This window comes from Dicentrarchus labrax, unplaced genomic scaffold, assembly GCF_905237075.1.
Source record: "Dicentrarchus labrax unplaced genomic scaffold, dlabrax2021, whole genome shotgun sequence".
NCBI lineage: Eukaryota > Metazoa > Chordata > Actinopteri > Moronidae > Dicentrarchus > Dicentrarchus labrax.
Genome location: NW_026136704.1, coordinates 24,348,309 through 24,619,464, shown reverse-complemented (window position 1 = coordinate 24,619,464; position 271,156 = coordinate 24,348,309). Strand labels below are relative to the sequence as shown.

General features: G+C 40.2%; 14 protein-coding genes across 44 annotated transcripts; 4 read left to right on the top strand and 10 right to left on the bottom strand.

The window, feature by feature from the left end:
* Positions 1 to 8,804: 8,804 nt before the first annotated feature.
* Positions 8,805 to 12,598, bottom strand: dynll2a (dynein, light chain, LC8-type 2a). 2 transcript variants are annotated; one of them, XM_051397307.1, is made up of 3 exons: positions 12,412 to 12,598; positions 11,715 to 11,867; positions 8,805 to 10,710 (listed from the first exon to the last, which is right to left on the bottom strand). In XM_051397307.1, the coding sequence occupies exons 2-3, from the start codon at positions 11,844 to 11,846 to the stop codon at positions 10,573 to 10,575; spliced, it is 270 nt and encodes an 89-aa protein (XP_051253267.1). In that variant the 5' UTR covers positions 11,847 to 11,867; positions 12,412 to 12,598; the 3' UTR covers positions 8,805 to 10,572. The 2 variants fall into 2 exon arrangements, with proteins under 2 accessions (XP_051253267.1, XP_051253266.1); XM_051397306.1 differs by having other exon boundaries at positions 11,715 to 11,870; positions 12,412 to 12,596.
* A 506-nt stretch (positions 12,599 to 13,104) lies between these two features.
* srsf1a (serine and arginine rich splicing factor 1a) lies at positions 13,105 to 18,265 on the bottom strand. The gene is made up of 5 exons (XM_051397305.1): positions 17,806 to 18,265; positions 16,130 to 16,308; positions 14,893 to 15,065; positions 13,950 to 14,727; positions 13,105 to 13,520 (listed from the first exon to the last, which is right to left on the bottom strand). The coding sequence occupies exons 1-4, from the start codon at positions 17,991 to 17,993 to the stop codon at positions 14,530 to 14,532; spliced, it is 738 nt and encodes a 245-aa protein (XP_051253265.1). The 5' UTR covers positions 17,994 to 18,265; the 3' UTR covers positions 13,105 to 13,520; positions 13,950 to 14,529.
* Positions 18,266 to 20,269: 2,004 nt separating this feature from the next.
* Positions 20,270 to 24,349, bottom strand: aldoca (aldolase C, fructose-bisphosphate, a). Of its 2 annotated transcripts, none has more exons than XM_051397303.1 (9): positions 24,280 to 24,349; positions 23,297 to 23,435; positions 22,957 to 23,168; positions 22,100 to 22,154; positions 21,854 to 22,014; positions 21,671 to 21,754; positions 21,390 to 21,564; positions 21,087 to 21,286; positions 20,270 to 21,011 (listed from the first exon to the last, which is right to left on the bottom strand). In XM_051397303.1, exons 2-9 carry the CDS (start codon positions 23,406 to 23,408, stop codon positions 20,919 to 20,921), a joined length of 1,092 nt encoding a protein of 363 aa, XP_051253263.1. In that variant the 5' UTR covers positions 23,409 to 23,435; positions 24,280 to 24,349; the 3' UTR covers positions 20,270 to 20,918. The 2 variants fall into 2 exon arrangements, with proteins under 2 accessions (XP_051253263.1, XP_051253264.1); XM_051397304.1 differs by having other exon boundaries at positions 23,297 to 23,452; positions 24,280 to 24,338.
* A 3,654-nt stretch (positions 24,350 to 28,003) lies between these two features.
* rskra (ribosomal protein S6 kinase related a) lies at positions 28,004 to 33,915 on the bottom strand. Of its 7 annotated transcripts, none has more exons than XM_051399150.1 (13): positions 33,789 to 33,915; positions 32,513 to 32,705; positions 32,344 to 32,427; positions 32,192 to 32,260; positions 31,478 to 31,547; positions 30,799 to 30,906; positions 30,500 to 30,540; positions 30,374 to 30,401; positions 29,821 to 29,910; positions 29,553 to 29,681; positions 29,354 to 29,442; positions 28,823 to 28,933; positions 28,004 to 28,730 (listed from the first exon to the last, which is right to left on the bottom strand). In XM_051399150.1, the coding sequence occupies exons 1-13, from the start codon at positions 33,899 to 33,901 to the stop codon at positions 28,422 to 28,424; spliced, it is 1,434 nt and encodes a 477-aa protein (XP_051255110.1). In that variant the 5' UTR covers positions 33,902 to 33,915; the 3' UTR covers positions 28,004 to 28,421. The 7 variants fall into 7 exon arrangements, with proteins under 7 accessions (XP_051255110.1, XP_051255114.1, XP_051255113.1 ...); XM_051399155.1 differs by having other exon boundaries at positions 28,598 to 28,749; XM_051399154.1 differs by lacking the exon at positions 29,553 to 29,681 and having other exon boundaries at positions 32,513 to 32,779.
* A 231-nt stretch (positions 33,916 to 34,146) lies between these two features.
* Positions 34,147 to 53,216, bottom strand: LOC127362103 (protein KIAA0100). Of its 3 annotated transcripts, none has more exons than XM_051397448.1 (40): positions 53,093 to 53,216; positions 52,441 to 52,582; positions 52,164 to 52,290; positions 51,646 to 51,695; positions 51,408 to 51,549; positions 51,208 to 51,326; positions 51,019 to 51,079; positions 50,759 to 50,942; positions 48,704 to 48,827; positions 48,465 to 48,589; positions 48,307 to 48,374; positions 48,086 to 48,222; positions 47,668 to 47,822; positions 47,116 to 47,309; positions 46,573 to 46,870; positions 45,830 to 46,035; positions 44,697 to 45,747; positions 44,358 to 44,549; positions 43,665 to 43,867; positions 43,365 to 43,483; positions 43,042 to 43,265; positions 42,766 to 42,956; positions 42,464 to 42,563; positions 42,138 to 42,337; positions 41,754 to 42,051; positions 41,508 to 41,665; positions 40,962 to 41,168; positions 40,171 to 40,270; positions 39,841 to 40,023; positions 39,540 to 39,661; positions 39,275 to 39,430; positions 38,992 to 39,113; positions 38,725 to 38,905; positions 38,415 to 38,501; positions 37,807 to 37,917; positions 37,589 to 37,724; positions 36,995 to 37,119; positions 36,798 to 36,899; positions 35,867 to 36,001; positions 34,147 to 35,620 (listed from the first exon to the last, which is right to left on the bottom strand). In XM_051397448.1, the coding sequence occupies exons 2-40, from the start codon at positions 52,509 to 52,511 to the stop codon at positions 35,435 to 35,437; spliced, it is 6,750 nt and encodes a 2,249-aa protein (XP_051253408.1). In that variant the 5' UTR covers positions 52,512 to 52,582; positions 53,093 to 53,216; the 3' UTR covers positions 34,147 to 35,434. The 3 variants fall into 3 exon arrangements, with proteins under 3 accessions (XP_051253408.1, XP_051253407.1, XP_051253409.1); XM_051397447.1 differs by having other exon boundaries at positions 52,441 to 52,579; XM_051397449.1 differs by having other exon boundaries at positions 47,668 to 47,786; positions 52,441 to 52,579.
* Positions 53,217 to 53,390: 174 nt separating this feature from the next.
* glod4 (glyoxalase domain containing 4) lies at positions 53,391 to 56,753 on the bottom strand. The gene is made up of 9 exons (XM_051398755.1): positions 56,587 to 56,753; positions 56,353 to 56,402; positions 56,141 to 56,261; positions 55,888 to 56,032; positions 54,879 to 55,015; positions 54,685 to 54,771; positions 54,483 to 54,596; positions 54,312 to 54,398; positions 53,391 to 54,211 (listed from the first exon to the last, which is right to left on the bottom strand). The coding sequence occupies exons 1-9, from the start codon at positions 56,674 to 56,676 to the stop codon at positions 54,146 to 54,148; spliced, it is 897 nt and encodes a 298-aa protein (XP_051254715.1). The 5' UTR covers positions 56,677 to 56,753; the 3' UTR covers positions 53,391 to 54,145.
* Positions 56,754 to 57,024: 271 nt separating this feature from the next.
* mrm3a (mitochondrial rRNA methyltransferase 3a) lies at positions 57,025 to 60,041 on the top strand. Its single transcript, XM_051398828.1, has 4 exons — positions 57,025 to 57,624; positions 58,733 to 58,977; positions 59,062 to 59,223; positions 59,317 to 60,041. Exons 1-4 carry the CDS (start codon positions 57,248 to 57,250, stop codon positions 59,934 to 59,936), a joined length of 1,404 nt encoding a protein of 467 aa, XP_051254788.1. The 5' UTR covers positions 57,025 to 57,247; the 3' UTR covers positions 59,937 to 60,041.
* Positions 60,042 to 61,147: 1,106 nt separating this feature from the next.
* Positions 61,148 to 119,105, bottom strand: nxn (nucleoredoxin). Its single transcript, XM_051398172.1, has 8 exons — positions 118,588 to 119,105; positions 75,533 to 75,650; positions 72,162 to 72,295; positions 69,839 to 69,939; positions 69,623 to 69,729; positions 68,604 to 68,783; positions 67,956 to 68,080; positions 61,148 to 62,279 (listed from the first exon to the last, which is right to left on the bottom strand). Exons 1-8 carry the CDS (start codon positions 118,894 to 118,896, stop codon positions 62,097 to 62,099), a joined length of 1,257 nt encoding a protein of 418 aa, XP_051254132.1. The 5' UTR covers positions 118,897 to 119,105; the 3' UTR covers positions 61,148 to 62,096.
* A 1,382-nt stretch (positions 119,106 to 120,487) lies between these two features.
* Positions 120,488 to 122,508, bottom strand: txndc17 (thioredoxin domain containing 17). Its single transcript, XM_051397841.1, has 4 exons — positions 122,225 to 122,508; positions 121,929 to 122,010; positions 121,209 to 121,284; positions 120,488 to 120,998 (listed from the first exon to the last, which is right to left on the bottom strand). Exons 1-4 carry the CDS (start codon positions 122,367 to 122,369, stop codon positions 120,930 to 120,932), a joined length of 372 nt encoding a protein of 123 aa, XP_051253801.1. The 5' UTR covers positions 122,370 to 122,508; the 3' UTR covers positions 120,488 to 120,929.
* A 223-nt stretch (positions 122,509 to 122,731) lies between these two features.
* On the top strand, positions 122,732 to 141,024 carry kiaa0753 (KIAA0753 ortholog). 4 transcript variants are annotated; one of them, XM_051397840.1, is made up of 19 exons: positions 122,732 to 122,807; positions 123,064 to 123,171; positions 123,770 to 124,063; positions 124,158 to 124,413; positions 124,585 to 124,694; positions 124,793 to 124,855; positions 125,130 to 125,351; positions 125,678 to 125,855; positions 126,571 to 126,773; positions 127,272 to 127,402; positions 128,138 to 128,293; positions 128,844 to 128,933; positions 130,535 to 130,622; positions 130,876 to 130,947; positions 131,128 to 131,298; positions 131,532 to 131,613; positions 131,845 to 131,965; positions 137,437 to 137,670; positions 139,394 to 141,024. In XM_051397840.1, exons 2-19 carry the CDS (start codon positions 123,157 to 123,159, stop codon positions 139,545 to 139,547), a joined length of 2,640 nt encoding a protein of 879 aa, XP_051253800.1. In that variant the 5' UTR covers positions 122,732 to 122,807; positions 123,064 to 123,156; the 3' UTR covers positions 139,548 to 141,024. The 4 variants fall into 4 exon arrangements, with proteins under 4 accessions (XP_051253800.1, XP_051253798.1, XP_051253796.1 ...); XM_051397838.1 differs by having other exon boundaries at positions 122,738 to 123,171; positions 130,879 to 130,947; XM_051397836.1 differs by having other exon boundaries at positions 122,738 to 123,171.
* A 4,532-nt stretch (positions 141,025 to 145,556) lies between these two features.
* pitpnm3 (PITPNM family member 3) lies at positions 145,557 to 225,674 on the top strand. Of its 6 annotated transcripts, none has more exons than XM_051397380.1 (21): positions 145,557 to 146,266; positions 154,010 to 154,066; positions 164,146 to 164,241; positions 175,636 to 175,743; positions 187,353 to 187,423; positions 187,600 to 187,820; positions 199,583 to 199,772; positions 201,344 to 201,466; positions 202,277 to 202,464; positions 205,619 to 205,776; positions 206,366 to 206,536; positions 212,593 to 212,787; positions 212,920 to 213,068; positions 215,783 to 215,899; positions 218,937 to 219,053; positions 219,154 to 219,302; positions 219,529 to 219,678; positions 219,860 to 220,043; positions 220,220 to 220,348; positions 220,519 to 220,933; positions 222,225 to 225,674. In XM_051397380.1, the coding sequence occupies exons 1-20, from the start codon at positions 146,242 to 146,244 to the stop codon at positions 220,855 to 220,857; spliced, it is 2,937 nt and encodes a 978-aa protein (XP_051253340.1). In that variant the 5' UTR covers positions 145,557 to 146,241; the 3' UTR covers positions 220,858 to 220,933; positions 222,225 to 225,674. The 6 variants fall into 6 exon arrangements, with proteins under 6 accessions (XP_051253340.1, XP_051253339.1, XP_051253342.1 ...); XM_051397379.1 differs by having other exon boundaries at positions 175,633 to 175,743; XM_051397382.1 differs by lacking the exon at positions 154,010 to 154,066.
* A 9,255-nt stretch (positions 225,675 to 234,929) lies between these two features.
* slc47a4 (solute carrier family 47 member 4) lies at positions 234,930 to 245,531 on the top strand. 12 transcript variants are annotated; one of them, XM_051397402.1, is made up of 17 exons: positions 234,930 to 235,135; positions 241,279 to 241,380; positions 241,643 to 241,711; positions 241,817 to 241,965; positions 242,695 to 242,737; positions 242,869 to 242,913; positions 243,067 to 243,164; positions 243,259 to 243,356; positions 243,473 to 243,586; positions 243,687 to 243,754; positions 243,854 to 243,962; positions 244,055 to 244,130; positions 244,234 to 244,303; positions 244,470 to 244,602; positions 244,701 to 244,795; positions 244,922 to 245,029; positions 245,133 to 245,531. In XM_051397402.1, exons 1-17 carry the CDS (start codon positions 235,028 to 235,030, stop codon positions 245,436 to 245,438), a joined length of 1,791 nt encoding a protein of 596 aa, XP_051253362.1. In that variant the 5' UTR covers positions 234,930 to 235,027; the 3' UTR covers positions 245,439 to 245,531. The 12 variants fall into 12 exon arrangements, with proteins under 12 accessions (XP_051253362.1, XP_051253363.1, XP_051253361.1 ...); XM_051397403.1 differs by lacking the exon at positions 241,279 to 241,380 and adding an exon at positions 235,481 to 235,582; XM_051397401.1 differs by lacking the exons at positions 241,279 to 241,380; positions 241,643 to 241,711 and adding exons at positions 235,481 to 235,582; positions 235,845 to 235,913.
* slc47a3 (solute carrier family 47 member 3) lies at positions 245,440 to 252,675 on the bottom strand. 2 transcript variants are annotated; one of them, XM_051397408.1, is made up of 17 exons: positions 252,380 to 252,675; positions 251,635 to 251,736; positions 251,476 to 251,544; positions 251,240 to 251,388; positions 251,068 to 251,110; positions 250,650 to 250,694; positions 250,061 to 250,158; positions 249,866 to 249,963; positions 248,740 to 248,853; positions 248,578 to 248,645; positions 248,336 to 248,444; positions 247,957 to 248,032; positions 246,972 to 247,041; positions 246,710 to 246,842; positions 246,460 to 246,554; positions 246,330 to 246,372; positions 245,440 to 245,972 (listed from the first exon to the last, which is right to left on the bottom strand). In XM_051397408.1, exons 1-17 carry the CDS (start codon positions 252,509 to 252,511, stop codon positions 245,770 to 245,772), a joined length of 1,647 nt encoding a protein of 548 aa, XP_051253368.1. In that variant the 5' UTR covers positions 252,512 to 252,675; the 3' UTR covers positions 245,440 to 245,769. The 2 variants fall into 2 exon arrangements, 1 of the variants encoding a protein (XP_051253368.1); XR_007884380.1 differs by having other exon boundaries at positions 245,829 to 245,972; positions 246,237 to 246,372.
* A 4,866-nt stretch (positions 252,676 to 257,541) lies between these two features.
* On the bottom strand, positions 257,542 to 265,356 carry slc13a5b (solute carrier family 13 member 5b). Its single transcript, XM_051397407.1, is given in 13 exon segments — positions 257,542 to 259,075; positions 260,064 to 260,201; positions 261,303 to 261,464; positions 262,056 to 262,177; positions 262,293 to 262,399; positions 262,488 to 262,700; positions 262,833 to 262,955; positions 263,061 to 263,241; positions 263,338 to 263,558; positions 263,811 to 263,947; positions 264,044 to 264,172; positions 265,220 to 265,332; positions 265,335 to 265,356. Coding segments are annotated over 13 exon segments (1,794 nt in total). The 3' UTR covers positions 257,542 to 258,949.
* Between the last annotated feature and the right edge of the window lie 5,800 nt (positions 265,357 to 271,156).

Here is a 271,156-nt window from a genome sequence, read left to right as displayed (position 1 = left end):
GTAGTTTTTCTATGAGGAGGCTGAAGTGAGGGAGTTACAATTTGCCATTAAATTCTACCCACTGGACCTTTAACTAAGCTAAGCTAATTGCCAAACTAAATTAACACTCACATGATACAAGCTAGCCAACATAACAAATAAAAATACATAAAATGAAGAAAAACACAAAATGCAATGATCTCTGAATAACTACTGACACAGAAAAACATCTTAACTTAATCATAATAATAACTTTCAAATACTGAGTCTTGGTATAACTTCAGTTTCTTAATTCCTCATTCTATCTTGCCTCAACATACAGACATTTCTTTTTCCAATAAAACAACTAAAACCGACATAATTGCATTGAAAGATTTTACAAGGACAAAATGTTACGTTATTGCAAACGTTTTTGCAGCGTAGGGAGGCAGTGCAGAAGCCCCCCTGCAGCCTCAGAGCCAAATCACTGAAGCCAGAGTTTCACAGTCCCTCTCATAAAGAGTTGCCCTGCTTTATGGCTCTGTTGCCCAACATCACATGCCTTCAGTGCTGGGATATGATCTGAGATAAGGCAAGAAAGTACCGAAACGAGTCTCACTCTCCTCCTTCCGCATGCAGGTAAAAGGACAGGATGGGGGACATGTTGAATGTTGAATACAATAAATAAATGAAGAAAAAAAAAATCTCATTATTCCTCCACATAAGATGAGAATTGGTTTTGAAGAGAGACACTGAGACCACTTCTTTGGAAGATATCAAAGAAGGTCTCAATCACTGAGATGCCCTTAGTGCATACAAGTTTTATAAAATGTCTTTATGATAAGCTGATTACCTTATCCTTGACAGCAGCGCACAGCGAGGGCAGTAAAGGTGCAGGATTACGAGGTGATGGTCCATAAAGGGTTTGGCTCAGATAAGGTGGTGTGTGAGACAGGACTGGTGACTTTAGGTCAACAAAAAACAGGTTTTCTCATCGACAATGTGGCTGACTCCGCCACATATTACCGCAAAACACCTGAATATGTGGTCACAAACATATTTTTATTTAGGAATCACGAAGGTCAGTTTTTCCAGTAGCATCCGTTTGTGTTTCCAGTAGTGTCTGCGCAGGCAAGGTCATAAAAATAGCGCGGCCCATGAAAGGCAGCCATTTCAACCTTTAACCTGCTCCTCACTTAGTCATGCAGGATGTTTGCTAAGATCTGGTGACTTTAAAACTGAGCGTTATAGTTGTTTGCATAAGTATGTTATTTTTATGTTTGTCATCGAGACTACCGTTCTCCTGCAACTTTAGTCACTCTGATGAACTTTATGTCTATATGGTAATGCCAAAAATCACAGTGAAATGCCTCCCCACTGATGAGTGGCTCTATTAATGAGCCTAATGGCATATGAGCGATACCTGAGTGAAACTGCACGGGGTGACTGCTTCAGCAACTTCCCGTATTTCAATGCAAACCTTGCTGGCTGCACTCCATTCAGAGGAAACCATTAGAACAAACTGCTCTCGGGTGCAGTAAAGCAGACCGGTCACCATCATTTATGTACCAAATCACCTCTGGGTGCCCCGTGCAAGGACAAAGCACAGACTGTCTGCACGCAAACTGCATACAGAGCAACACTCTGAAGACATGGAGGAAGTAAAATGCTTTTTCATCTTTACATTTACAGAATTTTTGCCTCAAGTCCAGTCTTATCAGTAACTATTAATAGTGTGTTATTCATTGTAAATCCCAACTTTTCTGCATTTCGAAATAAGATTTTATTGTGAATAATGTACTAGAATAATTTAGTGATAGTACAAAGGTAGTAATGTAAGCTCTATGTACAAGGCAACTGTTGTACATATACAATTTTATTCAACTTCATGTTTTGATGGAGGGGGGGGGAAGTTTTTTAATTTTTGAAAGGGGGGACCCCAAAAAACCCCTTCTCCAGGCTTAAAAAGATTTTTTAAGGAAAAAATGTTGTGGGGGGGGGGGGCCCACAAAAAAAAAAAAAAAAAAAAAAAAAATAAAAAAAAAAAAAAAAAAAAAAAAATAATTTAAAAAAAAAAAAAAATAAAAAAAAAAAAAAAAAAAAAATATTTTTTTTTTTTTGTCTAACTGTGACTCACTGGAGCTCTAATTCCAATTTTAGAAAGTATTATCTAGCTTTACACTGGAGTTTAGACCTGAACACTGATCCAAGTGGCTCCGGCATTCATATCATAAACAAAAAGAGAGCCGGAAAGAAAGAGAGCGAGATCTGTCAAAAAGAGAAATGTTTCCCTCTTGTGGTCAAAATGTGAAAGTGCATCAAAGCTCAATGACTCAATGAACATTTGTGGCTAAATACTCTCTAAACAAAATCATTTTAGTCTTAATTAATTAAATTAAGTAGAGCTCAATTAGATCTTTTCTTTGATGATCTTTGCCTATAAAACAATTAAGGGACAAATGACAACATTTCATCTGTCTAGATTGTTAAACATCTATCTATCTATCTATCTATCTATCTATCTATCTATCTATCTATCTATCTATCTATCTATCTATCTATCTATCTATCTATCTGTCTGTCTATCATCTATCTATCTATCTATCTATCTATCAGCTCAGTGCAAGAATGTGTAAGTGTATAAGGGCAAACAGTTATGTAATACTGTTACAATGCAGTAATATATATTATGTAAGGCGAAGGGAAAAAATCACGTGTCAGATTTAACCCGTTTATTTATAGTTTTGCATCCACATAATATATCGAGCCAATAAATTATCAGTCGATAATGGGAAAATCCTCTTGTATGTATTAGTCTAAGAATGAAACTATAGCCAATAAATAAGCAGTCAAGAATAATAGCCTAATTTTATATTCTTATGCAACACGTTTGATAGACATTAATGTGTTTTATTAGAAAAAATAAATGAATGCTTAAAGAGTCTGAACTGTTTGTTTGTTTTTGTGTTAAAATAGTGATGTCAGTTAGATTTGGTTCATCCATCTTTGCTCTCTACATCTGCATAAACTACAGATGATGAACTTCTTTCTGAAATACAAAAATGTGAAACTATCTTATCGGTATCGGCTGAAATATAACAAATCTGTATCGTGCATAGTTTTATCCATGTATATGTCCATAAGAAGTACTTACAATATATACCTTTTATTAATTATATTTAAAAGGATGAGGTCAATCAGTCCAGATTTAAAATACAGGCCGATAAAGCAAAGACGTGTTCATCCCCTGTATCCCCTAATGTATGTTCTCGCTCATATCCTCGGGAAAAGAAATAATACACATATGCTGATGCCCTTTTCCTTTTTGTTCAACCACTAAACACACAGCAGTCATGAGTGTATACAGGAACATATTTTAATTTTCAAGGATTTTCATGTAATGACGCATTCAAAGTTGATCTCCTCAGACAATAAAAACATGTACTCCAACCTACACACCGTGTCATTCTGGACCGTGCGTCCAGTTCCTGCTATTAACATATTCATGTGGCACTGCTTATTCCCTTTTTTTATCGACATCCCTGATGTTTGAGTCTGAGTCATTTGCCTCCTTGTTATGCCAATGTTAAGTCCGCCCACTGGTCATCTCACAGTCTATGAGGCATCTGCAGAGCACAAACATCCACCACATCAATGAGTGCTACGCTCCAAACAAAGCAGGAGGGTATTTTCAGCTTGAGCCAAAACAACAGTCTGTTTGGTGCAGTTCAGGTTATTCAAATGGTTTTCAGGGCGACAATGTGAGGAGCTGAATAGAGCCATTTGAGAGCATATGGATAAAAATATGTCGCAATAAAAGGATCTTTTTAAGATTATTCAGGGATCTGGATTTGAATGTCTGATGGAAAGTGTGAGGCAGCTGGATGAGAAACTGCTTTAACACCACAATAAAGTTCTGTGATGAAAGTGAATGTTTAAACCTGCCTTAGAATATATATATATCTTTTAAAAAAAAATATTAAAACTTCAAAGCAGCAGTGGTTAATTTCTTCGTCCAGTCAATCACCTGTGCGGTCTACATGTGAATGTGCTCTGACCATGAATTACAGCTCCGTGTGGGAAGATGGATGAAGGCAGCCAGAGGCTACAGTATGAAAGAGAAAGCAGGCAGGTATGCAGGGGGGGAGGACACACCGATGGGAAAAACAAGAGAGTAAAACATCAGTGAAGGCTTGGTGAAAAAGCAGGCAAGCCTCTGACGCACTTCTGTTTAAAATATGAGTGAATACACATGTGAGACCATTATGGTAAATCTTCAAGAAGAGGCAGATCACACAGGAGAACAGCTTTGATTCAATATCCTTTCCTCTTCTCACTCACTAAAGGGTTCTGCAAGTGAATTAATTGGTTAAAATGAATCATTTTTTATCTTCAAAGCTATGTAGAGGTGGAAATTGAGATTGCTATTTCTAATATTCAAACAAATTGTTCCAGTTAACTCCACGGGGTATCTTATTTCACCCACATTGACCTCAGTCTGTCTCCAGAAATTATTCATTAGTCACTTGTCCTTTAATTTGTCTGCTTTCTCGGCTCTACTGGCTCTGCGTGCTCTTGTTTCTACTGATTTCCACTTACAGACATCACGTAACTGCAGCGCAAACTGAAAACATTACACAAGTGTCACTCAATACTCCCGTCGCTTTTGTCAATGAGAAAACAGCTGCCTCGACACTGAAATAGTACATAATATCTCCACTCATATATCTAATTTTGGTTGTACTGCAATCACGATTTTGAATACATAAAAGATCAAAACCTGTAATTTTTCTATTATTACATCACATTGTAATGCACACCATTACATCAGCCCTGGTCCTGACACACAATCTCTGGATTGAAGCTGAGGTTCAACTTCTGTTCCTGTTTGTCGTCTGCAGCCGTGAGTACACAAGTGTTCATGCCAACCAAACAGCACCGGGTTTGTTGTGAGTTCACTCTGAACGTCTGTTTATCAGTGAAATCAGCTGATGTAGTATTTAAACGTGGCTCTAGACGGCATATTGTTGGACACCATTCGTTTGTGCAGCATTGATCGGAAAACAAAACAATCAAATGATTCTACAAGCTTGGAGGCAAAGATTAGTGTGAATGAACTATGGGCTTTCAGTGGTACTCCTGTAATCTAGTATTTCACTTCTATATTGTTGGGAGGGTTGCGAGAGGGATATTTTATCAAAACTGATGCTGCAGAGGTCAAGATGTCCTGACTTTTATCTCCAGAACACCTGGATCCTACAGTTCCCACAATGCAACTTAAAAGTGTGGTTTTGTTAGACCCTTGATGCCCGGTAAACACCCACATTTTTCAAACTCCAAAGCCCCAGGTTTGAGTATCCAAGACTTGAAGTCACAAAGTTGAGAGACTATATGTTGACTTTTTATTTTTGTTTGTTTATTTATTTATTTATTTTTAAATTTTGTTTATATTTGGGGCATTCTTGTCCTATTCAACCAGAGGGCTGTAATACAAAGCGAGGTAACTGGCTTATCCAGGTAACTTCAGGAGTAACTCTGTGATGTCAGGCGTAACTTCCAGGTTAACTCGTGCTCCAAAAGGTGGATACGTTTTACCCGAGGTATGTTGTCATGGTAATTTACGCTTCATGTCTAACCTTCTCCAAGCAGGTTGTGTTCTTGGTTAACTCGATGTTACCCTATAAACCTCCTCTCTCTCATCCGCCCACATGCCGGCACATTTGGAAGACGTTGGCGCACACAGATTGTGAGAAGCTCACTGCGGAGGGCGAGAGTGTTTAGAGGCCGTCAAAATTTTATTTAATTTTGATTCTCATCTGAGGGAATTCAGTACCTGTGCCATCTACTAGGGCCTGAATACATTTGTTATGTTCCCATTAAATAATTATAAAGATCAAAGAGGCTTTTTATGTGGTCGCAGGTGATTTACAATACAGAAATACTTTTTAATATACACAGACTGGGCCAATGTACAGAACACTTTATTTCCAGAAGGTCATTGGTCCGACTGACTATACTCTTATTCTGACATTCACACAGGTGGCCCTTTAGCCTCAGGGCTTTAGGGAGAAGATGTTAATTCAGGGCTTAAAGTTCTCAGGCACCATGTCTGATTTCAGGCAGTTTTAAATTCATATGATACTTAAATACACTGTATCCATTTCGTCCCAGATAACTTTTCAGGCTCACTTTCTTGTTTTAATCACTGTTAATCCATTTTTTAGATATTTCTTTTGTTAATTTACCACTTTAATCCTGGAAATTTGCCATTGGCGTATTCAATCATATCACAAATAAAAGAGTCTGTAAGAGAAAAGTAGAGAACCTACAACATAAACACATGAACACAATGTTACTTGTTTACTCTGTCGACAATGCGCTGCCAACAAGCCTCCCTGTCTTTGTTGGCCCCTACTACAGTGAGATTAGTTTTTCCTTATATCCTGATATTATCATAGTACATTCCTCTGGCAACAAATATGGAGCATGAGCCATTATAAAAACCCTCTTCCTGGGCTTGCTGAACACGGCCCTTTTAAGTGAAAGCGTGTAACCTCCGATTAAGTTGACACCGAACTAACATCTTATTCACCATCGTACTACCATTTAACACCAGTGTAGACAATTAGAGTTTGTCAACCCGGACTCTACTTGATAACCCTGAGTTAAATCTAACTTCCATCGTAGTACTGCCAGCGACCATCAGGGTTATTTTTTTCTATTTTCTGTTTTCATAAGCTGGGTAGTACTCCAAAATAATATCAGAAAATCAGGGAAGTGTCCCTTTAAACCTGCTACAAGAAGTTTTTAACTGGTTTTGAAACAGTATAAATGTAATACCAATTGCCTCTATATTGCCTACATAAACAAACAAGAGCATCAGTGAGAAAAAACCCTGTTTCTGTATAGTTATTTTTAATGGCTGCCACCTGGTCAGATTTCCCTTGAAATCAATGAAACGAGGGGGTGGAAACGCTACTGCTTTTGTCCACAGGGGCCACAAGAATCAACAAAAAAATAAAGTTCCTTGTTGCTGCTTTAAAGGTTAGTGGTTAGGATTTGGTGACATCTAGCAGTGAAGTTGCAGATTGCAACCAACTGAACACTGTTCGCGTCTATATTTGACAATCTGACAATGAGAACCTGCTGTGAAGTGAGTAGGAGGAGAAACTATGGTGGCTGGGAAAACACGAAAGGCCCTATTTACAGCCAGTGTTTGGTTTGTCTGTTCTGGGCTACTGTAGAAACATGGGGGCTCAACATGGCGAACTCTATGAAAGCACTAATGAAAACATACCTACAAACATTATATTTCATTTCTGCCAACAGATCTAGAGAGTATTTTCACAGTTAAAGGGGTCTGAGACAAAGCAAAACCTCTGCAGCTCCTCTTGGCTCTGGGTCTTGGCGAGGCTCATGCCGTTAAGAGCGAGCCCCGCGAGGCACAAGGTTTCACAGGGCAACCGACTCCTTCTGCTGCCGCTGGAACTTGTGGGTTTGGTGGGAGGGTCTTAGCGGAGTGATACTTGGCAGCAGAGACGGATGGAAGGTTTTGACATGACTTGAATGCAGCATGAGTTTATCACACAAATGAGGGTCTTGGCGAGACATATGGGTAACCAACACAACACTACAGCGATTGATGTCACAGTTGCGTAGTTTGCGCTCCTTATCTCTGAGAGAAGGTCTCACACTTGTTGCCATGGGCTGTTTTTCACACAAGACCACTTGAGCCTCTGTTATTCAGAGTAAACATACTATAAACCCAACACTACAGACAAACATCGTGCCTTACATAATACATTCTTCTCTTTATTATCCATTTTGCTCAGTCAGCTCACACTGTAATAATTTCTATTGTCCCATTGTGTTGTGATTTATTGTAAGATTGGCATGTTTGCTATATTTTTTTCAGGTTCGTCACATAATGCAACTGCACATTAATCACAGAAGCATTATGAAGCGTGCTGGATATGCGTCACCTGTTGAGTTCCCATGAGCGTCCAGCAGAAAGTGCATATAAGAATCATCTGTAAACTTAAAGCTTCGTATTTGAAGTGTCTACACAAGGTATGAGACCTGAATTACAATAAACTAAGCAATATGTAATAATATAAATAAGATGCACCCTTGTTCAGTTTAATACACTGGATGGTTGTGCCAGTTAAAAACAACACACTCTCATCTAGTGCCTGTGTTTGGTTTGTCCCTTCTGGGCTACTGTAGAAACATGGTGGTTTAACATGGCAGACTTTAAAGAAAACGACCCACAGCATCTGTAGATTATAAAAGGGCTTATTCTAAAGTAACAAAAACACAAAAATACCGATTTTCACGAGATTATACACAGACAAAAACACACCTATGAATATTATATTCCATTTCTGCTAATATGTCCTCTTAAACATTACACATTGGGCCTTTAAAGGAACGGATTGACATTTTGGGAAATACACTCAAGGAGATTGATTGCTCTCTCGTGTCTCTACAGTAAATATGAAGCTAGGACAAGCTGCTTATTAGCTTAGCTTAGCACAAAGACTGGAAACATGGGGGAAACAGATGTTGTGTTAATTAGAAAGCTTCAGAAGTGCTGATCATGTTCAGGTCAGCTTAGCATAAAGACGGACCAAAGGTAAAACATCTATTTTTGTTAGATTGAATTGATTACAGCTTCCTATTTAGCCAATTATACAGATATGAGAGTAATATCAATAGCTCTAATAATAAATCATTAAATCTGAATAATGTTATAATAATTAAGTCTCAAAATGTGTTGTAGATTTACTGTCTGTCAGTAAACCAACCAATTAATATTGTCAGTGACAAAATAAAAGGCCACAGTGTAATAAGTCAACAATTAATTTTTATTTTATCGAGTTTATACGATTTTGGTTCTGTAGCAACCCACTGTATAATTCTAATGAAGTGCAATTGTACTCAAGCCAGTTACAGTTGAGAGCAATGACAGGCACACGTTTTGTGCAAATTTAACAGCATTGGAACGGCTCCTACATATACACAGCAAAAATACATGCCAGAGGAAAACAATACTAAATCAGTTTACATTGACAATAGTTAGGAAGACTTCCATGTCTATCCAAGCTAACACTTCAGAGATACACATTTCACCCATTGATGGATTATGGGAGAGAAAAACTGAGTTAGCATTCAGTCTTTACGCACAGCGAGAAATGTGTGGTGTTATCCAACTCCATGGACTAAAAGCCCTCCAATCTGCCCTCCCAAAGAACACATTTCATCAGAATTGTGCATTGCCATTTAAAAAACTAATTATACTGACATGACAAAATGAAAACCCCAAATCAGTGGGCCAGACAAGAGATACACCTGCTTGCAGTTGCTTTAAGAAGTCCCAACTCCAAATGCTTTGTGTTTCCTGCGTGTCTGACTGTACACTGGCAATGCAAAAATAAAGGGTTGGGGGTAATGCAACTTGAAGGTATCACAAGCCACACAAGACGACACAACCATCTGAAACACAGGGGTGTTGGTAGCCTTGGTAGAGTTGACTGCAGGTGTATTTATCTAAGTCACCTTCCTATTCCTAACGCTGATTTATAGCAATTACTGGGACAAGACACACATCGGCTCAGTCAAATATCTACATACTCAAAAGTCAAAGTAAAATAAATGATTTAGCTTCGAGATGAGCTTTTGTTTGTCTGATGACCGTTAAAGAAACTGTGGTTATTATCCTCCAAACATGCAGAAACACAGGATTATAAGACTGAAATCTAAGTAGGTGAGTCGGGAGATTTTGGTAACCAGTCTGCAGTGTTATTACTCAGACATTACAGGCTAAGGTCTGCGTATGTGAGCTTTATTTGCTCTATCATCCCTCACAGTGAAAATTGACAAACTAAACATCCCTGGAAATGCTCGCACTGGCTTGTGTTGGTTCCAAAATGTCAAGTGTGTTGGATGTTGTGACATCTTTTTTTTTTTTTCTGAAAGCGGCTGCTAAAATATCACATCTGTTGGGAATTTTATTTCAAATCCAAATTGAAAACATTTTATACTTGCATCTACAGACAACACAATCCCTTTAAACTAGTAAAATAGCAGTAATAAAGTGAACTCATGCTGTATGTTCTCCTGGAGACCAAAGGAGGCCGTGAAAGTTACTCACTCGACTATTCTGCCCCATTACCTAACTTCTTTTCATGATCGCACGTTAAAATCTTGACAATGAATTGTTAAACTGGTGCACACAGTATGATTTTACCATCTAAACCGACAGATGGAGTCTCATAACAGGGTCTGGCAATGCCACTTGTGAAGGAAAGCAGATGCACCACTACATTCTACAGCTTTCCTTTAGTATACAATCAAGGGCCAAGTTGAAATCTTTTACAACCTAGAATTTAACAGTATCAACAAAAACTACTCCAGTTGCATTCAAATGGCAACTATCGAAAAGTAAACTTACTGTAACATACATATTAAATAGTGTATAGTCCATGCAATTGCGCACGGCCGGTTTTGCATCGTTATGGTATGTCGTTATTAGTGTATGGGAGACATCAGCCACCAGTGCATTTCCGATTGAGGTTCAGGGAGAAAAACTCCTCAACACCCATCAGAAACTCCTCAGCCAGACTTGAAGAGCAAGATGGCCACTTGGCCCAAGTAGAAGTAAATGAAATGCTTTGTCTCGTGGGTAACGTAGCTGCCGAAGTTCCTCCCGACGATGCAGTGCCAGGTGGGGTTGTACTTCTTGTCAAACTCCTGAAAAAGAAGACCATTATTGAACACAAAATCAACATACAGGAAAAAGACCAAGAACGTAGCTGCAATCAAGGATATTTTGGTAACATCTGCAGCTAACTTTTATTTTCATTATTTCAGAAATCAATCTGCCTGTGATTTTCTCAATTTAACTATTCATTATTTCTGGTATGGTAGGAAAATAGTGCAAAATGCCGTCAGTCTAAAACCCAAAGATATTAAGTTTACTATCATCTATGACCAAAAGAAAAAAGCATAAAATCTTCACATTTTAGAGGCTTAACTCAGCAAAGGTTTGATACTTTTGATTGAAAAACGACAGAAATGATTATCAAATTATCAAAAAAGAAATTTCTGTTCATTGACCAACTGATTAATTGACTAATAATTTCAGCTCTAGTCCTTCGGAAGTTAACTACTTTTAGTCCAATGATAACAATAATAATAATATAAAACTTGACTGATTCCAGGAAAAGAAAACCTGCAAAGTAAAAATGTGTATGTCCATTGTTTAATAATGTTCTCTGGTTTAAAGTTTTTAATGATTTTTAAAAACATATTTAACTTTTTCACTGTTTTTTTAATCTGTTCTATTGTTTTTATCATTTCTATTTTTTTGTTTATATTTATGCACATTTGTCTCATATTGTTTACATTTGTAGTGCCTTATTAGCCTTGAATAGCACTAACCCTGTATGAAAGGTGCCAAAAAAAAAAGGTTTTGATTCATCTTTGCTCACAATGTTCGTGCGCACAGTGCGTTAGGAGAGGATGATGAGGAGGATGAGGAGGGAGCTGGGGGGGGGGCTTGTGGACTCATGACCTCAGTAATAAATTTAAAAAATCCTGGCTATGGCCCTGATCATAAGTGCCTCGTCTCCACACTGACCAAAAATAGATCAGAGAATAAAAAAAAGGGCTCTGAATGTGCAGATCATGTGCCAATGATGTAAGCTCCACAGAGCTCCACTTGGATCCATCCATGCAACCCCGTCCTGTCTCACCTTCTTGATGTAGGCTGCGATGTCCTTCTCTATGTTGTACTTCTCCATGGCCTGGGTGGCACAGTCCACCGCGTCCTGCTGCATGTCCTCGGACATGTCCGCGTTCTTGATCACAGCTTTCCTGTCAGTCATGGTTAAGGATGATGATGATGCCTGCTGAGGAAGAAGAAAAAAAAGGAGCACGTTCACCCCCCCAGACACTGTACTGCACTGAAAATGAACACCGCACGTGGTTGCTGGGGATGGTTTAGGCCAGCCGGATCATCGCCAAACATCAATCATACGCAGGAGATTGGTCGCTTTGGCACCGCTTTTTTTTCTCCCGTTTGCACCGATTCACAGTCATAACTTAGGCTCCTGTGTTTGTGTCCATATCCCTAACTACACGATGGCTTGAGCGTTGCATAGATTGGCTGCGAAACTTGATACAGGTGGAGTTAAATTACTTGGCAAAATCACTTTCGGATAAAAGCAGCTTCTGCATCAGGAGAGCAAAAAGTATTCAAAAATGTATCATTAATTATCCGTACGGGCTCAATAACGCCCGCTGTCACCCAAAACACAGCACACATACTGTCTCACCAGTCCAAATGAATTATAAGACATACAGTAAAAGCTCACCATCACAAACTCGAATCAGAAATATGTACAGACATGCAAGTCAAAATCTCTCACATTAGGGAAATCTGCAACTCACCTTTTGTTGAGCCGCCTGAAAAACACTCCTTTCCAAATATGTATGTATGTATTTCACCCAGCCAGTCGGGGGGGGAAGGTTTAGATGATGATGCTGCGGCTAATTGCTTTTTAAAGATTTACACAATAAGCATGTAGGTAGGTTGTCTCTCTGCTGTGCTGCTCCGACAGCTCCCCGCCCCTCTGCTGCATGCTGCACCCTGCCATTGGCTGAGCCGCAGCCTCCCCGTGCGTTGCAAGCGTTTTTCTCCAGCTCCTGTCTGCCGGCATCTTATTTCATCCCACAATGCATCATTCACAGTATCCACCACTGGCTGTGGGCTAAGAGGAAACGAGACCTTGGCCGTAGGTAGGTATCGTTTGGCTGTGTGTGTACAGGCTTTTTCATCAGTCACCGTCACAGCTGAGAGACACTGGAGCTGTGAATACTGAACATATGAAGTGGTGTTTGTGTGTTTTCTATTACATCCACAGCTGCAGCCAAGCTTTTATCGGAAAGAGAGAGCAGGGCCAATTTCCTGCTCCAGTGCTCACTTGGTTTCAGGTTTACAAATAAATGATTGTTAATTTACTCTTAAAAAGATTATTTGTGGTTATAAATTCAGATACAGACCAGTTTATTGCTTCTGAGTACATGAAGAGAAAAGTGCAGTGAAGTAGATTTATGTGTCAAATAACAACAAAAACAAAAGTGTCCTTGTTTGAAAATGTTTTTATTGAAAATGCTAAGAGAAAAAGAAAGATTAAGCAAAATAAAACATACAAACTACTCCCAAATAAAACCCTCTCCCAACCACCCAAATTTTTAATTCCTTCATACCAGGCATCTACGATTCCATCCTTTGATCCAACTTCCTGGTCCTCAGTTTCGTTTTCTTGTAAAATAAAGCCATTACCACTGAAAGACTTTAAATAGGCATGGGGGGGGCCTAATAGAAAAAAAAAAGTTGCTCTGGGACTCCCGTTAATTAGTTCTGAATTCAACTCTCATTTGAATCCTGGAAAACTGATCCCGTTCCGAGCATCCATCCTTGCCTATCCCTTCCCTAATCGATCCACTCATCCAGCTCCAAGGATTGGGATCCACTGAGCCACTCCTCCAATCAAAACCTTGAAATACCAGGAAGAAAATCAGAGGCAGACTGTTAGAATAAAATGTCAAGATTTTTGGGCCTATTTTTTTTTTCCATTTTGAGCACTCATGTCAGATCAAGAAAAAAAAAATGCCACTGAGCACAAAAACTATCACTCCCTGAAGTTAAAACATTTTAACCAATGAGGACATTTAAGTCAAAAGTGGGACGCTTTTGCAACAAAGTAGTGATTCAGGTTTTTTTTTTTTTTTTTTACATTTGACAGCAAAAGATGTTACACTTACATCACAACACTTGATCTAGGACTGCTTATTCTGTCACAAGCCAGAGTAGCAAGTTAAAAATTGTATATATAACAAAGTACAGCACATATGGCTTTGTTAAATATGACATGCATGATATGACAACCTATCAAAATGTTCAATTTATGGAATATGAAGCGTACCATTGCCTCGACCTGATTGCTCCTCAATTAGATGTCCTATCCTGACCATACAAATGAAATGTGCTCCACAATGGTTTTATTCCAAATCACTTTAATCCTTCTCTTCAGATGTCTAAAGGAAGACACAAGGGTAAAATACAGTTAAGCATTGGGCTCCCCGTCCAAACAGCCCACCCCACATATCCAATGAGAAGCTATTTTCTTAAAAAAATAAACAAAAACAAAACTCAATTTTCGATACTTGCAAAAACATTGAGTGCAGGTTATAACAACTCAACGTTTTCGAAGTTCCAACACAGCACAATTCCTATTGTTGCAAAAAATTGAGAGGACAGAAAGAAAGGGGAGAGAGGGAGAAAACAAAAGGACAAAGCCGCTGGAGAGGGAGGGGAAGGGGGGTGTGAAAGAGAGGAGGGGGGAAAGGAGAGGGAGGTACACCTACATACCAAGATCATCCACAAGGACATCGGGACATGAAATGCAAAAATTAAAAATCAATTGCTGACATCTGGAGAAACTCATAAGAGGTAAAAACAGGAGGGTATACATCAAAAGGGCAAAACATTGGTGGTAGAAAGGTTTAGGAACGGGAGCGAGAGCGGCTGTGACGAGGCGAGTAGCGGGGCGATCCTCTGCCACGGCCCCGGGAATTGCTGCGGCTGCGGCTGGCGCTGCGACTGCGGCTCCTGCTCCGGCTGCCACGGCTTCGGGAGCGTGATCTTCCGTAACTTGGGCTGCGGGGACCGTCTAATTTCACACGAATGTAAGCAGTCTCTCCCTGGCAGACACAAGAGAACTTGACATTGAAAAGACAACATCCCTTCCTATGGTGGAAATACCATAGATGGAAATGAGGGCCAGGTGTGCTTCAAACATTTCCTGAAGTACTCACCTCGACACAGCAAAGAAACATTATCCATGACAATCAAATCAGTACACATACCTCATGTGAGCGGAATTTGGTGTTGTCCAGCTTTCGAACAGCATAGGTCATGTCTTCTTTGCGCACAAATTCTACAACTCCGGTTCCATCTCTGAAAACGTCGGCGTAGCAGACGTCGCCTGCTTCACGCATGTGGTCCTTCAGGTCCTGCCAGCTGCCACTCTGAGGGAGACCTGAAACATGTAAACAAAAGTTATGTCAACTTTCCAGCTTGGCTTGTTCATGCGAGGAAAAAAATAAATAAATAAAAATCAACCTTTGTTGGAAGTACGCAACTAATTTGTTTATTCAAATAGCAGCCACAGGATTAAGCAATATGTTTCCACTCATTTATTACAGAGGCCATGTAGTTAGACCTGTTAAAGTGCAAAGTCGTGAAAACCGGTTCGGCTTGACTGATTAATATTTATCTTGTGCACACTTAATTATTATAATTATTTAGTATGAATTGTAGCAAACTACCATGAGTTACACTGCGGCATTATTTACTGGTAATGTGTACTGTGCTATTTGGTGCATATTTATAATGTCGTACTTATACATTTAGGCTAAGAAGTGTAATTTAATTCTATTTAAGGGTCCCTTCTAAACATTTGGCCAGGGAATAATCCCTTCCCCTGTTTAGCAAGAAATAAATAAATTCATATCATCAACACTGCAATTATCAATTGAGTCTTACAGACACAGCAGAGTGTAAGAAAACACTGGTCTACATTGTCAGCAGTGATGCATATTTCGTTAAAACAAACAACAGAACATCAATTTACTTTCTTTACATCATGTTTTATCCTTCTGGTTATATCCCATAACTTTACGCTTTATCAGTGCCTTCCAGTAACTTCCACCCAAATCCAGTTTCAACACTACATACACCAAATTAAGGATGGATATTCTTCCCTGACTTTCTTTCTCTCACTTTCAGGATTATTTGCCTCATAATGTAGTGGACGACACTAGCAGTCCCCCAGCTGTTATTCATAATGTACATTTGCGAGCATGACCCATATTCATAGTATGTTACTGCCTTTAATGTAGCGCACAAGAAACTGGAGGGAAACCTCTAGCAAAGTTTGTTGTGAACTAACTCGCCAAGTTACACTCGAAAAAGATGAGACTCAGCAAAACAGTCCTTCAAACAGCAGTCAAAAGGATATGCTTCTGCAACAACGACAACAACAACCACCACCTCCTATCTGTTTAACAGGCAAATAAACGACAGCCTAGTTTGCATGCTTACCCGACACAATGACCCTGTACTCTGAGCGTCTGGATGGGGGCCCGTATCTGCCTCTGGGAGCTCCGCCGATGCCACCAAACCCGCCTCTTGAGCCCCTGCCGCTCCGAGGAAACTCCACACGCAGTCTGTAGCCATCATAGTCATAACCATCACGTCCATAGACTGCATCATCAGCGTCCCTGTTAACAAAATAGTATACTTTAAAGTTAGGATTGCACGATATGGTAACAAAACACTTATTTTGACAGACAGTGAAAACCCACACCAATCATGAATCACATCACACTATATTTGATTCGATTCAACTTTATTGTCATTGTAAGTACAGGTACAAACAACGAAACGCAGTTAGCATCAACCAGAAGTGCAATTTACAAATGTACAGAAATATGTAAAGAAAAAGTAATAACAACATTATAGATATATGAATGAATATGCTGGCAAGATATTAACATCATGAACAGACGATTCATATATGTTATTCATGATAGGTGTGGGTTTTCACTGACAAAACTATTAAAATCATGATAATATGAAATTTAGTTGGGGTCCATAGTGAACAAACATGTTTTCTTAAATCTGGAGAACAAGATTTGTAGGTCAAGGCATCGCTTCAGAAACATATTAGGGCTGAACAATTAATCCAAACATTATGAAAAACCCAATACAGCAATGTCACAAAAGCTGCAATGTTTTGCTAAAGCTGAAAATGCATTTAAATGAAGTACTGTGGTGTTGTAGAGACATGCCCTGACCTACACATCTTATCCTCTAGATTTAAAAAAAAAACAACTATGTTTGCTTGATACAGACAGGAGACAAAATATTATCATGATCTGAAAGCTTTATCAGTGGAAATAAAAATTTGTGATGCAAAAGTTATCCTCCCCTCTCTAATTGTGAATCATATCACAAATGCCACATCTGTCAATAATCCCAATAATACATTTTTAACCATACTGTGCAGCCCTAAACCACAGTACTTCGTTTTAATGCCATTTTGACACACATTTCACCTTCACGCAGCTTCTTTTATATGCATATTTTGCTTTCGATTAATTGCGCAGCCCTACTTCAAACATCAAGCAGCAAGGTCTAACATTCACATGCAGAGCAAACACAGCCACGGACACGGTCAGCCATGTTAGCGGATAGCTTGATCTGGTTTACGTTTGCTAATCCGCCTTGCAGACGTGCACGCAACTACAGAAATGTGGCTTCAATTTGTTTTATATTTATGTATATTTAAAAAAAAAGAGAGAGATAGTTGAGTCGCTGCAAAGAAAACACACTACACAACCAAGCGTAACGCTGTGAGTGCACTAGGCTAACTTATTTACAAGCCAGACACAGAGCAAGAAAAAGGAGGAGGGGGGGTTTGTTCGTGTGAACTACAACATGCAGAAAGACGCGGTGCAAAACATCAACAACAAAAGCGTCGTTTTTAAACGTGCATACGTGTAGTTTTAAACTCCACTGCGAACAGGGGTTTAGACATGCTAAAATCGAAACCGAAAGGGCACGTATCACGTTTTGGTTAACGATAACAACGCCCGGGAGCTCCAGTGGATAGTCTGAGCCCGCAAGTGATGTGTAAAGCACGCCGAGTCGGTGAGCCACACAATGGGCCTGCCTCTGGCCTAAACGAGCTAGCCGTTAGCTTAGCTCCTCCTCACCTGGGGTCCTCGAATTCAATAAAGGCAAAAGGCGGGCCCCCTCTCCGGTTCTTCAGGTCGATATCCCGGATTGTCCCGTACTTGTAGAACACGTCCTCCACGTCTTTTGTACGGATATCAGGAGGAAGGTTCCCCACGTAGATTCGGCAGTCGTTGTTCCCGGCGGGGCCTCGCACAACACCCGACATCGCTGCTAGCAGAGCGCTCGCTTCTTCTTCTTTTATAAAAAAAAAAAAAAAAAAAAAAAAAAAAAACTAACGGTTCGTCGTTTGCAAGATCCCCAACGGTCGGCGGAGCCACACCGAGATCACACTCCCGAGTGGGTGAGCGGGGAAAGAAAAAGACAATAAAACACGTTTACGCCGCAGTGTGCGGGATATTTTTTACTGGGTAAGACAATACTCTCAACGAGGCGCCCTCTACTCCTGTTTTTCTTCAGGAACCGCGCTCCTTTACCGAGGCATTCATGAATACCGGAAACACTGCAGCCAGGATTGACACATCCGCCTTACAAAATAGTCCGCCAATTCAGCAGGTGTAGTGATAATAATAACTTCTTAAATATTAACCTTTAATAACCTGTGACTGATTTTTCTTAGTTTATTGGTTTATTCACATTATAAATAATAATAATAATAATAATAATTAAGGGACAGTGCACGTTAATAAGGCAGTTTTCACCCCATTAGTTACCCTATAACTAACGCTTGTTATATGTTAATGTGACATAAACTCATGATTTATGTTGTTGTAAAAAAATGGTCAGCAAAGTTGTATCTCTCAAGAAAACTACAGCTTTGTTCAGGCCCAAAAAATCCGGCCCAACCCGAGCCCGAACAACCAGAAGCAGTTTTAGGCCTGAAACCCGGATTTCTGCTTAAAATAAAAACATAAATAAATAATTTAGATAGTTTATTAGAAACTCGAGGACACTTAAATAACTTGAGTTATTAATAAAGCATTTAATGTATATATTTAAATCTAATGTTATCCAAGCCCTGACCTACGGGCAGAGAACTGGTTCGGCTACAACATCCCAGGTAAAGCCGAGGAGAATAAACACCTGTACTGTGTCATCAACATGATATGAGTGCAGGTACAAAATAGAGATGTTGCACCTAAAAATGTAGAGCTGTTATGAATATGTGGCTTACATACAAAATGTAATTACATATTTTGACTTGAGTGGTGAAATAGAGACTAATCATTATACAGTCTATTGCTCTGTGAGTAAATGTGATCATTCAGCAAGTTTTCAAAAGGGGTAAGAATGAAATCCATTTAAAATAACAACATTTCATCCTCCTCAAATACTGTATCCTTTATTGAAACTCATAATAACCTTAATTACAGGTTATAAGATCAGAGACTGACTCCTCCTGGGTCACAACAGAAATAATGCAAATACATAATATTAGGCCTATTTGCAAAGTGTTAAACTAATACAGCAGCCTAAACTATTTCATAACATCAGTTTATTTTAATAGACAGTTATTATTATTATTATTATTATTATTATTATTATGTATATACACCTTCATCGCAATAGGTGTCCCAGGTATCCTGTATATATTCATTCTTATTGTTCCCAATCCAGCTCCAACAACAGACTTAAAAACTCTTTCATCCCCCTGGCCATCAGACTGTAGGCAGGGAAGACAATAGACAATTTCCTCCTCCATCTGCACTACCTCTGCTAAATGCTGTGACTTTCATTCATTGGTCGACAGCCTAATTTTAATTGCACATAGTTTACATTAACCTATAAACACTTAACTTACCTGCACATGTTTCATTTCTATTTTTCCAGTTTATTTTCTCTCTCGGCACATATTTTCATTCCTCTGCAAAAGTTTAATTTATCCAATTTAATGTATGGCTACTGTGCTATAGGTTAATTTTAATTTTAATATATGTTTAATGTATGAATGAATGTTTAATGTATGTCTAATTTATGTTTGTATGCTGCTACTGGATGCTTGAATTTCCCTCGGGATAAATAAAGTATCTATCTATCTATCTATCTATCTATCTATCTATATAAACAATATAAGCAAAATATGTCAAAAAATGGATGTTTGACGTTGACGTGTCAATAATATACAGATTAGAGTGAAATTCTTCATAATACCTGAACTTGAAATTTTCAGTAACACTTTATTATAAGGGTACAAATCCTAAACTTAAGAAGTGCTTAACTAATGAGGATTTAATGTAGGATTAATCATGAATTCCTGTTGCTCACCATTAATAAATGATCAAGTCACTATGACCCTTTGTGATTAGTTCACACTTAATAGATCATCAGTTAAGGGTTTGATCAAAAGTTTGTTTCAGGACCTTTTCTCAGGTTATAACATGCAGACGAGTATCATGTTGTATTAGAAACAGTACTATAACACATTGTTTGACCTATATCATGTCAGGACTTCAATTAATATAAAGCAAAATGTCCACACCAGACTTACACTGAACAGTTTTATTGTTTAAATACTTACATGTAACTATTTTTATCAGACTAATAGAGAATATTATTCACGACAACACCCACAAAATCACATTGTGTTATAAGTTACTGCGTGTACTTTCTGCCCAGGTACTGCAGATGCAAATCAGCTTGAAGCTAATTCTGGTGCAACATTTTCTAATTGTGCATCGTCACTAACAAAACTAAACTACCCACACTCAGACGCAGAGAAGCTTTGCACAACTTGAAGATACTTCTGTGTAATAAGTGGGCAATTGTACATCAGACATTCACTACTTTTAATTAACTGTGATGTGATACAAACTAGCAGCACATGGCAAGTTAGTATTTGTGATGCTAAGTGGAAGATGCAGGATTTTAAAGCGTGTGGCACTGTCACAAGAGAGTATTGTACATTCATAACAAAAGTAAAGCAAACATCTTTCAGTGAATACATGCGTTAGAAATACCAAAGGCCATGTTCTGATTGTCCTCATTTGTCAAGGCAAGAAAACACGCTGTCACTTGTTTTCATGTAACATCATCATGAGTGTCAGAATTGTGAAATAACTAATAATAATTATTAACCCTCGTTATGGCGATGGCAGAACGCAATGCTAATTGAAAATGTGGCTTCTCAAACTGCTCAGTATGCATAACAGGAACCGTAGCTGCGATGGCCAACGTCACCATAGTTGTCACCACCAGGGTACTTCCCCTGACACGCCAGGCTGTTCGCCTGCGGACAGAGAAGACGTTAAAAAAAGCTCAAAACAGGAAATAAACACAGGTTAGTGGTAAAGTATCTGCATACCTCTGCTCTCTTAATGAACTGCTCAGTGGCGGCTTTCTCGTTCTCTTTATGTCCTCTCCAAGCTCTGAGCGCAGACGCCTGCAGGGCTCGACCAAAGGAGAACGTCAGGATCCAGGGTTTGGCCAGAGGGCAGTTGTTGATGGCATTGAGGTGGACAGAGGCCTCCTCTTCGCTCTGACCGCCCGAGAGAAAAGCCACTCCTGTGGGGAACAGAACACACCGTTTTACTTTCACTTGTGTTTCCACACACTTTATACATATCTGTGTTAAATCCTCTCCAGACACGGCAGCGGCCTGGGTTACCTGTGACCGCTGGGGGAACAGTGCGGCGCAAAGCGGTGACAGTTGCCATAGCAACCTCCTCAGGGCTGTACTTGGTGGAGCAGCTGTGTCCAGCAGTGACCATGTTGGGTTTGAGGAGAGTTCCTTCCAGGTACACGTGGTGGTCCGACATGGCCTTGTACACAGCAGCCAGGACCTGCAACACACAGATTGTTTCACTATTTTTTCTTCTCTGTCTCACTCTCTTATCGTCGTAGTAACACAACCCTGGCCATGCAGAATCTAAGAAAACAGAAACCCACCTTCTCAGTGATGTACTGGGAGCGTTTCAGGTCATGATCGCCATCGGGCAAAATCTCCGGCTCTATGATGGGCACGATGCCATGCTGGCCGAGAAAGGAGAGATTATCAGCAACAGTACAGAAGCATTACATCATAAAGACGTATTAGACAAGCTACTGCGTTGTATAATAATGGGTTCAGACCTGCTGGCAGATACTGGAGTAGCGTGCAAGAACATTAGCATTTTCTGTGATCGCCAGTCTAGATGGATTGGTGTCACTGATTTTGAGCACACAGCGCCACTTTGCAAAGACGGCTCCATCCTTTTTATACTGCGCACAGCGCTCTGACAGCCCATCTAGACCTATGAGAGAGGTTTAAAATACATCCATTAATTGTCTTGTAACGTTTGGTCTTATTGGAGACATGAGTGATGTCAGCAGTCTCACCCTGTGTGGTGGTCTCTCCAGAAGTCCCTGCCAGGGGGACAACACCCTTGTCAACCTGAGGAATAAGGAATAGAGACAATCATGTTCAACTTTTGTATAGAGAAACAACTAATAATCCCCTTTCTATGATTTATTAGGCTGACGACCCCTGCTGAAGTGACATATTTAATGGATATCACACTTTATATTCAAAACAGTACAATGAACCCAAATAGTGAACTGAGCAACGGCACACCGAGTGATTTGGAGGAATTCTGAGCAGATTATTTCCTGTTTAGGGAACTTTTATACAGTTCAGGCCATTGTTCTATTAGACAATTACCTTTCCTTTACATTTACTTTTTCTTCACAGAAATAACCCAAATGTTGAGATATACACCTACTTTGTAGTCATCAATCAGGAATGCCTCACAAACCCTCCATGAAGCTTTTGCAACCATTAGTGGGGGGTCCTGACCCCCAGGTTAGGAACCACTGACATAGGTTCACGCTACAAGTTAATTTCTGATTTATTGCTCAATATCAGCCCATATCAGATTCCAGTAGGACGAATGTCAATCTAGAGTGAAGTAAGAGTCACACAAATTTTGACTAGTCACACTGAGGGGTTGCACTGCAAAAAATCAGACCTGTATCTGAATTGAGGAGATCAGATTTAATGTGATTTGTGATGTTGACACTGTTATGAAAGAATCACATATGAGCAAAAAACAAATCTGGGCCACTTGTGGTTGCAGTGTGAATGTAGTCACAACCATAGCCTACATGTTTGATCAGGAACTCAACCTATCACCACAAGGGTTGCTACGATTTATTACTCCACATTATTGATATTATCTGGCACTAAACTATCACACCTTGATGCCAACCAGGATGCCCCTGTCCCTGATCATTTTGACAAAGGCTACGCCGTTATCAGAGTGCTGGTACAGCGTCTCATGGAAGAAGATGACCCCTCCGATGCAGTTGTTGATGCGATCGTCTGCACTGAAGAGAATCTGGCGGTACTGTCTGCGGTTCTCCTCTGTGTTCTCCACACCAACCTGAGCCAGTCGCTTAGCCATGCTGCCTGTAATTAATGTGATACATTAGTTAATATATATAGTATGCACTCTTTGGGCTGGTCTTTATCAGTGTGTGGCTGTAAATGGCAAACACGTTTCCCACAGTTTAAAGAAAGGGAAGAGTGCTACACACCCACAGACTCATCTGCAGCCAGGATGCCCTTCCCTGGAGAAACTATGCGTAGAGCGTTTTCATGTAGCTCCCTCTTCTGCGCCTCGGAGAGTGTCGGGGACTGGTGCGTCATCCTGAGTGACTGATTGTCCTACAGCCTCTGGTAGAAGATGTGACCTTATGATTATATCATTCACACATTAACAACCAAATAAAAATATTATCCATGAATTGAGCTTTTTAAATCAGAAAATGTTAAGTTTCATCCATAATGTGTTTCTCCCTCTGTCTGTCTTTTATATCAGCTTCTTTTCCAAACATCACATTTTGTCTCAGTGGGCTTTACAATCTGTATAGCATTCAGCACCCTCTGTCCATAGACTCTTGATTTGGGTAAGGAAAAGCTGAAAATAAAACTTTTAACATGGACCAAATGGAAGAAACCTCAGGGAGAGCCAGAGAGGAGGTATCCCTCTCCTAGGATGGAAAGACATGCACGTTTCTATAGATGTAGTTCTAAAAACACGGAGCCCCGTGAAGTGTCTGCAAGTCAGAAATAAAACTTTGAGTGTGCAATTATTTAATATCAGTAAGAAAAGACTTTAAATTCCTGAACCAAACCACTTATTTCACGTAATTCATCAAATACCACCAAAAAACGAAAGATAATGATCTATTTATCATATGTTAGAGCAGCACATGAAACAAGGCTAAAGAGGTGAGAAACAGACACAAACAGGGGAATAAAAAGTTAAACTCGGAGACAAATGTGAAATTAACTAAATAGTTTCATATGGCGTAAAAGATGATATCAGTTTGGACATGAAATCGTTGTTGGATAAAAAATTTATAAAATATAAAGTCATTTTAAACACCCCTGATTGCAGTTCTCATTACATCAACTAATTGTCATACAGGTGCATCCACTGAAATCAGTGATATAACCCTACATTTATACATTAAAGGAAAGCCAACAAAAAGAGATGAGCAGTAAAAGCTCTTACCTGACAGAAACTGAAATCAAATGTGTCCTGTCCTCTGGTGTGATGAACAGTGACAGAGACTCTCAGTCAGCTCTAGTTTGTATCCAGCTCAAGTGTGTCACACCTCATAAGCCAACACCCCTGGGCGGCGCTTGCACGCCCACCTTTGCCCCATATAAATTAGAAGATTTTTGATGAATCATTGTTCTATTTACATATAGAAGGATTTTTTTTGTCATGCAGCCGCTTGCTTTTCAAGCTGATATGCCCACTTTAGCATTCGCTGTAAAAAAATGTTAAAAAAAACTGTACGGCTGTGGCTGTAATAAGTACGGTAGAACTTTTTCGACTGTTACGGTAAAAAGATATTAGTACTGTTGACTTTACAGTTAAGTTTGGAGCTTTCTTCCATATTTTACCATATCAATAAATTTTTTTACCATCAAAAGAAACAGTTTTCCATATAAATAACATGAAAATATCATGAATTTCCGATAAAATAAAGATTTTGCCATGCAATATGAGGGTGTTTTGCTGTGCGGTTCCTTTGCAATGAATAACTCAATATACTGCTTCTAAACATGCTGTGTTGGTGTAAAATGGATGCCATATCCACAATTATTTTACAACTTTACTGTAGTGTTTTAACTCATAACCACTCCCCATTCAGGCTGATTGTGAAATAATAAATAATGTATTCTGTTAGAACAATCTACCCCTATAGCAACCTAATTTAAGCGTTTAACCGTACCCCATGGCGTGCTATTTTTATTTTAATTAGTAAAAATGTGCCCTGAGGAAAGTTTCAAGTCTCCTGATAATTTGGTCCTCACCCTCGAATTCACTGGGGTGTTTCAGTCTCAGAGCAATTCATGCACTCGGTGGCTTCTTTTCCTGAGCTTTAAACTGTAAAGAACACGATGGAACATGTCAGAAATAGAAATCATTTCCAGGTTCCACTCAATGTAAATGAACATGGTAATACGGCCCAAATTAGACCGAAAATTAGGTCAGCTAAATCTTTTCTCATTTGAAAAGCTTAAAAAAACCCAGAAACTATTAATTCTATATGCAGTATATGAAACAATGTTTGTTTTCAAATACTAACAGAGAAAGGAAATGATGATCCGTGAGCTAAACCTCTTTCCAAATAAGTTGAGATAACTTGAGGGTGTTGAATTATGTTAATTTACATCGCTGCACTTTAAGCTACGTTCAGAAAATGTTTTCTGTTGTGTGTTCTGTTACATAATGTCACTATTTGGTTGGACTCAGTGGGACGACTCGCCGGCATTTCAGGGGACTCCTCTCTTCCCTATTGTGGGTCAGTGTGCCTCTGAAACAAGATATGGGTCACTGGACTGCCTGCCACTATACAGCCACAACACAGACATGGTGGACCTGTCTAAGACAAGGGCCTGAGAGGGAATTCAATGTCAGGAGGCAGTGGGAGGAGGAGCTGGTGCACTCCCATTCAGGAGATACAGATTTAAATAGATACATGACTTCGAGCAGTGCAGCAATTATATGTGGCTTCCTCCGCCGGGACGCTCCGTTTTTTTTCCTCTGTTACCTAATTAAAAACATTTAATGATGATACTTTATCTGGTCCTCAATTTTCTGTCCTATTAAGGTTGTCCTCGATGGGTTTGTGAGTGCTCCTCTAAATAGGTCGACCCAGTTGGCCATAATGTATCCAGGTACAACGTTCATATGATAACTGGTCTAGAATAATACTCATGGTATGTTTTACCAAGCAAATACAACAGTAGGGCTTATTTTACTTAACGCTTTTGTCACCAGTCCTACAGGACCATTTAAAATAGATTTAGATACGTTTAATGTTAATTGTTCTTTGTAAGTACGATTCATGCAGGTTAAGAATGACTGTCTAACCGTGAAGAAAGTGAAGGCCATAATATGTGTTGTTTCTTTTACCTATATCCTTGTTAAATTATACTTTGTGTAACTTTTTCTCTGAGAAAACCTGCAGGAAGTGACAAGTTATTAATCCACTTCAATGTGATCCAACTTTGTCATGAAATCATAGAAATTTCCATTTCTTCTGAGCACTTTAAAGAGTTCTTGTCAATGTCGGCGTAAAAGTTTAGACTGAAAGTTCAGTCTTGGCCTCCAAATGGACTCTTGTGGCGAGGATGATCGTGGGATACAGTTGAAACAGCTTTATAGTTGAACCTGAGGTGAGATTGTTTCGTCAGCTACAACTGTAGTGTTATATCATATACAATTCAATTCAATTCAATTAATTCAATTTTATTTGTATAGCGCCAATTCATAACAGAAGTTATCTCAGGACACTTTTCAAATAGAGCAGGTCTAGACCGAACTCTTTAACATTAATTACAGAGACCCAACAGTACCACCATGAGCAAGCACTTGGCGACAAGGGCAAGGAAAAACTGCCTGTTAAAAGGCAGAAACCTAGGACAGATCCTCCGGCTCTAGGTGGGTGGTCGTCTGTCTCGACCAGTTGGGGAGAGAGAGAGAGAGAGAGAGAGAGAGAGAGAGAGAGAGAGAGAGAGAGAGAGCGACAGACAGACAGACAGGTGCACAGCAACAACAGTATTGGCAATGGCAGTCAAGCAGGACCATGGCAGGAGGCTCCACCAGGATCCATGAGAACCTGCGAGACGAGAAAGCACAAGAACTCCGGGGAAGAAGTGGAGTTAGTAACATGCATTAAAGGGACATGAATGAGTGCAGAAAGAGAGAGGAAGAGAGTAGCTCAGTGCACCATGGGAAATCCCCGATAGTCTAGGCCTATAGCAGCATAACTAAGGGATGGTTCAGGACTCACCTGATCCAGCCCTAACTATAAGCTTTATCAAGAGGAATGTCTTAAGCCTACTCTTGAAAGTGGTGAGGGTGTCTGCCTCCCGAACCACAACTGGAAGCTGGTTCCACAGGAGAGGAGCTTGGTAACTGAAGGCTCTGGCTCCTGTTCTACTTTTAGAGACTATAGGAACCACAAGTAGCCCAGCATTCAGAGAACGTAGTGTTCTAGTGGGGTAATAGGGTACTATGAGCTCTTTAAGATATATATATACACTGATCAGCCATAACATTATGACTACTGACAGGTGAAGTGAATAACACTGATTATCTGACTATCATGGCACCTGTCAGTGGGTGGGATGTATTCGGCAGCAAGTTAACATTTTGTCCACAAAGTTGATGTGTTAGAAGGAGGAAAAATGGGCAGCGTGAGGATTTGAGCGACTTTGACAAGGACCAAATTGGGATGGCTAGACGACTGGGTCAGAGCAGTCTGCAGTGGTCAGTACCTATAAAAAGTTATACTAGGAAGGAAAAGCAGTGAACCAGAGACAGGGTCATGGGCAGCCAAAGCTCATAGATGCACGTGGGGAGTGAAGGCTGGCCTATGTGGTCCGAGCCAACAGACGAGCTACTGTAGCCCAAACTGCTGAAAAAGTTAATGCTGGTTCTGATAGAAAGGTGTCTGAACACACATTGCATCCGTTTGTTGTGGTGGTCATTATTGTTATGGCTGATCGGTGTATTCTACATTTGATTAGTAGAAAATAAATCTTGACTAAAAATCCACTACTAGTTTTTTTTTAGGTGCGACCCCCACGTCTCACTGTCTTCCTCACCTGTCACAGTCAGGGGTGTGTCCAGGGGGTGGTAGAAAACACTGGAACCTGATTGGCCACCTTCTCCCATCCTTTTGTTTTATATAAGTACAACACAGTTCACACCTGAATACAAGGATTGAAAGACTACATTTAATGAAGATGCACAGAAATATCATAATAGAGCTCATTAACAGATTACTTTTGGTAATATCCAAATAATGAATACAAACAAGTACATGCGACAGCGTCAAAGATAGACCTAACACCAAGGGGTAGAAAATGTTTACAAAATCAAAGTTTCATTTCAAAATGTAAGAATAAACCCCTGTAAGCTGTCTCATTGTAAAATTGTAAGAAATAAACAAAATATATTATTTATTCATTATATACTGGCAGCAATAAAAATGGAGCAGAACATTGGCTGCAGGACCGCAGTAGGAGACAAATCTGTTAATACTGCTACAACAGAGGAAAAGGGCTCGTTTAAACAAGTCCAAGAGGTGATGGATCATCGAAGGGTTTCTAGTTTCCAGTCAGCTTCTGTATTCAGGCACAAAAACACAGTCCAGTCTGCTCTGTGGCCGGGTTGGGGTCCACGCTGGTCAAACCAGGAGACAGTTCAGTGGGAGTTGTAGGGGAATTAAGGATTTGATTACAGTCGAAGCTATCAAAGTAGTCCAATGAAAGGCCTCTCATTGCTTTGGTGGTCCAATCAGGGTGAGTCCTGAGCTGGAGGATGACGTCAACAGGTGTCTTTTGAAGGATGAGAGAGTCAAACGAAGCACCGCGAAAGAAGGGCTGCATCTTGAAACTCTCCAGGTTACGAAGCCGGTTTGCTGGATTCTTGCACAAAAGCTGCAGCAATAAAGAGAAACTGAAACAGATGAATACGACAATTCAGAGGATTCAGTGTATACAGTAGAGAGAAGAGAATGATAAGTACAAACCTCCGTGAGCAGTAAGAGCAGAGCAGAGCTGAAGGTCTCAGGTAGGACATAAGGAAAAACTTTGACCTTGTGAAACATGGTACTGTGGTCTGGCTCTGCAGGTACTGGAAACTAAAAGCGAAAGGAAAATAATATATAATAAATATTACATTTATGTGCCCTCACCTATGGCAATTTCAGATGCACTCCTTCTACCTCATTAGAAATGTCAGAATCTATAAATATGCACATTTTTGTTGTTTCTGAAATTTTCCTGCTGGACACAAGATGTCTCCTATAGTCCATTGTACCATCACACTGGTATAAGTTGCATACTGGACCAGGATTGACTTCCAAATTATTTGTTATGTCACAAATAAAGCTCCCTTAAAAATCAGATTTTTGCAGTGAGCACAGAGAAACTTTCCACTTTCACCACTGTCAAACTCTGCACATACATTCTTCTGCACAGAGAAACTCAAACATCCAACTGTAGGAACAAGTTTTTGAGTGGAGGGGGATTTCAAAGGTAAAACTCCTCGCCATACTCACCTCTCCTGTCACCAGTGAGAACAACATAATGCCAAGGGACCACCAGTCAGCAGCGTGGTTGTATGGACCCCCACTTAAAACTTCAGGTGCTGTTCAGACAAAAACCGGTAAAAAAAAAAAACTCAAGACGATAATGTGGATCAACATAACTCGGAGAATAAAAAGAGGGAATCACAAAGACAAAAAAAAAACAACATACGGAAATGTTCTGAGAAGCCTTGCTGAGAGAACCAAAAGCAATAATATGTAAAGTACAGGTGCATCATGTACATAACTGGGTCAACTGAATCCAATGGGAGCAAAACGCAGGTGGGGCTCTGATGTTGCTCTAATGCAGCGAACCAATATGTTGACGCACAGACACACACACACACACACACACACACACACAGGACACTTCCATTAAAGTGAGAATTTTCTCTCCAGAACGACATTTCATTGAAGAGAAAATGACACCAAAATCTCACCCATGTACTGGATCGTCCCACATATTGTGAACGCTCTTCCTCCTCGTTTCAGCCGCCGCGAGAGTCCGAAATCAGACAAACGGAGGTGACCTGAATCAAAACACAACCTGAAACTGATGGACTTTTACACACTAATAACAGAATAAACATGTAGAATGTTTTTTATGTATTGTATTTATTGGTCCTGTTTTTAGATGCATGGCTTGTGGTCAGCATCTTTCCTATTGACGGATCAATTGTGTATGCATTGGTTTTTGTGAAAGTTAGCGTGCTGTCTCTACAGTAACCTGTAATCCATTACAGTTATATTTAGTTAAAAAGGGAATTATTATCAGGATTAGGACGATATACTGCCATGCACATTGATTTGTCGTCATAGACTACACGTCATGTTATTGATATTTAAATATTTGCAATTGTATCAGATTACATTTTTAAAGTATGTACCCTCCCAACCCTGTTCACTGACACTGCATACGTTGAATAGTTGTTACATAATTGAATTGAATCAAATGTCCGTAAATGTCTTTATAGGCCAGAAGACAAACGTTACCTTGATCACTTAAAAGAACGTTCTCCATCTGAAAACATTTTTAAATTATTGTCATAAAAAGTCAGAAATACACATATTTAAATATGTTATATAAAGATTGGTAAATTACATTTAAAAAATATATACCTTTATATCTCTATGCATGATCCCTAAGTCATGTAGGAATCCTAGAAATAATTAAGACAGAAAGTGAGAATATGATAAGATATAATATCTGGACACACATCCACAAACTTGTATATCATTGAATCTTTCTAGATAGAGGTTCTTTTTGTCCAGTGTAGATGACATAAATAAACGATAAAAAGGAGGTCCGTGTTCAAAATCCCTTTTTAACACACTGTAAAACTCAACCATGACATCTGTGTTGATGCTAGAGCTCAAATTGATGAACTCTTAATGGTGAAAGTCTGATGAACACTAACCCAGTGCGCTGCCCAGCTCTGCTGCAAACAGCTGAACCTCATCCTCCCCAAACTGGCCCTTCAGTAACCAGTAAGTGTACAAGTCTCCAACACTGCAGTAGTCACACACTGCGGAGGAGACACACACACATATACTTCTTATATCTTTGAAAGCAGATACTGAGTTAACGCAGGGCAGCAAGTTCTGAAATAAAAAGTCAGAAATAAGGAAACCACAAAGAAGAGAAAAACAAATATATTTGGTAATAGTGTTGCTGGGGAAAGAAAGAAGGATGGAATAAGGTTGAATCAGGTCACAAACAAATGCTTCTGTCATGTTATTCTCCTGTGAGCTGTTTTAATACTAATCTCACCACTTAAGACGCTCATTTGTACTGTTCTTAGAACTGAATACACATAAATGTATCATCACGGTTGATCAAATCTGTAAGCAGGCAGTACAGCCACCACACTGAGCTTTACCCAACGCTCTCATTAGATGGCAGTGTACCTCTTCAGTATCCAGTACTGAGATTTGTGAGGATGCAGCAGTCAGTCAGCCTGCATGTTCACAAACAGTCTACTTTATGTCACTATGAGACTACAAGAGGAAAAAAGCTCCTCAGAAACATAAAGAAGGGAAGAATAGTAGAAGGGAAGAGGGTCGAACTGTGCATCGTTTGTATACTTATTGACTCACTAATGAAGAGATGGCGCTGTGTCTGCCAGCAGTCCTGCAGATTGTGGATAAATGGGTGTTTGAGCTGCCGCTGCAATGCAACAGTCCCCCCCCCCCCCCCCCCCCACACACACACACACACACACACACACACACACACACACACACACAGTGAGAGTGAATATAACAGTGAGGGATGAACAGGAGACTTCCTTTAGATCAGATGATGCCTTTTAAAAGAGTGAGGTTTGTGAGTTTAACAAAAACTATGTCCTATATTCAAATCTTAAAGTACTCATGGTTGGTAATTTGACTGTAGCCATTAAACCACTGAATCACTCAGACACAGGGACTGGATCTACAAATTCAGAGTTCTTTTTATCAATCTCCTGATTATTTTCTTTCATTATTAATTTAGTCCAGTGGTTCCCAACCTTTTTCCTGAATAGACCCCTTTTCTATCATTGTGTAAACTAAGTGACATATTTTATGGATATTTCAGTACATAATAACAACAGTACAGAACAAAAGATGAACTGTACAATTAACCCAAATAATGAACACAATAACTGTGGGAAGTTTGTGTCAAACTTAGCAGAAATGTAGCCTTTTTGCTTGAAAAATTATCAATTGATTATCACAATAGTTCTTTTGATTGACTAATTAATGGTTGCTGATAAGAGCAGTAAAGTAACAATACTTTGACATACTACCTTTTACCAAAACTGATGATACCTGAATGATGACTTCTTCTTTCGACTGCTCCACCACTCCGTGCTTCAAGATCTCTGACTTTGGTAGAACCTATATGCAGCAGTAAAAATAATTACACAAAAACATGTTTTATGTTCTTATATAATGCTGTTACAGTGCTGATTATTACTGACCTTAACAGCAAAGGTCTTGTCTTTGAAAATGTCCTTCACTTTCAAGATGGGTCCATATGAACCTTTGGCTATGAAGCCCAGGATCTGCAAAGTACAGTTATCTCAATGTTTACACCACTTTTCTCTCTAATTCTGTTCTAAACGTCTTGTGTTGTGGTGGGTGGAGTACCTGGAAGTGGTCTTGTCCATGTCCTTGTCCTTGTCGCTGTGGGAACTCAGGCAGAAAGACAGAGACGAAAGCCGGAGGAGTCCTCTCTGTGCCGGACGTCTCAGCGCTGTCCTCTGGAGGCAGCAGGAGTTTGGGGGCCGGTGGTCTGCCGTCCGGTCCCGCAGGCTGAGAAAATACAGCTGAGTGTCCGAGCCTGTGGGTGATGGAGACCCCCATATTTGAGAGGAACCCATGACTGAATCGACGCTGAGCAGCTGGTCCCTCTCTCTAGATAATAAAAGATAATGATGCTTTATGAACAGGGGTGGAATGTAACGGTGAACTTACCTGAATACTGTACATAGTTATATATATATACACTTTATTCAATCCACTGCATCTATTTCACAGCTGAAGTTACTTTGCAGATTGATTTCACAAGAAAATATTTAACAGTCTAGTAAAATATGATACATTGGTAAACTACCTTGATTAAACTACCTAAAAGTCTAGTAGTTAATGTGCTGCTTAAATGTTGGTCAACCATATTGGTCAACAATCTGAAAAGCGCCATTCTGCTGCATTATGTGTATTTTTTGCCAATAAAAGTTTTAATTGGTAAAGCTTTTCAGTGCTTTTCAGTTTCTTTACATAGCTATTAGTTTTATTTATGTGAAAGATCTGAGCTACGTTACTTCTTTCACTACTGCTTATAATAAGGATTATTTCATAAGATACTGTACATCCATGCTGCCTCGGCATATCCCGTTTTTAATCACCAATTTACTCCCTAATAATTATTTTTAATTTATAAAAGACCTAATAACAGAATTTAACTAAAAATTAAAGAACAAATTGATGAAATGTCTGCGAGCAAGACACATTTTGTAATGTTTATTATATCTGAGGCTGACTCAATGAGCTGCATGCTGCACACAATCAAACCGAGCATCTATTGACCCTTCCTGGGAAGGTCACCGATCACTTAACATCTAATCAATAGCTCTATTTTTGACAAGACTTCACTTTGATGCCGTAGACAGCCCAACCTCATACATCTTGTATCATAGATTTTTTTTTACACATTATTAAAAACTAAGATTCGCCACAACGTGAATTTATTTAGAAGCCACGACCTATTTAAAAAAAATCTTAATTTTAAACTTTAAATATATTACCATAAATGATGTAGAAAAACGCAAAATCCAATGAATATTCTTGTACACATCTTTGCATGCAGCTCAACATCATATAAACATGTAAATAACTCCAATCTGACCGGATCTGATTCACTCACCTTACTGTTTCTACTGATGTCGCTGCCCATAAAGAAACCAGAAGGATTTCACACAAAAAGGAGCAAAAACGCGACAGATGCAGCTTTTCTCCTCGCAGTCCGGTCTCGGCCATCACATCGTCTCGGGTCCACGTGCTTGTGTGTGTGTGTGTGTGTGTGTGTGTGTGTGCGTGAGGAAGAGGAGGAGAGAGAAATGTTTGCAGACAGTCATCCAGAGCGGGAAGAGCTCGATTCCGCTCCAGTTAAAGCTGTCAGATTAATGATCAATCATCCCCTCTGTTCCTCACAGACCTGCCCCCCCCATTTTTTTTTTGGTTTTTATTCTGCAAAAAAAAAATAAAAAACACAAACACACCACTGAGAGACTATAACACTTTTATTGACAGATAAACAATAAGCCACAGAGCTGATAGAAATGTGAATACATGTGCTGTTGCGATATGATCTGTTTGAATTGAAATGTTCAGGGTGTTTCTTCTTTTTCTTCTGCTGAACAGAAATGTGACTGAAATAAAAAGGCGTAGCAGCACAGTTATACAAGTAACTCAACAGAAAACAACCGCGGTTACAAAAATATCAAAATACTTTGCATAAAAAAGTGCTTTAGTAATAAAACTACAAAACATACACTCAGCGATTAGCTGCAACATATTTGTTGTTTTTTTTTATGCCACAATACCATCAAACCAAGAGCCACATTATACAACACATTAAATCTTTTTGCTGCTCTGTTCTTGATATATTGCACAGGGGTGAGTTACAGCGAGCTGAGGGATGCAGACAGTCATTTCCAGGTAAAATATAAAATATCTTTTGTGGTTACTTGTGGGGAAAAAGGCCTTCCTGTCAGTGACAGTCATACAGCCACATACAAGCTCTGATTGATAAAACATATATGATATATTTATTTATGACATTTTAAAATCTAAATCTTTACAGCTGGCAGCATTGAAGGTGCTTTCAGTTGAGTCCTATTTATTCTAGCAGACAGATCTGACATACAGTGTTCCTGAGCCAGCAGGAAAAGGTGCTCTCAGTCTCAGTCATGCATTTATGGAAGCAGAGGAAAGAGTAACAGTGAGTGCTGGCTACATACTGTAAATCTTCCTCCTGCTACATACAATGCAACGTAAGTGGTCATTGTTTTGAAAGTTGCAGAGTGTATTAAATGCAGAGTGAAATTTTTTAATGGCACACACACAAAAAACAACAGGATAATATATATATTATATATATATATATATATTATTTGGTCAAAATGGCACCCTGGTAATCTGGAGCTGTTCGAGTTCCCTGCAGGGATTTTGGCCATAAACTCAAATCTAAGACACATTAGGAGTATTTTTTTCAAAAACAAAAACTCAAGGATTTTACTTTTAAGTTCAGCAGGTTCATATGATACAGTACGGTATCCCCCCCACCCAAATAAAAACTATTTGAAATGCTCAACCATCTCCCTTTCACAAATTCACAAAGCCAGACTGACATCCTGACCCCTAAGAGGCAGTCTTGCTTTTTCCCTGATCTCCACACTGAGGGAGTGTGGCAGCTGCTGTAGTGGATCATCCAGTCGAGCTCTGACGTGGTGTGTGAGTGTGTGAGTGTGCAAGTGTGTGAGTGCGTAAGTGTGTGAGTGTTTGTTTGCGTCACTTGCGCCGGCTGAAGATGCTCTTCTTGCTGGAGCTCTTGTCTGCGGTGCTGAGGCCGATGAGGAGCCGCGCCTTCTCATCTTCCTCCTGCTGCTGCAGACTGTTGTCAGACTTCCCTTCAGACGCTTTCCCTCGCAGGTCCGAGCCTGAAGCTGGTTTCAGACGCAGCTTCTCCTTTATCATCTAAGCAGCGGAGAGCAAAGACAACGAGTTCAGAATTAAATAACTTTTAAATGTATGTTGTTTCTGCTCCTACTCTTCCTTATAATGGTAATACATGAAAACAACTGTAAACACACTGTGCAATGACGGATACATTAAAGAATTGTAACAATAAATAGATTTTAAGCACATTTTGGTAACGTAATCTTAATTAAACAGCTGTCATACCACAGCCTATATGGGTTTCAAGTCATAAATGTTGTGTACCTGTGCTACAAGTGCTTTCCGGCTGTCCCTTTTCACAGCCATGGCAAAGTCGAGCCACGTCCAGGTGTTGTTATGGTACTCCAAACAGGGCAGAACCAGGTTCAGGTCCTTCCAGTCTACACTACTCTTTTCTCCCTAAAGATGGGGGGAATTTTATAGAGTCAAACATCAGTTCAACATTTAAAACATCAGACTGGAAATGAAAAAAGTGCCGTATTTTGTTAAAGGGGAATTAAACCTGAAGTTGATATTAAAAACTTGTTAGCAAACAGTTGCTTATTTTCAAATGGAGTTGCGTTTCAGGCCAACTTATGAATTTAAGCCCAACATTATCTCTTTTTCAGCTCTGTTTTTGGTCTCCACCAACTCTTAAGAGAAATATCTGTCTCTTTAGTTGCTAAATGCTCCACTGTGTTCACCAGCTCGTCACTAACTGTGTCTGTCTGCTGTTTGGTGCTGAGCAGGTAGGGTACAGTGAGTTTTTAGAGGTTTCTTGCTGAAAACAGCTGCCTGCTGAGGCCAAAAAGAACAATGAGAGTGAACCAAAACAGTGAAGCTGTGGGACATAAAATCAAAACAAAAACAGCTGAAAGATGCTAAAAACAACATAATTACATTATTTTTATCTTATATATTTTTTTTATTTTTAATATTTTTACAATTTGATTTTACTCTTGATGTGACTCTTATTCTTTATTGCAGCATAAATAAACAAAGTACTAAGAAACCATGCAGGTGATGTTTTTCACAGTTAGAGATAGTTCTGTATGAATGACCTGAGCTGTTTCTAGGTCAAGATAATACAGAATGATCCTCTTCAGTCATATTTCTGTTCTTTCTATTAAACCTCATCATTCGTAGTAAAGAACAGGGATTGAATCAAACAGTCAATGTAGATCTGAGAAACAGCCGTAATGCTCAGAAAGCCCACCTTATAGCTGACACAGAGGGGCACTTGGGGAATCTTGATGTAGATGAAGGAGTTGTTCATAGCAGCTCGCTCCTTCATCTTATCAATGTCATCAACAGGATGCTGGAGGCAGGAAATTATAAAAAAAAGGAATTACATTTGTTTATTTTGTCTTTGTTCTTGAGATCTGGGTAAAATCAATCAAAAAGCAGCAATACCTCTGGAGGTTTCCTGAACGACCTCCTGACCCCCGCAGTGCGGTTCAGTCCCTGGGTGACACCTTTGCTGGGGCCCATAGCACCCATGGTGTCCTCGGACGACTGCCGAGGCTTGACAGGGATACCTGTGACACAGAGCACATCAGCATCAGCACTGTGGCCTCTGTTTGACCCCACACCTTATACTCCCACTGAGTCTCTCGCTCTCTCTCTCACCCTGTACTCCCAACTGAGCCTCTCTCTCTCTCTCTCTCTGACACTCACTCTAACACGCATATCTCAAGGTCATATAAGTGATAGCCTTTTAATAGCTCAAAGAGATGATGTAACACATTAATGGGCTATTCAATACCACACACACACACACACACACACACACACACACACACACACACACACACACACACACACACACACACACACACACACACACACACACACACACACACACACACACACACACACACACACACAGCGAGAAAATGGAAACTATTATTGATCAGTTAGTTGGTATAGATTACAGGCTGGTGATCCCACAGACAAAGTGCTACTCAGCTTACTGCTGTCATATTGCCACCGTCGACAACAACATACCTGTGGTAACCAATCTGAACTTGTCTTCCTCATCAGTGACCTCCTCCTCCTCAACGTTTCTTCCCGGGAAGAAAAATCCCATCATCCTTTTGAAGAACTGGTACATCAGCTGGATGGTGAGAGGCACCACGTTCACCTGATGATGGAGACAATAGATATTCAATAAAGCACAATCCAAATGTTTTAACTCAAGCGTGTCTGCACGATGTGTTCTTCACCTCAAAGTGTTCCTTAACAGAGATTCCTCCCACAGGGGGGCGCACTTTACTGAAGATACGCAAAGCAAACTGGCGTCCCAGCTGGCAGTTACTCTGAGGACGAAGGACGACCTATAAAAGAAAAGGGAGTGACATCATAAAATGAAGCTCTGGTGAGAGTTAGTGTAAAAATCCTTCTTTGATGTCATTCTGCAAACAGTGTACTTTAATATCGTTGATGATATGAACACAGTATGGACAATACCGTAAAGTTAAGTGAACTTGTAATGAATCCTTGGTCACACATGCATCAATGAATACTTGACCGTGTGCATGCAACACTGAATATGAAACTCTGAAGAGCCACTGAGTGATCCCATCTGAACAAACAAGATGGAGTCAACACAGACATTAAGTCTTGTCACTGTACCAGCACTGTACATACCCTCACACGCTGCACAGAGGAAACCAGGCAGAGAGTCATAAATATTGTATATTGAAGGCAACTTGTTGACAACTTCTCTCAGAATAGTCAGCATCAAAAGGGTGTTTGTCATGGATGTTATCACATTTTGTTGTATAATTACAGACCAAAATACAAAAGTATAGCCTAATCTAGTCAAAAGTACCTTATATGCTGCGTTGGGCAGTAGGTTGTTCATTGTGAACCACCCTAACTCCAAAAGATGTTCTGCTGTGTCATCAGACTTGTTGAGCTGAGGGAAGAAAGTATTCACAGTCATTAACATTTACTATCCAGCAGTGATTGCAGTTTTACAACAAATGCATCTATACGATACGTCATATATTCCTTTTATCAGATGGTTCTTTGAATACAGAATGCTTAACCTAGAGGGAATAATATAAAAAGTAAGAGCTACAGAGGGAAGATAAGGAGTAACTCTGCTGTTTCAAACTCCAGACTGCTGCTGTGCTCACCTTACTGTACATAAATCTCTGCAGCTCCAACTCAGCAATGCCAAGCTGGCCGTCCTCCTCGGTCAAACACCAGCGGGCTTGGGCAAAGTAGATCTCAGTTCTCCTCACCACACTCACATCCTCTGGGGGCTTACGCAGCTCCAGCTTGTTGGCTCGTTGCAGCTGGAAGTCTTTAAAACACCTGAAAGAAAGAGAATATTTTTTTTTATCTGTGTGCCTGTGTATCTTCTCAGTATAATTAGATGTGGATGAGTGCTGATGTGAGACCTGATGAGAATGTTGAGCTCTTCACTCTTCATCTGCATGTCATTCTTCTCCTGGTTTAACTGGTTCTGCAGTCTTGTGTTGATCTCCATCAGTTCGTCACCGCTCAGTTCCTCAGGTTGTGCCTGAAAGAGGATAAAGAAAGCAAACATTTCTCCAGCGACTTATATCACTCTCAGACTCAAGAAGGAGGGTTGAATAAAAAGATAGGATACACTCTCAGATTTAAATAACTGATAATTTAAGGAGTAAATTATTAGACTGGTAAAAGCACTCTCTGACTCACCCTGATGTTAGAGTAAATCTGTTTCTCAAGGCGTCTAATCTGGGCAAGATGCTGCCTGACTGCCTCCTGGAGGTGCAGGATGCTGCTGCGCTGCTCCTCGGGGTTACTTGAAATTTCCAGCTGGAAACGCACACGCTGCTTTTTCTCACTGTGCTCCTGGATACACCACATGTCCAGAACATAAAAAGAAAACATTGGTAAGGACATGGACATTTTTAAAAATCTTTTAAACTGGGTCCTCTAGCCAACTGATGTTCCAGCCTACCTTGCGTCTGGGCTCCACATGTAACAACAGGTTGTTGACGATGTCCAGGATCATAGCGTACTGAACAGGGTTAGTGGAAATCTCAAGATCATGGTGAATGAGGGTAAAGGTGTCCACAGCCCCTGTTAATTAATAATAAAACTCTTTAAATCTCAAATATGGTGGTAAAAATAATGATCCCATCCCCCTCCCCTGCTGCCACTGTCAACAATAAATGTAGGAAGCTGCCCCTTTTACAATAACCCAGATGCATTCTTCCTTGCAGGTTGAAGATAATCAGGATGAATATGAACAGACATACCAGCCTGTTTTTTCAGCAGGTCCTCTTTCTCATGGTTATTCCTCAGCTCTGGTGGTTTGATCTGCGTGGCCACCTCTGGGTTGATGTCGTGACTGTAACTGATGTAGTGCATCCGGCAGCTACAGCGTGAGATGATACGTTGAACCTGTTGAGCCTCGTTCACCTGGGCTGGCTGGTTCCAGTCTACAATTATTGAAAAGGAAAATAATTTATCATTCTTGTATTTAGGCTGTGTGGTTGGTGTCCTGCAGTGCACAGTATTTCACAAACACAGTCTGTGGGTTAAGGAGTTGTCTACTCTGTGTGAGAACAATAAAAGAAGTTATTTACCTGTAGTGGTGCTAACCATTCCTCCCACAGCCTGGCCACTCTCCATCAGCTCCAGCACTGAGTCTAGGTTACGCTGCCTGTGCTCCTCTATGTTTTTCACCTAAACCCAACAGAAGAGTCAAGAGTAAATCAGAGCAGGAAGCCTCAGTTGTGATGTTGTTAGCATAGTTAGTTTAGTGTAACCATTGACAGAATATGATAAGTGGACAGAGCATCCAGGTCTAATAAGTGAGGTTAACAGGGAAGTAACCTAAACTGTTCTCTCCAATGGCCAGCAGGGGGCAGCTCCATTGATAGTAAAAAGATCTTTACTTGTACTCTCCAGTAAAAATGACCTCAATTTTAGTGTAAAATGTTTTCAGAAACATATATTAGTGTACTATTTATCTGTAGTGTGTGGCCAGGAAAACCACAACTGTTTTCTGCTACAGACAGGTTGAAACTGGTAGTAGGGCTGCTGGTAGAAAACATGGTGATGGCCATAATGGCAAATTTGAGGTTACAAAATGGTAATCCACAAACCAATGGGTAATGTCACAGTAGGTTCACAATTGCTTAATGCAGGAGTTTAGTCTGGCTTTTGAGATTGTCAGTGTGAATTACCCAGTATTTCCCATCCTTTGATAACGTATTGCTTTAAGTGGTGCCATTACATTTGCACTAATTGAAAGTTAAAAAAAGAGGCACACAGAAAAGTCCTGTACAGAACATACCTAACTTCATAGGAATACACTAATTTACACTCATTTATGCATTTAAGAGACCCTTATATAAATGAGAGCTGTGCTTACCTCCAGCCACAACTGTCTGTCCTCTTGCTCGGATGGGTTGGGCTCCATGGTGGCAAAGTACTGCATGCCATCCAGCAGACAGGTCCAGGTGGTTTTCTGCTTCAAAGTGTCGTTGTACCAGGCAGGGTGGTGCTCACACTGGAGCAGCTGAGCTTTCGCTGCGGACACCAGCACACAGCCTGCAGTCTCTGTACCACGCATCATCATCTGTATAAAGTAAAGAAGAGGAGGGTTAAAATACTGGGACACCCAGATTCATTCACCTAGGTTTAAAAACCTCAACTCTCAAAGATAGAAACCTTTATAGAACTACAGTATGAATGTTTGAGATGATCCAGTTTTGACAAGGTTTCAGCAGTGATATCCAACATTGCTGCATTTTTCTAGAGCAGAATATTTGATCCTTCAATTACAGATTTAACATGAAACCCAACAATACTGGACTCAACAAACTTTCACCCAACAGCGACAATAAGTAGGAATTTACAAAAACTTTACATGATGTGCCAATATTTGTTTGAAATAAAAAAGCTAGTATCAAGGCACCTGACAGTTGACCAACTCAATAAACCAGTTGCGGTTATAAACATCATCGGTCTGACAGGCTGCAATCCCACACAGCTGGTCGCTGACACCTGAGTCCTCCTCTGAAAACACCACAAACTTGTCTGTTTCCTCAATCAGCTTCTGAAGCATTGATGTTCCTACAGAGCGAAGGAGGGAAAACGAAAGGAAAAGGTTAGTGGATTTTAAAAGACGCGGCTGTTTTTCTTAGTAAAGCTATTTCCTCACCTTCATTTTGACTTTTCTCTGCCCGACTGGCAGCGGGCATAACTGGTGTGGTAGGGGCTGTAGTGGGAGAGTAGTTGGAAGGAGAGCGTTTGAGCTTCTTGGTCTGAAGCTGTGTGTCAATCCTCAGACCTTTCAAAGCTTCAGTGGAAAGGTTTCTCTTCAGAACAGATGCCTTTTTGTAACCGTCGTACAGCCCAAAGGCTATGTTCCTGTTGGTGGTGGTCCAGGAAGCACGTAGGTCCACCAGGCGCAGTTTGTGAGTGTACGAGGCATTAGTCTCATCCTTCTGGTTCACCTCCTGTCAGAAATATTTCAAACAGATCGCGATTATAAATGCAGCCAAAGTGAAAAATAGGTTTAAACTCTCCATCTCTGGGGTTTTACCTCCTCCATGCGATTGCTCTGTCGCTGGTAGCTCAAGGAGGACAGGCTGAGCAGGTGAGTCTTCTTCACCTGAGCGTTGATCTGGTGGTCAGCTGTCTCATCCCAGGTGGACGCCATCAGGTGAACGGTCACCTGAGACAGCTCACTAACCATCTGAGTCACATTCCATTCAGAGATGAGCCTCCTCATCACAGTGCCAGCTGAGACAAAACGTGAAGACACAACATGCATCTATATTACTTCATGTTCTGTCAAGAGGCTAAATAAGGGTATCTGTATGTATGAATTATTCGTTTTCTTCAATGGTATCATGCAAACGCCTGTACCCTGCGGAATAAGTCTCTGTGCCCCTCGAGTGAAGACATGGCCTTTGTTGCACTCCACTTGGATACCTCTCTGCTGGGCGAAGGAGGCCCAGTAATGCACCTGAAAGACACATAATATGTAGAAATGAACACATATGGTACAAATTAGGTGTAAAGAAATAAAACTAAAAGTGAATTATCTGTCAGGAATCAGGGTACACATTGTACTGTGTAAGTTGAATGCAAATGCAGATTACACGGTAAAAACATACAGCAGATTTTTAGTGGACTATTGCTGGAAGGCAGCCTAGAAAAACACTTACTTGTAGTTGTGGGAAGGCAGCTGTGTAGGACATCTGTTTGTAGTGCTGACCCAGCTTCTTGCGGATAGGCCTGAGGCTGTGGAAGAGCTTGCCTCTGCAGATTGGTCGAGATACACCCGTCCATGTTGCCCAGAAGTTCTGCATCCAACGCAGGGTGCTGCTGTAAAGCAGGATTCTAGGCTGAGAGGCTTCTACAAAGAAAAAATGTACAGTTCTCTTTAGCAAAACATTTATAATACAGATTTTCAAGTGCAGGGAGCTTAGCCGAGTACGAACCTGTGCCACAGTGCTGGTTAAGGTCCATGGTGATGGAGTGGTTAAGGTTCTCAGAGCGAAAAGCTCTGTAGGCGTCATGAGGTTGTCCTGAGGTCACGTCTGCAACGTTCTCCGCACAGCAGAGCGTTACAGCATGGTGGTCATGGGGGTTGCCATGGCAAAGCCACTGGAGGTCAAGGGTCATACACAGGTTGGGCAGGTGTAGAAAACAGATATCATCATACCTAGTATGGAAAAAAGACACTTGTATTACTGAACGATTCTCTACAAATAGTTAGAAGTTGCATTTAACCATTTTTTTCACCTCTGATGCCTCCACTTACTTTGAAGCCGTCCTGACATTTACATCCAAATCTCCTTTAAAAACAAACTGCCCAGGGTTCCAGTCAAAGTTCAGCTTATTCCACTCCCAGTGCAAGTTTTCTGTCGTGTTGTAAGGGTCCTGTGATATAAAGATTCATCTTTATATTAGATTAGGTGATTCATTTTGTTTTGCGTCACATCACATAATTCTCTAAAGTGATAAACAAAACATGATTTGTCGCAAACATATCTCTAAAGCTCTTCCTGCATAGATCTACTGGAGATTCACAACAGTTGAGTTTGTTATTAAATTGTTTTACCTCTGTAGCCAGCTGATGAAGATTGGCCTGATCAATGTCCATAACCCAGCGCCCATGCAGAAGGAGACGACTTTTGTCCCACCAGGCCAGAGTAGGTGAGGGATCAACTGTGGGTTTGGTCAGCAGGTCAACGGACTGGCCAATCAAAGTCCAGGCAGGGTCCCAACATGGCCCCCACACAATAGTGTACAGATTTATGTTAGCTGCAGAAAGAGAATATTCAGTGAGAGATAATAACTTTGAGTGTTTGAGAAAGTAAACCTTGCATTACCCAACAATAAAAGTGCACATCTGATCATAATTTTCATGAGAGTCTTGCTCAATACTGATCATGATTTACCAGTGTCACAATTATTAACAGGTTCGCCTTGATTACAGAAAACTTTTTTTCAAGAGGGATAGCTGCTATAAAGTTTTATTTTCACTCGTAATTGGATCTATGCATATTATTACACTATTAATACATTAGTGTTAGGCATAAGCAGGACTTCCCTCTTCAATTGCCTCTGCAGATGCCTATATCTGCTTTTTAACTTCTGTTTTAGTCACATGAATGGATACTGCACATTCAAGTTGTGACTGGTCAGGCATAATGAAAAGCTTGGCATATCTGATGAAAACTGATCACAAAAACCAAACAAACAGAGGATTGTGTTAAGAGAATAGCATTGTAACATAATTCCCGTAACTCACATTTGAAATCATAGTAGAACTTGAGTGGTGGCATATTTCTGTGGACAGTCACATCTCCCCACGGTGGACCAAGTGGGACAACCTCTTTGCGATGAGCCCTGGCCTGTCCGTCCTGCTCAGTCCCAATCAGACGCCCTGACAGCTTCCAGTCCCGGATCTCAAACAGGTAGCGAGGGTAATCCCGAATTCTCACTGGCCCATCGGAAAGAAAACATCAATTATTTTCGTATATGTGGAAATAAGCTTAGAACTGTGAGACCTTTTTATTTCCGTTTATTTAGTCTCATCTAAATCCTGTTTCATTTCTGCAATTAATATTGTACATTTTTAGCAACTTACCCAAAAATGCAGCCAGTTTAAACTTCACAGCACGGCACCACTGAACCACCAGAGGGAGTCCGTCTCTGGGGAATGGACTGATCCCGTCGATGTCCCTCAGCTGCTCTCTCACCCTTTCTGGCCCATGAAGAGACTGATCAGCCAGGGCTACTAGCTCCAAGTCTGACACCGTCCAGGTCAGCAGAGACTTTCTCATGGGTGTGTTGGCGTAGAGGCGGCGTGAGCGCTGAATGTAGATCTCAATATGCTTCTTCTCCAGTGAACTATACAGCTCTTCGATCTTTCTGGCAGGGAGAAGTTCTCCATGCTGCTTGCGCAGATCTGCCACCTTCTTATCCAGAAGCTGAAGACGCTTTGCACTTTCCTTACTTTCATCCTTCATTAGCTCGTAGTTGTCTCGCAGCTTGATCTCAAAGATGTCGTCCAGGAAGACAAAGGAGAACTGGCTGATTTTGAACACGAGGTCAGGAGGCAGACATTGGACGGTGGTGGCTTGGCTTTGGGAGAGATGTAGAGTCTTCAGCCACTTCTGCACATTTATGGCCATGTCAAAGGTGTTGGAGAAATTGTACTGGTAGGGGAACTCGACAGCCATAGAGGGGCAAGTGAGGACCCAGACACGGTTGTGAGGAGTAGTGAGGAAGGGGAAGGTGTCTCTGTGCAGCTGCATCTCAGTCAGCTCTTCGTGCATTTCAACATCTAGGCTATTAAAGGAGACGATGTTGTTGCCGTCAAAGTTGAAGATCATGGAGGGAGAACGTATGTGAGTGGAACCAGCATGCTTGGAGACTGAGAGGGCATCTGTGTGCAGGAGAATATAGTTTTGTTCACTGACATGAGCTGTCAAACGAGTGCAGCCCAGTTCAACACGTACACACAGCCCTTTACTCTGGCCTGGAATGATTTCACTCTCTGTAGGTTTGACTGGACTGTCCTCTCCTTTCTCTCCACAAAGCATATGCCAACATGCCTCAGCTTCAGTCATGTGCTGATATAAGACCATGTGGTCCGGTGGTGTCCATTCGACAGTGAGCTCCTCTTCACACTGAACCTGATTAAAACACAAAATATGAATATATTGAGACAGAGATTCAATCGGTCCAGAGAGATAAAACAGATTCAAATGTGATTACCTGTAAGGTGTGGGTGGTGATATGGTAGGTAAAGGCTATCTCTGTGAGTTTGAGCACAGGGTTGGGGGTTTGGGAAGCGGGGCAGCATGACTCCATGTTCTCTGTGAGCGTTTTGATCGCTGACAAGCTAACACCTTGAAGAGACACCATGGAGCTCTCTGCAGAGCTGAGGCCTCTGACAGTGTCCATCCGCAAAGACACGGCTCCTAAAGAGAACACAAGTAAATAAAAGATGATAAATTAAAGGTTATGACAGCCTGCAGGCTGTTGTCATTGGCATCGCAAGAAGATTGTAAGATCGGTTTACTCGTTATTTTTGGATTAGCTCTAACATTTATTGATGCAAAAATTTTGGTTATTTGTTTTCTTTTCCGTTTATGTGAATGGCAACACAGCAGAGACCATTTCTTCCGTTTTTCTTGATTTTTGACCTATTTAATGCCAGAAAATAGTGAAAAATGCCAATTACAATTTCTTAATGCCCAAGGTTATGTCTTCAAATAGCTTGTTTTGTTTGACCAACAGTCAAAAAGCCAAAAGAGGTTCAGTTAACTGTCACATTAGAAAAAGAAAAAGAGAAAATGCTTATTGATATTTTGAATATTTAGTTGCAAATTTGAAAAACTGTTGCTTTCTGTCAGTCTATCAACAGACTAATACAGTACTGTTTATGTCCCACAAAAGTGAAATACAAAGCCAGCGGAGCAGCAGACATCATTCTTAAATATTCTAAAATAATTTACCTGCCAGGTTAGACAGAGTGAACACATTAACATCCTCCAGACAACATTCCAGTTTAAACATCAGGTGTAGCTGTGAGGAGGGGATGGGATGGACAGCATCGTCACTAGAGGGAGACAGCGAGGCTACATCTGACAGCTGTGGCTCCATGTCACGAGGAACACAGATGACAGACAGCAGGCGAGACAGACACAGTGCACATGTCTCTGAAAGCTCCACTTGAAGGCCTTTTAGACTGGACTCCACGATCAAACTCGGAGACTGGGTACTCGACTCCCTGTGGGGTCGGTTGAAACTCCCCTGGAGAGATGACATTAAGAGTACATGATGAATCCTATGACTTACAAAACATAAAAACCAGTTTTAACTGGAAACAGTGTGTTCTGAATTAACATCCTTGATCTAATTTGTGGTTGGAAAAACTGGGGGTTTCAGAAAATCTATATATAAAAACAATCAAAAAACAAAAAAAGGGGAAAAAAAGAAAAGATAAAAGTTGCACAGAGAAGTGTAAAAAGGTTTTCCCAAATAATTTATGGTCCTACCTGAAGACTAAGTGAGTCTAAAATTAGCGCTTCTCCCCACACATGTTTACCAGGAGGGTGGGGTGCCTGTTGGATATGAGAGCCCTGACCCACTCTCCACCAGAAGTTGTCTAGGGACAGTGAGGCACGCTGGTGCACATTCTGGCACTCTGGGCTCTCTGCGCCAAATTTAATGTCCAGAAGATGCTGCAGTTCTACAGACACAGGAAGCAAAAGTCAAGGAGTGTGAGTTAATGTGTAACGTTTAAAGGGCACTGTAAGAAAAGATCTTATCTAATCTAGTTTGGCATGATTGGAAAAGGTTGACCCACAAGTTGCCTACAGAATAAAAACCATGAAGATTTACAGAATGAACATTGCTTGTAATATTAAAAGGACTTGCACAGGATGTAAAGTAACAACATTAAGTGCTAATGCTTACTACACTTAGTATGTTCAGGTTATACTTGACAATGCCCTCATTTTGCAATATAGCAATAACATTATATGATGTTCACCCGCCTCTCCCAGAGTGAATGTGCACGTGTGCAGCATGTGAAAGACATGCAGTACCTGCACTGGCAGAGATGAAGCCTAGAGCAAAAGGCGTTGTGTCTCCCAGCTGAACAGACACATTAACGTTGGACACAGAGGAGGTGATCATCACGGGAGCATCCAGGTGAGGGAGGCGCCTGAGGAAAAGGAGGGTGGGCAAATAATCTAATGGACTACACAACACAATAACGTCATGGGACAACACAATACAGAATGAGTGATGCGCAGACACAAACATGGATAAGAAAGAGAAGATAATAAAAAAGGTGTTAGATTATTTTTTTCACTGCAGAGGGAGAAAGACAGAAACACAGATCCAATCATTCCAGCAAGCTTTTAGAGATGTCACAGAAAATGTCTGTTAATAATTCCCCAGACATGAGCATTAATTGCCTCACAGCAATCTAAGCCTTCAAGCTTTCATTTTGCCACTTGCCTTTTTCTATGTGCTGCCTTCCTGTGGATTAGCTGTTCCCATGGAAATAGGTTTAGCCAATGGGAGAACTCCTGGTGACGGTAGTGGATGATGCAAGTGTTGACTGTGAATGACCCTGAGATGTCCATTGATGTAACCTAAATGTGGAACAACGTAAGAGTCAAAATCATTTCAAATATGAGTCATATTCTTGTGCTGTGACCACAGAGCATCTTACTCACCTGCAAGGTTGTCTTTAGGGTGTTCACACAAAGGATTCTTTGCCGACTTTGTGAGAGGAGAAGTCCATCTGCCAATAAAAAAACAAAACAAGAACGTGTTATTCATAGCTTTTTACAACTCTCTCTGCATTATGTCTGGCACCCAGCTGTCCACTAACCCTCCAGAAGGAGCTCCAGGCTGCTGTGGGGAAAGCTCAGCTCAGGAGTGAAGCTTTTAAGAGGAAACTGCTCTTCGTCATGTCCATAGCAGACTTTTAAAGACTTCAGAGTCCAGTTCAAGTGTCTGCACAGACAGGAAAAAGAGTCAGAAAGTGTTTAAATCAATAGTTTATTCAATGGGGAATCAAATTGTGCACAACGACAACTATACCCAGTTGATGTTAAAATGTTGACTCACCTTTTCTGGCTGTGCATGGACAGGGTTACATTAGTATTATCAAATTCCACATTGACCTTGTGGGGAATCAGCTGATGAAACCGTTCCACAGTCTTGGTCTGGATGAACTCAGGGTTTTCACACTCTGAAAGGAAAAAGTATTAATACAATTAAATCACAAAATGATGTATGGTATCATTAGAAATGTTAAGAAAGCCACAGAATATTTATCAGGAGAACACTACTCTGTTAAAGGACTCTGTTAAAGGACCAGTGTGTAGGATTTAGTGGCATCTAGAGGTAAAGTTGCAGATTGCAACGATTCCATGCATCCATTAAATCTGCGACAATGGTCGTTTAAATCTGTGAAAGTTGAATGTAGAATTTGGGACATGAGGCACACAGAGGTAAAAATGTAATCCTGTCCTGGGCAGCCTCCATGGAAAAAGACCCGCTCCTTCTGTAGATAAAAACGCCTCCTTCTAAGCCAAGAAACCCGATCCTTTTTTTCAGGTGATTATATACACCACTGAAAACATACCTATGAATATTATATACCATTTCTACCAATAGATCCTCCTAAATGTTACACACTGGACCTTTAAATAGCTACAGAAACAAAAAATAGCCAATACAACTCTCAACAATGTAATAAATACAACCACATTTTGATTTGATAAACAGACATTCTGCATATGATATGAGCCAATGACAACTTGCAATATTCTGCAATGTGAATATTGTCTTTGGCAGGTTTTGAATGTTGCAACTGTACAACTTTACACATAAAGCTTCTGGAGAATTTAGGTCACAAGTTTCTGATGATCTAAAAATATGTTTTGCATGGAAATACCTAACTGAGATAACGTGTCATTTCCTCTTTTTTCTCCTTGTCAGTCTTTATTTATACAGGCAAAACTGCCTCACCATGTCTGTGCTACAAGTGTTTTAGTTTTACTTTTCTTTAATTCTCACTGAAAAAGACCTTTGGATATAAAGAAATAATGAAAAAAAACTTCAAGAATGCCATTCCATTTTATGCCGTTTTAAATAGTTGATTGTAAATTATTATTTCTTATTTTTTTTAAATAAATGTTTAGCTTGATTAGATTAGGGCGGTTAAACACTATTTATCAAACATTTTATCAACATTTCAAGCACCTACAGAGGTCAATAAAGCTCTATGATGTGACCTTGTCCTCATTTTCCTGATGGTTAGCAGAAGAGCTAAAAATATCACAGACAATAGTAGACATCCAGGCGTGCCAGAATAAGCAGAATATCACTGACATAAGGCAGTGAAAAACCACCATTAGTGTCGTCACAGTTACTTGTTGTAAGTAAACAAGCAGAGAGAGTTTGAATTAGTTTATGATTCATGCCAATACCTTTTTCTACACCAAAATTAGAGCGCATATGCAGATTTTTTAAACCCAGCTAAACATAGGGGATTGACTCCTTCCCCAATGCCAGTAGATGAGTTTGCCTTTCTGATTGTTTTCTGATGTGTCATGTTAAAAAACAGGGTTAGTGAACAGTAGAAAGCAGCTGTTGTTACTTGCTGTGGGCTGCAAGCAATGCCTGTTTCACACGATATGTTTATGCATATTGCACAGTGCCAGTAGTCTCCCATAACCAGGTCTATCTATAGAGCACCACCCACACTCCTTTTTTTCCTCTTCCCCTTGATTCAGAAGAAACTACCCCTCTGTCTTGCCATGTGTTGCATCTTGCATGATACTGCACATTGTTCTCATACAAATAATAATGTATAACTTCAACATGTGTCATAGCATTGCGGTGGAAAAAAGGGGCAAAAATTAGCGTGTCCACCCGAGTGTCTCATCACTGCCGATCGGAGCTGGAGCTGATAAATGCCCGTGACTACTGCAGAGTCATTTGCCTCGGAAATGAACGCCAATTGTACCCTTTCCCACTGAAGACAAATCCAGATATTAGCGGGTTTTTTTGTGTAAAAGAGGCTCAAGAGTGATTCGTCATGGCCATCGCTAATTTGCCAAATTATTCCAATAATCATTTTGACATTTCAGAGATTATTACTTCTCGTTTGCTCACCAGATGAATCGTGAATGCTCTTTTTGGGAGACGGGGGCAGCAGGAGTTGGCTGAGAAACAGTCCCTCATGCAGCTCTGCTATAAGTGTTCTCACATTGAGGGACAGACAACCTGGCTTCATCTCTGGTAGGCTCATATCTCCAGACAGCAGCAGGCTCAGGGCCACTTCAGCCAAACATATATCCTACAATGGAGAGCATGTTAGTCACACACAATCAATCATTAGTTTCTATTTCTGAACTAGAAATAGAATAACCTACCAATTGACTGCTTTTAAGCACTTTACTGCTTAGCTGCCCGACTGAGAAGTCCCACGCCAGCCTGTAATAAAAGATAGAAAATAATATTGTACGATCCTTGGTCAGGATATTCTTTCTTTTCTATTAAATGTAACAGTTAAATCAAATCAACGGCAGACAGAACTAACAGAGTGCAAACTGCGTCGTTACCTTTTACTCTGGTGGTCAAGTAACAAGGTGATGCCTGTTATGGTCATGTGCCATAGAGACTCTGACAGCGCTATGTTCAGTACCATCACGTTGATCGAGCTGACGTGGAAAGACAGCAGCTGAAAACACAAGACAGGATGTGAGAGATTGTACTACAGAATCGGTTTAGCAAAAGACTGACCTACAGCGAGGCTCCATACTTGCGACAGAAAGCGTAGCTTGGTGGGGCTGACGGAAATCTTCCCAGACTTTTTTCCATGGCTCTTCTTCACCGAAGGTTTGAGTGGTGCTTGCAAGTCAAACCTAACTCTGGTTTCGCCGACACACAATGCCAGGTATCTCCTAATGGGGGAGACGTGCAGTAAATGTTTTAAATAACAACAATAACTGTTGTGTTTTCATATGAGGGTTGACTGACAAAGAAATGTGACAACTTACGGCAAATCCTGGTTAAGAAGTTTACTTGAGATCCATATTCTGTCAATTTCCTGTCATAAAAAGAGTAAGTAAGTCAAGAGAGGACCCTTTATAGGAATGCACGATATGGATTTATTTCACTCTATACTGATAACCAATAATTACCTACTTCTCATAAGATAACCAATCATTTTAAGTTCATAACTTGTAGTTAAGAAAGGCTAACATGTAGGTGAGCGAAGATGGATGATTTAATATTCCCTAGCTCTGATTTCACCAAATTTAACGGACATCGTCAAAATGAATCACAAACATGCTTTGGCAATCATAGAACATAAAGCCTATCAAATGTTTTGCATACAAATTATTATGGACCAATAATTAATTATTCCCTCCTAATGATATATTTTGCTCCTGTGGACAAACACCATTAAACATATTCTGGCCATTACTGAGACAAACATCTACCCCCTGAAATGGGAGCAGCCACACTGAATGAGCTCACTGAATAAATGTCATGTAAACACAGTGTGTCTTACCAGAGTATGCTGGGGGTGAAACTGGATACTGACTCCTTGGACAGAGAACAGCCCGACTGATTTGATCTTTAGATCAGCATTAAGTGCAGTCTGGAAGAATCGCACAGCCAGTGTGCATATGAGCCACCTAGGAGCACAAGAAGAAGAGCAGAAACGTTTGATATTGTACATAATAACCCCAAAATAAGCAAAAAAAAAAAAACAGCTGGGTTAAATCTTGTAAGCAGTGTTAATGTCATTTTATTATCATATAATACTGCAGAAGCACATTTCTTACCTGAAAATGGCACATAACAACACAATCCCGAGCAGAAGGAGTAGAAGGAAGGATAGCAGCAAGAGAGACATTGTGTCCCAAGTTGTTCACACCCAAATCTTGGACATGGGTCTGTCTGCTCCTGTCTGTCTGCTACCAGCTGCTGTCAAAGAGGAAGAGGCACCCTTCAGCTCGACACACTTCACATCCCAAAAAATAAAACAATCAATAACTTGTCCATCACAGTGGCTGAGGCAACATTTGCTATGCTAACAGTTAACAGCTGGCCTCGCAATGCTAACACAGCTAATTAAAACTACAGTGTAGTTACAAACCCAGCCGTGAACTACAGCAGGGAACTACAACTTCATCACTGAGCGGTTAGCTGAACTTCTTCACCGTCCACCGGTGGACAAAAAACAGCCACTCGTTTTGCATAAAAAAGGTGGGAGTTAGCAGCGTTAGCTCAAACGAACCAAACACGAAATAGTTAAATGAGATATTTGCCGCCGCGTCATCCCCCCAAAAAAATAAAAAATAAAAAAAATCTGTAGCAAATCTGTGCTAGCATGCTAACGCTACGGCTAACTTAGCATAGCTCTGCGAAAACTCTTGTTTCTATGGCGACTGTCTTTGGCCTTTACGTGAAGTTATCAAGAACTAACTTACTTACCCCGACATATTTATTGGTGGCGGTGAGTTTCGTTTCACAGCATAATGCTGCAGGTTTAATCTGACAGTGAACTCAAGACACAGTAAACACACTACGGGCTCTGGTCCGCCCTCTTCCTCTTCCTCCTCCTCTTCCTCCTCAGCTGGCTGTTCATTTGACTGGCAGCCGACAAGGACTGTGACCAGTGGGAGAGGAGCTGGAGCACCGCCAACTCAACTCAGCAAATATTAACTTATAGCACTATTAAATATGCAGGTTTATTCAGTAGTTCACACTCCATAGACACACACCTGCAAAATGCACACAGACTGGTTTTTTATTTTACAAAAGGTGACATGTTAAAGACATTTATTTCAACCAGATGAGTTACATTATGTCATATTTAAAAGGATAGGATTCAGACTAATTCAATCACATGAATAAAGTATTGCTACTGCATGATACTTAATGCATTTCTCTGTAAACAGCTGCAGATCAAGTACACGTTATGTAATTTGGGTTTGGGTGGTTTGATTAGCAGAAAATGTGGAATTTGCACTATTAAATATCAACAATAAAGCAGGTCCTGCATTATTACATAACGTTGTGGCCCTGTGTCAAAATCTACAACTAAGACCTTTATTATTATCGTATAAGTTGTCTTTGCTTGGTAGATTTTTCTAAAATAAAGTTCTTTTAAAATAAAATTTTCATAAACTAACTTCAATCTTGCCAGCAGGTATTAAACAGCAAAAGTTTGGGCTCATCATTTTTACAAATAAGTTGCGTTAAATTGATTTATTTCCCACCTCTCTGCCCTATTGATAGGAACAATGTTTATTGGAAAAAAGTCCATCAAACAGAACAAATGGTCCTCTTACAAAGTGCTGTTAATGCAACTGTGCCTCGCGGCATGCTTCCAGGGGGAAATGAATCTCATACTGCCAGCCTAAGGATAACTAAGCTGTCATTACAAGAAGATTTATACTGCAAGAGCCTTGTACAATCACTCTTAATCATATGAACTGGTGAAAAACTGATGGTGCACAATATTTCCAGGCAGACCCGTTCGCCTCACGCAGCAGCTTTCTGTTTGTTGTGTTTGGCAAACCACTCGTCACTTTTATCTTCGGCCATGGCCTAAAAAAAAACATAAAAGCATAATGAGCACAGGCACAGCGAATATTCAACACATGTTGCATATTTAATCTAAAGGGGAAAATACTGGAGCAACGCCAACCTTATCGAGCAAGTCATTTCCTTTGGGGTCCACCATGGACAGTTGCCTGAAAGCCTCATCTCCCACAAAGCAGATCTCATGACCATCCTTAAACAAACATTGAGCAGTTAACATTTCTTTAACAGAGACTAATTTCACTTGATTGCAGCATTATATCGGTAATGTACTTACAGGGTCAGCCAAAATAACCACTTCTACTGTGGCTTTTCCAGGAGTGTCCAGACTGACTAATGGAGTGAGAATTTTCTGATTTTCCTTTTTCATCAAGGCTTCGAGGTCAGGCAGCTGTGGAATGTGATGAAATATTGACCATGTACACGATGATAATGATTTTTAATGAAACACAAGAAAGTATCCATAATATAATATTTACTTGCTCCCGCGGGCATGAAAATGCTATTCTCCCAAACGCTGTCCCACGATCGACTGTCCCACCAATGTCACGAAGCTCCAGTTTACACTGCATAAAAGATAAAATATATAATTAAAAGACTAAATTACATTCCTGATATATTAACACAGACAACAAAATACAAAAGACAACTATTTTTTTCATACTTGACTCACCTGAGTGTCTGCAAATCCCATCAGCACCGTTTTCTTCTCCTCATTCTTTTCCATCACCTTCATTCCCAAGAGCGTTGTCCAGTAGTGGGTCGACCTCTGGAGGTCAGATACTCCGAGACAAACCTTCTGCACAGGGTCTGGGAACAAACGGTCAAATGTTTTTTCTCTTTATGTGCCTTCTGCTCAGTACTGAATGTAATGGAAAATTTTAATACACTATATGTAACCTCGTGCTTATGAACTACTGTGCGTGCAAAATGTCTATCTGTTTCAAGGTTGCCCTCAGCACCTGGTAATTCTCCCACACGATAAAAACTAACAGTCAACCCGTGGTTACAATGTCTCTGTTATTGAGGGAGGAAAGGCTGAACCCGGTGGAGACTGGCTCCAGGCATTTCCTATGTATACAAGGTCATGATGTTTGTTAGCATATCTGGCTATTATCTACATTGTACCTCCTCTTTTGCTTCTTCAATAAATGAGGGTGCAGCCCTGAGAAGGGAGACCTTTTCATGCTGTCAAGCTGAGAGGCTCGCTCTGCGCAGAGCTACACCCGGGGAAAAAGACTGACTGACTGACTTTTCATTCTTGCATCTCACATGAATGGGCTGAATTGAATTTCCACCACATGAATGACGGATATAGTCATATGCAAATGTTTAATGTTTATAATGTGGAGGCTTTAAAACAAAGTCATGGTTATTTGACAATATTTTTTTGTCCAGTATGCTTAAAACTCTGTATAGCTTATTTTTCCAGTAGAGTATTACAGTTTAAAGATTAATCAGTGAATCATTTATTCAATAAAATACTAAATATATTGACATATATTTACAAACGCTGACCAATTGGATAAAATTAAGTGACATTTGCTGTAAATAAATATATGACGCTATGAAACCAAGCAACTCTTTGCATTTTTGAAACCAACCAATGCATTTAACTAACGCATTTCCACAATTGGACTCTCTTGAAAACAAAAGACAGACATAAGACCCAGGACACTCACCACTGGGAGGCTGCTCTTTGTCCACAAGGTAGAAAGGATACCCTCCTGGAGCCTGGGTCAGATACAGAGCCTCTCCTACCTCAGTAAGAGGCCATCCCAGACGCCTAGCATTGCTTACAGCTTGGCTGGACTGCAGAGTGAGCCCCTAAAGTAAAAACATGTAGGTCAGTATCTCTTTGCAAGGCTGCTGTCACTCTATATAATACAACATGTTGTCATCCTCTGTAAAGTTTCCAAATGAACTCTCACCCACCAAGAAGTCATTTCCAAGTTGATACTCTCCCACCCCATAATTGTATGTCAGCTCAGCTACAAAATGATCATCTTCTGGACCAAAGCCAACCATCGTCTTGCTCCATTTCCCATCATAGGGACTGTATAGATAGAGGATGTGGGGCAGGGGTCAGTATGAGGATATTAACAGCAGCTCTGTGAGTACAAAGTTCAATTATATATCATATCTACCCATTACACGTTGCTTTGCAGCCTTCCTCAAACTCCTCATGACGTAAAATCTAAAGTGGATGAGAAGAGATGAGAAAATAAGCGTTCAGCATGAAAAGAAGTGTATTAAAACACTCACATGAAAGAAGAGGAATTAACTAATTTCGTTGTGTTGTGCAACAACACAGAGAAGAGATTATCAGCAAAAGTTAGTTCAGTCTAATCTGGCCATTAACTGAAGCTCAGAAACACTACCTTCATGCCAAGAACATCTCGGTAAAACGTGGCTGTTTTGGTCCTGTCACCCACTTTGAAAACAAAATGCAGAGCTCGTCTCAAAGCCATATTTATTGACTGATATGATGCTGCTCGTATTGCAGATCGGCATACAGGGAACGATTAGGCTTCCTAGAAGATCGAGTTCTCTGTTATCGATTGGGAAGGGGGGGGGAGGGTAAATACCAATACGGAAATCAGCCGGCATTTACAACTGCAAATACAACTTCCAGATATTATTTCACTCTTTGTTAATTAATTACTACTATTGTATCATTATGGACAAGCGAAACGACTTCACGTCGAATACAAACGATTAAAACTCCATTCGCCACCCCTAGTCATTCAGTCAGTAATGGTATCGCCCAGTTTCTCGCATTATCTCGCGAGATTACAATTGAGCAGCAATTTTGACGCGAAAAGAAAAAGTAGAAATGTTGAAATTAGATATTTAATTAACGAGTTACATCTCCAATTACCAACGTTACGCGATAAACTAGATTTAAAAAAAAAAATATGTGTGTAAATGTAGTATCACCTACACTACAGCTGGTGGCGCTAACTTAAGTGAGGTTCGCTTGTTTTAGTGCACTTTACGGCAAAACAAGAGAAGAAGGCGGGGCAGAACGGGGCAACAAAAATGGCAGCCTACACGAGAAGCGTGATATGTCTTGTTTCTATGGAGCGACGCGTTTTTCTAACAAGGGGAAGCGGCATCGTCGTGGAAGCCAAGCGGTATGTACGCGGACTGAGGAGGAAACCTGTCAAAGTGTTGTTTCCCGACAACGAGGCGGATAAAGTCATCAAGCCGAGGCCACAGTCTCCGCCAGCGGGGCAAAACGTCAAGAGGAGGGAGAAGGAGGCAAAAATCCCAGCTCCAGCAAGGCGCCTGGAAGAAAGAGACTTTGTCAGGGCGACGAGTAATGTGCAGTCGGATGTTAAACACGTCTCTGTTGCGAAGGATCACGTTGATGGACTGCGCTTCGAGAGGGCTTTCCCTGGAGATAAAAGACTGGCGTAAGTGTCAGTGCATGGAGGCAACAGTGGGTTATTGCCAGGGTTGTCTCAATCAAAAGAAAACACCCTCTTATTAGATGATTTTAATCGTCTTTATTTGTCTTAGATCGGGTGGGAAAGAGGAGCCACCATAAGTTGTTTTCTTTTTATACCACTTTATATTTCTACTACACTGCATCTCAGAGGCAAATGTTGGGTTTGAGTACATTTTTGTTGACAGCTGTAGTTATAGTTGATAAAATATGATGTGTATTTTAAGATTAAAATACCCTGCAGTGTGTGTTAAATTACAGGAGCTCCACCTCGACCAGCTACAGTATAATATAATGCAGTCATATAATATATAGTGAACACTGAGATGAGCCTTTCTGCCTGGCTGAGTGTTGAACCTGAATACCTTTTTGGTACTGACCAAAATGTGTCCGTAGATTAAACTCTGAAGAAAGCTTTATAATCTTCCTTACTTTAATCAGATAAGTGCTCAAATTGAAAAAGAAGTGTCCCCATTTATTCAGACAAAGTTCTTGTAAGTTCACTTGTGTCTAGACAACAATTAACATCTGAAAATAAAATGTGTTAAATAGATTCATATTATGCTCATTTTCGGTTTCATACTTTTATTTGGAGTGTGTGCTATAATAGGTTCACGTGCTTCAGTGGTAAATGCATGTCAGGCAGTGCAGGAGCAGTGTTTTCTGTGGGAGACGATGAACTCTCTCTGGTGTGACTCTGCAGACTGTTTACATGCACAGAAACATTTATAACACACTAAAGTACAGGGAAATGTCCCCAATTGGCAATAGGCCCATGCCTTCTCAATCAGTACTATAATGAAATCAGTGATTGCAACTTTGAATTAATTTTGCTGATAGTACTTCAATTTTGAATGCAGGACTTTAACCTGGAGGAGTTTTTAATTATGGTAATGTGATCTGAATACTGTTGGATCATAATGAGATGTTTTAAGCCATTTTTCTCAGTCGACAATCTCACTTTCTGCTTTTTTTGCTCTTGTTAGGGTATAATAGCTTCCAAAAATATTCATAATTATTATAATTAATCATATTCACACTGCCTGTAATCCATCTCTGCCTCCTCTGTCCTTCAGGAGGTTAGCGAGTGTTGCTCGATCCAGGACGTTTCGGGAGCACCAGGGTAAAATCCTCCTGGAGGGCAGGCGTTTGATCTGCGATGCCCTGGATGCCGGTGCCAATCCACAGATGGTGTTTTTCAGTACAGTGGATCGGCTCAGAGAGCTGCCCGTAGCCAAGCTAAAAAGGGCCACGCTCGTCAAAGTCAAGTTTGAGGACATCAAACTCTGGTCTGACGTTGTGGCTCCACAAGGAGTGATCGGTGAGGGGGACATATTTTGTTTTGGTTCATTATAAAGCACAGATCCTCTTGAGTTGTTACTGACTTCAACCTCTTCTTCTGCAGCCATATTTTCTCGCCCGGACCCGTCACGGATGAACTTCGCAAATAGAGGTCATTCAGTCCCGTTGTCCCTGATATGCGATAACATCAGAGACCCTGGCAACCTTGGGACTATGCTGCGATGTGCTGCTGCTGCTGGCTGCCATGATGTCCTGCTCACCAAGGGTAAGCTATCAATTAAATTCCCTTGAACATAACTTTCCTTCTTTGCTTGTGGTTTTTCAAATCTTTTTTTTTTTTTTTTTTCCCCACCGACAGGTTGTGTTGATGCTTGGGAGCCTAAAGTTCTGCGTGCAGCAATGGGCGCCCATTTCCGCCTTCCCATCCATCCCAGTTTGGACTGGGATGATATCGAAAATCATCTCCCTAAACCTGTGACCATCCATGTGGCGGACAGCAGCTGTGGCACTGACACAAGTAGAGAAACAAATGATTCCAAAGTTAATGAGTCTCACAAACCCGCCAAAGCAGGAGACTATGGGTGGGTCAGCACAAGACCTAATCACAAGAACATGCGCTACGAGGAATACATTTCCGATTCTGACTCTGATTCTGACTCTGATTCTGACTCAGATAGTGAATTTGAGGGCCTTTCACTTCCCAGAGTGGATGCAAAGCTGTACCACGAGAGCTGGGCTCAGAGTCCCACTGCTCTAGTAGTAGGTGGGGAGACACAGGGTCTGAGTCTGGAAGCAGTCGAGTTGGCTGAGAAAACGGCAGGTCACAGGCTCTTCATTCCCATCGTTCCTAACATGGACAGCTTGAATTCAGCCATGGCCGCCAGTATCCTTCTGTTTGAGGGCAGGAAGCAACTGTTAAAACTACAGCAGACATCTGGAAGGGAATGGGAAACTAAGGCTAAGCAGCAGTTTTCGTGATGTTAGCTCGAAATATCAGTATGTGAATTCTGCTGTACTGTTTAAATTTCCATTCTACATGCTTTTCTGTTCCACTGTTATACATAATAAAACACTGAATTTCAATCAGGGATTTGTGAAATGATTGTATGAGTTAATGTGCAGTGAATTTATGCCTTGTGTCCCTTTGTCACATGGTTCTTATTTTTAGGGTTGCATCAAAGAATTTATTAATTGGTGTCTCTAAATTGCTCATAGGCCTAAGTGTGAGTGTGAATAGGTGATTGTCTCTTTGTGTGTCCAGGGCGTACCCCGACTCTCACCCAGCATCAGGTGGGAACAGCAACAAGCCGCAACAATGCAAAGGATAAGTGGTTATAGATAATGTATGGATGGATCAAATAATTACTTTCATTATAAATTAATCTGCCAAATCTTTTGATTAATAATTTAGTCGATGAAAGGCTATGTCCCTCAGACTCAGGCCACCATCTTCACTGGCTAACACCATTTTAAAAATCCTTTCTTCCTCCGACTGTTGGTTGATTTCAAACAAGTTTGGTTCTCACTGAGCTTTTTATCTTGTTTTTGGTGGTTACACAAATAACCCCAGCACCAAGTGCTTTAGCTAAGCCTCTCTGTTACAGTCTTTACCTACAGTTTAACACTGGCACAGTAATTTAATTCAATTTTTAATTTCAAATGTATTTGTATAAGGTCAAATCATAAGTTATGTCAGGACACTTTTCATATAGAGCATGTTTACACCATAAAGTAGAAATTAGAACTGCTAACATAAACATTGGTCGTAAGTGTTCGGTTATATGGTCCAGTTACCTTTCAGCCAATCAGAATCCATAATTGTCAGTGACCATGGGATAAGAAAAATGAACACACAAAAGCAATAAGTAAATCTCACTTTATACAAATCTATATATAAATCAGACTATAACGTCCCTGTAACAAAAAGGCAGCTTTAAATAGATGACCGCACTTGAGGCATATTTATTCTAGAAAAGGACTAGACTCACTGTGACCGTCCTTTGTATCTGCAGCCACATTACCTATGCAAATATGCAGAACTCACTGCACTTCCATCCCACCTGGAGATTGCACATGGACAAAAAATGAGTCAATCAGTATGACGTCACCCATAATAAATGCAACATTTGCACAGAGTTTCTTTGAGCCCAGGAGTCTTAAATTCTTCTAACAAAGGAACTGGTGAGTCATTGCATTGTGCATATTTTACACATCCAAGAGCTGACTTTATTGATAGATCTTAAAAAGAAACAAAACTTTGTGCTTGCCAGTGAATTTTTAATGGGTGTGAGAAGTCATGACTGAAGTAACAATGCAGGGATTTATACATTCAACACTTTTCAAATGCCATTTTTGTGCCTTCAGAAATAACCTGGCCTTTTCATTAGGGGACCTTCACAGAAAGTCCTCGTAATGACTTTGAGATGAGAACCACCATTAACAACTGGCAAGAGATGACTTTCACTCACATCATAACACACACAACAAGACACAGGGGTTTCAAAACATCAGTCATTGGTCTGTTACAAGCAAGTATAATGTGATCTTTACTGTATGTGCACCGGTCATACTGTTTTTTGTTTTTTTCTTTAAATAGGGCCATAAAGGCTTACGGCTACATCCAACTGAGGTTTAGCACATTTGCACTACATGTGAATTACAACTGTAAAAATGCATTTTTATTCTTTCTCAACATCATTCAGAAACCAAAAGTAACAAAGATCTTGCAGACAAAACACAAAGCAAAGAATGAGCTGAATAAGTAGGTCCATCAGGTAATTCTCTGGTTTTCTCTAGAGTTCAGAAAAGCTATCGAGTGAAAAACAAAATACAAACACTTTTCTTGAGGCCAAAGAAAAAAGAACCAACAGAATCTCCATATATATTACTGTAGGGACTATCATCAATGCAAGGCACCACAGGAGAAAGAGGACTCCATAAAAAGAGGAACATGTCTAAAAAAATGTTAAAATGTCAGTAAAAAGTGAGACATCTCTCTAACAGTCTGACAAAGTCAGGGGGGGAGGGTGGGAGAGATAGTGGGAGGCTGGGAAGGGTGAGAGGCGTAGCAACAGGTCAGGGTTTCGATGATGGAGTGAGTCCCATATAGTGTGTCCAATTTATATTTGGACTTCCTCTTTAGATGGGCTCCGGTTTGAGCTTTTCAGCCAGGAAGTCGCTGACAAATTGATCCACTACGGCCGGCGTGATCTCCTCTACGTCGCGAACATACTTGGCACGGGCCGACATGTCCAGGATAGTGAGCAGAGGTGCTGCCTCTGGGAGGTTCGTGTAGTCCCGCAGAGAGTCAGTCATGTCATCCTGAAAAAGAAAAAAGAAGATACAGTGAATAGTGTGATATTACCTGATGTTACAGTGGTACATTCCTCACATGTATGGGTGGACTATTGCACCTTCCTACTGGGAACCAGTAGGCCCAATCCAGAGCCTCTGTTTCAAGTGACATGTCTTTGTGGAAAGTCAAAAGGGTTATCACATTTCAAAGCAAATTAAAGAAATGTTTCACTACAATTGACTCCTATAATATTGTATATATTTTCATATAGTTTGACCCCAAAATTAATGTGAAAATGTGTTGTTTTTTCAACTTTCATTTCTAATTTTGGTTTTTTTTCATCTCTTAAAAGAAAGTGCTGATTTCCTGCATAGCGTGAGCTCTACGTTTACTGAAAAATAATTAAAACTTTATTAAAAAATGCACAATTGCAGTGCTGACTGTGTGCAGGAATTCAGTGTTTTTCCGTTTGCGTGATCCCATTTACTTACACACCTGATGCCGAGGAGTGCACTGTACAACACTAAGTTTGGATTCTTTTTTTATAAATTAATGGACCGTTTGACCTCTCCAGGCCTCTGTAAATTATTCAAATAAAAACAATCGGAGAAGGAAGAATCTATTTTTGTTTTACTGGCAACAACCTGGTGACATCTGAGAAAATGACGAGGGGTCCCAAGTAGACCTAGCTTTGTTTAAAAGGGTCCACAACCCATTTTAATCTACAGCATGAACAAACTATTGAACTTTAGGTCTAGTAATGTCCTGAAACCAGCTGAAATTGTTGCAAATGTCACTGAAAAAGACTAGGACTGCAAGAGGCGCGGTTTTGCTCATTTGATAATCCGTCCATGTTCACATGCCATTTGAATGAATGACAAACATGCAAGTCAAACACTGGATATGTTCCAGGAGAGAAAACACTCTAAATTACACATTTCTCTGCTGCTCCTCAGTCCAGACTTGCTTTTGGGGAAAGGAAACTAGGACAGCACCCATTACTTGAACTATGCTATGTTAAGATTACCCTGTAAAATTCAGAAGTGCCTGGCACAATCTTCATTAATTCACACCTCTTGAAAGAGAATATGAAACTCTCTTTCGTCTTCCTGCAGGCAGCCTGCCCAGAGAGCTGGTGCTTAGTCACACATCCTGCTGCGTGGAAAGACAGGAAGGAACCAGGTCGGGGTCCAACAACATCCCTCCTTTTTCCAAAAAGCTCACTCACATCATATAAGTCTCATCACAGAGCATTTGAATAGCACACGTGGGCAAGAGAGCGAGCTGTGAAGGAATGTGTTACAAATAGACTGCTGCTGGGTTTGCTGGGGAATCCAGTTTTATTCCTTTGCAGTTATTTTGAAAAGGGCTTCATCCATGTTCTGCCCGAGGCTTGATGTCACCTTTCACCCTTCAACAAGTCAGGATTACAACTTCTGTAGCCACAGGTGACAGAAATGAATCACTGGCAAGCAGCGACTTTCAAACAAGTCTGAAAGGGCCATTAATTATTGAGACTGAATAAGAAATCACACCCTTTTCTAATTCAGCTTTAGCTCCAGTTGGGAGTGCTTCTGGAAATTGGCATTCCTGCCTTGACAGGGATCCATTATTCTAGTCAAATCTTCTCTAAGTCAAATGGATTTCATGTGTTATGCTTGGTAAGGTCACACAGTTCACTTATTAGAGGTGTACAGCTACTATCATTCGAGACGTTCTTCTTTCCTCATGACAGCATGACCTGATTTCCCCTCTGCTTAGTGTGCTGGCTCACAGGGAGATTCAGAGATTAAAGATCAGTTTCATATGGAAAAGATTATGTTGAAAAAGCAGAACTAACAAGAAGAGGCCAGAGGGTGGCACTGCAACAAAGAGTTGGACTTCTCATAGAGGCAGTGCCTCTGATGTTAATACTGTTACTGATTTATGGGCCAATGTGAGTTTTGTCAAAACAGAGTCAAAGATAAAGCGACTTTGGATGGATTTCCTGCTACATATAACTCTAGCGTTCTCTCTTTTCGGGCCTATTTGTTGCGTCTTCCCTGTTATCAGAAAATCCGCAGCTATTCTTGCTAAATGGATCAACCCACACAATCAACTCTCAGGCTTCTCATTGAATAGCTTGGCTGTGCTGCTACCTAAAAAGGATAAGTATGCCAAGATGAAGTCTGTGACCTCTACTTTGCAAAACTGCTAACAGATGGAACAGATGAGTTGCAATGCGGTATTTTGTTGTAGGCAGCTAACTTCCTCTGAATGGAGCTCATTTTATTACGCTGCAAATCACCATACGTTGACCACTTAATACTCGCAGATGTAAGCTGTCACAAAAGACAATGTTGTTACGAGTGAAATACTGCTCGATTCCCCTGCTACGAATAAAAGCTTTGTCTTGCATGCTCTCTTGCAGCCCCACTAAGCGTAGATTATAGATCATCTGGGCACACAGTGTAAAGAAACCACAAAGAGAGAAATTCCACAATCTGTCACTATGTCCTTTCCAGCCTCTCCGATATGAGAAGATGTAATCTCTGCATCAGTCTTCGCCCCCGTAGGAAGTCATGCATCTTCTTTTGTTTGGCTTTCTATTCCTGTGTAAACTGCTTCTACTGAGGTGCAGCCATTTCAGAGCCCCCCACCCCCCCACCCCTCCGCCCTCTGCAGCTCAGCTCAGAACAAAAAAGACAAAGGGCCTCTCTGCTATAGCCCGCACTCACAGCTGTGATAAGGCTCAGCGTGTGTTTACCGTGTGGAACCTGCTGGGCCATGTCAGGCTTATTCTGATTATTGATGCACTGTGGCATTTCACAGACGATGACCATCTGATAAGGCCTGAGCCAAGAATGATAACAAACCCTCCCCGCTGGCCTCTGAGCCGGGGCTGCGTCCATCTCACTGGCCAGCTTTGATATCTCAAGGAAAAGTCATCATTGTGAAATTTTGGATATTCTCAACAGCTACTGCTCATCACTTTATATTGCTGAAAGTGGGACAAAAAGAGAGCAAATTTAAACAACTGAAGAACATCTCTTGAAGTGATAAAAGCACAAATTCTTCACATGAACCTTCTTTAAAACAGAGCTGCACTTATGATCTAACTACCAAGGCTCATATTAAAATGTTGAATAAAAAATATCAGATTTATTGAGTTTTTCAGCTAAGAAACATTTCATTCAATTAAACAATAGTAAAAGCCTGAATGCCAGCAGCTCTGTGAGGCTGTAAAAGCTAACACGCTAACATATGGCTAATGATGTTTAGTAGGTATAATGTTCAACATCTTAGTTTACATTTGCTAATTAGCTCTAAGCACATCACTAGTTTTGTAGATATTAGGTCATAAAAGTCACGAATGAGCTAAAAGTTTGACCTGATTATGCTGCTAGATAATTTGTTACTGGATCATTGAGTTATTTCAATTCATCCTGAGTGGGCACGTGAATGTCTCTAACTGTTGAGACTTTTACTACAAATATGAAAAGAGTTATAACTAACAATTATTTTTATTATTAAATAATGTCCAGATTATTTCCTTCATTAACTGATTAATCAGTTCAAAGTTTGGTTTATAAAACAATAGAAAACAATAAAAATGCTCCTCTCAATATCGTCAATATATCATCAAATGTCTTGTTTTGTCCTGAACTATTAAAGTTTTGGTGTTTCTGCTTAAAAAAAAGAGACAATTCATTGATCTTCAGTCAACTTACGTCTTTAGGATTCATTCACTGAGCAAAACGAATGTGTGCACCAAATGTGAACCACAAATGTGAACCTCATGGTGACACTAGAGGAAAAGTCAGGCAATCACTAAAGACAGTGGGTGTCATCCTCTGGGGACTGTGAGTGACTGTAAAAAATTCATGACATCCATTTAACAGTTGTGATATTTTAGTCTGGACCAAAGTGGTCCAGACACAGTGACTGACTGAGCGACCAAAAGTCAGACCGACATTGCCGTCCCATATTTATTGTGCTTTACACACTAAATCAAACATGGGAAAACCAAATGTTGAAGAGCAGAATCACAGGCAACAGTCTCTGCTGCTTACCACAAAAATCAATTAAATTCTTATATGACTGGATAATACCACTAGAGTTCATTTTGGATGCAGCAGCCAGTTCACAGCAGAAATGAAAGAACAAAAGATCTTTTATTCTGCGGTTATAAATCAGTATACCACTCTGTGGCGTATGTTTTTTTCAGTAGGGTAACAAGATCCTGTGTCATCCCGCTTAGCCTGGTCTGCTCAGCCTCCCCCTGAGAGACTGCCAACATACTGCTGTCTCATGGACACAGAAAACCCAGCAGCTGGCCTGGCAAGGAGCGTGCGACTACCAGGGCTAACCCAGGCCAACAGGCAAGAGTCTGAGCCCAGAGCCCAGAAGCTTCACTTTCTGAACGCCTGAAACGGGAAGTGATATCTGACAGTGAACCCGATCTGGAAATTAAACCTGGTGATTTCATAGCCGGTTCAGCAAGAGCCAGGAAATTGTACCTGCGCTACATGAATGTAAAAATATCTGCCGTAGCATGTGTGCCATGAGGGAAACAAAGCAAACTTAGACTGCAGCTATAACACTAGATGCTTCTGGATCACTGCAAGCTCCAGTGCAACAGTGTTTCTTTGTGTAAGGTCAAATAAATATTGGCACGCAGACAATGAACACGAAACACAAAACTTAAGCTTTTCTTATTCTGTGTACGTATGTCAGTGAAATTTCAAGGCTGACATCAGGGCGGAGCGGCCTTGCTCAGATGGGGTCAGACAGTTAGCACATGTGCGAGCCCCACGGCCGAAACCTGAGCCTGCCCTTGGCGTGTGACACGCGAAACCAGTGTAGTCCTCTCAGACTGCTGGGCAGAGAGAACTGGGAGGAAGGGGAGCGAGAGGGCAGAGAGCAGGGGGACTGGGGAGAAGTAGCTAATCTGGTAATTATGTCTGCTGCCGCTAACTCCACCAGCTCTGGAAAGGTCGAGACAGAACAACACGAGATAACAAGAGTTATGAAAACTTCAGGGTCCGTCCCACACTGGGAAGACGTGGGAGGAGATAAAAGTAGGAGATGGAAGGATTAGTTGGGTGCAGTCTGAAGGAGTAGAGACGGTCTGTTGGCAAGCTCTGGAGCTAACCATCATGATAAGGGCACCCACTGGAATTCTGGGTAATGGATAGGAGTGAGTGTGACTCTTACAGGTTCAAGAGGCTCAAAGAGGGGCCTCTAATGCTGTTATTTCAACAATGGCCAAGGTGTTCACTCTTAAACACTCTACACTACCGGCTAAGCATCAGAAGGTAGGTTAGCAACTAGCTGCTGAACAAACTGGAACATTTAGCAGCTAAAAAGTCAAATATTTCCTTCAAGAGTTGGTGGAGACCAAAAGAGAGCTCAAAAAGGAGAATTAATATTGGACTTACATTCACCATGTGGCCAGAAACAGTTCAAATGACCATAGAGTCTGTGTTTGTGTTTATGTTGGTCATAATTTTTAAAAATAACAAAATTAAGTGATCCTATTCAGAAATTATTTATGTTTATGTAAAACAATGAATATTGGCCAATACATTTAACTCAGAATCAGCCTCAAAATCCAGTATTAGTCAGGTTATACACTGTATGTGATGACTAAAGCCAAGCCAACATCACAGCACAAATGGCATTTTACTCTGTGTTGAGTGGGCTTGAGGAGCTTATCTCACCTCTCCAGCCACAAAGAACAGCAGCGGCGTCTCCTCCTCCTTGGCTTTGTACTTGGCCATAAGCTTCTCCGCTATTGGCTGAATCAGCTCCTTGGCTGGCTCCAATTCACCTTCTTCCTCCGCATCTGAACAAACCAGAAAAGAGACACAGAGAGATGTTTAAAGTATGAAAAAAAAAGCCACTCGGGAGATCAAAAATGAAATGGGAAGCAAGGAAGGAGAGATGACTGGGGGACAGATATGTCAGGACATGAAAGGAACTGCACAGATGGTTTCTGTCTTGTATTTTAATCCAGTCTGACCTCAAGAGACAGCAGGATCATGTCCAACTTTGACAATTAGTCCTCCTCAGTCCTCACAAAGCCAGTAGCTACTGTCCTACATTCATGTCCAAGTCATTTTTCTATGCTATTCACAAACCTCCAGCATTTTGCTTCTTTGCACCTCCTCTATTAGCATATAAATAGATAGATAAATACTAGAACACTTCCCACAGACCTCTGGACCTTTTAACACTGGAAGAATTTTCCACAGGGACTGACATTCAATATGCTCCACATAAATGCCACTTCATTCACGCACAAGGAGCTCCAGGCAGAGCCCCATGTGGAGTTGCAGAGGCTGCACCATAAATGCCCGACCACTCACCCACAAACAGGACGAGGCAGGGCCCCTCGTGGAGCTGCACGGCGTTGGACTCGCTGAGCTCCAGCACGGGCCGAGGGTGCCAGGGAAAGAGCCGGCACTCCGGGTCATTCAGCACCTCCACGCGGCCCTGTCGCGTGATCATGTGACCTTCTGCGTCCAACAGAATCAGCGTGGGAATACCTGGAGAAGGAAAAAGAGGAGGTGAGGATGGTGTGAGAAGAAGACAAAGAGAGCAGGGCAGGAAATGGGCAACAGCGTGGGAGCTAGTTAGGGTCTTTTCCGTTAATTATCGCCTTGTGATGCAGCCTGCTTCCTCTCCCACTGAGATTTTCTTTGTTGTGAGGATATTTTAGGCTTTTTTTTTAGGTCTTTTCCCCTCTCTAGTGGCTTTCACCTCTCTCCAGCTCTGTCTGCTTTCCCTCCTGATGTTTCCACGTTTTACATGTCATTGGCTCCCAGCATCTTTCTGATTACAATCTCCTTGCCTTATTAAACAGCCTTATCAGAAACAGACACCATCCGGGAGCAAACAATGTACGTGAGTGAGTGCGTCCCTGTCTGCGCATGTGGACTGAAGTCAACAGAGGTGGGGGGGGCCCATTATGAACTGCTTGATTTTGAGTGCGGGTGGGGGGGCAGCGTTGACTCCTCCTCTGTACATTCCTCACATTCTTTTGCAGGAGAGGCCTGAGAGAGCCAGCTCTCACTAACTTCATCCTCAGTCCTCTGCACACACGAGAGAGGAGGGAATCAGGAGAGAAAAGCGAGGCGCAGAGGGAGAGGCGCAGCACTTCCGTAGCGAACAAGACCGTAAACTTGATAACCGGCCCACATTCCTCAGGCTGCAGGGAAATCTGTGTTGCTGTTTGCCTGCCCAGCACAGAGAGCTGTCAGCCATTGTGCCAGTGTTTCTTGTGTGTGACATAACTAAGCCTGACAGAAAGAAAAAACCTACACTCTCTCATCTTAGCTTGAAGATCTGAAGCAACATTTATAAGGAGGGTTCAGATGTAAAATACCTTGTATTCCATAGAGCCTGTTGAGTCGTGATCGCCGAGCCTCATCTGGATATGGCACCGCCAACCACGGCATCTCGCTGAAGTACTGCTTAAAGGACTCCTCTGACCTGGAGGTGGTTGGAAAGGAATTATATTTTTTATCTCAATTAACAGCTGAGTAGAGAAGGCTGATTATTCCTTGACAGACAGAGACAGATGTGTTTGTCTGTGTCTTACCGGTCAGCGCTGACAAACACGATCTCAAACTTCTGACCCGACTCTTTGACGATTCGATACGTTTCCACCAAGACCCGGGTCAAACTGCGGCATGGTGGGCACTAACAGGGGGAAGAAAGAGGGGGAAAAAAAGGAAGTGAATGAGTGAACATACAGTACACCAATATCTTGGTTGCAGCAGCAGCTTCCACTGCTTTGGGTATTTCCAAACTCTCCCTCTACGTCACCAAACACCTTTCCACAAACTAGTAATTGTCTCTTGTTTTGTATCCAACTTCTTTCAAATATAGTCCGGACCTCTTAAAACACTAATCCTGCAGCTTGAGAAAGTGTTTGCTGCTCTGTGTGTGTGTGTGTGTGTGTGTGTGTGTGTGTTTGGAGAGCTGCTCTCCAGGCAGGGGGAGCGGTGGTATGGCTGGCATTAAGATGACATCAGTGCCATGGCAGCGGGAGGGGAAACAGACCAGTCTTAACCACTTCTCTCTCTCTCTCTCTCTCTCTCTCTCGTTGTCTGTATTTTCTCTGTCAGCTTTCCCACTCGTGAGATATACAGTGAAATACAAACACTGAATATTTACATCAGACAAGATAAAGAACAGTAACTCTGAAAAAAGAGACATATTACTTTAAAATCATAAATTAGTTTAAATATTGTTATTTTCTGGTGTGAACGGCTGCATCATTATTTTATCATGATATTTATATTTAAATTTTTCTTGGCGCAAAATATCTTACAGAAGCACCAGAAGTCATCTATAAAACATTAACAGATCATCAAATATTTGGTCGAACAAATTGATTTTCATTAATATCATACAGCCTTACAATGTTAACAGGTAATAAATTAGTAGGTTAGCATGCTTTTTAATCAAATGCATTTGTTGTAAAGTCTTAACATTATTATTAGTTTATATATTCTTTGTATAATTTATTTATAATTTTTGTGATCCTGTGCCTTATATTTTTAGGCGAGGTCTTTGTGTAAGCTTTCCACTTCTCCTGCACAAGCTTTTATTTTGAAGTAATTTACATGGGAGTAAATGGTAGGTGTGTGTCTGTATATTTGAATATCTGTGTACATATCAAGTATTTTCTAATAGTTGTATTTGTAAAGTTAAGTTAAAAAAAAAGTAAAATACGTTCTCATTAATATGATCTAACATGTAGTTAAGTATATCATTTATTCTAATTTATTGACTAGATGCAGACAGTATTTCATTGCCAGACATACTGTATCCACTATAATTAGCTTGAATGGTACTTTCATTGATCCAGTCATGAATACTTATCATGCTGACACAAAGGGATGGTGGGAGTGAGAGTGTGAAGCACAAAGCCTCGATCAATTCACTGCTCATTAATTGACTTCTTTCTCGGTTGCTCACAGAAGTAAACAACCACATCTTGTGTTCTATTCTAGTTCTATTATAGTTCACACAATGTGGTGTCACTGCTACAGCACCATAAAGCCGTCTTATATGGGCTTTTCTTTGTTCAATGTTTGTGACTGAACCAGGCTTTCAGCTAAAGTTTTAAGACAGATTCCCTCACACTGCAGGCGAAAAAATCAAATGCACAGTAAAATATAGGTCATGTTTCTCTGCCATGGGCCATTTCAGGTCCCTAGAACATTAAAAGGGAAAAGAACTTAACATGCACTTCTGTGTAATAGGATGCCAAAGCCAGGTGCTGGCATTTCATGTTTGTAAAATGACTTTAATAGAGGATAGATTTACACGAGTAACCAGGGGGAATGTGGTGTAGAAACGCTGTAAATAAACTCCCATAATGGCTTTTGTGACTTCAGTTTTGTATGGGTCTGGGGTGCGAGCCAGCCTTCAGGCGTCACCGATCTGAAGAGCCGGTCTCTGAGGCTGTGGCTCTGGCAGCAGCTGGGCTGACTGGCCTCGGCAGAGCTTGCGCTGCATCTCATCAGGAACAGTCTGACGATGATATAACGCCTTTCATGCATCTCTGAGTCATGACCTTTACTGGATATCAGCAGGTCCAGCAGAGAAAGAGACAATAGTGATGATGTCAGTGGGGCGTGGTGACCAATGCCAACTTTAAAAAAAGGGCTAGAGGTGGTGGTGAAAGGACTGACGAGGATAGCCAACCGCTGTTAATGTAAACACACAATCACAATGGAGTCACCTCCACCCTCCTGCTCCTCTCCCTTATCTGTCTCGACTAACTGCTCTGTCTCTTCCTGCCCCGCTCTGCTGCCGATGCCCTTCCTTCTCAACGAGAGACAGGGTTAGGAGGCCAGAAAAGTAAATATCAAAAATCTTTGTCCTTCTTCTCTTTCTCTCTCTGTACTCACCCAGTGTGCTGAGAAGTAAACTCCCACGTAGTGTCCCTCCAGAGAGCTGCTGTCTGTTGTCTGCCTGTTGTTCCTGAGCAGAGGCCCTGCCACCACCTCCGCAAATGGCTTTGGCCCCCAGGGGAACTCAAGGCCTGGGAGAGGAAAGTGGAGCGAGTAGTGGAAAGGGATGGGGGGAAAAAAAAATCAGCGAAGGAAAGATAAGACAACAAGACTATGAGTCTACTGCTATGATAGCAGGTCTGTGAACAATAGCACAGATTTGAGCTAAATGCTGATGTCAGCATGCTAAAATGCTCACAATGACAATATTAACTGATGTTTAGCAGGTATGATGTTGACTACATTCACCCTCTTAGTTTAAAGTGCTAATGCTAATTAGCACCGAAGGTAAAGTACAGCTGAGGCTGATGGGAACGCCATTAGCTTTATTTGGTCATAAAGCAAAATACCAGACAAATTAAATTTTTTACTAGATGATGGCGAGAGATAAAAAGTGAAATATGAATGTCTGCACCAATTTAATGACAATCCATCCAATAATTGAGGCATTTCACAAAAATGTCAACCTCATGGAGGCGCAGAGGGAAAAGGTCAGCGGGTTATCGAAGTCATTTGGTGTCATCCTCTGGGCACCATGGATAACTGTTCAGATATTTCAGTCTGGATTAAAGTGGACCCGACCCGACCAACATTACCATCCAGAGAATATAATGTTTCAGGTAAGTTGAAAACCAGAGCAGAGCTGCAACTACATGACTATCATCAATTAATCCATCAGTTACTTTCTCCATTAATCATTTGATTTATATAATGTTAGAAAATGGTAAAAATGTTCATCACACTTTCCCAGAATCCACAACTTCAAATGTCTGGTTTTGTCCGACCAGCAGTCTAAACACCAAAGATATTCAGTTTCAGAAAAAAAAAATCCACATTTGGGAGGTTTTTTCTTTGTTCTGAAAAACAGACCCAAAATGACTAATAGATCATTAAAATAGTTGCCAGTTAATTTTCTGCTGATTGATTAATTGGTACAGCTGTAAACCAGAGACACTCTTTCTGTCTGTGTCATCGCTGTTAGATAACAGAAAGTCACGTATATACACTACTTACAAGCTTTTTTGTGACATCTGCAATTGGAAATAGACACCAGATTAAAAATATGTTTTTAATGATGACTGAAAGCATTGCCTCTCAAGCAAATGAAGGCTGCCAGAAATACTTCTCTCCCGCTCTCATTCGCACTTTTCATTTCCTTTTCAATATGTCTTCATTGTACCCTCAAGCTCTAGAGATGCATTTGGTACAGCTGAATTAAAAAGGAGGTAATCATAAATACAACCTTGGACGGCCGGTTCATAATGGCCTCTTTATGCGAGTGTGGTTGTCTAGGGCTTCATTAGGCAGGAATGACACGTCTGCACTGCGCTGCCGCGGCCTTTTATTGTTGTCCAGATTGTAAAAGTGCACTCCATCTTTGCGCTGCAGGCTAGTCCGCCGCCACTCAAGTCAGGCCTTTCATCGAGAGTGAAAGGCAGAGGGTCCTGAATCATTCACCCGCCCCGCCCAGTCTTGATGCAAACGGCAAACTTTTAGTGCCCTTTTCCTCTCCTAACCGTGTCTGCTGTAGCTGAATTGATTTGTCACGTCAGGAACTGCTCTGACTCACTCACTCAAATAATATGAAGATGAAAATATATCAAAATGTACAACAAAACAAAGAAATAGGCCTGTTTTTTCATAGTGAGAAATTTAAGTCATAATTAAGTGCCGCCTGTGCCCATATTTTACTATTGGAGGGAAAGATGAATCTCTTTTCCAGCCACGTCTAGTTTGGAAGAACAGTTAATGAATCGTGGATAATACTGCAAGCTTGGACTGGCTTTCATTAACCAGGCTGCAAAATCTGTCACAATCATGTGAAATCCATTCTGCCTCACCACTGTGCTGCCATAGTGCCGCTATTCTCCCTTCTCACATGACTGATATCACTTTTTTTCATGCTGACTGACCTAACAAGGTCTGAAGAGGCAGCGAGATCTCCTCAGCCACAGAGGACGTCCTCTGTACAGGAAAGGAATGCAAGTGCACTCTTGTTAATTCCCTCGCCTCCACTTCAAAGTGCAGAAATTATAGGGTTTGCAGATGAGGGAGTGAGACATGGACACGCTATAATATTCATGCAGCACCATAATTACGGCAGCATCAACACAAACGAGGGGAAGGGGGGGAAGTTATTGCAAAATGTTTTAGCCAAATGTTGAATGATGTGGCACTGCAGTACCTTCATAGAGAACACTGACCAGGCATTTGGTAAACATCATTACAGAGAACGAGTATTGTGTAAGGAGTTTTTAACTGTTCATGTTACTGTCTCAGTTTAATACTGATGCCTCTATATGACCTACATAAGCATAAAACACCACCAGAGAGAACATTGGCTATTTCTATATAGTTATTCTTAATGTTTGTCACTGGGTCAGATTCGGTCGGATTCTGCCTAAAATGAGGGGCTGGAAATATTAACGTTTTTGTCCACAGGGGCCGCCAGAATCAACACATCATCACTTAGTGAATAAATCATGACATACATGAACGTGTAATTTTAATGTCACTCAAGCTTCCACTGAAGAGACGAAAAATCCTGCCACTTTGTCCCAGTGGCCTCGTGTAGTATTGCAATAGAAATATTCCATCATTGTAAAAGAATTTGTAAATCTTTTTACAGGACACCTCCAATGTCAATTAGGTCAATTATTACTCTCTATACTATGAATATTTAATCTATGGAAGATTTTTTTTAAAAAACATCCTTAGAGCCCAGAAAAGTTTTTAATGGCACCTGACTGAATTTGTGCCACCAGCTGCTTATGTCAAGGTGACCAGCTCCTAATATCACAACATAAATTCACATTTTCTATTACATTTAAAGTTGCTCAATCATGCCCTCTTACCGCAGGGGAGTTCCTAACTGCTGTGGTTTTATAGGGGACAGGTGTAACATTTTTATGTGAGCGAGTGAATTTGGGTGTGTTGGTTAAAGGAGAAGGAGCTCTATCCTGTCTATCAGCCACAACCCAGAGAGACTGAAAAAAGTTAGCCACCAAAAATGTTGGATTACAGAGGTATGACAAAGTATGTGAGGAAATGATCTATGTTGTTTTGTCCTTTTGACCCTCAAATGTCTTCCTATTACCTCATTAAACAGTGGTATTTTTAGGGTTGAATGGTTGGTGGTTGGGGTTGAGGTTAACCATTTAGTGAAGAGGATTAAGGTCAGTGCTTGAGGTCAGGGAATAAAAATAAATCAGCGTGATGTCTTCACTAATAATATACTATGTGTGTGTGTGTGTGGCTGCCGATCTCACCTTTGGGGTCATCTCTGACCACCAGTAGACCATTTCGACACACCACCTTCCCTGTAGCTGCGTCCACAAACACCAGAGATGGGATACTGGTTACCTTGTACTTGTTCCACAGCTTCATCTGCAGAAAGAAAAAAGATGAGAGGTTGGAAAGAATCGTGGATGGAAAGTCCTCAACGCTCACATTTATTTCAGTTGGAGAGCTGGAAAAACTGTTTAACCGTATCTAAAACTGATGTCTCCAGTGCAGTTACAGTATGTTCTCCTGAAATATGACAGTATAAATGAAAACAAATGTCAACTGAGCGCCATATATATTTTATAGGACAAACACCCTCTGTGTTGTTTAAAAGACACTCAGGAGACTAGAAGGTAGAATAAAAAAGTACAGGAGTGCAGTCAGCCCTGAGGTGAATTAGCAGAGGGTGAGAAGCACACTGCTGCACTTTAAAGAGGCTGAACTGGAGCAAACTCATGCAGTCCCTGCTGTGTCATGAATAAGAGTAAAAAGGGGGGCTATGCAGCTTAAAAAAAAGAGCTACTTTTGCACTGCAGAGAGGGAATTTGAGCTGTGTGAATTATTGGAGCTTCTTGGAAAGATAAGTTCATAGTTTCATAGGCATTTATGAGCATCCATTAGCCTCGACATAATGATAACACCTCCAATATGATGAGGTGATATTAACAAAGCCTCATAAAGTCAGAAAAGAAGCTTTATAGCCAGAAATATGTGCATGAACCCAAGCTATTTATAGAGTTCCGCAATCAGTGTAGTCCTTCACATCAAAGGGCAGATCAAGCATTTCACATATCTGAGGCTCACTTTCCATATCAGAGGGAAGAGTCCTACGCTGTGAATAGAAAATAGCCGTGTCTTGTAAAGACAGGCAGTCGGGAACCGTGCAATGTTGCTGCTTCAGCAAGTACAGAAGAAGAAGAAGGGGATCCCTCGCATGAAATCCCATACCAGCTCAAAAAAAAATTCAGACGGTAGAATGCGAGAGGGAAAACTATGGTGTCAGTCTGTTTCACCCACTTTTATTTAACCTATATGCTTCAGGTTTTGATTTGTTTATTGAATCAAAATGCCTAAAATGACTCTACAGGGGACTGTATAAAAAAACAGACTACAATATAGTCAAAGGAGGAAAGAAGTAAAAAATAAACACATTTGATACTGTACGACCCAATTTATTACCTGCTGTACCCAGCCAAACACAGTACCCATATAATATAATGATTTGCGCTGTCTGGATGCTGCAGTAGTTACTCTAACAGGCTGTTTATGCCAAATGAAGTGAGCACTGCTTTTCTTGAGGCTCTGCGAAGTAAGCTTGGGTTACCATTGAGCTCCAGGTTGATGAAAACCTTTCGTTGCTCTCTTTGTGAAAACAGTGACTTCACTGCAGCGGCCGAGCACAAAGACTCTCTGAATAAGAGAAGAAAGCTTGCACTGTGTGTGTTTTACTCATATCGCGTGTCTTCCCTTTGCACAAGTTACACATATGTTGTCGTACAGCCGCCACAGGTCAACCACAGGCCCTCTCTGACAGCAGAGGTCAGACGGTCTGTCCCATGGACAAGACGACCCGGAGCCTCCTGACAATGTTGGTCTGGAAGTCCGTCAAAAGCAAACTTCAGCGTCTGCCACAGTCAACAGTTTTACCACACGCTCCACACTGCTCTGGAAACTCAATCTCAGCTCACAAATTGATGGGGTTAGGGGCATTAACTGTGACTGTCTCCGAAAGCTAACATGCCCAACACCATTTCACTCAGCTGCCTGCTGTCATCCCGGCTGATGATGTGAGATTGAGAGCCGGATTTAGCCGAAAGAGTGTGAGAGGGACACGAGAGCAATAAAAAAAAAAGAAAAAAGCAGAGTGATAGGGCGATTGGTTCTGCACTAGCAGAAAAATGTCATGAAATGTATTGCATGTCAAGGCCCAGAGGTATCAGCACTGAGGTACGTGACAACGTAATAGGATTTTGAAAAAAATGTTCATGAAAGATGCACTGTTAAACTAACATCTGCTTATCCACTAGATCAGTATTAAGATAAACTGCTTTCACCCAACACCCTCTCACAGGTTTTTTGGGATGTTATGACAACAAGAATCTGCATCCATGTTAGCAGCTCTGTGAGGCTGTACCTCTGTACCACACAGTAGTGCTAAGTGCTTATAATGACAATACTAACGCTGTGATGTTTGGCAGGTATAATGTGTGCCATGTTCATCATCTTAGGTTTGTGTGTTAGCATACTAACCTCTGCTGAATAGCACACAAAGTTGCCTACAGCTGAAGCTGATGGGAATGTCAATAGTTTTGCAGGATTTTGGTCACAAAATTAAAAAGTATTGGACAAATGCTTGGGGAAAAGCTATGGATTTTTTTAAAAACCATCTTAAAAATTTGGTTGTCTTTACAACATAGACAATCTAAGTACAGAAAAGGAGAAAGTTGACTGAGGTTGACAGGTATTAGAGCACACAGCAAAAAGGGACGGGACTTATAATAGTATAAAGTATAAATAATAAGAATAATCATAAAGAAGAAAAATGGAGTGTATATGCAACCCACTCCAATAACTCTAGTTGTGTTTTTCAGTCTGGACCAAAGTCTGACTGTCATTGATGCTGCTAGCATGGCTAAAAATAGAAACCATCAGCTGACTACAGGTTAATCACTCTCTAAGATCATATTAAGATAAGGGATATGCAGGGATACATATTTTAAGGGTAGAGGAAGATGACTGCATATGAAATCTTAAGTCATTTCATCCTGCAGCATCAAGAAAGCAGCTGAGAGATTTGTGGAGCAACCTCAGAGGCAGAACCAATTCCTCCTCTTTGTCTTTCCACTAATTTACTGCATCCTTGAATCACGTCTGCCTGGTGATTTGGCTTCAGATCAGAGTAGCCCCGGATGCTAAATCCTTCAAGGGTTTAAATGCGCCTTTAGAAGGAAAGGGCTGTTATGATTTCAGGGCGGGCGGGGTGGATTTGAGCGACCTTGTAACTACAAATACAACATGTCCTGGAGTCTGTCGCAAACAAACGTCAAATGTATTTCAGCACCTTAAAAGACAAGAATTCATCATTCATGGGTGGGGCGAGAAAAAAAAGTCTCACTCCTGTCACAGCTGAGTTTTCATTGTCATCGACTTGTAAATCCAAAATCTTCCTCCAGCTTCCCATAATACGAGCACGCTCTCCCCTCTTCTGTCCTTGTGAATAGAAAACACGAGGATCACATGCCCCAAAACATTGTTTCACTACCGAGAGCCGCAGGCTGTCCATTATAGCTGAGACAATAAATACAGAAAGTGACATGATATTTTGTACTAAGAAACATAGATAAATCACGCTGTCAAACCTGCCCTCATTCCTTGGCTTGAGAAACAGCTTCCACCTTATAGAAGTGGTTTTGTATTTGTGTCATCCTGTCAGGTTTTATTAGTCTGTAACATGACTCATTTCATTAAAGTGCTTTTTATGTGTATGTAGAGCTGAGAAGATTAAAGGAATAGTTTTGGGAAGTATTTATTTGCTCTCTTGTGGAGAATTAGATGAGAGGACTCATAACAATCTTGTATCTGTATGATAAGTATGAAGCTACAGCCTGCAGCTGGTTAGGTTAGCTTATGGGGGAAAGCACCTAGCCTGGCTCATAAAGCCAAAATATGTCATTATTGCACTTTCCAGTCTATATGCTAAGCTAACTGCAGCTTTATATTTACTGTACAGAAGTATTTCCCAAAACTATTCAATTAGTTCGCCACATTTTTTGGACATTTATCAATTAAAATCTCAATTTTGCAGCTTCTTAAATTTGAGAATTGGCAACTTTTCTCTGTGTGATGTCGTAAAGTTAATTTGGGGTTTTGGACTGTTAATCAGACAAGATGTTGACCTAGGGAAATTGACAGTTGTCATTATTTTCCTTTTTCTATTTATTTTTTTTAATTAAAGAAACCATTCAACAGATTAACTAATCATGCAAATAATCTCCATTTGCTGTCCAAGCTGTTCTCTTTGCTGATTTATGAAAGATTTCGGTTGGAGAAATACAAACAATTATGTCCAGCAGAGCAGTCAGAAGCTAATTAGCATGCAAACTGCTCGCAGACTGCATTCACTGCATCGAGATTGCACTTCGCCACTCCCAGCTTTCTCTCAGGGCGCCTCTATTCATTATCAATATCAACAGAGTGTGTAACTATATATCCGAGCAGGGGGCTTGGCTATATAGTTACACACCGGTTTAAGGATGCCAATAACCCCTGCAGAGAGCCCACCAACTGTTAAGACTCTAAGGAGAGCTGGAAATCCATACTAACAATCCATTTACTCTCTTGGACATGCAGACATTAGCCTCACACTACGCCCGGTGCTCATCATGCTAATTGGATCACGCATGGTTGCAGATCCATATCCAGAAGAAGAGCAAATCAGCCTACTGTGGGGGCAGCAGATAATCGTGCATGGGCATAGTAGGGTTGTAAATCTTATCGCCCCACTGATCAAAGAAAATGCTGATTCTTTTTAGATGTAGCTATATTTGCTTGATGGGATCAATGCCTGCATTCATTTCCTACCTGACTCATTCTAAACTGCGAGTGAGCGAAAAAAAAAAAGCGGTGAAACAAACCCTCCCATGACATCCACATTTTCATGTTAAATGTCATGCGTGGCGATCGCTTTCATGCCTCTTTGCACTGTTGCACTTTATGGCAAATGTCTGCTCTTTAAGAGGTCAGCTTACGTGGAGAGCCCTCCCAACAGATTTAAGGGCTAAAAGTTTTACGTATGTACACATCTGCTTCAGTTTCGACCCCGTCTGCAGCCTTGTCCTGCAGTGAAATTCGGCCTCAGTCACTAACCGGTGGTTCTCCGCAGTTTGGCGAGTGTTGAGAGAACTAGAGTGGAAGAAATCCCATCACTCAACGTGCCTAATTCACCTATCATTGTTCGAGCCCTATCTCCTCGCAGATCTGCTGTCACTGGGCCGGTCAGGCTTGAGGCATCTGCCAGGCGCTCCCATTGCTGCCTCATTACAACAGTGCCACTACAAAGGAAAGTCAGGCCTTTACAACAGAGAACATGAGAAGTATCCTGCTGTGATGCAGCACAGACCTTTATCTTTGAGTACTATATGGAGGGACAAATGGTGACCATCCAATTGGTATCTGAAACTAAATTTTCATGTTAATCATCCAGATTAACAACCTACAGTATTCACAATTCGTAACTGCACAAAGTGGATTTGTGGAATTTAATTTAACCCACTCAGGAATTCATGAACTCAATGGCATTTATTATCAGGCAAAAATGTTCCCCTTATAATCTTTTCATTCATGTCAAGGGGAAGTTTTTTGGCACAGATTACAGCGCAGGTTGGGAAAAAACAAGTAATGTGTTACACATTATTCAGAGAGGACACATAGGAAATCGTGTTCCAGTTTGATTCGATTTAAATCTTCAAATGAGGAGTTTTTCAAAATAAAATAAAATGTTTCAGTTTGTACAATCATCTCCTGCACAGACGGGATAACAGTCAGGTGATCGATGGCTTTGCGTCTTCCCACTGATCTCGGTTGTTAGTGTGTGAAAGCCATTTGTTGGAAGATGGGAGGTCGTCTGTCTGATAGACTGACCAGCCCCCACAAGACATGTTCAACAAAAGCATTTGTCTTTTACTGGGACTTTTTTTTATTGAGTGTGCCTGCAGGCGGCCTGATCTCTGACCGTAAAGATTTACTGTTGTGGCATGGGGGGTAGCAGGATGGACTGAGCTCTTGGTTTGCCTCTTGGCAGGCGCTAACACAAGCTTCTTTAAAATTCAGGCCTATCAACCTGTGCAACATGGATAACATCATCTGCAAATGGATTCAAACTAACATGCTGGTGCTCAGCAGCATCAACAGTTCATTCATCATGTGTCAGGCAGCTTTCAGGTCAAAAGCATTCTGCATTTTCCTCTCGGTCCTTGGGTTGAAGACGGATGAGAAACAAACTTCTCCTGACTACACCACTGTAACTCCCTTTTGGCTGGGCCCCTGCAGTCAGCTTTGACTTACATTCCTCCATACTGCACCCCGCCTCTGCTCAATACGCTCCCAAGGCTCTCAGTAACTGGCTGTATCCACTTCAAAACCCTGTTGCTGCTCTTCATGGCTACAAAGGGAACCCCCCACCCACCTCTTAGCCATACTTCAGCCAACACTATGCAGGCTAGTGTGTGTTACTTAGCGCTTCCATCTGTGCTGCTCTGACCCGACTATCGCTTTACCCGGTCAAGAGTCTTCACCGCCGTGGCTCCCCCGGTGGTGAAATACACATCTCAAAGCCAGTGACAGCTGCACAGGCGCTGCCCTTTCTCTGAGCTAGACTGATGACCTATCTTTTAATATGCTCCAGCTTCATCTCTCGTTTTGCATGTGCGTGTCGCCACAAGGGCTGTGCTTTCATCTTTAGAGCTTTGCCATCACTGATTTCTGCACCACTGGTGATTTCAAAAGATGATACATGATTTTTTTCTACCATTATTTTCCTCGAGTGTCATCTGTGTTTTCTAAAAACGTAAAAAAGTACAGGCCGCACACTCCAACCTTCTCCACGCTGTGCTCATTACAGAGGCTCATCCTGCACTAGACATCCACTGTGATGGGCAAATGCACTTCCCCGAAATGTGCCGAGCTGAAAGAACACAGCAGAATTCACTTCGCGCCTCTTCAATGCAAAATGTTTGTGCTATCTCATGTGTTTTATTAATCCTATAACATTCTCTGGCCGAGCCATTTTGGTCGTGGATCTACCAGAACGCAGACGGGAGAGATGCTGGCTAAATTGCTTTTTCGATAAAGGCCCCCCGTTGCCCTGGCAACTGCACTGCCCCCCACCACACACACACAGACGAAGTCAGGACATGTCACTGAGTGCCAGACACATTGTGGGCTCTTAGTTAATAATTCAGTGATAAATTAACAGTTTGGTGAGGAAAACAGGTGCCAGAATGTCAGAGGGCTTAGGGTAAATAACCCAGCAGAAAAAGGGGAGAATGAGAATGAGAATGAGAATGAGAGAGAGAGGTGTGTGTGGGTGTTTCCCCCTTCCAGCCTTGTGTGGAGGCACAAAAGCGACCCCCTGAATACAGCCTCTAAATCCAAACTTGGACCCTGCATGGCGAGAAGTTTTTATGTAGTAAAGAACGTGACGCAAAAAAAGCGCGGGGGGGGGTGTAAAGGAGTAAAAAGCAAGGGCTCAATGGGTATCTGCAGCATTGTCTCTCCACAGGCCTGAGCTGCCCCTGAGGCCTACATTCGGCAAGGCCAAAGGTCAAGACGGCAGGGGGTGCATTCTTCACTCCCAGTGGTGTTTAGACCAGTCTGCCTGCCTCCCTGCCCCCTACAGACTTACTGTTCTTTCTCTCTCCGGCTATCCCTCCTTTCTTTATGATACATTACAAAGAGCCAAGTGTAAACCTATTTTACACACACACACAGAAACACACACACACACACACACACACACACACACACACACACACACACACACACACACACACACACACACACACACACACACACACACACACACACCGTATCCACACTAATGTGGAAAACATTTAAATTACATCCTTTTCTCCCTGCATCCATGCTAAACTGAAACTGAATTAAAAACATCCGTCCTCAATTCATTGATGTGTGATTATCATGTGATTTGAGGCATATCTTTGTCATGTGATCCATTTTTGAGAATCCTGATTTGGTGTCCAACTCACTTGCCATGCTATATTTCTGTAAATAATAATCCATGGTTCAGTAAACAGTGGAAAGCAGCTTGGTGGAGATGGGGTGAAGCTGGTGTCTTGGGCCAACTAATCACTAGAAAACATTTCAGCAACCCATAGCTTTTGGTGTTTAAGAGTGAACACAAGTTAAAATAACACAAAAAAAGTGTAGAAAAACAGCATTGTTCTGTATTGTGGCATATGAATTTTTAAAATAACCATAGCTAATGAAGCTAATGAAATACTAGCTGTATGCTGGGTGAAAATTAAATAATTTTAGTTTAATGCTGGCTTAGGATGACAGTAAACTAGTTAGCCAGACATGCCAACGTTCACGAATACAACACAGTGGGATAGAGATTTTTAACATAAAGTAACCCCCCGAAATATTAGCTATTGAAATATTAACTGTAGTTATCCTAACGTTTTCACATTCAGTCTTTCCCAACAGTTTGTAAGTAACCAACTTTAGTAAAAACTATTTGAAAACAATCAAAAACAGATCTTACACAAACAGTATAAGCAATGAGTAGTCATGGTAACATTCTTAGTCAGATCAATCTCTGTAGGTCAATCATTAAATTCTGATGAAAGTACAACTCGAGTCAGCAGTAATGATTTACCTAAAGGCTGTTTACAACATGACAGAAGCTTGTTGTGTGAACACTGTCACGATTTTCTCAGTTAGTTTTAACTCACACCTTCTACCATCAGCCTGCATTTCATCAAGTCGAGGCCTGCAGGGTCTGACAGACAGACAGACCGACAGATAGAGATGATATAAAGCTGGTCTGGCTGTGGACCAGCTGGACCAGCTCTATCAGTTACCTTAGCGTGACCCTTTGAGACTGGCATTATACACTCCCAGTGATCGGGCAAACTCATGACTTGGAAAGCTCGGAGCATTTTTGGTGTGTTTTTTTTTATTTTTTATTTTTTACTGTGTGTGCCAAAAGGTAATACAACACACACTCTCTCATTGTAATCCAATACAGTATGGAATGATTCTGGTCAGGTATGTGCAGGAACTAAAAAAACGTCAGGAAAGCACTTTGTATGGCCTCATTAAGTCTGTGCACTTGGGGAATCTCAGCCCATTACATATTAATAATAAGACAAAACACACATTAGAATAAGCCTTTCAGCATAACTGGATTTTTACGCATGTGCTTTTTGCACTTACTGCTCAATTAGATACACTCAGCAAACAGACCCACGGCAGCCGCGCATTAATTCCACCCATAAGCCTCCACATTACTGTTTCTCTGGTACCCCGGTTTCCTGGAGTGCTGGCAGACGGGGGTAGGGGGGGGTTGGGTGTCGGGTTTAGACAGCTTCCCTGTTGTGACCTCTGTTTGACCCTACATTTAACTCCCACCACTCCTCCTCGTGCTGGAGCCCTGGGAAGTCTCCCGGAGCCGCAGCTCAATCCCTGATCCCATCACAACACACAACACATTAATATTTATGGAAATTTGAAGGGAGCATTTCAGACACATTATCAGCGTCTTGTGCATAATCAGGGTAGCTCTGAATTCTATATACGGCAATCTATCTAACACATCTTTACATTTGGGTGGCTCTAGCGAGAAAATAAACTGCATGCATGTAATTCCAGTATGAAACCAATTTATAATGGCATTCAAACGGTGACCATATCACTGGATCCCTAACAGAAGCAAAACCAGACTACATGTCAAAGTAAACGCACATTTTGTGCCACACCGTGTGAGATGGGTAATAAAGTCTTGGGCTCATGGTTCGTGTAGCAATTCAATAAAGACCTGTAGCACTGGCACATCTACGCATCAAAACAACCTAAAAGTGGAAGAAGAGGCGATTAGGAAGTGAGTTTGAGGTAAATATGTTTTTAGTACGAGCATTATGCCAGCTCACCAGTGTATTTTGCATTATTTTATGGCAATGTGAGATGCTGCAGCAGTTACATTGTGGGATTTTGGTCCTAAATCTGTCGAAGCTCTAAATTGGACATTGGCGTGTCTCACGGTTCGATATAAGAGCACCATTTTTGACTGACAACCAAGGATTTCGCTATGTTTTTCTCATGATTTTCTACTTTTGCACAGTCCAACTGGGCCTTAACGCCAATTAAGGATTTTACAGTCATCCTAAAAAAAGCATTTAGATTCTGAATTATGTTCTGAAAACATCCAATAAAGCTTAATATACACAATAAGTGCCAGGATGCTGAGACACTGTGTACTTGGCAGGGTACCGTATATTCTTGGCCCAATTGTACCCTCCACAAGCAGCGAGGAGCCTCATAAATCACAATGACACCCTGCGTCTGGTCTGGTCTGCCTCATAAAACAACACAGACCTCTGACAGAGGTAGCACTCTGAGGCCTCAGCATGTGAATATGCACACAAACAAACACATATATACTATATATAGCCATATGAGCTCCAGGAAATAGAGAGTGCAATATCTCACATATCTTCAATCTAGCTTCTGCTGCTGTGGGCTATGATGCACAATGGTGGGAAGCTACATTAACAATGTGTCCCATTTCATAAGGAAATGGATATTCTTACTCTTTCTGCCCATTACCTGAGCTACATGCAACTCTACAGTGACATTTGGTTACATGGTGACACTTTATATACATCCATTAGCCTATTTCCTCCTCTAGTCTTACGCTCATTAAAAGGCACATCTGTTTGACTGCCGCTGCAGACTGGCCCCGTGCATTTTATAGCCGAGCTGTACATCTGGCCCCTTCTCGTATCTCTCACAAGCTCCCACTCCCTCCCCTCGCCCGCCCACCCTACTCCACACACGCCTTATTCTCGGCTTATCCCGTACACCCCCCCTGCACTTTTCACATTCAGATTCCCATAAGCTCTCGCTCCAACAGAATCAGGCCATATTGGCCAGTTGAAGAGACTCTTGGGTGCAGATTTCATTTCATCCAGATTAAGTATTGCAGAAAACATCATACAAATCAAATATCCATCAAGTCTGAGCTACATGTCTAGGGACGCACTGGGAAAAACATTGAACATAGGCAACAAAATGCATCTATTTATGTTATGTTAACAATGAATAACTACTTAACTATGGTCTATAATTATTGCAGGTGAACATTAAATGTCTGACAGTTTGAATGTCGTTACATTTTATCTCGACTCCCACAGTTTAATTGGGACATTAGGGATACAATTTCACAGCGTTTACATCAACTACAGAGTGCCTTACAAAACAGGATTTAAAAAAAAATTGTGAAAAAGAGTAGATAAAAGGAAACAAATAAAAATTCAATTGAGAGGAGACAGACAGGCTTGGAACAGCGATAAAACACAGGACATAAAAGCCCATTGTAAAAATGCTTCCCTGTACAACCGCGCTTTGAGAAGTGGCTTAAAAGATGCTACTGATCTGGCTAGCCTCAGTTCTGGCAGAGTGTTGCAGACCTCAGGAGCCTCAACAGCAAAGACCAGGTCACCCTTTGTCATAAGCAGAGTCCTTGGAGCAACCTGCACTGCTCTGCCAGAAGACCCGAGGCTACGCTCCCCCTCGTAAGTGGTTATAAAAAGGTCTGATGTGTAGCTCGGAGCCAAACTCCTGCTGAGCCTCAAAATAAACATCCATCAATTTTCTAGATACTTAAGGTCAGGACTGTGGTGGCAGCACAGCAAGCAGAGTGTCTTTTTTTCCTCTTACAACTTCCTCCAGCTTCTCTTGGGGGATCTCCAAGAGCTCCCAGTTCTGACGAGTGAGTTGGGGGGATGGGGGTAATTTCTGTCAGGTGCCTGAACCACCTCACTTGGTTTCGTCCAATGTATCGAATAGAGGCCGACCCCCAATTTTTATTACCAATATGGCAGCCGTTGTAGTGAATATTTCCCCTTTTCTATGTGGATTGTGCACCAATATGACTCAAAGCTACTCAGAAGGCAGTCGGGTTCTAGTTCTGAAGCAGGGTCTTGGTGTTTGCTAGCTCAGTGGTTTTTAAACTGCGGTCTGGGGACTAACAGGGGTCCTTGAGTAGGTTGTAGGGGGTCCCCAGCAAAAGTAATTGAAACAATAAGAGAAGAAACAGGGTTAATTGTAATGTATAGTGATCCTAGTTTGATCTTTAAAAAGGTTGTATTGCATGTTTTAACCCATTTACTACAAACTGTAGGGCTGCAACTGATGATTCAAATCTTCTATAAATCTGATGATTATTTTCATTTTGTCTATAACTTGTCTGAAAACAGTGAAAAATGCACATTACCTCATGCAATTGCATGTTTTCACTGCCCAACAGTCTAAAATCCAAAGATAATCTATTTACTATCATAGCAAATACTGAGAGGTCAGAACCAGTTAATTCTTGGCATTTTTACTAACAAAAATGACTTGATATTTGTTGCAGATTAATTCTCTTTCAAATGACTAATTAATCAATAACAGTTTCAGTTCTACTATATTATCCTCTCCAGAGAGAGATGTGCAGTATTTAGATTGATTTATGTCCTTCCAAGAACCATTTTCAAAAACCTTCTTAGTAGGGCTGTGAAAGACTCAAAGACAAAAACTATTTCACCTCAAGGTCCATTTAGTCAATGTTCTGGAGCTTTAAATCATATCACAGTCTTCTTCAGTTGATCTGCCCGCTGAAGATATGGGATATGATCAAAAGTTCCAGAATATCTCTTAAAGTGCCTTCCAGATGTCAAGGAGTAACTTTGAACAAGTTATGTTGTTTGAAAATCAAACATTCAAAACTAGATGCCAAGCGATGTATAGGATGAATTTAAATGTTCCTTACAACAGAAAGTTCAACAACTTCCAAATCTCAGATAGTCCTTGAACACATCAGCAGGGAGTTTTTAAAACAGCCCCTGCTTGCCCACAACTAAATTACTATAAACAATACACGTAATGTGAGAATATAAAGATGATGAAATGTTTATGGTGACGGATTACGCATGTCAAACAAGTTTCATGTCTCTGCGGGTTGATTCTCAGTGAATCCCTTACGTGCAGATAAGAAATCCATCTCTAAACTCATTTGGAATATAGTCAGCAGGAAAACATGCAAAAAGGGCATTTGTGGCTAATTGACTAAAACATGCAAAACCACCAGTACAGCTTTGAAGCTAAGTTCATTGAAGGCATCAGAATCTTGTTTTGTCTTCGATAAGGAATAACAAATCGTATTATGACTCACAAGCAATGAGTGCCGCTAATGATGCTGTAGCAATAGCTGTGTGTCTTGTGTATTATGAAAGGCTGAGTGATCCCTCTTACCTGCCAAGTCAATAAACACCAGTCTGACAGTGTGGTTACCATACTAGCTCTGTCGCTTTACTTTAAAGAGCTGATACGATTTACGAGAGCACACGGTTGTCAGAACTGGCGTGGTCGACGTGGTGAAACTCAGGGAACAACTATAAAGTTAAGGAAAGACTGTTACACACCGGCTTATTCTAGGACATACACATTGTGTTGCTTTTCATCCATGATTAGTTAAAAAGCCCACATAAGCACTGCTAAGTCCTTTACTGTATGCTGCTAAACTGTTGCGTTGAAAGTTAACATGAAGATGTAATGGTTTTATAATCGTAAACAAAACATCTGAGCAGCAGATGAAAAAAAAGGTTGGAACAGAAAGAGGAGGGCAGGAGTGAGTGTCAATTTTCAGGGTCACGTCACCCTGTTGGAGGGCTGACTGACAGGTCAGAGCACAGGTTCAAAGTTCAAGCCTTTAATAGCCCGGTTGAAACAGCATGGCCTTTATGTCATGTGTTCACGCCTAACGTCCGTGCAACCCCCTGATCCTCCCTGACACCAACGTCTCTGCCTTTAAATGAAAAAAAAAAAAAAAAGGTTTACATAAACAGTCAGTAATCTCCCCACACATCACCTTCCCATCTTGTAGACCTGAGGGCCTCTTTTAGTGGGATTTGTCTGGTACACACCTGTAAAGACTCTCAGAAGGAAACACGGCCGAGAATAAAAAAGATGGCTAAAGCTCCTTTTCTTTTTTCTGCCGAGTGATTTCCATTCAGGGAGGTAAAGCAAGCTGTCCAGCGTCTGCACTTGAAGCTTTCGCTGCATCAAAAACTGAGTGGCATCAGAGGAAAGTGTGCGCTCGGGGGTGTGTTTGTAATTCAGCTCCACAAGCCTGACAGACGGATCTGAGGCCTCCCACGGATGCAGGCAGAGGTCACCAGCCCTTGCTAAGCCTTGGTTTCCTACAGACTCTTCTGATATCTTATTTCAGCAGTTCAAGGGCTTTTTAGACAAGATGATGTAATGCTCAGGCACAAATCCTCAACACATCTCCTTTATTCATTTACGTTTTTACTGTTTAAGGCTTGAGCCTCTGGCAAGGAAATACTGTGTCAGCATTATAATGTTTGGTTGAAAGCAATGGCTTTACAGTGGGGACAGGAAATAAAGGACAATGTGTAGGAAATGACACGCTTGACATGGATTCAATGCTCCAAATGGTTGACAAGTGTCTTAGACTAATAAGCCAACAGGACATATCAGATTTCTTGTTTCTAATATAACTCACCATTTAAATTCCAGCAGCCTATTACACCAGCTCTGTGTAAGTTCAAACGTCGTGGCTTAGTTTGAACATGGTGTGAGCTATAACTCACTGTTAGCAGCAGACTGTAAGTCACTTAAAATAGAAAGTCATTCGTTATTAAGTGTTGTCATGGAGGAACGGTTAGAAAGAGACTAATGATAGAGCTGGAGGACTTATTTTTTTTTAAATCTAGGCTACACCGCATTTTCTGTGATTTCCCTTTGACATTTTACATTGTCACCGACATGCACACTCGATATTGTGCTGTGCAATTACAGTATTGTCAAACAGATGAAGGCACAGTGGGATTATATGCTGCATGCACTTATGGGGTTTGTGAAACTGACTCTCTGACATTCATACCAACTTCATGCCGTGATTGGCCAGCTGTGCGGCGGTAAGAAAGAAGCTAGTGTTTGACCTTCTCTGTCTGTCTCTTTTTTCATTCTTGACACCATTTGTAGCACTTTTCATGTGAACAACTGCATGCAACAATATGAATACCGTCTGAAAATGTGCTCCCATTTCCCCATATTTCTCTCTATGACGGCCAGCTTTCTCTCCACCTTCAGTTCTTTTCTAGTATAAGCCGCCCCTTACTTTCTATCACTATAGTCAGTGGTAGATTTCTCTCCAATTTGACCTGAATGCCACACTAAATGAAACTTACTGCAACAATGTTTTGATTACAGTCGAGTTAGTCAGTTAGGTTGTAGCATAAGTAGCAACTAACTAAAGTTTTGTTTCATCTTATTTTTTCCACAGATCAAGCTTTAAACTTGAGTGTTTGAGATAGTAAGGTTCTTCTGAAACTGAGTTTTGAGCAGCTCATAAACAACATATTTCAATGACTGAAGCTTTGCAAAGACATGATTATCTTGGCTGAGATGGCAAGACTCTCCTTTTTTTAATTACCGTCCATCTCCAGTGTTTTAAACATTTCAGGCCGCAAGGCAGAGCAAAGCAGACCTTGAGATTTGTAATCAGGCTTAACATTTAAAGGCAGTGGAAAACCATTTCAAAGCCTGCCAATAATCAGGAAGGTAAAAAAAAAAAAAAAAACACAGCGCGGCTTTGTGTTTTAAAGACCTGTTCAGAAAGAGGGTGACAAACATAAGTGCTAGAGCAACAGATCTTTATGCGTATGTTTGCTGTAAAAATAAACAGCATCCTTTGGAGAGCAGTCAAACAAACAAACCCAGAACTGAAATGAATGACTATGCTGCTTCCATACTATACATTTGTGACCATTAACTCGAGGGACCTTTGTAGTGAGTAGAAAATGGAGTCTGGTTCAAAGGGTGGGGAAGGGGTATCCTTTGGTGCTTGGACTTCCTCCAACAGTTCTCTGGACTCAGCTACAGGAAACCTGCACATTAACTGCAGCCAGAACAAAATGGAAGAGGAGGAGGAAGAGGATGAACCTCAAATGACTCTCCTGAGCTGCTGGTGTAAGAAGGAAAAAACATATATTTTCTTATCTTCATCAGTGACTGTATTTAAAGTAATTTTTAGCAAGCATATTACATAAGAAAACATGGCTTAACCAAATATCCTGAGTGCGATCTACAGTCTAAAAGATAAAGCAAATATGGCGTCTTGCTAATAAGAAAACCCTGAATGCGTTATTGTCCCGTGCTGGTTTTGAAAAGCTGTCCAGGGAAATGTGATTAATGTTTTCCACAAACTCAGAAGAGGAAGTCCCAGGAGATTTGGACAGAGAGACACAGAGAGACACACAGAAAGAGAGAAAGAGAGTTGCACTACAAAGTAGTCAAGTTCAGTAATAGGCTACCATTAAACTGCGGAATCCATTGCCAAGGAAGGAGGCCCTCCCATTAATATGAGTCATGGAAGACCACAAGCAGCGGTCATAAAAATGCGACAGCCAAGAGCAAATTAAAAGCCAAAACAAGAAAAAAAGCAAAAAAAAAAAAAAAAAAAAAGCTAGTCAAATGGTTTTCCATGCAACAAGGGAAAAAAAGACAATCACCAGCTTTTTTTGTCTTCTTCATTAGACCAGATGTGAGCAACGTCATCCCTGATCCTGACAGCGAGCTCCACGCTGAGACAAAGAGGACACACATGGGTGAGGTGCAGCTCTCCCTGCGTCTGTGGCAGCCTGGAATGTGCAGTGGGTTTACTGGGTTTATAAATAACCGTCAGAAACAGGCAGACACAAAAGGCGCTGCTGTTCTAAGCCGGACCACTCTTGCAGAGCACCCTTCTCCACCCTCCTGGTTACTACCAGCGTCTCACCGGAGCAGTTAGCACCACAGCCGAACCCACCCACTCTGCCACTGCCTGCATGTGTGTGTGTGTCTGCAGCTCCAGCATCACCAGCCCTGCTCGGTCTGAATAAAGAAAAGAATAGTCAAAGCAACCTTTAAGAGCATACAAGGTGGTAGTGTGTGTTTATATGGGGAGGGGGGGGGGGGGGGGGTGTGTAGGTTAAGTAAGGAAGGAGGGAGAAATAACCTTCAATTATGGTTGCAACTTCAATTATCTTAAAGATTTTTTTGATGTTACAATTAATTAGTAATTGTTTAATCCAGTGGCTCCAAACCTCTTTTATCCGATATACCCTACAGCTGAAGAAGAACTTGTGAAATCATCTACACCGGTTACGGTCCAAATGTATTCATTTGAATCAATATTAAACTGCATGTTATCTGACACTATTATATTAAAGTGGATATTATAGTTCTTTTTATACAAATCAACTGTTATCGATATAGTATCTGGATGTTTCAACGATTTATCCATTTTCAGCTGACAAATGTTATTTTATACTTTTACCCATCTATTTGGCTAATTTTAGTAAACTTCCACCATCTATCCATTTCTAAAGCTAACTATTAGATTACTTTTACCTTTCTATTTAAACCATCTAATAACTAACTATTCCGACTGTTTATCTATTAGCTCATTTCATCATCTATTAGCTTATTTTAGCAAACTCCAACCATTCATTTGGCTACTTTTAGCCAACTGTTCCAACTGTTTATTATTTTTAGGTATGAATTTTAACCATTTAGGATGTATTTGCTTATTTTAGCTAACATCAACCATATATCCATTAAATTCATTGTTTTGGTATTAACTTCAACCATTTATCCATAATTCTACATTTTGCGAACAGTTAGCTCAACTATTAGCTAAAGGTACTCGAAAAAAATGCAAGCACAAGGGGGTTTTGGTTATTGCATTTTTGTCAGGCACCATGTATAAAAAAAAAACCTCTAACATCAAGAGAAAATGTAAACCAAATATAGCTATGTGGTGTAGAAGTGGATATATAATTTAAACTAATTGTAATTTAGTTTTTAGTTTGCTTAGCTCCTCCACAATCTGTCCACATACCCAACGGCAGGTGTAAAAGTACCCCATCGGGTAGAGGACTACAATCCATCTGACTGGGACCAAACTGCCTGACAACATATCAACTCAAACAGCAATAAAGGTAGTTTCAGGAATAATGAGACAATGTGGCTGTAAGGCTGCGGTTGCAGAGCATAATGGCATGAAAAGTGGCAGGCAGTCTTTCTGAAAAGCTGCGAGTGCGTCTGTGTAAAACTATTCGCTGTGCCAGAGCAGATAGGAACAGATTATGACGAGAATCAATCCGTGCTGCCACATATTACAGCCTTCATCCCCCTTTTTCTCCTGGTTGCTGCGGCGCAGGAGCCTGCTGCTGTCTGCGCCTGGAGCTTGACCAAGATAGAAATCAGCCTGGTTTTTATCTCTCAGTCCTCTCGTCACCTTTCCAGTCCTCCATTCTCTCCCTCCTCCACCCTTTTTTTTTAATGAAGGACAGTAATGGCATGCATTGAGCACACTAGAGAGGCAGGGAAGGAGGGAGGAGGGGGTGAAAAGGTGATGGGCTGCACAATAGGCAGTCACACTGCATTTAAATGTTTTTCTCAGACACACAGTAGAAATGGAAAGTGAGGAGGGCTGGACAATATGTACTCATGTATGTTCTGTTCTGCGCGTTGTGGAAAATTGGATTGTGATGCCGATTCTCCTCTCCAGTGTGATTTGTCAGTGACACAGTTTTCTCTTAAAAACACCACAAAGAAAATACATCATCTGAACCAGCTCTGTTTTCCTTGGCCAGGAAGCAAGGTTCCTCTCCTTTTAGGGTGCTAACGCCGAGAGTCAACAATGACATGGAGGGAAATCAACAGAGAATGAAAATAGATGTGTCTGTGTAAAATGTGTCATGTCTGCAACACCTCCATCCAACTCTTCCCTCCTTAAATCAAAGAGAAATGTATTCCACACAAAGGACCGACTTATTGATAATAATCGGGCAGATCTGAGTAACATCTATCCAAACTATCCATTTCGGTTAAAGAGAATACCATTTATTTGGAAATACGCCTTTAAATGTTGACTTCTGGACAATTTTGAAAGGACAACTTAATGTTTTCTGCACTGGCTGGATGACACAATGTTTGTAAGGCGGTATGTTTTCTAGGGGAACATTTCCTGCTGGAGATTTCCATTTCTTCCTCTGGGTGTGATTTGATTGACAGTGAGCAGAGAGCAGTTGTGCTGCATGCTCTGATGTGAAAATAGTCAACGTGGGCAAAGTGAAATAATAATACAACCCCGTTGTAGCTCCTGAAAGCCAAAACCTCAATGTTTGATGTCATGGATTATCCTCCTCCAGCAATTTTCACATTTGTGGTGGTTCTTTTTCATACGACACACAAAAAGTGAGTAAGAGGCAGTAACTTCCTCTGAAGGCTGGAGAATAAGCCCTCATATCCCCATTTAAGCCAACTCAAACAAAACCGAATTTGAGAATCGATCAATTGTTTAAGGCATTTAACAAGCCCAAATTCTAAACAATTGTTCCTTCTAGCTTCTCAAATGTGGAGATTGTTAAGTAATGACATCATGTTGTCACACTGCAAATAAAGTTGTCCTTAAAATGTTCTTTACCCTCACTTCCAATGTGCGGTTGCTGTATCCCATTCTTTAACTTTTACAGGTCCATTCAAAGCGATCGGCGTCGGTGTTTAGCGACATGCAGAGTGTCATTACTTTGCAGACACAGATGCAGCTGCTCGATGTAGAGCGGATCTAATTAAATGCTGTTCCACATTAACAGGATTGAGCGAACCTACAGATTTCTGCCTGCTCCCTCCGGCCTGTGAGTGGCACTGGGTGTAATGCATATGAGCAGGAACCGGACGGAGTGCTTCCTAGAATATACACACATCCTGCCAGACGCAAGCGAAACCGACATCCGTACACGCAGATGACCAGCACGCATTGTGCCTTGGGGTGGTGGAACACGGTGGCGTGGCGGCAGCGTTACAGTCGCACAATGGGCAAGTGGATAGATTGCCACAGTGAAGCTGCTTTTCAAGGCTTAGGGTCTTTTTGTAGCCCTGGGCGATATCTAGAGGTGTAACCTGTAATGTCACTCTCAATCTCAGTCTCAGTCTAATTACAGGTTTAGCTCTACCTCACTCATCTGGGTTGAACTTAATATATTCCGTCTTTGCCTGCAGTCATTTTGTTGTCACTGGGCTTTAGGGCTTCGGAACAAAATCCATGTAGCTCATGTTTTGCTCTGATTGCTGCCAAATACCAACCAGGAAACTGTGGTCTGTCAAAAACATAGTATATGTGGTGGCCTACAGAGCACACTGTTTGTAAGTGGTTGCATTTCCCAACATAAACTAGCAGCTGAAGCTGAGGGCTGAATGTGGGTTCGCTCATATCAGATGAAACATGTCTCAATGAGAGCCGACAACGAGCTACATGCTAATTAACAGTCATCGTCAGTTATGGCTCTGACTTCACATCTTCGTCTTGTATGCAGTGGCAGAACAAAACAGTCTAAATGGACAAAATAAAAAAAGTATGATGATGATATCTCTGCTGGGAGCTTTCAGATATAAACAACAGGCCCGTGTTCTTAAAAAAAGGGAAGCCAAAAAGGGGGGCGCCCCACAATTTTCTTTCCCTCTTTTTTTTCCCCCCCCCCTTTTTTTTAAAAAAAAAAAAAAAAAAAAAAAAAAACCGGGGTGTTTTTTTTAAAAAAAAATAAAAAAAAAAAAGGGGGAAAATAATTTTTTTTTTTATAATATTTATGGATCCTGGGTAACCTCGAGCACGGGCAGACCCCCCCTTTTTTTTCTTCTCCTTTTCCTCTTTTTTCCCTTATTTTTTAAACATTTCCTGCTATTTAATTTACCCCTATACCATAACGGACCACTTTAAAACAGCTTGAATTCACTCCAACTCTTCTGGGGTGACTACAAAAAGATATATAAAGGAAACGGCCCCAAAGGTCCTGACATTAATAATCTTCACATTATTTTTACTGTGTCATAACAGTGATAACTGTGATGTGCACCCTAAGGCACGCCTTAAGTACACCATCATGAATGTACTCAGTAAAAACAAACCCATGTAGTTCCATTGAAAAATGACTAAATTAAATGGTGGTTTGTTGGTATTTGAACTATATGAGACTGAAAATCTCAAAAAAGGTCCAGGAGTAGCCCATAGAGACTATAATTTAGACATCACACCCCACAATACATGTGTTGGATACCACAAAAAAAAAAACTTTACAAGAAGGCCTGTAGGGCTAAAGCAGAGAATAAAGTTCAGCCTGAGGAAGAGGCATTGGAGTCAAGCTCCGCCATTTCTCGCGTGTTGCTGTATCAACACTCGCAAACTAAGAAGTACCTTGCTTGTTAGCACACATTGTATAAACAAAAATGATTTCGTGCCAACCAGCACTTTGTTTTTGTTACCATCTGTATTCTTGGAAGCAAAAGACAAACACAAGAGGGATCCCAAAAACTACAATAACAATCTTCTCCTTCACACACACACTTATTCTTACATGTAAAGGCCACACTTCCTGGCCCCCTGCTGTATCACCCATCATCATTTCTTGTCAGTTTTTCAGTATTTTGCCACAGAGCTTCCCAAAATGCCTTGAATTCAATTGCATCATGGTGAAACAAATGGGGAAGAGCTTTGCTTCACATTTTGCCACATTGAGCAAGTCTTCACTGTGAGATCGGCACAAAAGGAGGCCCTCGAGGGTCAACAAAATTAAAAAGGGTGGATACAAAAAAAATAGAAATTTCATGAAAAACATTCACTTTGAGATGTGTAAAGTTGACATTTTGGCCTGAGGATGGCCCAAGACATGGTAAATGGTAAATGGACCTCTACTTGTATAGTGCCTTTCTAGTCTTCCAACCACTCAAAGCTCTTTTACAATACATGCCACATTCGCCCTTTCAAACACATTCACACAGTGATGGCAAAGCAACCAACAACCTTCCAATTAGTGGACGACCCGCTCTACAAACCACAACCGCCACGACTTGACATAAGCTGACAAGTCTTTGAAAACCAACGAGGTTCACCTTCTGGAGCGCATGAAAGTGTTTGTCAAGTTTCCCATCAGATTAATACGGTGTTCGGGCAGAATGTTAGGGCCAGATGGACCACGTGAAAGGACAAGGGGTCAGACAAAGTATAACGCAGCCATGGACTTCTACAACAATTTTAAGGTAATTTAATTAATGTTGATCAAGGGTAAAACTTGACCGAGCAGCGGTGCCAGACAAAAGGGAAGGCGATGCCCTCATTAGGTCATTAGGACACATACTCTTGAGACCAAGAATATCCACAATTCTTGGCAATCTGTCTAGTAGTGAACCATTATCTTACTTTAGAATTTCCAGTCACAATCATTTGACATGAGAGGCAATTAGGTACCTTAACGTCCTATTCAGCTTTTTGTTGATCAGACCTTTTGTCTCTGGCAAGAAATGAATCTGGAATGGTAGTTCTGCTACATGATCTTTTTCCCAGAGGAATTACAATGTTCACTTGTGTAGTCCACCAGATCAGTCTGGGTGGTCCAGCCAAGTGATCAGCAAATGGACCAGCCTGGACTGGTTCAGCCCAGATTGGACTTTTGTATGGGACACTTTCTTTTCCCTCCAACGCATTTCTCTCCTGTGAAATGACAGACCTGACAATGCTGCCATTTTTTCATTTTTAATGAGCTCACAGACATACTGAATTGCCTTACTGTTTCCACAAGGAGATTCAGTCAGCAGTTTTCATACATCATACAACAAAAACAAACACAAAACCCCACACTGGCCTACGTGGAATTACCGTGGAATATGAAGACAAAGGGGACATGATGCAACGCTGCTTTTATAATTGATTTTGTTCCACAGTCCATTCGATAATGGTCTACAGAAATCCAATAACCGCTAATTGCTCCTCCAAACATGAGCACTTGGCTCATAATGACTCCATGTCTTTCACACACAGTCAATTTTTTTTCTTATGTCTCTATAACTTCAGCTCATCTCGTGATCCAACCCTGTAATGAATTCACAGCGCCGCGCTCCTCCCTTCTTTAGATCTTAATCATTAAGAGAAGTAATTGCCCGAAATTGCTCAGGGTCCACTCAGCCATTAGAAGCCCACCAGTCTGGTCCCTTAGCAACAGAAATCTGCAGCCTGAAGATGATTTCCTGTCAGTCAAATTGCAATCACAGAGTTGTATCTGTTATGAGAGCATCTATGCTCTAGAGCCGTAGCACTGTGCCCACTCCAAGTCAAAGCAAAACAGGAGCAGTTCACAAGATGCTTTTGGGACAAGATGCCTACTTTTATACATATCTTAACCTTTAAACCCGTCCCTGTTTATGGATTGTTATGTCCAACATGAACCTCTTAGCACAGCCACTGGAAGGCAGAAAAGAAAGAAAGCATTGCAGGCATACATCGGTTTAAAATCACAACCTATTTTCCTAATTGGGAGAACTTAAAAAGCACTCCATACAGTCTGTGTCTCCTTTTCTCTGGGAAAACCTAACATCTACAAAAAGGCATCGGGAGGTTTATTTGATTAATTCTAAACAGCTGCTTAATTGCTGCAGCGTTGTGTGCCATTAGGCCATGATGAGCAGCATAGAGCCGGGCTTTAGAGGAGTGAAAAATAAAGCAGATATCCTGGTCAAAGATCCCTTTCATTGTACTAATGATATCTCAGACTGAAGGAGTTTGCCTGGTGGAAGAAAAGATACTTTGAAGAGATCGGTGGAAGAAGACGACAAACAATTACGGTTTTCTGTGTTTCGATATGATGCAAGGCTTAAATCATCAACACTGGATTTTTTATTGGAATGAAAAAGAACATTTAGTGGTGATATGCATAAAAAGCATTAATGATTTATATCTAGATTAATGTAATCTACATTCAAGGAATTTAAAACATTTGTTTTTGGCTTGAGGGACATAATATAACATCTATAGCCAAATACGGATTCTAAACTAACTAAACTCCACATATTTTGTTAACATGATCATTTTGAAGTTTAGATTTCTCATTTCCCCACTGGACATGTACACAACAAAAGAAGATAGTAATGAAGATAAATAAGGATGTCCTAGGTTAATGTGTACATTATAACCGCTCTTTTGCAAATATGGTCATATGTTTCCTTCAGCTGAATGATGAAATTACACATCCCACCCACTCTTTGTGTAACACTGCGGTTTAATGTTTAAAATGATGTCATCTCCATGACCCAGACAGCAGTTTATGGAGTGATCGTAATCGTGACAATGCTGGATTGTTTAGTTTTAAAAAGGGAAAAGTTATCCACTTCTGCAGCTGGAAAACGTGGCTCCTTTAAGGATACTGAAGTCACAAAGGGAGTGAGCAGTCGGTTGAGCAGGGACTTTATCAAGAGTAATGGCCCATATTGAAAAAAATCTCTGGAGCAGGAGTGTAGTATTGATGCTTAACAAGCCCTGTCAAGAGACGGCTTTGCATATATTGAGCAGCATTGTGGGAGCTGATGAGGCACCGTTCCAGTACTCAGGAAGCACCCGGTTCACAATCCTCTACTATATCCAAACACACACATATACACAGAGAGAAAATAGTTCTTATGCATCACCTGAAAAACCGAAATGCCTTTCTTTTGCTGCAGCCTAAACCCCGCTAATAACCAATACCATCTCAACAGCAAGGCTGCCTCTAAGTATACTCATAAAAGACTATTAGCCCCATGTATCAGCATGCTCTAATTGTTTGTTTGAAGTAGATTTCTGGAGTGTCACCGCCTTTCAGGCCCTCCTCCAGCGCTCACTCTCACTCAACTTGAGTGACAACGACGCTTGTTGCGGCCCGGGGCAGAGGGCAGGAATCACTCAGCGAGGGCTGAAATGAAAAGAGCAGCTCTTGTACGGTTGGCATGGGGCAAACCGCCAGAGAAGCTGCAAGCAGGGGTTGACTTCACAAGCAGCACCGTTCTAGTTCCCACCACGAGCAGCACATCAGTGGTCCAGGGGCAGCCGGCCGCCAAAGCCAGAGACCGAGCGCCAGCCGCCCCTCCCCAGGCTCCCCAGTGGCCGGCCTTGATCTACAATTACCACCCGTCACTTGCCATTCCATTGAAGAAAAAAGGCTGTTTGATGCATAAAGGGATAAATGGGTGAATAATTACATTTTTAATCAAGCTGAAAGAATTTCTTCAATGATAAAACAGGCGAGAGTTACAACTGGAGGAGAGATCTGCTCATTTGGAAGGAGAAAAGAAAAGATTCACAGACCCCCCTGTGTGATAACAAGCTTCAAGTATATTGAGATGTTTAACCTTAAGTGCGCCTGTACTGCCAACAAATGGAAACCATCTCTGTTGAGTCATGCAAATGCAGATGAAATACATGTTGAAAAAGAAAGCTGCATTGATTTTTAGGATTAAAAAAAGCTCTAAAAAGGCAGAAGGAATGTGAAAACACACTTCTTGAAGAAGGAAACAACAAAGCATTTCAACTCTTTTTTTCTTCCTCTCAGCATCCTTTTGGTCTCTGTGTTCTCTGTGTCAAGATCCAATGTCGAACAGAGAGTGATATCAAAGCAGATGATAAACAATGCATGACGCACAGTGCATCCTGAAGTGGAGCCTACAGTGATGTCCATGTTGCTGTCATAAGTCATTATAAAAAATGTTCAAAAGTTGAGCTGTAGCTGTGGTCTTGATCAGCTGTCGAATGTGCCAGCTGCCATCAAGGTGCACAAATAAAATAATAATGTGAGCAAAAATGACAGACACACTCTGGTGTGCAGGTGGGAAATGTAGCTTATATCTATAATTCAGCATCCACTAGTGTGCATATACAAGTTTTACTAGAATATCTATATAATCAGTGTTGCAATGTGTGCAATAACTAATTACTAATACATTTCAGTAATAATATAACAGTTACCCCCAAGTACTGAATTAGTTACAATATTACTTTTACCTATGATCTAAAATCACATCCTTGGATTAATTTTTGTAACTGTGGAAGAAACTAGTTTGGAAGATGGAAATCAGCAGCTGGAAATATTCCATTACTTTAATTTAAACAAACAAAACTGGATTTTAATCTTAGTTCTGAATTTTGGTGAGAAGGGAAGCAATTACCAATTTTGTGTGAGTAGCAGAAAAAGAATATAACTAGTAGTGTAACTAACTACTGTTGGCATGGAGTAATAAGTTAAGTAATGATATTACTTTTGAATAGAGTAATGAGTAATATATTACATTTTCTGAGTAACCAGCCCAACACTGTATAAAATATGAAGGAATCAAGGTATTTAACTTTCATATAAGCAGCTCTAATCATAACTGGTTGATGTTGACAACACAGTGGGGTGCCTGGCCTATTGAGGGAGGTTGTTGCAGAGAAGTTGTAGAGAGGAAAAGGTTGGAAGAGGAGGAGGAGGAAGGGAGGAAGGGGTGGGGGTAAAGAGGATTACGAGGGGCCAGCAACGAGGGGGCCATTGTTAGAGCCTGAGAAAGTGTGCAGGAAGAGTAGCACACACTCTGGAAATGAACTCAAAACTCTGGCTTTGGCAATGAATAACAGGAAACTGAGATACAGGTCTGCTCGATAATGCACACTCTTCGCTCATGATCTCTGTAATGACCTTAATGATGATCCGTGCACAAGGCAATTTATGAAGATGGGCAATCCACAAAATGTGTTTTGCATAAAACAAATATACATATCATGGGAGCAATGCAGTATACGAGTATACTGCCTGTTTAGCATAATTTTGACCAAAGTGATTGCCTGTTGGAGTGTTTCCATTTTTCAGCGGCTGAGTTTGGCAGGCTAAGATGACAGAGTGCTGCTGCTCATCTGGGGAAATGGCTGGGCAGGAGGATGTTGCTGAGAGGCAAAAAACCCACCATGTCTGTAAATGCAATTATCAAAAAGACCTTGAGCTGGGGCCACGAACGATGAATGTGTGCTGCTATTACAGCACTACCCATTTGTGACAAAAGAGAATCAAATTGTGTTGTTACACATTTAAAAAAGGGCCCAGAAAACACATTTTCTCAACCAGCTCCCTGCTATAAGCAACGGGGTCCTGCATGAATACGTACTTCTCTGCCAAATTGATAAAGGTTTTGATTATTTCCAGAGAGAGATTTCTGTCTGTGCTGATTTTTTTGGAGCTTTCCTCACTGGTTTGGGCCGGGCTAGGCTCAGGTGGAAAAAGTGGACGTTGTGGTTCCATGCACTGATTTGTATGAAAATGTGCCAACAAGTGTTGGGCTGTTTGCTTATGTGGCCAGGCCAAATCTGATGAAACCACACCCATACTAACAGCCTGATGAAGCATATTATCTGAGTTTTTGAACTCTTACACCAATATTGTCTGAGGACTGAGGATGTTTTTCCCCCCAACATTTAACCTGATTGTTACTTATTGATCCATGAATATTTATGTGGTGGAGAAATACTCTTAAAAGCCACTTAGGGAGCTGTATTCACCTCTGCACCTCATTGAAAAAGAAACAAAGCACCCAAACGCTTGAAGACCTCTGAGTATCATATGAGGTAGAAAACGCATAAATGGAAAGAAACCTGACCCATTTTGCTCGTCCTGCTCCCTTTTGTGTCGGTGGGAAGAGGACACTGCTGCGGGGGTGGAGTCTATAAAAAACAACATAGCAAAATGGTGTGAGCGCACACGTGTGTGTCCAAGCTCCTCAGGTTGATAATAAATCTTCAGAGTGGTCCTGTTCACACTTAAGTGTCAGTTCCCACTCCGAGTCACAGCCTCTGACCATTAAATTCTGTTTACTTTCCAAAATGGCAGCACAGTCAAGCAAATCCCCGCTAGGTAGTTATGACTCCACTTGCTTAAAAAATTCTTGAAGCTACATTACATCCTTTGAAACTCTTTCAACAGCAAAGGAAACAGCTGCAGTTGTACGGTGTTGACTAAGCTAGCATACTGCAGTAATTATTTCAGTCCTCATGCTGGCATCCTCCTACAGCTGCTCACACTTCACCACTGGCAAACACAAAACCGGGCCCAGCACCGCGGTTGAAGCCTCACTCTTGTTTCTTGTCTCTCAATCTGTTATCTTAGTGCCAAGTACACAAACTGTGTACTGTGTACTGTGCCACTAAACCCCAAAACCACAAGCATATTTCCCTCTGGCATCTATATAAACGCACTGTGACTGGAACAGATTTCCATCATTCAGATAAATAAGTGTTATCTGCATGTTTGTATAATGAGAAGTAGTAGTAAGCGTTATTGTATGGCATAAATGCTGCACAAAATCAGAAGTTACATTCATGGTGATATCAAAGCAGAGTCTGAATGAACATCAAAAGCATGGTAATCTGAGGAATTTTACATGGAATATTATGACACATAATGGCTGCAATTTGAAGATCAAAGATGGTGCAGATCATTGAAAATGCAGCATTTCCTTCCTTCTTTTCATCGCTGTCTTTCACCTAAGGAAAAAAGGGGAAAAAAACGTTGCAGGGTTGCCTCTGACTCCACTGGCTTATTCTGATGTCCTGTGGGCGATATCGTAAAACAGGGATCATCAAGGAAAAGGAGGCAGCCTAATTAATAGGTAATTCTAGGACAGGCAGGTTTGCCTTTCAAGGCCAAAATAACTCAAGGGTCTCACAGCGGAAGGGAGGCTGAGCGGATAGAGGAAGAGCAGAAAAAGACCACCCTTGACAGGAGGCTGTAAAGCAAGAGAGGATACAGTTAAAAAGCTACTCGACTGAACCGCAAGAAAATCAGACCAAACAGTGGGACACAAGAACTAGTGGGTTTTACAGAGATACTTGTTTTTTAATATTTCAGACAAAAGGACTTTAAATATTTACTGTACACCTTCAGCAGCATAGCTCCATTTCAGAAAGATTCAAGGCACTACTCTGACGCCAGAAGACTCAAGTTCAAAATGGTCACAACTTGAGGAACCCCAGTGTATTATTACCTAATATTCCAGGACAGTATGTGGTGTACCCATTTCTCAAAAACTGGCAACTAACTGGCCACAAACGACATGCGATCTGTTATCTCTGTCCATGAACTTACATAAACCGTTCTGCTTTCCGCGGAAATATTCGGAGCTTTGAAGCCACGCCAGATATTTAACTTGGCTCTGCTTTCACTTTCTGAGACTGGATAAAGGAAGACCATGTTAAAGGAGACCTAGAAAGCATAGGAATGTACAGCCAGTTAACATTTCCCTCCAACCCCTCCTTTATTCCCAAAGCATTATACATTGTTCTGTACTTCAAATCCTTCAGGTCTGCCTTGTGGGAATGACTGAAAAAAAAAAAAGACCATGCCTGTTAGCATGAGTGATGTCAAATGCTGCCTTGGTATTTTGTGATTATGCTCTGATTCCAGTAATTAGAGTGTAATTACAGTATACATTATGAACATATCTCCACCCTCGCTGGCAGGTCCCTACCCATATTCTTTTCTCTGACTACAACAAAGTTAAGAGCATTCCTCGCCCTCCCTCAGCCTCTCAAGATCACAGAAGTCCAACTGAGTAAAAAAGTGAAGATTCATAAAGCACCTGTGAGAATTTTGACAGCCTTGCAGAAACTTTCAGCTAATATTTTTTGTGGATTTCTTCCCTTTTTAAATATATCTTTAGACAAGGCCTCCATCTGCAGTTCATCACGGCCCGCTCAGACAGCGAACACCTGGAGCAACAAAGCCTTGAGGGGAAGCGATGAAGTGATGAAGATGCCTTTGTTACTCAAGGGGTTCGGCCACACAGCGAACTCTGCGGATAGGAGAGAAATGATTCCACATGTAGGGGTTTTCAGCTACAATCAGCGACTCTTTGCACTCACCTCTCTCTTTGAGCCTGCTTTCATTCATACCAGAAAAACCTACAGTCATATTTCCATTGGCAGCAATAATTCTTTGTTTCTAAAAGAAAGGGGGGGGGGGGACTATAGTACATACCTCTGGCTCTAGCTGCACACCATAATTATATGATAGATGAAAAGAGAGACGGAGAATAGGTATAGGATTTGGCAGAAACACTGACATTCCTCGCATGAAACCTTCATCTGGGGTTTTTTTCTGCTTCACTTCCTCGGTTTTGTAAGTTTCTTTGGGGGATTGTGTGCACACAAACGGTTGGCCATTGATGCGGCTCCACTAAACGCACTTAATGATCTCAGTATAGTCTATATTCAACCTTTAGAGAAAAAAAAGCAGGCTTACTGACCACAACACAGACCCGGGTTGTCAGAGCGGAACCTGCTACCATTGGACTTAAAGAGTACACCTGCTGCTTCCAAAAACATCAGTGCTGTCAAATGAGCAGGTGGCGAGTGACATACTGGGAGCTGGGGAGCAGAGGGAGGGTTAAGTATTTTGTCTGTGTTTATCCACTCCCTACACTCGCACGGTCTCCCGACTCAATTTAACACCTCACAGGCTACAAGTCACATCAGCAGGAATGGTCTCACTTTAAGCTTCTGCAAGTTCATTTCCTTCAGAGGAAGAAACCATTAAAGACATTAGCCTTAAGTCCTGTTCACGTCTAGGATGACTAAAAACACTGAATGGGTGCGCGGATGCTTGAGCAACAATGTAGCATTATATTTTATGGCTATCCACAGGGGTTTCTTAAGCTTTAACCTTTAACCTTTAAGTGAACAATGCAGGCCTTGTGTGCTAATATCACATCTCTTCTATCTTTTGACATGCTCTATTTAAAAAGTAGCCATAAGAGTGGAAGTGAAATTGTGAGTAATTCATTTTTTTGTAACTTTTACACCCACATACATCACTTTTTATGATTTAAAAATAAAAGCATCAAATCAAATTGAATACAATTTTATTCCACTTCAGGGAGATTGTTGGATACAATTCAGACATTAAATGCCAAATTATACCTCATTTAAATTTTGTGAATGTATGTTTTCTTGTTAAAGCTAGACCTAGAAGTGGAAGAGTTTGTGTTGCTTTATTTCACTCAATGTAGCATATTTATAGTAAATCAACCCGAGAAACTGTTTATGACTAAGATAACCATGCGTCTGTTCTGACAAATCCAGATCAAATACTTCACAGATGTGCAGCTTTGCCGATAAGGTCCAATACTAACAGGGATATTAAAGGCTTACAAGTAAATGTACAACAGAGGCCAAAACACCAATCCTCAATATCTGCAGCCAAACCAAATTCATTCTGCTTGTAAAAAAAACACGGCAGATATGATCATGATTGACTGTAGTCCATGGGCCCTGACCCAGTCAGACTCAATTTAGCTGCCACAGTGGCAGCCCAGTAAAGAGGGCAAATAACTGAATCCAGAAAGGTCCCTAAAAGAGCCTTAAATTGATACTGATACAAGACAGTGAAGTCATATTACTTTCATTTGGGTGGGCATAGCAATTAGGACGGCCTGGTGCCCTGAGGCTCTCTGGGACTGGTTACACTCTTCCATAGCACTGACTATCATGCAAATTACTTTACAAATGGAAACCGGACTTGATGGAACTTGCACCAAGTTTTACTGACAAAGTCACATTAGAAGAGACTTTACAGCAAATGTGTGTGACATAATGTGCTCAGAGGCAAAAACACAAAAAAAGTGAGAAAATGAAACTCCAAAAAATGTGGCTACGGCTACTACATTACGATGTTAGACTGACCATTTCCTTTAGTGTAGGAAAACAATTCAATGAGTAATAAATTTGAGGTCTATTGCATCTGAATCTTCCCCAAATAAGAGTCCTGTGACTGCATTTGGTTATCTCCTCTTCCACCGTACCAATCATCATGTGTCTCAACGCTGAGTGAACAATGTGTGGAACAAGAAAGAAGGCGGCTACGACTCTGTGTGCCAGTAATCTCTCTTTGAGGCCCCCGGCGTCTCTAATTGCCTGGACACTTGTGTCCGAGGGCTGCTCTCGTTCCTCAGAGAAAAGATGAGACCTCTCGTGCTCCTTACAACAGGCTTAAGCTGATAAACCCTTTCATTCTGCATGGCCGTGGGATCGGTGCTCCGTGCAAACAGATTGGGCAAAAAAAGACTAATCAAAACAGCGATTAGCCCCCAACACAGAGGCAGAGCTAAGCCACAGCACAGCCTCAGCAGGGGGTCCACTCTCTCAACCACTAAAAGTGTCTGATGATTTGTTTGAGGCTTTTCTGACTAACACATTCCTCAGAGCAACTACATGAGCTGGAATATGTGTGGAATGCTTGCGGTGGGGTTTTTATTGAACAGAGACGCAGCATAGTTGATTTCAAAATGGGATGTGACAGCTGCAGAAATGCAAGGACAGCCTCGGAAGACGGAAAACACTCCAGGCCTGGAGCGCGAATCCAAAGCTAGTTCTTCCGTTGGAGCTCCTCCCACGACACCCTTGCTTCCTGTCATGGTTAGTGTTACCCAGCATTCACGAGTCTTCTTTGTAATTTTTCCCGCTTGTTACAGCCAACAACATTGCCAATACCTCCATATGGGCTACCATCAGTGCATCATCTGGCCTATTGCGCTTGTATATAATACAGTCTCCATGTGTTTCTCAGCAGCAAGGTCAAGTTCTGTGCTTGTTTACTTTACTTGCAGCTGAAGTGAACAAACAAGCTGGACTTCAACATTCACTACATTCTGTACGACTATTAAAAAATATCCGGCTTTGTCTGGAGTAGATTTTATAACACAGCCTCAAGCTTCAAGTTCCACCAAATGTTTTGCTTTTCTGAAAACAGATACATCCTATCAATCAATATGTTTTTGTGATTTTCATCTGAAGCCAGTTAGAATTTAAAACCACTAATTAATATTTCCATACAAAGAATGGATCAAATGCCTACATGTAATGTGGCACTCAGAAAGGCAAACCCACTCATAGTTATTACCCAATTCTGCAGTTCCCCTTAGCTCTACAGAGTATTCATAGTGTCTTTTATAGCATGCAACTTCACCGTTTTGGTTAATTCCCACCACTCTCATCAGTGCTGTTGAAGCTAGTGAACATAGTGGAACACTCAGCAGCTAAAGAGCCAGCTAGGAGTTGGTAGAGAGCAAAACAGAGCAAAAATAGTGAATATTGGACCGTTAGTGTTGCCATATCAAATTCATATTGTAATAACATAAGCTGTAATTTTGTTTACAGCTTGTTGTGCTGCTCCAAATTATATAGAAAAAAACTGCCAAAGCCACTATTTGTAGAATTAGGAAATTCCAAATATAGCGACCCCAGAGTATCAAAAAGGATTCTGTTATAGACACTGAATGGACTGAAACATTGCACTAATTATATCCCAGGATGGCCTAATTATTTCTATCAAAAAAAAAAAAGCTACTTATGTCTTCAGAATAATTTCAAGTGCTATAATCACATATAAATTCTATAGCTTTAAAATGACCGATACTAAAACCACTAATAATTATATACAGTGACCGGCATAAGCAGGTGACCTTACTGTACACCAGTAAATAAGCAGCCAGCTGAAAAATAACCCCCCTGCTTCATACTGTTAATGTAATATTACCAATAATACAACAGTAAGAATCAATTTATAGACAACACTGCAGCACCATTATTTGTTTTCCACATTAACTTGTCCACCAGTGACCTTGAGTAATAGCTCACAAATGTATTCTAAAGAATCACGTGACTTGGGCGTGCACACACACGCCATGACAGATACCAAGTGGGAATATCAGCATATCCATTTGTCCAAGTAGATATAATGTGCAATTATGTGGGGAGCGTGTCATTGCAACGGTGTCAAATAACACAGGCGTAGTAAACTCAGTGAACCTGTCTGCAGATGATTTACAATATTTAGATTAATAATCAAAATAGAAACACATTAAATTATACAAATTCAAGAATGTTTGTGTGCAATCTCCTGGAGGAGCAGGAGCTGGGCGCGCCTGGAAATGATTCCAAGAGACTCTCTGGTTATTACAAAAATAATGAGCAAACTACAGGCCATGAGATCTGCTTCAGCCAGACTCCGCTCAAATTTTTCTGCACTTTTTCACAACGCAAACGTGCCAACTTAGCAAGGACAGCATTTAAATTAGCTACACAATTCTCGAGTTTCCTTGAGTTGCTGAGCTCTGACAAAAAGTACATTTGAAGATGCTTACTTATAATTCTTCATTCTGTCAGCAACTGCTTAAACTCTTAACTTGCTACCATGCTGATTCAATACTATGGAAAAGATTCTTCTGGGGAGGCTGTCTGTGGTGGCATCTGACCTTATTAGACATATGATACATCTTCAGCTGGCTCATTATCTTGTAGGAGATTAACAGCTCGCTGTGAACGCAGCATCTGCCTAAGAGCAAAGTGAGGATCAACCAACGGTTAGAACCAACTAATCTGAATTATGTGAGGTCAGCATGTTGCAACATCACCCACATTATTTTATTATTATTTGTTTTGCAAATGTCCTCCTTGAAACAAAAAAGGGCTTATGTGACCAAGTTAAAATTAAAAAGGAAGATTGTGTAAGTTGGGCCTGATCTCCCAGTGGAGACGGGGCGCCGGAGTGCAATCTTCTTTCAACTGTCAAAAAGACACTGACAAAGTGCTATTTCTGGATTTTAATATTGTTCTGCTTCCTCTGGTGCTCGGTGAACATCTTCAGTCTGTCCGTTGCTGAGTGAGGGGTTGGCGGGTGCGCGAGTGCATGCACATGCTGACAGGCTGTCATAGGATGTCACTGTTGAGACGTGATATAATAGAAATACGATCCGGTTATATAACGTCAATATTTCATAAAAAGAATAGCAAAAATATGCTTATGTGATTTGTTTTGTTGCCAGAGTTAGCATCTAGTTAGCTTAGCTTCGCTCTGTCACCCATAAAACCACACACACTGGATTTTGTTACCTTTCTACAGAGCCAGGCTAGCTATATACAGTTTGTGCTAAGCTATGCTAAGCTAACCAGCTGCTGGTTATAGCTTTATGTATGTCAATCTTCTCATCTAACTCTTGGCAAGAAAGAAAATAAGCTTATTTCTCAAAATGTTGAACCAGTTGAGTTCATCCAACTTCCTTATTCCAGTCTTGCTTCTTGTAAGGCCAGAAGAAGTTGAAATAAAAAGCCATAAGATCTTCATCCTTATACCATACATCAAGTTAAATGGTTAAGTATGGAAAAAATCACACAACATTGTCTCACAAATCAATCAACAATATTAAAATCCCACAATGTAATTACAGTGACAGGCAATAAATAAGATTCACTGCATTGCCCTTACAGTATATGGTTTTAATTCGTAGAAGATGTGGGCTGGTTGCTGCTCTGTCCTCTGTCATGCAGCATTTAGAGGCCCACAAAGCCCGTAGGAGCAGAGTGGAGCATTTTCTCCATCCACATACAGCACTCTCTTAGCCCGAGGGAGTGACTACCATTTTTCTTTTTCCTCTCCGTCTTTATAAAAACTCAACTACTGGTCCTACCCTCAGATCACAGCACAGCAGTTAGTACACAATCTTTTTAGCCTGACATACACCCCCTCACCCACCACATTCCTGTAACGTACCCCTTCATCATCACCACCTGTCATGTTCCCAATGTGTTCATTTCGACTGACTTCAGAGTGAGGTATTACTACAAAACAATGTTACAATAATACATTAGATATTGTAATATTATAAACACATAAACTAATCTTACAATCATTTTCCATACAGATACATTGTCAATGTGGACGTTTCAACTATCTCAGTCATTAAGTTTAACTATAGCAACTGTTTATCTATTCATTTTAGCTCATTTCAACCTTTTATCCAATATTTTTGTACTATTTCTCAACTGCTCAGCCATTACTTTTAGTTAACTATTGTTTATCCATTTCAAGTGTTCATCCATTACTTTTAGCTATTTCAAACATTTATTCATTATCTTTTGCAAACTATTCAGCTATTTATCCGCCAACTATTTCATGTTCATCTATTACTTTCAGCACCACAATTTGTAATCCAAAGTGGATATTAATTGTTCTCCAAAACGCAAATATGCGGATATGTTTTTGATTTAATCCCAATTATTATTTATTTTTTTAAATTACTTCACCATTGTACACAATTCTAGTGTAAACAAACACAGTACAACAGCGGAAGATGTTGAGATCTGTGACAGAACATGATTATTTATGCAACATTACAGAAAACAGCACTCTCACAAAGTAAGCAAAAAGGTAGTAGATTTCTCAGAGTGCATGCTTGTCAGTTGCTGGATGAGAATCGCTTCGCCACATGCAACAGCTAAACTGTAGGCAAGACAGCGGGGCTGGTGCCAGTATGCCATGCTACACGCTGAGACAGTGGGTCTCTTTGTAACGGCGAGCTTCTTTTCAGACAGGAGCAGGAGCTGCAGGAGCACTTACACTTGGATGAAAACACCACAGTGAGGGGGGGGTTTACAGCTTGCATATACACAACAGAGCTTCCATCCTGGGAGCCGGGGTGGTGGTCACATGGATGGGAAAGGGTTATCGTCCAAGGGGAAACTTGTCATGCCAGAAATGTTCATACTATGAATAAATTTACATCAAATCAACACTGCCACTCACTGATAGAGCAGATATCCTGAAGGAGATATGTTTCATCGGGTGTCAGAGACTAAGATGAGAATTTGCGGATTGATTGTAGACTCCAAAGCACGTACCCATCATTGTGTCTTTTTCATTTAGCTTAAGAAATATGATCAGTGGTGATGACGAGAGGGGAAACTGGGCAATCACAAAGAGCCAACATTCAATCTAGGAGAGATAACAAAAGGAAGACGAAAGACAGCTCTGGATGGCAGGATGCCCCTGGGGCGGCTATGCTGTTATTATGTTGGAAAGGGCTGCTGAGCTGCGGTGTGGGGCAATTAGAGACCGGAGGATTGAGTGGGGGAGGGTCCAGGCACAACAACCGGTCCATGAAGTGTTCCCAGCTCAGAAAGAGGACGAACAAACCTCCCGACGACAGCAGTAGCATTAAAAAAAATAAAAAAATACATAACAGATGATGGTGGATTTATGAATTGAAATAACAGCCATCTGCTTATTTCCATGGAAAGAAGCTTGGACTAAGCTGCTTTCCTGTCATCAGTAGAATCCAAAAATTACTATCAAGTGATTGCATGCTGAACTTTATGCTACACTGGTTTGAATGATTTGACTGGTAAGTATGTGACAATTGGGCTGGTTTTGGTATAACGTACTCAAACGGATGAATCATCTGTTGTTCTCATCGAGAGCAGACACTGCGGTGAACACATTAGCCATGTCTATTATCTTCAACGTCACTCTGCTTTGGAAAGTCCTGACTGAAAACCACACAGAGGCCAGGAGCAGTCCAGCTGGAGAACACGGGGACAAAGAGGAAAAGTCAATCCCAGAGTATCGTTTCAGTGGTTCATGAACCGCAGACAGAGTTCGCAGCCCTACAGCTATTGTGTGTTGTCTTTTAGTAGATAACGGAAGTAAAAACAGATTGAGTTGCAAGAGGCAACGGGTTTTTACGAAACACACAGTGCGACTGTTCGCTAAACTCTCACTTGGGTAACTTAAGCCTCTGAACTTCACCTCTGATGAGATCTCCATTGTCGCCTCTCATAATATTACAGATCTCCCAGTAAAGAGGACACAATGGGCAGTGAAAGGAGATAGTAACACAAGCTTGGTGGTGTGAGATGTAACAGTTGGCACTGCCAAGTATCCTGAGCCTTCACAAACACACACACACAGTTTCCATGCCCTCTGGCCCTGAACGGCTTCAGCGGAGCAGGTGTCTGCCCACATTCTTTACATAAGCTCTTGTCAAACATGGCGCACAGCAACAAGGCCTCACAGCTGCGGGACAATGGAGTCACATTAAACTACAGCACTGCAGCCAGGCATGCACACTTTGAGCCAGAGTCAAGGTAACAGTCTCTACAAGGTCAGCTTACCAAAACTTAAAAGTAAGTGTAACATAAAACCCAGTGGTGTGAACTGGGATGTATAAATAGTAGCAATTAGAAAAAGCCATGGTGCATTTAAATTATAACACTACATACTGTATGTTTATACAACACCTCTCGTCTGGTCAGTTCATTAAAAAGGAAGTAAATGATATACTGCAGCTGAAGTGATCCATATTTACAACCAGTGTTGAGCGGACACAAAACAGGCATTGCAAACATCCAGTCAGCAATTTTAAGGATGAATCCACACAATCATACCTGAAGTGCAAAACGCAGATCCTAATCAAATAAATGCCTGATGAATGTCTGGAGCACTTCCTGCACTTTTGACTGTGTAATACATAATATGTAATTTAAACAAAATTACTATATACTTACAGGTATTATGCCAACACACAGCTTCCTTTGCCTAAATCTAAAGGCAGGCCCCTGAGTATGTTACACCTGAACCACACTGTGGGAATAAGAAGGTCCTTATTACATTAAGCCAGCCATCAGAAAGTTGAATCCATAATCTGTTGTCAAGTCATTCAAGTGTACAGAAAGAAAATATTCCAAATATATCCATGTAAACAGAATTAAGTACTTATTACATGTTTCTGGGGGTTCATAGTGTTTTTTTCTCTCTTACTTTATATGACTCAAAATTGTAAATTACACAAGTTTTCAAACAACATGAAACTTTAGGTCTTTTCAGGGTTTCACTAGTCTTTTAATCTCCCAGGGTCAAATGCCTTGAAGTAAAGATTAGCTTATTTTCCATTTAGTCCCTGAGCCAAATTCATAATAGGCTACTAAACCCTCTGTGCTTTGATCAGACTGAGGGAGAGTGCCACGGTTTCAGTTCACAGCTTCATTTGGTGGAGAAGGCCATGTAAGAACACTCTTGTAGACCTTGTTCTGTATTGAGTGATATAGTTTTCACTCTGTATACATCATCCTTAATTAACCTTCCTGAGGGGAAGTCACAGTCTTTGGATCTCACGCATTTCGATATCCAGCAGGATACCGTACATGTAGTTTGCTCCCATGAGCTGGAGTGCAGGCAGGCTGAGCAGAAACTGGTTACGAATACATCCTCTCTCAATCCTACAATTAACTCTAAAGCTCTCAATTACAGATGTTCCACATCACACAAGCCTCAAAAATGTCACATTCTGTTGACATTATTAGCCCACACTTAGTGAGTGAACACAACAAAGGAGAAAACATCTAACGATACAGACCTGCGGAAAAACAAATGCAACACTGACAGATCAAGACGAGAGAATTACCACCTGCACATAAAACAGCTCAGGCCCTTTTCAACTACTGTCACGGGGCAAAGAGCTATGATGGGCTGGGCTGCACTGCAGTTTTCAGCAGATCAGTGACATATTGATGAAAGGCGTCCTTAGGCCCTCTCTGAAGCCCCTCGCACCCTTAGTCCCTGGCCGCTAGCCGAGTGAGCGGGCGTCCTTGCCTCTGGGGGCTGGCTACAGAGCAGAACCGCCGACCAGGAGGACTTCAACAAGAGGCCTTTCTCTCACTGCGATGTGATCCTCCCCCCAGCTCTGGCAGCATCTCTGCTTGTTCGCCCCCTTTGGTCAAGTTGGGTTTTTCACATCGCGTTGGCCAAGGCTTTAATTGATTTACACGGAACTCCCTCACTCCTGCTGCACAACTCCATGTAAGGCAGTGCCAGCGAGCCAAGACAGGCAGACAGCTGGCCGTCCCTGCACAACAAGCAGACGTCCACTCTCTGAGAACGTGCTATTCGAGCGTGCCCCAAGACAAACACCAGTGGATATCCTCTATGCTGTTCAGAAACAATGTTCTGACCTCTTGGTCTCTCTGGCTTTAAGAGCGACACCACCTTGAGAATGAAAAATGTCAAATAAGAAAGACTACTGACATTTTCCACCCCACTAAGCAGTCTATAATTGACCCAAGTGGAACATAAAAACAAAAAATGTCAGTCAGACATGCACATGAGGAAATAACTGAATTAAATCCAGTGGCACCAGGACATAATTACACTTTACAGTGAAACAGAACTACATGACAGTTTTCACCTTTTCACAAAAAAGGACAGACTAAATAAAGTTTGGCCTAAACTTTAAGTTAATAACACCAGACTTTCCTTTATTCTCTGTGTTTAATCAAGAATGTTATCCCCGCTTGATTAAATAAAAAACATTTCCTGCAACGGGAAGGCCTGGATAACCCCTGAGTAAAAAGAAAAAGAGGACAGCCTGCAGTGAGAGATAGATAGCCAAGTCAGTACAGGGCAGAGGAGGGAGTAGCAGCAGAGGGAGGAGAAGGAGGAGGAGGTGGGGGAGGTGCAGTTGGAGATTCTTAGGTGGGCGGTGAGGCTCTGAAAGACACGATTGAAGGAGATGAGCTCAGCTTGCAGTCACAAGTCAAAAGGGAGCCCGAGAGGAGAGGTGAGAGGGCCACTTAGTCCCTGCAGAACCAGAACATGAACACTGGGTCAACATCTCTCTCCAGTTGGGTCAGTCCGTCGCACACCTACATACAGCAGATCCTCGTAAAGTACTGCAACATCCACATTCAGACACGCCAGGGCTTCTTCCTCTGCTACTCAGAGACTGTATGTTGTCCAATTTTATCAGCAGACGACTTCACACTTCTTGACTTGCAAAACAGGGAATCTCGTGCTTGAATTAGACACATCTAATTATAACCAAAAAATTTAAATTTGTGCATTTGTGCCAGACACATTAATCCCCACACAACAGGCAACTAATTAGGGCTGCAACTAACAATTATTTTTTATTATCAATTAATCTGCCAATTATTTTTTGATTATTTGTTTTGTCAGAAAATAGTGAACAATATCCACAGCCCAATTTGATATATAATAGCTTGTTTTATTGAGTCAAAAAGGTCCAAACCCCACTTTTATATATGACAACTAAAAGTATATAACAAGCAAATATTTGGCATTTTTGCTTGAATTACTAAAATATAATCAATTATCTACTTATCGTTGCAGCTCAAAACCAATCCAACCAGCAATATCCAGAGGAAAAAAAAGGAAATTAACTACCTGAATTACAGATAAAAATGTTACATCAGATCCACCAGAGATACACACCAACCATTTTGACAGGAGAAAGGCTGCAGTGTCAATGAATGCACAGATTCCAGCATACATAGCTTTACCATTATAACAAAAATTGAAATGCCAGCATGCATAAATCATGAATTAACTAGTCGATGATGAGGGGTAACGACGCGCTCTGCACGCCTCTGGAGATGTCACATTTATAAAATACTGTTAGTGCACTAAAGCTTCTGACTAAAACATGATTTTTTTCCCCCTGCTGTGTTACAATGAGGAGAGAGAGAGCAGGCCGAAGGTTGGACGAAGCCCAAACTGGATAAAAACCGCAGGCCTGTTCAAAACACAGACACACAACTGTATTGCTCTATTCTCACAAGACCGACGCAGCCAACAGACCTCCAACAAGAGCATGAACAATGGTTATGTTGATGCCACAGACATTTTCCTCAAGCAGTTAGGACACAATAACGCTGCACTGTGGCGATGGATGTGCTCCGCCCCAGACAACACAAGACAAGACAACCACCCCACTCCCCCCCCCGTCATCGCCCAGCCTCATTCACGCCTGGACTTCATTATGGAGGTGTAACAGAAATGATCATTGGCAATCTGAGAGAATTTACCAGACAATGATGCAGTCCAAGTCATGCCTCACCTACACAAAGACCAGTTAGGGGTGAATTGACTAAATGGAAAAGATTTACAAAATACAGCTGTGTTAAAGACAAGATGTAGGCTACTGAACATTTTAAGAGACTATGGTTTTATGCACATATTGACAGGACATAACTATGATTAAAAAGATCTTTATTTGCCGTAGACATAGAAATATTTCCTCTTAACAGTACAATCAGGCCTAATCTTCCTCTTTACCATTATTTGGACAATTTAAAATTCACAGCAGTGTTTTACTTTGCAGACAAATTCAGCTAACAGTGACTTGCATGACTGAGTATGTGAATAAAGCTGATCACAGTGTCTTTGTTTATGCCTCATCTGCAGTAACATTTAGATTTAGGGAAAGAGAGACCCACTGACATCCTGCAGCCCACACACACACACACACACACACACACACACACACACACACACACACAATGTACAATGTATGTAACATGTCCTCCTTTCTATCATTTGAAAAACTTTGCTTCATGTTTATGCAGCTGCTAATATCACTTACTAACTGGTGAAGGAAACCTCTGCCATATGTATTATTTTTACTTTGTAGAAAGAATAGTAATTTATCCACAAGATGTTCGTAAGTGATCTCTGTCTTTATGTGGCAGTTTCAACAACCAACATTTGTCTTAAATTATTAAAACTTCTTCAAGAACTCCCTCATCAAATTATTAGAATTTTTTTGTAATAATTTAGTAACAGCCTAAAACAGAAATGTCTATTTTCTGTCTATTTCCACTGAAATGTGAATATTTACACTAAATGTATAATCACAGAAAAATAATTGCAAGTTAAAAAAAAAAATACACACGTATAAAAAGTGCTTAATAATTGAGATAAATAAAAGTAGGGAACTAAAAATAGTCCACTTTATGGTTGACACCATTAGGATATAGATGAGATGATGGCAAAATAAAAAGGCCTTCCCTGGGCAGGATACAAATGCAGTAACAAGGATAATATAATAGATGCAGCATTGTTCAGCTAAAATATAACATGGCAGTAACTATTGCTTGAGCAGAGCTGTATAGACTAAAAGGATAGCAAGTCTTTCTTTCTGTTTCCTCTCCTGTTAATAAGTTAGGAATGTCTGGCCTGCCATATTTAGATTATCTTGATAAAATTAAGTCAACAGGATAAATGGTTCCTTTACTGGCTGCAAGTTTTATTATTAAAAGAGTGAAAGCTGATTAAAAAAAATAACTTCTCGTGAAATAATTCTTCTGTGCAAACACTGCTGACATTTCAAGGATCATTTTCATTTTCAATGTGGAATCAGTGGCTGCCTTTTTTCTTTTTTTAAACCACTAGCTTTGTTAAATCTGATTTTGTGTATAATATTGTATTATCAATAATTGGATTTACTTGGTTTAAAGACAGATCATTTAAAGATTACAGAGGTCCAGCTGGTTAATGTCAGATAGAGGGAATCTGACTGAAAATGATAATAGAGGTGTGAGGGAAACCAATTTTATGACCCAAATTAAAAGCATACACCTGTGCACTGACAGGAGAGGCAGACATGGCCTACAGGGGGTTTTCCCGGTGGTTTTCCAGCCCACTAAACCCAGTAAAAAAAAAAAAAAGAAAGAAAGAAACCTCCTGAGAGAATAAGCACTGATTTTGGCAGTGCTCCTCTTCATCACCACAACCCATCTTACCTTTTTGTGTCTGTCTTTGAAAGGTAACGCAGGCCATGGCATCTCCTGCAAAAAGTCTTGCCAGTGTTTCTGGTCCTGATCAGACGAGATGAAGACGATTTCCAATTTGTCCTTGTGTTCAGACGTCTTTTTGAACCTGCTGTAAAACTCGCACAGGCTGCCGTTGAACTGCTTGCACGGCGCGTTCAGGCTGCATCCGAAGAAGAGCCCGACCAGGGACAGCTTGGCGCCCAGCGACTGCACGTCCACCTCGGCTTTCTCGCTGTTGACGAGCCGCTCCCCGAGTAGACTCACCAGAAACTCCGACATCGCAGCGCACAGTCCTCGAACACACAACGTTACCCTCGGCCGAGGCTGCTGTGCATGCAACCGCTACGTTTTCAGGCGACACCCGGCACTTCCTCCACCTCCAATTTGAGGTTTTTAAGGTGAGCTCCCAGCCCCTGTGAGGCGTTGCGGTGTGTGTTTCACCGCGGCTCGTCCTCCGGCGTGTGAGCGCTGTGCAGGAATGCGCTCCGGTTAAATCACCCTGACTGCAACAGCGGTTGCGCTCTCTCTCTCTCTCTCTCTCTCTCTCTCTCTCTCTCTGTCTCTCTCTCTCTCTTTCTCTCCCCTCCACTCCTCTAAACACACACTTTCATCATGACATCTGGTTATTCTAATTACAAAGACGATATCTTATCACTGTATTCTGTGTTTTTTTGTTGTTGTTTTTTTTGTTCAGCATACATACATCTGAGTTTAACATTGTTTTATATCCTGGAGCTACTTTTGAAGGTTAAAAGCAGCAGGATTCTAGGTCTGACTTAAAAAAAAAAACCTGTTTTATTCTGCTTAATGCTTGCTTGGGATTTCATTTAATAAGCTTCATCAGATTCTGCAAATTTCAAAAAGATAAGGCCACACTCTATTCCTATGGGTGTGCTGCCACCTAGTTTTCACAAGCAGAAACTACCTGGTCTGCAGCAATTTTTGAAGTAACTGAAGGGATTTATGGCACAACTTCACCTTCTTTCAAGGTGCATAGAGGAGGGAACATAGTCCTAAATGATGTAAAACAACACAAACACAAAAGAAACAGAAAGAAAAAGCCATGGTTCTCCTTCAAAAAGACCAATACAGCCTTCCTTTCCTACCAAAAACAATAACAACACCTCCGCTCTGTCTAGAAGAGAACTCATATAGTAGAGTGATTTTCTTTGTTCAGGTCAGTTGTATCCTGGGACAACTCGGTTTGCTTGTATCCAGTGTGATGCAAATAAATCCTGCACGTGGAGTGAAACTGTCAATTCTCTTTGCTTTCTGTGAGTCTGTGTCACCATTCTGGGTACCTTCAGGTGGGAGTTTGTGGTCTCTCTCTATAGTCAGATAGCTAAAAGTCTAAGTCAGATAGACATCGATTGAGGTTAAAATTAAACCACAACACTGCTTTATAGTTAGACTTGTTACTAATGTTACCAACTCCTCTGTTCTGCTCCTTCAGTAACTTTGCACATTTTTATACTTCGTCTTTTAAAACTATAACTTTCTTTGCACACTTGATCAATGTCAAATCATTGTATCCTGTTTATATATTCTATCTTATTATATCTTTAGTGTATCCTAGTATATCCTTTATATTGTGTATTCTATTGATACTGTATAGATTTTATCTTATTATACTTATTGAGTGTGCCAAGGGTTCTCTGATACTCTGTATTGAGCTATTTTAATTCATTTTGTGATTTTGAAGTGTTTAATTTCATTTGATATATATTTATCTTTTCTAGTGTTGATATATAATTACTTACTGTTCCTGTGCAAAGCAGAAATCTATCTGTCTATGAACTTTGTTGTTAGCTTGTGGCTTTCATCTGGGTCATCATACAACACTTAAAAAAGGTTTATTCTGCCACAAATATTCAACATCAGGTGTCACTTTATTTGAGTCCAACTGCAAGGCAACATCACACACAAAATGGTCACAATAATAAAAAAAATCTCAAGATATTTTTTTATAATCAACTAGTGTGTTACAATGTTACATTTGAAGAAATGTATCAAACTTACAAAAAAAAAAGAAGTGGGTGATTGCACATAAAGCAGAACAAGAAATATTATCATGAATTACATCCATGTGTTTTTCTTTAGAGATTTTCCAGTATGGATTTCATTGAATAGCTGAATATTACAAAGGATGCTCATTATTCGGTCGTACACTTACACAGTTGCTGATTTGCATCAAATGACAGAAGGAGATGTGCCTTGAGCACGATTATCAACAGTGCTGAAAATGAATGGTGGTAAAATTGACTGTTTAAGAGTGAAGAAATCTCCACGGATGTTAAACAGCGCAGGCTCCTTCAGTCCTCGGTGAACATCATCCTCACCAGTTCGGCTTTGAAGCATTCCTCCTCCACCAACTTCTGAGGCTGAAACAGGTTTACAGTGGTTGTATTACAGGTACATTTACTCCCTAGACAACTCTAACTCTAAATATTAACCTATATATAAGCAACTGAATATTATCTTAAATTAGCCCTCTTATTATCTAATTTCTATGTATTTTTCTTTATAATATGAATAGTAACACAGATCTTACTGTAGACTAATCCATGTCAACATAAAGAAGTTATTCTTACTGTGCCATATCGCAGCAGAGTGGGAACTCCACTCAACTTCAGTGTCTTCTTGAAGGCATTAGTTTGATCCTTCCAGCTGAAGCATGAAAAATACATTATTGAAAGAGCAGCAGACATTTATAGGAGCAGACTGGGAGAGCAGAAAAAGAGAGCTGATACAGAAAATCATTGACATTTTTATTGGACTAAATGATTTATAGATGAGTGAAGTAAGTCTCTGCATGAGGAGTACTTGGTGCTGCAATGTATATTATACAGTTACACCATTTAAAATGTACAAACGTCCATTTTTGTCTCGTACAGAGAGTCGACTTATCATGTATGTATGTTTCCTTTTAGGTTGCAGATATAATATTATGTACATTTACCATAATTATCCTGGTGGCACAGTACTTAGTGGCTGGCTAGAAATGATCTTTTATGACTGTACTCACTGTAACTGGCTCTATAGTTTGTCAGTTGATTAAATGTAAATGAGATTCGCCTTTATAACATAATTCTGAGACTATTAGTTGATAAATCTTTTAGCTGAACAACAGAAAAGGTATACATAATATGTTTTTGTAATTTATCAAGTTATTAGCTTCACAAATATAGATTATTTTAATTTTTTTGAATGAAGTTAGATCAAATCAGTTTGAGTTTTTGTCAAACTGCAGGTTAACTTTGACCCAAGGAACAGTTTTTCCATAAATAATTAAAGCAGAGTAAAATACTGACTAGGCCCTTTCTCCAACTTGACAGTAGATGAAGACAGAGCCATCGGGAAGATGAGCCATTTCCCCTCTAACCACTGGCTCAGCTGAAAGGGAAAAAGAGGATCTGTTTAAAAAATGACTGAATGACAGTGCACTAAATCACAGCAAAACAGTATACCACCATCTCACTGGCAGAACAATGCAAAGTTTGCTTTAAAAGCCTACATGACCAAATATTTGAACTGAATTTGAAGCACACGCATCTAGTGACTACATTATAACATGGTAACTCCAGGGAGAGAATATATATGAAGTTACCTTTCACACAGTCTGGACACCAGCTCTTTCCTTGGGCGTCTTTATCACCAGAGAAATAAGCAAAAATATCCTTCCCTTTTCTTTCAGACACAGCCTGACAGAATTCATCATAGCCACGCACGTTTACTTCTTCGTAATGCACCATCGTTAAGGCCGCGTTAATGTCACAATGCACTAACGTAAACTATTAAACTAACTCAACTGTGAGGCACTAACAAGTGTTTGCAGAAATACTGCAGCTCTGAACAACGCCGGACCTGGTAGAAATACTCTAAATCTGACAGTACCACTTCCGGTCTGTTCAAAGGTTTCTTAAAGTGACCGTGTACCCGAATATGTTTATTAATTAGTTTAAATTCTAAAGTAAAATATTTAGTTCATATTATGACACAGCTTTTCACACAGTGAGAAAATATTAAACAAGGGGGCGGTTATTTTTTTATGTCATAACATGGCGTTAAATATGCGGTTTCGTTGATGTTTGGCTTCTTTGACGATCCGTATTTGGTAAAAACTACTTCCGTTTAGCGGCGTTCTGTTGTTGTCATGGCGGCGGTTCAAAGCGTGGATCAATATTTAAAAGGTTAACCATGAGCTATATATTTCAATTAAACACCAGCTAGTCACGCTGGGTGCATAGCTAATGTACAATTCCGATACGAACTTAAAAAAAAAAAGTAGTAAAAAGCGAAGTCGAAACGGTCGAAAGGATGATTTTAGGGGTTGACTTGATGTTCGCAAACTTCAATTCAAAAGCGCCGCTAGCTGGCTGATGCTAAGTCTCACTGTTTAGTTATTAGTTTTGACCGAGCTTGTGTTTTTCTGCAATGACTGCGCAGTTTGTGCAGACTGGTCCCACAATCTCCGCAGGACAGCGGACTCGAAGAAGAGACTGGGTTGTTTTAGGTTCAACCCGAAACGTTCACAACGAGATGGCCCAAACGAAGGTGAACAAAATCCCCTTAATAATGTTAAACTGCATCTTTATTACAGATAACTCTACGCTATCTATCTCAGGTGCCAGTTTATAATAATATTTATCTCAAATCCAATTCAGTCCAATACATCAGCCCTGCAGTAAGTCGTACTTTCATGAAAGTTAATGTAATATATGTGTTTTTGTTTTGTTTTGTTGTTGAAAGTGTTTTAGAGAGATGCTGAATTAACTAACATTATATTGTAATTGAGAGGGCTGTGGTGCGTTTGTGTGTGTGTATATTACATTGTACTAAGAGTTTTCTATTATGTTGTGCACCTATTAATGAGGATAATATGTTATGAACACCTCTAAGTGTAGCACAACACAGTTTAACAGAACCAAACAGTACATTTGAAACAAAAACACGTAAAGAAGACAGGATTTATTGCAGTAGTTGCTTTAGATTGCAGCGGATTTGACTGATTTTTAATAAGAAATACCAACTGAGTTTAAAAGAAGTGAATCACAGAAATACCTATTGAGAAAGTGGTGTGAACAGCACAGTTTGAGTATCACAGTGGCTGTGTACATTACATGCAACACTGATTGGTAACTTATACACACAGCTGTTGTTCAATGAAGCCGTCCCTGCACATGCCAGCAACCGTGCCACGCATGTACGCCCGCCAGCCCCCATTGTGATAGAGAGGCTGCTGCCACTGTACGAGGAGCGTGAGAATGTGGACAGCGCCAGAAGCTCCATCAGCTTCACCACTCTCTCTGAGGAGAGACTGCAGGCTGCGGTTCAGCTGGCGAAGCGAGATCTGAGACGAAGGCGCCTTGAGTCGCTGACAAAATCCCCCGCCAAACCCTCTCAGGAGGCCTCCCTCCTTGAAATAAGTGATGTCGAGCTGCTCCAGGTAACTGATGTAGATTAATGGTACAAATTAATAGTTTATTGGTTCTCGCTTTGTTCAATCGATGACTGAAAGGAGTCTTTTTCTGTCCCTATAGGAGCTTGCAGCCACTCCGAATAAGACCAAGTTAAAAGCCTCCAGTCCAAAAGATAAGGGGGCCAAACTGTCGGTGCACACATCCAGGAAGCATCCCATTTCTTTCATGCCCCGGAGTAGCCAATCACCCCCGACCAGAGACCCTGGCCCAAAGCAATTGGAAAGAGGCAAACGGGCTCCTTTAAGCCAAGAGATCCACAAGCTGCAAAATGAGCTGGAAGTGTATATTCAGAAAGTAGAAGAACTAGCCAAGAGAGGTAACTCACAAGAACAGCTTGTTACATTATGCCTGTGTCTTACTGTTGAATGTATGTTTAAAGTTACAGCTTAGCCTGGAAACAATATCACAGTTTTGACACCCACCACAATCAGCACTACTTTGCACGTATAATGGTTAATAATACTGAGTAATGGGATGCAAACAATAGGAGAGAAAATAGAGGAGCCACTGGAGCCTGAAGAGCAAAACAAGTTGGAGACACGCAGACAGAAGCAGTCAGCCCGCTCAGCACGTATAATCTACGTTCTCCAACGACAGGTATTTAAATCTCTACCACGTGTAATTGAACATAAACATTCAGCTTTACAATTGCCCTCTAGCTATAAACTCTGTTCTACTAAATTGTTATTTAAAAGGTAAAAGAGATACAAGAAGATATAGAGAAACTACGAAGCCAAAACATGTGGGACACAAAAAAGGTATGTCTTCAGCATTGTCACAGATTTACTGCTATGTAAAGCTAAAACCATTCATTTATTTGTTGATAATGATAAAAAATTTAAAACAATATGTTTAATGACTATTTTGGGCCACCTGTCCCTCAAGAAATAAATGTGGCAGTACATTTAAAAATTCTTCTGCTGAACGGGGGGGTTTGTTTTAAGGGGGGTTTGTAAAGTTTTACCAGTTCTACTCCTAAACAGAAATCATCTAAATATCTGATGGTTAACTGATTTACTGTTCTTCTTTCAGTCCATGGCAATAAACAGGCTTGCAGCGGCCCACCGTGGGGCACTCCGGGCTTTACAGGTTGTTATCCACCAGCTGTCAGATCTATCTAATGTCAAGGTACCCCCTTATCACAAAGAGCTGGGCCAGCTGATTCGCCAGCTCTCTTTGTGCTCAGCTAAGGTTGAAGTAGAACAGGGTTCAGCTGTGCCTGAGACAGCCCTCGACATCCTGCAGAAACTCGAGGTGAGGAGCATAAAGTACAACCAGAAAGTATATGGACAATAATAGGATTTTTTTATTGTTTTGTCTCTGTTCCAGCAGAGTTGTTGTTGTTTAACAACTATTGTACACCCCCCCATTTTGTTTCATTTTATCTCTCTTGATAGTCTTTGATATGTTGTATGTTTTGATTGTACTGTAATTTGAAAAAATACAGTTGGGTTTCATTTAACTAATTGATATTTTAGGTTATTTGTCTACATATGGAGCTTATTTTATTGAGCGATTGTTCCTTTTTTTTTTTATACCATGAATAAACCAAGATGTAAATGTCTCTCTGTTCCTCTTAGACTTTGGATTCTGCCCTCTGTAAACAAGAGATGCTCGAAAAGATGCAGGCCCAAGCATGTCCTCCACACAGGAAGCCTCCTCATCGCAGCATGTCACCGACTAGCGTACCCAAGGGTCCCAGCACCTCATCTATTCGAGGACCTCGCAGACCAGCAAATCCCAAAAGAGGTGTCCGTGGTGAGTGTTTCTAAGAAAGCCTTTACTTCTTTTGAGTAAGTTTGTGCATGTGAAGCCTTATGAATATCTTCCTCCTCTGTTTCTAATGTTCTACCCTCAGCAACAGTATTTATTAATACCATTTCAAAACTCATGAATCTAACATAAATGCAGTATGTTCCTTCATAATTTCCAACTTAAGGCAGTGGCCTACTTGCTGCCAAAGCTGCTGCACAGAGTGTAAATTGTATGTATGCCTTTTGATGAAGGCCAAACCGTTTAGTCTCCCGTGTATCTGGGAGTCACCTAAGGGCTTTTGTGCAGTTGTGTTTGGGCCTCCAACTGTGCTTAAATTGCTGCACTGGGCTGAAAATTGATAAGGAGCCATAAAGAATTGATAGAAAAACAGGAAGTGAAGTGCAGAACTCTGGCATTGGGTCCCCTGCTGTTTAGTCTTATAAGCAGTTATCTCCTGCTGGTTCCTATTGCCTTAAGAGGCATCCCGTGGATGAGCTTCATCTGCATCTAGATCTCCTTGGAAACAAACTTAAATGAGAGCTAATTGTGTAATTGGCGGTGTTGTGTTAGTGCGTAATGGTTCCAAACTGATTTATTTGAGTTTAGTAGGCATGAAGTAGAGTCTAGTTTGTTGTTGCTGTAGCTGTTCTGATATAATCCTTTTTCATTTTAAATGGGACCAAAACAAATCAAAGGTATTGTTTTTCATTTGTGTCAGCAGTTAGGAGAATGGCCTCACAGAAGCCCCAAACTACTTCTCACCAGCCCTTAAACAGAAGAGAGGTGCTCAGGGCTGGCCTGGAGAGCCTTGCCCAACAGAGGGAGCTGAGAGAGCTGCAGGGACGAGCTCAGACAAACACCACCAGCAGAGGAGGAGGGGCTCTGCGCTCTGAGAGAAGCAGGGCTGACATTATAATGAAGGTGTTGGCTTGACTTCTACAAAAATGAATACTGAATTAAGGCTGCAACTACCAACTGTTGTCATAGTCGATTAATCTGTCAATCATTTTCTCGATTAATCGATTGGTCCATAAAATGTCAGAAAATGGTGAAAAATGTCGATCACTGTTTCCTAGATTTCCCAAATGTCTCATTTTGTCCACAACCCAAACATATTCAGGTACGTTTACTGTCAAAGAGGACTGAACAAAATTCCTATTTGTGAAGCAGTTATCACAGAACATGGAAATATTTTCTTAAAAATGACACCAAGCTATGAATCTATTATCAAAATAATTTGCAAATACTTGATTAATCCACTAATCATTGCAGCTCTATACTGCATTGAATTGACATGCTTCATATTTTAGTAATAGCAGTGTGATTTGGTGTGCCAAAGGTAGGTCACTTCAAAAATATAAACAATGTGAGCATCATTTAAACAGTCTAAACATATATTTTCTCATTTCTGTTCTGTAGCGTAATCAGATACAAGACGCAGGTTTCCGGCAGCCTACAGTCTCCTCTCAGCTCAGAGTGAACCAGATGCCTCAAAAAGAGCACTCTGTGCCCTGGATACCTACATCCCCTCATTCTCCTCCTCCACAGCGGTGAGCCTTTTATCTCACTGCACAGCTGATGACACATTAGACTTTTTAAAATCATAACCTCTTATTGTTCACCACTGTTTCTGCTCTCGCCGCACACTGGATGATTAACACCATTGCATAACAAAGGTTATGCTGTTGCAATGTCTGAAACTATTATTTCAAGGTAACATCCATAACATTTGCATCCAGTATGAATCTGATCATTAATGCATTGGAATAATGTGCTCTTCCTGACACAATAACATTTAAAAACAGAAGAAAAATAAGTACAATCTATGTAAGCAGTTCCAGGAGAGACCTTTCTAATAAAGTTATTTATTTTTCAGTCAGGAGGACATGAGTAGAACAATTGTAGAATTAGCTGCTGAATAATAGCTTACATTCACTGTATGATTGTAGGCGAAATTGGATTCTCCACAATATTAATAATATTATCAAAAAAAACACTCATCATAATCCACCATGGTATATTAAATCTTTCATTCATGTCACAGTCAAGTTAATAGGATAAGAAAAAAATAAATAAATACCAGCATGTCTCTTTCACTCAGGAATGGTCACTGTCATATCTTTAACAAATGTGTGAATGGTTCTTTTTATATTTCATTAGTTTCCATCATTCTTTATCTCAATATTCTCCCTCCTCCATTCCCCCTACATCTTTTCCCAATAAAGTGTGTATCTGTCTATGCCTCTGTTTATTATTCTTTAATACCTATGCTATTATCGCAACAGATCCCCTCAGAGCAGAAGACCGGAGCCACGATGCCTCTTCTCACCCCTGAAGCGCTCACCCAGCCCTCCAAAGCAGAAGGTGGCTGGGGGTTTGGGAGCAGAGCAGCCAGCTTTGAGCTCAGAAAAGAAGAAACAAGCTCAGAAGGAAGCATTAAGGTGAAGCCCATCTTCTGAAACTTTAACCCAGATTTTACTCTCGTCTGTTTATCAGATATCAGATGCAGTTTTGAGTTTTTGTTATTTGTGCTTTATACATACATCAGATAGTCTGTTCCAGCAAAAAAAAAAGGAAAAAAAAGCTAAATGGATTAAATCTAGGTAATGTTAATGACTCCTTCCTCTGTATTCAGTGAGTTATTTCTCACCTCTGTGGCAGACCCCACTTGCTGAGAGCCACAGGCAATATTTTGAATCTTAATTCAAAGTTAATTCTTTGCAATAAATTAATCTAGGTGCCTGCTAGATTGAGACCGTTTGTCTTTTGAGTGATTAATAGCTTGCCTGTTTTCAGTGCTTATAAGCACCTCATTGATTGAGTGCTCTACATACGTCTTTGTTTAATCAAATCTTAATTACTACAATTGTGCTTTAGCATTAATCAGGGACTTTCAGTCTGATTTAAGAGATGGGGATTATACATTATATATGTGAAATTCTTAATTGTGCTTTCATTTTGCTTCATTTGATGATTACTGGCTCGGTACAGGAACGCCTGGCTGGATAAGATGACAATGCAGAGAATGAAAGAGCTCAACCAGTTGAGCAAAGAAGAGGTTGAACGCATTCAGACATTAAGGTACAATAGAGATATAATTACAAGAAGACTTAAAGCATCTGTGACAATGCAAGTCAAGATCAGTTGTTGGATATTTGCAATAATAATAATACATTTGCAATGTATTTGTAGAGCGTATTTCATTGTACTCAAAGACGCTTCACATAAGTTAAAATTCATAGGTTAAAAAGCGTAATTAATCAGGCATTAAAAGCAGTTCTAAAAAGATGAGTTTTGATTAGTGATTTGACCGTGGACGGATCGATATAGTCTCAGATGTCTGTGGGTAGAGAGTTCCAGAGGGAGGGGATCGCTATGGAGAGTGCTTTGTCGCCCAAGAAATACCAAACTACACAGAAAAAATGCGGACAATTAGAACAGTTGACAGTGAAATCAATCAGTTCCCCAAATTCCTCCCTACTAAGACAAATTAATTTAGCTTAAAGGTCCCTTGTGGAGTTTTGACCTCTAGTAGCAACATGGAGACGCTTTTCTATGAGTCGGTCATACACTTACTAGTGGTGTTGTGGTATTGCACCGATCAATAGGTTGCGGCATCATACCAATATGCTGCAATGCACCAACAAGGGTAAACAACAAGAAGAAGACTGCAAGCATAGTAAACAATATTGGATTCGAAAAATTGTAATTCATATATATATAATATTTAATAATAATATAAGCTTAGATGTGTCCTATGTCCTATTTTCCTCTAGTAATGTCACTGCCCAAAACAGTGGTTCTACACAGTAATCTGCCATACAGCTCAATGCACCAGGCCTCACAATTAAACATATTACAGTGGGAATTACAACGTGGCCACGATTACCTACAAACAATAGAACAGAAAATAATGCAGATTGAGACTGCAGCCACCTCAGTACCAGGGAGAGCATATGTTTCTATAGATCGCCTCACATTTCCTAATTAGTCATTGGACAGATTAACTCTGCAAGGCCACCAACGAAACACAGTGTGCAGGTTTGTCCTTTATTTTCTCACACAAAGCGATACAACCAAGAAGAGGAAGTTTGGCATGTCATAGCAGGAAAAACACAGGCGGAATTAATAACGTTAATTAACAATGGCTACATCCCATTTTGTTTTGCAAGTTCCAGGGCTCTTTTAATATTTAGCATAGTGGCCTATCAGGACATTTTAATGGTTTATTGTGTTTTCAGCCAGGATTTGGTTACTCACCCCATTAGGAAGTGACAGGTATTGCACAATAGACCCCTTCACAATTACAGATTATATCTTGTATATAATGCCTTGTTACAGTCATCAAATTAATCTCCTAATTAATCAGCTTGATGTGATTAGTGTGTCAGGCTTCAGAAATTAGTTCAGTGAGCAGAAGGTTTGTCAGCAGTCTGACAGTTTGGGCCTTGTCTTATCACAGTGAATGTGAATATTTAGGCAAACCCAAAGCTTGGAAAATACTGCTGTTTTTGTGTAATTTAATTTACCACAATTTACCATTTAAATTGACCTAAAGTTTGAGACACATTGATAATGTTAGCAGGGAATAGAATATCTCATTCAGTCTCTTTAAGTTAAAGCTTTCAGCCACATAACTTCTTTTTTGACAGCTTGCTGTGTGGGTGTGTTTTGGTTTACAGGTCTGAAGTTGTCTCGCCAACTCAGTGGGCTGAGAGAGCTGAGCAGAAGGCCAGAGAGAGAATTCAGCCTCTTCTGGATGAAGCCGAGGTAGGAAGACTTATCTGTTGTCTGAGGCGTGCCAGATTTCACTTCCCCTTTCTTCATTTTATACGTAGAAGATGGAAACAATCAGTGCTTATTATTTGTTCAAACAAAACAAAGAGCATGTATTTACCTTCTGACTTTGCACAGTGAAGTAAATTGTGACTTTTTGAGTATCAGTTTTGTTTTTATGGACTAAGAGGAAGTTAATGATGTTTACGTTGCATTGGTTTTTTTTTTCCTTTTCTGTTTACATTAGCAGATTGGTGAGTCCAGGAACAGGATCAGCTCCTCATTGAGGAATCGGCTGTCTGAGCAGGCTGCAGAGAGGGTGAGCTGCACTGCTGTTGCAAATAACTCACAGGAGAGAAAAGGATTGGCCTTGCTATTCAATAAAGTTTCAACTTGGTGTCATGGCCATGATTAAACACCATGAACTGTAAAAAAAAACCAGCTGTAAAATTGAGCCCAATATTCTGCTTATATTTTCTCCGGATGTTGTCCTCCATAGGCAGCAGAGAGTGCTGAGCAGCTGAGTGAGTCCCTGCTGGAGGATCTGTTGGAGGACACTGCACGGGCGGCGTGGGCGGCTGAGACAGACAGACAGTTGAAGGACATGGCTGAGTCTAGGCTGCAGGCCCCCACCCTGGAGAGTATGCTGCTTCGTATGGAGGAGATACAGGTGAGCGCTGCCCTACAGAAAGGCCCACCAACAGAAGGTCAGCGTGGAACCCGAAATGTCACCTGTGATCGGGTTGTTATTTATAGTGAGCTGTTGTGACGGCTTTGGTCTGGTGTTGCTTATTGATGCAACGTCTAGTCTTGATTCTGACATTCAGCCGGTTTGAGGTGGTCAGCTATTGGCAGGTGGACAACATGTTTATTAAATGTGTTTCTCTGTGTGTGTCCGAGCAGAAAGATCAGGAGGAAGTGAGGAGACGGTTTGCTTCTATCACCTATTCAGACCCTCTTTACTGGGACCGACCAGGAGCAGCAGGTGAAAACTCCTTTTTACCTTCTGTAACCGCATTTAGAGAAAAGATTTCCCCGATGTGTCCTGTAGGTGGAGACAGTGCTACAACTGAAAGAGTAGGTGAATACTTTTCATTCTGACTCTGTGCTCTTCTCGTTTCTTCCATCTGTCTGTCTGTCTGACTGTCTGCTCCACCCCCATCCTTTGCAACACACACTGCCACTACCCCCTCCTCCCCTTCCTCTCTGTTCCCAGGACCCCAGTGCCATGCTCTGGGCTCCAGGCCAGCCTCTCCTCAGCCAATTAGGCTCACAAGGCCAGTGCTAAGGCAGAGCTGTGCAGCTGATATTGTCCTAGAGAAACCTGTGGAGACTGGGTGAGTTACTATGTCCTTTGCCCTTATTTTACACTCAAATCATTTCTACTTCTCATTTTTTGCTAATTACTCCCCCTCCTTGCTGTTTTATTCATCTTAAAGAGGCAGTAGGGAAATTTTAGAGTGTTCTCAGAATATTAACTTAGCCCTGATGCTGCCCTGGTTTGACCTATTTAACTTTCCTTCAATCATTTTAACTGAAATTATAGGCCTGAGCCCCCATTATAAGTAATCATGGCTATAGTACAATATTGATGATTATATGATATGATATAACCCTCGGTTAAAAAAAAATATACCCATGAAAATGTTGAATTTTGATGACTTGGAAAGTCAAAGACCTCCTGTGGTTGTGCTACAGAACTAAGAGGAACAGCAGCATCATCCACAGGAAGTCATTTAGTGTTGTTTTAATTGGGCCTCTAGACTGGATGAAAACTCTAGTGGTTAGTGTTTTTTCCAACAATGTACGGTTAGTGTGTTTTTTCCGCATGACATGTCTTTGCCCCATAATCACGCTCCCACTGGGAGGCGTTACTCATCCCACAAAACTCACTTGGTGGCTACCGTACCCAGGGCAGAGTCTATTCCTGACTCTGGCAGCAGACTCCACAGAGAGACCCCTCCACTGCCCAGGGCTTTGGCTACAGCTGCTGTGTACTGTTTAAATTAATGAGGAACTTGGAAGGAAGAGAGAAGGGAGTGGAAGGACGAGAAGTTGTTGACACAGACAAGCCAGCACGATGCTCCTTCTAACAAATTCAAGCAGCACCATTAGCAAATTAAAGTCAGTCAGACTTGTGCCTCAGGTTCAGTTCCCTCAACAGAAACTTTGTCCTGACTCATCTGTGACTCATCTTATACTCTTCTTAAAGCATCCATCAAGTAATAACTCTACTTTTTGGCAAACATATTGCAGGCCCCTGGAAGTATTTAGTGTCTACTCTTTTTGAAGAGGTGTTATGTTTTTACATGACTTCAGAGGTATCCAGCAATGCAGCTTCTTAATATGGACAGTCATTTGATAACTGCCAGCTCATTTGTTCTGAAAGTCTCTGAATCGCTGTGGAATAAAAACCGAGACGGACCTGCCTGCATTGCTTTTATCCTCAGTCCAAATTATAGTGCCTTTAAAAGTACTGGCACCCTGCTGGACCTTTTCATGTTTTTTTTTTTTTTTTTTTTTTAACACATTGAATCACAGTAGATTATTATTTTTTTTTTTTTGACAGGAATCAATAGAAAAAAACTCTTTGATGTTAAAGAGAAAACTAATCTCTGCAAACTGACCTAACTTAATCACAAATGTAGAACACAACATAGCAATTTATGAAAAACTTAAAGTGTATCGAGCTCTAAACAACTCAAGTATTTATATTGTAACATAAATTGTAATCCGTTACAAATAAAGCGTATGTTAAGAAAAGTGTATATAAGTGAGTGAGTGTAGCGTTACAAAGCAGGATGTTTCAAATTAAAATCAAACAATGTCATAATTAATAAGAGGAGTGGTTGAGTTCTCCATGAAGTTAATCTATTGGTTGATGCTTTTAATGGGAACATATGAGATATTTTTGGGCCGTATTTAAAGTAATGACTGTTGGTTTCTGTCGGTACGTTGATCAACATATAGTCCCTTTATTGTAATCATTGATGGTGACAGACAGACAGACAGACATTCAACACCATGGAGAGAGTGTGTAGCTTTGCTGGCATTACATAATCTCTTTTCCATTAGATGCTCCTCAACATTTCCAGTGCAATAATGAATCAGTTAGATAGAGGAGAAGTGGGGGGGGAATGCCCCACTCAACATGGCAGCACCACTTTGTCTGTATTGATGACAATTATGTATATAAAACACCTGCATAATATTTTGTGGCTCCAAAGATTGCTTGCTGTGCAGTAATTGTACTCGTTATCATTCAAAAAATAATTACCATTGATTCTAATACATTCTCCACATTAGTCACCCCTTCCCTGCTCTGAATGGAGACCCAAACAGTTCAGCAGTTGCTTTCAGGCCGCTTGGTCAATTAAGTACTTTTGTCTGGAAACAAAATCATATTTAAATAAAATATTCCCAGCCAAAGAGCTGTCCGAGGAAGATGCTGCCATTAGATGTAGCACTTGTCGCAGTTAGTGAACCCTACTACAAGCAGACAGATACATAATGGTGGTTTCGAGCTCAATGGGGTTTTCTTTTATTCTCTACAGCAAGATTGCAAGCGGAAATTTGGTGTAGACTGATAACAGCCCTTTTTCCACAGTGCTTAGTCCCCTAAGAAGTAATAAAGTTGGAAGTAGGGAGTCATTTGGTGTGAGAAAGAGAAATTGTGCTTATTAGACACATTGTTTTATAAAGCTGTCTTTTGAGGCCAAGGAGTTGCTTCATAAACTGACCTGAGCTGTGAGGGAGATGAGTTGGCTTTGTGTGCTGCAGTGTTGCAGGCTACAATGACCTATTTTACAACACATTTTCTTCACTTCATCTACTCTGAACCCTGCAGCCTGTTGCATCTCTAATACTAAAACAAAAACACACACATTACAGTAAACGAAGAGCCATTTTGACAGTTATACCCAGCCTAACCCACACTTGTTGCAGTCTGTGTCTTGAATTCAGCTGTCAACATGTAGCCTTCATTTAGGACATGTCAGAATGTGTGTGTCTTTAACAAGAAGTAATAGGATCTGAGTTTCACAGTAGCCAAATGACATTTGACAATTAGTTTGCATTTGCAGCCTGAGGAAATGAGTTGCACTAGTGTCCAAGAAACAATCTAGATTTAATGATAATGCCAAAGAGTAACCAGTCAACACACTGACCTCATCAAAGGAAGCAATTCTCCGGATAATGAAAAATATTATTTTAACAAACAAGTCCCGATATGTTTTTAAAACTGCAGTCGGCTTTAGTTCGGGCAAGGTATTTGTATACTTGCCAGCAGTTCAGATTAGAAATACTTCTGTGCAGTAATCAGCATAAAGTATCTGAAGTAGAGGGGTAAACGAGGATGCAGCAGAATGGAGAATTATTGAATGCATTGATGAAATCCTGCTTTCATGTTGCTTATAGTGCAGCTGAGCAGCTGATTAAAAGCATCAGTTCCTATGGAAGGAAATAGCCTAACAATGCAGTTTGTTTTTGTGTTGGATTTGGATTGTGTTAAACCCTTTCTCCTGTGCAGCGTAGCAGCATGGAGAGGTTTCATTTTAGGGGGTTTGGGACGGAATAATGTGTGAAGCTCTCATCATGTCGTGTGTTGTCTCAGCCCTGTTTGGTTGTTTATAACTCACATTTCTCAGCCCAGAGAGACACATCAGTCGCTGCCGTCACCGGGAAAAAAGAGTTGTGCATGCAATCATTTGCCACCACACACACACACACACACACACACACACACACACACACACACACACACACACACACACACACACACACACACTTGAACACATGAAGGAAGAACATTTGTGACAGTGACATAGCTTAAGAAATCTCTAGAGACTTCTTTGATTGTATTGTTTGATGACTAATAGGGACACTGGCAGGCTGTTATTGGTTGTGGCAAACCTGATTTTTTTTTATTTAGGCGCTTGATATAGAGGAACAGAGCCGAGGACGGAGAGGACTGATGGAGGAATCCAATTTTAAAAAATACTCTCAGATGATTTAGAAATAAATGAAATAAAGCAGATCTCATTTTATTGTTTACAGGTGCTCAGGCAGTTCTCTCAGCCTCTGCTGAGGCTTGTTTTGTTTACTTTTGAGTCATGACTTACGACGGCCTATCAGAAGAGACTTCCCGTTCACTATTTGTGGGAAGGTAGTTGTTTACGCTACACATCATTGTCCATTTCCAAAACTGCATCGATTATTCTTTACCATGGCCTGTCTGTGTGCTTGCGCAACTGCTGTCAAACAGCCACTGAGACAATGGAGTGAGAGATTTCATCTTTGAAAACAGCAGCAGAGCAGCAGATAAGATTTATGTATCCATGGTGAGGAGCCCAGACACAGACCCCGATTGTCCCCCATCTTGGCTAATGCTGACTGACCCACCGCAGCTCCATCAGCAGGTCAAACAAATCAATGAAAAAAGATGAAAGCCCCACTCAGCAATATTCTAACCCTTTCATGTACTTTTTTTATCTGCTCTCTCGCTCCCCTCCTCCCTCCCCTTTGTTTACGGCTATTACGGTATTTCAAACAAGCCGGAAGCTGTGTTGCACAGTAAATGGCAGCCTGGTAGGCTTGTAGTTGTGGTGGCTCCCACCCTCTGCATTGCAGCAATCTGTTCATTTCCTCCACACTATTCATCCTCCACCTGTTTCTTACCACACTGACCACTCTCCTGCTGTTCTTAAAAGTTGCCATCACATGTGGGCAGGAAGCCAGAGATATGAGGGCTTCTAATGGCCCTTCCTTCATGTGGAGTCAGTTCTTGGTTTTCCTGAGCCCACACCTGTAGCAGTCTTTTGATATCCACCTTGATATTTCTTTCCGGATATACTTTTCAAGTTTTGTGAGTATGCCATCTTTCTGTCCGTAAGCTGCACAGTCTTTTATACATGAAGCATGTATAAAAGAGGCAATATGAGGCATTCATACATGAATCATATAGGGCTGCTCCTTGTCCTTCAGCTCTCTCGTTGAGCTTCATAGATGTAGAACATTTAGTACTAACTAGCATAGTTGTGACATTTTTGTCATTCTGTATCATTCACATCAGCTTTTCACAGATTAATCTAGCACTTGGGGAAGATTTGTTTGTTGATTTCTGAATGTTTGTTGACTGGCTTTTGAATATGACACAAAAAGCATGGGTGCTATTCTGACTTATACATAGGAAATGGATTTGCAGGGTGCTGTTTTATTGCTTTCGCCACACTGGTCCTCAGAAGCCCATCAGACAGCAAATCGACCCATTTCAGATTTGAAGCAGAGTTAACTGTGCTGGCACTTTGATATTTATGGCCGACCCACGGTTTGCAGACCCCACAGTCAAAACAGAAACAAGTTCAGCTGAGGCCGGGGAGCACAATAGAGAGGCACTTTGCTTTGGGAACTGCTGCAACACTAAATATAGCACAGAGAGCGCCGTCGCAGGAGCCAGGCTGATTTGTCCAAGCAGAGAGGATTATATAGCCAGACTATGGCAATGCCCAGCTGAGCCCCTACTCTCGCTGAGCAAGGGGCAGGGGAGAGAGCTGGCCTGAGCTCTGACACCTCTCCTAAATTCATCATCCTCTGCCTCGTATCAGGCACAACAAGTGCTTCTGGTCAATCACGCAGCGCTGCACTCCATTGTGGCTCCCTCGTCAATAAAACGAGTTTGCCTCTTCTCTGCAGCTGCAGCCCTCAGAAGCCCTTTACACTGTTCATACAGCGTGAACAGTCAAGCTAATGAAAAAAGGTGTCATGGAGACCTACGTGTTTGCCACATGAGCATCCTCTTGTGTTTCCTCAGACACAGCATCCTCTCTGAGAACAGCCTGATGGAGGAAGCATCCCAAGATGAACAGCAGCTGAGACCCACCACCGTCTTCCCAGGCCCAGTAGAGCAAAGCAGGGGGACTGCTATCTCCGTGCCAGGCAGCATGCTGAGAAACATCCGTCGGTACCGGGAAGATTACGAGGCCTACCTGCGTGCTGTGGCTCACGAGGCTGTCGGCAGCTTCAACCCATGGGCCATCGCAGACAGGTAAAAGACTAACAGTGAAGGCATCACAGAAAGGTTTTCTAACGTCTTTATTTCCCTCTGGTTGGCAGAATCTGTAAGTCTTTGAGGTTATATAAAAATATTTTTACTCATTAGCAGTATCACAAGCTCAGTTTTTGTAACCAGAGTCACATAGAAGCAAGATTTGTCCTTTCTGCTCTCTGTTTTGACGGACATAATGTGCTGTCTGAAGAGCTCGCTCTGAGAGGATAATGCAGAGGTTATGGTTTGCATAGTGTCTCTGGTGTTCACTGTTGTTCTTCTCTCCCACTCATAAATTTGCATACTTAACAGAATTCTTAAGTTGCTGCAGTGCAGAAGATTCACTCTCATCTTTGTGAACGTACTGAATCCATGTGTTTGATATACGAGTTAGAAGCTTCCAAAAGATACCTTTTAAGTCAGTTTTTTTGTGTCATGGATATGTGTGGGATTTTAAACTGCACAGTAAATAATTTTTGCTTAAATTCAGAGCAGAGAAACTGTTGCCCAGTTCCACCCGTGGGATCTGACTGCTTGTGTCGCTGGATCATTATCATTCTCACATAAATGAACCGAAGTTTTCAAAAGATGGATCTGTACTTTTCTGAATTTGGAGTAAAATAAGGATATTGTGTGAAGATGCCATCCAATTATCTCAGTGTTTTTGGAGAGAGAACACATATATAGGCCTGTACACCCCCTGCTATTCTGCCACAGTGCAGAAACCTGTCTGTGTGATGAGATGGTAATGAGAGGACTAGTGCTGCTTTGGAGTTAAACCCCCCGGAGGATCTCATTCATTCTTACCGCTAACAGATTGATTGCAAAATAGCAAAACTTCAGCTCAGCCAGAACACAGCCTGGTTGGTGGTTGGATTTAATATTTGGGGCATTAAACATACAGAATATAAAGAGTCAGTCGGTCGGGCTAGCATGGGATTTGGCACATTTGTGTTATTAATATTTCCTAAAGGCTGTTTCCTAGCCATAATGTAGATTTTTGACTGTGTTTCGCCTTGTATCTCGTGTTGAGAGCAAAGTGTTCTTGTATTGACTGTTGGAAGGTACAGCTAGTTCACCGACACACAATTACTGATTGTTTGTTGCGCCGACAACCTAGAGTATTTCGGTGCTCCAAGAGTGTTCACCACTTGTGTTGACCCAGATAATGATCAAAAACACAAAATTTAGCTTGGCGCTGCACCCAGCTCACCAGTATTTTCAGTTATGTTTCTTCATTTTATGCCTTTCATAGCAAAGAACAGATTTAGCAGAATTTTCCATGTCCAGCTCTGAAAATCAGTGGACACACCGGTTAGGAAAAACCTGCTTTAAACACGGCACCTGTATTTTTGAAGATAGTGACACAAGGCTGATCATTTAGAAATATTAAAAAGTGTGAATGCCACTTTTTTAAGTGATGTACATATGTTTTTTGAAAAGGTCTAGTCAGAAATGTATTGACAAGAACAATCAAAATAATATGGTATATTATAACAAACTGTCTAAATTCTTTCTAGTTTTATCAACTGGTTATAGTGGTCGCGTTCATTGTCATATATGATACTTTATTTCATTTGTGCTTTTTATTTTTTCTATTAAATAAAGTTTGAATATACCTGTATTATTTTCAGAAAGGACCAACTCTCTCTTAGGAGCATTCTTGGTTTTAAGGAGAAATAACTTGTATTGTGTAACGTCTTTATTGTTTCTTGTGCCACAGCCTGGCAGAGGAGTTGCTGTCGGAGGCTCTGGCTGACGTGGCTGCAGAGTTTCAGGACGTCGTGGAGGAATACGCCGAGGCTGTCTTCACCTCCGAGTTTCTTCAGCCGATCCATTCACCTCCCGCTTCAGCTGCGGCTTTGGTCAGCCAGTAGGATTTTACAGCACCATGGATGCAGGAATTTCTTACAAATTGCTATACTATGTATTTATTTTGGCAAAAATTCTGCCTTTTTTTGGCAGATTAAAATATAAAGAATGTCGGATCATTGTGTCGACCAAGATTATCTGCTATTTTTGTGTAGTTTCACGTGTGTACTTTTTTTTTTTTTAGTGTACAAAGATCTGTACATTAAGAGATATTTATAGATCACTACTTTGATGTGACAACATATGACTTTATTTAATTATGATTGTAGATATTTTTTTAATGAAGCTGCAGCAGAGATTGTTGAATTGCACAGGGAGCATTAGTCACATTACCTTTTGTGGTCCATCTGTATCTATGACTGAATTCTACTGCGAAAGTTAGTTTAGTTTAGATAAGCTTGGAGAGACCATTACGACATTACAGAGGATTATAAGATTACCACCCTCCCTTGCACTTGGTTTAAACCTCCCTGAGGATTACTCACACTTTCTATTTTCACGTTGGAATATGGAAATAAATTAATTACATACGGTCTCCACCAAAATGATGCAGGAAGCCAAGGGCATCGTGTGTTTAATCTATTGTAACTTGATTTCCTCTTCTGCTTTAATGTCAAAATAAAGGGTCTAAAGGCAGCAAAAGGCTTTTTATTCACCTCACTGGTTGATGTGTTATCCCAGTAGCGTGCCAGCCACAGGAGAATAAAGAGTCAAAAAGTCTTCTTTTTAGAATTTTAAATTGATTTAGTATATTTTCTTTGTTTTTGATTATTTTTCCACAGAGCCAAACAAACTATGACCACTAGTTTAAATTCTGTTGCTACAGACAAACTGTATCCTGCATAATAATGGTGTAAAGTGTCAATTCTGAATGCAGAATAAGCAGGATGGACTTGGCAGACCAAAAAAACTGTCTGAGTCCCTTGAGAAGAACATGAAAGCCATGCAGACAGAGCAGAGGGGACACATCCAGATGTTGCGCTGGCCTGTGGGGACCAGCCTTTGACAGGGGACATACAGTGACTGAATGAATTAGCTCACGTTGAATCAGCTGCCCCTATTTTCTCTCAGGCTGGATTCTGCGTGGGCGTCTGAATACGTGCAGGCTTTCACAGGCTTGAGCTTGGTGCACATTTCTTCTTTTCGATGGAGGACAAACAAATGGGTGGGCTCAAAGCGAGCGGACTGACATAAAGAGCTGAGGTTGTACTGACACTGGGGAACGGGAGAGGGGAAACACATTAAATGATTCTGTTCATCTTCAAGAGCTAATTACTAATTATTTTTCATTGTTGTGAATCAGAAATTATAAATGTGTCTGTCAGAGACATTTAAAAGACAAAGCTGATATATTTTCATTTCTGCCACTTCAGCAGGCACCACTTAACGGTTGAGTGTGACACTGTGTTGTCAGCACACCAGAGAACAGTGAAATCAGTTCCCTGCTTCGTTATTTTAATAAATTTTTCTCTGCACAGCGAACATTGTATGAATGTTAGCGTTTTTTTGGCTCAGTGTGCCATTATTGATTCCAAGCATGAACACTCACAAACAGAATTAGCAGTGTTTTGCACATTATTATAATCTGTAATGGTCAGAGAGGTTTGACCTTGCCCCCAGCCTGCGTTGACTTATTATCAGAGCTAATTTTCAGAACTGGAGAGGACAGAATATGACTGCAATATACTCCTAATGCGTTGAGGGGGCACTTTGCCATACAGGTACATCAAGGGTGCTTTGTGACATTTGGGTCGCTTTCGAAACATTTTCAGATGGCGCTCAGCAATAAAACCAGATGGATATGAAATCTTTAAGGGCTTATCACTCGTGTTTGCTCTTCTTCAGGGCTATGCTCCTGCAGCTGAAGTGTTAGAGGGATGATTTCTGCTGAGACACTTTACTGAGCCATGTGTCATGCAAAGACTGTCATTGTATATGCAACATTTCCCATTGCAGGTTCCTTTTAGTCAAATTATTTTGATGCTGTCTGAGATCTCATAAAACACCTGTGACTGCTGGAAGTCTTTTGACTGTTAGCATCAATAATTCAGTCACAGTTTTGCTTTGTTGGGATTATGAATGGTGTGAAAACCAGCTGCTAGTTATGAATTTATTGTCTGAAATGGCTAAAGAAGCAGAGTCCCCGCAGAGAGCACACTGCACTCTGATGGATTATGAAAAGATTATCTGTCAACCTCTAAGCAGATGCGAGTCTGAAACCGTGTAGACGCAACAAAGTTATATAGAGAAACTCAATGTTTTTCATATTTTTTTTTTTATTACAGTGGGATACAGTCAAGGATAGACTCTGACACACAGAAGAACAGCAAGAGGAGCAGCGTGACCTTTTTTTTCATCACTTATCGACTCATTCAACTTTCTGCTTTTTAACAATCATTACAGTAAACAATGAACTTGAGCCAAACCCAACTACTGTCTACTGAACTAAGCCTCTGTTGTTTATTTAATGGTTAGCGAGCAGAGCATAATTATCAGCCACAGAGGGAGCAAATGTCAGTAGATTGGGTAGGAGTGCTGCTACACAAAGGCAGGTATAAAAAAGAAAAAACAGGCGCTCTTTGATCCAACGACATATCATGAGACCAAAAAAAGAAGAGAGGTTAGACTTGTATTTGCTTTGTGATCAATAAGTCATAACCAAGAAATACCAAGGCACAGGCCTTGCAAAGATTCACTAAATGGGCTTAACGCCTACACATTTCAACTCTTCAGGGCATGTGAAAACCAAATGGCAGCTCTCATATGCACCGATCAGCCATAACATTATGACCACTGACTGGTGACCTGAATAATACTGATTATCTGGTTATCATGGCACCTGTCAGTGGGTGGAATATATTAGGCAGCATTTGAACATTTTGTCCTCACAGGTGATGTGATAGAAGCAGGAAAATGGGAAGCGTGAGCGTTGACAAGGGCCAAATTGTGATGGCTGGACGACTGGGTCAGAGCATCTCCAAAACTGCAGCCCAAAGTGGGCATGTATATAATTGGGTACGTACTAACAAGGCATCAGAATCTTTAAGATCAGCAAATCCTTCATACATAATCAATAGCATCTGATATGCACAAAAAGCCAAATATAAAAATCATTCTATTAAAATATAATGATACAATATAGTGAAGATTAGTGTTCACACATTACACATTAGTGTGTATTATGTGCTATTCCTTTACTGCAGTTTGATACCTGCAATGAGGAGAGAGATGACATTGATCATCCTACCTAACAGAAAAGGAATCAAAGCAGATTTGATAAAATACTCTTTAATTATGTTTAATAAATGAAGTTTAAGAATAATAGTACGATAGATTTTGATCTGCAAAGTATCCAGTAACTGCCGTTGTGAAATAAATACATATATTGGACTAAAAGGCGCAAAAAATAGTATAAAGTAGCATAAAACATAAATAATTAAGTGAAGTGTAAATAATGAGGTGCCATGGTAGCCAAATAGTTCACAACTGACACCAGTTTGATTCCAGCTGGTGACCTTTGTTGCATGTCAAACTACTCTCTCTCTGTTTCCTGTCTGCCTCTCCCTATTACTATCGAATAAAGTAAAAAGAAAACACCAAAAGAAAATCTTACAAAAAAGAAGACTCGAGTCAAAGCGAATATATCTAAGGTTCATATGTCATAAGTGCAAATATGCAAGGCAGTGCCAAAAACAATGTGCTAGACAAGGCCGAGGATATACTGACATCAGAGTTCACTATCCTGATAGGACGTTACTTCTCATCGTCTACATACAAATTTTACAATCTGATAGTGAGGAGAAAAGTGCCTCAGCAACCATATGAAATGTTTTCTTAAACAGTAGAAGAAGGAATATGTAATGTGTATGTGTGACACAGCTGAGCAGTTATCACTCAAACATCCCTGAATGTGAAGGAGAAGTGCCAGTCTTCTGTCTCACCTTGTGTATGAGTGGCTGTGACACATAGGCTGAGGAGTATTTTTGAATAAATCATCACATTTTTAAAGAGCAGAAATCATAGAGCTTTTTGTTTGGTACCAACTAAGTTGTTGATTGTGCTTTTTCCACCCACAAGGTTGTTTTCTCAGACAGGAAACAACAACAAATCTGCACCTTAGGTGCTAAATTCAGGTTTGCTGACTGCCAAGTATTGTATTTTGTGACTCTTTAATGGCTCCCAGAAAGCCGTATGTTGCTGAGACAGGTTTTGCTTTCATTTTCCAGAACTCTCACAGTGGTAATCTACCACCATAAACATCCTTCCACAAGACTGAGCTCCTGTGTGCCTGTACTTTGTTATGTAAAAGTCTATCATGAATTGGAGCTGCCTGGATTTTAAGCGCTCTAAATCACCAAAACTGAGTTTGTGTTAGGGGTAAAATCAGTCTTCTGATGTGGAAGTGCAGCAGAATTTGAGTTACATCCTCAGTGGCATGGAGAGGATTCTTCTTACGAAAGAAATTCGCTTAATTCAATTAGTCTTTTTTTTCTCACTCAGATCCAGTCAGTGCAGCCATTTGGTGTAATCAGTGCAATCTGTCTTGCTGGCTTCCCGGCCTTAAGGCTTTTTCCTATCAGTTTTTCTTAGTGACATCTCAGCTCGGTGTCCTGGGCCAGAAGAGTATTGTCATTGGCTTTCATGATAAATACAAATTGGCTGCCTGAATTCCTAGTAGAGTTTGGTAATGTAGCGTGTCCGGGCTCTCAGATTCCAGGGCGATGGTTCGGCCACAGGCATTTTCCTCTATCAATATTCATTTGTGTGGACGTGACTGCCAAATGACGCCGTGACCAGACCCTCCTTCTGGGACTGCATGACCCCATGTGTGGTCACGTAGGAGAAGAGTGATGAGCCGGGCATTACATCATGACCACCATGCACAATAAAATATAATGCGTGGCAGTTAGAAAACCTATTTTACAGAAATTTAGGTCAAGTATTGCAGTAGTGCAGGTCAAGATACGCTTAAAAAATGAATTAGAGGCACCCATTAGGCAAAGCATCTGTCAGATTAGACCAGATCTCACAACTGGATTTAAAGGATTTAAAGCTGAGGGAACATGATTCATATGCTTCATTCCCCTTTTATCCCTAGAAAGCAGGAGGAGAGAATAATAAAAAAATCAGACTTGTGCACAGGGCTTTATTTTGATGCGGTTGGTTTTATTTTGAGGCACTTCTTGTCAAATCCCAAAAGATTTTCTCACCTGTCTGGCTGACTGCCCCTACCTGACCGAGGAGGCACCTGCTGCTCCAGTGATGGGTGGTTGACAGAGGTGGTAGCTTTCACCCCTTCATCCTATGAGGCTGCAGTGATTCAGTGTCCAGCTCTTCATCCTTATACCTCATCTTCTCTATATCCTCTTTTATATGCTAGATATATAACAACCATGGGGACAAATATGCACCGTGGGCTACTTGATGGCATTACAATGACTTTTATCTGCTTTAAATGTAATATTATGTTTAAGTCATGCAATATTCCTGTGCAGACTTATGGTTCTGCTCTGATTTATTGTCCTTCTTCTTCATATCTCTTTATTATTCTTGACATGTGATAAACACACCTTATGACGGCTTCTTTTTGAGGTTACAGAGGCTGTAGTGCACAACCACAACTCACTGATGCCTCATGGTGTTTATTTTTGTCTTTGTATTTTCGTCTGCTGGTTTTGTGTGCTGACATATGCTGAAGGGTCTAGTCCAAGTGAAATTTCCCCACGGAGACAATAAAGTATCCCTTATGTGACACTCACAACGACTTTTGTCTGCTTTATATTTAATATTCTGTCTAATTCCTGTAATATCTACTTCTTGTGATTCTGCTGTGGTTCTTGTTCTCCTGCTCTTCATCTTCACGCCTCATCTTCTCATATAGTAACAACCACACCCTGCAGGGAAAATACACAACACAGGCTACTTGTGTGCACACACACACACACACACACACACACACACACACACACACACAATGACTTGCCCGCTTTGGATTTCATACTAATATTCCTGCAAAGCTTCTGCTGGTGGTGGATCCACTGGAATTGATTAAACAATTTAGGCAAGTTAAATGAGTCGTGCCACTGACAATACATATCTGGTAAATAGCTTTTAAATAAAAGCTTCTGAAGTCACTGGGGCAGCTAATTCTTTCCCTGCATGTGTACTTCTTATTGAGCATATTCGCAAAGTCAGATAAACGGTGGTAGGAAAGAGGACGGACGCCCTTCAGCAGCGGCGGACGTGCGCGCACCGCTGGAGGCAGTCGAGCTGCAGACCAGGGCTTGTTTGGAGGAAACTCTGGCTGATGTTAGCGGCGGAGGGGAAACGGGGACGGGAGCTGGGTGGGCATGACATGTGAGCCAAGTCTGCACAGATACAACAAACACCCAAAGTATGTCTGCGGCATGGGCGGGTCGATGCTCTGAGGGGACTTGACACAGGTGAACGAGAGGCTCAGCAGCAGATTCTCCTGCTTTCTTTTTCCTCTCCACTGTGAGAGGAGACGGACACGGCAAGCTCCCCCCCCCATACCCCGTGCATGCTTCACCCTGTCTGGCGGGCGTCAAGGTGCAGCAGGCGGGAGAGGGAAAGGAGGAAGAGCCGCTGTTTGATGAACTATCCGACAAAACGTCTCTGCGCAGAACAACGCGACGGCTTTTACTGAGTGACCGCAGAGACACACGGGGAGAGGACACTATGTCAAAGGACACGAGAGGAAAAGGTAGGGGGTGGGGGGGGACAGCACTACACCACAGTCTCGTGCTAACAGGTAGAAACGTGCGTCTCATGCTGCTGGATGTTGGCGCGCACAGTCGCGTGCTGCACGGATGGAGGTTTTTCTGTCGGAATGCGCGACGGTCTTTAAACGGACATCTGCATGTCAAACATCCCGATCCGGTGCACTGTCCAACCCGGTCTGCCCTTTATGTCTGTCTGTCTGTCTGTCCTGTATGTGTGTGTGTGTGTGTGTGTGTGTGTGTGTTCGTGCAGGTGTTACAGCGAAGTGTGAGTGACGCTGCAGGGTCAAATAAAAAAAAAAAAAAAAAAAAAAGACAGAATGATCAAATATTGACAAGTGAGCTGTTAGTGACCCACAGACAGACCTGTGGTCACCGATCACAGCTATCAGCTCTGAATGTGTGGTCCTATCTAAATATGGAGGTGACACTATTTTTAGTAACAGCTATTCAAATTCAGGATGTGCCCACATAGTGGAAAAAAAATTAAAGTTTTGCTATTAAAGTGTAGCTCAAATTCTCAATCAGGTTACTGAATATAGACACAGGACAAGAAACACGTCTATTCTGCTCAGCATTAAAAACAAAACCCTCAGAAAAGAAACTACTGTTGCCAGGTGTAGGCTAAACCAGGAGAAGTGAAAGGGAATAATAGAGAGCAGGTGGGTTTTTCATGCAGCTCATTTGACTGTTAAATTGGATGGATATGTGGTATGTGAGAGACTTTTGACAGGCCTCTGAAGTCGTGACATTTCTTTGTCATAAAAGGTGTACTGTTGCTCAGTCAAGAGATTATTTTCCTGCCACCTGTTTGCATTGTGGTGTGGTGAAATTGTGCAAACATGCTGTGCAGCTTTATTTATTGTCAGGATTACCTCTTCATATGCACCGGCGTCATTTTATCTTTCAGACTTTGTATGTCACTGCAGATTTCTCTTTTTGTTTGTTTCTTTCTTGCAGATTTTTAATGTTTTTTAATGATGGAGATAAATCACAAGTTAAAGTGTCACAGAATATCAAGTGGGTGTAAAACCCTGATAACAGAAGCAGGGTGGTGGCGTTGCTAGTAGTGAGACATTTCTCCAGCCAGAGGTCCTGGGTTTATTTCCGTGTGTTGTCCTGCATCTGACCTGCTGAAGAGCCTTTGAGCAAGTGACTGATTCTCTTCCAGCTTCGGGCTTGATGTTCTGTATGTGGCCTTTGTGCTCTGACCTTTGCAGCAAGGCGAGAGAGGAAAGGGAATTTCCCTGCAGGGATCAATAAAATATCAGGTCATTATTACTCTCAGTAGTGACAATACGTGTCACAATAGAGAGAGGATTTTATTCGGCGAGGTTTGGGCTTTAAAATATTGCTGCCTCGGATTTGCAGTAACATCCTCCGACACAAGGATGCAGTGACATACAAAGTGGAAAGTCTCAAAAATAATATGAGTAAAATATTTCCCTTTTAACAACAGTCTGATTCAAATTAAGTAACAATAGCTGCATTAAGCCATTTAACTCTGAATTTAATCATTAAATCTTCACTTAAGATACTTAAATTTAGAACATTTCTGTTTCTGCTAGTCCCCACTCTTCATTACAGCTGCTTTCAACCAAAGACATCATGTTTTCATGGCGGCACCATTTAAACCAACTGGAAATATTTCAATAAATCAGATGGGCAGAGTTTCTGCATCATTATACACATTTTTCCAAAAATTTTATAAAGTTTTTTGTGGCTGCAAAGCATAAAATGGATGTATTTTCCATGATGTCACCAATTGGTTTCTCAGTGTGGGTAGAGCTGAGTCGGGTTGAATGAAGCCTGGTTACTGAAAACAGCTAGTAAATAAAAATGTACCCCCTATACAGTTCGGGGGATGGGGAATTTAACTATAGAGACCAAAACCAAAAAAGAGACCAATTTTTGGAACCAAGCTGTAAAGTTGAACATTTGAATGTGAGGCTTTATGGAGATTGACTCACTTGTGTAGCCAGCCTCAAGTGGCTGTTTGAGGAACTGCAGTTGTTGGTACTTCTGTATTGGATTAATTGGCCAGCCATGAAGGTTGACGCTTGCTCCAAAGGGAGGTGTGTGAAGTCTGATAAGCCTCAAGGGATGTAACTTAAGTCAGTGTTGGTTGGGTCTGAAGACTACATGTCTAGCATAACAGACTCATTGTTGCATTGTGGGTAATGTAGGCGCCAGGTTTTGATAATGAAGAATAATGAGGTATGTCTATTGATGAGAACACGGTACCTGAGAACATGCTAAGACATTACGGTTCGACATGGTAGTCTTCATAGAAAGCCGACCCGTGGTGTCTGTAGATAAAAAACAGCTCATTCTAAGGTAACAAAAACACAAGGATTCTTATTGTCAGGTCATTTTACACTAATGAAAACAACCCTTTTAATATTACATTCAATTTCTGCCAATAGATCCTTTTCATTGTCCGACAATGATATAGGAGTTCAATGCTAAATCAGTTATTCTTTTTAGAAATACTGGAAATTTCACTAGAATTTGCAATAGAGTAGAGGATTTGAGCAAAGTCTGGCGGCACAGCAGATTCAACATGAGACATAAACCAAGAAAAGGGTTAATAAACAGTCCCGTTCATAATACAAATATGAAAGGGAATAAATAACAAGCACAAGAGGCTGAAGATCATTTTCAATGTGAAAATGAGGCCCAGATATTTGGGTCTCAAGAGTTTGTTTACACGTTCATTATTTGTGTACCAGTTTGATTAAATATAAGTGTATGTACATAAAAATGTCAAGTGCAGCCCCTAAGGTCACACAAAGCTTTTTTTAGTAGACAATCTCACAAGACAAATTAGGTTCTCTGAATGCATGGAAAAACATATATATATTTTTTTTATCTCAACAGCTGCAACTGGATGTCTTCTCCAGTTAATCTTAATTATATTGCATTGAGCCTCACCGTAAAACTCACTCGCTAATGGAAACTGCACTGTGACGCCTTACATTATTTCAGCCGAGCCCAATAAAATCATGTCAACCCTGCGATGCTCCAGCAGGCTGATGGCAGATTGATGGCAACATGCAGTATGTGTGAGGTTACTTTTAGTACAGTCATATCTCAAGCATGAAGCAGTATCATTAAATATCGCTTGACCTTAGTTCGCAGTATAACTTCTGAAGTAGAGCGATTCTTATAGAAACATTGTTCTTCAAAGTTCTGGCAATATGACCAGGACAGACTTTTTAATTTCATGACTTTCTCTTATGTACTCAGATCTTATCTTAGTCATTTTCAATTAGAAGAGGGCTGCAGGGGATTCCACATGTCTTTAATCTCATTTAAATTTTCTGTCTTTACTCACTTGAGTGCAAAATATGCATTATTATCTAGGATAGGGACTGTGAAAAGCAAGAGTAATGTAGGCGTTATGTATATTTAATTATTAAAATAACAACCGGAGTTTATGGACTATTTAAGCTTTACTGTTTGCTGTGCCTTTTTTCAGCTGCTGCAGAATGTGGCCTTGTGCCCAGATTCACCGACTGTCTATTAAAACAGAAGAGAGCCCCAGTTTTAATCATCTAAATATTGAAAGATAATTTGAACAGAGTAATAAGGATTTAGGAATTATGAGGGCTGCGCTGAGCAAAGCTTCAATCCTCAAAATAAAGCAGGGGTGAATCAAACTCAAAAGAATATTAATGGATCGCTCATGTGGCTCTACGGATGGAAATGTCGTTCAGTGGGTCCACACTGAAATATCTCAACAACCACTGAATGGATTGGCAAATTTTGTACAGACATTCATTGTCCCTAAATGATGAATCCTAATAACTTTCTTCTTTTTCTCGTTCATTCAGTCACTATTTTCATTTATACAGTGACATCAGGCAATATTTTTTTGATGAACTGGGACAACATTCAGACATTCATGGTTCCAAGAGGATGAATCTATTGACTGTGGCGATCCCTGGACTTTCCCAGCATCATCATGAGGATGATATTTGTTTAAATGAAATTTCTTGACAAACAGTGTAGGGTTTAAACTGTGCAAAACAATGCATGAAGCTGCCACACCTCCAGTTTTAAACAGGAAGGTCTATTGTCAGTTTCAAACTCTTCACCTGCTGTTGCCGTCCAAAAAGCAACCGCCACCGTAGTTTCCTCCTTGCGATTGGAAGGGGAGGGTGAAGAGACAGAGTTGCCATCTGCAATTACACCGCTAGATGCCACTATATCCTGCACACTGGACCTCTAACTGTCTTGTGATATATCGTTACATTCCTTTCATTACATTTACAGTTTGTGACCAAATAACTGCAACACTAATGACATTTTCTTCAGCCTCAGAAACATTTGTTTAGTGCTAATTAGTACATGTTAGAATGCTAACATGCTGAACTAATATGGTTTAACATGGTAAACATTTTACTTGTGAAATCTCTTTTTCATTGGCCACTGAGGAGTTACATGTCAAGAGAGTGTGTCTCTTTTATTGGGACCCACTCTTTAACCAGCTAGTGTGGGAATTCAAACCGTAAACTTTTCAGTTACACGCTTGTTTCTCTATCCTCGAGGCTACTTCCACCCTACTGCATGAGCTGCGACTCAAAGCCAGCCCAGCGTTGTGCTGCCAAATCACTTTAAGAACTTTTGCTTTTCTAATCACCCTCGGCCATCTTTGTCATCCTCCCCTCCCAGAGTGTAACCGACTCCTACTGTTTGTCCTCCCTAAGACTTCACGGACCTTTCCAGGGCTCAGTGTGAGGTTTAGCACCATTTGGCATTTTGTATTCCTCTTATTTGATGAAATTGGATCCGTGTCCATTTGCTGTCCAAATAAAATAAATGGGTAGCCTACCTGCTGTTTGGCTGAGCTAAAAATAGAGCTGAGAGATGCTGATGAACAGTTTCTTTCTCTCTGCTTCCATCTTTCTGTACAGGTGTATAAAGTGAATACTAACCATTTACCAGCATTTTAGTGTTAGGATGTGGTCTGATTCCCCAAAACGAGGTCTTGTCACTCCGTTAAAGACATGATAAATACTTTATATACTGTATTATACTGCAACAGCTTGCTGTGTGTAGTGTCGTGGTACTGGCAAATGGTCCCCAGACAGCCTGCTCAACAAGCAGCACCACAATGTTCTCTGAATTCTACAGAGGCGTGTGCTAATGCATTCTGCCCGTGACCTCTGTTATTTTATTTGATCATACAAAACAGTGTTAATTTAAATTTAATAACCGTTTGTCATGGGAAAGCACACTGGGCCTGTCGGGGAGCAGCAATCCACAATGCACACAGCAGCTGACCCGCTGCTATTTGAGGCTCACCTGGAGTCTGGGAACCAGTCTGCTTGTTGTTTGTCACAGCCAAATGTCTTGACGTCACACTGGTCTCTGAATACGGAGTGCAAGGCAGTTCTTTTTTTGCTTTCCTTTCAGATTTCTGGCTACAAAGAAGGTCTTCGACTCTTGAAGTAGGATTTCTTAAGGCACAATTACTCTGCTTTCTAATGCTAGACTCTTAGCAAACACATTTAGTTTCAAATCCACAAGTGCGTCCTGCAAGCAGGGAGTAAATGGTCTAGGTAGTGTTCATACTAGGGATGTGCGATAAACCACTGATTTCTGTCCATATTAATTTTTGTCATACTTTCGGTAATCCATCACAGTGAACAGTAATTTTTCTCAGTTATTTTAATCTTAGGAATGTAAAGATATATTGTGAGATAGATAAATTGGGATGCAAATTTGTGAATCGTGAGAAAAACACATCATAAACCCAGTATCTTGAATTTTGTAGTGTATCATTAAATCCCTAGTTATTGTTTATCATGTGTTATAGTGCAGTGCAGGGACTGCTTTGCTCTTTGGTGTTATTAGATGCTTGTGGGAAGATGCAAATTCATTGGAAAAACATTCATGTTCATTCACTCTCAGGCCAACTTGTTTTCCTCACCCTCCCAAATGCACAATCAGATACTTGCATTATGTAAGAAAATTATATTTGGGACTCAATCACAGCCGATATATATATAGTTTGTGATCTCCTTACCGTAAGCTGTAGTTAACTGATTGTCTCCTCATCCAGAGCACATCCAGTTATTAAAAAATCATAAGAGCAAGGCCATAATAATGTAACCCCTTCGCAGTATATGTGGTCATTGTTGCATAGACAGAAAGGGAGAGTGTTCAGGCTTAGTAATGATGATTATCACCTAGTTGTACCGTAGCAGTCCATTAACAGTCGATGCAAACGCTAATCTGCATAGCTGCAGTGCAGATAAATAGCATCCAGTGGGATAATGTCTGGAAGGTAAATCTGTGACTGATTCAACATTTTTGAGAAGAGATCAATCTCCTCTATGTTTCTCTTTGGCTGCAGATATTGATTTTTTAACTGTGTGCTGAAATGAGGTTTAATTAAATTAGAGGACAGGCTATTATTAGCCATATCCAGCTCACAGAGGACCAGGCAGACTTTATTGTTTACCTTTTCTGAACCGTAGGATGTTCACTGTGGCATAAACAGACTCAGCAGACACAGAATCACAGCGTTCTCATTTTCTCTGTGTGGAATTCTGCACAGCATCACTTCTAGTCAGGTCCATGTGAATTTCATCTTTTCTGGGGCATGTTTGCATGTTAAAATGAAGGGCGGAGGCACTTCTCATTTCCTCCCCTTTCTCCATGCACAGAAGAAAAACATTATTGGATTTCCTCTTGACGTGGTAGATATCACACTCTGATGTTATGACTTGTCCAGTGTTCACTCGGAAGAGGTTTGCATCATTAGGGAGCCCTCCTGCCCGTCCTCTCTGCGTGACAGAGGCTGTCGCCATCTCTTCTGACCCGGTAGCTCTTTCGGGTGAAGTCAGTTGCTTGGACTTCCTTGGATATTAAATGCTGCTAATTACAAAATGAGGAGATTGGCACTCACGTAGCTTAAAGACCATCTGGGTTGGAGAGGAATGAGGGCAATGAGAGATAAAGCTCCGGCAAGAAGAAATTCCTTTAGGATGGTAGCAACTCATCTAAAGCAGATTAGGTCTCTGATGACGAGGGGGCTTCCTCCTATGGGGCCCTCCTCAATGCCGAGGGTTTGCTCATTATTCTCAAAACCCGTAGCATTTATGAGGACTTTCTTCACGCTTTTCTGGTGGATTTTCTGTGCCCAGAAATGAATCTTTTGATCTGGGATTAAGCTGTTTTTACACCTAACCCAGTGCACTTAATTCTGGTCCTTTTTCCTGTCGAGTCTGGTTTATTAAGGATAAAGAGAGAGCTGTGAGTCAGTGCGGGATGGACCAAAAAACAAGCCACAAAAATAAATGCTGAAAATATCACAATATATATTTTATGTAATATATTTTATATTTTATGTATCTAATAGAAAGCTAAAGTCATGTAAAATTACAAATAAAATAATGAAATTGTGCTCCACTGCTCTGCATTAGGTCAGATTTGTTGCGTAAACTTCAGTAACTATTTTGGCTGGGTTTTATTACAGTTTGATTTTAATCATTAATTGGAACCACAGAATTGTTTAACACAATAAAATCATATTATAAAAATACAAACAAGTCATCCAAGCTAAACAACAAAATATGTTGCCTTCAAAAGCAATCTGTCCGTGTTTCTGACAGCTGCGGTGCTAAGAGAATCTGACTGAACTTACACATACAAAGAGTTTTTATATTACATCAGCACTTCTGTTGATATCTGCATGTTCTCCCTTTCTGCTGCAGGTCTGCATCAGACCGGCTATGTAAACAGACCACAGAGAGGCTGTGATAGCAACACAGGTAAAGCGAAGTGACATTATTCTTTACTATATCTTTCCATATGAAATAGTTGTTTGCTGCTATATTAATGCTTTAAATCTTGTATTGATAACCTTAAATGTTAATTCTTTACCTCTGTACCTCACTGTATTTTCAAAGACTCAAAAGGGCTCATCCTGAGAAGGTACAAGGACAGTCTGGACCAGAGGTATTAGTGAAACAGAGGAGGATATAAATGTGGGAAAAGCTGAACAGTCCGACCAGTGTGATTAGCTATCCAATTTATTTGTTTAGAATATTTCCAGGCGTCAACCAGCGCTGCTATGGCAGCTGAAGCAGCAAGAGAGGGTCAGGAAAAGGATAGCTGTAGCTAATGAAGAGAGAGATGTAGGAGACGACAGCTCTCCTACAACTGTTAATGACTGTTTTCCTGATTTGACATTTCTGTTTGTGTTTCATTAAATAACCTGGAGTGGAAATGCTGGAAATTTTAAGTCAAATGAAATGTCTCAAGATGCAGTAATTATTTGATAAGTTGATACTTTAAATTAAACCAGCCTTTTTTTTTAACACTACTAAATATTTTAGGCAATTGTACTTGACTTTGATAGTTCTCCAGACGATTTATAATCTTGTTTGAGGATTTACAACACTTTCCACCCTGTTTATGCCACTTTGAGACACAAGTACAATTTTGAAGGAAATGCTTATGCATATATCCTTTGAGATTAGTGGAAATTATGCCCTTCTGTGAAAGCCACCTGCAAGATGAATTCAGCTGCAATTAAAACCAGCTGCACAATGAACCCCCAGATGATCAGACCCAGTATAAGAGAACCAGTGGAGCCAGAACCAGATTAAATACTCTTAAACATTTGACCTGTGTGGTTGTTATATATAATATCTACTCTGCGTCTACTGGGGCCTGGGGTGTTAGAGCTCAATTTCTGAGATAATTTGTCTTGGAAAAATGGTCGTCCTTCAAATAACCTCTTGAGTCACACACATAACAGGCATTTATATACTTTATCTTGCTTTTAGCTATATTGTTTGTTTACTCCCTCCGTTATCAGTGCTTTTACTCTTAATATATCATAACATTCAGCAAATACTCGAGTTTAATGTAGTAGAAAAGTGGGGTTGAGATAATTTTTCAACTCACTCTTATACAGCTAGAGGCAGTAGTGCAGTCCAAGGTTAGATGGTATCTTCTTAGTATGACTTTTGGCAGAGTAGTCGAGGCATATATGTGTAATAGACAAGATAGAAAGATGAATGAGTTCAATTATAAATCTTTCAGGAGCTGCAGTCGTGCTATTTCTTACTTCTCTCCCAGTAACCATCCTGAGTCCGTCTTCAACAGCTGCGCTCCAGTAGAAAATTTTCCATTTATATTACAGTCCTACAGGTTAACGTGCCTGTATTGAATTTCCCTTAAATCATATGTATGTGGACTGCAAATTACACTGAGAATCAATGAAGAACTCATATAGATTAATAAATTATAGTGTGTGTTGCAGTTGAATAAACCGAGTCAGAGAGAGAGATTTTCTCCCAGTGTGAATATCATGAGTAATGCAGGATGAAAAATTCTCATACTTTTAACATTCACTTAAAAAAAAAAAAGGTAACTTGACTTTGCTTTTTGATTCATAAATGCAGATTGGGCACACCTGCAGCAAATCATCATGACAGGTACAGCAGGATTAGATTCCTTATCCATCCTCTGTATTTTTCTTTTTGGAAAAATGTCAAATACTTTAAACTACTTTGACTTCAATCACCTTCACCCAGATCCACCAGATTACCTCTTGTACAAAAATAAATTCTTTGTTTGCTCCTTTTAAAACAAAATTCGGATTCCTTTACCAGCAACTGAGCAGCCTCCCTTACTCCCTTTGTTTGACATAACTAAACTAAAGCTTCTACAAGTCATTCCCACAGCCAGACAAATACCCTTAAAGCAAAAGCAGGTGGCCTCTGTTGTCAGGGAGTCAATTGGAGGGTGAAAGATGCAGCCCAGTAGGTTTCCTTTTGCAACAAGCTTATTGCTCTTCTAGTAGAGTCACTTCCTTTCTTTGTAAGCTGCTTAGAGCAGTGGTTCTCAACCTTTTGTAACTTAAAGCCCACTTCTGATGGTTAAACACTTCTGAGGACTACCTTCCCAAATAAAAACACAACATAACAAAAAAAAGGAGAAAAAAATAAACTGTAAATATGCGTTTTTCCATTGTCAGCTGTAATGACCAAAATTAAATTGCTTGCTTCTGGGAAATAATAAGATCGAGTTGTGGTGGGATGGGTGACTAGCATTCAAAGTTTCTTTCAGTTTAGTCCTTGTGTTTGATTTTGTGACAGTCACAGTGGAAAACTCACATTACTCTGGAGCTTTGATGGTTTCAGCGCCTCATTTGACAGAATTGTATTACATTCAACACGCACTGTGCTTTTGACTCAGCGTCACTGCCCTTGGCTATGAATCCAAATATAATATATTTAGGGTCATATTTCCTCACTGCACGCTTTTTTGTTTCAAAAACTGATCCATTTGTTTAACTACAACCAAGATAACGTTAACTACCTAACAGTAGCAATTAGGGACTATATGTAAAGTCATATTTCTGACCACTCCTCTTTGAGCTCTGGTTTTGGTCTCCACCAACTCTTGAGGTGCACTGCACTATGTTCACCAGCTAGTCACTATAACTGTGTCTGCTTTTTGCTGCTGGAGAGGTTTAACTACTGTACGAAACACATTACACAAAAACATTTAAACACAATACATCTATACACATATCAGCCAGTGAGGCACCTACAGAGATGGGTTGGGTATATGGTCATGTGGCTTCAGGCCAGTTATTGTCCTAGACTAGCAGGGGGGCAAGGGGAGTATCGCATAAGTGACATGGATGACACCATTGCTGCATTTCAATAGTTGTTCAACATGCCCTCCTTGATTTCGCCCTCAGCACTTGCCCTCGGAGGAATCCCCACCGCCATTGTAAGTGTTGTTCCATTTGTCTGAAAAACTGAAGTAAACTTGGTGACATCAACCCTCGGAGGGCTGAAAGTGCAAGTCAGCAACAATGGTTACTCCAGAAGTATATATATCACCCTCAGTGCATTGCAGTTTATGCATTTAGTGCAAGAAAATACATCCATGGTGGCAGTAATGTACTTAAAACTGTTGTTATTTAATTCATTCATTGATTTATTTACCAATGCACATGAGTCAACATTTCAGTTTACATATCAGTGTAAATGTTAGATAATGAGCTAATTTTCATAAAAATGACTGATGGTTTTTTAGTTGTAGTTGTTTTTACTGTGTCTTATAGGTCTGTATGCTTATAGGCATAAAGGTAAACTCGCCTAGTTAGCAGATAGTTTCTTAAGAAAATCTAATGATATTTTATCGAACTAATTGTAGTTAATATTTAATCAGATTGTTGTACTTTAGCTTGTGTGATTTCTTTATTCCCAATAGTATCTGTAAACACAAGGAAAAAATACTGTTTTGCAAGCTATCATAAACCAGAAGCAACTCTTATAATAATCACAATACAGATCACACACATACATTTCTAAATCAGAAAAAAGTAGCAGCTAATTATCAGGTGCCAACATATTGCAATTATCTGCAGAAGACGCCTTGGCTCTGGACAGGTAGTGCACAGTGGATTTATTAGATTTTTTGAAAACAGCTGCCTTCTGTGGCTGGAGATTATTGATCAGAGCAGCTTTAAAGTAATAAGACACCTACATGCCTGAAATACACATTTTTACCAAATAGCATTTTCAAGCTCGATACCCAAAGTCTACGGGTAGAAAATTCGCAAGACTGTGCCATTCATCCTACTCAAACATTTGTCCTGTGACAAATTAAAATCTCAGCACTGCTCACATGTGTAGCACTGCAGTCGTGTGTGTGTGTACTAAAGCTACAGAATCATACCTGTATGTGGATGACAGATAGAGAGGGTATAACCCATAATGCAATGGAGCTGCTCCAGTGTTCAGTGCTGTCAGCCCACCGTTTCAAGTGGCTGTGGGCTTCTGTGTAACCCCCGCTGGAAGTGGATAATGGAAAGAAAGAGATGAAAGAAGGATGAGAGGAATCACAAGCAACCTTATGGTGTCTTGCTCTGAAGTGAAGCTCTTTAGATACCTACACACAGATTTTCTTTGAACAGAGTCCAGTGAACTCTCCCCATCTCTCCCTCTCTCACTGTCAGTTTACATCAGTTGCACATTTAGTTTTCAAAGACAAGCCGATTTGGCTTTGCATGCTTTACCTTTGCAGACAAAAGCAATTTGATCAGAGTAACTGATGAATCACCAATTAATGCTTTGGTAGGTGATGTTTGAACACAGTGAAACAGAATTTAAGCATATCTATTATATAGTTAGAAGGGCTGGAACATCCAAACTAATTTATAAATTGCAGATTATCATTGACAGTACTTTGCTATTTCTTTTTACAGCTCACAAAATTTCCATTACACAGTGTGGCAACTGGAAATTGAGTCATTTCCAAAAAGAAAAGTAACTCGATCAGGGTTGAAAAGGCATGAAAGTTAAGAAGGATTTACAGGCACACAAATGCTTGTTATGACAGGAAAAGCTCTATTATATCTGTCTTGACATGAAAAGACATATAAATATAAATATGAAGTATTATAAATATAAATATGAAGTCCATTGTTCAAAGTAATTAAAACCAAGTTGAAGGAATACAGTGCTATATTCATGTCTGGATGTGTTAAAATCTTTTATCAGGCCAGACGCCCTCTTTGCATTTTTGAATTAACAGCTTACTTTAGTTTATGACCAATTCCCATCAACTTAAGCTGTACTTTCGTGAACATGGTAAACATTAAACCTAATATACATCATCATGTTAGTATTGTCACTGTTAGCAGGCTGATGTTAGCTTTGAACGGTTACACACTGGACCTTCGGGTTTAGCCATTCACACAGAGCTTTCATTTTATAAGCGATGTTAATTGTTAAACTCCATGTGCATTGCTAAACCAGTCACACTAGTCACTAATATGCTTGGGACTACAATCCAATTAAACCAATACTGATTTCCATTCCCTAATCCAACCAACACTTTTGGTTGGTACCACCAACCTCACCTGATTAAATAAATAGAGAGAAATAGAAAAGGTATTCTCTGTTTACTGCAGGGGAGGAGGGACTGGGAGACCCATGTTACTGACTGGACACTCATCAGTGATTGCTGTCAGAATGTAGAGCTATTTTAACAAAACAAATCTCACTTACTTTAAGTTTTGCTATTAGTATTATACAGCAACTTTAAGTAAAAAAACCCCAAACCTTTCTTCTCATAAAGTGTGAAATATATACATGAAGGAGCCCTCTCCTCCCTGTAGTTCTCAGCAACTTGCAGTGATTGGCTTCTAGATGTCCTAGAGCCAATCCTCTCACTATTAACACAGTATTCCTATACCTTATTCTTGGCTTTCAAGTACAAGCAGGATGGTCTGCTCAGATTTGCACTCCTGCTGGTTGTGTGATCATAATCTGTAGTTATTTCAAGCGTTCACTCAGTATCTGTTGGGATATAGTGTACTGTAATGCCCTGCAGGGAGCTCCAGCTATCATTTCCATTACCCAGTGGGGAAGGCATTGCTTGGTGATAGGCTCTCCAACGTGAGGCTCCAGCCACACAGGTATGTTAGGTTTCCTAAACCTTATAAGATATTCAAAGTGTGTGTACAGCTCCAGGAGTAAACTGTTAACATCCACAGAATGTACACTCAGAACATATCACTTGGAAGGCGTCATAAGGTGACCAAGAGTGTATCCGGTGCCCTCAACAAATCAAATCCCTTGATGGAGAGAGTTGTTTGGCAGTTGTTTACGACAGCAGCTGGCTTGGGATGGCTGAACTGGGAGTGTCTTTATTCTTCAAAGTAGTTCCTTTCCTTTTCTCATGCTGTGCAAACCATCAGCTCCTCTTCCCACTCGGCATGTGCTTTCTGTGCTTACTGAGCTCTCAACACTGTAGCTTACAGGAACGCCTCTGCCCATCCATATGCCCTCTCAGGATGGCTCTCTAAAATCCTCAGACAGTCAAGTAGAAAGTACATCAGAGAGGAACGGGCCGAATATTAGATGCAACCAGCCAGAAATTTGCAACCACGCTGACCTACGAGTTTGCGTTTTTCTTTTTTCAGTTTTGTGAACCGTGTGTCTGCCTGCTAACATTAGCATTCCTGGATAACTAGCTAAAGTAACGATCGAGCGTTACGTCCAAGTTACTTCCAGGCATTTTATTTTGTGGCGTTACAGCCTTTTAGATTTGGGTAAGTTTACACTCCAGCAGCCAAACGTGTTATCCGTGGAGCATTATGGTTAGTCCTTACCCTAAAAATCTTTCCTCTTACAACATTAAAAGTGAAGCATAAATCAAACCTCTGTCTTGCTTGTAAAACAGGGGCGGACCTAGAAGGGTGGCATGGGGTGGCAGCTGTCATGCCTTAAAAAAAAATGCCTTGCCACCCCAGTTATGTGTCAAATGCTGTCACATTTAACTAATTAATTTAGATTCATTTTTAAAATGGAAATTAACACATATATTTTAATTATGTCATGGCCACATTTCAGACTGGCTCAAATGGCCCAAGATGTGGAAATAAAACAACCCACCCCATTGATATTTCTCTATACCCGCCCCTGTTGTTCAAGTATGAGCTAAGCCCAAACAGGGTTAAAATGATTATTCGGCGTTGCATTTGTCCTTGTTATTCTGGGACTAATTAGCACTATACTGAAACAAGTAACAACTTTATGGGCATCCTACATGCAGTTTAGCATCAGTCTTTTATAACCCACATCATGTATTGTTTATAGTTAAGAGTCCTTTACAGAATCCTTATTTTAAAACAAGGCAGCTTAAAACATTAAAAAGTCAGCAGGAGAAGACAGCTCATAAAGCTAGACCATTAAGGTTTGTGTGATGCCAATTTTCCTCCATCTAATTGTGTTTTCGGTTAAGTAGGCATGCCAGCTGTCTACTGTTTGATAGCACTCTAAACACTACTGGCACACTAGCAGTATAATGTGTGGTTCTTACGATGTGGTAATTTACCTATGTTCTGGTCAAGTTTGCTGAGGATTTCAGATGTATTTATAGCTCCTGTTTCCATTTTGTTTAAGTGGGGGGGACATATTTATATTTTCCAAAGAAAACTGTTTTCCTGAAAATAGTAATCATCTCCATGTTTTGTATAGTAATTGCTCATTTCTCTGTAAGCAGAGAATTGTATAATTTGCCCAAATTGTCCTGTGTGTATATGTTGAACTCCTGCACTGGCCGTTTAGTCGAAACAAATTAGTACTCAGGGATGTAACCATAGAAGGGATGGCTGAGTAGGATGTAGGAGAAATGATTCTGTTGGCTGGCGGTGCTGCTGCTTGTCTGTATGTTGATGCACAATCAATGGGCACACAAGGACTGAACTAATCCTCGCCTGAGCCTCCTCACTTATCATCCACTGTAGGCCAAGATGACAGGGTTAAAGGCTCTGTGGCGGTCCAGGGATTCTGGAGGCCCTGGAGAACGATTTGCTGACGTGCGGAGTTGCCATTAAGTCAAAAGTTGAAGAGAGAGCTTCAGCTTATCCCACTTGATAGGCATGTTGACTATTTATGTTCAGGATGTCATGACTCTTCTTGTCAGAAAGGGTTCTGAGTCGTTCATGTAAAAGGAGAGGATTTTACTTAGTAAAAGCAATACTACAATGGAGAAATACTCAGTTACAAGTGAAAGTACTGCAGAAAAACTTTACTGGCCTAAAAGGAAACAAATTTTTATGTATTGACATTAAGATATAGTTAAAAGTACTTAAAATTATCATTTTGCAGAACGACTAATTTCCAAACAATATACCTACTGTATATTATATTATTGGCTAATACATGTAGTGGAGTGAAAAGTACAATATTTGTTGTAGAAGTATGAAGAAACATAAGAAAAACATAAAATGGAAACACTTAAGTAAAGTAAATGTATTTTAAAATTGTATATTGGGTACAGTACTTGAGTAAATGTACTTAGTTACATCCCACCACTGCACACTAAGTCCTCTGTATAACCTAAGGTAGCTTTATTCTTATGCTGCAGTAGTGAAACCTTGGTAGCCGAGTGCTTACAGCACATTCCACGTAACCAAACGTCCTTTGATACTTGTCATACTGCCCTCTCTCGCCCTCTATTTCCTGTCAACCATCTTCAATGTCACTGTCCAATAATGGAAAAAATGCACACAAATAATCTTAAAAAGGAAAAAAAAGGAAAATAGGAAGTGATGACTAGTGACAGTGTTGTCAAAAGCTGTACACTTATACACTTAAGACAACATACCTGAATATTATATTGTATTTCTGCCAATAGATCCTCCTAAATGTTACACACTGGACCTTTAACAACATGTCAGCACTAAAAATAGGAGGAGGATGTCACTGCTCTTTTAAGATTCTTCGCGGTCTCCTAACAGTGCTGTAAAATGATAATAGATGCTTTTTACAGAATTATTTTGCATGTTTTCCCTCCATCTTGGAAGGGACTAAAGTGCTAACATGGTTGGCAGGAGTGAGAAATTTACAAACAGATATAATAAATTAGTGTATTAGTCAACCAGCCGCATATTAAGCGTTTCCTGTGATTACAGTAACACCACACAGAAACCATTTTCTCTCAAGCATTATTCACAGTTGCAACGTTGTCGGGGAAGGATGACAACACACGCATTTCATGTTGAGCTGGAGCTGGGCGGTCTACTGTGTGAACTGCAAAAAGGCATGGGTGGAAACTGTTCAGTATTCCAGGAGAGAAACATATCCTCCAGCACAGAGTAAATAACTGTTTGCATACAAAGTAATAAGCAAAAAGCCTCTCTGTTGTACACAGTATATATCACAATGCATGGTTACTTGGGGTATCTTTGTATTCACTTGCAAGCAAGAACTGAAAGGTGCCATTTGGGCTGGTTTATTAAACATGGGCTAATTCCCATGATTTATAGGATAGTAGGTGTGATGTTGCAGTTTTCTGTCTTGCCCATGGCCACATTCTGTCTTTGCTGTCATGTCAGGAAATATGCAATGGGGAATGAATGGGAAATTGAAGCTTCAAAATTTGGCCCCAGGCCAGCAAGAAGCATGTGGTTCATTACAGCAACATCATCAGAGTGCAGCAACACTGAGAGGAGGAGTTACTTGAGGCTTATCAAAATCACTGTTCCAAACAGGAAGAAAACATCCGGGAAACTCAAGGAAACATTAAATCATCAAAGACAAGGTTTAACTTTTTGCCTTGCTGTACTAAAGGACACATGTACTCTATGACACCATCATTGCTGGGTGTGGTTACAGGTGGAACAGGTGTTTTGCTGCTCTTTCTACCGGAGAGGGCAGCAAAACACTGCTTTTAGAAGAAGATTAACTTTATTAATCCCCAATAGAGAAATTCAGTTTTCATTTTGGACACACACATTGGCCCTACATACAATCACATACATAGACATGCAAATGTGGAGAGATGGTGGAGTGATGGGCTGCCACTGAACATTGCCCCAGCAGCAGTTAGGGGTTTTGGTGCCTTGCTCTGGAGGTGGAGCTGGCACCTCTCCAGCTACCAGTCCACTGGTGACCCCCCAGTTCCCAAGCCAAGTCCCTGTACTTGTTTGCAATGGTTTTGTATCCAGGTACTTGAAAGTGAATATTGTCAACAAATGAAAAGTGCTCTAAATCCCTTTTCATCCCTGCTCTTGTATCAGAAGGTCATAAAAACCACTGCCTGGCTTCCTTGCTGAGACGCTTGTGTGCTATGACACTGCTCAAAGGAAAGTCCATTTGGGTCTTTTCACCTGCTGTGATTCTTGAAAGGCCATGTATCCCCACCTGGGGCATTCACGCTTCGCTTTTCACTCTGCATTTTTTAGACCTATTAACCGCAATGGAAAAAAATATAAATATGCATGATTTGTGTGATTAATGGCACAACCCTGTCTGTCATTCTTCCAGACTAAAAGCACATTTTCTGTCTTATTTCTTTTTCTGACGCACAGGATCCTCACGAAAACACAGCGCCACTCATTGGTGTCTGCAGAATATCGCACAAGAATCAGTTGACAGCTCCGATGAGGAGTTCTTTGATGCCAGAGGTTAGTACTAAATTTTATTTCCACATTTTATCCTGTCTTCACCTTGTAGTTTTTCTGTCTCTTCAACAGTAATCATCTCAGAAATGATCTGAACTTCTCTGAGAACCTTTTAAAGAGACCCTTTTCTATCAAGTGTGCAGTCTTATGAGTCTTACAGCCCTTCTTCACTACAGAAACTTGATGAAATGCAATATGTATCCATTGTCAAGGGTTGTACTTTTATTTTCAAGTTTCTGGAGCTACATTTCAGTTGGTAAAGAGAGAAAGACAGAGCTTAAGATGCAGAGCAACAGGCCTTGTTGGACAAACAGACATCTCAATGTTTGGCAGATGCTACACAAAGTCAAACAGTCCCCAAAAAATATCAAACAGTATCTGTTAATATTAAACAGTATCTGTTAATATTAAACAGATAGTGGTCTTTACAGTTTCATCTTTAAATGTCTTGTTTTGCCCAAGAAACACTTCAGAACCTAAAAGTGCAGCATCGTCTACAAAGAAAAGCAGCAAATCTTCATAATTGAGAAGCTCTAACTGATGATTCAATGACTATCAAGAGAAGACTATTTTTGTGTCAGTTAATTAAACAAGTAAATGTTTCAGCTCTTGTAAAAGCAGAACCTTATACAAAAGCCTTATCGGTTGTTAAGTTCCTGTGGGCGAAAAAGGGTTGTTAGTCTATTGTTTTTTAAAGCTGGGGAATTGTAGGGCAACTGTAATGAATTAATCATAAGATTCATGGTTAATTTCTGGCCATTACTGTATGTTCTGGTGTTGGGCAGTATACTTTAATGTGCATCTGTGATTGTTATGAATTGGGTAAAATCTGACTTCAGAAGAGAGTCAGAACAAACTAGGGAGAATGGGTAACAAATGGATCATGTATTAACTTTGATCATTCCTAACTGTTTTAAACCGATTTCAATGTCCACTTTACTGCTGACGATTCTATAAATAGACAAACTTGAGAACTTGTTCAACTACTAGCCTTTTCACAGTCCCAGAGGGAGTTCATCAGCGAATAAGTGGAATACTTATCCTACCAATTATCCACTCCAAGTGCTCATCTCCCAAGAGACTGATGGGAGAGATACTAATCAATTATGTGTTATTATTATAACATGTTCTTATTTTACATTAAGTCAGTCAATAGCCATGGGTAGATTGAGAGTTTCCTACACATCCTTTATATGATATAAAAACATGGTGAAAATGCAGAAAGGCTCTATTCCATCTCCAAAAATTTTAAGTGCTGTGGTATCATGTCACATGTCTTGTGTATGGAAATTTTATTAATACATTCTTTCATTCTCTTTTGTCGCTCACACTCACTTTTGTTTACCTAATTTTCCCTTCACTCATCCTGCCTCAATCTTTCATCCGCTTCCCTCCCTTAATTTTGATTTCCCTTCACTCCCTTTCCTTTGCATATTCTGTTTGCCAAAAAAAGCACGTTCGCTGCACACACTCCTAGAGAGAGCATGGAATATTTATCCTTATCACAGCTGTCACAGAGCTGTGCATTGCTCGAAATGCATTTTGTGAGACCAAAGTCAAGGTGCCTATCGATGTCAAAGAATCACCAGAGGATAAGATAACATGTGCATGTGTTGTATGTGAACAGATGTGCCTCTGCACAATATTCCACACTCAGCTATGAAATATCTTTACTGGGTGTGAAGGGACAGAGAGTCCTTTATCTCTTTGAATTAACAACGTGGGGAGAGACTGCAAAAGCAAATGAGCAAAGAAATGATCATGTGTGTTCGTGTGTGATTGTATTTCATATTATTGAGTTAGAGGGGACAACTGATATTTATATATCATAGTTGTACAGTAAATATGAAGTAACAGCAAGCAGCTGGTTGGCTTAGCTTAGCATAAAGACTGGAAACATGGGGAAACAGCTAGCCAGACATACAGTAAACGCCCTTAACAGGACCCCCATGAACAGATCTAATTTTTGACGGGGGCTATATCATTTTTAGAGTATAAAAGGTTTGACAACAAAGCCCCAAATTAAACAGTGAATGAACTAATCAAATGTGTATTGCACTTGTTTTGGTTTGCTGCAGCCACAATCATTGTGATGTTATTGTATTTGAGTTATGAATTGGGCAGAGTTTCGAGTAGAATCAGTAATTTAAAAGTTTCCACATCCATCTGTCATGATGTACAAAGCAGGGACCTGAATTTGAGTCCAGATGTGTTGTGGCGAAGGTCGACTCAGTTCTCTAATTGGCTTATTATTTGCTGGCTTGCTCTGCGGGGACCAAACATTTCACATCTCATTTTAGCTCATTGATGCACAACATTGGAAGGAATCTGTGGCAAGCCAGTGTTTTTGAGGTCTTAGGTTGTAAAAAACCTTGCATTATCCTTTCAAGTTGCATAAAAGCCAGACTGTTCCAATCAACAAAGGGACTTCATTATAGAAGGGGCGACTTTGAAAGATGAAATACAACAAAGCTAGTTTAATTTGTGAGAATAAGAAACCCAGAAAAGAGAGGAGGACGTGTTTGGAGGGTGTTTTTTTTCCTCACGGTTGCTATGTGACTTTTATTGTCAGAGCTCAGAGGGAAAGCTCAGTCCTGCAGAAAAAGCAACAGAGCAAGTTATTTCAAACATAAACATATGCTCAGCATGAAGGGATGCCTCCCTTAAAAGGGAAACCAGGACAAGGTCATAGAAGGGTTGTTGAAATTATGGCCCACTGCAGTCACTTGCTAACTGCAAGACTGTGACTCTCAATCATATAATTGGTCTGGTAGTTTTTATTTCTACCACATTGGATAGGCTATAGGTTTTCTTTAGCCCAAAGTTATTTTAGCCTTTTATAGAAAAGCAGAGAGAGAAAGTGAAGGATTAAGATTGAAGAGTGATTGAGGCTGTGTTTGTCGTATTATAGGGCTACCACTCAAACCATCACAATAAGCTTGGGGGAGTTTTATTTATGTGATTATGATGGATGCCTTCATCCACACTGTGAAACCCAGCGGACCCAGAAAATGCATGAAAATGCATGAAGACTGTCAGTAATCTACTCAGTTTTCTTCTAAAATGATGAACCCTGACTGTTATTGTTACTGTTAGTGGGTGTTATACCATTTTTTAAACCATTTTTCTTGCTAATGCACTGTCTCTGTATATATTATTTAGTACATTTATTATCAGATGCATCTCAAGGCGCCCATCCTGCACACAATAGATATGGGATTTGAATTCAAATGTTAAGAAATTTATATTCTGATGCTCTATATGTCACTTTTTTTGAGACACTTCAGTGGCAGTGTGGCAGCTGCTTCAAGCTGATCAAAGGCTCTGTGCTAAAGAACAAAGCTTTGTGTTCGCAAAATGAAAACGCACACACTAGTGCAGTCCACAAATATTGGACATTTTCTGCAGTTTTTCCTCTGTAATCTATCCAATTGGATTTGAAATGAAACGATGATCATAATGTTTAAGAAATGTTATCCTTGAGGGTGTTCTAGGGTGTTCACAATCATATTGGGTCAATAATATAGGACTAGTTGCCCATTTTTATACATTGTCCCCCAATTTTAGGAGAATGCAGCAGGGCAATGATCCTATGACAATAATTTTATGGCCACATAAATGTTATTTCCTGACTGGCCATGTTTGCTCCCCCTGACCTTAAACCAACCGATCGTGTGTTTCACTTCTTGAAGAACCAGACTGAAAGCAAAACTCCCCTAAATCGAGCAATGGGTGTCACACAGGTCTGGCAGTTCCTCTTTGGGAAAGATGCCAAGTGTCTGCTGATGTCTGTGGGTTACAGACTTTAACCTGTTTAGACTTTAGTCATTGATCGTTAAAGGATTTGCAAATAAATATCAAATAAGATGAGTTTGTTCAATGGTCCCCTAAACTGGATGATTACAGTTGTGTCAGTAACAAAGTTAGTTTATTTGAAATGTTTCTATACTTGTGCTGAGTTCTCAAAAGTAAAATGTTGTCTGAACACAAGCAGCCTGTCCCTGAATGAATGAACTTTGAAACAATTATGATTAAAAATGCTTTTTGTCGTCTAAATAGAGGTAATGTGGATGTTGCTGTACAGATTGTAAAACCCTTTGAGGTAAATTGTGTTTTTTATGATTTATACAAATAGAATTAATTTGAGTCATAAAGAAAATAACGTAAAGAAGAATAGAAACGTGAGCAAGCCAGCTTTTGATTCTGGACAGTTCTGGTACTAAAAAGTATGTACAGATGGTAACAATGTAAATCTAACTCTAAAACAGGGAAGCAGATAAGAAATCCATCAACATGTGTGCGTCGTTTCTAATGAGAACTGAGACTGAGGTTCAGTTTCTGTCGGCGGATGTTGTTGTGTGTCAGTCAGTGTTTGTGTAACATGGTGTGGAGGCAACACAGCTGTTGGCTGGATGGTTTGACGCAATCATATCTGTTGATCAACTCCTCTGACATCCGCGCATCTGCCTCTGGCAAAGCCCCCCATACATTGTCACAGCCCCCCCAAGCTGGCCTGCAGTGATGATGAAAACAGAAGTGTATCACAGACTGCTGTCAGAGCAGAGACTCTCAGACCGACGTTCAGACACACACAGAGATCAAAGTGAAGATACTGAGTGGCTTCGTGACCCGTCCACCTCTAGTGTCACCTCCACTGTCATGTATAAAACGTTCTTTTTCCATCAGTGGCAGGTAAATCTCCAGTTTATCTAATCCAGGCACAGAAGCTCTCAAATATGAGTGTTCAGGTGAAAGAGACGAGATAAGAAGACATTTGAAGCTCACAATAAAAGAAGAAAAGCAAAACCCAAACCTAAATTCTGAGAAAAGCTTAAAATGTCTATTTGTTCAGAGAATGCACTTTTCACTATTGAATTGTTTGAAGCTTTGTGTTCAGTGAAGAGGTTTTATGGAGAAACCCGGTGGAGCATCAGACGTTTTACTTTGAACAAGCCAATAGAATAAAGACTTTTTTTAACCACTTACTGTGAAGAGTGCCATGCATTTATTTTCTTTGATTTTGCCCACAAAAAGACATTTTACTGAATAATTTGTGCACTCTTTAATATTGTAGGGTTTTCTCAATATTTTCTTCACATTTCATGACTTTATTTTGCCAATAGCACCATCTCCTCTTAGCTCAGTGGGATTGGAGACTGCATTTTAAATATTTGTTTAACAAGATGAAACACCGGGGTTCATCTAGAGAACTCTGGCTTTATTTTGGGTGAGGATAACAGTGTCAGTTTTGTTATTTGTGAAATGTGAAGACAATATTTAGATTTTTGTAGCCTTGCGTGTTTCTATTTGAATATTTAATCAAGCTTCATAAAATTAAATTTCTTGATCATTTAACTGAGTCAAATGGGACTCACATAGTGTTTCTTGTATTACCGAAATACATAATGTTCTGTGCTGTGTCATCTAATAAACATACATATTGATACGTGTAATGGATCTTTCACTGGAGTGTTTCAGCTCTTTCATGGCTATTCCTGCCACCGGTTAGCAGCAGCAGCGGGGGTTTTTTATGCAGAATTGCTTTCACTTCTAAAGAATCTGATGAATTCTAGTTGCCCTCCACTTGCCTGTAGTCATAAAAAAGAAAAAACATTCCTCTCTCCCACCCAACATACTGCTGGTACCTCCCACCTGTGTACTTTCACCCTACAGCCCCCCAGCATCACTCAACCTCTGTTTACCTCTCACACATGAAAAACTACATGTTTGTGCAAAAGTCTCATTTTTTATCACGGCTGAATGTGCCTTCAGGCTGCTCAAGCAAATGCCAACTCAATTGTCACATTGTTTATTGATGTGAGCTGTTGACAAATTTGCACTATGTTAATCCAGATTTGTTATTTGATGACATGAATTTAAATAATGAGGCAAAATGATACATTGAGCCTGAAAGGAAATTCATGGTGTTGGCTGCTTCCGCAGTTTAATGCCATTATAAATTGCCACAGGAGGTAAACCGTGTTTGCATGCAAGTAGGACATCAATTTATTATAAGGCTGCTAGGATCTCATGTTGCTGTTTTCCACTCTGCACTGTTTGTGGATGAAACTGGGGTGACTGTGTTTTGACTCTTTGATAAAAGTTATGCTATAACTAATTATGTACTTGCTGATAAAATTTTATGTGCACATTATTAAACAGTAAATTGAATTTTACCACACTTCGAGGAATCATTTGACATTTTGGGGAGAAAAAAAAACTCCCTTTCCTGCCAAGAGGCGGATGAGAAGATTGATAACAATGTTTTTTCTTTCCATTAAGCCACAATCAGCTGCTCGTTAGCTTAGCTTAGCATAGAAGGTAACAGAATCTCCAAAGAAAACAAAACAGACAAAATATACCATGTTAATTTGTGAACAAGCTAACCATCTCCTGGCTCTAGCTTCACGTTGAGGGAACAAATATGAGAATGGTGTCGCTTTTTTCTCATCTTACTTTTGGAAATAATGTGAATAAGCGTATTCAGCAAAATGTCAAACTATTCTTTAAGATGTCTAACAAATGTTTACATCAATCACCAGGTGTATATATGATGGATATTTTATTCAAAAAAGTCCAAAGGGAAGGAGGAGTTGTGCATTATTATTTCATTTGCTCATCCACTTTTAATATCCTTTTCTTTTTTGTTTGTTAATTTTCACTATCTTGTACATGTGGCTGATTACAGCATTTTATCTTTCCAACACAAAAGAAGCAAAGTCACATGTGGAAGCAGCAGATAAGACTTTATAGTGAAGATCCCTTTTATCGTACCTCATTACGGGATATGTATTAGCATAATGGTTCAAACTTGCTTTCCAAAAATGTCTTTGATCTTTACGTCTAAAACTAAAGCTGGCCCTCACAAAGATAGAAGTGCATGAGCACACGGAGACATTTACACACACCTCATTCCCCGTTGATTTTGTTTGTCTGAGCTGTTGAAAGAACAACAGTGTGTTCATCGGTGTCTGTAAAGTCTTCCGCTCCATCCCCTCACCTGTGTTCACTCACCAGAGAAAGAGTAAATGGAAGATCAATCCTGTCTTGTTTTCTTATATATTTCTTGTTGTATGTGTATGTGAACTCTCTCAGCCTTATTTTTAATCTTAACTTCTGTCTGGAAAATACAGAAAAATACTAGCGCTGACCATCTCCTGCTGCAGATTTTATCCGTGTACCAAACCACTCACTGCAGGTGGTGATTTCACAGATTACTTCTTTCTCTCTGCTTGAAGGTATGTTGATCAGTGAAATCAGCTGCTGCAGTGTGTGATTTTAATGAAACTGTTGCTGCACAACACCTGTGTCATGTTACGTGCTGCACAGAATTGTAATGACACTGAGACGCCAACACAGATGCAGAATATACAGTAAGCTTATTTGTGGGAACATAAAAGAACAGATAAAACTGAAACGATCCTCTAGAGTGACTAATAAGTACATACAGATGGGAATTTATGATAAGACAAAGTATGAAAGGCAATATAAATGTAGCGATAAACATTAAAGTTTTATTAACAATACAAAGTAAACAGCACACATATGTTAAATTATATAGGCCATATATATGTACATAAAATTAGCTATAAAAATAGGCTTACATAAAGTGCTGTGGCTTGCAGAACACTCTATAAAGTAACCCATCTGTAACAGTGGGCAGCTTTCAGATCAATGTGTCTCATATGACAAAGCTCGAGGCCAGAGGTACAATGTAAAGGAAAATGACAAAAGCCTGTATAGGGAAGACAAAATACAATTTTTAATATTGAGCCAACATACAGTATCAAACAACATAAAATGCATAAAAGTGAGGAAAAAACAAGAATGCAAAATCCACATGAAGGCAATATGCCAATTAAATTGTGTGTCCTTCAGATTTAAACCTGATATATAAACTTCTATAAAACTGAGTGAAACAGCTATGCTAGCAGCCCTGAGAGGCTGTACTTCATAGTCTCTCTACTTTATTCACTTCCTCCTAATGGACTGAGACTAAAACAAACACTCTCACCCTGGACTCATGCACCTTTCAATATCTGTCTGTTACATTGACAGTATATATGGTTATCTGATCCAAAGTTGCACAACAACCTTACAGTATACTTCCATTTCATTTTGCATTATTTCCACCTGAATAGATTTTACTACTACTGCACTGTATGTATATATGTGAAAATGTAAATGTCCCGCTGTGACAAATAAAGTCTAAATCTGTCTATAATCATATTAACTAATATCCTGTTGTACAATGTTATAGCTGACAGTATCTTATACTACTATGTTAACTATTTAACACTTTTTTCTGTCCTTGTTCTGCTGTAACACCCACATTTCTTCTCTGGGGGATTATATCCAGATCAAAACCACACTTCACTGTGCTTAAAAGGGTGCTTTGATTATGAGATATTTCAGCCTGGACCAATGAGGAGGGTTTAACAACTAACATCCCTTTAGCCATTCTGCTAACATTGCTAATATGACATGACATGTAAGCATTAAGCGTTAGTATAAACACTGTTTATGAATTAAATTATGACTACTTGTCTTTTGTACATTTTTTTCCCACTTTTATATATCCGATTACAGCATTGTATGCTCATGAGCTATACTCGTGGTGTTTCAGTGCCATCCATCTTCGGTAGCCTACTTACCTGACAGACTCATTCTGTTTATGCCATTTTACAGGATAATCCCCTAAGCAATCTCATTTTCATAATGCGTCATCGGAAGTTGAAAGGGCCTAAAATACAGCCAGAAGTATAGTATATAGGTAATTCCACTGCTGCAACTAACATGGTGATGAGATCAAGAAATTGAAAATTGAAAAAAAAAAATGGAGTGGTGGAGGTCAGTCGATGCCATTTCGTCATCGTTTAACAATCACAGCATCTATTCCTCTATCTTCTACCCTGACACTTACTCACTGTGAGCTGACAGGTTGAAGGATGTTTCTAAATCCCTTTTCTCTCCCTTGGGGCTGTTGGCTGCAGGCACATATCACACTTCCATTTCTCTTTTTGCCTCTTGTTCAAATCAGATTTTTCTGTTCTCTTGTATATTACAAAAGCAGCAGATATGGTAGCATCAATCGGTTTGATGTATTCCCTTTATTATTGGTGCGTTTTTTTTGTTTGTGTTGCACCTGATCTCTACAGATTGCTAGTTTTTAGTGCAGATAGATTTTTATTCAGCTCTAATACATTTTGCTTCTCAGAGGAGCTTCTGTTTTGGCTGCGAGCGTCTCTGCTCAGCTCTCCCTGCTGGAGATGATTCAGTAACCTACGTTTTCTGGTTTTGTTGTAAAGCCTGCTTTGCATTCTCCTCCTGTCCAAACACAGGCTTTCTTACATCCTTGCAACGCTTTGTTCAAATCCAGTATGCACCTCTCTGTGAGTCTCTGTCTCACTCCACTCCATTTTCTTTGTGCTTGTCTGTGTATATTTGAATCTGCAAGTGTGTGTGTGTTATGTCCCTGCATCATTTAATTCAGCTCAGTATTGTATGACTGGAGGGGAGAAAGGGCACCGAAGGGGGAGGGAGTCAGAGCCGATAGTGAAAGACAAACTGTGACCAGTAGACCGGTCGCTGTGTGATCCAAATGGACAGGCTGTGTAGAATCATTCAGAGCTGCCAGGCTGCAATGTGTGAGAGAGGAGAGGAGTCTGTCAGGTAGAGGGTTTTCTTCCTGCATGACTCATCCTGTCGTAGAACGTCTTGGATGACAGTCTGTGACGAGTGGACAACCGTTTTGGTCATGCAGAACAACACAGTGCACACCTGGCTCGTCTTTCTGGTTGACTCAAGATATTCTCTATTACAACAGAGCTTTTCATTTATAGTGACAATGTGGTGTGGTTTAAAGGGCCTGCATGCCAACACTTATGTTTTCAGTTTTTCTGGCCGTTTACACCCTTGTTCAGTCTTAATTTAGGTGGAGCTGTGCTGGGAATTACATGAGATTTGTCACAGGGTGTGAATGAGGCAGCCCGGAAAAGGACACAAATGCAGCCAACCAGGCATATAGGAAAAGTTCAGTGATTTTAAAATGATAATACATACACTTAATGGTAAAGGAAGCAAGTCCAGAACAAAACAGAAGTATCAGAGAACTCATAGTTTAACAGGGATGGGGCAGGTAAAAGATTAATAAGAAAGAAAAGACAAACCAACATTGACAATCTGGAAACATCCCAAAAGGATATGGTTAATTAATTACGTAATTGTCAGGCAGTCATACTGGTTGTAAACAAGTTGGTTATCTACCACTTTATTTGGAGATAAATGTGAAAGTTAGTGTATCCAAAATATCCAGTATTGTACAACCATGTCAAGTAAGGTAGGTCAAATTTGAATAAGAAAGTAGGACTATAAACTGTGGTGGATGCTTTGGGCAATGATTTTACCCTTCACCTCCACATTCTCTTCTCAATACTTTTAACTAATCTGGAGGTTTTGTTTACAATCTGTTTGATGCTTCAGGTTTGTTGCCCTGAACCTATTTGTTAGTGATGTTGCCATAGCTATGTAAATAAAACTCTAATTTTCGAATGTTACCTGTGCGAGGACACGTATTCCTGCTGTTGGTTTCACACTATTCTACAGATCAACGGTTGATGGCGATACAGCGCCAATAAATGTTTCAATGTTCCCACCAAAGGACAGGGAAGAAGATAATTGTTTGATGATGTAAACATGGACATAAACACTGCATCTTTCATCATATTACACACTGTGTTTTTGCAAGAAACAGTGCATGTAAACATAACCCTGTTTGTTTACAAGAAAACTCTAAAGGGTTCCTAGAAATGGAGTGCAGGCAGCACTTGATGCAACACATATAACATTGAATATTTATCAGGTAATTATCAGAAAGCAGCCAGTAGTGTGGCTAAAGGTCTAACAATACTTCTTGAGGATGAACATCATTCAGGTCAAATTTATAGCTAGCAAATGTTCAGCCATGAGGTGAAATATGTGTTTACCAGACTCTTGTCGTATTGTTGGCATGTTGTCATGTTTTGTGTACTTGCTGCACAATAAGCTGTCCATTCAGGTTGGAATAAGCAACATGTACGGTTTGGTATAAGCCAAATTTAAATGGACTGGAAACTACACCCAGCTGGCACAAAAAAAGAGCCGCCCGAACCGTGTGACAAAACTAAAATGAGAGTGCACCTGAGAAGTAAGTCAAAACACGTGCGTAGGTGAACTGTAGGTGGTGGGAGTTAAATGCTGTTTAGCTTTGATTAGTTAAAGCTTCAAGAAAAATGTGTTGCCATATTGATATGCAGAGTGAGAAATTTTTGTTTTTGCTGCACTGTCTTACTCTTCTGTGTGTGTGTGTGTGTGTGTGTGTGTGTGCGTGTGTGCGTGTGTGTGTGTGTGTCCCAGCAGATGTTATGGAGGGGAAGAGTGCCATTTTGCTGGGCATGAGTCAGTGGAACTCAAATGACCTGGTGGAGCAGATTGAAACCCTGGGACACATGGAGGACCAGTCGAATGGTACACACACACACACACACACACACACACACACACACACACACACACACACACACACACACACACACACACACACACACACACACACACACACACACACAATTTATAATCACTCTCAGACACCCAGAGACACATAAACACAAAGAGGTGTGCATTTTGCTTGCTCACACATCTATAATGAAGATTCAAATTGTCTGAAATGAGTCTTTCACTGAATGATGATAATGATGGCTGGTGTGTAGATGGTTCGTAGCTTATATTTAAAGCTGCATTAAGCCATTTCTAACCACTAGGGGGTAGAATGAGTAAAAAAAACTACCCTGATTTTATCTTATAAAGGCGACTAACCCTTATACACTATACTGAGTCATCTGAAACCATGTTAATATCAAAAGAGTCACATTTGACAGGAACTTCCCAAGTAGTTTGGGGCATAATCTAGGAAGAGTGGAAGAGATTGGATGTCCCTTTACTGCAAAGGTTGAACATGTAGTTATTGATGCTTTAGATGAGCATAAATAAATGGAAGAACATACTGTGAGCAGAAGATAAGATTGGCTGAGATCTAACATGCAGATATGTGATGTGTTTCCAGCTCCGTGCTCCGTCTCCATGCTCTGTGATGCCTGAGGAAGAGCACTGAGCTTGACACATGTGCATATCCGTGTTCGTAGCCCTGCTCTTTCTGCAGTGTATTTATGTGCATCTAAAGCATCACTTGAAATAAAATACAGCCTTTGCAAGCAAAGAGGTTCCAATCTTTTTCACGTCTGTTTAAGGCTACCATTACATTTCAAACTAAACCTGATAGGACTACAAATGGGATGAGCACAGGATCCGTGTGGATGCTCAGCTTCCCTTTGCTCTTTCTTTTTGTCCAATCCATTGGAACATTTTTCTTCTATGCACCATGGGAAGATTTTTGGGGGATTTTAGAGATTTCTCCTCTTTCCTTCTTTTCTGTTTACTTTTATGTCTACCCTTCCTCAATGCTCTCACTTCAAGGCCCCGAGGACTAACACAGCAACTGTTGTTCTTTATTTTTGCCTAGGGCCCAAGTTGAAAGACTTTTCTGGATTCTTCCTTAGAGAAAAGCTTCTCTCATATTTCAGCAAATCAAAAGCGTCTACATCTGTTTCTTTTGTGTTAAGCAGAATCATCCGAAACAGTAAGATGCTGTGTCTATACAGAGCAGTAGAAATATTTCTTAGACAAACAATCAGGCAGGAGGAATATCGCCAGTTTTTTGAGCCAGTTTTTATATCAACACAGACTTTAAGTCAAACGATTCTTCTAATGAATTCTTCCTTTGCGAAAGTTATTTAATTAGATTTAAGTCTCTGGTGTGATTATCCATCCACAGTAACTGAATAACATATCGCCCAGAGATTTAACAGCACAGTATTTTTCAGATTAAGAAAAGTTCAGTTTGTGCCTTCAAAGATCATGAATAGGTACTGGGATTTATGCAGGTCAGTGGTTTTTAATAGAATAATCAAACTCCCACAGCAGCGTGTTTCATGTGAGAGAAATTCAATCACAGGGAGTAAATTGCTTTATGTTTTTTTTATAATGTTTTATAGCATTTTTGTCAATCTTTACTATGGTTTTAAAGCTAGGTGTGAATGGTAAGTGGTGCTGTTACTAATCAAAAGGTAAACAAAGATTCATATAATGTTTTTTTGTTTTTTAAAAACTATTTAGTGTGTCTTGTTTTGTTTATTCAGCCTAACATAAAATCTTGCTTCCTTATTACACAAAACAACAGTTGATAGGGACAGTGGCTTTAAACTGGAAAGAAACAGTCAGAGTAAGTTTATAGGGCAAAATCAATGATAATAGCATGATTTCAACACAAACTGTGCTTTACAACTCATCTGTCAGCCCTGTTCTGATAGCATGGCACTTGTTTTGGGTTTTGTTTACTGATAAATGGACCGGCTCTCATTGTAAAGGTCAGTGCTGAGATTTGACAAACTGGAGTGGACGCTTTTAATCACTGCGGTTCAGTGGGAGTGTAGTCTGGTCCTGCAGAGATGAAAGAGACTGCTCCTGCAGGGATGCTGTACTAAGTCATGTGGTGCTAACTGAAGAAGTGGGTACATTGTGAATATTTAACACCCCCCACACACCCCATCAAAAGACCACTCAAAAACCAGTAATGACCTGTGAAGTGTTCCACTGCAGCAGCAGCACAAGTCAGTTATTGTAGTGCTCCAGAATAATGTTGACAACGCCAGTGCCTTTCAAAATAATGGAATTTTATATTTTTAACAAATCCTATGAAAAAGACCAAAGTCAATAATATATTGATCCTACTCTGCTAATATAGAACAGTCTTATACTTTAATGCACTAATCAGGTGTCATATTATTGTGTAATCAGCAGTCTGAGTTAAAGTGGGTATCTTCTAAAGTAATGGTGTTTTTAGTACAGAAGTGTGTCCCTAGACAGTACTGCAAAGCCAAGGAGATACCATAGCTTGTTTCTGCGGCACCCTAAAAAAATCCATTATTGTTTAAAGGTCCAGTGTGTAACATTTAGGAGGCTCTTTGGCACAAATTGAATGTAATATTCAAAGGTTTTCATTAGCATATAATGAATATAGAATATAGGAAATTGTTTTTGTTAGCTTAGTTTTTACTGTTTATATCTACAGATGCCACAGGTCGCTTTCTGTGGAACCGTGTTGAATCTCCATACACCTCCAACAAACATGTATTACAAAGCACACAGCAAGGTGACTAAAGAGAGTTGTTGATTTGATAGGACAGGAGGTTCATATAGTTGATAGCCTCCTGCTGCGACTGTTGTCAGTTACTGTAAATCTCTTGGCTCCTGCATCAGTCATATCAGAAAAAAATGAGGACCTTCTTTGTGCGCCATTTCTCCATTAATGGCAGGGTCTCTGATGCTGCAGCTGGTACACACAACAATGGTGCTTGAGAACTTAAGTATACTCAGTGCCCATTGAAAAAAATAACCTCGGGGGATATGTTACCTTAAATGGAGACTGCAAAGTATATGATGTCTGGCATTTACCCATTGTGGGAGACACTGAACAGAGACATTATTACGCAATCATGCAGTGTGTCTTGTTAAAAACTGCGTGTACCCCCAGTATCTTAAGACTTACACCCACTGAGCCCATCACTCTTTATCTTTTATCATGTAGGAAAACATTAAGAGTACACTGGCCAATCTTCTTCATGAAATGGAAAGAGTGGCAGAGATTAGGTGCTCCTACTGTAATATAATCAACGGGAAGCTGTGTCTCATACAGCACGGCCTTTCCATTTCAAACACAGCACACAACTGAAACGGAAAAGCGTGTCTGCAAACACTAGTAATATTGCATAATGTTGTTTTCCAGCAAACCTTTTATCAGATCCTGAATTCAGGATATGTTGTCTTGTTCCACTTAAAACCTTCTGAAGTGGAAAAAAAATACTCCAGTCTACATTTTGTTGAGTTTGACTGGCAAGTTGGATGACAGGAAACAAGGGAAGGAGAGATGCAATGAAGGTCCACATGCGGATTCAAACTGGACATTTGGCGTTCATGGTTGGCTTCTTAACCTCGAAGTCACTGGAGTGCTCCCTGGCACAGGTATGTTTGAGGGTAATTTAGAAGTAATGTCGCCATTAGAAGAGAACCCTGACAAATATGACTGGAAAATGTCCCGCTTGATAAGTAAAGCTTTAAAGCCTGCATTAACTTGACCTCTTTCACATACAAGTAGTTAAGTGATTGATTGTTGATAGAAAAATATTGTTTATGGATGCTTTAAACTTAGTATGGTATTGTCGGTGCTTGAAAGGGGAGGGAAGCAACAGATTTACGACACCAGATTCCATTAAATCCTACACACCGGACCTTTAATGTGTCTAAAGTGTCGGCTCAGTTTCTGTGATATTCAGTTATCATCTCTCAAAACTGTTAAATGTCTTTGATCATCAGGAAACCTTAAAGGTGCAGTTGGACTACTCTCAGTCTCTGCAGCAGTTGAGTGGTGACATCCACTGTCCCTGTAATCTAAGTATATTTGTCAGTTCCTCAAAAGCGTCACTGGGTTTATAACCTCTGTCCCTTTGCTCTCCATTATTCCTTCACTCCCTCTTTTGTTCTCTTCAGCTTCTCTAACCATCCACTTCCCTCTGGCCTCTCTGCTCCTTCACTCCCTTCCAATCCCATCACCTCATCATGTTCTTATATTTCCCCGTCTCTATCATTACTTCTCAAGCCATGGGCAACCGTAAACACTCTCCCTTCCAAAAGAGGCAACAGCGATGGAAACCTCAGTGACAGAGAGGAAAGCCTGAAGCATAACAGCCCCTTATTTTCCGCTGTACTCTTCTTCTTTGTCTCTGCTCAGTGTCGTCTTGGGTTCTAACATCAGCCACCGCTCCAAAGTCTTTCAGGCTCTCCATCTGTTCACTATGCAAACACTCTTATCTGTATATTTATGCTGTGCTCTTCTCATCGACATCTTTTTCCCACTTCATTCACAGGCTGAGGCTGTATAATGTAGTCGAACCTGAAATAGCCGTGTTGCATAACTGATTACGGACTCCGTGATAAACAAAAACTACTGACTCCGACTTGGCTGCTTCCTTGGTGTGTGCTGCCAAGCTTGGATAACATTAGCTAAAATGGCTACGTCACTGGAAGCAGACAGTGTGGAGATGGAGGAGTGACTAAGTGACTATGTAATATGCTCTGCCAAACAACCCAGCAACACTATATATGGTGAGAATATAATTCCAAACAAAGTGACCCGGAGAGAAATATATTATATTGAATGGGAGAATGATTTTCCATTTTCTATGGAGCACCACAGCTCTCTCATCAACATGCTCCCTGTAGCGCTATTCAGAAACACATGCAGATAGAGAGTGACAGAAAACATAAATTTAAGGTCCGAGACTCATCTGTATTCTGTCCCTCGACCCCCCCCCCGGTCATTTTGAACACACAATGCTTGCATAGGCACAGTCGCCCTGTCACTTTAATTCCCATTAAATTAATGTTTCGTCTTTCTCTTGAAAACAAAACTGCTTAGAGAGACTTAAAAGCTGCAAAGACAAAAGCAATTTCGCTCCACAGTTATAATGAAAGACGGAAAACAAGAAAGAGGGTGAAATAATGTTTACGAGTGACTGACCTTAAAGACTTGGTTCTCCGTGTCAGGAGTATGCTTCTGCCTCATCTTATTTTTTATAGCCCATTGGCTGTAATTGTGCCTTTGTTGTTAGAGGCTCTTCCCCCGGTGCGTCTGTATTTCTGTTGGTCGGTATGTGTCTATATTGTCTACCTGTAGGTGTCTTTTTACATGTGCATTTGTGTGTGTATGTGTATGTTTATCGCACAGGACATGAAATAAGAAATTGCAAAATCACACATTGGGAACCGATAATCGCACCCAAACAACACTGTTGCAGCCTGTAGCTCCAGGATGGTTGGGGGAGAGAAAGAAGGAGGAGGAGGAGGAGGAGGAGGGAAAACGATTGTATGAAATGAAAGAGAAGAAACTTGTGTGGTACGTCACACCTCTCAGCTCCACATTGATTTCTTCTGCTGATGGTTAATACTTTCCTTGACCATTTAGGAATGTGAATCGAGCGTTGCTGTTAGTGTTTATATGCTGCAGAAATGGCATGCAGCTCCTGTGCTGAAACTCAAAATGGGTCAATACCAGGTCTCTTCAACATATTACAGCTACTTAGTGCTGTATGTTGTGTGCTGCACTTAATTTCTCAAATTAAATCTGTTTCTTTATAATATAATTATACTGCTGACTGCATATTAGACAATATGAATGACTTGACATACCAGTTTTCCTTTTCCAAAACCTTTACCAATATGAATCCAATACAGATTTTTCTATCTTAAATGTCTACTAAGCTGTGAATACTTTGTGTCTCTCATATACATTTTGCTGAAGTCAGCTATATTAATACTTGATGCAAGATTGTATGAAATACTTAAATCCCATCAGTGAATAAATACATTTCACAACACGAGTACTGCTGCTCTCCTATTAGTAATGATGAAACAGTTCATTATGTTAGCTGTATAACTCACTTCCAACTTTCTCATATATACATACAGTATATGTACATATAATAGATAAATTATACATTTAGGGTTGGAATTCAGGGTGAGATGTTCATTTAAGTAAACGCCACATGTTCAACCACAAGAAAATGTTTTTTAAAATATCACGGTTTCCCCCGTTTAACCTTTTGGCTTTTTTTTGCCGAGAGTTAGATGAGAAGATTGATTCCACTTTAATGTCTGTACTCTAAATATGCAGTCAGCTGCCCGTTAGCTTATTAGCTTAGCATAAAGTGTGGAAACGGGGGTAAATAGCTAGCCAAATCTTTTATACTTTGTATTTCTTTTATGGATTAAGCATAAGATTTGTGGGCTTTCGAGCTGCTGGCAGGATTTTGTTACCACGGTCAGAGCCACGATAGCTTTTTCTTAATTTCCAGTCCACATGCTAAGCTAAGCTAACCATCTCTGTATCTTCATATTACAGACATTTGCATATAGGAAAGAAATCTTCTGAAAATGTCAAACATTTCCTTTAAGGGAGATTCAACAACTGTCAACACTGTTGTTGAGGCCCTTTTTTGTAGTATCCAACATTGATTGCACTTCTTCAAATCTTAATATTGTCCTCTTTGCATTCTTACATTTTGTTCCCCACCTTCTTTTATAAAATAATATATTCATACAGATGTTATTACCACCTTTGTCTATTATTTTGATAACATTTCAACGTACATTGACAAAAGTTTGTGTAGAATGGCAAGTTTTTAAAAGATGTTTGATGTAATGTTTTTGGCCAGAACCAGCTGATAGTGAATATCAGATAATTTACTGAGTGGGCCTCCTACCTCACTTCCACCTGCTGTATATGTGTGTGTTAGTGTGTGTAGGAGTGTTTGTTGTAGTACTGCAGCTGCAGCATATAGACAGGGAGCAGCTGGGATTGCTGAGCACAGACTGCGTGTGCGCGTGTGTCAGAATATATATGTGTCTTTGAGTCAGTTTATGTGTTGTATTGCCTTATGGTGTGTGTGTGTGTGTGTGTGTGTGGAGGGGTCAGCAGGTTTGTCTTGCAATGGAGCTGGTGGCGTCTCCTGGGGTCTTTTTGCAGTAGGACAACACAACGGACCCTGATGCCAACAGCAGTGAACAGATGGCTGAGTGTGTTAGCATGCGTGAACTGTGCCAGGGGTCAGAGGGGGCTGTTCATCCAGTTGGGAGACAGCATTCCTCCAAATGAGCATCCTAACCTGATGCTACTTAACAGCACACACACTCGAATCACAGCAAAGTCACACATGACTTCCTCACCTTTCTGAATAATTTCCCCAGCATCTTACTTATAATAAAATAATAATAAAAACCCTCATTATTTTATTCCCCATAGACTTCTTTCACAGCAGCCATTTTGACATGAAATAGTAAACACAGGTGTTACCAATTATACTAATTAAGGGTCTGTTCCATTTAGTGTAGCAGAGCCTTTCCAGTGAGACAACATGTACAACAGCAACACCTGAATGGAACAGAACCTGGTAACACCTGTGTTTACTTTTTATTTTAAAATGGCTGCTGTGATCACCTGGTACAGCAGAGGCCCCGTGTACAAATGCCGAGTCGTCACTGAACCAGACCAGAACTAAAATGTAATAGTTTTATTCACCAGATGTCCAGAATTATTATTATTCTTTATTTCTGCATGAGAGAGGTACATTTTTGGAGCGAAAAACACAATGCATCAAGCGTTTCAGATTCATCCATCAACCAGTCGTGACCATTTGTCAGTCATTGATCATTGATTGAGCTTGGTGCGAAAGGCAAAAAAAAAAGACTCATTCAGAAATAAAGCATAACTTGTAGGCATCTGGTGTTTGGTAACTGCACTTCTACTCCAGTGATTTGTTGTTTGGGAGTAAATAAACACTGTACAACATGTAAACATGCTCTATGGAGCGTTGTAGCCTCTTTCGGCTAATTGTTTTGGTTTTACAGCCCGGAACTTTTTTGGTTTACTCTCAATGGTCTCATCGGTGTTGTTTCCAATGCACTACCTACCCACCGTTGGCAAAGTTAGCAACTATGTGGAGGTGAACATGCAGCTGCTTATAATCAAGATATGGATATTGGTTTGAGACCAAAACAGGGCTAAAGAAATGCTACTACAAGCTATATATAAGTAGAGCTGGTAATAGAGACATTTCATACCGTAATAAGCATGTCACTTTGATTTCCACTAATAATTTCTTTATGCATTTGTATAGATTATTGTCCCACACCTGTGTACTTGAAGGTGTTGTAATCAGAGGCTTTGTTCTTCATTGTAAATTCATTCTTTTGTTTCTTGAAACTGTAGCATGTCTTGTCAAATTGAGCAAAAGATTTAGAGGCAACAATAATTTGTAAGAAGAAGCCAGCGCTGCTGTTGTCGGTGCACGTCTTCCCAGGAACACAGATAATTCACCGCGATACTGAATCTCTCTAATGAGTTAATTCACACTCCAGCAGGCAGTAAACTTTGAGGGCATTTAGCCATTTTCATACTCCCCGGAAAGATATAAATCTGCATTCTGGAAGCCAATCTTCCTGATGATGAATGCAGTCTTTTGCCTCTCACTCTCATCCTCCTGCTCTTGTTTTTCTCCCATCTGCTCAATCGAAGGTGATACATGTGTGATGGCGAAAGAAGTGGTCGAGACCTTAGAGGAAGAAGATTCAGGGAGAAATAAACAGAAAACAAAAACTCTGCATGTTGGAGAAAAAGGAGAGTTTTGAGCTGAGTTTTATGGGACAATGACATTTTAAATTATAGTGACACAGACAGAATGACACATGAGAGGGGGCCAAACAGGGATCAATACATCAATATTTTATCCTCTCTCATTCAGCTCGAGTAGACTTGTAGAGCTCTTTCATCTTCAAAACCCTCTTTCTAGGGCCAATTTTCTCTTCCTCTCTCCCGTTGATAAGTTAGGAAATGTCTCAGACTCCAGAATGATAACAGATGCACTGATGCACTGTGTGTACCTGCTGTGAGTGTGTGCCTCACTGGGCCTTAAACCACTGGAAATGTCCATGGTGCTGCTGAACTATGGCACTGTCAACTTTCCAGGGTGCTTTCTAGGTTAGGTCATTTGTTGTGAGGGAATGAGCGCAGTGAGAGAGAAGCTAAATGCCACTAAGCTTCACAGAGCACATATTGACTGGCAGGACTCCGAGAGGAAGCACAAGAAAATGAAAACGGTAAAGCAGACGGATTTTTAGAATCCCCCTGCAGCAGCACAAATATACTGCAGGGGAAAAAAGATTGGCCTCATAACTGCAGGAAGCCTGTTTATACCACTGAGCCATGCCAACAGAAAGATGATTTTGTCAGTTTACTCCAATATCAGACAAATCTTACTTATCTCTGAATCCAGGAGCAGCCCAGCATGTGTGCTGCTCTCACAAATGATGAGGTGTGTGAAGCTGTTCTATTTCCTCTTACTCGTACAATCTGCTGAACGTAGCTGTTTGGTAACCAATATATTTTCTAGCACAATGCTATATGTGAGATGCAGGGCTTTTCATATCGGCTGTGTTTGAGTGAGTGTGTGCTGGAATACACTATTACTGTCTTTTCTTATGTATTCAGTGCTAAAACAATTGTGCATGTTTTTATTGCACTTAATTACCATAATTCCTGAATTTGAGTCATGATCCATAAACGTAAGGCTTCTTGCGACGATTAGAAATCTAAACTACATTGTAGCTGCAACATTTTCTGTCCCCCAGACCACAGAAGTCATATTTCACTCAATCAGTCACAGGAATTGTAGTCTGTGAAACCTATTTCGGCTTCCTGCTTTAAGGCACCGCTCTAACCCACCTAAAATAATTTTATTTGTCTGGGTTTCAGTCACACACAGTTTTTCAGGATATTTTATTGTACAAATGATCAAATCGCAATTTCTTGAAGATTGGTCTCAACTTAAAGTGCATTCTGCTCACTTAAAATTATTCTTGTTTATAGATGTTTCAGTGCAAATGTAGTGCACTTCATACTGTGGGGAAACTCAAATCACTGTCACATACTTGTATTTGTAGACATTTTAAAATACTGAATATTAGGACTTGGACTCATTATTAGGACTTGGACTCACTAACCCTAACCCTAACCCGGTTACACCTTTAAAGATCTAATTTCTCCTCTTTTGGAGAGAGGCAAACAAGCTACTTGATTATTTTCATTATTGATTCATTTGACTTTTTTTTGTGTAATTGAATAATTGCTTAGTCTGTAAAATATCAGAACATAGTAATAAAATGTCCATCATGGTTTCCTAAAGTCCAAGGTGAGATCTTCAACTTGCTTATTTTGTCCAACCATCAGTCCAAACCCCAAAGATATTCAGTTTACTATGATAAAAAACAGAGAAATAGAGCAAATCATGAGCTTGGAGAAGCTGAAATCAGACAAATTCAAATTTAGCATTTTTGGCTTGAAAGATGACTAAAACGGTTAATTTAATCGACTAATCAACTTATCAATGCAGCTCTATGTCCTTTGTGTCCTGCATCAAAAACTCTAGTTCAAACACACACTAATGATCCGCCCCCACATATAGGTACAACTACCTTTACATCAAACAAGGCAGAGATTTTTTGCTCGTTTTCAAATCACAAACTGTTTTCCCTCCCCTGCAGGGGCTTCACTCTAATGCTTTACAAGGTTTTTGGAGGAACTTTTCTGCCCTACCTCCCACTTTCAGAAAAAAGAAAAACTCCCTCCATTGATTTCCTGTTACTTTGTGACCAAAATAGTTCAGTGTGCTGAGTCCCTTGTGTGTGTTGAGTTGTTGAGCTAGACAAGCAGGCAGTCGGAGGCAGGCTGTGGGCTGGGAATGGAGTAGAAGGGAGATGACAGTGCGTGAGTCTGTGAGAGTCTCCCATGACTGTCGGTCCCAGTTGAGAAGGCCAAATAAACAACGAGCGAGCGAGCAGAGCACAAAACCATGCCTTGAGCCCGGAGAGAGAAAATAGAAAGAGAGACGGGAGAGAGCTCAGGAATAAGATGACACAGCGTGCACAGGTTTCCGGAGAGGGTAATGAGTTTGGCCAGGTTCCCATGATATGCTGCACCACAAAGAGAGAGGGAGAGATGCTTCTAGACATCACAGTTGGTAAAAAAAAATATGTATCCATCCCTTCATCTTTTGTTTCCAGTAAAGAAGTCTGTTGTTTTTCTAAATCCAATTACATGTGATGGCTATAGATGCTGCAGCAGAGAAACAATCGCGCACCTGCTGTTTACTGTCAGTATTGACTTCTGAATCTTACTTATGCCATTTGAGCCTAAGGGCACATAGACCCATCCACTGTAGAGAGATGAAGAGGCATTAGTTATATTGACAGTATTCACAGATCAATATCCATTTATGCTTCTGTTATCGGTGCAACTTAGTGAAGTGGCTCCTGCAGTGACCCTTTCTTTCCACTTTTTCTCTCTCTTTATTCTTCCCTCTTTCCTTCCTTCCTGCCACTTCCTCCTTCTACCCTTTACTCATCAAATACAGAGGGTCTCTACCAGCTGGGCGGTCCACGCTGTGCCCCTCAGAGCAGCATTGAGGGACTGGAGGACACAGAGGTAGGATCATTACGAACAGTCTTTCAGTGAATTCAACAGCAGCCAAGAGCAAGTAGAAGTACCCAGTTATATGTCTTGCCACGTAGCCTCACTTCTTTCACAAAATGCTGCCTCTTTTCTTTCCCTCCCATTGAGGTCTCTCCTTTTAAGTGTGTCTTTTTCAACTGCTTTTGCAGAGGAAATGTAAGACGCATGTGCTGCTGTTGGTGGTGCATGGGGGGAACATCTTGGACACAGCAGGCGGTGACCCCAGCACAAAAGCTGGTGATGTGGCCACCCTAGCCTCAGTGCTGGAGAAAGTGACGCGGGTGCATTTTCAGGCCGCCGCTGAACACGTGATGATCAAGCTGGTGCCATGTCCGGCAGTGTGTGCTGAAGCCTTCTCCCTGGTGTCCAAGTGAGTGCAGCTGCCAGTCTCATTTACACTTTCATTTCAAGTGTCTCCTATCTGGATAGAGTCCAGATGTGTATTATTATAAATATGTATATATACATGTATTATATTTTTGTTTGGGTTTTTTAGGCCTTTATTGGATAATGACTGGTGAAGATAGACACAAAAGGGGAGAGACAGAGATAGTGGGCCTGGTGTGCTACTAGGATGCCCCACTGGTGTCAAATTCAAGGAAAAACCTGACAAAACAAGTGGACAAGGGCACAAGGTGTGTCTGAAAGGTTTGATTAGTTAAAAATCCTTCACTGTTACCAAACGTCTACCCAGTTGAACACCTGTGGCAAATGAGGGGATTTCTGTTGAAAGACTGGTGTTTATCCCTCCAGTATAATATCAGATGGTTGAATAATCTATGTCAAGGAGTATATTAAAGCTATTCTAGGCTTTTTGTGACCCAAAATCTTACAAAGACACTTTATTTATACACTTTATTTGTAGCCCCATGATACCTTTGGGATATATGGCCATTTCTTTCACTCAACTGGCGCCAGTGAGAGTTAGTGGTAACACAGTCTGTCGCACCTTAAGGCAGATAATGTGGTCTGCCTTCAACTAGCAAAGGGATGGTGGTTGACCTGAAGTGGCCTCTGATAATGTACAGTAGCATATTTAGCTTGCGTGGCTGCCGACTGTTTAGTTGATGAACAATCTGAACAGCTCTGAGGCTTCTGAGGTGCTTCCATCGTAAGTGGGCATGCTGTGTTAAATGAGGTGGAACACAACCTTGAGTATTTAAAAGCAGTTTTTGGTTTATGTTCAACACACTTTTGTTTAAATCACAATTGATCTCACACCAGGGTAGCTTAGTTTATTACTGCAGTCCAGTTCAGTTTGTCCTTAATAGAAGGAAAATTAGCTCATATCTCATGTGAGGTTATGTTCCCACATCATTTACTTCCCAAAGAGCTCCAAGAAAAGAGGAGGACATGTACACCATGATGCGAATGTGTCTCACAATCAGCGGTTCATGAAAGGAATAACTGGAAGTTGAAGCCATAATTCACACAAAGTACGGTATCATGCAGCTGTGAATAAGATGGATAGTCTAATGGTTATTTCCCTTAATTTGTCACCCATCTGTATATGCGTCTCCTTTAGCCAGGTCACCAATCTGATTGCATCTATCATGCTTTTCTTGAGCTATGTGCAAACTTTGTGGGTGCATCTGATGATGTTCAGTAACTCCCAAAATGTGCCAGATGAATAAAGCGCCCCTAAAACTGTTTAGCTAGGTAAGTAATTTGCTGTTACTTCCTTTTTCCTGACGCTTTATAGTAGTAAAGAAAAAGAAGGAAAAAATCTGTGTCACTTTTTGTTGCTATTATCAGATGCAAGACCCTGGAAGTGGCTACTTCCACTTCTACTGCTTGCTTATTGACATAGTTAAACTTGGGAGAAGTTAAGACACAGCCAGTAAATCACCATTTACAATCAGTTATTTTTGGTGGAAAGGCTCTGCTCTTCCAGGGAGCTCTCAAAGAACCCTAGCAGCAACAAGGACTCAAATCAACACTACCAAAAGCTTAGAATGAGACATTGGAATGAGCGTATCATATGTATGATCGTATGATTATATCCTGCATGGATATGATTGGAAGTAACTAGTCAGCTGATAAATGAGCCAGTGATTGTGAAGCATGAATGAATCAGCTAAAGTGAGGACGTTTCAGGGCTCTGCCAGAACTAACTACGGTATGCTACATAGGCTTTTTTTCACGTTACTGGATGAAAGTCATGGGTGCAATTATATAAATGAGTGATAGCTGAGCTCTATTTCGCTGCTTCAGTTACAGGGTATTGTGCATGTTTGCTCACTGTCACAATGTCATGACTCAGTAAGACACTTGAATATACATTTTTCACAGCGGCCTGACATGAAATAGTAGGGTGAACACAAGTGTTACTAATTATTAAATAAGGTTCAGTTCCATGTAGTGTAGCAGCATCCAGTGAGCCAACATGCACAAGAGCAGCAGCCTGACTCTGTTTGACCTGAATGGGATGGAACCTTAATTAGTATCATTGGTAACAACTGTGTTTACCCTACTATTTCATGTCAAAATTAGCTGCTGTTAAAAAGGTCTACAGAGCGGCGCTATTGTGCTATTATGTTATTATTGACACCTGTGCTTATCCTACTGTGACAAGTCAAAATGTCTGCTGTGAAAAAGGCCTTTTATGTTGAGGGCAATCAGATTGCAATCAACAAGGTTTCTTTCCACTTTGCTTATTTGACATCCGATTGCAATCTCGTGTTTAAAATAGCAATTGATTTAGTTGAACCTGGTATTTAGGCGCCACCGAGCTTCCCTTAATTGGATTTCTTTGTTTTTCTGTTGTGTTTTTTGTATTCAACCATTATCCCTAGTTTGATATACAGGACATTACTGTTTAAGAAGACATTCGCCCTGTATGAATGCATGTCTGTAAGAATTAGCATATAGGCAAAGGTGGTGAAGGTTAATTGAGAAAATATATTGACCAAAGACCCCTAAACAGACAAGTACAATGCTAATTAGTATGCTGATGACATTTCTCAGCCCCCTGCAAGCACGTGGCCATGTGGAATATTTAACTCCTAACCTTTTTCAATGCTGTTGTTTTTAATTGTTAATTCTCCCCTTAAGTCCTGGAGGCGGCTCCTTGGTGGACAAAATTAATGCCTAAATGACATTATACAGTTTCCACTGATCCTGAGGCCCCTGCAAGGAAAGTATGACCTGTGTGTCTAATTAGCTACTGTGACTTTGTTTCAGGTTTCATTTGTGGTCAATTTCAGAGTGGAAATTAATTATTGTGGATATCATGGTTGAACCTCAGTGAACAGTCTCAATTTTAAAAGTTTTATTCCTTGCAATATTTTCTGTAATGTAATGAAGTCCTTGACTGGAAGATATTTTTGAGATACAGGAGGTAAAAACATGTCTGCCTTCATGTACTTGCTCTTTTTTCAGTCATGTCTGCTGCCTGTGCACAGAGCTGCTTAGGCGTAACTAATGATTTCATTTCACATTTAATGTCACATGTCCCAGTGGTCACAAGTCTTATCTTTGACAGCGCCACTTAGTTTTCACTGCTTTCCAATTATATGCTGAGGATGTTTTTGTCTGAATTGTCACTAATCACCGTGGCCGAGAGAATGTGTTTGACTGTCTAAGTCGAGGCGTCTGTCTGGTTTTGTGATTGACGCGAGCAGGACTGAGGTACTGACAAGAAGCAAGACCCTTGTAAAGAGATTTGAGTGCTGTAGCTGCTCGACAGCTTGGCGTGCGCTCAGCTTTCACCACATCTGCAGATAAAATATTAAAAACAACAACTTCCCATGGGAGTCGAGCAGAACTGAGTTATCTCGATTGCCTGTGCTTTTATGCATGTAGACATACACATGCACATACATAATTGATATTCAGGCATGCATGAAATTTAGCTTGAAAAGACACATTTACACTACATACTATAACACACAGTACTAAAACTGTCTTTTTAGGATCAATTAATAATTAAATAAAAAGAAAAATAAATAAACAATTTAAATGCACAAACCAAATAACAGGTTTAGTATTGTATAATAAATCAAATCCACATTATTCTTTTGGTCCCTAATTGTTATGTTAAGATTTATTTTCCTGCAGTAGGTTTTATTTGTTCTTAGCCTTAGTGGTTATAACCTCAAAATGCATTCCGCTTGACACCCCAGTAATTTTAGTGGGGAAAATAAATTGAATGTTTGAAACGAAATAAACAAAGCTACAACCAAAGAATAAACTCTGCTGAAGGAGAGAAACAGAGTTGGAAGGGGATTATAAAACAAATAAAAATCTGTTAGCAAATATGACAAAGTTGCTGCTTTCCTGGAGAGTTAACAGAGATGAACCTGTGATATTGTGTGTCAAGAAGCATCCTCCTTATGTGATGAGCTTCTGCAATTGCTCTTTTTACTGAGATCAAACATTCATGTATGATTTTTGTTTGTATTACTTTATTAATCCCACAACGGGGAATTTCCCTTGTCACAGCAGCATTTACGTGAAATAAATAAATACAGTTATAAAAAAACTATGGTTAAGTGGTAAAGCTATGGTATGGTGGTAAGTTGAAAAACAGAAACTACAACATTGATCAGGTGTTGTAGAGTCTGACAGCGGCAGGGATGAAAGACCTTCGGAACCTCTCTTTCTTACACTGTGGGTGTAACAGTCTGCTGCTGAAGGAGCTACTCAGGGACCCCACAGTGTCATGTAGGGGGGGTGAGAGGTGTTGTCCATGATGGATGTCAGCTTCACTAACATCCTCCTTTCACCCACTTCCTCAATGGAGTCCAGAGGACAGTCCAGGACAGAGCTTGTGTATGTATATATATTATGTATGTATTATTAAGGAAGGATTAGTTCTTCCAATATATTCCTCGTTTAAGAGTGCCCTCAAAGAACAATGTCTTATAAGACTGTACTGTATAACTATGTACTATCAGGTGTTTATTCCTTGTACCAGTAATAGTAATTTTGGCAACACTTATATTACAGCTCGGTTATAACATGTAACAGTGGGGTAATAGTTTCATAATAAAAAAGTGATATCCAGGTAACCACTTGGTATTTAATTGGTATTTCTTGGTAATATGGAAACACATTTAAAAATAGCAATGAGGCAAAACTATTTAGTAATAGTAATATTTTGGTGACAATATATAACCTGCTTACAATGAAATGGTTATATCAGTGCAATATTTGGATTAGAAAATGGTAATATGCAGTAATAACTTGATTATAATGTGTAATTTCACAGTAAAATAGGGCCTACTTTCAGCTTCAGAATTGGTATTGTAATGCTGAAATTAATCCTTCCTTATTGATAATTGATACCTGGAAACATTACCTGGAAACACAATATATTTAATTTCATGGAAACATTACAAGGTATTACTTAATTATTGCCTCTTTATTACTGATCTGTAATATAAGGGGTTTGCAATCTTGATCTCAGATTTACTTTATAATGAATTGATACACACTATACGGAATATTTTACAGTTGAAAAATGTACTTGTTAGTTATTGGCCGACACATAAATCTGCAATGTATCGCCAAAAGATAATATCAACCAATGTATCATTCTAGTTCTTGAGATCTACAATCGAGAGCCAAAGCTGAACCAAAATTCAGCTCATTAACAGCCTGTTGAAAATCTCCTAAAAACAGTGAGAAGTCAATATGTGTTTTAGCTCTCCAGTGAAATTAGACAAAGCTTACTTTTGCCCAGATAGCTCCAGGTCCCACAATATGTGCAGTCAGTAGGCTTCCATACACACCCACACAGAAACAAACACAACACTTATTCAACTACACTTTTGTCAGTTAACAGTGTTTGCTCTAATGACAGTGTTGGACTTGTGGGTGTGCGGAGCCTCATTTATCTGCACGCCAACATAAACATCAGAGAAATAGGCAGCCCCGCGGGAAGGAATTGCTGCTGTGTGGGTAATTTACTCTCATTCCGGGTAACAGCTTGGCTGAAAATCGCACCACGGAGTGGAGGTGGCAAAATCTCTTAGCGGCTCAAAGACAAACTTTCACATAAACACACCACTTTTGACTCAGTGCTTGATAATTCCTTATGTACTGTAGGGTGTCCCAATAGAGAATGAAAATGTTTGTCAGCTTGTGTTGTCCTTGTTGCCATGTGTGTTGGAGGCCTGCTGTGCGCTGACGTGCTCTGAGCACTCATTATTTGCTCTGCCTGCTAATGAACGTACCTGGCAGTGCCGGCTAGGAGCTGGGTGTCAAGACAACACACACGTGAAATCCATAAACACACTCTCACAAATACATCCCCGCACAAAAAAACTGTTGGAAAAGAGCACTGAATGTGTGTTATTGCACTCGTCCAATTAACAGCAACAGTGAAAAGGCTCCCAAATTGATTTCCTCTTGCAGCCAACACAAAGCTTCTGTCACAGCTTGAAGAGAAAGAAACATTTTTATTAAAAACTTCATCCGAACAGCAGGAGAGATAAATAAAATGGATTCCTATCTCAGTAGAGTCATTGTACAGGATCAGTTCTCTATCAGGGAAAGCGGACAAGGAGGAAGTCCACTTGTCTGCGTGCACAGCGCGTGACCTCAGTTCAGGGAGATAGAGACTCATTATTCTGGCCATTGGCGGCAGTGTACGTGCCGCTACAGTCTTTGGATCCTCCCCCTAATTAAGAGGACTCTGCAGAGGACCATTGCTGTTCATGTTAATTGTACAAACGTTGTGCAGTGCTAAGCCAGCCATTAGGAAACAGGGAGAACAATTAAGCAGGAATCTGACAGACTTCAGAGTTTTCAGCTTGACATTATATGGTGAGAGGCAGCAGGGTGGTGGGGCAGCATAATGGAGTCTATCTCAAGGTTATGCTGCATGAGATGAGGCTGATTCGAGGTTTAATTTCTCTCTTTAATCACTTGGCCTTATCTTCTCCCTACTGTTGTTAATGGATCTCTTCATCGTTACATTGCCATGAAACCTTGAGGAAGACTTCTGTGCATCTCTCAGTATAGAATGAAACTGTAATTACCCTGACTTTAGGTGTCATTGAGTGAGTGTCTGACAGTGCTTCTTGACAAATTAACATGGCAATCAAAGGCAAAGCGCTAAACTGTAAAGCTCTATAAAGCAAAGATGAAGGATAACCTTACAGCCCATCTAAACGTGTCGCTCATAACAAAGCAGCAAATTTGAGGCTTTTGAGGCTTTTTCAGTTATGTAAGTGAGTCATCAAAGAAGTGCACTTTGATGACACGTCCATATGACCTCAGTCAATATCGCTTGCATTTTGCTAATAAGAGCAGAGAAATGTGAGCGGGGTAAATGCCTCCACTCATGAGCGAATGACTCACATCTTGAAATAACAGGGGCAGTGACGTGAGGCACGCTCCTCTGCCATTCAGGGCTCAGTTGATGTGTCTCTTTTGAGGAGCCTCCCAAGTAGCATATTTTAATTATCTGCTATCTCTGTGCCAAGTCATGGATGTCAAGTTTATCATTCCTGTAGCATGTTGGATGACATTTTGGATGAGCAGGTTTTCCTAATTAAGGATTTAAATCTGCAGTCATATTGTAAAATCCAGACTGTAGAGCTCTTTCTGTTCCTAACAGCAAAACTGTATGCCTAGTATCACAGCCACCACTACTGTATATTGATCACCAGCATTTTAGAGGAAATGACTTAGGATTATTAAGATTAATTGTAGCCATTAAATGCAAATGGGATTTGGTGGAGCAGCCTTTTCCAAAGCACATGTTTGTATAGACAAAGATGTTGATCGTTGCCTCAAATTAATTAGGCCCATCGATTATGAGAATAACCTGCAGCCCTCTAGGATGTTATACCTTCAAACTGCCTCAGCAAATAACCCAGAGAACAGTTTGACAAACACACAACACACACACACACACACACACACACACACACACACAAACAAATAATTTATGTGCACTCTTGAATGTAAAACAGTAGCTCCTCCGTGGTAATGATACTAACAAGTGCTTGCATAATCAAGTAATTATGCAACGCAAATAATGAGTGTTTCACCTGACATTTGTTGAGCAGTGCAGCAGGTGTTAAACCTCTGTTCCTGTCCTGCGACTTGTGAACCCTGTTCAGAGGTAGAGCTATGTTTGGAATATTAATTGGAGCTTTTTGTTTTGAGTTCTCAGTGAGTAAGTTGCTGTGTGATTTGAGAGTGTGTGCAAGCAGCAGTTGTTAACAAGACTCTAATGAAATCGAGACCGGGTGGCTAGAAAGCTCGGAAACCAAAACCCTCAGTGGCTCTTAGCTGGGATGTTGGGATTTCTCATTTCAGTTCCAAAACTCAATAAACAGGCACCTGATAAACAAACCATCGTGGTTTAAATCATGACACAGCAAGTCTTCCTCTTTGAGCAATACATTGCCATATCTGCGCTTGATTTGTTTGAGCTGAATATTTCCCTCAGCAGCTTCTGCAGAAGGATCACTCCTTCACTGTTGTTATGCAAATAACAGTGTGCAGTGCCGTTCCAGTGAATATATTACAAAGGTTCGCCTTTTTCCTGTTTTCTTACAAATCTGCATGGAAGCTTGCTCAAAGCGTCAAATCTGTCTCAAAGAGCTGCCCTCGAGAGCAGGGTTCACTCAGTACGGAGCTGACACCGTGGATGCAAACAGCATTTCAAGAGGCTTTAGGTGATCTCTATACAGGCAGAGACACATCAGAGCCACATCCTGCTATGTGACTCCCCTCAATGCTGCTCATTAATTGCAAGTAGTCCGACGGGAGACTGCCATGAGTGAAGCCACAGGAACGACACAGCTCAAACGTTCACTTCTACTGTAAAATCATAAGGAAAACCTTCAACAATTTATATTAACGGTTTTTAAGTTTCCTCCCACATTTACATGCTCATTGAATTATAACAATTATAATATGATTAAGGCAATAAAACGAAGGCAAAGCCGACATAAACAATATTATCTTACAATATTAATACAATTATTCTTGTAATTGCAGTAGGCGTAATCACAGTAACGTGTGATTATAATTGATGTTTGTACACCTTGATTGCATTTTTTTTGAGCCTGTGCTTCAAGTTGATTTTCACTGTATCATCTTACATACAGGTAGAAGTAAACTGTTGTGTGGACTATTTTTTTGTCCCTACTCAGACACAGATAAACTGTTCTTTTTTGCTTCATTTGTGGATATTTTGAAGACGAGGTTACGCTATCAATTGCTGGGTGTCACACAGCAGCTTTTCTGACAGGCAGGAAAATACAGAGCTGATGGTTTCATTTTGTACTAATTTAGCCAGTTTTGCTCACTAAATGTTTTAAAATATACATAAAAAAGGGAACTACTTTTACTAAAACACATACTTTTATTTATTTGAAGTCGCAGTGTGAATCTAAATAGGAAGAGGATTGGATGTTTCACTACATACAAAACCAGTGGTTGTCAGACTGTGGGGTGGGCCCCACTGATGGGGATTAAAGCCACTGCAGGTGTGGCGTAGATGACCAGGGGAAAAATATGAAATGGAACAAAGCTGGATGAATATGATTTATGAAGGAAAGTTTTTTAATAAATAAATACGAGTTTGCTGACGCTATCTTTTATTTCAGTTCAACTTGGATCCTTTTTTTATTAGTTTTGGTTCTCCCCCTATCATTGTTAATGATTGCTACAGAATTGTGGGGTGGTGGGGAAGTTTAGGAACCACTGGGTAAAACAAAAAAAATATCCAATATGTTCTTGAACTTAATCAGAGCAGTCTGATATATTTTAGATATTTAGATTTTTTAAATTTTTTATCACATACTAATAGCTAAGCTCAATATTCCCCATTCCTCCAAACAGAACAGGGTAAATATCTTCTGACTTAGATTACTCCTACTTCCTATTTATAATTGCACACTATCCCTCCGTGGGCTGATTGTGCAGGGTTTGTTTCTGTGACACGTCAGGGCACATGGCAGCTCCGGCTGACGAGATGGCATTTTCGTTGGTGTCACACAGTTTTTTTTCTCACCTGCACCCGCTTGATATTTTGGTGACTTGCTGTGAACTCGACTTCACCCAACTGGCAGAAGAGGCGCAGTAGGGGGCGTGTCAGCAGCAATCAATGGCACAGTGCAACTTCGGTGTCAAGTATCGCTGGTGTTTTTGCTTGCGGCACCCACCTGCTCAGAGCGGGTCAAAGGTACAAACAACAGTCTGGTGCTTAGATTTTGTAATGTGGCTTTTAGATGCAAGCAGAATAGACTTAAATATTTCAATCTGTTTACCCTGGTGGATATACATAATTGCCCTCCAACACAGATCTGTCACTGTTTGCTGTGATGTAGGCAGTGGGGAATGTGGAGGTGGTTTTATCCAATGCAGATGTCACAGACTGACTGGTGAACACTGTGTTGCTGGGAGCAAAACAATCACATCCAGTGTCTCTTTTCTTCCCAACAGGTTTCCCAAAGCCTGCAGCACAGTGCTTTGTAATTGCAACAGTAATTGGCCATGCTTGCTATAAACATGTGGTAATGAAGAATTGTGGCTGTAATTAGGAAAAAATAGTGATGATAATGGAGCTGGATGATTTTTTTGGCAGAAGTTCTCAAATTTGACAAGTTAATTCTCGTTAATTAAAGGTGATTTGGACCTGAAAATAGGAATATAATGAGAAATGTATACAATCATATAGTCAGGGTAAGCAATCATAAATAAATGGCTTTATCTGACTAATATACACAGTCAAAGAACATTTTTCTGGTCCCAATTGTTACCAGAGTGGGGAGAAAGATTGTTTGCTGGTACACAGGCTGCATTTTTCCTTTTGTAACCATGACAACACAATGTTTAGTTTTAATTAAACAAAGTTCACAAACCCCCAGAGGCACAGTGGGCTTCCTTGGTTTATGCCAGTCCAATTAGTAGAACAACATGAGCATATCCCATGTTTTGGGAAATGCTTTCTTAGTTTATAAGAATGATATTAATAGGACTGGTGTGTAAGATTTAGTGGCATCTAGCAGTTTAGTTGCAGATTGCAACTCCCTCGCTTCAACCTCCCCTTCCAAGCATGAAGGAGAAACAACGGTGGCCAAACATATATGAAAAATGCAAATGGCTCTATCTAGAGCCAGTGTTTCATTTGACAGTTCTGGGCTACTGTAGAAACATGGCGGTTCAACATGGCGTCCTCCAAAGGCCCATGGTATCTGTAGATAATTTCAGCTCATTCTAAGGTAACGAAAACACAACAATTCTGATTTTAAACTAGGAATGTTATATTCCCTTTCATGCTGTATTGAATAGACTGAACAGAGATGAAATTATTATTGATTTTATAATCTATGGGAGAGCAATTCCCAACATGTAGCATCATAAAAGAAATTATGTCAGTGCTACATGAAAACAGTCAGCCTTTTTAATCTGTGAGGTTGTGCCCCTCTCTGTGGTGAGGTGTCCATGGTCGCTGACATATTTCAGCCTTGGTGTGGCATTGCTGCTTCCTTCTGTAATCAGAGCACCTGATGGATGGTGGCGGGGTTGGCGGGGCTGTTCAAGGGAAGAGCACAGGGGCAACGCCATCTTTTACTGTTTCCCCGCACTGTCACCTGAAGTGTCTGGCTTGATCCGCATTGGCACTGTCACTGTGACAGACACACACACACACACACACACACACACACACACACACACACGCACACACACCTAGCAGGGAAGACACAAAGACTCTGCTCTCATTGCTGTTATCTGTGCAGGTTTGCTTTTGTCTTATTCCGTGAGAAAACATCCTTTTGCTCCTTATCTTTCTTGTGTACACACACTCTCAAACACATACAAGCACACACACACGGTAGCATTGCCTCAAATCAGATAGAGTGCATCATGAACTGATTGGATGAGACATTAATAAAGATAGGAAAGTCAAGGGGAAGTGAAACACAAAAGGAACACCTGAAGAATCTTTGATTTTAGACATCATGACCTTAATTAAATCAACATAACCTTAATTTATTTTGGCATTACTGTGGATTAGAAGCTGGTGACATTTTACAAAGTTGTAAGGAGAAACTCCTAAAGGGCTTTGTAAAGACATAAAATGATTAATGCAAGTCTTGTTTCTTCATACTGTACCTTTCTTCTTCCCCTTCCATCCCTATTTCCTGCTTCTTCCTCTTCCAGCCTGAACCCATACAGCTACGACGAGAGCTGTGTGTCCAGCAGTGTGGACCACCTACCCCTGGCAGCTCTACCCCTCCTCGCTATTGTCTCACCTCGCTACCAGGACGCGGTGGCGACTGTGATCGCACGAGCCAACCAGGTCTACCACAGCTTCCTGCAGTCAGAGGACGGGCAGGGATTCACGGGTCAGGTCTGTCTCGCCTTCTTCTGGTTGGAGAGGAGAAGAGAGAGGAGAACTCCTTCACTGTGGTCTCTCATCATTGAATAATGAGCCGTAGGCACTTTAATAGAAGTCAATGATTGTCAAAGGAAGTGAAGATCTCTTTTGAGTGGGCTGTGTAATCTGTGGGAACTCAAGCCCTTGGAGGGGTGCAGATCTCTATTGTTTAAGCGGACCACATTTACCTCTCTTGTACATAACAACTACTAGGCTCTTTGTAACAAGCTGCATTTTCTAGTGAGGTAATGATCTGTGAGAAGACTGAGTTATGTTTAAAAGAATTAGGTTAGGGCTCTGAAACACAACTTCTCTTTGCATATTACTTATTCTAAATGTATAAATAAGTCAAGTCAACAAGTGTAATGTCCAGCAAATGATTGGCTCTTGCTATTGTGAGTCGATTGGTTGTGATAGGTTTATACTTTGTGTACCCTACGTTGGATTTATATTCTGGTCTATAATGTTTTGCAGGTCCACTTTATTTCTACAATTTGGTTTGCTCATTAAGATGATTAAATTCAATCCACGTCCCCTCATTGCTCTGCACCGTTTTCTCTACAGATTGTTTTGTGTAATTGCCTTTATTATAATTAGCTATGAGTCTTTTATTCTAATGCTGTAGATTTTTAATTGTTTATTGCCTGTTGATGCAGTACAAGTCATATGGATCGACACAGGGAACACAGTGTGTTTAAGGATGCGCATAAGAGATTGCATACTAATGATGAAAGAAAAAGAAGATTAATTTTATTAATCGCTATTGGGAAAATTCTTTTTCACTCAATATTTTACACACACAAAGGCCGGAGGAACGGGAAGAATGAGAAAACCTTCCATTATACTGACTTTTGAATATTCACACATTATTCAAAGTGGTTATAATGCCCATTTCAAATGTCTGAATTAGTGTTAATATTGGATTGTATTTAACTGCCGGCCTGTTGACCCCTCTGTAGCTCTTTTCACCAAGTGGGAGATATCATAGCTGCCAGGAATTGCCAATACTTACTCTGCCTACTTGAACATTGTTTCCCACTTGGTCGCTCATAATTACAGTCTGAATGTTGTGAACGCAGCATTTAAAAAATGCTTGATTTGTGAATGCACGCAGGAAATGGAGGAGATGCTCACAGCTGCAAAAGATTAAAATTAATTGTGAACTGTTAACAGCTCCAGAATGGTAAAAAAAACAACAAAAACAAATTTTTGGTTTTGCTCTGTTTCTGAAGTTTTATTAGCAGTTAGTGGTCGGAGATTGTAGGTTGTATTACCTGCTAGTAGAAAGTGGCACATTGATTCCTTGTACACTAATTTTCAAAAGCAATATACTATGGTAGTTTTAGTCATGTGTATAGTTGCTGTATATAATATGGGATTGGTGCACAGTGAGTGTCATGCCTTCCTGTCCCAGGGAAATGTTGATTTCTCACTTTTTTCATTCCATTCATACACCTCTCCAAATGTCCTACTGTTAAAGCTTTCACTGACTGAGTGCACTATATGCCGAGGGGCGTCTAAATTACATATTTTTTTCTGAGCAGGTATGCCTGATGGGCGACTGTGTGGGAGGTGTGCTGTGCTTTGACGCTTTGTGCTTCAGCAACCACCAGAGGCCTGGCAGCCCCAACAACAGTAGCAGGAACAACAGCACTGAGAGCCTGAAGGTAGGAACTCACTATTACAGTGATAACGATACGCAGACCTGTCGGGGTTTGGGACACTCTTCACAGCTGGTCAAAGAATATTTTTACTGGTGACAAACAATGAAGCGATCACTGCAAATGATCAAGATTACATGCCTGTGTTATACCTTGTTTTTCATCAGTGGAGTTAATTACAACAAGCGTGCACATGAACATCAGTGGCAATGTCCTTGGCACAACTCCCTGTCCTCTCTAGTAAACAGAGACTCTCATACACAGAATTCACCTCTGATATGTCTATTTCCCGTCAGTTTTTCTGCACGACACGGCTTTTAGAAATGTCACTGTACACCAGAGGCAATGTCCTTGGCGCTGTGTTTTTCTGAAAAGTCTCATACATAAAAACCGTAAATAAAAGTCACTGTGGAGTTTAATTTTGTATGTGTGGATCATGAGTATTCAGTGGGTGATCTGATGGGGATTTTTTGTTGATTTGAGTTCCCATGGTGTCTATGTAACAGTTCATTATAATATTTGTACTGGATTGCACTCCTGAAGCAGCTTGTCATTTAAGGGCCTTTTCCACCTGGCTAATTGTTGCATGATCCCCACTTTCTTGTCAGGTATTCCCTCCTTCTCTTCTTCCATTCAAATCCGCTCACATCTAGAAGATTCACTCTCGCACAGGCACAGCTTTTCCCTCCCACATTTAACGGTTCTGGGAAAATGCATCAACTTCCATCTGATTATGTGTGATTCCCTGGTGCATCCATTGCTGCATGAATGTATGAGGCTTGACAATAAGTTTCACATTCTCCTGTTTCCTCTCAGGATAACTCGGGCCTGCTCGGGGAGTCCAGCCCAGGTCTGAGTTCTAGCAAGAGGCTGAGTAAGAGCAACATTGATATCTCCGCCCCTAACGAAGGCCACAGCCAGGCCGGGCCGCCACTCAGCCGTAAGCAGAGCGACTCGTACGATGGAGACACCTCGTCTACGGGCCAGCGCAGCTTTTTCTCCAGGTGGGGCAGTACGCATGAACAAATTTGGCATTATTGACATTGCTCTCTCTTTTTTTCATTCAGTTCAATTCAAATTCTATTTACTTCATTTCTCAATTGATTATTTAGAAAATGTTTTATATCATCATATATAAATCAATACATGATATAAAAGTACTACACACACTGTGTTTAGAGCATATGTTTTCTAATCTATAAACCTTGATCCTCTCTGCCTTAATCCAAGGTCCTGACCCTAAAATAACCTCTAATACATCAAACTAGCACATTTGTCACTAGGAAAACCTGGACATTTTTCTATCATAGTGGTTATATACTAGCACAACCTATTTTAATAACCTATAATAATAATCATGCCCACTCATTATACTATTAGTAAGAAAAAGCGTTGGTAAACTCAGAACAGATCTGTCAGTTAGAAGATAGAATTTATTCTCTTTAAAGAATAAAAGGACCGTGCATGACTTTAGTGTGAAGTGACTTCAGTTTTTCATATTTTATTCATGCACTTACCCATACAAAGATTTAAATCCACATTAATGCACATGCATCACACAAAAACACATACACACAAAAGGGAAAGTCTACAATCTCAATCTGACTTCTTCTTCAACAGTGGTTGGTGCATGAAGGAGGGTTATAAACAAACTGTGAACACATACAATTAAATACATAGTCCATCAAGTACAGCGGCCATCTGCCACTATTGGTCGATATGGAAAGATGGTGTAGTGTTTTGTGCAATAGATAATATAAGAATTACAGCATTCAAATTTGCACAGATTTGACACAAAACCATTGATATATATGTATATGTATATATATATATATATATATATATATATATATTCAAATTTAAAAATAACATTTGGATAATTTAATAATTAGCCATTTTCATATATAACAAAACTTTGGTCACACAAAAATTATGTCATCCATTTCTGTCAAACAGCATTTGTCGACAACTGATGAGTGTGTTAGGGCTTCATATATTGACCCAGATGTTGCACGCCGGCCCTCATCCAGGTTTTCCTGGAATGTGTCACCCTGTCTCGCTCTTGCTCTTTATCAATATTTGCAGCTTGACTGCCCCGTCTGCCTACCTGCCTCTGCTGGACTATAAATAGCCTGTTTGAGCCTGTGCCAGCCAGTTTGTGTGAGAGCGGGTGAATTTAGCGTTGTCTGGGTGGCTGGAGGGGGTACGACTGCCATGTCGACTCACTTCAGGCAACCAGTGTTCCCATTCCAAATCACATGCTCCACTAGGCTTACATCATCAGAGTAACACAGACTCTGAGGAGAGGATCCCATCATTTCACACTTATCCCACATTGTGTTCAAAGCGCTGCACCTCTCACCTTTCACTTCCTGTTACACTCCTGATTAAGCCCAGGCTTCGCTGTGTGGAGGGTAACCTCTGCTCTTGGATGTGCCCTTTTCCCCTGCATCTCCCAGTGGATATTCCCAGTCACCAGGAGGGCTTATTAAAGCTGCTTTGCCCAGACATGATCCCTCCTATCAGAATGGCCTCTCGGATGACTCTCTACCTCTGGTTCACCCCATTTCAGATGTTTCCACATGCACTTTACTCTGCTTTAGCCCTGACTGGGAATTGCTTGTGAGATCATGTGCAAATGGTCATACAGAACCACTGCTATTATGAAAACCCAGGAGGGTGCTGTCAGTGCATTAAGCAGTGGTACAGATTTTTAATATGTTTACCATTTCTTTTATTTCTGTCTAATTTACCCCCCAATCTATCTTTGTTAGAAATGTGTGCTTTGGCTCACTGATGTTTTAAATGGTTGTAGTAAAACTAGTTTCTCAAGTTGAGAAAAAACAAACACCTAAATGGACATAATTGACAGCATTTAGACATCTATTTTGTCTAAAGTGCTCAGAAAAAAAAGATTATGTGCAGTTAGAGTTACTGAAAGGCTTAGTGCCCATAAGTAAACCTTTCTGCAATGCTTTAGTTTAATAGGGAGGCATCAGCATCAGATCTATTTGTTGCTAAAAAGCTTGGCAGTATGACACATGGTCATATGTTCTTTGCTCATTATCCCTCATAAAAACATGTCAGTGACAGTTAGTCAATGTTTGTCATATTTATTTAACATATTAGTGATGATGTTCAGTGAAATGACAAGTGCTATAGCTGCAAAAAGGGAAATTAAGCCCATCCAGGCAGAAAAAATAACACTTTCTGCACCAACAGGCAACATTCTGTGTGCATGAAAAGTATGCTTGCTCAGAGCTTTGATTTTTGTTGAAATAAATTTCATATGTCAACATGGGATTTGAGTCTATTTGCAGAAGTAGAGAACATGTAGTCGTTCTCATCCCTGCTCTGTATGTCATGTTCATGCAATAAATAATGCCCCAGTGGTTCACTGACTGTCTCTTCAGCTGCAGACAAACAGACTGACTGACAGTTTCTTGAGGGCATGGTAGGAAGAAGTAAAAGAGTGAACACATAACGAGAGACAAGACAATAACCAAAATGGAAGCGGAAGGCAATCAAAGCACTATTGATTTGGCTTTTAAAGATGGCTCGAGACTGTTTGCTAATCCTTTTTCCCCAAGCTGGATTTAATGGGAAATGTTGGCTCGCTAGAGAGCAGAGAGATCTCGTCAGTCGGCAGAGGGTTGCGACTGAGACCAGCACTGCTGTTCAAACAGCTGTAAGCATGATGCAGCCTGTGAGGACTGAGTGAAGAGCTGCTCAGGCTGAGTCATAAAGGCCCGGCGCCAACACTGACCCCAGAATGTTAAAACTAGCCAACTATTGAGTCAGGACAAAGCAAAAGCATGACTTACATTCTCTGAGACATTTGCCTTCCCAATCTCAGCATGCACATTATTGTTGAAACAAAGTGTTACCCCCCAAAATTATATATTTTGTATTCATTTCTTACCTGAAGCCACATTTACAGGCTTTTATTCTTAATTGTTATGATAAACAGCTTTTAAAAGTGATGCCTCTGTGTTTCAGTAATGTATTTAAATGCTTAGTACCTGATCCTCATGTTATTGCTGAATAAACCACTTTCACAAAATCCTCACGTGCCTGCACCCAGTCCATTTATTAACATAACAAATAAAAAAAACAGTAGATAACATTCTATATTTTGTGGCCATGTCTGTTCCCCAGTTTGATGAAGGAGAGTGTGGAAGTGCGTGGCGGCAGTAGCACCAGCTTGGTGTTGAACCCCGGCCGATTCGACTTTGAGGTGTCGGACTGCTATCTGCTGGGCTGTCCGCTGGGCCTTGTACTGGCCATGAGACGCACTGTGCTGCCTGCTGTCCAAGGTAAGAATCAGACACATGCAAAGCATATTAGCTAATTATATTTTTTATTCTTACATGCATTAACTGAAGTATGGGCCCTTGAAACACACACATCACACCCTTACTTATGTGTGTGTGTATATTAGTCTCCTATTGTTTTACTGTTTTGTTGTTTTTCTGTTGTCTTATTATAAGCTTGTCAACTATATAGCACTTGACATTAGAGTTTGATAGATTGGTCTCATCTGTTTACTCTTTTTTTTTCTGTGAAAATACTCACCATTTATAAAAGGATCAGATCTGTTTAAGCCAGTTTTTCCTCTGCTCTCCAAAGGTTGTTGTGTTCCCTGCCCCAAGGAGAAAAGAAAAATATTTCTTTTCTTGCTCCACTGTTAAATGTAGTTCACTGAAAACAAGGTACTCTGATGGCGAGCACCGCTCAGAATATGCTTACACTCTTACAAACAGGGAGAAAATGAGCTTCTGATAAGAAACAATAAGTTATTTTCTCTTTTTTTGAACCCCTGTTTATAGGGCTTCCAAATCCCACTCTGTCAAATATTGCTCTTCCTAATTGCTTTGCTTGGCCATTGTGTTTTCTGACCCTCAGTGAGCCAGCTCCATCCAGCCTGCTCTCAGATTTTCAACCTGTTTTACCCCTCGGACCCTTCAGCCTCCAGACTGGAGCCGCTGCTGCAGCCTCTCTTCCACAAGTTGCCACCATTTGCTGTACCACGCTACCAGCGCTACCCTCTCGGAGATGGACGCTCAATGCTCATAGGTAGGATGCGTGATTTAACCCTGGAAATCAATTTACCAGCGTGGGGAGACATGAGAGCAGCTCCTCCTGAATATTTCATTGGTTAATCTATTTTCTGGTGTAATTGTAATTCCATATTAATAACCTTTTAGATTTTGCATTTCAAAGCTGGCGTGAAACCTTTGAGGAATCCTGTTAGCGGGACTAGATTACAGCGGCACTGAGATTCTATGACTAAGTAATGTGAATTTTCACAACCGCACATGTACACAGACTCAGATGCACACAGAGCCTCAACCCCATCGGTGTGACTTCGCCCTGCAAAGGCAGAGCTAAATCCTGCCCCGAAAGCCTGAAGTTTGAAGTAATTATACTTCATCTTCTTGTGGTGCAGTAACTTTAGCCTGCCACCCCTCTCTGAGGATAAGGCACAGCATGTGAGATATTAGTCTGCTAGATAAGGCACAGTACTGCTGTAATCCCCCTGGAGGGCTTGGTTGTAGAGACTGAGTCCTTAATGAGCCACTGATTTATTTGAAGCATGTTTTAGCCCACTTTTGGGACATAGAGACTCACTCTAAACAGCAGTTATGACGCATCGCCTGGTTCCCCTGCCTCTCTATCCACCAATCTCACTGAGAGAAAGTAGGACAAGGACTGATCGTTTGTGCTAACAGCTTGCAAGCGTGAACCCAGATCAGAAGACTTGTAAGGCTTTGAAACATTTATTTTTTACTCACTATGCAATCATTAGAAAAATGTATAACTCAAAGCAGATTTGTCAATGTGCCACCCCTGTGACATAATTTCCATTTTGCTTTCAATTAGCCTGCAGTACAGTATATTTTTGAGTAAGATCGTGAATATCGGCTATTCATTTGACAAATTTGGGGGAAAAAATAGAAATGAAAAGCTTAAAATTAGGCTTATAGTAAAAGAGCATTATTGTGTTGCATTCCTCTGTGCCACCGATAGCTGTGGCTGGAGGCATTCTTTGTTCAGGTTTGTTCTTGTGAACAAATTTTTGGCCATAATTCAAGAATTGATGACCACATTTCGCAATTGATCGGACAATGAATTAGTGACACTTTTGACTCATAATTTAAGAACGAAGTGGGCGATTGTGTTATGGCTAATTTCACTGATCCATCTCATCCTTGCTGCCTTTCAGTTACTGCCTCATTCTGATGAACATATTGCAGCGAGCTAATCGTGATTCTGTAAGTGAGTTTCACCTACAGCTCACAGAGAGGTTTTGTATCTAAAAATGCCTGTAGAAAACAAAAGCACCACATTTATAGCTATACTCTACAAGAATCCATCTTTACATAATACATAAAATCAGTTGCACCTCTGGCTAATTATGAAATTTATGAGAAAATGTATTAGGGGATTCACTGTTAGAAGTGAGGCAAGCCAACACAAGCGAGTGTTGTTGCTTTTTCTGCAAAAGTCCTGTCATGTTTGAACAAAGCCGATACAGAACATTTATGTAACTCAAACCTATGCGGGTATCCAGCAATGTTACATATTCCAGGTCTGAAAAGAGCTTCACTAACTAATTAACTAACTAACTCTAAATCATTGTATATGTTCTCCGCATGATGGATATATCAGCTTCAATCAATTTATTTGGTTCCTCTTTAAACAGGGAACCCATGAGCAATCTGCGTGTTTCACTTGTATGTGACACATGATAGTAAATACCACAGTGTTTTTACCCGTGTAAACTGGATGCCAAAGCTGTGATTTATTAATTTAATCATGTTCAGCCAGTCACAAAGTGGGATGCTAGTGCTGATAAAGGTGATGAAGTGTAAAAGCAGACACACATCGTAAGCTTGCAGCTATACCGGCTTTTAATTACGGGTCTGCAGCCCTGTTCCACGGATCGAGCTTGGATGCCGTCAAATTATGTGTTAAATTAAAAACCATAGACAGGTGCACATGGAGGCAGAGGCAGACATACAAAACACACTCACACAGAAAAAACAGTGGCACACATCACCCATTTCCTGCTCTGTAATATGGTAATTAGTTGTTATGAAGGCATGGAGAGCCAATCAAATCAGGCTCCTGTGGGTATGACTTTGACATCCACACCCGTCAACAGTGGAGGTTTTATTATGATGAATGCTGCTAATATAGAGGGAATGAGCCCCCTTCCTATTGATTTCCAGCTATGGTCCAGTGGGAAATATGATCATCCATGAAAGCAAACGCATGTGGAATTATAGTCATTTTTATCAGTATTGATCACATGGCTAACAGTGCTTTAATGGTGGTGTATCTTTTTGCTCTGCCATGAAATTATCCCCTAATAGGATGCTCGTGTGGAGGCTGAGAGGGTGGCGAGGACTGGAGGGGAGGGCGCTCAGTTAAAAGTCTCTTTTTGTTACAAAGACGTTTCAAGGCCACAGTGCAATCATCCTCCCTCACGTTATGAATTCTCTCTGCTTGTCCTTCCTTTAACACTGTCATCTGCTGTTTCACTCTCCCCTGCCTTGTGCTTAGGTCATAATCTTTTTGTTTCCAAACTGGTCATTTGGTGGGACTGTAATCTTTTTAGTTTCTCTTCTCAGATTTACAAAGACACTTTTGCCCTATTTTCCTTCTGTGTATGTCTTTGTCACCATGTTGTTCCCTCTTTCCTGCTAGCCCTTGCAGTTTTTTGATGTCACACTCTCTGCTTGTTCCCCAGCACACGTCTTTTGAAACTGTATTTAGTGTGTGTGTGTGTGTGTGTGTGTGTGTGTGTGTGTGTGTGTGTGTTTCAGAAAATGCGTCAGAGACAGTGGCCCTTTCTCTCTTCTCTTTCTTTTCTCTCTGTCTGTCAGAATCATCTCTCCCTCCCTCTCTGCTCCTCTCATCTTATTGTGCTGTGAGAAAGACAGAGTCATGCTAATGTATCAGAGGCTGAAAGAGAATAAGGCTCCTCTGAGCAGTGTGGGGCAGGGCACATTAATGACAACAGATTGCAGTGTGTGTGTGTGTGTGTGTGTGTGTGTGTGTGTGTGTGTGTGTGTGTGTGTGTGTGTGTGTGTGTGTGTGTGTGTGTGTGTGTGTGTGTGTGTGTGTGTGTGTAGGACTAGGGATGGGGGAAAAAATTGATTCACTTAAATATTAGATTTTTAAATTGAGTTTTTGACTCCTGAATCAAGAACTTAGGGACGCCAGCTGTACCAGGTGCGCCCTGTGAGGGATGTTAATTCAAAGGCTTTTCTTTATAGGCTTTTCTTATGGCACTAGCTTAATGAACAGGAAAAGCTAAATGTTGCAGTTTACTTGTATTTTTATATATGCAGCAATGATGCTGCTGAAATAAAACTCAGAAAGACTGACTGACATGTGATGTGCATTGTTTTTGGAAATATGACTCATGATGTCTCTATAGGTGTGTAATTCAACTTTTTTCCCAAAGTCTAGTGTTGGAAAAATAAAGCAGGTGGCCAGAGAGAGGGGTATTTAATCTGTATTCTGTTGTGGATGCAAATCTTTCACTGTGTCAAACCCAGTCATTTCTGAAAACCTGCCCTGTCCTTCTATTAATTATGTTTATGATTAATTCATTACAGTAATGGTTTAGTTTTCAAAATGTCAGAAAATGGTTAGGAAAATGTCCATCACAATTTTGCAGAGCCCGAGGTGGTTCCCATCAGGCTGCAACTAATGATTATTCTTAATTATTATCTTTTTTACTAACTAAAAGAAGAATCTGTTAGGAACTAACTAACTAACAAACTATTCTTTTCATAATCAATATGCAGATTCATTTATTTGATTAATTGTTTGGTCTATAAGTGAGTAGTAAGTGAGTTGTTTGGTCTATAAGTGAGTAGTAAAAATGGCTATCACAATTTCCTTTAGCCCAAACAGTCTAAAACCCACAGATATTGAGTTTAATTCAAGAGAAAGCTACAAATGTTCACTTTTGAGCAGCTGGAACCATCACATTTTTGGCATTTCTACTTGAAAAATTATCAAAATAGTTGCAAATTGACTTCCTTGATTAATCAATTGTTGCAACTCATTGTTTGTTTTGTCCAACCAACAATGCAAAAAACTAAAAACTGACAACTGAGTTTTTGCTTCAAATATTGTACGTCAAAGGGAATATCATTCTGTCAATACTTTTTGCTTTTTTTATGCACCCATTTATGTTAATGTGGCAGCATTTTAAAAAAAACCCTCGTGCAACCACCACCCTGTCCAACAGTTTCTCCCTACATTTCCAATGTTCATTCATGCCAATCAATGAATATCCAACCCAACTTAACATCCTGCCATTCAATGCTTGTGCACTGTTGGACATTATAAAACAGGCAGCAGAGTTCGCTCTCTAATAGCTTTAAATTATAAAATTGATGTGAAAATCTATTAGTGGATTCACTCCCGAGAAGAGGGGACAAGCCTCTATCTGGTTCACAGTCATTAGAGCTTCAACAACAAAATACCTTTTCAAATACCTCCAGGATGTAGCCTGTGAGGGAACAGAAAAGTCTCGCCCTCGTAACATTTTTTAACTTAATATTTAATGAGGAACATTAACTTAAAAGTCACCTATGTCTGAATGAGAAAATGCCATCACTTGAACAGATGGATGAAGCCAGTAATGTTACGTATTCCATGTCTGAAAAGGGCACTACACACGCACACTTTAATGCTGCAAAAATTTGTATTTATGTGAAAACCATTCAATCCGGCATCCCTGACACGTACATAATATCTGTCAGATTCCATCATCTTCATCATCCTAATATGGATGGTTCTTTGCCTTGACTGTGGGCATTTATTAACCACACCTGATTCTCCCTCACGTCTCAGAGTGCGGCTGTTAATCTGTATTCTGCTGCAGTAGCCGATCCCTCACAGACCAAACACAAGGCAACATGTGGCTGCATCTGGCGGCATATTTATAACCATTCCTGCATGCCGCTGGGAGAGGGTTAATCTGCCAATAACTGACTGCTTCATGAAACAAAACGGACTATTCTCGGGGATCATTTGATACATCCAGACACCCCAGTTACAAAAATGGAATGCATGCAGGAGTGGAGATAGCATCTGTCTAATGGTGGTGTTTAGTGTGAGTGGAAGTCATGTCAACAGAGAATTGTGTCAGAGGCAAAGGTTAAGAGAAAGAAAGATGCCTATAAAAGACAGTCACATTTGCAGACACACTCGTTAAGCCATGCTGCTTCGTATTCCTGCTCCTGGTTCATACCTTATATCCACTCCATCACATCAAAGACATCCTACTGGATTAATACATATTACAGTAAATGGGAGCAAATAAATGGCATGATACAGAAATGCGGTGATCTGCAGTTTTGGCTTGTTTGTTTACACAAATATATAGAATATATCCTGTTCAGATGTTTGGCAGAGAATGGATTGGTCTGAGGTCAACATTTTATCTGTAACACACCATATCCAGTGTCATAATAGATTTACAACAACATACGAGGCCTAAACATTTTGAGTTTCATACTACTTCCTGTTGTTCAGCTAAGGAAATACTGTTGTATTACATTCAGTGTGAGTCTCCTTTTGTCCCCAGGACATACTGTATGGTTTAAGGTAAATGTGATATTGAACTGAACTGGTAGACACTTGCCTCTCTGACAATTAAATTATTGATGAAATTTGTTTCTTCTAGGCTCTGCGTCTTACAGAATAACAAGTAGATCCATGATGTCTGGTGAAACCAGGTCTTCAGGGAAAATTCACTTTTTCCTATTATGCAGTATTATCACTGAACAAATAGGAGAGAGCTGCGTAGAGACGTGCTGGTTGGAGATAAGAAGCCAACCTGATAAAATTATTCTACTTGTCTACCCCATGTAGACTAGCAGCCTCTGTCATTGTACTCCTACGTAGTCCTTGTCTTTAGTTTACCGTGATAAAACACAAAGCAAGTCAATACACAACAAGAGGCTACCTCATTAGGCAAAATAATAACATTGATTTAAAGATTGAGGCCAGTCAATTGTTGACTGATCAAAGCATTTCCTTTCCTCTTACCTCTTCGTCTGTCCTTGTCTTTTCTTTTTCCCTCCTCTTCTCACCCTCCCTAGCGGAGAGTATCCAAGGTCATACAAACGTGTTTCTGGAAAGTGATCAAACTCCTGGAGGTTCAGCTTCACAGCCTGGGACGAAGAGTGAAGGAGGAGGAGGAGGAGAAGAGGGAGGTCGTAGAGCCAGCGTGACCAGTGTGGAAAGTGAAACTTCGATTTGCTCCATGGGCCAGCTGGGAAACACCATAGCTAACAGTGAGTAGGAGGGACGCTACACTGTCTTGCCTAATTTATTAAATTATCTTCTGTAGATGAATTCAGGTTTACAACTCTTTCGCTGACCTCAGATTTCCATATCTATTCTTGCAAATGTGTGTTTGTTCCCAGTTTCCAGCAGCTGGTGGGGATCCAAGAGGCTGGATTATGCTTTGTATTGCCCTGATGTGCTGACTGCCTTCCCAACAGTGGCTCTGCCTCACCTTTTTCACGCCTCTTACTGGGAGTCCACTGACGTAGCAGCTTTTGTTCTCCGGCAGGTGGGCAAGCCTTATTGAGAGCATGTTTTTTTTTTTTTTTTTCTAGCAAGTTTTAGAGATTGAGGGAAGTAGTGATTTATTTTAGCATACTAAAACATTAAAGACTTACACTGACTTGTTCTGGTATATGATAATTAGCATACATATGACATTTCAGAAGGAAGTTTCACCATAAGACAAAAAACTGTTTGTAGGGAAAAGTAAGAGCTATGTGAATTACAGTCTCTGAAAATGGTGGCTAGTATCAAAAAAGACTTGTCAAATCAAATGTGGAAGGATTCTCTTAGCATGTTACTCTAAAAACTCCAAAATATGGCAGGTCTCCAGTCTCTTGTTACGTTTTAATATGCACCATCTTCCTTGATGTAACAGTTGTGGTCTGTTCACGGCCTCCAGATTTGTTTACTTCTATAACTATAGATTTCTTCTTCGACTACTTCTTCAACTATAACAAAATGAGAGTAGCAGAAAGATACTTGCTGTCAGTGCATCATCCATTTAGCTCTTTGTGAGATGTACACTAAAATCTGTCTGTATAACAAGAAAGTTGTAGGCGGTATAAAGTGGAGGCACTGGGCATAGGCCAGTTGGAAGCAGAGTTGTCTTTTTGTGGTGCTTTAATATGAAGTGGTTTATTTTTAGAAACTTTTGTTGGCATTTCTTGTAAAATAAAATTAGCAGAATAACAGTTTGTTGTGCAAATAATCCAAAAACTATTCAGTGAATGGCAGTATGTTGCAGTTGACAAAGGGGTCCAAGGATTGACCCATGGGGAACTCCACATGCCATTTTAGTTTATTTTGATATATAATGTAGGTGAGACTTGGATCCATTAACGTCTTCCGGAACGTCCAAACAAAGGCCAATCCACTAGTTTTTTAACATATGCCATCTTTAAGATGCTGCATCCTCTGTGACTTTTCAGATCGTACTCAAAGTTTAAGGTAGTGAAAGGTGACTCGGATGTTTTATATTCTCCTCTTTTGCAATTTTTTTGAACCAAATGCTATTCGTTGTGGAACAGCTGTTTCCATTTAATGATGTCTTCTTGCTTCACAAACAACACAGCATTGAGGAAGGATGCTGCTTAGTTGTTCAAGAGCTCCTTCTGCACAGATCATACCCTGAATATGTTAGAACCAGAAGTCTGGCAGCCAGCCAGTAATGTCGTCAACACTCCTTTATGGCATGTAACTGTGGAGGCTGCATAAAGAAATAAACAATGTAGGTATAGATTTACCCCCCAAAAAATAACCATAAATATTGTGTGAAGGCTCTTCAAGACAGTATGTTTAGCTACAATCCAGTGCTCAGTCAAGCCTTTATGAGTAATGATTAAGATTGTGGGGATTGTGTGGTGGTCTGCAAAATGAAGGGAAGGTCACTATCAACAGTTGGCACACTTTATCTTGTGTGAGGATGTTTAAGATTCATCTCACACCTCACAGTTAAGCCTCAGACAAGTGGGAGACAATTTATCAAACGTGTTTGACTGAAATATGAACAAATCTGACCAGGATTCTGTAGTGTGGGCTGGTTTGTGTATAGAATTTGAAGGACGTGACTATAATCTGCAGAAGTCAGAAATGAAATGTGTGGTACCAACCATTTTTTACGGTTGGTTAGGATTTTAAAGGTATGCAAATGTGTTCTCAGCTAAAGTGAGTCTGGTCATTTCCATACCTCTATCATTAACTTTCTTCACATCACAAGGACTCAACCTTATAGTCTTATAGTGCCACCAGTGCATATATTTCTAGTACTTAAGTGGGAATTAAACCATGAGCCCTGGCAGTGCTACTACCACCATCTACCCACTGAGCTGCCCATGAATATATCCCATCTTTGACAGTGATTACAGTCATGTGTAGTGTGTATTTGTGAATCTGTGATAATGACAAGGATGTTCACTGAATCCAAAGAGCAGGATAAAAACATAAATAAATTAAACAAGTGTATCACGTCATATCCTATTAAAAGCCACTGGAAACACTGTCAGTATTTGAATTTGATCATTAGAAAGCAGAGCTCCCGAGGAAAAAAAAAAAGATTTTCTTCACTGTGCCACTGTCTGCTGCAGCAGCGTGTCTTCTTTGTGAGAAAACGTGAGTAGAATAAGGAGAGCACATAGAAGAAGTGCTATCGACGCCATCAGGAAGCTAATAAACCCAAAGATCATTATTTTTGGTTCAGTGGTTTTCAGCTCCAGTCATATTAAAGGATTGTCATGGAATTTAAGGGCTGCACAGAAAATTATTTCTTAAAGCTGAATCATGTGCTTTTCTCATAGTCCAATTTCTAGGAGTATCTTAGAGAATGTGTTTTTAAACAAGGAGCATCTCTACATCCAAGCCAACTAGTGATTGAGTCAGGAATGATATGCATTGCCTCTTTCAAGGAGTCAGTGGTAATTTTCTTCGAGTACTCTCCAAATCACCCCTTAGCCCTTAATCTGTGTCAGTGCTGCTCTTGTCACAAAAGCTTTCCATTAGAATTGTGATTTATGATGCCTAAACATAACTGCAGATTTAATTTCAAGGCGTTAGATGGTTCCATGTTATTATTGTTTATTATTCTTAACTGCATTGATGTGCAGAAAGTGCTCAGGCCATTACTGATAGACAAACCTGGTCTGTCTGCTTAATGTAGGATTTGATTTCAAAGGCTTGGGTGTGGAAATGCCTGCTCTTATATATTCATGTGTTTATTGACAGCTAATGCGATGTGACTGTGTGAAGACCCAAGAATCAGATAATCCGGACTCCGCTCCATTCTCTCCCTCCAGCCCACGTGAGAAATGGCTCAGAAGGAGGACACATGTCAAACTAAGGGTAATAAATTATTCGGTGTTTTACTTTGTAAAAATTTACTTTTGTCCCAGTTTGCTCTGCTGGCTAAATCACCAACACAAATGTGATTATATTGCTCCTCAATTACCTTTTAGAAGCTCATGTTCAAACTTTATGCAAAGAAATTCATGAATATTTTAACAAAGCACTTTGGCTTGGACACAAGATATTACACAACCTGGAATATTGTCTCTAAGGTGCCTCTCCTTCTCAGAAATACAACCACCCACACAAACACTCACACACAGTGCAGAAATTGTTCTTCTGCCACATTAGCCTTGCATTCATTCAGACTAAAAATACATTTATCACTAACTCTTGAGGTTGTAATGCTTTATTGCTGTGGCCCGTGTGAATGGTCTGTGGCTTGAATTTCTTAAAATACTCCCACACTTTCACCTTGAAGCACTGATGCAGGCAGACACACACAATTACTTGATGCTTCTGAGCCGTGCAGAGTTAAACAATCAAGGTCACGTTGCTATCCACCATGCTCCTTTTAGCTTCCATTTTCTAAAGACAGGAATTTAGTTACTGCCTGCTTTTATTGAGGCTATAAATAGAACTCCAGGAACCAGAGTACCATGGAAACCTATATTTGAGTCTGTGAAGGTTTTCCTCTTTCAGTGTGATCTTGTTCATGCCTCACCTTGGCCAAGTGATGTGTTTTCTGATGTAAGTGCTTAAAGAACAGTTGTTCTACAAAAAGTTGCCCCATCCTGAGTATGATTTGGTATGTAGAGATTTAGAGCCGCTCCGTGCTGATTGAATCTGAATCACAGCCAGCTCATCTGCTGCAGAGTGATACAATTCAGAGAGACTTGGCTTCTATTTCTGATCTTCCGCAGCTTCCTCTTTGTCACAGCTGGAGCAGGACCACTAGTGTGGCTGTTGTTTCTTGTACATGCTGCTCTTTCGCAGGCAGGGGTCTGACTCTCCAACTCCTCTCTTCCACGCTTTTGTCGGGTTTGAGTGGATGGTGATACTAAGGCGCATGTTGCTTTCTTTTTGTCACGTATGACTGCACAGAGTAACTAGTGAACTGTGTCGGGGAAATCTAACCACATATCCAACACTGTTAGGCCTCCTCAAGTCACACAGTAGCTGGGATGTTTTATTTACTGTATGTTAGTGTATGTGTGCAGTTGTGCATATATATGCCTGGCAAAATTAATTGTTGACAAAGCAAAACAACTGGAAATTATGTTAGATGCTACATCTGTTAAATCAGTTATCATTTACCAATGTGGTTCAACAGTAAAATACAACCACAACATGTTTGATCACGTGAGCACTTTACAATATGATTATGTGCAGATGATCCATTATCTTTCAGTGAGTGCTGTCAATAAACAGCACTTTATTTTCAGGTAAATTAAATGTCATCGCAGCCTCTCGCTCCTCATGAAATCATTGCAATAAACAAAGATAGAATTAACAAATTGCATTCACTGCTGTTGCTATTATGTACTCATGAAGTTGTACTTCTATTATAGGATGTTTATATTAGCTGTGACTCTTGTATTTTATATTTTTAAAAGTAAACGTTTTATCAGCTCTTGATAAGCGTAAACCCAGCACAGGCCTCTGGAGGAAGTCTTATCTTTTATCGTACTATCTACAGGGCAAAAAAAGCAGGGTGTATAAAAAGAACATATGTGCCGAGCCGAATTCTCCAGGATAAAGTGAAGGTTACAGAAATGGCAGAAAAGTTGGTAGGAAAATTTCTTTCATGGTGGCCCGCAACAGAGTCTGAGAATTATACACTTGCGTTCTGATAATATGCTATTAAAATGCAGCCATCTCAGCAATGAGAGATTTAGGGATTAGTGTTTCTCTGCTGGCTCACTTGGAGGTTCCACTGAATGGTGCAATATGGAGAGAAGAACAAGACAAGGAAGCTTAATAGTGAGTTAACCCTCTTTTCTGGAAGATCCCACAGGGCATTGTTCAAAGGCATTTGGTTGGAAATCTGGAAATGCAACACATCTCTGCTTGTTGTATAGTGCTGTGTGTCTAAAGGGCTTATAAAGACACGTGTGGTTATTTTAATGGCTCCTCATGGTAGTTCAAGAAGGCGCAGACGTCATTTCATAGTCACATGTTGTAGGCTACCTACTGTGTAATAGTTTATGTCTAATTGTTAAGGTGGTCCACATAAACCGCTTTTAGCATTTTAACTCCCTTCACTTCCTCAGAACTCCTATTTACATTTAGTTTGATGTGAATTTTTGAATAGTTCTGAAGCCCTTTGTTAGCTGCCCTTTGGGGCAGCAGCAAGTTGTAAACACAACATTCACATATTATCACCTTTAAGTTGACATGGTTAACTTGTTAGCAAACAGTTTCATATATACAGTACGCAGCAAGCAAATATGGAACAACATTCTTTTGAGGTTTTTGGCCACCTCGTGTTTAGTCACCTTTTATCTCGGAAATATCTGTCTCTGTAGCTGCTAATATGTTTTCTCAACCTAGCTGCTCTATCTGTCTGTAGTGTGCTGCAGCAGGTAGTGTAGGGTAGGTTTTTTTGTTTTTCCACTGTAAAAGTTCCTGTTGCATTTGGAAACAAGCCTGATGTGCAATGTTACGGGCAAAATCGAAACGATAAGCTGTTAGAAACAAAAAAGCTTTAGCTTTGGGTCATAATTTTTTATAAGTTTATCTCTACAACCAACCCCTTCCATGTTACACATAGTCATTTGACCCATTATTAATCTATCAATAAAAATATAGATTTTAGCAGTTTTAAATTTGTGTTGATGTATATTAAATGTCTATAGATGGTTCTTCTGAAGCTCACTGTCTGTGTTAGGCTTTCTCAGGTTTGAGCATTGACGTTCATTCATGACCTTGGGATAAAATAATGTTTTTTCAGAGCTTTCTACCATCTTTCTATCTCTCTGTCTCCATCAGTCAATGCAAAAATTTGCTTCGGAACATCACATGAGCAGCAGTAAAAGGTGAAAACCTTGACTTCAGTGTCCTGACTGAAATGTGTTTCATGCTCCCTCTGCAGAACGTCACTGCCAACCACAGGGTGAATGATGTCATTGCCACTGAGGATGGACCTCAAACTCTGGTTGGTCGCTTCATGTACGGCCCATTAGACATGGTTACCCTTACTGGAGAAAAGGTGAAAAGCAGCAACATGACTGAGTACTACATGTTGTATATACTGTGTATGAAAGACTTAACATTAATCTCTGCCCGTTGACCCACCCTGCCTCTCATAGGTGGACATCCTGCTAATGACACAACCTCAGTCTGGCCGCTGGGTGCACTTTGACACGGAGGTGACCAACAGCAGCGGCAGAGTCACATATACGATACCCAAGAGCAAGAAGCTTGCCCTGGGAGTCTATCCGATTAAAATGGTGGTCAAGTAAGCATCCACATAGCAGGCCCTTTACCGAGTGCTGCATAATGCAATAAGACGTAGCAATACATAGAAAAAGGAGAGAACTATTGAATTAAGTACTATATCCATGCTCTGTATCAGTATGTGGGCTTCTAGCTAAGGGGTGCAGTATAAAGGACCTTGAAGGGAATAACGACCATGTGTAGCAAATGCAGTTTCTCATTCAATCTCTCTCCTTTTATATCCCAAGGGGGGATCAAACAAGTGCAGAGGCCTACCTGACTGTGTTGCCACGGGGCATGGAGTGTGTGGTCTTCAGCATTGATGGCTCTTTTGCTGCTAGTGTGTCAATCATGGGCAGTGACCCCAAGGTCCGCCCGGGAGCTGTCGATGTCGTCAGGTAAATTGTAACACAGCCTCTGAGTGGGTGTGTGGATGAAGAAGGTTCAGAAGGATATACATTCAGAAGTGAATGCACAACTGATGTTTGAAGCATTTAAGCGTGTCCTCTCCAAGATAATGTCACTACTGCTGATCAAAATGAATGACTTTGGAGTGTATTTGATGTTATGTATTCACAGGCATTGGCAGGACCTGGGATATCTAATTATCTACATCACAGGCCGCCCTGACATGCAGAAGCAGCGTGTAGTATCCTGGCTCTCGCAGCACAATTTCCCCCATGGGATGATCTTCTTTTCTGAAGGCCTGGTTCATGATCCCCTGAGACAGAAGACCATCTTCCTCAGGAACCTAATACAGGAGGTGAGACGAACCATCGTTCTGACATTGACTGTACAGTGCATTTTGTTCTCCACCCCACACGTATCTCTTGATTTCTTATGAGAGCTCACAGTGTTGTAGCCTTGGGTTGTAGCTGCATCGAAATGCCACGCACATCTCCGACTGATTATTTGCTCTCTCTCTCACCCTCTCACCAGTGTCACATTAAGATCAACTCTGCTTATGGATCCATGAAGGACATCTCTGTTTACAACATGCTCGGGCTCAGCCCCTCACAGATTTATATTGTTGGCAGACCTTCGAAGAAGTACCAAAATCAGTGCCAGGTAGTTCAGTTTTCATATGGGTCTTTTATCTCTTTCTTTAGTTGCATTTCATGGTCTGTCTCCCTATTTCAGTTGAAAGGTTTTGTTTTTTCCACTTGGTTTTTCTTATGTACTTTAATCTTCTTACTATTCTTTGATTTTCTAATCTCTTCTCTGTGTGGTGTATGTAGTTCCTGAGCGATGGCTATGCAGCGCACCTCTCCACCCTTCAGTTTGGGCACAGAGCCAGACCCAAGAAATCTCCTTCAGTTCGTATGGTTCTGAGAAAAGGCTCATTTGGTCTCTCAGCGAAGCCTGACTTCCTGTGTAAGCGCACCCACCTCCGCAGGACCATGTCAGTGCAGCAGCCCGACCCACCGTGCACACCCAACCCAAAGCCTGAGCGAGCCCAGAGCCAGCCGGAGTCAGATAAGGACCACGGGGGAGGAGGAGGAGGAGGAGGGGGAGGAGGAGGTGGACAGGGTGTATGGGGAAGAGCCTCCATGCACCGTGGAGACACCACTCCCTGACATCAGAAAATAGATGGAAGGATTGCAGGAGGATAGAAGAGGAGTAGTAAAGGGGGTCTTAGTGTCCAGGGCCAAGGTGAGATCTTATTGTTTAAATATGGCTCAGTAATAATACCTTTGGGACTGAAGAGACATATTAAAAGAAAAATAGTCAAATGCAAAGAACCAAAGCCTTAGATATCTTGACGTTTAGTGCCTAGCATTGGTCAAGCTCCAAAAATGCCGGATCCCACAATTATGATAATGCAACTTGATGGTGTCTTAAATAACATGTCCCCACACTGCCTCCTATCAGTTATTTCAGACTTTAGAAAGCTCCCTGCAGAGCCAAAAAAATATTTTATGACCGCTTTCACAGACAGAGTAGTCCTCGTCATGGTGAGTAAACTGAGCACCATGTGTAAAATCAGTGGAGTATTTTAGAAAATACCAGAGCAGAGCAATGACATAAATCAGTCCTACAAATTTTGTTAAAACCAAATCAATTAGTCTCCTGATTTTACAGCGGGAGACAAAAATAGAAAATAATACAGAAATGTGCAAACATCAAATGATAGCCGACTGTGCCACTTTCTTAACAATATAAACAAATGTCCTGTGTTGTGCACAGGCTTTCTCAGACAACCTATGTACAGACGTTAGTTAAGAGTTTCAAAGCGGTGCTAGATTGTCAGAACAGGCCTCCCCAGACTGCTGCAACACCTGTGAAGTCATGTTTTATTGTTTCCCCTTAGAAATAACAATCACTGTCACTGTGGCATTAATGGCCGTTATCATTTATGTAACATTTTACTTCACATTGTCTGTTAAGCCTCAATAGCAAACATAGATTGATTGTTCTCGCTACTGTTGAGTTCCGGCAAAGTCAATAAATGTCCACCTTGATTAGATTAAGTTCTGTGATTTACCTGATACATTACAGTCTTGACTATTTTAGTCACAGAGGCATTCATATTTTTATATATGCACTTATGTCTAAGAGCCCAAAAGAAAGAAGGAAAACAGAACAGAAAGGAATAAATAAAGAAGCAAAGAAAAAGTAACAATAATGAGTGATTTTTCTGGATACTTAATATTCCTTTGGCAACCTGAGTGAGAAATGCTATTATTAGCAGCAGCTCCCTAGGAGGACTGAATGTAAATTTGCCCATGATTATGATTATGCAAGTACTGATGAGCTACAACTGCAATGTCCTACCATACTTGAAATCCGATCTTTTCTAGATTTGGAAATATGGTCGTATAATTGTTGTACGCAATTATGTCGATTGGAGCCATATCACCGTAAGAGCCTGTAGGAACAAATATGTTGATACAGAACACATTAAGCACTAATCAATGTGTTAACTTTTCCTTTCCTTTGACAGTATCACCTCTACCTACTGTACATGTACATTGGATCTTCTGCTGGTATCCCTCAGCTTTACCTCCTGCTTGGCCCTCTACACTTTGCCACCTGTTCGGCCATTTTTTGTGACCTGCCACTTAGTCTTCGTGCCTGAAATTTTAAGCAGTTGCTGGGGATGGCAATGATTTTTGCGAATGTCTGTGTCAAGCTCAAATTGTGTTAAACTGTAAAATCAAAAGAATGTACTTTAGCTAGTAGATATACACATGTAATCATGCCCACACACAAGCTTCAGAGGATGAAAAATGTGATGGTGACTTTGAACCTGTTGAGACTTGAGCAACAGATTACCAGATGCTGCACCACACACTCTGGTCCCATTCAGACTGCTGTGCTGACAGGTGGTCATGTTGACTGACTCCTGCACTATCCCTCCACTTGTGTAAATACGCAACACACATCATCCCTGTGTGGGCCTCTGGACACAGAAGCACTGTGACATTTAGGTTCAATCTGTACACGAACTCTGCAATCTGGAGCCCCAATCAGCCAACCTCGCCGAACGCCGGCCTCTGCCTCCATTTCACTCCCACTGTTAGATGTCTCCCTCATGTTGTGGCTATAGCTTACAACCCCTGCCCATCCTACCTTCCCTTCAACCAGTCAGGCAGAACATGCCTTTCGACAGTCTTCTCAGACTGGGATCCACAGCCGGTGAAGTGCCGGTGTTGGCACTGCCGTGCACGGCTCAGCCCCTGAGGTCGAATTTGCACTATCGAAGTATTCCGCTGTGGTTAGTTGCGGTACTCGCTTCAGAAACAAAGAGTTGTATTTGTATTTTACTGTATTTGTAGTTTTTGTTTTTCCTGCAGATTGCGCACTGTTGCTGCCTGATGGATACTGTAACTACTGGAGGATTAAACAAAAATAGTTTGTAGGGAAGTGTTGGTTTTACCAAACAATGTTTACAGATTGATAGACACAGTTGTAGAACGTGATCAGACGTGGTTTACCTACATAATTAAAATGGCAGTGTAATTGTCATTATTGGTAATATTTAGTTTTGTTTCTTTGTAGCTTCAGTAGCTTGCAGGATATTGTACAGTATACCCCACGCCAGTTGAATTTACACCAGGATGCCCTTGCATCCATTTACTACAGCTGCACTGGAACCAATAGATTTGTGATGAAATCTGATGCTGTCTTGTGCACTCAAGGTTGAATAGAGTCTTACTGTGGCCATGTTTAAAACTCTGTGCAAGTCAAACATATTTTTCTATGAGGAAATATTGTAAAAAGAAATATTTTCAATGTATGTTTTGAACCATTTGTTGTTTGACTTGTTGAATGCTTGATTTTTGCCTTAAATTGTTTTTGATGTTATGTAGAGATACAAAATTATTAGATTTGTTTGACCAAAGTATTGAGTTTTACTGTTACTTCATGACAAAGTGCATTTTATCTTGTTGATATTTTGCTTTGACATACTGTATATGTGTGTGCATGTGTGAGTGAGTGTCTACAGTAGGTATTTGTTGTAGAGTTGTATTTACTGTGAACATGAAGACAGCTATGACAAGTAAATGCCTCTGCAGAGGAATCAGAGGACACAGGGAGGCCAGTATTAACATACCTGCATGTTCTCACTGCAGCTCACTACTGCCGGCTTTTCAGAACTGAGCGTGTATTTTTATAGGTTTGGATTGCAGCAGTGTGTCAGAAGATTACTTTGAGGTTTTTATACCTGCTATGAAAGAAAAAGGGCTTATGAGTTCTTAGGTTGTCTTGGTTTAACTGAAAACCTGCATAGAGGAGTGGAGCGTGCAAGCCAGGAGGGAGCTGTCTTTGACTCTTTTTCTTTCACCGCCTAGGTGGTCCAGTAATTAGCTGTTTGATTACTACTAAGTATGTATGACTCCCTGTAGTACCGCCCCTGTAATTACAGTGCACCAATTAGCATTACTTGGTAATTGTATAATATTGTAGAAACCATACTAAAATACTTAACTTGATTTTGTTTTGCATTTAGATTGTTAATACTGAAACATTGTTATCCAAGCAACAAAATGATCATTCCCATCAATGTAATAATCAAAGTGACTCCATAATTCTGTATAGTTATATTTTTCTGCCGTGATGATACACTGGAGGAGGGAAATATTTATGCTGGGCAGCATTTTAGTAAAATGTTAGTAAATGGCAAAAAAAGATCGAATGGTTAAATGGTGATTGTACTGTGCATGTTAATTATTTGTTATTGTTAAATAATGGCTATCGATTGTCATGTTTGTGGTCCTCTTAACTAATAATAGAGTAGTTATCTGTAAATAAGTGGTGAATAATAATTTATTGAACCACCACATGTTGAGTACAATCAAAATCAGTACTTTATCACACTGGAGCCACCAGACAATGACAATGGTCAAAACAGGCAGTTAATGATTAAAGTATTTTCTTAACAGGAGCGGGGTTCGGTACACAGTTTAACAGTCCGCGAAGGCAAAGGTATCCAAATCACTAGGCAAGTCTGGGTCTGGGTCCAAAATATGTAGTTAAAACACACGAGGAACAAGGCTGGAACACTTACTAACAAAGAGCTAAGACGAACTGGCAAACAGACGAGGGAGCAGAGAGACTAAATACACAAGGGAGGAAGGTAGTAAGGAACAGGTAAAACAAATCAGAGCGGGGCAGGTGAACACACCAGCAGAAAAACACACAGGGACAGGAAGAGTCTGCAATGAGAAACAAAGGTGAGTCCATCAAAATAAAGCAGGAAATGGTAACTGATAAAATGGAAACACAACCTTAGATAAAAATGTAGCATATTTGAATTTCTGAAAAATGAGCCAGTGCATTGTTAATACAGATTGTGAAGTTACGTCTTTTACCTCAAACATTCACTTATTTAGTGGCATTAATAGAAACTGATAAATCATATAAATTCCAGTTTTATTTTATTCTTAGATACTAGAGGTTAATAATCCCAATATCACAGGGAAAACACCAAGAAAGAAAAGTACAAGATTTATTATATAATGTAAAATGTTTGTATTTATCTAGAAACTTAAGTGTTACACTATTATTGTCTTAAAATAAATATGATTAACCTCTCACTAAGTAATAATGTTGTCAAATGATTAGTATTCACCAAATCATGACTTAACCATTGGGTAGTGACCTAATTTGCCATTTATTAACAATTATTATGACTACTAAAGTAAACTCTAGTAAATTAACTAACATGGTGTGACAGGTTCTTCTGGAATTTGATGACTTTATTTATTTTTGTGGTCTTATTTCTGGTCTTATGAGTATTTGACACTGGCCTTTATGATCAATAAGGGAAAAAAACTGCTACAGTTTGTTTTGTACAGATCTCCTGTGATGAACATGTTTTTGTGTTTATTGGACCCAGTCCGTCTTTCATTATTGCATAAATAAAGATATTTCACAGTTGAAGAATTTAGTTTTGCTTCAGGTGTGTTTTATTATTCCTTCCATGCCTCTGATTTCCGGAGATGGAAGCTGAATCACCTACGATAAGCTTTTTTATGCTTCAAGTTCAGGAGTTTTACTGTGGGGCATCAGAGTGATACCTGCGATATCCTTAGCCTTGCATGTAAAGTCAAACTTAGAAACCTCACTCCAACTTTCCCTTTTTTCACCATTCACTTACTACTGCTAACTACCTGACCTATAAATCTGGCAGTTAGACTTAGCACTGTTAGATTTCAGACATTAGGGAGACTGGCTTTTATAGTAGCAGCAACAGCTGTTAGCCCTAATCATCAGAGCAGCACTGCTGCTTAACCAATAAATGGCTACAAGCCTGTACTGATTGCTGGAAATAAAATCAGTCATCCATTCACTGCCCAGTGCTACACCACAGACAGCAATGTTAATATAAGGAGCCATCAATTCCAAGCATGCACACATCTAGAGTGTGTTGATATTGAGTTGTTGAGTTACAGTTCGCTCTTGACCTTGGAAACAACCGACAAAGTAATCTCACCACATGGTCCATTTAATAGTGTTGAGAGTATTTTGTTGGCTGCTGTTTCCAAGGTCAAGTGTGAACTTTCAAAATGAAATGGATGAGAAGTTCTGCTCAGAAACAAGTCTGCAGCAATGCTAGCAGCTCTGAGAGACGGTGCTTGGGCACAGCAGTGCTTTGAGCTAAATTCTAACTCCAGCATGCCACATGCTCACACTGACAATGCTAACATGCTGATGTTTAGCATTTATAATGTTTACCATGTTCACCATCTTAGTGTAGCGTGTTAGCATGATAACATTTGCAAATTTGCACAAAACATAATAGTTGAGCTAGTTGGGAATGACTGATTTGATAGAAAGGTATGGAACAGTTCACCGTGAGAGCAACATAATTATCTAAACCAAATTCCATGGCCTTACATATTTGATATTTCACTAAAAAGCAAAAATGCCAACCTTTGTGGCGCTGGAGAAAATGAATCACCAAAGTCACAAGGGTTCTTCCTCTGGGGACTATGATATTTCAGTCTTGGATTTGGTAGTGGATGACCAACAGACCGACAAAGCAACTATGGCTAAAAGTGGAAAAACATCTACAGATTCATGATAATGAAACTCCATCTGCTCCAACAAGTAGGCTACTAAATGGACTTTGTTACGAGTCATCTGTTTGCAATAACTAGCCTAATTGTTCACTACACATATGTATGACAACAGCAACCTATGTTCAATCAAATGTCTAGGTCTAGACCTGCTCTATTTTGAAAATTGTCCTGAGATAACTTCTGTTATAAATTTGGCGCTATACAAATACAATTGAGTTGAATTGCAATTCATGGTAGATCATTATTTTTGTTATCTTCTATAATTTTTTCCTTTTTGTTTATATTGTTTATGTTTTGTTGCCTAAAGTAATCTCAGCATCACTGAAAATGTATTCCTGAGAAGCAAACAGAGGTTGAATGAATTATATAAAATACATAAGCGCCAGAAACACGTTGAGTATTCATAGAGGTGTATAAAGTACTTGAAAAAAATAACTAAGTAAAATTACAAATACCATAACTGAAAATTACTTTGGTAAAAGTTAAAGTCACCTAGTAGCTCACATTAAATGTACTTAAGTATCAAAAGTATCTTGTGAAAAAATATACTCAAGTATCAAAGTAAAAGTACAAGTAAAGTACAAAGTATTTTTATAGTACGCATAAAAAGAAGCAAAACAACCAAAAATGGTTCTCCCCTTGTTCTCTTTATTTCACCTTCAGGTGAATGAAACAGATGTGGTATGATAAAACAAAAACTAAAAAACACCTGAAACATGTAGAGTGAGTGAATCAAGTGTCTCGTGGCACAAGAGGCACTTCATTCTGTATGTTTTAGGATTTTCCCCCAAGGAGATGCTGTCAGTGTGGTAACGTCTTCCGTGTCTTCCTCATCAACATTAACTGCGGAGGTAGCCATGTTGATCTCCGCCACCCCGCGCATCCCGCCCTTACCTCTAATCTTCGCGAGAGTACCGTACCTTGTTCTTCTTGTCCTCTCGGACACGCCCATTCCAGATAATCCATTGATGATTAATTATATTTCTATTTTAATTTGTAACGAGTAACGAGGTGGCAAACGTCAAAGTAACGGAGTAAAAGTATATATTTTTTTACTTTCAAATGTAGTAGAGTAAAAGTAAAAGTCTCAAGTAAAAGTACAGATCCTCAAAAAAACTACTTCAGTAGTGTAACAAAGTACATCTACTTCGTTACTATACACCTCTGAGTATTCACCTGTTGAGCCTGTATCTGTTTAAAATGACCACATAACAGTTGCAGATTATAACCGATCCCGAAAATATGAGCAATTTTTATCTAGTTGATGAATTCTCTTGATCGCAGTGAAGGTGACGAGGACAATGACCTCTATCTTGAATCTGTATAAAGTATTTCATCCTACCCTAGACATATACGGATATAATGAGCTGGAGCTGTGATTCTCCAAGCCACATTATACATCATTAGCAACATATGGTCTGGGAAAACAGGCAAGAAATTGCTCCCCTGTGGAAGGAAGGACTACAGGTTTCGTATACTGCAAGCTTAAGTTTAAGTGATTAAAACTTAGCAAGCATTTCTGGCTCACAGTCCTCTTAATTGGTGTCCCTATTCTCCCTCGTGTACTCGTTTGCGCAGAAGAAATCAGAGTTAAAAATGCTCCTTCTTTTGTCACAACAGCTGATCAATATCTTCAATCAAGATAATTTTCCTTTGGGACTCTTTAGTAAGAGATTACTGTCTCTACTTAACTAATCAACTGGGTGCTCAAGAAACAAGAGAACCACATGTGTGCACTGAATTGAACCATTGTGTTTGGACCTTCATCTGGGATTTCCAACCTCTTTGTCATTTGTGTTAATGATGGTAAAGGCAAACAACTCTTCAAGAAACTGTCTCTTGAAGCAGAAAACCAGCTTTAAGGATCAATCTTGACTGTGGAAACAGCAATTTCAGCATTTTACAGCAAGTGTAGTCTCACCACAAGATCCATTTAGTGGCTGTTCTGAAGCTTTTGATCATGTCATACTTTATCTCAAGATGGAGTCTAAGATAAGAGAAACAGAGGAAAACAGCTGAGGTTATAGTAGAAGCATTGACGATTGTTTTATCATTTGTTATTGTACTGAGTTTTAGGACTGCTGCAAATTATTAGGGATGTACCGATCTAACTAACTGTCTCCCATTACCAGTTCTCATATTAATCCACCACCTGCATGGTATTTACATGTAGTGATAAATAAGGCAAGATCATGTACCAGGTATTGCACTATATGTAATGGTGGATTACTTTGACTGAACAAATGTAACTTAATTTAGCTGAAACACTTAATTTGACAATGGCATTGATGAAGAATCTGTATTTAATAGGGGTCGGTCACATCTGACACCCAGCATGCAATAAGCTGTCAATAAAAAAAATAGCTGAGGTGCCACAACGAAAAGGGCTGCAAATTCAATAGACCTTTTATTTTTTTTGTTCCAGGTTTAAGCAACGATATTAATTAAGGTTCCTTCCATTCAGGCCAAACAGAGTCAGGGTGCTGCTATTGTGCATGTTGGAAAGGCTCTGCTACACTAAATGGAACAGAGCCTTAATTTGTATCATCGGTAACATCTGTGTTTACCCTATTTCATGTCAAAATGGCTCCTGTGGAAAATGTCTGTATATGTTACATCTCTTACATTACTTCTCCCTGTGTCATAGTTGTCAAGCTGGGTAACAGGAACACAAAGAGAACTGGATCCAAATGCAGACTACTGAGGCAGGTCTGGTGCAGTACAGTAATTTATTACACAAAGTCAAAGTTTACAGGAATGAGGCAGGTAATAGTCAAAACAAGAAGAATCCAGAATCTCCAAGACACAAGACAAAAAACACATGGAAACACACATGGAAACGTGCTGGAACACTTGGCATCCAGACAAAGAAGAAGTGACAACTAAGGCTTCTTCTTCTTTGTGGGTTTATGGCAGACAAGGTATGTTTAACGCATTGCTGCCTAATATGGCAACGAAGGCAAAGGAACACACAGTGGCGTCAGATTCTTTTAGCACTGCGGTTGTCTTTTCCGAACTCCCTTTGAATTCTGCTTCACATCTGTCCTTGACCTCATGTTTTCCATTGAGGTCAAGGAAAAGCGTTAATGACAGGACATACGACTTTGTGAGGAGGAGGATAACTAGACACAGGAAAAACCATTTGGGGTGGGCAGACGATCAAAACTTGTAGGAAAACAGACAAAGACAGAAAGTGAGGTTACTAAAGACACAGGAAATAACTAAACAAAAGCCCCAAACCATGGCAATCTATGTAACAACATGTATCTGTGTTGTTCTATGAACTATATTAAATGAATAAGGTCAGTGTCTGTGCTAATTCTGGTCCCAGGGATTGATTGACGCATTCCTCAGAGACGCAGTCCTGTCAAATATAGCACTGCAGCTATACTAGGCTGTACTGAAGATATTCTTAGAAACACTGATAACAACACTTTTCTTATAAGGCATACTGCATTAGATCAATTTAACATAACACATGTAGAATACTGGTACAAATAGCACAACATAATGCTTCATCATCCTCAGTTCATGCAGTTTATACTCTGCAATACAAAACAAGTCAGTTACCTAGCAGCAACTTAACACTCAGCATGACCTCCAGCTCTGCGCAGCAGCAGTACCACTGAATCAGCCTTATTGTTATTCCAAAACAGCCGACTGGGGTTTAATTTGTCCTGTGATTTGGCAGGTGATTTTTGGATGCCAGGGCAGTGATGAGGAATGCATTAAAACCTGAATAGATCAACAGTCCGGTCCAGAGCAGCCCAGAGACAAATGGAAAGAGATAGAGAGAGAGAGAGATATTTCTTGGAGTCAGGAAGCCTGTTTTTTGACACAGAAGGACTAGTCTCAGATAGTGTAAATAACACTGCACACATTCTTAACCAAAGCACATACCTGGGGTCAGCCAGGAGAGACAGAGATAAACTTTTGTACCACTGGAAAGCTGGTTTGGCAACACTCTACTTTTCAGCCCAGGCTTGGTTTAATATTACATCTTGATATATTGAAATTTGTCTGTAGCTCTGCGTGGTTGTTTGAATTAATTTTACTTTAAAATGACTTTAAGCAGCTTTACATTTGTCATGAGATCGGTTATGAGACTTATTGTAGTTTATCATTTGACCTCAGTTGTCTGCAGCCATGGTGACGCTGGAATAAATGGTTTAGCTGTTAGGTGAAAGTCAAGGAAATGAACAAGGGGGTGCACTGCAGCAAGATTAAAAATAGGTCTCCAAATTATTCTGGAGGCCATAGCATTAGCTGGAAGCTTGGTCGCTTGGATGCGTACAAAATCCTGTTATATAGTCTGCAACACACCCCTGAATTCAGATCTGGGTCACAAGAAATTACGAAGAATTTGGAAATATGCTGCCACAGAATACTTTCAGGGGGGAAAAAATAATCTTCAGATTGCATTTGAGAAAGCAATTATCTAAAATGTCTTCATGAAGAGTGGGTCAGATGCCGGAGCCACATATCACTGCTCACAGTGGTATCAGATGTGACAGACTGTGTCCCTTCATAGCAAAGCTCACAACTTACAGTGCCATCATTAACCAGAGTCATCAATATTTAACTGAACGTAAAGGTCTGGCAGTTCTGGGAGAGGCTGGTTCATAGCTTTCTGGAAACAGAAGCTCAACCAGTGACATTATTTGTTTGGAAACTGCCAGCCATACATCTCACAATGTAAAAAAACAGGATTCTACTATATGTTCAGGTTAGTTTTACAATTACTGTTTAATTTATTTTTCTCTAATTGGTCATTTTAAATCTAGGATAGCAAATACAGGCATCTTTTATTTAAGATATCTACCTAGAGCACTGTCAACTTAGTAGCTCATTAACACAAGATGTGTTTTACCAGCACTATATTGTGAAAGACACAATGAGAGTGAATAATTAAAGGACAACCCAATGAATAAAAAGTACGTGCCAGGTAATTCATTTAAATGTGTTTCATGAGTTGAATAACTTTTCAAAGAAAGATCTGGCTCTTAATCCTTTTATCCACCTGGAGAACACAGGCAGTGCAGCTGTACACAGTTTTTCAAGTAAAAAATGCTTTTTAGGAAGAAGCAGGATTAAAATGAGATGCTGTAGCTCAAATATTGTTCATCCAAGATGAGCCCACAAACCTGGCTGATTAATTTTTTAATTTGAAGGTAGTTGGTTAAGTTTAGAAAGCATCTTTTGTTTTGGGCTATATGACTTTGCTTAGTGATAAGGAGCTGGAGTTTCCCCATGCTGATAAAAGGGGGAAAAAAACACAAAAAAGGAACTTTTCAAGGACCAGTGTGTAGGATTTAGTAGCATCTTGCTGTAGTAGCTTATTGCAACACCCTCACTTCACCTTCCTGTTCCAAGTGTCTAGGAGAAACTACAGTGGTAGTGAAAAACATGAAAGACCCTGTGTTTGGTCTGTTTGTTATTGGCTACTGTAACATGGCGGTTCAACATGGTAGACGAGGTCCCTCTCTTTCTGTAGATAAAAATGGCTATTTTCAGGTTATTATACACTAATGAAAACATAATTAACAACACTTATACATACTAAATACAACACATTTTTGAGTGTGCTATTGATGCACAATGTCTCCTACAATGCAATGCACAAAAGACATGGAATAGCTGTTCACAGCTGGAAAAGATTTAAATAAATGAATGGTAGTAACTTAGGTGATCTTAACCTTGTGCGCCATCATCAGGTCAAAACTAAAATGTGTCCAAATACCTGTGCAATTAATGACATTCCCATCAACTTCAGCTGTAGGATACTTTGTGTTTTCTGCTACTTAACAAATGTTAGTATTGTAATGCGCTAAACTAAGAAATGTACTTGATAAACATTATATCTGTCAGACTACAAATTTCCTAATTCGTTACTTTTATATCACGGAACAAATGAAAGTATTGTTTCGTAAGTGTTTAACTCATTCCTGTTTTCCTAAGTGTTTCTGTTTACATTGCGAACATTTAGACAGCTTTAGAGAGAAAGCCAAGACTAAACCTGCCATGTTAACTCTTTATTATTAATACTTACATATTGGCTATCAAGAATTGTGCATGTTTTTTCAGTTAGACTTGGCATTGCTGTTTCACTGAGTAAGCACGGGAATATCGACATACAGACAGCATCAGTGAACAATATTTCATATCAAGATTAAAATGAACTTGTTCAACAAAGTTTGGATGGGCAGAGCCAATGGAGAGAGAGAGAGAGAGAGAGAGGGGAAAGCATCCAAGGAAGACGATACAGACCACAGGCTGCAACATGGTCATGGAGAGGCTGATATAGGGAAGCAGAGATATGAGGTGCCATCCGATGGACTCAGCAAACACAAAGGCAGGAAGAGTGTTAAAGAAAATAGCAAGTGACAGATACAAATCACTGACGCTGCAGCACATGGTATCTGTGGCACTCATTCCAACAGCCTGATTGATTTAGCCCACATAAAGCCTGGAGGGCTTTGGGTTGTCACACTAAAGGGAGCTCATTGCCTCTCAAACTGAGGCTGAAAGCCTCTAAGAGGACAAGCAGAATGAACAGAAATTCCACATTTTGCTCGTCCTTCACTGTTATCAGCTTTTACAGCTAGAATTGACTTGTCTTTCCTGATATGGTGAGATCAATAAATCAGACATTAATATTATTCTCATTTGTTTAATCTTTCAAAGCTAGTTTAATTCTAGTATTATTAAGGTATTTCTCTTCTGGTTCCTGTCCAGCAAAAAATAATCAGTCTTTTGATATAGTTTTTTTTTAAATATATGTATTGCAGTAAAAAAAAGAATAGCACATGGGCTCCCATTCAACTTCTAGAATCCAAATACTAGTTCTTCTAGCTGGATTTCAACAGCCACATATGTTGTTTCTTTCTGTGAAACCTATTGCAACCTCATCTTGCCAGAAACACATACTGGTTGGGAAAAAACTGGTCACATCACCAATTTTGCTTTTGGATAGAAGGTGAAAGAAGGGTGGTACAACTTTCCAAAGTGGGCAATGATGCAAGTACATTGTGTGTGTGTGTGTGTGTGTGTGTGTGTGTGTGTGTGTGTGTGTGTGTGTGTGTGTTAGCAGTGTACACCATGGGGATATGATTATTTCAAGGCTTCTTCCTTTACTTTGGTTTTCAATGAGAGAAGCAATCATCGTGACACACTTGAGTTTATAGAACCAATTTTTTTCCTTTGTATCCATCCAGTGGAGAACATGGATGCACTACACTGAACTGTCACCTCCCTGTCAATGAGGAGAGATGAATTCACCAAACACATAATCACTTATAGCTTAGTGCTGAAATAATCTTTGTATGGAGATCTTTGAGGCAGCTCTTCTGGAAAGCTTGACAAAATGAGACAAAATCATAAATGTATTCTCTAGCCAGGCACCACAGGTATGTTTGCTATCCATGAAACAGGAAGCTTATACTTGCACTGATATATGCTATCACTGTGCTACAGATGGCTAGCCGAATGGGGTTTCTGCCTGATAGCAGCAGAGGGCTGCATCCCACTTTAGATGTTGCCAGAGCACTGACTAGTTAACCTTTACTGCTCATATGACATGTTAATGTTTTATATTCCCAAACACTTTAATAAACATGTCTGCCTGAATTGATGGAGACTGATTGGACTGATTTCACTTCTTCAAAGCAAACCTGTGCAGCCATTAAAATGCAAAAGATGTTCATGAATAATCATTACTTCACACCTTCTGTCTGTGCACATATCATATGTCACAACACAGAGGTAGAATGAAGGCAGGTTTTGGTTATTTAGTATGCTTCCTGCAGTGGCTGCCATTCACCATATAATTATTCACTCAGTGAATGCAAGGAAATTAAAATTTAACTGCATTTCGATGTGAAATTAAATTATGAATAGCATTTATGTGCACCTCTGGTATCCACCTAGAACACATGCATTGAATCATAAGCTGAACTCTGTACCATGTCCAACCCAGTTCTCCATAATAGCTGTTTTACATAATGAGACTTTTTTGTCATCTTTCTTTCCACTGTGTCAAACTTGAGTACAATTTGTGAAACTAACCTCAGGTGAATTAATTAGTAACCTTTTGAGATGTTGCAATCCTTAACAGAACAGTGGTGAATCCTGTCCCTGGAGATCATCAGAGATACACATGTGAACAGAACGGACCGAAGCTTCAGTGGAAAAACCTGTATTAGAATCGAATGCTACAGACATGGAGGGGTCCAGTGACAAGCTTTTCTGCTGCAGGTGGGTGCGCCACAGGGTTCCCCTGGCCCACAGAGAGGAACTGTACCACATCCTGAGGATGACAGGGCCTCTGGTAAGGACTGGCTCCATTTACATACCCTGCTCTGTGAGGTTGAGGCTGTCATTAATAATAAATTAAATTTGATTTATAAAACAGGAGATTGATGAAAGTGTGTTTTTTGAAATGTCAGGAAAAATTGAGTTTGTGCCTGAGTTATAGAAGCAGAAATCAGTCATATCAGATCAGCGTTTGCAAGACATTTGATTTTGAATAATTTCTGAACAGTGGCTGCAACGTGCCAAAGTGACAACGACCTCGTTTACAAAGATCATGCTAGCTTGTGTTTACTGTAATTTATCATTTATTACCTGTTACCTGGTAGCTGTATCACCATGGTTGATGTTTGTCTTTATGTAGCTGCTGTCTCGAATCCTCAATTACCTGCTTCCATTTGTGGTTACGATGTTCTGTGGGCGTCTGGGAAACGAAGTGATGGCTGGCTATGGATTAGCTTCTGCTGTAAGTGCTCATCTGTATGTTCTACAGACTTGTGGAGGCTAACATGATGAAATGACAGGTGGAGATGTAATTTTATGGGAGAAAATTGAATATTACAACTGTAAACTCACATTCCCATAATAGCTTTTACAATTATCTCAAAAACCTGATGGTTTAATCAATATCTAGTACATTTACTCCTATGAGTCATAGAAATATTGGTTACATCAGAGTCCTCGAGCGTACATTAGACTCATTCAAGTATGTTTCATATTTATTTCAGACCATTAATGTTACCACTGCAGCAACAGGTTGTGGTCTGGGACTGGCATGTGATACTTTGGTATCTCAGGTTTGAAAAACCCTTTTCATTACGCAATTTTACCCTGACCCTCAACTTCACTGACTCCAGATCCCAACTGTAACTGTATTCCTCTCCTTTCTAAAATGATTAACATTTCTTTTGCTGTTGTGCAGACATTTGGTGGTAGGAACCTGCTGCGGGTGGGAGTGATCCTTCAGCGGGGCATCATCATCCTGCTGTTGTTCTGTCTGCCCTGCTGGGGCCTCCTCATTAATGCTCAGGCCATCCTGTTATGCCTGGGCCAGGACCCTGAGGTGACCAGGTAACTAACAGCAGCAAACGTGCATGTAAAACTCAGTGCCTCTGTCCGTGAATGGAATTCAGTAAGAACTTTTCCTCCTGTCGACTTTAACAAACACCACCTCTGCATTTGAATCATTTCTAGTCTCCTCAGAGTCACTGAACAGATTCCACATTAACTGCAAATCTGTATTCCAAGTATTGATCAAATGACCTCTACCAATTCTGTGTAAAGTCTATATTACTATAAGAAAGTACACTCACACTTGCCACTATTCTAGCATTACACTTCTTCAGGGTTGCTAAGTCTATTTACAATAACTTCTTAATATTATTTTTCCTGAAAGGCAAATTTTTCTTGCCATGAATAATTTGTTTGGCAGTCGAAATAAATGAGTTTGAACTTATCACATTAAACTATTATACATACAACTTTGGTTCTGAATACAGCTTCTTGATTTCAGAATAGCCCAGCTGTATATCACATCCTTTCTTCCAGCTGTCCCAGTGAGTTGTGACTTTTCTCTCACCTTTATCTGGAAATGCAACACATTTTCAGTGATGTATGTACGTAGAAACTATTTTCCCATAAACCTTAATGCCACAAGTTTTTAATCTGTATTTGTCTTTTAGGCAATGTTTTTACACCAGCTTCAGGTGACTTATCTGCAGAACCAGGTGCACACAAGTCCTTTACATCAAAACATGTTGTCTTTATTAATGTAATTACATTTCTGTTGGGAAAGGTTTAAGTAGCAGTATTAACATCATCTGGTTTTTGTGTACTCAGGGTATAATACTGCCACAAATGTACACTGCTGCCATGGCAAACATAGCAAATGTGCTAACAAACTACATCTTTCTTTACTGGCTGGATCTGGGTGTTAGGTAGGTATACCCCCAATTCTCAGTATAGCATTTTAAATCTGAATAAAACAATTCTACACACTGATATCAACGTGTCTGTGTGCATGTCTTACAGTGGGTCTGCAGCAGCCAATACTCTGTCTCAGATTTACATCTGTGCTTTTCTGTTTGCTTACATTTGGTGGAAGAGGCTCCATGTAACGACATGGGGAGGTGAGGAATTTCATATTCATGGATTCCCTATGCTTTCATGAATCATTCTGTTCATACATCTTTTTCAGACAACATAAGTAAGTTTCTCTCTCCCCCTGCAGGCTGGTCTATAGAATCACTGCAGGAGTGGGGCTCCTACATGAAACTGGCCATTCCCAGTACATTAATGACTTGTTTCGAGTGGTGGGTTTATGAGTTTGGGGGATTCTTTGCAGGTAATACAAATGTTTTCATAGTCACACTGAGCCCATTTGTATATGATGAGCAGGACATCTCTAGGCTTATTGATTTGATCAAACTAGCATGTGAGACTTTGAGTCACGGCTGTTTTTTTCTTCTTTGTCTCTGCTGATCAGGAATGCTGAGTGAAGATGAGCTGGCAGCCCAACATGCTGTGATAATGGTGGCTTTCATAACCTACATGGTACTAACTAGTTAGAGCTTCACATTATCACATTAAAACTCTTCTCTTTTTTGTTTGTTTGTTCATATTTATTTTATTTGTAACAAAATAAAAGAAAGAACAACATTAAAATGAAATGAACGATAAGCCTGTACACAATCTCAATAAATATATCCTGATAAACAATAAGAAATTAAATCTTACATGTTCAAAAAAGAAGTAAGGGGAAGTATACACTTATTTATTTTCACCCCATCTTTGTGACTTATCAAATAAATAATAAATAAATAATCCCATATATTTGTATATTATATATTCTCTGATCTCAGGTTTAGATTTCTTAAAAAATAAATTTCACAAATTAAAGTTGTGGTTTAGCTTTTGAACACTCTCAGGAGAAGCTCTTTTGTGTATTAGTGTGCATGCTTTGTGATTCCTGAATGTATTTTTTTCATACTTTCTAAAATGATCAATCCATAGTTCCCTCTTGGTATTCAAGCTGCAGCATGTGCCCGTGTGGGAAATGCTCTCGGTGCAGGAGACACTGCCAGGGCGATCCTCACCAGCAAGATGTCACTCGCTCTTGCAGGTCAGTTAGGAACATGTTCTGTTGTTGTAGCCTGTATCAGTGAATGCACATCCAGTGTTGAATTCCTTCAACATTTTCTACTATTTGGAGAGTTCACCCCTCCTCTTTTCCAGGTAGCTTTGCAGTTGTTGAAGGTATTGTGCTTGGATCCACTAAAACAGTGATTGGCTATATCTTCACCTCTGATGAGTGAGTCTCTACAGCTGCACTCACGTTATATAATGCTATAATTATTAGAATACAACTGCTCAAAGACGCCATCTTAATTATCATTTCAGGAAGATCATAGGTCTGGTTTCCCATTTGATGAATGCTTACTGTTTCCTTCAGTTCTTTGATGGTCTTGTGGTGAGTGTACCAGCCTGTCTTGTGTGCAGAGCAAAATCTATTTGCAGTATGATGTAAAAAGGACTTCACGTATGTCAAATAAGAAACTTGTTTTTCTCCATCCTAGTGTGTATGCACGGGCATCTTCTTGGGCACAGGCAAACAGAAGATACCAGCTGTGGCTAATCTCATTGGATACTACTGCATAGGACTCTCACTCAGCGTTACTTTAATGTTTGTCGCAAAACTGAGAATTTTAGGTGACTGCACAAAGTGACCATGTTGTGATACTTTCATGGACGTTTGAGACAAATAAATGGCTGTACAGGAACAGCAGGTTATCATAAGTGAAGCCTACTGTGCCATTGACAGACTAGTTTATCTTTGTTTCTGCAGGCTTTTGGCTGGGACTGCTCATTTGTGTCGTCTTACAGTCCACCTTCTATATCATTGTCATCATCTTCAAGCTCAACTGGAAGAGAATGACAGAGGAGGTATGCTACCCACTAATCTAACAATCAGGATCATGCAGGGCCCCAGCTGTTTACATGTACTGACAGAATTTGTCTTATTTTAACAGCTGAGATAAATCTGGCAAACTTCAATGACTGTTTGTTAAGTGTATGAATAAGGAAAATCGGCATTTAAGTTTTTTTATTGGTTTGTTTGCAGGCTGTAAAACGAGCTCAGAAAAAGACACAGATGACATTATTAGGCACAGCTGACCAGACAGCAAATAATGGGAGTGTAAGTGGTCTGTTATTCTTAACACTAACAACCTAAATTGATTTTCATAGCTTTTTTCACACGGTTATCAATGGACCTTTCTAGTTTGCTTTGTATGCAATGTTTTCTATTGGAAAATTAAGTCAAACATACCAACTTTTCATTTAAGTTTTACCTCACTTGCTCTCCTTATGACTTAAATATAAAATATGATGTTTTTCCGCTTGAAGTCAGTGGACGGCTACACATCTGTGAGCACCGACTGCCATGGTGGGACCACGGAGACACAGAGTGGAAATGTGGTCCAGCAGCTGAAGGGTGGCCCTCTCTCCATCACCCAGCTGATCCTCAGACGGGGCCTCACTATGTTTGCAGCAGTTGCTCTTCTGGTCGTGGGAGCAAGTGTGCACTTCCTCGTGCCCTTGCCACAGACCCTGCCTTCAGAGGCCAACTTTACTTTGGACTGGATCAATAGTACTGATAAAATTTTCTCCACTGTGCTTGTAGAAGTGTCTGGGTAACCTTGAGAGCTCTGATCATAAAATCATTGTTTGTGCTCAATGCCAGAAAAACATTTTTAGACAATTTTAGACTCTTGTGACAGAAAGTGGCAAAACAGAGGCAGGTTTGATTATAAAAATGAAGTAAATTAATGGTTGGAGTAATATTTTGTGTTTAGAGGTTAATTCATTGTTTGATAAATTCCCCACTTGTAATTAAAAAGACAGCATTGGTGTTGTAGAAAGACCAAAGACAAAGTGAACCACTTGAAGACAAGGCAGGGTGCCAATTATTTGTCCTTGTAATACTATATTCATGCATGTCCAATTCACATATTTAACGTCAATGTCTCCATGTAATAAATCTATTATACAATTGCTATCCACTCTACTTTTTTTGAAGTCTCTTTAACTTTAACGCTTTCTTTGAGATTTAAGTTCTATTGATAATATATAACCTTAATATATTGTACTGACACTATCATCACTCTTTGAACTGAGACAGTCTGTTATTATTTCTGACCAATAAGTTGGAGGTTAGACAATTCCAAAATATGTGAAAGGCTCCGAAGGGATAAATGATTACATCGTCTCGAACAATGCCCGTAGTCTGGTTTGACATTCTGTTAATGTATTGTCTTTCGAGTGATGAAAAACCTGATGATGTTCTTCCAGCAGAATTATCTCTTTATTGACCTAGATTGAACTAGAGGTAGTGAATTGTGTTTTACATGTTTAACCAGTGAAGATCAAAACACTTACTGTTTCCAAAGTCCTTCATCCTAGTCTTTGTTGTTATTGCAGGCCTTTTTCTTGTTTTTACAGTCTGCCTTGTTTGAGCTGGCCTTGGCTCAGTTCCAGGGCAGCTGTGACCACAGCGAGATTTCCATCCTCTCGAACATCCTGGAGAGCAACTAAGATAAGCTCATGAGAGAAAAGACTGACACTTCAAGAGAGGGACCTGAATTGGTATCTCATCCTGCGGACATGGAGGGGTTCAGTGACAAGGTTTTCTTCTGCAGGTGGGTGCGCCACAGGGTTCCCCTGGCCCACAGAGAGGAACTGTACCACATCCTGAGGATGACAGGGCCTCTGGTAAGGACCGGCTCTGTTTACATACCCTGCTCTGTCTGAAAGGGACTGTGAGGATTGAGGCTGTCCCCGCTGAAAAGCTGACTTATACAACAGAAGATTGATGACCGTCTTTCTTTGCCAAAGAAAAGGTTAAGATGTCAGGAAAACAGACTTTGGTCTCTGAGACTTAGAAGCAGAAATCAATAGACCTATAACAATGTTTGGCAGGTTTCAAACAGTGGCTGAACGGTGGCTGCAACCTGGCAAAGTCATGACAGTGTGGTAGCTTATTTGCAAAGACATAGGCTGAGTGCTAATTAATTGCAACTTGTGTTTACTGTAATATACAATATATTACCTGTTACCTGGTAGCTGTATCAACTGCCCCATACATTGATGTTTGTCTTTCTGCAGCTGCTGTCTCGAATCCTCAATTACCTGCTTCCATTTGTGGTTACAATGTTCTGTGGGCGTCTGGGAAATAAGGTGATGGCTGGCTATGGATTAGCTTCTGCTGTAAGTGCTCATCTGTATGTTCTACAGACTTGTGGAGGCTAACATGATGAAATGACAGGTGGAAATGTAATTTTATGGGAGAAAATTTAATATTACAACTGTAAACTCACCTTCCCATAATAGCTTTTACAATTCTCTCAAAAACCTGATGGTTTAATCAATATCTAGTACATTTACTCCTATGAGTCATAGAAATATTGGTTACATCAGAGTCCTCGAGCGTAAATCAGACTCATTCAAGTATGTTTCATATTTATTTCAGACCATTAATGTTACCACTGCAGCAACAGGGTATGGTCTGGGACTGGCATGTGATACTTTGGTATCTCAGGTGTGGAAAACCCTTTTGATATAATCATATAATACACTTGAATTTTGTATTGACCCCTACTGTTTATCACTGCCCTCTTTTCTAAATGTTAATTATGTTGTGCAGACATTTGGTGGTAGGAACCTGCTGCGGGTGGGAATGATCCTTCAGCGGGGCATCATCATCCTGCTGTTGTTCTGTCTGCCCTGCTGGGGCCTCCTCATTAATGCTCAGGCCATCCTGTTATGCCTGGGCCAGGACCCTGAGGTGACCAGGTAACTAACAGCAGCAAATGTGCATGTAAAACTCAGTGCCTCTGTCCGTGAATGGAATTCAGTGAGAACTTTTCCTCCTGTCGACTTTAACAAACACCACCTCTGCATTTGAATCATTTCTAGTCTCCTCAGAGTCACTGAACAGATTCAGCATAGAATATGTATTCCAAGTATTGATCAATCAATACCAATTGTATGAAGTTGATATCACAGTTTAATTGTTCTAATCCTGCTTCCACATTCTTGAAAGTAGTCTCAGTTTCGACATACTGTGCCTTAGTTTTAAAATCCAATACAAGCCATGAAAAAAATTAATCTTTAGCTCGCTTCTCACTAACGTTGTTTAGGTTCTGGGCAAGTAGAGTATAGTGGGATTAACAGAGTTAATGTAAACACAGCTGCTTGCTGCTGCTGCTGCATGGTGCATGGTGCATGGTTGACCATAGATAAATGGTCAACCATGCAATGGTTTAATGGTTGTAAAACCAGAACAATGAGCTAAAAAAAAAACAACTAAAAAGGTCTATAGAGCTGCAGAGCTGGGTAACAATTCTTTGTGAGTTCTTCACTATGAGCAAATTCATGTAACTCAGTCATTTGTTTCAATTTTATTAAAAATAATAATTTATTAATACAGCTTAAACTTGATAGTTTCTCATTAAATAGGGCAATTCCATACTTCCGGCTTGTTGGTCTTTAATTTAACTGAATACAGCATCTTGATTTCAGAATAGCCCAGCTGTATATCACAGGCTTCATTCCTGCAGTACCAGTGAGTCGATACTTTTCTCTCACCTTTAAGTGAAAATTCAGCACGTCATCAATTATTATTTTGTGTTTTTTCTGTGCAATTGGCTGTTAAATAAAATTATAAACCCTTTTTAAAACAATCTTTCTCTATAGGCAATGTTTCTACATCATCTTCAGGTGTCTTACCTGCAGAATCAGGTGTGTTGCTGTCCAATTGTCTGTCTTGATCCCATTCTGTAATATCTTCTTTTAGTGTATGCAAATGTTGTAAATCTTATTAAAGCTAATTTAATTACTGATGGGAAAGGTTTAAGTGGCTGTAATAACATTGTGTGGTTTTTGTGTACTCAGGGTATAATACTGCCACAAATGTACACTGCTGCCATGGCAAACATAGCAAATGTGCTAACAAACTACATCTTTCTTTACTGGCTGGATCTGGGTGTTAGGTAGGTTGATTCACAATTCTCAGTATAGCATTTTAAATCTGAATAAAACAATTCTACACACTGATATCAATGTGTCTGTGTGCCTGTCTTACAGTGGTTCTGCAGCAGCCAATACTCTGTCTCAGATTTACATCTGTGCTTTTCTGTTTGCTTACATTTGGTGGAAGAGGCTCCATGTAACAACATGGGGAGGTGAGGGGCAGTTATATTTAGTATATATCTGTGGGGACCTTATGATCTCATGGACCACTTTGTTCATACTTCACATTTTTCTCTCAACATAAGTAAGTTTCTCTCTCCCCCTGCAGGCTGGTCTATAGAATCACTGCAGGAGTGGGGCTCCTACATGAAACTGGCCATTCCCAGTACATTAATGAAGTGCTTTGAGTGGTGGGTTTATGAGTTCGGTGGATTCTTTGCAGGTAATCGAAATATTAGATATCAGTAAGCCATTTATTTTATTATCTAACCATAAACAATTTTTTGAGTCATGACTGTTTCTTCTTTGTCTCTGCTGATCAGGAATGCTGAGTGAAGATGAGCTGGCAGCCCAACATGCTGTGATAATGGTGGCCTTCATAACCTACATGGTACTAACTACACGTCTGAGTGTTACATTCTCACTTTCTCTTATTTGAACTCAGGAGCCAACTCTTTTTCATACTTTTTCTGAAATACTGAATCCATAGTTCCCTCTTGGTATTCAAGCTGCAGCATGTGCACGCGTGGGAAATGCTCTCGGTGCAGGAGACACTGCCAGGGCGATCCTCAGCAGCAAGGTATCCCTTACTCTTGCAGGTCAGTTAGGATTGTTTTCCAATATTGTAGTTTACATGAATTGTGCTTCTGTTTCTCTAGTATTTGAAGAGTTCACAGCTCCTCTTTTCCAGGTAGCTTTGCAGTTGTTGAAGGTACTGTTCTTGGCTCTACTAAAACAGTGATTGGCTTTATCTTCACCTCTGATGAGTGAGTCCAAATATCTCTAATACTCTATGATTGTTGATGTAGTATTGCAACATAGCAAAACTGTCTTAAAAAACTAGATCTAAATTAGAAAACCTTATTTCAGGAAGATCGTAAGTCTGGTCTCGCACTTGATGAATGCTTACTGTTTCCTTCAGTTCTTTGATGGACTTGTGGTGAGTCTTATAGTTTTTCTTGTCAGCACAACAACTACCTTTGCATTTAGCTACAAAAAGCATGTCAAATATAAAATATTGATCTAATCAGAACCAGAACAACCCCAATGGTGACTAATGGAGTAAGAGTGCATAATAATTAAAGATTTGTCTGTTTACATCCTAGTGTGTGTGCACAGGCATCTTCTTGGGCACAGGCAAACAGAAGATACCAGCTGTGGCTAATCTCATTGGATACTACGGCATAGGACTTTCACTGAGTGTTACTTTGATGTTCTTCGCAAAACTGAGAGTTCTAGGTATTTGCATGAATTGACCTTTTTTGTCATTTGAAAAAAGCAGTTTTAAGCAAATCCTGCTGTGCCCTTGACAGACTAATTTGTCTTTTTCTCCACAGGTTTTTGGCTGGGATTGCTCATTTGTGTCATTTTGCAATCTACCTTCTACATCATTGTCATCTTTAAGCTGAACTGGGAACAAATGACAGAGGAGGTATGCTAAGCTTCAGAATGTAGACATTAATTTCTAGAGAAATAAGTGCTGAGCTTTAAAAAGCAATTTGTTACATGTAAGAAAATTAGAAATTGGAAGTAGTTGGTTGTTTCTGCTTGTTTGCAGGCTGTGGACCGAGCACAGAAAAACACTCACATGACATTATTGAGCACAGATGTCCTGTCAGACGCTGCAGATAACAACACTGCTGACCAGACAGCAACTAATGGGAGTGTAAGTGGTTTGTTATTCCTAACACAAGCAATAATTAAATGAACATCCCTTTCATACTCAACCAAAAAGAGTAATGTAATAAATAAAGTGTCTTTCTCCCAAGTCAGTGGATGGCTACATGTCTGTGAGCACTGAGCACCCTGATGGGACCATGGAGACGCAGGTTGGACATGGGGTCCAGCAGCTGAAGGGTGGCCCTCTCTCCACCACCCAGCTGATCCTCAGACGAGGTCTTACTATGTTTGCAGCAGTTGCACTTCTGGTCGTGGGAGTGAGTGTGCACTTCCTCGTGCCCTTGCCCCAGACCCCGCTTTCAGAGGCCAACTTTACTTTGGACTGGATTAACACTACATATACTCCTGATCAAATCTTCCCCCATGCATTGGTCCCAAATGAAGAGTCAGATTGACTTTTACAGTCCAAGATAACCACAATGTTTCTGTTTAATGTATTAAATACAGAGGTTGTCAAACTCTCTTTAGTTTGACTCATTCTCTTTGGCAGCACGACAACACTAGCACGATTCACTAGAAAGTCTTGTGAATGAGTGGTTTGAGAATATTTTGCTTTGACACATCAAATCATTGGATCATTTCACTTTCTGTCTACTTTTTGCTCATCTGCACCTTTGCATTTCTTCAGCATGTCCTGCTTTGACAACCTGTAATGCCATCATCTGCATTTAACTGTGCCCTGGTGGCTAAGGAGTTTCTCCACTGAATACAACAGAATTGTCATGTTCATGTAACCAAGTTAGTGATGAGCAGATTAATAATGATTCCAGCAGCCAGGATGAATAACATGACAGCCAAAGCTAGGCCCCTACGCAGAACCAAAGTCCTGTAAGGGAGCTCCTCTTCCACTGCTGGTCCCTCCTCAGTTTCAGCCAGGTTCATGGTGTCTGTTTGTTCCTGTGAGTTCCCTGAATCATTTGGTTGGGGACCTGGACATACAAGTGCAAATGTGACTGTAATGTTTTCACAAAAAAATAATAAAAAAAATACTACATTGTGACTAGAATAACAAGATTCTATCTGGCATTGTTTTTGGTCAAAAATGAGTTATTCACATTAAACTATTCTTATTAACATTTTGTGTAGGTTTATTTTTAGATGTATGCATTAATAGAGTGTCAATAGTCCTTAGCTTTTGCAGATACTTAAAATGTGCTACATACATCATTTAGCATTATCAATGTACCACTTACAGTATAGTCTAGACTGGCTCCTGAGGAAGAGTGTCCCATGCTGAAGATGCTTTTAGAGGTATAAAATGCTTTAGTAGCTGCACAATCTCTTACTTGTGTTTGTGGAGCTCCCACACACTCCCGCTCTGATTTGAGCCTGGAAGAAAAACAATGTTTAATGTTTATTCATAAAGAAGTAGCCTTAGGCTTTCTAGAATGGGAAGATTTAACTCTGAATACCAACCTCGACTGTCACTTTCTTCCAGTTCAGTCTTACCAGGTAGAAAATCAGAAATGAGGACTGCAGAGCCACGCAGGTAAACAAGCCTGTCCACAGACCTGAGGGAAATAGAGAGTTTTACATCTTGCTTTAAAAATAGCGAGCAGATGTTGATGCTGTGGTGAAACTCTATCTTAAAAAAGACACTACTAGTTAGGTAACAATGTGTCAAAACAGCTGAAGGCTAAAAAACAATCTCTGCTGTAAATCTTACCCTTTATTCCTAATTTGGCTGCAAACATCAGTGGCACTCCAATAGGAAAACCAACACCATAAAATCCCAAAATGTTGCAAACAGCCCCAATTCTCTGTTTACCTGCTCCTCTTATAATGCCTCCGGAGGCAGCCTAGTCACACAAACATAATAAAGATGTGGTTAAACTTGACAAGAAACGCACACGGTATTGTTTTGCAAATGCAATAATACATGGGTATGTCACGAGATCCTAATTGGACAGAATGACAGAGGTACTTACTGATACTGCATCTAGGAGGACAAATGGAGCATAAAAAGATATAACGTCAGCAACCCTTTCCCTAATTTGTCTGAAAGAAGAGTGACTCAAAATGTTTAGTTTGACATGAGAAATGACAATAACATTTTTAGATTTTTGCACTGTGACATATTATATTATCCTAGCATTGTTGACCAAAGAGGAATCAGTAAATTGCCATTAACCACAGTGATGCTACTGAGTGCGACTGTCAGGAGCCTTGACCTCAAGTTAATATGTAAAGGAATATGGGTTCGCAAAGTTCAGTTTATTGTGTAAGCAATAACTAAAATAATGGTGAAAGGTCATTTAAAAGACCTGTTAGCTCTCTCAGACTTGACACTGACTCTGTATGTGTTAACATTCAATGACAAGTAGCAGTGACCATGTAGCAAATTGGCAGGGTCAAACTTAGTTTAAGCGTCAAGTTAAGTGCAAGGGACTGGCAGGGGCTGGGGGCAAACTGGAGTTTAAACAGCCTCATGTATGAAGGTTGCCTTCCTCCGGTTACTTGTAGCTCCAGGGCAGTGCAGATGCCTGTCAGAGGGAGGCCATCTGAATGCCTCTTGTTGGACATGGGGCTTTAGAATGGCTGCCCTCTGGCAGGTGTCAGTGCTAACATAACACACACTGGGAAAAGACACCTTTGTAAAATAACTTATTTTATAAAGGTAATAAATACAATTGTTGTTACAAACACATACGTTAAGGATAACCACACTGATTCTACTCAGCGTAACTGAGCACAACTGTGAGGAGCGTTAAGTTAAAGAATATGGGTCGCAAAGTTCACCGTTTACTGTGTAGGTAATAACTGACATGATGGTGAGGTCACGTGAGACATATTATCTCTCTCACACTTGACATTGACTCTGTATGTGTTAACACACCCTGGGAAAACACTGTGTTATTTTAAGGTAATAAATACAAATGTGGTTACAAAAACATATGTTACACACATACTCACTCATCATATGTAAAGACATAAGAGATATGGTCCTTCAGGCCCCCGATGAAAACCGACAAACATAGAGAGACTGACACTGTGATAAAGAGTAACAGACTTAATTATCTATCAGTTGTAGCATTCAGAAGGTGATGAATTGATTCCTTTTCTGTAAATGCAATATATTCACACAAAGGACAATCACAGTCCCCTATTATCGGCCAGTGAGTAGCTCTGCTGGAGCAGCTTGGGAACTTAATGCTTAAGTGGATGATAAAGGAGGTGAAAGTATGAAATTAGATTTATATGATAATAATTCTGGTCTTATCGTCTTCAATATGTGTCATGTTAATAAGAGTTGAACATATAGCACAGAAATAGTATTTAAGAGCATACTGACCTGCACAGAACATGGTCAGTTTCGCAGACAGCTTGGCCTGCTCTGTGTCTCCAGCTCCCAAGGCATTTCCAACTCTGACATTGCCTGCTATACTGAAACCCAAAGGGAACTAATAAAAAATACACTACATTAACATGGTGCTACACCACATGAATAAATAGTTGAATTATTTCACACAATAACTACTTGATTTGTATTCAGTATTTGGTAGATAAAATATTATTTCATATAAGGGAAATTACCATGTATGCAACATTTGCCAGTTCGTATACAACTGATTGAGCTCCAAGCTCCACCTCACTTATTAGACCTGTAAATAACAACAAACAGCTGTTAGACTTTAGATGAGCTTTAGTTCACACAAAAGCTTTAAAACCACAAAGAGGATACTAAAGCAACATTACCTGCCAGAAAACTTCCAATCTCATACGTCCACCACTCAACACACAACATGATCATGCTGGGGATGGCCAAGTGGATGTATGAGCGCCAGTCCCGCAGGCACTCTTTAGACCATCCTGTGCAATTAAATAATTAATCAATAAATCATTCAATTACTCAGTCACTTCATCAATCAGTCTACATGTCCATCTACAACACAAAATTAGTTTTACTTCAAAGAATGTAATGCGTGTAGAATTTACATCTAGCGGTGAGGTTGCAGATTGCAACTAACTGAATACTGCTCGCATCAGTATTTGACGACCTGAGAATGAGAACGGGCTGTGAAACACGTGAAAATGTCCTATCTGCAGCCAGTGCTTGGTTTGTTTGTTCTGGGTTACTGTAGAAACTATAACTAGTAGAAATATTATATTCCATTTCTGACAATAGATGTTCAGGCTGATGATTTGATTTAAAATCTACTACATATTCTTGGATTTCTTAAATGGGAAAGCAAAGAAGAGACCGAAACCTGTGGTCAGATAATTGTTTAGTTCAGACTTCAGTTTAGTGACACGAGCTGGTGAAGACTTCCATCTGCATAAATGCCCTCAGGATATCCAATATGGAAAACATCTTATACTGTTGTTGAGAATTCTATTTGTTTTCCAAAGCTCAGATATTTGCTTTACTCTTTTAAACTTTCCTCTATCAGATAAAGTAAAGTATTTTTATACATTAAAATGGAGGAAGAGGTGCAGTTATTGCTCTTTCTGACAACATATTGTACACACAGCCTTAAATGAATAATGGTCTGTTTCCGATGATGGGTGGTTATTGTTTTCTTGAAACACCTTTAAGACAGTCTACAAAATGTTTTGTTTTCCAGTCAGATAGCTTAATACAAGAGTATTAGAAATGACAAAATAGTCTGGAATCACTACATACTTATGCATTTATTAATATAAAACTTTGTTCAATCACTTCAAAAACTCAGAGTCTTGACTCCGGAGCAACAACTTTATGGAACCACAACCCTACCACTCAGAGTTTTCTTTATCGCTGTAGTACCTCATTAACACACGCTGAAGGAAACAACTGATTATATGCCAGGTCACTCTACTCCAATGCAAAAGTTGTACTCACCTCCCCAGGTGTTCTTATGAAGACCTTTCCAAATGATATAAGCATAGAGAACGGCAGCCATGGAGAACTGGGAAAGGGTGTTGGCAACAGCAGAACCTCTGTAAAGAGTATTTTGTTGCTTGATGTTGGTTATTTGAATTAACCAATGATGATGTTACTGAAAGACTGATGTGCAGTTCAACGAGCAATACTCACGCTACTCCTAGTTTTAATGGGTAAAGAAAGATGTAGTTGATAAGAGCGTTAAGAATATTGACCACAAAGCCTGTGATTACCTGTGGCCATATGATGCCCTGAAAGAGACGTGGCACATGTTATTCTTATTGGACACTGGTGAAGTGAGAACCCAAAAATGACTGCAGTAGATCCTTGAAAAGCTAGTTTGGGCCTGAAAAGGCAGCAGAATCTACCGTACAGAGTTTAGCCTCAGCACCTGGACAAGAAATGTGTTTTGCGCACTTACTGATTTTACAAAATCAACAAACACAAAATAAAATAAAAAAGTTGAATCAAATGGAGGCTTATGGTTTCATAAACATTTATTTTAAGGTCAAGAAGTCCTGACCTGATTGCCATCTGAATTGAGACAATACACACTGTATTCACATCAACATGCAGCCTGGAGCAAAATAAAAACAGGGATGACTAAAAGAATGTTCCTGTTTGATCCACTTTTGTGGATAAAATGAAGCAAATTGTAGGCTATGTGACATCTCTTACATACAACCAAGCCTTATTTCAGCTCTTCAAGGGGTAACTTCATGTTGCATAATAATGGCCTTACCTGGTTTTGCAGATATCTTGTTTGTAATGAATACATGAATGCAGCCTAGACAGAGCAAGAAAAAAATAAAGAGTTATCTCTAATTTGTATATATGTGGACTCAGACACCAATATATCATTTTTATTAGAACCGCCTATCACTCAGAGAACCCCACACAGGTGTGCTGGTGTTATTTTTTTGTTGTTATTACTGTTACTGGTTCAAACCAACACTTTGGTTGATGTATGACCAGTGGTACTCTTGACCCCTTAGCCTCTGACAATCGGTCTCTTGTTAAGAATCACGGTGAGATTTTTGACAGCTTCCTTAAAGTTTCTAAAAAGATTAGTTCAGTTGTCAAGACTACTGGTTAAAATGATTTTTGTGTAACAAGTAAATTCCTCACAGAAAACACTGAGAGGAGTCTGACATACTCACAGGAAGTGCTGGCATAAAGATCTTCACATACAACTGAGACAACCTAGAGAGAGGTTTCCAATCAATATCAACAAGAAATATTCCCTGAAATAAACTCTTTTTAACAATAAATAAATAAAAAAATAAAACAAACTAAAGCAGGAGAAGAGAAGTGAATTTTGACACAACTGACCTGGCCACCTCTGGATCCTGTTTGACAGCCAACAGAATGGACTCAGTGTTAATGAGGATCGCCCAGCAGGGGAAACACGCCAGACTCAAAATGAGGATCGCCCGCTGCAGAATGACCCCAGCTCTCAGGTAGTTACGGCCCCCAAAGATCTGACACCAGAGAGAATTGTCTTAGTCTTTTTATTATTACTAGACCTTTGTCAGCACTTGACGAAAAGTACAGCCTGAGGCTCATACCTGAGAAATCAGAGTATCACAAGCTGCAGACAAACCAGATCCAATAGATATGCCTGTCACATTAATAACCTGTGGATATAACACAAGCATTAGTGGGTAATGTTCTGTGGCTCTGTTGGTTTAACTTTCACTGTAAGAACATTACTATATTGTACTTACTGCTATGGCCAAAGCCACTCCGGCCAGCTCTGTCTTCCCCAGATGGCCACAGAAAATGGTACTAACTAAACTCACAGAAAAAACCATGAGCTGGGAAATAATCTGATGACAGAAAAAAAATAATGAACAAAAAAGTAGCTGGGACAACAAAAATATATTGATTAGTTTATTAGTAACTGGTACTGATGTGGGCTTCTTGTTCTACTTCAACATGAGTGGTACTAGCTTCCAGTGGTGGAAGCTCGTTCACTAAAGTACTCAAAGGTGAAAATGTGTTGCTTTTACTTTAAATTATTTCAATAATTTTAATTTGTGTAATAAGTTTGTGATGTAATTTCTTACTCTTTTCTGATTTTTTACAAACAAATGAATCAGTTGATGGAGATAGTAATCAGTAGATTAATCTGTAATTAAAATAATTACTGTCCAATCCAAAATAACTAAAAAGCTCCACAACAGTGAGTAATAATAATACTTTTTATTTTTTTAATACTTTAAGTTTTTGTTTTTTTATTATACTTTCACTTTCACTTCAAGTAACATTTTGAATGTTTTATCTCCTTTTTACAGAGTGTTTTTTTTTACAGTTTGGTGCTGTAGTACTTTAAAGGATCTGAATACTTCTTCCACCACTGCTAGTTTCATCAACAGCAGCCCATATCCACACAGAAAACAAATGTAAATCGAACTTGGTTTTATTTAGATTATAGATCAGTGACAGTTAATTTAAACACATCCTACTTACCACTGGTCCGGCCAGTTTAGACAACTCTTTTACTTCTGCCTTAAAACCAACAGGGACCAACATGCGGATCCGTTTTATTACAAAACATTCACTCCATGTAGAAACAGGTGAACTCTGTGTGCTGCTCTCCATGATTCAGCCGCTAACTGTTGCTCTGTTCACCGCTGTAAGTTGCTGTAAGTTGCTGTGTGTTGCTGTGTGTTACTGTCAGGGCCACAGTCCAGATCTCGGTCAAAGCTGTTGTAAATGTGAATGATCAGCATATGACCCACATGGAGTTACTTCCTGTGAGTCTGCTGGTGGGTTAAAAGTCCAGGAGCTGGTGTGAGCCTGTGATGTTGTCTAGTTCTGCATTTGCCAACAGATGGAGCTATTTCCCAATAACACACGCACACTGATCACAGTAGCTCTTTAGAAAATGTCAAGTGTCACTGTGGATTTGAAGGTCTTTATGACATAACGCATTACAAATGAATGAACATGAATTATTAAGCACTTGGGACTGAAGAGGTGGTTTGGGCTCCACTTGAACCTGCAATGTTTCCCTAAATGTCCTTAATGTCTCTATAAAATTACTCTTAATTATTCATTAGACATGCCAAAGCCTAAACAATCTTTGTTCAGTTCAATTGTATAAGGGAAAACATAATGAAATTACCAGACACCTGTAATAAATAATTCTTTATGCCCTTTGTTAATGATTTACAAGGTTAATAATGAGTCATTGGTGTTATTAGACCCAATACAAACAAGGCCCATTAAATTAGCCCTTAATAAGTACCTTAAATCGTAACGTAAAATATCTTTTCTTTCATCTTGCTTTAAGCATGAATAGTATAACCTTAAATTGAGAAATAAACTGACTCTGTGATTTGTTTTATTTCGTTATTTAAGTAGTCAAAAAATTAAAGGTTTCCTTAGCCAGTCTCAAAAGTTATAATCCAATGGATATAATACTCTTGTGCCATTAAAATAACATTATCTAATTTAAGGAAGGTTAAGCAGATATGTAAATGTGGAACAGAATCATTTTTAAATCTTTAAAGGTTATTTGTAATGATTATGGTTTTTAGAGCTTTCCTAATAGGACAAGTTCAAGTCAGAATCTGTAAACACCAACTTATTGTTTATTGTTAATGTAAATTAAGGAAAAAAGGTAACTGCTTTCACACAGGTGTAACACCAATGACTAACAATGTAAGTGCACCATGATGTCACGTTCTGGTTAGACTCAGTTGTCATTTATTCTGGCCACCAGGGCAGGACAACAATCACAGAGATCTCTTTTGTAATGGGCTCTAAGAGAAAAGAAAATGCTCAATTTGTTTGTCACATTGAACAGTCTCAGCATCGGTTGATGTTGTCCTGAAGGAAAAGACATCGGATCAGGACACGCACACAATGTCTGTGCTTTGTTTTGACATGCAAGAGAAAAACAGACTTTGAATCAGCTAAGAGTAAATGTCAATCTGAGGCTCAATTGACGAGGCAGTTTCATCAAAACAGTCTATTGAGAACTTCAGAGAGAGGGACACAATAGTAGGGTTGCCTTGCTTTAACCTCTTATTACACTTAAAAATGTCCTTTTTGTGAGTGAAGTGGTGCAAAGAACACGTGAACTGTGGTCATACAGTGCGATGAGTCATCCTTCACTCTGTTTTCGAGCACATGTGTGGTACACGCACAACAAGTGTCTAAAAGGAGCATGTTCCCTAAGGTGATGGGTTCTGGGTGCAAGAGGTAGAATCCTATAGAAGTAAAGAAGTGAACAAGTAAACATGAAGCGACTCCAGACTGAGAGAAGTCCTTGTGTGTGTTTGTTGAGATATTTCCGTCTGGACCAAAGCAGTAGACCAACTGACAGACTGACTTTGAGCAACAGAGCAACAATCAGAATATTATTTCTGTTTCCTGTGAAAACCTTTTTATATATACACTCTGTATGACCCAGTCAACATGAACAACTCTCTTCCCCTTCCTGAAAGCAGGATAAACCAAGGTTTGATCTGTGATATCATCAAGATCACTTAAACTAAGACTCATTGTTTGAATATACAAAAGGTCCAGTGTGTAACATTTAGGACTATCTATTGGCAAATTAATTATAATACTCATAGGTATGTTTTCATTAGTGTATGCTCACCTGGAAATCAGAATAATTGTTTTTTCATTACTAAAATGAGCTGTTTTTTATCTACAGAGGGTCCTCTTCTACGGAGTCCATCATGTTTCTACAGTAGCCCAGAAAGGACAAACCAAGCACTGGCTCTAGACAGGGCCTTTTGCTTTTTTTGTGGCCACTGTAGTTTCTCCTTCACGCTTTGAAGGGAAGGGCGAATGAGTGCAATCAGCAACTAAACCGCTAGATTTCACTAAATATTACACACCGGTCCTTTAAGTGGTATTAACATAGTGAGCTTTTTCTGTGGCAGTGTTACGCTCTCTGAATCAGAGGTAGCACCATACTTTTCAGAAAGTTATTCTTCATCATCTCTTTCAAGTCATTGAGTAGAGAGTGTCTCTAAATGTATGTTTAGTAATTTTAGCTTAAGTTTGCTTTTTTTTTAATGTGTTTGTCATCACCTGTATTTATTGTAATGTTGCAGGTAATGGAAAGTTTGATCTGTGCAAATTTGTTGCTGTAGATATTTGATTACTTTTGGGGTAATAAAGGTTTAATGATTTGCCTATTATCCCACCAAGGAAATGATTCTAAAGGCACTATTAGTTTAGCCCAGTCAGTATGAATGTACTTTGGCCAAAAGAGTGCAAAGAAAGGCCCTCTGTCCTCTTCTGGATCTTTTAGATTTTGGCCTGTTGACTCCTGCCCAAAGCCTAATTGGATACTCGGATTGCTAACTGAAGTCTTTATGTGCCAGGAAGGATCGATTGTATCAGACAGACTGCATATTGTCCTCACATGTAACTGATACAGAAAGGGTGGAAGGCCAATGTAGCTTTAAAAAGCCTTCTCATCAACAAAATACCCCCAAAATGCAACAGGTGGGTGAGACACAAAATGTGCTGTTTGACCCTTTGTGTGCCTGGTAAAGCTCTTGAATCCGACATGACAGTATTTTCGAGTGGTAGTCATTTATTAATGTGTTAACTTGCTTACTCAGCAGCCAGAAGGCCTAGTTTCTAATGATTTAATATAAATGTGTTTTTGGGTTCACCAGAGGTCTTATGTGTGCAGTCAGTCGCATGAAACACCAGCAAGCAAAGAGAACAACTTGCATGTTCAATTTCCTACTGAAGCCTTACATGTATATATAGCCAATAATGGAGGCTATGATACATGAGGATGTGTTTCAATTGGATAATGAGTGGGTGGCTGAGAGGCAGCAAAGGGAGAGAAAGGCACTGTAATTATATAAGCTTTTTTCTCTGGTGGGACCCAACATCATAGTGATCTGAATTGCCCTATGCACCCAACCGCTTGTTAACCACTTTTAAACCATATAACATTTTAATTGTCCAACAGAACTGAGGTCAGAACTTTCATGTGATCCTTTCATTTCTTTCTCCCTGCTACCTTTGCTGCATGGTATGTAACATGTTTTCCACTGCCACACGATACCACCAACATTGTTTAATGCTGTTTTCTTGGAGTTGTGTCTCTCCTGTGGAGACCTTCAGGTTTCTGGGATCCACAATCTCAAAGGACTTAAAGTGGGCACCCAACCTTGAATCCATCATCAAAAAGGCCCAGCAGAGGATGTACTTCTAGGGGCAGCTCAGGACACTCAACCCTCCCGAGGAGCTGCTGATAGTGGTACATCACTGCAGGACAGGAGACTACAACTGCAGAGAAAATCATTGAATCTGCCCTCAATTCAGGAATCAGGCAGGAAACTGCATACTCATCACACACCCTGGACACAACCTGTTTCAACTTCTCCCCTCTAGTGGGCGCTACAGAGCACCGTTCACCAAATCAACTTGACCCATAACAGCTTCTTTTCACACACATCTCTCTGATGAACAGTTAAATCAGTCACATAGTGTCGATAACACCAAAACATCCACTTATCTACAAATGACAAAATATGTATTTACAGTTTAAAATAGGCTACATGCTGTGCTCTAACTGTATATACTACATATTTATACATTCATATACTGCACATAACTACCTACTTATAGTAGTAGTAATCTATTACAAAATAAAAATCTATTATTTGTATTTGTCTACAGTTTGTTGTTGCTTTTCAGATATATTTATATGTGTTTTTACCCACTTGTATGTACATTTTAGTTCTACATTTATTTTTACCTATCACTGTTTTTTTTTTAGTTGTACGTCTATTTCTGTCTGTCCTGCATATTGTTCTTGGATCTGTGTGTATTACATTAAATGCAACTTCAAACCGTAGTTCCTTGCAACCGTATACATACTTGACCAAAAAGGTGATTATGATTATGATTTACTGAATCTTATGATTGATGATAATCTTTTGTCTTGCTCTAAGACATCATTTTCATCATGGTGATATAATAATAAGTGCTCTGGGGTCTTTTAATGGAGACATGTGAAACGTCTTCCTTGAGCTCATAATGTTTATGACGCAAAACAACGCTGGACAATAACTGCCTTGACCCTTGGCTCACGCAACGCCTCGGCAAAAGGACAATTACACAGAGCTCTTGCCTACATACATTAGGTGTGTCCTTTCAGTGCAGGATTACTGTGGCTTTCCGCACTGTGTTTACAGGATTATATCAGCTTTATGCTCGAGACAAGAAGTCACTAAACAAGAGGCAGAGAAACACGTGTGCACTTTAGAACACAGGATATTGTCATGTGAAGTTGAGAAAGAGCCGACTGGTGATGAAAGTGGGATCATTTTGTTTTGGATGACACTGAGGGATGACAATGCTGTTTTTTACAGTTAAGACTAAGTTGTCTTTCCACAGATTAAAGCTTCTTTCTAGTTTGAAAGCCTATACTAGGCCATTAATAGGCTGTCAAACCAGTAACTTAAAATTTAAACCAAGGGTTTTGTTATGCATGACTAAAATAACAGATGTTATCATTCCTTGTTTGTTAAAAAACACTGTATATGGAAAATTATTGAATTAGTCAGTAGATGTTTTGTTCTTCCAGTGTTATTAAACCACTCTATGTTGAGGCAATGTGACAAAAATAACATTAAAACTCATTATATTAAAACTCATGTCTTTTATTTTTATTGTTTGTATTTGCCATTTCAGCAGAGAAGATACTTTATATGTCATTTCACAGGTACAAAAGTCTTGGAATTGAAAACAAAAAATTCACTGTTTCTTAAATACCACTTTATTACAATTAACAGAGAATTTATTATTGCAGTGAGATAATGTCACAATGTCAAATGTCAGTGTCAAAATATTGAAAACGTGTTAAAGTGACCAATACATCAGTACAAGTCTGCAGAAGGCACATATAGGTTTCTTGCTTTGTAGTGACAATATATTTCAAAGTTCAACTGATGTTGGAACAGCAATAACCCATGCGCCCTGATATGTTGGTCAACGCAGAGGTCAATTTGGATGCAAGGGGGCAAAAGTACATGTTTACTTGTGTCAAGTCTCTGCTTTGCTGTGCATATTAGCCCAGAATCTATAAATACCAAAATGGCAAACCAAACCCACAACCTTTCCTAATCTAGGTGCACCTGATGTGCTTAGAAAACATACAGTACTAGATAGCGGCAGTGGAAGACGTATTTAGATTTTTGTTTTATTTAAAATTGAAGTAGCAACACCACAATGTAAAAAATGTTGATCTCAAGTCTTGCATTCAATATTTTACTTAAGTGACAACAAAATGTATGCATAGTAAAAGTACTCATTAGGCAGCTGAATTGCCCTCATCAGTGTTATATTATGTGTAATGTTATTTACAGACTTTTAATGTTTTTGCAGCTGGGTAGTTTAACCTATAATCATAGATTAATCAAGTAACTAGAAACTATAGCTGTTAAATAAATGTAGTAAAAAGAACAATATTTCCTTCTGAAATCTAAGTAAAATCAGAAGTGGCATGAAATGTAAATATCTAAGTGAAGTACAAGTACCTTAAAAAGTGTACAGTAAGTACAGAATGACAAGTTATGTGCTTACATTAAACCATATGGCTTATTGCTATTAAGGCTACATGTGACTACGTAGAACATTTCTAATAACATAGACCTTATGCTTAGCTCTTCCTATGATTTCCTTTGATAAAAAAGAATGGACTTGAATCGTGTTTCTAAAATTGGCTGCTTAGGAGTATTAAACTCTATTTGAGGAAATAAATACATTGAAGTGTAACTTCATTATGATACAATGTAAATAGAAAAAGATTTTAATTTCCTTCTTCAACCACTCTTCTTCCATTTCTGTTCATTTTACCACCACTTTTTTTCACAAGCAAGACTCAGGTGTCAATGAAAACAAGCCTTGAGAGGCTTGTAGTCGAGCATCAGTCGGACGCATTCGGCCCACCATGTGGTCCTGTGCTGTCGCTCTGACCAGTGGTCTTTGTCTGGCACCTGTGGATAGGGAGGGCAGGGTGTGCGTGGAACATCTTCTATGGCAGAAGGCTCACACCCCTGTGACGTTGGCCCAGGTGGGGAAGGAGTCTAGTTCAAACATGGCCTTACCCCAGCTGTTGATTGCCAGTGTAATACAAAGGATGCCAATGATGTTCATGACGATTCCTGTCCTGGCCTGATGGAGAAGAGAAGTGATATTAAAACAATAGTTGGAAATATTGGGAAATACTTGCTTTCTTTCTTTCTTAGAGTTAGAGGAGAAGACTGATCTCATATGGAGGACCATATGAAAATAAATGATATCTGTATTATTTCCCCTTTGCATTTTTCTAACTATTTAACTCAACTCTGTAAATCATAAAGTTGTGTCTTTGTACTGTAATTACTGAGATCCAGTGTTAGCCTTATTCTATGATTTCTTTATTCTAATCCTTGTCTCATTTGTGGTCTGGAATAAACAACACATTCATCAAATTCAGTGCCCCATATTGCCATTTCCAAGCTGTAGCTGTTGTATTTTGTAGGACCAATGTGAGCATGGAGTTGGTTAGTGAGTTAGCGTCTTAACTAAACAGTCACCATGTATTACTAAATTCCAATCTACTCTGTGCTTTTGTGGATCCTGTGAAATGAGACAGCTACAGTAGATTGAATTTGATGAATTGATTAATTTACTGAATTTAGTGCCTAGTTTGGTTTAGCAAACCAGCAGCTGGTTTAGCTTCATATTTACTAGGTGTAAAAGTGTGTTTAGACTTAGATTTAGAGGCGATGCAATGGCACGCAATGGAAATGTGTGATTATACAAAAATTCTACATTGTAAACTTAACTGGAGATGTGCCTGAACTGATGGAAATTACCAAAAGAACAAGAGTCCCTGGTGATAATTGTAGACTCAAATGGTCAAGCAGTCAAATTTGTGAGAATGATGTGAGGTTAAAATTTGCATCGCTTTCAGTCTGAACACACCCTAAGAATGTTATCAATCTTCTCAATTGACATTCGGCAAGAAAATGAATAACATTGAGTTTTTCCACCGAAGGTTTCAGGTCATAACTGCAAGTGAACTATGAATACATAGTACCTTACAGTGTAAGTGAAGACTTTGCATGTTTGACATATAATTTACTGTATAAACACAACAAACCACTGCCATACGCACCATGTCAGCAACCTTGAGATATCCATAAGAGAAGACGATAGCGTTTGGAGGCGTAGCAACAGGCAGCATGAAGGCAAACGAGGCACTCAGAGTACAAGGCACCATGACGTACAGTGGATTGATTCCAATGGACTGAGACTGCAATAATGACACAGAAAGTTTCAACAGACTGAGACAGGGATGAACATAGCTTTGATAACAAAATCCTCCACTCCTCCATCTGGCTATTTTTCTGCAACTGTAATCACTGACTCATAACTCAGAGTGAAATGTGTGCAATTCTGTGTGGAGTGAAAACTCTCATTAGGTGGGTGTAATTAAGATGTAATTCCTGCAAGCTCGGGGCTGAGTCATGATATCTAAAATAGAAAAACACTACATATGTAGCGATAATGGCAGCCTACTAAGATGCAGAAAACATTACTCTGGAATTTGCTTCTGAATTACATATCCCGCAGCACAGTAGTGTACAAGTGCACAGTAATTTCTGGTTCTCAAAATAAACAAAGGGTGAAAAGACCTAAACTTTATAGTTAGTCTTCTTTAGACTGTAGGCTGTATATCAGGTCCCTACAATGACAGTGTTTTGTCTTGTCTGATGTTTAAATCAAACGTTTAAGATTCACTTGACAGGATGACACATTCAGTGACATACCACAAGCCAAGACTGCCACAAAGTGTCATCTCCCCACTTTCAGCTGCATGTAACTGATCAGATGTTCTTTTCTTTCTCTCTTTTCTTTCTGCCTCTATTTTCACACGAGGGTTGGACACCCTGGTGGAACCCACTTGGCTTCTCCCTCCATAAATATCTATCTGAATAACCCTCCTTAGCACTGTCTTTCACAACCCAGCTTTGGCATTCTCTTGAGTGCTCGACCAGCGGGCACAGTAATGCCATTCTTCAGCAGCAGCGGGGTGGGCAGCATTACAAGGCACTGGGCTGAATTGGTGTGTTTGGCAGGTTATTAATGGGAGGAGGGGCCCGGGGAAGGGGACCAAACATATTCAGCCTGAATGACCGACTAGATGGGTAACCAAACAAGGGAAAATAGGCCGGCTCCCACTGGGAGTAGTTTCAATGCTGGACTCCAATTGGGGAAATCAGTTCAAAAGAAATTACACTATGTAGCACTTCACCTCACTGAACCACTGCTGCCAAACATAATTGTTTGTCTCCTGCAGTCTGAGATTCTGCTTTTTTTCATCAAACACATTTCACTCTCTCTGAAAACTTACCATTGAGGCTAAGACAGGTAGGAAGAGCGTCGCAGTGGCCACATTACTGGTGCACTCTGTGAAGGTAGCAATCAGCAGGCATAAGATGATAGCAATTGCCCAGGGAGGGATGTTTTGCAGGGGAGTCATTTGATCTCCCATCCACTTTGAGAGTCCTGATTCCTACAGAGATATATATAACATAAACATATACAGGGTTAAAGTCTCTTCTGGAAATGTACACAGTATTCATCTACAGCTGAGTTAACATTTGCTCATCTACTGTGTTTGTACTATAATTCAGGTTTGTGCATTTGAAATGGAACTCAGTGGTAATTGCAGCATAAAAATAAAATTAAAACACATTCATGAGAACATCTAGAAAATGTTCAGTTTGCATAGCTCTGATCGGAGCAAACCATAAATAATGAGGCACAATGAGATTAGTTGTAAAGTGTTTCATGTGAATCCCTTGTGCATAGTTGGGCAATTTGAATCCAGTCAAGGAATGACTCTGCCACTAACAATAAAAAACACTATACAGAAAGGTAGTTAAAGAACGTAAATACATTGAATGGTTAAGGCTTAAAAAGATTGTATGAATAGTATGAAAAAGAAGGTTTGACTTCATGAAAATATTTTGCAACTTTAAACTCAGCCAACCATGAAGCCACCACCACACTTCCCCCTCTGGAGATATTGTTATTCTCACCATCCGTGTGTACGTTCTTGGCACAGTTTCCCATTAACATTATGACTGCCACTGTCACTTACTTCACTGCCCTTGGCTAGAGCAAAACCTCCTCCAAGAAGAAGCACGATGCCCCATGGCAACTTCTTTTGGGCAACTTTCCAGGTTAGCAGAGGTGGAGTTGGGCCAGCAGCTTGATGGGGTGCTACAGATCCAATAAATTCAGTGTCAGTGTCGCACCATTGCAGAGTCTCCACCTCTTAAAACTTGGTTATAACTGTATTACATGTGATCTATATTGTTGCAGAACAATGGCTCACCTGTGTCAAAACTCTGTGTCCTCCATGAACAGAAACGTGGGGGTTTAGAGGGCAGAACAAAGAGAAGGACAGCAATGAAGATTGCCACCGTGGCATCTGTCACATACCTGAGAAGTGGAGCGATGAAAGTAACTTAAATGAAAAGTTTCTTCAAATAAAATAATTTAAAAAAATAAAAACACATTGTGTACAAACTCTGCTTTGGAGTTGAAGATGTCTGTCGCCCAGCCATCGACAAAGCCTGGCTCCCTTGTGAACCACAACACCACCAGCAGAATGAAGAGACCCAGGACACTTATCTCTCCAAAGGACATGGGCCCCAGGAGACGATGCTGCTCACGGATCACATTATAGGCAGCAATGTCCTTCTCTGTTTTCACAGCTCCACAGCCCCATGTCTTTTTAAAGCTAGACAGATCACAAGGGAAAAAATCTTTGTGTCACCTCTACACTAAATCACACTCCTGAGCGGTAAAAATTTCTTGATGTTGATTCAAGTGTCTGTCACTATAATTAGGCTTTAACCATCACCAAACTCACTTGAATCCCATGAAGACAAACTGAAGCCAAAGCCAGGCCAGAGTGAGCATGAGGATCATGTTGGGAAAGGCAAAGCCAAACCAGGAAGCAAAGTTAATCACATCTCCGTTTTGAGGAAAGAGTCTAAAGAACAGAACAGACAAAAGGGATTTTTTTTCCCACATATTTTATACAACAAAATTTAAAGCAGTAGATCATGACTAATCAATGCTTTGAGAAAACACTCACTGATTCATCTGGCCCTTGAGTACCAGATTGGGGCCAGTTCCTGTCAGTGTGGCGGTGCCTCCGATGCTGGCAGCGTAACAAACACACAGGGTCATCCCTTTACACATTTTCCGCTTTTCTGCCGCCTCCTTCAGCCTCGCAGCCTCCACTGTGGCATCTAAGAAAGTCACCACCACTGAGCCTTCAGACAAAGAGCAAGGGATGAAAAGAGCTGCACGTTTTCTTTAAAGCGTTTTCTTGGCCAAACAGATTGTGTTCAAATGTAAGGATGGCTCACCTTGTCCCTCGCTCTGCTTCTCTGTCTGTGGAGGCTGTTTGCTGTCAGTCTCTGATGTCTGGACCTGCTCCTCTGAGCTGAGGATCTGAGGTATCTCTGCCTCATTGTTGCTGAGCTGCTCCAGCACTGCTTGGACAATAGGCACCATCATGGCTGTGGTTGCTGTGTTACTGATCCACATGGACAAGAAGGCTGTCACACCCATGAAACCCAACATCAAACTGCCAGGAAGATAAAAAACATAAATACTGTTAGTGGCCTTGGATTAGAAGAGGGAGCTTTGGCGGTTTCACAACAATCAATAATCAAAAGAGAGAAAGACACTCATGATGGCAATAAAAACACTTCCTTTATCTATATTGGGTGTTTTTTAGGACATAGTTGATTAGATATGCCTCGGAAATGTAGGTCTGAATGTAGATGACAAGCAAAACAGAGAATTTGCTGTGGAGGTGTGCATCTGAGCCACTCACAGCGCTGGACGCACACCAACAAAGAGCAGCACCCTCAAAGCGATGCGCTTGTGCAGATTCCAATGCTCCACGGCTACTGCAACCATCAATCCCCCCACAAACAACAGGTTTGTGTCCTTCAGGTACTGCATACACACCTGAGACAGTAGGGTCACACAGAGTAAGATACGTGTGAGCAAAAATGTGTCCTTGCTGAGCAAAAGTTTACACACTGGTGCAGTTATTTTACTTACGTCTTTGGATTGCATGATGCCAAACAAGGGGAAAAGGAGGGCTGGGAGCAGAGCTGTAACAGCCAGTGGTAGGACCTCTGTGCACCAGTAAACCGCCATCAGGACTATCACATAGGCACATTCTGCCTCCTGCATAAGAACATGTAAAAAACAATACAGTAATGGCACACAAACAAAGGATCCCTTCTGGAAATGTTCTATGGAAACTGTAAAAACAGCTACTGGGAACAGTATTATGTATTTTTTAATGGGATGTTATTATGGTTCAAAGGGTAAAGATAAGTGTCCTTGTAATGTTCTATTGTTTCTGGTCACTTGCTTGTACATTTGCTGAGATCAAACCTATGAGGTCTATAAACACATCTATTATTACATGACATATTTATTTGCTTTGTTTTATTGCCCTGCAGCCTCTGTAATTAAGAACTTAAAAAAAGTTTTTTTCAGTTAAAAGAGTGCATTGGTTGCTTTATAATTTATACTTAAAAATAAAATCCTTTATCTTCAGTTTTTGCACGCAAGCAAATAATCCTAAAGTTTGATACCACACACTCTTCCTCTACCTGATGTCTCTGTTAGTGGCTGCTTTGCATTGCAGTTCATGTCTATCATAACATGCTTATACATGCCTGTGTGCGTGTCTCTTGTGTCACATGTAGGCTAGTGGTCGCAACGTGGACAGAGCCCTTTGACTCTGTGTTTCCCACGCTGGACATGACCCTTCATGTTAACAACAAGGAGTTAAAACAACAAGACTTCAGAGCGCTCAGCCTCAGGCAACACTGGACAGTTCTCATGCGTTTTGCTCCAAGTGCGCTGCGCACTTGCGAGCCGCATCAACAGGTGCATGAGAGAACCAGTGCAAGTCAGGCTCATTCATTTAAACCGCATTTTAAGCCAAACACATGTCTAAAGCGCTCTGAATTTGCAGTTGAATGTAGTTCATTCATGTGTTAAAACGGCATGCAAACGAAGTGTTCTCCTAATTGAGCAAACTTTAAAAATAGGCTTTATAATTAAAGATATTCTGAGTGAAGTATATGTTGCCAAATAGCAATTAGACATCCAACACTTTCGTTCAAAATCACGAAGAGTTGCCGGATTTCTCCACTTTTAAACAGTGTGGCAAAGTTTAATCTAAATAAATCTTCTGCTGCATCCAAATCATTTACATACCGATGTCCCGATCACTAAAGGCAGTGGAAGCAGAAGAAATGGAGCTGAGAAGAGGATAAGCTCATTCTTAACAGAGCGAAGATATTTGAAGAATGCCATCCTGAAGGAAAACGGAGAAAAGGAGGCTTTCGCACCATGGATCGCGCTTTTGAGGCGCAGAGGAGAGGAGGAGGGGGGAGTCCCACAGCAAATAAAGGAGAGAGAGAGAGAGAGAGAAGCGAATCACAATGAAGAGCAAGAGAGAGAGAGAGAGAGAGAGAGAGAGAGAGGGAGAGGGAGAGAGAGAGTTCTGGGGTGCTCACACCAAAACAAAAGAGCTGACCGCCTGATTATCTTACAATAAAAAGTTCTTCCTCTTAATCGGAAAAATGCTATTTTCTCCTGGCATAGTACTGTAATGACTGCTGCACTGGGTAAACCTGGTAAAAACCAGTAAGTGAGGTCCCTGCAGCTGCTGACAGGTGAAACCATGACTCCATTTACTCCTTCAGGGAAAAGGATTTTGTCTGTTTTTAGGCTTTACTCGAGAAACACTAACTACCAAAAGAGTTCCTTGCAAAGGTGATTACACAGGGGCGGCAATTTGAATCACTGCTGCTCCACCCTTCTGTTATACCAGGAATGAGACTGTGAAATAATATTCATCATAGAGGCTGGATGATGAACAATTAGGGGTGTAGCCTTGATTTTCAAAATACTGAGGTCATGAGTTCAGATTCACACCAACCTAAGAAACTTTCCAGTGTCATTTTTATTATTGATTTATATGAGGATGTAATTGTGGTGGAAAAATTACAAATACCTATTAAAATTGAATATGTAAAAAAATCAAAACATTTTAAAGGTCTAAAGAATATCGCAACCCACCCCTCAGCACCAAGACTGGAACAGGTGCATCCAGATACTACAGAGAAAACAATTATTTTGTGGTAAGAAAGTAATTTTATGACCAAGATAATTTGTTTAGTATGCCACTGCAGATAAAATTATATTACTTATATCAAATTGTGGTTTCTCAGTCAAAATGTGATGAATTCTTCCCCCGCTAATTTCAAACCACTATGCTACACCTCGTTAAACATTGGCTGACATCCAGTTTGTAATCTCTCCCCTTCCATGCAACTAAGAACACGCTTTTAATAATCATAGAGAATGCCAAAAGCTAAAGGAGAGAAAGCCTGCCCTGAAAATGTTGAAAGCCCACTCTGAGGATTCTGAGAGTTCAAAAACTTTTGTCTTGTTGTCTGTATGGAGCCATTTGGCAACTTGAAGCTAAAGGAAGTGTGGGTAAAATGTGCCCTGCAGTCTCTAGGACCACCAAGCCTACACTCCAGTGTAACCAACATTTATCGCCATTGTGATTTTGATTAAGGATACATAGTTTTTTTTTCAGACCTACACTTTCTTTACAATGTTTATAAAGCATAAATACCATTAAGGACGTTTGTTCTTGAGGACTAATTTGCACAAACCCCTCATTTTAACAGAAATTGCATTTGAGTTATGGTCAGTTAGAGAGAGAGCATATCGCTTGGTGTGACTTATGTTTTTGCTTCTTTTGTCTAATTGTTACAATTTACCCCAGCATGTCTATACTGTACAACCTACCCCGGGAAGGCTTGCTAAGCTCGCAGTGTGATTAAGTTGGGGCAACAAAACTTGGTTAGGTTTAGAAAAAAGATTGTAAGTTTGCACCTGCCGTAAGTTAAGTTTGTTATGTAAGTTAATTTACGTTCATGACCTAAAGTTCACGTTGTGAGCAAACAGCCAGCAGTCTCCTGAGTCCTATGTGGACTCTGTCACTTTTATACTGCACTGTCATACACTTGTGTACTTTTCACGTCTATTTGAGGCAAAACGTGACACTGACATGGTAACCTTTAGTGGATCTGCATCTGTTACATGCTTTGGGCTGAACCTTAACGACACACAAGTCTGAAGAGTTAAAGGAAATGTAGTGTATACTGGGAAATTATTAAATGTCTCTTGCATGTTGTTGCCTGTGCAGGAGCATCAACCTTGAAAGTGTGTTGCAACCAAGTAGCTGCCATTCCAACACTTTTATGTCTGCATCAACTTGCATCAATTTTGTGCACTAATTAAAGGACCAGTGTATGGAGTTGCAGATTACAACCATTTAAATACAGCTCAGCCTTCCAAGCAGGGGAAGGGAAACTACGGTGGCTGAGAAACTCGGCAAAAATGTGTAAGGCCAGTAAAGCCAGTGTTTGGTTTGTTCAAACATACCTATGAATATTATATTCAGTTTCTGCCAAATGATCCTCCTAAATGTTACACACTAGACCTTTATGTAAATTACGTTTACCAATTACTTCAGCAAGGAAATAGTTTGCCCTCTTTCCACTGTGCTGACATGAATACTTCAGCCCATCTACCCTTCAACCGAAAACACCTCCTACAGCCTTTTGAATGCCTGTATCTCCCGGAACTGTGAGCTACTCATTTTCAATCAGATTTAAGAACAGGTCACTAAACTGCAAAAAGGATTATCACAGTATGCTACAATGGGTTCTCAACAGTGTAATTAATGGGAGATTGGGAGAACTATTTTGGGCATGTGGGCAAAATGGCCACTACTTCCTCAAAGAGTTTCAGCAGATCAGATTGACTTTATCTGTGTGCATCAATCATTTTACACATAACAAACCCACAGTGAGCGTGAATGCCAGCTGGATGATTTGAACTGATATTTATGTGTATTTGGCAAGTTTGGTCCGGTAAAAATCAGTGTATGGGGATACATTGACGTTTACTGAACACTCTTGTCAGAATGGGAAAACCTGGCTTCCTCAAATGCAGCCAATTCTATATAAATACATTTCTTTACCAGCAGTCTTCATATTTCTCTTTTCAATATTGTGTAAGTCACCCTGTGGTGTCTGTGGTGGTTGGTTTTCTGGTACCTAGTCTGGTGCTGTCTTAAGATTCTAGTCTTAAGGCTCAAAAATGACCTGCCTTCACTTAAACCCTGAAAGAAAGCAGCTTAATTGAATTTTAAACCCTAAATCTATTTTAGATGACTTACACTTAGTGAATGTGAGGGTATTCTCCTGTTCCCCTTCTAGATCATTGCTCTCCTGTTCCTCCTGGACATCTGAAAAAATCAGATCTACAACCTGCTGTGTACTGAAATGTGCACAACTAGGGGTTCTGTCATCTGCAGCACCTTTATAGCAGGTGACCACACGTCTGACTGCATTCCCCAGTAGTAAACAACACTTTCAAGAAATGTTTATTTTGTCTGCAATTTTGTTCTTTGTGTCAGTTTTTTCTGTGAACTTAAATCATGTGTGGGCTTGTGAATGGGAGATGCTGCACATGCACTACAAAGTTTTAGTATTTTATAAATTCAATCAGTAGCACATATATTCTCAAGTTCTCATTGTGCGTGTGTCTGTGTGTGTTTCGCTTTCCCTAATGTTAAGGTCACTCTAAGAATAGGCATAACATTTCAAGCAGAAAAAAGGGAGTTTTTTTTCCTACTGTTAAACACAGTGGCCGGTAATTTTGGACCCTTAAGACAACACGAGGTTCAACCTATTATTTCATGGCACATTTTACATTTGGCTGTTTGGTTCAAATTACTGCATTTGCCAGTCAGTGGATGAGATGATATTTTGTACAAAACTGAAAAAAGTATAAAGGAGAATCAGGAAATTGGAAAGGTCTTGTGTTTTTTTTGCTCAGTGCTGGTGAACCGATGGCTTGGAAAACTTACTGGTAAAAATACTCCTCCATGCCATGTCAGATTTTCTAAGGGTCACTGAACTATGTCAAATTGCCTATGCCTGCAATAATTTGGCAACTAGTTACAGAAAACTTTTTTTGTGGGTAATTTGAATGTGATCATAGCAAAAGTACTAGTAATTTGTACAAAGAGAGAGAGAAAAAACCTTGTTAATGAGTGTTAAGAAAAAATGTGTTATGAGGGAGACCATAAAGGGCTTTATAAATGGTTACATGATGGCACCCGCCAAACCAAAAACCAATCATTTTCTTGGCCCATGGGGTGTTAAAGGTCACCTCAGGCTATTTTCTCAGCCCGCAGAGCACCACATATGTCTTCTAGTGACTTTATGAGATGTCAGCCATATCATTTTGAATGATGCGACACACTACAAAATCGAAAAATGTGTATTTATTGCATGACTACTGTAATGCATTGAAATACAAAGCACAGCATGCTTTATTGTGTCCATCAAATTTTTGTGTCCTGTGAGTTGAGGCCATTTGCAATGAATGCTTTAAACCAAAACCAACATTGCGCTTTGGGACATAAAACACATTCAGCCTGGCAGTACTATAAAACAACTAAGAGCAGAACTAAGAGAAGAACGTAATATGCTGAGCCAAGGAATGTCATGTTCTCTGGCAGTATCTTTGCTGTAAAAGTGCTGACAGTAATTACGCTGCATTGGTGGTATGCTAAGATGAGAGAAGCTTTTCATTTTTGTCCCTGTAATTGTGAGTTTATGACCCAGTGAGGGATTTCAACATTCATGCTCGTAGACTAATTCGTTACCAATTTTGAAGACATGCAAGTTGTTATAATCAGAACAGTCCATTTTTATGAGTTTTAACAATAATTGCTTTTATTTTATTCCTTTGCTTTATTAATTTTGCCTGCTGTTTTGACTTCCTTATAAAAAATTATTGGCTTATTATGCACCCATAGTTCCCAGCCAAAATCTGCTTTTAAAACAACCATACATAACATTTAAACAATGTTTAAAATGTCAGCAACAAAAACAGAAGTAGTGTGCCATCACAAGTTATACTCATTCATAATGATCTCAGAGGATATATTTAAAAAGGAAAATATTGAATATCAGCTTAACATCTTCTGTGTCAGAAAGTGTTTGAATATTGTGTGTGACACTGTATTGTATTCTGATAAATGGTTCATTGAAACAAATTAAGTCTTAAGTTAAAGTGTCTATATTATTAAAAATAGCCAAATTCGAAGTTAGTCTATGAAAAAAACTTAGTGATGTCAGTTGGGGAATCAAGCATACGCAAAGTGATGTGGTAGAAATCCCGATTTCAATGTTGTACTACTCAATCAGTCATCACATTTGGCGTCCAGCCATCAGTTATACCCACATTACAACACAACACTGTCCTGACGCAGTTATTTTTTTAACATTACAAAAGATTGAGTCAGAGCTGGAGCCAATGAAACAAAATCAAATGACTGTAAACTAACATACTGTATACAGGATGTCTGCACAAGACTGCTGAAGGATTTGTCTGTGAAATTATACACATAGTGCCACCTTGTGGAGAAGTATCTCACCGCAGCCCAGTCAGGTGTAAATAAATATTTATTTATATTAAACATAGTAGAGACTTGAAGAACTGCCAGTTTGGGAAGGACTAATGGGCTAGTTCTTAAAATAAAATAAAGGACAGAAAAGTGGCAGCAAGCTTTTTATTTTTCACATAGGATTTACAGGGAAAGCAAAAGACAACAAAAACAGAATCTTAATTATAAAAAGGTAGGTTTCCCCCATAAGGAAAAGGCATAAAGAGATTGTAGCTATGAGGAAGAGTCTGCAGCCCTTTTGCTTATGACAGTCTTTTTACACTGTCTCTGTCACTACATCTAGACCAGTGGTTCCACTAGAGGTCGCCAAAGTTTTAAAGTGTGTAAGAAAACTTAAAATATATACAAAGCAGGCCTATATCTTAGCATTAGGTCAACGTCTGTGAATCTAAATGTAAAATAAATTGTGTGATATGACAAAGAGAAGAAAACACTGAATTTGTCAAAAACAAAAAACGAAACCTATTAAGTCTGTTAAAAATGAAAAACACATCATACAGACAGAGAATTGGATAAACAGTTCCCTAAACAGGAAATGATCTGCTGATCTGCAGTCACTGAGTTCCTTATTCGGGTTCATTGTACAGTTT

Excerpts from the sequence above, each read along its gene's own strand:
- LOC127362103 (XM_051397448.1), bottom strand. The coding sequence starts at position 52,511 with ATGTCTCTCTTGCTGCTATCCTTCCTTCTACTCCTTCTGCTCGGGATT. Across the intron at positions 48,590-48,703 it reads TCCATGCACAGCCAGAAAAG|ACACTTGAACTGGACTCTGA; the intron begins GTGAGTCAACAT and ends CTGTCTGTGCAG. Across the intron at positions 40,271-40,961 it reads ACAGACAGTTGTGGCTGGAG|GTGAAAAACATAGAGGAGCA; the intron begins GTAAGCACAGCT and ends TGTTGGGTTTAG.
- srsf1a (XM_051397305.1), bottom strand. The coding sequence starts at position 17,993 with ATGTCGGGTGTTGTGCGAGGCCCCGCCGGGAACAACGACTGCCGAATC. Across the intron at positions 15,066-16,129 it reads GTACAGGGTCATTGTGTCGG|GTCTCCCTCAGAGTGGCAGC; the intron begins GTAAGCATGCAA and ends TACATGTTTCAG. Across the intron at positions 14,728-14,892 it reads CCAAATTCCGCTCACATGAG|GGAGAGACTGCTTACATTCG; the intron begins GTATGTGTACTG and ends TGTGTCTGCCAG.
- mrm3a (XM_051398828.1), top strand. The coding sequence starts at position 57,248 with ATGGCAGCCTACACGAGAAGCGTGATATGTCTTGTTTCTATGGAGCGA. Across the intron at positions 57,625-58,732 it reads CCTGGAGATAAAAGACTGGC|GAGGTTAGCGAGTGTTGCTC; the intron begins GTAAGTGTCAGT and ends TCTGTCCTTCAG. Across the intron at positions 58,978-59,061 it reads GGCTCCACAAGGAGTGATCG|CCATATTTTCTCGCCCGGAC; the intron begins GTGAGGGGGACA and ends CTTCTTCTGCAG.
- rskra (XM_051399150.1), bottom strand. The coding sequence starts at position 33,901 with ATGGCCGAGACCGGACTGCGAGGAGAAAAGCTGCATCTGTCGCGTTTT. Across the intron at positions 32,261-32,343 it reads ACAAGACCTTTGCTGTTAAG|GTTCTACCAAAGTCAGAGAT; the intron begins GTCAGTAATAAT and ends TGCTGCATATAG. Across the intron at positions 30,402-30,499 it reads TCATGCATAGAGATATAAAG|ATGGAGAACGTTCTTTTAAG; the intron begins GTATATATTTTT and ends AAATGTTTTCAG.
- glod4 (XM_051398755.1), bottom strand. The coding sequence starts at position 56,676 with ATGGCTTTGAGACGAGCTCTGCATTTTGTTTTCAAAGTGGGTGACAGG. Across the intron at positions 56,262-56,352 it reads TGCAAAGCAACGTGTAATGG|TCCCTATGATGGGAAATGGA; the intron begins GTAGATATGATA and ends CTATCTATACAG. Across the intron at positions 55,016-55,887 it reads CAAAGAGCAGCCTCCCAGTG|ACCCTGTGCAGAAGGTTTGT; the intron begins GTGAGTGTCCTG and ends GTTTGTTCCCAG.
- pitpnm3 (XM_051397379.1), top strand. The coding sequence starts at position 146,242 with ATGTCAAAGGACACGAGAGGAAAAG. Across the intron at positions 164,242-175,632 it reads GGAGTTCTTTGATGCCAGAG|CAGATGTTATGGAGGGGAAG; the intron begins GTTAGTACTAAA and ends TGTGTGTCCCAG. Across the intron at positions 201,467-202,276 it reads ACAGCACTGAGAGCCTGAAG|GATAACTCGGGCCTGCTCGG; the intron begins GTAGGAACTCAC and ends GTTTCCTCTCAG.
- kiaa0753 (XM_051397836.1), top strand. The coding sequence starts at position 123,052 with ATGACTGCGCAGTTTGTGCAGACTGGTCCCACAATCTCCGCAGGACAG. Across the intron at positions 124,856-125,129 it reads ACATGTGGGACACAAAAAAG|TCCATGGCAATAAACAGGCT; the intron begins GTATGTCTTCAG and ends TTCTTCTTTCAG. Across the intron at positions 127,403-128,137 it reads CATTCTCCTCCTCCACAGCG|ATCCCCTCAGAGCAGAAGAC; the intron begins GTGAGCCTTTTA and ends TTATCGCAACAG.
- slc47a3 (XM_051397408.1), bottom strand. The coding sequence starts at position 252,511 with ATGGAGAGCAGCACACAGAGTTCACCTGTTTCTACATGGAGTGAATGT. Across the intron at positions 250,695-251,067 it reads TCTTTATGCCAGCACTTCCT|GCTGCATTCATGTATTCATT; the intron begins GTGAGTATGTCA and ends TGCTCTGTCTAG. Across the intron at positions 248,445-248,577 it reads TGGCAAATGTTGCATACATG|TTCCCTTTGGGTTTCAGTAT; the intron begins GTAATTTCCCTT and ends ATTTTTTATTAG.
- nxn (XM_051398172.1), bottom strand. The coding sequence starts at position 118,896 with ATGTCGGAGTTTCTGGTGAGTCTACTCGGGGAGCGGCTCGTCAACAGC. Across the intron at positions 72,296-75,532 it reads GGTCAGAGATGACCCCAAAG|GCCTTGAGTTCCCCTGGGGG; the intron begins GTGAGATCGGCA and ends TTCCTCTCCCAG. Across the intron at positions 69,940-72,161 it reads TTTACTTCTCAGCACACTGG|TGCCCACCATGCCGCAGTTT; the intron begins GTGAGTACAGAG and ends TCCCCCTGTTAG.
- txndc17 (XM_051397841.1), bottom strand. The coding sequence starts at position 122,369 with ATGGTGCATTACGAAGAAGTAAACGTGCGTGGCTATGATGAATTCTGT. Across the intron at positions 122,011-122,224 it reads GTGTCCAGACTGTGTGAAAG|CTGAGCCAGTGGTTAGAGGG; the intron begins GTAACTTCATAT and ends TTTCCCTTTCAG. Across the intron at positions 121,285-121,928 it reads CAAGTTGGAGAAAGGGCCTA|CTGGAAGGATCAAACTAATG; the intron begins GTCAGTATTTTA and ends TTCATGCTTCAG.
- aldoca (XM_051397303.1), bottom strand. The coding sequence starts at position 23,408 with ATGACGCACCAGTCCCCGACACTCTCCGAGGCGCAGAAGAGGGAGCTA. Across the intron at positions 22,155-22,956 it reads GCATCCTGGTTGGCATCAAG|GTTGACAAGGGTGTTGTCCC; the intron begins GTGTGATAGTTT and ends CTTATTCCTCAG. Across the intron at positions 21,012-21,086 it reads AGTTCATTAAGAGAGCAGAG|GCGAACAGCCTGGCGTGTCA; the intron begins GTATGCAGATAC and ends CTCTGTCCGCAG.
- dynll2a (XM_051397307.1), bottom strand. The coding sequence starts at position 11,846 with ATGACTGACAGGAAAGCTGTGATCAAGAACGCGGACATGTCCGAGGAC. Across the intron at positions 10,711-11,714 it reads TCGCAGCCTACATCAAGAAG|GAGTTTGACAAGAAGTACAA; the intron begins GTGAGACAGGAC and ends CTTCTTTTTCAG.
- slc47a4 (XM_051397392.1), top strand. The coding sequence starts at position 240,718 with ATGAGAGAAAAGACTGACACTTCAAGAGAGGGACCTGAATTGGTATCT. Across the intron at positions 242,914-243,066 it reads TGTCTTACCTGCAGAATCAG|GGTATAATACTGCCACAAAT; the intron begins GTGTGTTGCTGT and ends TTGTGTACTCAG. Across the intron at positions 243,755-243,853 it reads TGGCCTTCATAACCTACATG|TTCCCTCTTGGTATTCAAGC; the intron begins GTACTAACTACA and ends CTGAATCCATAG.